Source organism: Castor canadensis, chromosome 15, assembly GCF_047511655.1.
Source record: "Castor canadensis chromosome 15, mCasCan1.hap1v2, whole genome shotgun sequence".
In the NCBI taxonomy this organism is placed as follows: Eukaryota; Metazoa; Chordata; class Mammalia; order Rodentia; family Castoridae; genus Castor; species Castor canadensis.
The window spans coordinates 80,569,549-80,857,906 of NC_133400.1; the positions used below are offsets into that span (position 1 = coordinate 80,569,549).

The 288,358-nt window shown below is 38.1% G+C and overlaps 1 protein-coding gene and 1 non-coding gene across 3 annotated transcripts; one reads left to right on the forward strand and one right to left on the reverse strand.

Moving 5' to 3' along the window:
• The first annotated feature begins 9,123 nt into the window (after positions 1-9,123).
• On the forward strand, positions 9,124-188,738 carry Itga8 (integrin subunit alpha 8). 2 transcript variants are annotated; one of them, XM_020171319.2, is made up of 30 exons: positions 9,124-9,467; positions 10,160-10,293; positions 33,821-33,921; positions 37,446-37,569; positions 41,782-41,843; positions 42,810-42,855; positions 45,935-46,060; positions 46,965-47,009; positions 51,192-51,235; positions 53,820-53,876; positions 57,049-57,101; positions 64,285-64,490; positions 66,971-67,162; positions 99,143-99,188; positions 101,370-101,477; positions 106,317-106,372; positions 106,726-106,880; positions 108,411-108,548; positions 109,041-109,108; positions 110,643-110,793; positions 118,320-118,412; positions 122,733-122,812; positions 127,798-127,878; positions 144,210-144,315; positions 147,064-147,222; positions 157,079-157,207; positions 161,405-161,518; positions 174,967-175,068; positions 184,006-184,128; positions 185,906-188,738. In XM_020171319.2, the coding sequence occupies exons 1-30, from the start codon at positions 9,262-9,264 to the stop codon at positions 185,990-185,992; spliced, it is 3,192 nt and encodes a 1,063-aa protein (XP_020026908.2). In that variant the 5' UTR covers positions 9,124-9,261; the 3' UTR covers positions 185,993-188,738. The 2 variants fall into 2 exon arrangements, with proteins under 2 accessions (XP_020026908.2, XP_073912702.1); XM_074056601.1 differs by lacking the exons at positions 106,317-106,372; positions 106,726-106,880; positions 108,411-108,548; ... (10 more) ...; positions 184,006-184,128; positions 185,906-188,738 and adding an exon at positions 105,755-105,801.
• On the reverse strand, positions 88,999-89,105 carry LOC141417628 (U6 spliceosomal RNA). The gene has a single exon (XR_012442280.1). It is a non-coding gene; the product is annotated as a U6 spliceosomal RNA (small nuclear RNA).
• Positions 188,739-288,358: the final 99,620 nt, after the last annotated feature.

Below are 288,358 nucleotides of genomic sequence, written 5' to 3' on the forward strand. Positions count from 1 at the left end.
AGTTTGGGACCAAGCTTCCCACGCATGAGTTTTGGGGACATTTTCTATCCAAACCATAACAATGCTGCAGTATGAGGCAGTATAACATATATAAATTAGAATCTCAAAAGATGACAGAGATAATGTAAGAAAAACAACATTTGAAACTACTCTTAATAGCTGAGAATTTGTTTTAAATTATAAAAGATATTAACTCATAGTTTCAAGAAGTGCCTTATCACAAGAAGTACAAATAAAAAGAAAATCACAACCACATATATCATAATTAAAGCCACTAAAATTCAGAGACAAAGGGAAATCTTAAAAGCAGGCCGAGTTTTTAAAAATAGCATATCACCTTTAGAGGAGCAACAATTACACTGACAGGTAATTTCTTAATAGAAAAATAAAAACTAGAAGGCAATGGAGTAATAGTTTCAGGCACCACAAATAAATAAATAAACAAATTAATTAATTAATTATATAGAAAAAAGTCAACCCCAAATTTTATACATAAGTGAAAATATCCTTTAAGGATGAAAGTGAAATAAAGCCATTTTCTGACAAACCAAAGCCAAGTTCATCATAAATAAACTCTACAAAAATACTAAAGGGTATTTTCAAGCCAGGGGGTAAATGACTATAAATAGATACCCAGAAGTTCAGGAAAGAGTGAAGAACAACAGAAGTGTAAATATATGGGAACATATAATTAAACATTGCTTGTGTAAGGTCATAATAATGTTTATGGTAGCTTTTTCAGAAATAAAATACAAAAATATCATATAGGTTAGGAGGGGATTACACTATTCTAAAGTTTCTGAAATTTTCTGGGAAGAGGTAAAAAATGTCAATTTATACCAGAACTTAATATAAAAAGAATGCAAACCTAAAATATTATGAAATTATAAAACAAACAAAAGGAAAATTAAATAATTAAAATACTTAATCACTTTAAAAGCTGGCAAGAAAAGAAAGCAAAAAGAAAATGGAATAGTTAGAACAAATTGAAGCAAATATTAAGATAGTAGATTTAAATTCAAATCTATTAATAACTATATTAAATGTAAATTCACCAGATGGTACAATTAAAAGACAAAGACTAATAGACTGGGTAAAGCTACAAAATCAATCTATGTGTTATGTATAGTCACATCCAAATTCAAAGGATTGAATAGCAACAGCAGTCAATTATATTCTATGAACTAGCAATTCCATGCTTAGGTGTGTGCCCACCCCAAATCCATGCAGATATGTACTGTGAGACATATGTATAAATGATCATAGCAATATTATTTTCAAAAACACAAAAATGGAAACAGTCAAATGTTTATCGATAGGGAAATGTATAAATAAGTCATAGTGTACTTACACAATGAAATACCAATCACTGATACAAAATAAAGAACCACTGACACTAACAATAATACTGATACAAAATAAAGAACCAGACACTAACAATAACATGGACTTCAAATGTATGTTAAGCAGATGAAGCAGATACAAATAACAACATAACTATATGATTCCATTGATATGAAGTTCATACAAAACTGAGCCATGCTTTTTCAGTTTGGATAGCAGTTAGCTTGGAGGAAGAGAGAGGGGGTAGTGACTGGAAACAGCATGGGGAGTTTTGGGGATGTGATAATATTCTATTTTCTTGACTTGGGTGATAGTTACAGGGCATTTTGTTTTGTGATAATCTACTATGCCTTATATTTATATTTTGTGAGTTTTGTATTTGTTATACTTCAATTTTTAAGTTAATTTTTTAAATAATCTTTTTTTGTTTGTCTTTGTATGTTTTTTGGTGGTACTGGGATTTGAACTCAGGTTCTTGCATTTGCTGAACATGTGAGTGCTCTACTACTTGAGTCACACCCCTAGCAAAAAAAAAAAAAAAAAAAGATAACCAAGAGTCTTCTTGATGATTCTTGCCTCTCTTTCCAGCCAGCCAGCCACAAAGTTTTCTTGGCTTTCCTTCACTTTTATCACAGCTGCCCATCCCTGATACACTGCAACATTCTAATTCTGACCTTCTTTTTTTTTACATATACACACTAATTTAAGTGTGTACTCTCTGGTCTCTTCTTTTATTCACACAATGGTCAAGTTAATATAGCTAAAAGATAAGAAAACTCAAAATAATTTGTTAAGCTCTCTACAGTCCACAATCAGCTAAAGAGGTGTTAACCAAGAATACTCAAGCAAGACACAAGACACTGTGCCCAAGAGGATGATAATTCCCAGTCTAATGTACAGCAAATAACGAGTACCCAAGGTCATTAGTGAGGGACAGGCATATATGGGTATTGAAAACAAAAGACAGCATCATTCCATGATCAGTCCATACCCAGTTAAGTGTGTGAGAAGTAATAATGACTAATATTTATATTGCTTTTCATATGAATTCTTAGATAGGTTATACATTTTGATTCATTTAGCCCTCATAAGTCCATGTGATGTACTGTTGGTATGTGCATTTTACAAATGGGAAACTTGAGGCAGAAAAAGGCAACTTGCTCAGAGTCCTACAAGTAGATGATAAAACTGGGCTACACACCGTTGTATTTGGTCCCAGAATCCACTGTCTTGATCCTTGCACTTGTTCCCTCTCTACATCTGGACAGCACTGGTTTCGAAATAGAATCATCCAGTGACTAAACTGACTGCAAATTTTAGAGCTCAGGAGAGATGTTAACATTGTGTTTAGAGTTCATCTCTCATCTCCTATGAGACACAAGTGAGTGAGATCTCACAGTGACTGAGTGCTAGACAAACAATAGATAAAATGAACTGTAATTTAGATTCTTTTCCTGCTAAGATTAGCATTATTTCCCTGACTTGGAATGACATTATAAACAGTGGCAAATAGTTTTTCAGGGATTTTGTAGGGTGTCCTTATAAAATCTACTGTGAATAATTCCTTCTTGTAAGCTAGTTGAAAAATGGGCTAATTTTAATCCATTTGACTTATTTTTTTCTTCTGCCAGTAATACTACTTGGCATTTTTTCTTTTTCCCTTTGCAAGAGGATTTTTAACTTTCATCTGATGGTTTTAATTTAACTTGTCATATTTCTGTTTTTTTGTGCATGTGCCCAGAGGCCTTCAGGGAAAGGACACACTTTTTAATAAGTTAGTACAATAAAAACCAGAAAGATCAATTTAAGTCAATTAGTCACATTTTAGGTTACCTAAGTAGAAGATGTAAAATTCACTTCCACTTTTCAAGTTATTCTTTCAAAGATTAATGACTCTGGAAACTGGGTAAGGCCTTCCTTTACAGAGGGAATTATATATTGACCAAGGCCATAGGCATAGATAACTCAGGCAGATGACATCATGATTAGGTGATACTCAAGTGACCTTTTATGTAAGATACATAGAAACCAAATGCCCTGATACCATGGGAGACATATGGCATTTCATAGGAGCACCAAGTACCTCAACTCAGTTTGGTGTGCACAGATGAAGTCTGCGAATATTAGACTTTTCTAAGTCAGTGGCCCCAGATAAGCCATAGACTTCTATGTTTTCCAAAAATGGTTGACTAAGACAACTATCCTTATTTCAGTTATGTCATGAACATTTTATTCTTTGGCTTGTCACATGATTTTAATGAGAATTATGTCATAAAAGTTTCTCCACTTACCTCCACGCTATTATTTTCTAATACTACACCCCATTAGTTCCACTCCTGGTATTTATCCATTTGATTATATTCTTATCACTTCTCTTGCTTGTTGGACACTATACCATCTCTGTATTGTAATCTCCATGGATATCTACAGTCATCCCTCAGTATCTGTACAGGATTGTTTCCAAGACTACCCTCCCCACACCCCATGAATGCCAAAATCCAGAGATGCTCAAGTCTCATGAATAATGATGTATTATTGCATATAACCTATGCATATCCTCCCTTTATACTTTAAATAATCTCTGCATTACTTATACCTAATACAATGTAAATGCTATGTAAGTAGCTACTGTACTGTATTGTTTAGAATATGACAAAAAAAGGAAAGTCTATACATGTCCAGTACAGATGCAACTTTTTTCCTGACTACTTCTGTCCATGATTGGTTGAGTCTGTGGATTGTGAGACCTGTTGATATGGAGAGCCAGCTGTATACTTCTTTAGCTCACCATCTCCATTGCTGGCATGGTGTCTAATACATAGTTAGTGCTCATATTTGTTGAAAGGATAAAAACCATGAATAAAAAGCCCCACAAAATCAAGAAGACAAGTGAGGCTGAGTTGGACTCATGCTTTGCACGCTTGACAGGGAAATCTGATTTGGATTTTGCCATTAGTTTGGAAAATGGTAAGTAGTTTTTATAGACAACTCCCTCTTCTTCCCTCCCATCCTTCCTTCCTTCCTATTATCCTCTGTCTCTTCCTTCTTTTTTGTTTTTTCCACCTAATGATTTGCAAAGCTATATCAAAGGAATAGAAATTCTAATAAATGTGTGTGAAAGATCACCTCAGTATTTGGAAACTTTTTAATTATATCTATTTAAAAAATCTATCTATGAGAGTCATCTCAAATGTTATGAGGTTAAGTCAGTTTTCACAAGGAAGTTGTTATTCATGGAAAATCCCATGCACTTGAATAGGATCACAGACACTAGAGGGCAGTCCTAGACACTCTAGTGGGATTTCCTAAAGGCAGAATAAATGCATCAACCTAGCCAGCTGTTTCAACCCACTCAGATCAATATATCAGATGCTCCAGGTTCACTCCTGTAATGATTGGAGGACTTCCCTGACTATTTTCAGGAGACTTTCATATCTCACTCAAGTTCTATAGCCTCCCCAAGAGCTGAATAAAGCAACAGAGGACATCTGGCTACTACTCCCCCAGGAACCACACTTATTGCTGCTGCCATTGTCTGGGATCCATGAAGACACCTGCAACACTGTACTTGAGGACAATTTTATAGCTCTGGTCTGGGCAGGGCTGGGGAGAATGATTGGCTTCCCAGTTCAAGTATCTTCCTTCTCAACAGAGTGGCACTTCTCTCAGCCTTAGTATATCAAGGAGATTTAGAGGTTTATAAAAAACAAAAAACCCTTGAATATTTTCTTACACATCCCTTTATAGAAAGAATTGCTTTATTAATTTTTATTTTTGCCTCAAGCAGGGCTGTTTTTAAAGGCTTGTCCTAGAAGATATCAAGTTGGAGTGTGATTCTGACTAGTAGAAAATTTGCTTCAGCTAAACCAACTATTGGCTGTGCTTGGATTTCTGCCAACAGGGGACACCACTCCAGCACTTGTAACTTAAAAGTGGCTAATAAAATCATGAAGGAAAATTATAAAAGAGAATTACAAACATCATCGAAAAGAGAAAAATGATTTGACGATGATGAAATTTACCCTTCAAACACCAGAATAGAAAACAAGCAAACATCAGTTTATGTCGGCAGAGAGAGTTGACAGATTTAAAAGTTATTTCTTTGGAGTAGGTTTTACTAACCAGTTCCTACTGATCCATTGTTTAGAATGTTACAAGAAAACAGAAAACTATTAAGTGAAAGTAAAATCTGTAATTGCCCAGTTGCCCAAATTATAAAGAAGAGATTAGAAATCCATGTTCCATTTCTGGTGCATTTGTTTTTTAAAGCTGATGGAGCCTTCGTGAACACTTTTGTTAACATATTGATCGTGTGTTGGTCTTCATGAAATAATCATGTCAAGACTTCAGACCTCTTGATTATAAGGCATTGTCACATTTCATCACATAAATAAATAGACTTACCAGAAATAATAGTTGGTCATTAAATTATGAATATGTGTGATTAAAAGTTTGCAATAACTGGTTAAATGTTACAACATCTCTATTTTTAAGCACTCCATTTTTTCCTCTGGTACTTTTTTACTTGTTTATTTTTGGAATGTTTGGGCCAAATCTATTCCATCTTTGACCTTTGAGTTCTTTTCTTTTTAGGGAAACAACTATGTATACCTTTCTCAGTATTAAACATACACATATACTCACATGAACCATAAACAATTCCCAGACTTGCTTTTCTGATGACTAAGTCAGTGCCAGTCGACCTTTAAAATGTCAAACTTCTCATTCAGCATGAGACCTGTCACTGTCCATGTGTTTCGTTGACAGTACTCCAGACCTTACTGATTGGCACTGTTCCAAGTGTCAGAAGGCTGAAATGTATAAGACGCCTATTCAGACTTATGCCTTCCTTGCAATTATGGAAGTTTCTTGTTTCTTTTTCCAGCTTCTTGTAAGATTTGGTATTTTCTCAGGCTTTTCTCTTTCTAAGAAGGCCAAAGAGCTTTGAGTTCATTTGTTTTCCCTCCACTCTTTGAATACCAAGGTGCCACCAAAACTTTTTCTAAGTTTGCCTGGAAAAGTCCACAGCTGTTTTATGCCATCTGACAAGAGTTTCTCACAGTCATGCCCCAAAGACCAGTTCCATGTAGCTTACTGACTTTAGAAAGGAGATGTCTCATGATTAGCACAGCTGTAAGATATTATTCCTTAGAGGCTGACTAAGGCCTCTGATAGACCTTGGCTCAGATTGTGTCATTTGCTTCCTTTGTGTACCTGCCTGTCATTGTAGCTTCCACGGTCTTAATCTTGGTCCTCACTCTAAAGTGGTGAGTGACGGTATGAAGAATATAGACTTGTGTATGCCAAGAGCAAGTGTGTTTTAGGAGAAAGGAACAAGAACACATCCACTTATGTGGCAATAAGAAATTTTCCTTTATCTACCCATCTTTTTTTTTTTCATTTTTCTTTTATTATTCATATGTGCATACAAGGCTTGGTTCATTTCTCCCCCCTGCCCCCACCCCCTCCCTTGCCACCCACTCCACCCCCTCCCGCTCCCCCCTTAATACCCAGCAGAAACTATTTTGCCCTTATCTCTAATTTTGTTGTAGAGAGAGTATAGCAATAATAGGAAGGAACAAGGGGTTTTGCTGGTTGAGATAGGATAGCTATACAGTTATCTACCCATCTTAAACAAAAAGAATAGAAAGGTAAAAATATGTTGAAAAAATAAGCAAATAGGCACAACAGGGGTGCTGTGCTGATGTATTGTTCTGTGTAAATCAGGGTGTCATGTGCAATAAGTCTAGTTCTGCCCAGTAAGTCAGTACCTCATCAGGTGTACCCAGAATCATGCTATCGCTTTCCACCTACTTACGTTTTTCACATCACATTGCAGCCTTGCCTACAATATGACAAATTTCCAATTTTCCGCATACCAGTGTCAGGAAATGACAGAGTTGTGATTATTCCCTCGCCTCAGAGACCACAACAGCTCTGAACATTCCCATGTGTGGGCAGCATGTGAATTCTCATTGAAATCTGCTAAGGGGAACATCACTTTCATTAACAATAGTAATTTGACCAAAGTAGCAGGCTCTGTGCCCAGCACAAATGCACTTTTGGATGAAGGAAAAACTTTTACCATCTACTCTGAAGTCCTCATCTGGGAAAGGACAATCCAGTTAGAAATGATCCAGATCTGATATTTGCAGAGATTCTTTTGAAAGTTTATTTATTTTTAGTATTCTTATGAGGGATAAGACATAAAATTCCTATCAGTCTACCAAGTGGGTTCTGGTGGAAGGGAGTTGAGAAAACTCAGATAATGTTCTTGATCTGCACCAATGCAATGATGCGCTGCAGACTGTAATCAATGCTAGGAATATCATACTGGTAGCTCTTTCAACCGGTCCAGCATCTAACTCACCATCTGCTTCCACACCTGTCGTTCACCCTGCCTCTTTGCTACCGTTTCTCATTCTTACCTTCTAACTAGATACCTTCAGACTCGCCTTGAACACTTTCCTTCTGCCATCCCGCCCCTCACCATTTTCCTTTCTCTTAACATTTGTAGCCTTTCCTTCTTTCTATCTGTTAATCAGGTTAGGGTCTTCATCTCCTGATGCATCTATGCGATATTTTCTTTGCTTTCTCTTCCTTCCAACACACACACACACACACACACACACACACACACACACACACAGGCCACTAAAGGTTTTGAATTCCGTGGGCTGCTCTAAAACTGGTTCCCTTCACCTAATACATGTTCTTGTTATTAAGACACTTGGCCTCAGGAGATCTATCCAGTCCTACTACCCACCACCTGGAAACCCACTCCTTTTATCCCAATCCTGTGCACATCCACTTAACCCCAGCCTTCTTGTCTTCAATATTTTTCCTCAATGTATCTGTCTCCCATGATGCCCAAATATAAGCCTTATACTTAGAATCTTGCAACCAAATGTCCTCAAAACTCCTCAGGAACTACTTACCTCTTTAGTTTCAACTCTTCCTTTCTATTTAACCTCAGCCTTTGCTGTCTTAGCACTAGACCTGTGCCCCTCGAAGACCACATGTTATGTAGGGAAATCTGTACTGTACTTCTCCGCTCCTTCCTCCATCTCCACCTTACTGGTTCCTCACTTCCTCTCCACGCAGGAGCCATTAAGAGATCAATAAGTAATACTAGTGGGTTGGAACTGAAGTTTGAACTGCTGTTGCTTTCAACCTACATCTTCTTCCCCTGCTTTAAATAAACTGTAACTTAGCATCCCTGACTTTGCCAGTCCTTGCCCTAATCACACAGGGTCCGAAGGTTCATTATCAAGTCATTTAATATGTCTGAGATGCATCTGAGGACGACTTAAGTAAAATCTCCAGGCTTGCTTTCTTTATTAGCTACCTCTGCTGAGCAATGGGGCAGAGCTGAGGGAAGAGAGGACTGTCGCATTTCAACTTCAGCTCTCAGTCACAGAGGAAGAAACGCAGACACTTGAGGGGTCCTCAGGCTGTAGGGCTGACGCAAAGACAAACACCTTGCCCGGCTTGTTGGTGGGGTGCACGTTTCCATTTTTCCATCCTAGCCGCGCAATAGGGAGAAACGAGCAAACTCTTGCCCCATGGGGGGCATGGCTTCTTAAAACAGTGACGAAGTGGCTTGGATGGTCCTTGAGATGCTACTGGTATGGAAATGCGCTGCGCATCAAGTGACCCCAGGATTGCAGGCTCCGGCCCGCAGTCCCCCGGCAGGCCGCTAGGAGGCGCCGCGAGAGCACGGCGCCCGCCCGCCGCGGGAGGGGGCGAGCGCGCAGGATTCCTGGGCCAACCCCGAGCCGCGGGGCAGGCAGGCGGGACCAGACGCGGGGACTGTCACCGCTGGCGCGCCGACCCGGGACACGGGCATCTGGGGACCGCCAGGGCCACCCCCGCTTTTGCCCCCGCCAGGGTGAGCAGACGCCGGCACAGAAGGCGATGTCTGCCGGGGTCCCCTGCGGACCCCCGGGGAGCCGGGCACGTAGGCTCGCACCCCTCTGGTGCTTCTCGGCGGTGCTGGGGATGCTGTGGTCCCCTCCCTCGCTGGCGTTCAACTTGGACACGGACAAGCTCACGGTGTACAGCGGCCCGGAGGGCAGCTACTTTGGCTACGCGGTGGATTTCCACGTACCTGACGCTGGCACGTAAGTCGCTCACCCAGGGGAGGTGGGGGGGGGCGCGGGGGACGAACCCGCGTCCGGTCCCCGCAGCCTGGAGGAAGGTGATGCTGAGATCCCCCATCCCGCTGCCCACTTGGGGTCCGGTTCCGCTGCCCGCCAGCCACCAGCCTCTTCTCTCTTCTCTGTCCGTGCGCGTTACGTGTGCGCACACTTTTGTGATCCCCCAAAAGTGACCTTCTCCAACCCTTTTACAGAGCGAGTGTCTTGAGCACTTTGAACTTATGAGACATGCCATTTGCCTAGAATTCCTTTGCATCCTACAAAGGAGAAGACGGGACCGAACAGACTCAAGCCAGTTAAAACAACGACCACCCCACACACTCTTTATCCATAGTCTGTAACAACTTAAGTGTCCGGGTACAAGTTCGTTTGGCTACACGCAACTGGGTTCTGTCCTCGGCTCCCCCTCTACTCTCACCTCACTGTATCCACATAGCTCCACCTAGAGAAGAGCTAGGGCCATTTGCACCTTCTTGCAAACCAGGTGTCTGGCGCCCATAGGTTTCAAGAGGAAATCAAGTTTGACAGTCTCCTCATCTTAAATATGTTGTCTCCCTCCACACCTACTCCAATCCAGTGGGCTTGTGGCTACAGACTGAACTGCGTGCGCACACTTTTATGATCCCCAAAAGTGACCTTCTCCAACCCTTTTGCAGAGCGAGTGTCTTGGTGGGGGCGCCCAAAGCCAACACCAGCCAACCGGACATCGTGGAAGGGGGGGCCGTCTATTACTGTCCCTGGCCGGCGGAGGGGTCCGCACAGTGCAAGCAGATACCATTTGACACCACCAGTAAGTGATGTTTGTTATTCTGAACTGGGGTTTGAAAGAACAAGAACCACCCTGGAGTCATTTTACCATTCTTTTTGTATTCCTTTGGACTGTCTGCTATATCCGTGTTGGGGGGGAACTGTACAGGTCCCTAGAGAAATCAGCTGTTTCAACCCTGAGGGAAAACATCTGAGGGAATCCTATTTCAACTTTGATTGGATGCATCTAGTTTCCTTACTGTCCAGAGGTGAGCATTTTTAGGGTGAGTGAATATTTTGGAGAAATAGAAAAGTTACGTCCTAACCTTGACTATGGAGCGAATCTGGTGGTTTCCCAAAGACAAACCTGGGAAAAGTTGGAATCTTAGCATTTCCACTCCCCCAACTCCGGAGGCAAGATTTAGCTGCAGTAGACCCAGACAACACTCTCTGATGCCGTTTAATTCTTTACAGAAAGAAAGAATTTTCTTTCAAAATATTGGACGTTGGATGCAAACTAGTACAGGCAGAGTGTGGATGGATTACATTCATTTCCAAAATCCCTAGACAGATGTTTCTTATTTAATTAAAGGGAAAATACATTTTAAACAATTCAGTCTGGTTATGTTTCCTCTGGTGTTTTCTCTTCGGGTCCTGAGAAAATAATTTAAATGTAATGCTTTCGAAAACATCAACACTGAATGTTTTAATTTGTACCACCAAAAACGCTATGAATTCAAATGATATATATTATTGGAAAGCAGGTATCTCTTTTCAAAAATTGTGAATGTGTCAGTTCAAATAAGTCTTTGATGAACAGTCATTGAAATACTTTGTGCACTACATAACTATTTCATGACATCATTATGATTTCTTTACATTTTTGTTATCTTAAATGTACATTTACAATTTATGTAGAATGTCTGTTTTCACAGAATTTTAATGATTTAGTGGTATTTACTTGTTACTTTAATTTGTATTTTTCTGTTGAAGGAGAAAGTAGTTTCAGTGCTAGGAATATGGAACTCATTTCAAAGAAAAAAGTTCTATGCAAGCATTACCTTGAATTGTGACCAAATTAGGAAAGTCTCTTACAAAAACATTTTCAAATTGTGTTTTCCATACCTGTCTATATATGGTCAATATAAATAATAGCTAATTTGTCATTTCATTAAATAATTCGGTTATTTAATAACTTTTATAAAAGGTTTTAGCTTTTAATTTAAATATGGAAACTAAAAACTGCCTTTTGCTGTTCTTTTATGACAGAAATCTTTTAAATAATCATTTTTATCATAGTCAAGTTTTATCTAGTTACTGATGTCTATTTAAGAATCAGCTTCCCAAACAGAAGAATTAATCATGTTAGCATGAAGTTAATGCTGTTTTAATCATTCTTGCCCAAATAATTGTATTCTGAAAAGTAATTTAAACTCAAACCTTGATGCATAAATATATAAATCAATTTAAATTCAAACCTTGATGCATAAAGACATAAATCATTGGTATTATTTGAATTTACACTGAGTAAAAGGAGCAGGTATATTTTGAGACATGTTTGATGTGTTTTCACCAGGAAGCAATTCCATAGTCATGGAAGTGAATTCAATAACTTTCTAGGACATCCTATAGCACAGCAAATCACTTACTATATTATCCTTTTAATAAAGGAAGGATCAATGTCTGCCCAGATAAATTATACCTGAATACCTTTGTAAGCAGTAATCCCAGGAGATGTCATTCTTTGATAGATAAAAACCAGAGAATCCAGACTTCAATATGAATTTTTAAAAACTGACCACTCCTAACCACAATTTTCCAATGTTAAATCACAACAGGCAACATTTTTAAAGATTTGTTATAAAGCAATTGTTTGGAGCTTTGAGTTCCCTTTTTCATACAGAACTAATGCTGAAAGATTGTACTTTGTTTTCCAGAATAGCCACAGGAATGCACTTAACCCTTATTGTAGCTGAATTATATTTGCAAAGAATCAATAGGAGACAAGCTAGTACAATTTCAGAAATTAAATGAATAGGAAAGTAATGTAAAGAAAAGAATAGTGTTACTTGAAAAAAGGTGTGGGGGGTAGGTGGCCTCTTTTTCAGGTTCTGAAGAACACAGCTGGGTGTCTCACAGAGCTTTTGGATTAATGTAGCTGGTTCTACACTACGTCTTACTTCTAAATGTATAGAGTGTTTTCTTGATGCATGCTACCATTGCAGCTATTCACCTTTATAGTAGTAATCTGAGGATTCATAAATAGAATAAAGTGACGGAATGAAAGGGAGGAAGAAGTAGATGTTCCTGAAATAATTGCACAGGAATTTATTTTACTAAAACCAAAGTAGAAAAGGCTGCACACAGTTTGTGGGAAAGGAATGGTTCACCATGGAATGAACAGCTCAATGATCTGTAAGAGAGGGGAGTCTCACCAAGAGAAGATAGGCATCATTGGGAGGAGAAAATTCCCCATGTCAGCCATCAGGGGGTACTGTGAGCCCAGAAACCTTGGTTACTGTTGGTAATGTCCTGGAAATGGGGTGGGGGGGAAGAGGTGTGCTACTAAGTGAGTGACCACACACCATGTCTCATCTCTATTGGTTACTTTATCATGATGTCCCAAGACTATGGAACTGGCAGTGGCTGACATTTGATGCAAAGCTGTGAAGGTGAAGCAGGGACAGCAGAAGCCAGCAGAGCTAGTTCTAACTTGAACATGAGTTTTGTGGGCAGAGTGGGATATTGGAACCAAAGCTGAAAGGTGGAGACAGGCATTGCTGACTCAGTCTTACCATAATTTTTTGCCAAATACACTATATTTATAGATACTACTGTATCCAGTCACTTTGCATACATAATTTAATTTGTAACACAGAGAAACTATATAAAACCCATTTTTATGAACAAAGAAACAGACATCAAAAGTGTGGCCAAGACTACCCTATGGCAGAATTGAGATAGGTCTGCCTACTGCAAAACTTGCCTCTTCACCCTGCACAGGGAAAGGACAGATCCTCTTAGAATACAAGGTCAGGATCATGACTGGGTTCCATGAAAGCCTAGCAGCAGTGTTCACCTTCTTCATTCCAACTCCCCTCCAAGCACATTGGTTCCCCAAATCCCAGTGTCAGTGGTCCTTCAGAGAAGAGCTGAAAGTAAGAAGCAGTTTGGGTAAGAGGATTGTAGAAACCAGAAATTTAGAAGCAGGCTTTGTCTTGGTGGAAATTATGGGTTGTATATGTCCCTTGTTTGCTCAGCATCCATAGAATCTTCCCTCAGTATCCCCAGTTAGCTATCTCCTGAGTTGCTCTCTGCCTGCTGCCAACAATACAATGTTTCCACACAAAGGAAGAAAATGTCTCTTCTTGACAAAGTAGTGGTTGTGACTGATGGACACCTACAAACTGATATCCATGTGACAGTGTGGGATGTGTTAAGCATAAACATATATTACCCTGTCATTATTCCTCTATAAAGCTATCTGTGACTTTCCTCCACCTGCTTTTACTATTATGTCTGAATTCAAGATATCATAGTAAATTTGATCTGTCAATGAAGTTTTGTCAACTTGTTCAGGTCCAAGAGTGTCTACAATTTAGTGCTTTGCTGAGGTAACCTACTACACTGTCTCAGTCTAGACACTGAGGTGAACTAACTTGTAATTTAGTCCCCGAATATGCCTGTGATCCTGTTCCTTAATTTATTTGAAGTCACATATCCTTGTTTAAAATTAACTGTTTGTTTACTTTTTTCATTAAGTAATCATTATTTTATTTTTATATTATCATATAACTTTTTTTTACTACTTCTCATGATAAATGCAAAAGCAGAGGAAGTGTGGACTAGCCTAGCACTTCAAATGCATGAATACTATTAAACTCTGTTCCTTTCAAGTACAGAAAAAGGGAATTTTAAGGAAGCAGATGGTGGAGGGGGTGGTGCAAAGAGCAGATAATTTTCCTGCTCTGTACAAAATCAAGTGCTTCCCAAACAGCACTTCTCTCATCTCCTTTCTGTCTTTCCCTCTTACTTCAGTAGAATGAAATTCCTCCCATCACCAAATTGATTTCTTTTACTTTGCCTCAGGAGCTCTCTAAACTATGCCCTATGTCCTAAACAACTTAAAACATCACATCTGCCAAATTCATGCCTCACATTGCCAAGCCTGCTCCAATGTTTATTTCTTCTTCCTACACTTTCCAAACCAATGTGCAGATTAAATTAGTATCACTAGATTGTAACTCTTCTGCTAAAAAGAGGAATAAACAAAACAATGAAATAGACACCTCATCTTTGGAATAATAAAAGGGTAAGTTGTAACAACAGTAATAAAAGCATAGTACACAAAGTATTTTATTGTTTTCAGTGCTCAAAATACATGTTTGGAGGAGAAAGATAATTTCAATCTAATAAATGATGATAATCTCGCAGCATTAATAACAGCAGAGACAATTACAGCTGGGAACCACTCGGATTTAGGCACCCACATAAAAAGGGAACAGGAAGAGGTGGGAGGTACCATTGAGATTTAGAAGTTATCTGAAAAAGACTACTAGAATTTGCCTGGCCTTAATTTAGTATCTGTGTACTTAAAAAAGATTTAAAATGGAAGATGTATTGGTTAGGACCTTTCAAAGTTCCAGAATGGTAAGATTTTGATGAAATTGTGTTTTAGTTTGGAGACCAGAACCCTTTGTGTTAGGGAGTCTGTTTTATTTTGTGTTGAGTGAGCCTATAACAAGGAGCAGCTCAAAGCATCTGGCTGTGTGACTGGTACAGAATTATTTTTTGATAGTAAGGGCTGTGCCCTTTTCCTCATGTGAGGGGTGGAAAACACATTGGTCACATAAGACTTGCTTTTCCAGCTTCTGCAGAAAGAAATCAGTTTTTGTTCAGGAACAAAGAAAATGTAGGTCAGACCTACCCAAGTACATGACAGAGGAAATAACAAATGGATAGGGTTGAGGAATAGCAACAATCTGGGCTATACCTTCAATTGGAAGGTATAAAACAAAATAAGGGGGAGTCAAAAAATAACCTACTCTTTTTGAGAACTAATAACGGGGCTGGAAATGTAACTCAATGAAGAACACTTGCCTGGTATGTGCGAGGCTCTGGATTCGATCTCCAGTACCACTTCCTTTACCACGAGTAAAGGAAGTTTTGCTACTCAGAAATTTATATGTATACATATAAATGTACAAATATGTATAGGCATACATATGTAGAAATCTTCCTCTGCTGCATGCTGCTCCTGAATGATCAAGGGTTGTAGCTAAATGTCTTACTTTTTCTGCAAGCAATCAATAATGGCTTACCATGCCTGAATGTGCTGGCCTAATAGAGGCACCCACCATCTATCCCTAAACGAATGTCGATTGGCTTGGACTTCCATGCAACAGAACACAATTGAGTCCTGGTATGAGAAGGGAGGAGGCAGTGGTCCCTACAGCACATAGTAACTGAGGAAGCAATTAGAAAAAGGAAGTCCTTGAAACTCCAACTAAAAATGGGAAACAGATCTGCTCTATGACCAGTTGAGTAGTATGAACATTAGGCGCCTGTTGCTTAATCTGCAAAATTCTTTCAAGAAGCTGGAAGTCTGTATGAGGGAACAGGCTTCCAGGTTTTGGCAGGAATACTCTGTGTGGCAGCTGCAGCAGAATTCTGGGAGAATTTCAAGAAAATAATCTTGAAATTATTCTGAAAGAAGCAAAATGGGCTTTGACACTTAAACTGATTGATTGAGGTGGACGTGTGCAAACTCTACCCACTGTGTACAGAGAGGCACGTATCTGTGAGTTGTGTTGGTGAATAGAGTTGCCAGCATTATTAAGACCTCCACTCAGGTCTCAGTAATGATTAATACCCTGATTGACACCATCAAGATACACAAATATGGATTTTTGAGGAAGATAGATTTTTTAAAAAACTAAATATTGAAAGTATTCATGTTTTAACCAGCAAGGTGCTTAGAACATTTAAAAATAATACTGAATTTTTCAAAATTCAAATCAATACAAGCTTACTAAAACATATATATTGCATAAAGCAAGGTGTACCTGCATAATGAATCCTAAAATAAATTAAAATTAATGTCAATTCTAGGCTATTTTGTAAGAAGATTTAAGATATGCAAGCAAATTGTGATTCACTGATAAGAGATTTATACTCAAAACATTCTACCTATTATGAGCTATTATAAAAGTCAGACAGGCAGCTCTCAGATGAATGTCACCAGACAGTCTAGAAGGAATGAAGCTTAGCCTCACCCAAGAAGTAGGATCTCTGGTGTTTAGTGCAGAACTCCAAAAGTCTGCCAAACTGAGAAAAATTTCTAGATCCATAAACATTGGTGAAAGTGGTCATTTACCATTTGATTGTTATAGTAATGGTAAGTTTATAGAAATTACAAAAATAAGTCTTCATAAAAATGACTTCCAGGCCTTAAGAAGGGGGAAGAGCTGACTTCAAGGGGCACAAAGGAGATTGGTGGTATCTTGATTATTTTGATGGGTTCATGACCAAAAGCAGTTGTATGGAAAACTATGAATGAATTTTGTTGTATAAAAGTAGTAAAACCAAAACAAAAAGGGAGACAAAACCTATATGGAAAATACAAGAAAATTATATATTTGATGTGATCAAATTTGATTTTTTGGCCATTGCTATGAGCACGTGAGCATTAAGGTCTTCAAATTATGGGACATTCCGGTATAACAGTAATTAGAAGTATAAGAACACATAGATACTGAAGATCATAGGCCATGCCCTTAAAAGAGTGAACAATTAGCTCTTCATATAGGACCTTCTTTATCATTCTTTAAGTAAATGATAATATATTCAAAATGTATTTGGCAAAAAACAACAAAAAATATTCTGTAAATGAAAACATGTTGACTAAGAATACTTCCGTGCATCAAAATATAATTCTTCAATGCTTATAAAATTTAGTCAGGGAAGACCTCATTGATAGTCACTAATCAAAGGATGTCTTACTTCAAACATGCAATTATAGTTATCAAAATTAGTATAACTGCACTGAGGCAGTTATTTATTAATGCTATGTCAATTTTTTCTTTAGTTCTATTATTTGATATATAGACACATATTTGAATAAGGTATTACAAGACCTTCTGTATCAATCTGCTCTGGTTTCCAGGGCACTCCAAGACCAGCAAGAAGTGCTGAGGGAAAGGTTTATTGAAGGACCTCACATTGCACACCACATCTCATCCCAGGTCTAGTGATGGAAATCAACTCCCAATAGCCTGGTTATGACACCATTTCAGCTGGCTCCATCGTCACTTCCTATGATTTGCCCTGCTGTCTCTAGCCTAATCCAACCTTTTGCCACATTGCTTACACAACCTATCTCCTATCACAGTACATCATGGGGTAGTACGACTTCTCTCTCAAACATGACAAACAAAATGTAAAAGTAAAAAGATACAGTGTGTCCCACCTGCTTTTATTCTGAGTTACCTCTAAATCAATAGAAGTGTTGATGGTATGACATGGTAGTTTGTACAGCCTTTTAGGGTGAGAAAATGATGAGTAGAACTGGTTGAAGAGCCCCGGAATAAGATGATCATGCCAGGAAAGTTCATTCACAATCTGTTTATACTGCAGTCAGTTACTAGAACTTGTTTTAAGAGGCCCCTGGAAGAAACCAGAGTGATCACAGGCCCAGATCATCCTGTTGGCCTTAGAACATAGAATACAACAGACAGAGTTAAACCAGTCAGGTAAACTCATGAAGTGGTAGTAGATTTCACAACATGAATTGTGGTTAGTTCTTGATATGTTACATTCTGTATGAGGTTCAATTCCTTTAAAATCTTATAGATGTGCCAAAGATGAGTTATAAAACCTACTTAGAGAATTTCTTTAGGGTTATACTATTCTACTCAGACCCAAGTAAGATTTATAATTTATTCTGTAAAGATCTGTCTGTTTCCATAAATGAACAGTATGTCAACATACTCATGTCAGCAATATGGGTTGCACAGAGAAGAGTGAGAAGTTGTTGGTAGATGTGAGGTAACCCAAAGCAGTATTTCCCTAAATCTCTTCATGAATCTTCTCAGTGAATATGAAATAAATGGTTCATGTCAAATAAGTTTGGAAATGGCTGAATTCACTTCCTCTCCATGAGACTCACAATGCATATTGTCTGAGAAAAGGCGCTAAGAATTGATGAGCAAAAACAAAGTAAAACAAAAACCACTTAGTTCATCAGTCAGGACATTAACTGTCATTCATTACTTCTCCTCATGTGAACTGTTAGGACAACAATTGCCCAGATAAGGCTGTAGAAATGAGTGGCTCCAAAACTCTGCCTTCATTTTCTGAACACATCCTGTGTTTAATGTGAGTTCATAGCCAGGCTCTGCTTGGTCAAGCCACCATGAAGCTTTCTTATCAACACATGTGTCCTGGCTAGCAAGGAACTGGAAAGGGGGTGTGGCAAATTGTACACTCTCTGTTAATGTTCCCACCTGGAATTGACAGTCATTATTTTCACATTTTGTTGAAAAAAGCATGCAGAGGTGTTGCCATGCCAACTTCTTTAAAAGTTACATTTATCTGTACCTGTCAAGATGGTATCAGGATCCTTTAAAAGAGCATGAGAAAGGAAATGCAACTAAAGAGGTTGTCTTTAGGAAATGTGATTACAAACTATTTTCCTAATGAAGATTTTTTTTCCAGGACGTGTTTTGGGGATACTTAATGGCACAATTCTTTGAGGCTTTCATTCCAAGCCCTATACTTGTTGTAGGGAGGAAGACACATGGCAAGGAAAAGAATGTGTTTCTACCAGTAGTTTTGAAGATTTGAATATGACTTCAAGCCATCCATCTGTCCTTAAACTGCTTCACTCATATCCCATTCTCTGCCACACATCACCTGAGAATTCTCTTCTCATTCAGACTCTTCAGCTGGCATGTTATTAGTCACAATGTCTTTTCCCCTCAAGTCATCCTTTAACTTCAACACATTTGGATTTATTAAACAGCAGAGTTGAAAATAAAACTTAGCAATATTGCACAAGCAGACCTTCCTTTAGACCCTGGAGCATGGCCATAGAGTCCAAAGCCTTGCCCTTATAGGGAATCGGTGACAGCTAAGAAAAAGTAGGGTAAGTCTGAGAGCATGGAGCAAGAGGAGTGTGTGCGTGTGTGTGTGTGCACATTATTTTATGTTGGATGGAACATTATTTTTCTATTGCTGCTATAACAAACAACCACACACTTAGTGGATTTAAACAACACAAATTGATTATCTTACAGTTTTAGAAGCCAAAGTCTAAAATAGGTCGGTCTCCTTTGGGCTAAAATCAAGGTCTTGGCAGAGCTGTGCTCCTGGGAAAATCTGTTTCCCTGCCTTTTTCAGCAAATGCTGGAAATACAGGCTGACCACATTCTTTGGCTTTGATGGCCCTTTTCTGTTTTTAAGGCTAACAATATCAGCCTGAATCCTTCTCCACTGTCCTCTCTCTGGATCTCCTTTGCTCTTGCCTTCTTCCACTTTAAGGTACCTCAACTCCCCTTTTTCATGTAACCTAACATATTTACAGGTTTGGTGAATTAAGTCTAGACCTCTTGGGAACTGCTATTTAACTTATCACAGGTTGTCAAAAAAAAATTTCATTGAGGAGGTTATATTTAAGCAAGGGATTAATTTAAGCAAGGCCTCCAAGGGTGGAATTCATCATTTTATAAGAAGGTAGTGTTAACGTCTGGAGACCAGTGTGCTTGGAAAATGGAGAGAGGCCTCTGGACCAGAAAGAAGCCAGTTAGGGAAAGAGAGATAGAAAATTAAGCCAGAGAGACAGGTGTAACCAAGATTATATTGGTTTGGAACCATAACCCTGAAAGACACAATCCCAAACACAATAAACCCTATCTGTAAATTCTAAAATTCTTAAAGTCTGAAATTCCAAAAGATCAGAATTTTAAAAATATATTTCTGGAAAACATAACTTGCAAAACAACTTAAAAGAACTTTATATACATTTTAAAAGGGGAATTTATTTGAGAAATAAGAAAATTATGACCAAATATGTCATAAGCACCTTCACATAATAAAATAGGCAATAATAGCATATATATTTTTGGAAGAATAAATGCTCCATTGATAGTTGCACAGATATATTTACATTGATAAGCAGGTGAAGCATATTCACTAAAAATAATTCAAAAATGAAATACATAAATGTGTCTCACTATGGCTAGACATTGTGTGCACTCAGCTTTATAACTGTGGTCATCTGAAATATTGTGATGGACAACCTAAGCTTTTAACAAGGTCATTCCAAAAACCCCTACAGGTCACCACTGAATATACAGTTGCCCAAAGAGCAAAGAGCTCAAGACATTTTGTCTTTCATAAAAGCAAATGTACCAGAAGAGCATCTCTATATACTGAGGAAATTTTAATGTTATGTTTATGCACAATGCTTACAAACTAAGTCAACATTCTGATAATACAATTTCATGGAGTCAAATTTGCAAAAGACACATAAAGTAAATTAGAAACCTCTAAAATCTCTCTAAAAGCCTCTGGCCAATTGTATACACTAATCTTCCCTGGAGACACACCCTAAGTAATGCCTTAGCAGGCTTCTATGTATATGTTCCACCTAACATGAAGCAACTATCCTGCATACAACCAAAGGCACACTAATCCTTTTTCCAGAATTTGACTTTCTTTTCCTCTTACATAGCCTTTTTCAGAGGGAATTGTGGTTTGGAGAATTTTAGCTTTCAGGATTTCAGCATTTGGTATTTTAAGCTTTTGGGATTATGATTTGTGAGATCTTAGATTTTGGGCATTGTAGACCTTAGAGATTTTGATCTTTTGGAATTTCAACGTTCAGCATTATGGTATTTGGTACTGCATCTTTCAGGATTATGATCAGCACCAAATTACATGATACTTTAATAACCAGGATCAGGATTTTATTCTAAGAGGGATGAGCAGCTACTGGTGAGTTTGAGTAGGCAAGGAAAAATGGTTTTAATTATTTTTAAAAGGACCAGTGTAGCCTCTGGGTGAAGAATGGATTATAAGCATGGCAGACAGAAGCAAGGAGCTGAGGTAGGAGCCTGTTACAATTGTACAATGAAAGCGGTATGGCCTGCCGTGAGTGGTAGCAGTTAAGGCTTAGAAATGATTGGAGTTGGACTTCTTTGTAAGTTCAGTTAGTAGAATTACATTATGGATCAGATGACAAAAGAAAAAGGAAATTTTGATCCGAGTTACTGGAGGAATGGGATGGATGTAGAACGTGTCCTAGAGGAAATATCGTGAGTTGAGTCCAGATACATGAAATCCGAGATGCTTATTAGATATCCAAGTAGATGTCAAATGGACAGTTGGATAAATAAACCCAGACCTCCCACAAGATTTCTGAGATTTAAAATTTGAAAGTCATATGTGTGAGGATATTTAAGATCATGACTTGAGAAATAAGTGTGGATGAAGAAGAGAAAAGCAAAGGGGAAAGAGCAGAAAAGAGATGAACTCAAGTTGACACTAAGTCCTGGAACTCCTGAAATCTAGAGAAATATTGGGAGGGTGTATGAAAAATAAAAGAGGTATCTCATGGGGCAAAAATCATGAAGCCAGTGAGGAACACTTTGGGAGGTGGAGTGAAAAGAGAACTGAAATTTGAACATTTGATTTAGCAAATGAAGATTATTGATGGCTAAAAAAAAAAAAGGCAATTACAAAGGAATATGTCAAAAGGGAATGAAAAAGAACAGCAGGACCCAGTAAGCATGTATGGCCATCTTTTAAAGATGTTTTGCTATAAATGGGACCAGTATAATATAATAGTCAAGAAGATATCATAACGTGATTGTATTTTAATGTAAATTATCTAGAGGAAATACAAGGCAAAGGGAACAATGATGACTAAAAGAGGAGACTTGTATAGGAATGCAGTCCAGGGTGGATAAGCATGTATAGGATTCTTACACAAATGGAGGGACTGGCTTAGAGCATCCATGGGAGGAAAGGAAAGGAAGAGTAACCAAAAGCAGATTGATGGATTTTGTAGTTGGAGGAAGAAAATGATCTTTTCTCAGTAAAAGAAATTCTTGCATTTTCTCAGTAAAATAAGAAGCAAGGTCATCAGCTAAATTAGGAGGCAGAGGAGAAGGTGGGCAGATGAAGAATTTGTAAATGGTAGTAACAGAATGTCAGAATGCATTGAGTAGTAAATTGTTAGGATAACCAAGCAGTGCACAGACCTCAGAGTCTGACTTTATTCATTGAATGAAGACATTTTTGACTCTCTCACCCAGTAGTATGGGTCTACTTGTTTGGAGTAGGATTGAACAAGATATCTCAGAGAACCATTCCATATTGGATGCTAATCTTCTAAAAGGAAAAATTGCAGGAATAGAAGGTTTAAATTATGCAGTTCCTATTTTATGCAATATTAGGAATTTTTAAAAACAATAATATGACCAGTTTTGTTAGATGAATTTTTACTACAACATCTAGCATCAGGGATGAAACCCTAAGGAATATACAACCATGCAACAGGAGATGGTATAACTACTTGGAAGCAAGTTTATATAGTCTACATCCTAAAACCCACTCATATCTTGTATTTAAAAACATTCCTAGTTGGGTGCTAATGGCTCATGCCTGTGGTCCTAACTTCTCAGGAGGCAGAGATCTGGAGGATTGTGGTTTGAAGCCAGCCTGGGCAAGTAGTTCCGTGAGACCCTATCTCAAAAAAAAAACCTTCAAAAAAAAGGGCTGGTGGAGTGACTCAAGGTGTAGGTCCTGAGTTCAAGCCCCAGTACTGTAAAAAAAAAAAACATTCCTTTGAGGTCATATTGAAGACATTCCTATCAGTTAGTTGGCTTTAAATAAATGAGTAGACAGTAAATAAAAGCATGCTGTGCCTCTGACAATCCAAAGGTGACATCTAAGCCACATTGAGAGCCATATTGAAGCTTTCATTTCTTAGCTGTACCTACAACTAAGACATAATCCCAGGTAATCTTGAATCTTGTGAGAAAATCTTGAAATGAGAGAAAGTATGAAAAATTCATACTTATTCACTATAGTTGGGGAAGACAAGAATGATCCTGGCAAGATAAGGCTTTATATGCTTGGTTTTACATTGGAAAAAGATCTCTGGCTCCGAGTAGAGAACAGATTTGAAGGCAGAAAGCCTGGAGCAATGGAGACCAGCCAGAAAGTCACAGCAGGAACTGAGGCTAAAGGAAATGGCAGTCACCACAACAGAAGTGACAACAGGGATAGAAGAAAGTAGATGGACTTCAGATATTTAAAAGGCAGAATAAACAGGAAGTGATGACTGAATGCTATTTTGGAGCATAGAACTGGTAATTGTCAAAGATGTGCTTCAGGTTTCTGGCTTGGTTAGAGGGGTTACTTACCATTATGTTGGGTAAAACTAATGAACAAGGCAGACACACTCTCTGACCTGGCAATGTCAGTTGTAAGCCTGGTATAAGTGCTATTTTAGCAGAAAGTGAAGATGCCTTCAGGCATACAAAAAGATTCCATCCTTAAGTGAGGGCATGTTTTGGTGTGTCGGGGAAGGCTTTTCATTGTACCAAGAAAACACTGCAAAAGTCAGGTGTGTGTGTGTGTGTGTGTGTGTGTGTACATGAGTATGTGTGCACGTGCCTATGTCCATCTCTGGGACTGGCAAATAGAAAAAATTGTTTAAGCCAATACAGAAACAGTGAAGTGAGCTGATGTTTCAGTCACAATCCAAGTGCAGTCAGCTCTGCTTTTCTGATTGTTATGTCACACTTGGGAGTTGCTTTTGGTGTTTTGTTTGTTTGTTTACTTTTAATCTGATCTGCTACAGATGGTTCCTAATTTTCCTCTGGAGAGATAATTGATTCATTTCTTTACTTCTAATTTTTTGCTCCTTTAGCTGCCTCACATAAATTAGAATTTCTACCCCCAAAAATTGCTTCCATTGTACCAAAAAAACTCCATATGTATTCCCAGAACAGACTTTACATAAGACCTTAGTCAATTTACATATGAAAAACATTTCAAATAATATGATGTGATGTAGAAAACTACTTCATTTTTATTGTTAAATAAAATACTAAAGAACACTGGCTCACTACTACTGGTTGTTCAAAACAAGAAGTTGAAAATGTGAACTTTATTTTAGGAAAGATGATCTAGATATGGAAATAATTATAGCAGAAAACTTATATTCTTATTCAAAGCAGAAAAGTATATAATAGGAAGATTGTATTAAAGTCTGTACTATTGCTATCCCAAATTCATAGGAACATTTATTATTAGAAGTCTAAAAGCACACAATTTGTCACGTAACTTTACTGCTCTTTGGTAATGTATGAAATTAAACATTCAAACATTGTAGTGAAATGAACAGATGAATTTGTAAGTCTCATAATTTCCAGAAGAGAATAGTTTATTTCTCTGTTGTTGAACTCTGAACGACTGGATGAGTTTATCAAATTTAACAACTATGTCTAGGAAATTGGATTCTAGTAATCTTGCACTTGCTACTTTAAATAATTCTTTATATAAATTTGTGTTACTCTGTATTATTTGAAAAAATTAAAATAATCTGAAAAAAAGAGTGTGTTTGGGGCCCTGCATTTTAAAACAAGTTTTTAGGAAAATGAGTTGAGCAAATTGGTAAAAAGGAGGAAGAAAAATGTCTGAAATGCAGTGAGACTCAACAAAGAACAGTGGAGAATTAACCTGAACGGAAAGAAAGTCTCATAGCTAAAGATCATCGGGAGTCAGGAACCTCAGCTATTGAGAGGGTGGTATTTAGACTTACACTATTAGGTAAAGATAAGAAAATTATTTAGGTTATGTATGTGTTTCCACACATGGCCATATGTACATATTTGTATGTAGTATGTATATACGATATAAATCATTAATCTTAGATACAGAGTACCATTTGATCAGAGTAACACATTTCTTGAACATCTTATGGGAAAATAAATTAGTATGATGTTTACTCAAATACTTGAAAATTCTCAGTAGGATAACTAAGAGAATGAAGACTATTGAGATTCTTTAATAGCTTAGAATAGTGGTTTTGGAGTGTTGAGAGTCATACATTTGGAAGTTTAATTTTCTGTGACCCAAAAATCAACTTACAGTCTTTTCTTGGATTCGGTTCTTTTAGACAAGGGGTTGCCTGGTCACAGCGATTTTACTATGAGTTTCACATATGAGTATTCTTTATTCTCATATACATAGTTTCTTTTTTAATGTTTTTATTTGTATAGCATAGTTTCAATTTAAATGAAATTTCTATAGTGTGCATTTGCAGAAAAGCAAACACTTAGAGATTTCTTTTCCCCTTTCCTGATTAAAACTGTCTGGACAGCTCCTGCAACGGCTTTAAGAAGGTCCCTAGGGGGACAGACTTGGAAGTGATGACTGAAGGTTATAGGAAAACTTACTGTTTCTCCAGTACAAGGTCGAGAGCTTTATAAACAGTTTTCCAAAATTACTCTGCCTGCCAAAATGTTTGGTCATACCTGTGTCAGTTTCAGCTCGTCCCTTCCCTCTCCAGTGGTGATCTATTTTCACTTTTTATAATGTCTCCCATTTTTCTAAACTAAAAGATTAGAAAAATCTGCTGTAGCCCATGTGTGTACCACATTCTACAGCCCCTCACTCCTGCTCTGAATCCCTGATTCTCAGGAATCAAAGAACCAAAATCTACTAAGTCTGCCACCCACTGGGATTTGTACCCAGATTACCAAAGCTGCCAATTTAAGGGAGGTTACTTCAAAGCCCAGAAACATAGAAAGAGCCAAATCAATTTTATTGCTAACACCCATCTAAATTTCTCATGTTGGCCTAAAGGTCTTTTCATTGTATCTCCAGGTTTTCCTTTCTCCTTTCTTCCTTCCTTCCTTCCTTCCTTTCTTCCTTTCTTCCTTCCTTCCTCCCTTTTTGATTTCTTGTTTTCTTTCTTTCTTTCTGTTTTATGTCATTAATGTAATAATACTCACTGTAAATGCTTAAACAATAAGAAACATATTAAACAGAAATGTAAAGGATGTTGAACTATGTATACTCCTTGTCTTCAAGATAACCATTATTTAATTTAATTTCCACACACAACACAATGTTTAAACAAGAGTGAGATCATGCTGAATGCTGTATCATGGACAGACTTCTGAATGAATAGTTGGGAGCTTGGCCATTCATTCAACAAACACTTATTGAAGGCCTACTATGAGCCAGGCACTGTTCTTGAAGTGGGAAATACAGAGAAGCAGAGTATGTCTCTGTTCATGGAATTTATATGCATTCTCAGGGGACAGTAAACACATGTGCACACTAACAAATACAATCATCACAGACAGCAGTAAATGCTATTAAAAAGGGAGAGTAAATGACAAAGAATAGACTAAGTTGATGCCTTGGGAAATGTGCATATGGGAAAGTAGTGAGGAGGAGGAAGCCATGTAGAATGCCATGGGAGGGACAGTCCAGGCAGCTGAAAGAGTAACTGCCTTAGTGTGCTCAAAGTACAGAAAGTCAGTGTGGCTACAGCTTAATGAACATGGCAAAGTAGGGAAGGTTGAGGCAGAGAAGGTCCAGGACATGCTGGTCTTCTATGCAATGTCAGGAGTTACTATTATAGATTGGGATACAAATCACTGCACAAAGAGATTGTTTGATAAATGGCACTGGGGCAACTGGCTTTTCATGTTAAATAAGCAAGATATCTCTGCCATGTTCCTTCAAAGAATAAATTCCAGATAGATAATGATCCCCATACAGTTAAAAGACTAGAAAAAATTGGGAGTAGATATTTGCAATCTATATAAAGAAAAAAGAATCAATTCCCACAATGTGTGATGAACTCTTACTAATCAATAAAACCAATAACCAAAGAGGAAATGAACAAAGAATACAAATGAGTAATTCACAGAAAAAAGTGAGTGGGCCACACTCACTTACTTACTAACAATGAGGGAAGCGTAAATGAAAATGAAGTGAGATACCATTTCATGTCAACTAGATTGAGAAAATGTCCTATAATAGCAAGAGTGAAATATACCCCTTCTCTCTCCTGCACTGCTACTCGATCTGGAAATGGAAGTTCTTTGGAGATTAGTTGGCATACCTGATAAAATGGAAGTGATACTTTTCTATGACCCAGCAATGTCACTTCTGGTCTGGTACCAGAGTGAATGGATAGTAGATGAAGATGTATGTAAGGACATTCATGATTGTAGTAATAGCAAACTAAAAATACTCTAAAGTTTTATACATAAGTGAAATGGGTAAATAAAATTTAGATGATTTTCCAGTGGGAAACAATACTATATAGGAATTAAAAAGCATGAGATAAATAAATCCATCATATACCCACCCATCTATGTTTCTATATATCTTTGTATTTACATATCTAACTAGCAAGCAAACTATTTATGGACAACTTTCACAGACATAAAATGGATTGTAAAACACAAATACAGACTGCTACATGCAAATAAAATAATCTAATGCCTTTAATTCAGTAAAAAAGAACAGACAAAAGAATACTTTATCAATTGTTGGCAAACTACAACTAAACCTTGCCCACCATCTGTTTTTGTATTGCTTATAAGTTAACCATAGTTTTTATATTTTAAATGACTGGAAAACATTTTAAAGAATAACATCTCATGACACATGAAAATTATATGGAATTCAAATTTCTGTGCCCATAAATAAAATCTTACTGGAACACAGCATTATTTTGCATATCGCCTATGGGTTGCCATTGCTATGAGGACAGAATTGAGCAGTTGTGACAAAGACTACAAGAGATTGCAAAGTCTAAAGCATTTATTATCTGGACCTTGACAGAAATAATTTGTAACCCTCTGCTCTATATTATTCATGAAATTACTTTTTAAATGTCTGCACCAATTCATAATGGTACAGCCTCTGGAAGAGAGGTAAGGGAAATGGAAGTGGAATGGTGTAAGAAGGGACTACCATGTCTGTGAATATGAAAAAACTCCACAATTGTTAGCTCTGCCCAACAGAAATACAAGAATTTGTTATACCAAGTCCTCATGCTTTTCTGTACTTATGAGTCTCAAAACAGTTCAAAAGAAAAATATATTTTGTGGACATTATTCTGCACCACTGCATACACTTCTATCATATTGTGTCATATATGTTTTAACAGCCAGGCAGCAGTCTTACTTATAGATGATCGAGATGTTTTTCAGAGTTCTTTATTTATGTACATTAACTTACAGTTTTTCTATCACAAATACAACAGTATCATCTTCATATTGTCTCTTCCAGCATTGGAGTTATTTCTATTGAATAAAATTCTGAAAGTAGAATTTCTGAGTCATTAGAAAAATTCACTTAAAATTTGTTGTCCAACATCCATTTCAAAATGTCACATCTGTTATCTTGAGAATGGAGTGAATGTTATAATTTTCTTTTTGCTATACTAGTAGGTGGCAAGTGTTAAGCTATTACTGTTTTCATTTGAAGTTCAAAATTTCCCATGAATTTACAGGCTACTGATTTATTTTTCCCTGCAAAGACTGTTCAGGTCCTTAACACATTTTTTTCTATTGAATGTTTTGAACTGATTTGGGAGCTCTTTATATATTAAATATATTGATATTTTCTCATCTTTTTCTTTCCTTTTTGTGGGGTAACTAGAGTTTGAACTTAGGACCCTGCCACTTGAGCCATGCCTCCAATCCTTTTTCTTTTTGTTTATCATATAGGTAGGGTCTTACTTTTGCCTGGGCTAGCCTTGGAATGTGATTCTTCTACCTCTACCTCCCAAGTAGCTGTGATTGCAACAGTACCACCATGCCCAGACTTGATCCTTTACTTGAAAAAAAATTCACTGGGATTTTCACTTATTTATTAACTTTATAAATAGTGTTCTGGCACTTAGAAAACTTTAAATTGCATGCAGACACTTCAAAAGCTTTTTGTAACTTTGGACTTAGCTTCCTCTGTAGTTTGCGATATACTAACTAGATATTTTCTTAGGCTCCCAACTGTCCCCACCATCTCTCAGAGCCACTGTTCTTTCTCAGGAGTTTGGTGGACTTGACAATACCCTGGGGTAGCCAGATGCCTTTCTTCTGCTGCAAGAGGACATGTAGCTTGCCCTAAATGCTTTATCCCATGTCATCAGTGCACCTACTAGGGTTTGGGTTTGTTTAGGACAATAGAACCCACTTTGATTGTCATCACTAAGGAGGAATTTCATAGAGATTGACACTCACAAGGACTTGGGAAAGGGTAAAGTGTGAAGGTCAGGAAGTCTCTACAGATCAAGGAATTTGGCAGTTTAGGATCACAGGACATGATCTTAGCTGCCCAAGGAACACCAAAGACATGATTTGCAGGAAGATGTTTGGGAACTGATGAGAGAGCATCAATTCTGTCACCACTAAGGCCCATGTGCCTGTCTATAGCTCCCACCAGAAATTAGCAACTTCTCTCTTCTGCCCTGGAACCAAAGTTCCCTTGAGCGTCTCATTCATCCACAATCCTGCTTACAAGAGAGTCCTGGAAATGTATTTTCTTGGCTTTCAGCTTCTACCATACAGAGGAGAGCTTAGAGGGCGAGATACAGTGCTGAGTATTGATAGATACAGTCTGGGAGTTAGTTTGGTAAAGGTCACATCAAAGTAAATCACAAGCATCCTCCATGCCTCAAAAATTTATTGAGCCCCATTAACCCACAGAGAGTAGAACACCCTGTGGGTTAGTTGGTATGGAAGAATCTCATTCAGAAAAGGAAGGGGAGAAAATAGAGGAAGCTCACTTTCACCATCAAGCCAAATCTATCTTACTTATCTGAAATACTACAAAACTACAGTGTTAGATTAAAAGCCAGAAAATAATAAAGCAGAATTTTAAAAAGGTGATAATGGATTTCAATGAAAGAATGATACACCTAGATCCAAACGGATTTTAGTGAATTGCAGCCTGGGACAGTGAAATTCTCAATTATGTGCTTTGGACTAGGTATAGAATTAATGAATTCCATTCATTTGTAGTATTCATCCAGAAAATTGCTGAAAAGCAACCATATTTTGTTCTCTCAATGAAGTTACTACATAATTCAACCTAAAGTAGCAAAAAAGATGCCTCAAGAACCAACCAGGTAGAATTATCACATTGTTTAATCTGACAAAAAGGTCCAGCTCAGAACTGGCATCTGTCTCCCCTATAATTCATTTCCTTCCTCACAGAAATCTGCTTTTCATAGGTACTTTGGGGGATCTCCTTTAACTAAAACTATGTTTGAATTTTTGAGCTGCCACTCTTCTTTCCATGACTTTTTAGTTGGTTAGCAATTTAGAAATTTCAAAGCCACTGTAGGATTCCTCTCACCCCATGCTTAATCAAAGCCATATTGATAATCATGAGATGTCACTAATTTCATCCTGAGTGCCACAAATCACTAATAATAATCTATTGTGTGTATGTCTGTGTGTGTGTGTGTGGTCCCTTCCAGTTCTCAGAATAATGTTGAATTTCCAGGTTTGTAATTAAGGGGTGTTGTCTAAGGAGTGAATTGCTATGAGATTTCTGTTTTTTATGAGTTCCTGTGAAGGAGGAGTGGAAGAAGGTGTTCTCATCCTCATTTTAGAGAATAATTTAAAACTCCAGTAGATTGAATGAATCTCCCAAAATCAACTAGTTAATGATTGTAAGATCCTTTAGCTTTGCATTCTATAATCAACCAAGCTTCCTAGATGTAAATAGAAATGTTTATATTTTCCATTTTAGGCTGTAAGCCATAAGATGCTGTAATTCTTTGCCAGTAGTGTACACATTGGGTGAGGATTTCCAGAACTTGCCTTTTTTTCTATGCACTTTTAAATTAGTGTATATTGATTTTACAAAATAACGGGTTGCATTGTGACCTTTTCATACATGTATATAATGTACTTTAAAAAAAAGTCCAGAAACATCAAAAGCACAAGATTTTTAAGAAGGAAATTAACTATTTTCTATTAACATGTCAAAATATAAATTTTAGGTTCAAATTAAGTATACATAATGAATTATTTTAAAAGTCTGTAATCATAAGTAAACTCAAGTGAAGGTTTAATTATGTTTATTTTGGCCTTACCTAATAGGAGCTAAAAGGTCACTTTATAATGTATTAGTGAGCCAAGAAGAAAAATATAATAGATATGAAAGGAAACATACATAAGATAGTCTAGTATTTAGAAATTCTTTAGCTATTACTGATGGAGCTCCTGTTAGAACAGGACAGATGGGAAGTAAGTTGACTGGAAACCAAGAATGAAAGAAAAGACCTCTGCTTCTGATTAAGACCTGAATTGTGTTATAATTGGGTTGAGTTTCTCCCCAGCTGGCCCCTCTTGCGCTGACATCTGCAAAGGGTGTGCAACACCATGTTGGGGCTTTATCTCCAGTGGCTGTGTGGACACATGTTACTCACTTAAAAACCAAGACCTTGGAGTCTTGCTGAGAAACCTTGTGCTTTTCGGATCAGAGAGAAACTTCTATGTATCACTATTGGAACAGATTCAGAATTCTTTAAAGCAATTATAGTTGTTTGGTCTCCTATCTGGAACAAATATACAGCTGAAGTACAGATTCAAGACTATCAAAATCCACAATAACTATATAGTATAGTAAGTTTATGGGTATTGCTATTTTTGGAACATAAAACATAAAAAATTTCTTATTTTAAGTTGTGAAATGTTACATACCTATTTTCATTTTTTATTTAGCTAATGAAAGTCTTAGCTTAGGCTTTGTTAAAGAGAAATCCCCTGGTGGGTGAGAATTAATTTCAAGTATATTTAAATTGATAAATAAAAATGAAATATATTTATGTTATATGACAGGTTCTTTTGACATATGTATACACTTTGGAGCAATTAAATCAAGCCAATTAATACATCTATCACCTAACAATTACCTGTGTTGAGAACATTTAAAGTCTACTTTCTGAACTGAGGATGTAGCTCAGTGGTACAGTGTAAGGCCATAGGTTATAGGTTTGATCCCAGCACTGCCGAAAAAAAAATCTTATCTCAGTAATGTTCAAGTTTATAATATATTACTAGTAGCTGTTGTCACCATGCTAAAACTCAGGGCTTCACCCTTGCTGGACAGGTGCTCTTATCTCTTGAGCCACTCCACCAGCCCTCTTTTGTAATGGACTTTTTCAAAATAGGGTCTCATAAACTATTTGCCTAGTTCTGGCTTCAAACCCATGATCCTCCTGCTCTCTGCCTCCTGAGTAGCTGGGATTACAGGTGTGAGACACTGGCACCAGGCCTAACTGAAGCTTTTTACCTGTTCAACAACATTCTCCATCTCCACTTCTCCAGTAGCTTCGGGTAACCATCATTCTACTCTCTGCTTTTATGAGTTGAACTTTCTTTTCTAGATTCCACATAAGTGAGATTGGGCAGTATTTTGTTACTTAGTATTATGTACTTCACGTTCATTCATGTCACAAATGACAGGCTCTCCTTTTTATGGCCAAATCTATTCTCTTGCATATATCAAACATTTTCTTTATCCATCCATCCATTGATAGACACTGAAAATGATCCCATATCCTGGCTATTGTGAATAATTAAATGAACATGACATGGGGATATCTCTTTTACATACTGATTTCATTTCCTTTGGATATATACTCAGAACTAGAATCACCAGATCATGCGTTGATTCTATTTTTTATTTTTTAAAGAACCTCCATACTGTTTTCCATAATGGCTGTACTAATTTACATTCCCACAGTAGTGTGTAAAGGACTCCTTTTCCTCCAGCTCTTCACCAGCTCTTATTCCTTCAGCCTTTATAATAGTATTCTTTCTTACTAAGGTAACCATGTCATCTGTAAAGAGAGACAATGTATTTTCTTCCTTTCTGATTTAGGTGCCTTTTATTTCTTTTTCTTGACCAATTGCTCTGGTTAGGACTTCCAATGTTATGTTTAATACAAGTGTCAAGAATGCATATCCTTGTCTTATTCCTGACCTTGGAGGAAAGTGTTTTAAATTTTCACCATTAAGTGTGATGTTAGCTTGTGATATATGGCCTCTGTTGTTTTGAGGTATGTTTCTTCTATATTTTATTTGATGAGCGTTTTTAATCATGAAAGGTTGTTGAATATTGCCAAATCTTTGTCTGTGTCTATTGAGATGATATCATGTTTATTTACAACGTTTATTGTTTTGCATGTGCTAACCCATCCTTGCATCTCGCATAGTTATGGTGAATGGGTATCTTAAATGTGCTACTGAATTCAAGATGCTATTATTTCATCGAGGATGTTTGCATCTATGTTCATCAGGGATATTAGCCTGTAATTTTCTTTTCTTGTATGTCCTTATCTGCCTTTAGTATCAGGTTAATACTGACCCTTAGAACTATTTAACCCTCTTCAACTTTTTAGGAAGGATTGCTATTAGTTCTTCCGGTATTTTTAGTGTCCATGTTTATTACTATGTGTTTTAATTGACTGCCACATTTTATAGACTATTAATAATTTATATCCTCCTTGTCAGACAACAGGAAGATCAGAGTTAATGGAACTAAGGAACCTATAGAGTATAAATCAAACCAATGGTTTGGAGCAACAGTAAAAGCTCACAAAGGAAAAGTCGTGGTGAGTATGAACTGTGTGGTGTGGTGCTGCTTTGGAATCCTAGTACCCTAAAATGTTCTAATGCTCATATTTAGAAAAACTCTTTTATACAAGAACATGCTAGATTTTCAAAGATAAGCTTATTGACATTTTAAAGAAATTCAGTGCTTAAAATCTGAAGAATCTATTTTCGTGTTCAAAGCTATAGGAAATGAAGCTTGTTTTTTAGATCAGTTAGATATTTTCCAATATTTCAAAAATGACTAAGAAAAATGAAAAATTAAAAGTTACATCTTAAGGAGTTAAATATTTTATTGCTTAAGATTGATTTAAAAGGCTGCTTAAATTTTGTCAAGAAAAATAGGATTACTACCCTCGGGATGTTTAAACAGTCAATCTACTGTAGTACCATTGATTTTTTTAGAACAAAAGGAAAGTGTCCTTTCATAGTAATAATTTTAAAACTACTAGATTTCTGATTCTCTGAGTTCATTAATTTGTTTAAAGCAATTTGAACTATGATTTATAAGTATCTAACACAGATGATTACTTTTACTTAGTCTGTGGTTAACCCCCAAGAGATTTTGATATAAAATAGGTGAGATGTAAAATATAGATTACCCTCCCTAGTTAGAAACCCAGCATTTTCAATTTATTCCTTGCAGAATTATATTTGCATTAGTATAGTTTTATTCCAGAGTTGGTAAGATCTTTTTTATTCTCCAGTGAGGTGTAGCTTGTGGGATATATGCAAAAGCTAGTTCCATCCTAATCACTGTTTTGAGGTTCAAAAAATCTTTGGGGTACTGTATTAATTTTTTAAGCTGTGAAAAATTATGTTACACACTAACCCAATATTTGTAGAAACCTTCAAAACTCTTGACAAAATAATAATGCAATATGTTTGTAATAAAATTTTCCAGTATTCTTGGATTTTCTAAGTTATATAATGGAAAATATGATAATGTAAGGTGTATTTCAAGTTAATCTGTACTTTTTGAGTGTTGAAACTTAGCAGAATGAAGAATTCTACCCTATGTGAGATAGTTATTAAAACTGTAAAATGCTGCCTAAAGAAATAACATGTTGAGTATGCAGGTATCATGTGTGTACATATCAGATTTGAATCAAAGCCTAAGCATATCACATCTGTGTGTGTTTCATATCAGAATGACACTAGCAGATATGAAAAAGGTAACATTTTAGAGCTGACAAAAGGAAAACACTGGAAAGAATGTTACTGGCATTAAATTTCATTTGGTGAGACAGAGATGAGGCCAGTAGATGATATCAAGGGCACAGGTGAATGTTGGACTATCCAGACTCCCCCTTGTACTTCACCATTTACCCCTGATGTTGAATTCATCAGTGAGGTAACTTATCACTTCACCAAGAGGCCCAACGATAAAGGAATCTGGATGGCTTAGAGAGTGTTTTGGGTCTTTGGCAAAGACTATAGAAAGATAAAACCAAAAAAACTGAAGTTGTAGTAGAGTGGTTTTCTTGAGGATATGGGTTATCTTTACTAAAAGTCATTATACATTGGACTCGATTTCCAAGGACATTCTGAAGCATAAAATGATTTTAAAGTCAGGCTCTGTATTTACTTCTCATCAAATTAGAAGATAGGCTAGTAGCTAGCTAGTATAGGATTCCAGAGTTCTGTGTCTCTAGAGATGATGGCTTGGACAACCAGGTAAAACACACAGAGACTTCAAGCTAGAAAACAGGAGCCAAAAAAATCATCACCATCTCTACGAAAATAATGTTATTCAATTTAAATAGAATTTCATATCTAACTTTTAAATACCATGCTCTTGTTATAATCTAAGTTTCTAAAGAAGAAACAAGAGCATGTCATGAAATTATGTTTTTCTTACTGTTATTATTAGGGTATTGTTATTATGATTATAATTTTGTGGCAGTGGGGCTTGAACTCCAGGCCTTGTACTTGCACTGCTACTTGAGCAACACCTCAGTCCTTTTTGCTTCTAGTGTTGTTTTCAGATAAGAACTCACACTGCACTTTTGACCAGGCCAGCCTCAGACTGTGATCCTCCTACCTTTCACCTCCCTAGTAACTGGGATTACAGGCACGTACATACCACTCCCAGCTTATTTTGAGACAGGCTCTCACTGACACTTTTTACCCAGCTGGCTTTGAACCAGATCTTTCTGTCTCCATCTCCCAAGTAGCTGGAAGTGTATGACCATGTCCTGCCCATGGTTAAATTAATTTTTGCTGGCAAAATTCCTGATATTAGACAAGCTTATTTAGAAGCAGTTCCATCTTTACACATTAAGATATTCCTAGAAATGGCATCACAAGGTAGAATGTAATGAGTATATCTTATTTTCTCCAGATAACATTGGAAGGTGTGAGCAAGGCATCAAATAAGTATCTGATATGATGAATTATATATCATAACAACAAAGATATAACAACTAATGTGTAACAATTTGGTATTGTCAAATTATGTTTCAATGTCTATCTCGTGGGCATGCATTTAAGTCAACACACATTTATAAGTGAATTTTACATGCAAATGTCTGTATTATGTGCTATTGGCAATTGAATAAGTTCTAAAGGAGGCACCAGTCTGAGCAGAAGTTGCATAGTATGACTAGGGCTGCATTACTTCACCTTCTGTAGGTTAGCTAGAAATAAACATGGAACAGTTCATATTTAACACTTCGGGGAGTTGCCCTCTTACAATTGAAAACATATTTGTGGGGTTACTTGGGCTACTCATTTCCCTCTGGAAGGTTGTCTGAGGTCTTTAGTGTGTCAGAATAAACTTCCCCATAGCAAAGAGAGTAAAAGTATTGAGTTGCCTCACATCTAGTCTCAATGCTTCAGAAATGCTTATGAGTCAGTAACGTGCTCTTGGAATGACTTCCTGATCATCTCATAAAATTGCTAAAACCAGCATAAAATGCTCTTTTGCCTTCGGTTTTGCTATGAACAAATACCATAAAGTGAAAATGAGTTTTTCCCCTTACCACAAAGTCATTTAAAAATTCATAAGATACTTCAGTGATAAACTAGAGGAATCCACAAAATGGAAGTTTATAAACTTTTCTGCATCCTTTGATTTGAAAGTACTTTTTAGAACAATTAGATAAATAAAGGAACAATTCGCAAATAAAGGAACTAATTCTCATTTTAAGACATCACTCTGATTCACTCACTATTTATTTGCTTTTATGCAGGTCTAATAGATTTTTTTAAGGGGGGGAGAGAGAAAATATGGGTTCTTTGCTTGTAGGAAGTAATTTTCTTTTGCCAGGTTACTTTTATTGCACTTCAGATATTATCAGGGGGTCACATTCTTTGAACATGTTTAAATTTTGTTAGTTTCACTATGTACTAATGTTAAAAATTGCTTTTAGAAGTTTGACTCTGACTACAGAGGCCAATTAATTCACCTAATAATGTAACATAGTTTGTGATAACTTTAAGTATACTAATCTATAATTCAAATCAAGCTATTATGTGAGAAACCTACATTGAAAATATATTTACTGTTTTTGATGTTTTATAGGCTTGTGCTCCTCTGTATCACTGGAGAACTCTAAAACCAACACCAGAAAAGGACCCAGTTGGCACTTGCTATGTAGCAATTCAAAATTTCAGTGCATATGCTGAGTATTCTCCTTGTAGGAACAGTAAGTTATTTTTATTCCTTGAGACCGGAATTTAGCTGAAGAGCTTTTCTACTGTAGACAGAAGCATGGATGAGCTTGAAACACCACTGATGAGTTATGAGGAAAAGAGCTGAGGGTATTGACAGCTTTACAGGATGTCTTGCTGTGATAGTAGGGCCAAGACTCAGAATTTTGCTGATCCTCTTCCATGTTTTCTAAATTCGGATTTTAGAGATTCTTCAGTGAAATTGATAGTCTTACACTGTCAGTTGTGGCTGAAATGTACAAAAAATTCATTAGTCTGTGTTCTAATGAATTTTGACTGTCCAATTCGCTTTTTCATGGCAGGAAAGGTGTTAGCTAGTGTGCATAGACCTGAGCACAACTGACTTGAGCATTTAGTCTGGCTGTGTTCTCAATGACAGCTGCTTTGTTTGGTGGCAGTCGCCTTGGGTTGTTCATGATATACCTTTCTGCTTACCATGGAGAGTCACCCCTTATTCTCCCAAAATGATTCTGTACACTTGGGGTGCAAGTGTACAGTTCAAGTGCTCTTCCAGCAAAGCACCCTGTAAAGTAAGCCTATGAGTGCCATCCTTGGGGAATTGCTATTTAATTGCTTCATGTTTGTGGAATCCCCAAGGACTTTGGAATAATGATTGATCAATTGGCTGATTGCTTTTTTGTTCAGAGCTCTTTTATGAACTTCTCCAAGTGCCAAGTACATCAATGGGATTTGTGGATAAACAACCAATGAATTTCCGTTCTTATTCTCAACAATTCACAAAAACACATGGTGGTAGTAGGAGAAATATCACTAGAAAGAACATTCTAGTGATATTGATTTCAGGATATTGATTTTTAAAAAACTCAACCTGCAATTAGTTTGATCCTTAAAAATACAAGTTCCCCCATTCTACATAAATAATTTTAAATTCAAGATTAATTTAGGGAAGATAATGAGCAAATATCAGAAATAAATAATGAAGACAAAAAAATGGAACAGGGACATTTGAAGGTTAACAAAGAAGCTGCTGAAATTTAAAGCTCCAAAGAATTGAGAATGGAACTTTTCACCTCTGGTGGGTTTTGATGGAGATTTTGGCAAAGAGAAGCTCATGAGTTTCTCAGTGTCAGCCAAATGAACAGTCTGTAAAATAAGGACTTTATTTTAAATACCTTTAAAATGAAGATTCTTTATAGGTAATTACACTCAGTTACCTATTCTTTAAATACTTGTTTATTGTACTGGCAATAATTATTCTACATTTAGGGAACACAACAAAGAACAAGAGAAAACAGGGCCTCCTGTTTCCCATGAACTAACATTTTGGTGAGCGAGACAGGCAAAACCTTAAGTAAGTTCATAATATAATATCAGGTAGTGACAATACTGCTAAGAAAAATATAGCAATGCAAGCGAGGAATGTGCGATCTGAGCCTGTGGGGACAGGAAGAAGGGAGCTCTTTGTTCAGGTGATAGGAAGAGATTCTTTTAGCAAATGACAGTTGGAGTGGGGAGGGGAGGGGAGAGCCCTTGGACACAGACATCAATTAAAGAGAGGCATAGCTTGGATCACAATCCATCCAAAGTTCTTGGCTCTTGGGTTTGGGAAGAGGTCACTATTCTGATGCTAAAGACAAATTGAACTTGCTTCATCCATGTTTATATGTGCACATATCACACTTTTCATGATGGACAGGAGTGCTAATGATGCTTACCCCAAACAGCAAACTAGTGCAACTAAAATGACAAGCCTATCCTTCATATGACTTTCGCCTTAATGACATATTGTGTTCCTCCAAATAACATTGTGGATGATCATTTGTAAAGCTTGTTACTGCTTCTTGTTCTGCCCTTTTGCCTGACTGTCTGTGTGATGTGAGAGCTCAGACTGAAATAATTAAATATAGACAAGTTTGAACCATCTTCCATAATGTGCATGATGGGTTCCTGGGGCACATTGTGATGCTAACTTATTTGCTATTTATTTTCCTAAGTAGAAATATAGCCCAGCAAAGGCAAAATAGAGCTCAGGTTGAGTTGCGGTATAGTAAACAAATTGCCAAGGATTGCTTTGGTTCTAGCATATATCTGCAGTTTCCACACACTCATGGGTTCCCTGTTCTTACTTGTACTTCTTCCTCTTCAAATCATCCAAAGAGCAGACTTCCTGTCATGGCTAAAAAGTTCACAGTTCAGTAAAACAAAGCTAGCTTGTTCATGAGCATATGGTCGCTATCACAGAACAGGAATATCAAATGATATTATTTTCAAAAGAGAACTTAAAAAAGCACTTTATGTTAATTCTATAGCACAAACCCACTCCATGGATACTGTGATCAGTGTGGGAGGTAACTTGCTCATTCGTATTAATGACATGTCTTTGACTCTGATGCTCATTCAGAATTCAGGTGAGGACATTTCGCACACACCTTCAATTTTTACTCTGGAAATCAACAAATATTAGTGAATGAACAGCCTACAACCCTGGGTTCCTGAGTTCACTCTGGGGCATAGTTATAAAGTTCAGAGATGCTCTGAAGTTCTAAGAAGAAAGATTTCTTTAGCTCCCATAATTTACAATTCAATGAGAAAAAAGAAATGGCTTTGTAGAGGAAATAACCTCACAGTCTACTATAATTGCCACTCAAAAGAAACATTTGAAGTTGGTTATTTTCTCAATGAATTTTTTAGTATTCTCTCTTAAATTTTGCAGTTTCCTGTCTTAAAATGAAGCAACTTCAAAGAATGGTCATGTTTCTTCCCTTTTAAATAATTTAAAATATTAAAAATATAAAAACACTGATTTAAAAAGATTGGTGTGCTTAAAATGCATTTATTAAATATACTCAATGTAATACAGATAGGTTTGCATAGTAATATGTATTCTCATATATTTCTGGTTGCATATAAATATTTACATTCATGAACTTCTAGACGACTAGGATCCTGACATTTGAAGCTACACAGATGAGATTTCAGGGAATTTTATAAAATTCATAACCATAAACCACAATATATAGTTGTGAAAAAACGATGAAATTTTGTTAAAATACACTATATGAAGTAGAAAGGTATTTTTAAAAATGAAGGGAACATCTGGAAAGAATTGATGACAATGTTAAAATTAGGTAAGTACTGACCAAAGGAAAGGAAAAAAAATGCAAGAGAGACCTGGAAGGACCAGATCCATTTCAAAAAGCTTCTAGAACAGGCTCCACTCAGCCTATAAACATTTCCTGTGATGGTGTTCATTTTCTTTCCTCCCCTCTCATTTTAATTTTCATTTGTCATATTCTTGATAAGAAATAAGTAATTATTACCATGTTCTTGTCTAATATATAACAATTGACATTCCCCCTACTTAACTACATTTTAGCTATAATTTAGGCCCTTAGAAATGAAAGGAGCTCTTTCAAATATGTTGTAAGTAGTAAATTCCTGATCCTATAGCCCTAAAGATTTTGGTAACATAACCTTAGAATGTATATGTATAGTTTCTAAAAATATATGTGAGATTCTGTTGGACGTTCAGTGAGTGAATTACATTGGATAGAATAAAAATAAGCCATCTATTTTGTGAATAATTATGTCCCTTTTGTGAACATTATGTTCCTGCGAAAGTCATTACAATCACAAATGTAATTTCCTAATTTACCTAACTTACCTAATGAGACAACTTATGACTAAGTTGCTATTAAAGAGCATAAAAATAGAAATCTTTGTCGGTGCCTCCAGTGCATCCAGCATGCACATAGATGACATGTCTCAAGCCATCACCTGGTAGGAATGATCGATGTATTAGAAGGGATGGACAAAAAGAGACATTACTGCCACCTGTCTAATTTGGAACACAGTTGAAACTTGGAGATTTTATTTCTTCTAATGAATATGAGTTGTAAAGATCAAAATAAACTTTTGTTCTCTGATAAAAGCCCTAAATGTAGAATAGTTAGTGCTTGATGTGTTCAATAATTCCAATATAATAACCCAAAAGAACATTAATCCTGTTGATCATTGGGTAGAATCACAATGATATTTGGGATAAGAAAACACATAGAAATGTATTTCATAAATTACTTAGAGTGAATTTTTCAAATATAAAACACATATTTATCATTTTAAACTTAGGAAGTCTGCACAGAAAATAACAGAATATCTTGAATTGGTTGTTAAAATATATAGCTTAGAAATGATATTATAACATTGATATGTTCTGACCATTCCAGGCAATGCCGATCCTGAAGGCCAGGGTTACTGCCAAGCAGGATTTAGTCTGGATTTTTACAAGGTGAATTCTTTTGGTTTTGCATCTTCTAGTATTTAATATGTTTTTTTCTTGTTGCTGTTATTTTTACTCTGTCTTGCATTCCCACTCCATATGCCCCTCCCCAAACTACAGCAATAACCAAAGAAACTTTAGGTACATCATACCTGGCAACTTCTCTCAATTTTTTTTCTGATTGCTGTTTATTTCAATTACATAACCTATGCACATAACAACTTATTAAATATTACAGAAAGATGTACAATGAAAAGAAGAACTTTCTTATGTCTTATCTATAATTGGCTGGTCTGATTTAGTATTTATATAAAATTCATATACTTTTTTAAAACTTTAAAAACAGAGATGTCTATACAAATAAGAAGGACAAAGATTCTATGGTTTTGAAAATATTGTAAGAAATTTCAGTTTTGTGTTAATTTTTTTCCACTGAAATTTACAGATAAGGTACAGAAAATGGGACAGTAGGTAGATTAGAAACTGTTTATATTTGCTGGTCTGAGTTTTTGCTTTCTCTCCTGAGAAAAGAATGGGCTTACAGATGTATGGGGGAGGGGCAACAGGTATTATTATGGTCTTGAAAAAATTGGAATGAATTTTTTTATCACCAAGGCTTTTTACAAAGACCATGCCTGCTAAATTGATAGCATTAAACATGTAAATATTTTGCTTACTAGAGGCAATGCCAAAAAAACTGAATTTATGTATTCCTAAGGAAGGAATTTCAACTTGCCTGACTGAGTCAAATTAAAATTATTTAATGTGACAAACACTAAATAATTAAAAGCAAAAAGGGGAAGAAAATGGCCTGCAGGACTCTTTTAGGACCTCTTGATATAAGGACCTCTTTGAAAAAAATTTTTATGAGTAAAAAATTGTGTAGAGTAGTGGTTATTAGCAATAATTAATCACCCTTTTAAAATTTTTAGTGTTTCTTTTATAATTGTTCCTGTGTCTGCTTCTGTTTTATAGAATGGAGACCTTATAGTAGGAGGACCTGGGAGTTTTTACTGGCAAGGTAGGTTCTGTTAGGAGAGAAAAAAATCACATATGTTGTTACTAAGGAGATAAAGCGAAGTCATCAAATGTTGACTTTTTATTTCATTAACATTATACTTACATTTATGGTTTCATCAATAAAGCACCATTTCAACTTATACTTCTCTATATAAATGATATCTTAAAATATTCCTGCAACTTATTCATTTCTCCACCAAGAATTTATTGAGGCTATGTCAGACTGGGGACATAACAAGTGAAAACAGCCAGGGTTTATCTTCACTGAGGTTAATATCGAAAGATATGAGAATCAATTGAATAGTCACATAAGTACCTAAGAATCTCTATCCATTATACACACCATGAAGGAACAGTAGTTATGATGGGGTCTTGAGAATACAGATGGTTTCTCCAGGGTGACTGCATATAGAAGAGCTTTGCACTCTGACCATTGGCTGACAAGGAGTTGGAATACAACTTGTGCTCTACCGAAGAAGCCATGAACCCAGGCACAAGACAGCATGCACCCAAAGGGGATAGCTCCTTCTAATTCTTACAAAGATGCTGCAGAGTCCCAAAGATCAACTTATTTAGAAGCAAGAAACCCTGAAATGAGTTCTGGACCTTGAGTAGAAGTGACCTAGGTGAAGAGAGGAGGGACTATGTGCAAATGTTGTGCATGAAACAATGCAGTGCAGGAAAGAATGGAAGAAAGTCATGGCGATTAAAGTTAACAAAGCAAGGGAACTGCTGCCAGAGTGGTATGGCTACAAGCAGAACTTGCAGACCATGCTTTGTCTTTATCCTACAAACAATGAGAAACCACTGGTAGAATTAAAGAGTTTAAATGGATGGCTTAACTAGAGTAGGATGGTCTATTTGTCCTCAGAAGAATGGGAAACCACTGGAGAGTTTGAAGCCTGGGAAATTATGATTAAATTCATGTTGTGAAATGAGCACTTTGACTACAACATGGGAAATGGATTGTTGGCCAAAGTGAAACATCAGCAAAACTCTTATAAGGTTGTTATAAGGTTATAAAGTACTCTTAAGTTTTTTAAATGAATTTGCTGTAAGTTTTAGGTAAAGACATTTGTTTCTCAGAGCGGTGATGGAAAAAGAGGAGAAATTTGCAAACCTAAATGATAGGTTGGATAAAGGGTGGTGAGGGAAGGGAGGATGTCAAGGACATCCTCCTGACTTCCCCAGCTGAATGTTTGTAGTTGGGTACCACTAACTGAGATAGAGAGCATGGTCAGAATGGGTTGAAGAGGGTGATGAGTTTGCTCTTGGTCACATTGAGTATGGAAACTGGAACATTGGGATGTCCAAGAGTTTTCACATATAATTTAGCAACATAATCTTAAGTTCCAGGAAGATATCTAGGGTAAAATAGAAACTTGCACAACTGGCATATTGACAATAACTGAAGACATGGGTGCAAATGGGTGCCCCCAGAGGGAACACAGTACAAATTTAGACTGAATCTTAACTGTAAAGCTTAGAGTAAAAATGGAGAATAATGTGAGTCAGATGAATAGGTAAGGGAGGGTTTTTTTCTGACCATATTTAACAGGCAATGGTAATGATCCAGGAAGATGTATTTATGATAAAATTTCATATTAAATTGCTATTAAACTTAATGAACATATAATTATAAATATCAAATAAATGACATTGTGACATTTAAAAATGATTTCACAAACAGAAACAATGTCATGCAACATATGGATATGAAATAAAAATTACATTTATGTTTAAAATGATTTTCTTCTAATCTTGGTTAATTTCACATAATTCTTTTCTTCAAGCGGGAAAAATATCTGGTACAAATGATCTACTAAAAATAAGCCATGGCAAGTCATGTAGAAGCATATGTCTGAGATACAAAGTTTTAAATTTTATACAGACTTACTATCATATCATTTATAGACCCAGCAAAAGGAAACAAGCAAAGGCATCGTATGAAGGAGAGGGATAGGAGTATTGAGTTATAGCACAGAGAAAATTAACAAATTCTATGACATTCTTCATAAATTCATATATAAGTACCATTGTCTTAATATCAGAACAGTCATTTCAGTCCAGTCACTGGGAAATATTTATGGCCTGATTCAACAGTTTTATTCTTGTGAGTTCCCAAAGAATAAATTGGCTTTAAGGTTGATGTTAAACATTAGTTTTGAAAGTACTTCTTTAGTTCTCTACAAAGGAGCATTGGGTTTTATTTTTGCCTTGGATGTCCATAATAAATATGAGAATGCATAGAAATGTCACTGGGAAAATTGCTGACTGTCTTTCACATACTTGTCTATGACTATATAAGTCATATTTTTAGACTTATGAGAGTGAATTTATTTGGGAAAATTAGCCAAAATTCTCATCATACCAATATTTATGTCTATAGATTCTTTTTTCTCTGACTTCTTCCTACTATCATAATTTTATGCTTTCTCTAGCATAAAATGTAAATGGCTCAGATATTATTATCTCCATCCTTTAACTTAACTTCTATATCTATACTGAATTGAGTATAAGTGATTTAGATTTAATACCACACCTATGCTTTGCAAGAATAAAAAAAAATTATTAGAATTCCAAAAAAGACTTTGACTGTAATGCCAAAATTCTACTAGCAAAACAATGTGACTTCACAGAGTGCATGCAAGCTTTGGGCCTCATTTTCCCCATATATAAGAAGCTATAATTGGAAGATGATCTCAAAATTTCCTTCCAGCCAGAACATTCTAGAATAAAAATTCTGTTATGTAAATTTCACCTGCAATTAGCTCCACTCTGACCATTTTGTCATTTGAAGGTAGAGGGAGAATGTGTGCTGAAAGCAGCAGGAAAACAGATAAAATATTCTAATTCATCTCTGGTCTTCCATCAGTATGGAAAGTTTGACCCAGCTGTAATCAACTTCTGTCTTGCAGTTCTAATGGTAGACAAGCAGGAAAATTAATTATCAAAAAATGCAAGCAATTTCATGATGACATTCAAGAGAGTATGTGTGGTTCCATATTTGTCGAGTGGGGCAGGATGGGGGGCTGCCTCTTGCATTCATTCAGTTAATGTACTAATTTGTTTAAACACAGGTCAGGTGATCACCACCAGTATTGCAGACATCATTGCAAATTATTCATTCAAAGATATTCTAAGGAAACTGGCTGGAGAAAAGCAGACAGAAGTGGCTCCAGCTTCCTACGATGATAGCTACCTTGGTGAGACCTACTGCACAAGATATTTATGGTTTCTTAAAAGACAAACAGATTAAGTGAACATGCAAATTTTATTTCTGATTTATCTGATGTTATTTAGCATCTTATGAAAGTTTCCATATTACTCTTAGGCTTTCTTTTCTTTTTACATAAAAGTATTATTTCAGCCACTCTATATAACCTACATAATTTGAGCATCTGTTTTCTTGTTTTTGAGCAACTCTTTTGTAGGATCCATAATAGGTTCTTGCACATAAAATATTTATCAGGGATACTACCAATACTATGGGGATGACATGATAATAACCCTGTCTACTCTTTAGAGCAGCAACAAGAGACTTTTCAAGTACTGTAATATTCTCAAGTTTTATTATGTGCAAACTATACACTGTCATTTCATCACTGCTGTTTCCTACCCTTGGTATCCTAAGCATTTTGATGTTTAATAAATTTGAAAATAAGAAAGTAGTAGCTATATTTTGTCAGTATAGAACTAAGTGAAATTTGTAGAAAACCATTATTAAAGGAATGAGGAAATAGGCCATGTTGATGATCAGAAATAGCAAAATCTAAGTACAATGGTTGTCCTCCAGATATCCCGATGCCTGATGCCTATTCATGATGAATCAATAGCTCTTAAAATGCAACAGCTCCCATTTACACTTAAAGGAATTCATGCTCTGAAAATTGACCTCAGAGTCTGATTGTTTTTTGACATATTTCTACTTAAGATCAGTAGTAGCAGGGCTTTTAGGATTTAGTATGCAAATAGCAAATATTCACACTGGCATGACTAATTGTTCCCCTTATAGAAGAAGAGTACCATGGTAGCTCTTTCATCTTTTCTAGGTATAACTCATCCTTACGACATCAAGTGTGATTAGTTTCTATCTTTTCTTTAAAACAGGATATTCAGTTGCTGCTGGAGAATTCACTGGAGACTCTCAGCAAGGTGAGAGATGTTAGACTTAAGTCATTTTTAAAAGCATGGGGAAAAGGTAAAATGTTTGCTGTACAAAACATATATAAATGGAATCCAGAATGTTTATATTTTTAGAAAAAATATTTTGGTACATTTTTAAACATCAAAGAAATTCCTAAGAATCAAAGTATATCTTTATAAAATCTAGTTAAGCAATTAAAATATGAGCACTAGTCCTGTGTTATGAATGAAAAATATACAGATGATTAAATGACTTAGACAACAGCCACACTGTGACAGACCAAATGCAGTGTTTCATAAATATATAAGATTAACTCATTTCATCCTTACAAGTACTTTCAGATATAGAATTGAAAAGCTAGCACCTTTATAAAAAAAGTCAAATCTTATATTCCCTCACTTAATAATTTAGGAAAGGAAATTATAAAATGTGCCAAATGATTTTCTTTTTTAACCTGGCATAAGAGCTCTTGTTGAAAAGCTTTTCAAAACAGCACTCAGTTCTGACCCAAGAAAATTAGTAGTGATGTACAACAGTGCAGTCTAGGGAATGATGATAGAAAATAGCAGTGACTTTCCATTGGATCTCAGAAATATCTAGAAAGAGCTTTCATATTTGATGTGATTTAAGGCTATCTAAAATAAAAGAACATCACAATCAGTTCATTAGACGATTACAAATCCAAGGCTCTCCGTGTTCACTATTAATTAGGTAACAGGAGTGAGAACTCTATAAAAAAGCACTTGATGTCTACCATATAAGGGATTCTTAACAAGGAATTCTTGGACAGCTGGCTTGGTCCATGGGTAGACAACACTGTATTCGAACCCCTATTAATTACATGCAAGGTTATTATGTATTTAATTTTTCTGGTGAGGAGATCCATAACTTTTTTCCAGTTTCAAATGTATTCATGACTGAAAAAGGCTAAGAGTTTTCATTCTCATTTTAGAATCAGATTTGTTGGGCTAAGACCCAAGAAAGTGATCGGCCTTAACCAATCCCAGGAAAGTAACTGGATGTAGTAGAAAGAATGTTGACTTTGCTGCCAGTTCTTGGTTTCTGCTACACACCAACTATGAGCTCTACAGTGACTGAATCTTTCTAAGCCTCTGCTTCCCTGTGTATCAAAATGGGATATTGAGGCCTCCTTTAGGGGTTAAGAAAGGAAAATAATAAACCACAGGGCATATTGTTTAGTGAGTAGAAGACTTTTTGATAAGTTCTAGCCTCCTTTCTCCTCACTAGTGGGTTTGAGATCCAAATCATGCATTTCCAGGTCAATGACCTAAATTTTTCCTGAACATATTGTTGATATTAAGAAACTTCTTAATAACCATGAGTTATTGGAAAAGATCTAAGAAAAGTCTTCTATTTTCCCTTCCAACTGAAGATTTGTGCAGCTGAGCTATAGTTCTAATTTGCCTTAGACTCCAGGCAATTAAAGTGTCCTAGTCATTTATGAATGATTATGAACACATTTAATCAACATTACAACTAATATCTAGCTCTTCAGTGGTGTGATCATAGGAGGTTTCAGACTCCAAAGTTACTGACATGAGGACTGAATTTTTTTAAAACAAACTTGAATGTCCACAGGATATGAGAAAAAGTAGTGGTTGCCATATATCTCAAAAGGCATAATCCCTCTAAAGCTGTCCTGGTCAACAGGCCTGACCCTGAAATCAGTCAACTCTATTAGGTCTGATTGTGGTTTGTTCTCAGTGTCAGAAGAATTTAATTCACATCCCAAAAAAATGATTATGGAAATCTGGGCAGTGCAATACCAGTCCTGGAAGCTTTCCTGGCTAGGGAATCTATATAGATGATTTCTTTTTTTTTTTTTTCTGTATACTTCATCTTATTTCTTCAAGAACATGCTTCACTTTGCCTCCTGTTTCTGTAGATAAACTATCTGTATCCCATCCCAGCTAGCCCGCTGCTTTCTGCTATATCCTGTGTCTTCTTAGTCTCAGAGACAGGACTCCAGCAATTCTTACCTTTCTATTTTGCAGCATCAATTTTTCCCTCTCCTGCATCATTCCTACTAATATACAAGCCATACTGTTATTCCTCCCATCTTCAAAAAAAATCCTTTTATCCCACCTTCACCTCCAGCTACCATCTGTATTTTTCTGCTTTGAAAGAATGTCACTCTGCCTATGTTCTCTGGCTGGCAGATCTCAGCTCCCTTCTCTTAAGCTCCCCCAGGTTGGTCTGATCCCCTACCTGCTCTATTGCAGTGACTTATCAAGCCAGCCAGAGGCCTCCACACTGTTCATCTTCTGGGACTGTCAGGAGCACTGGACAGAACAGATTCCGTTCTCTTCATTTCTCCACTTGGATCCCCCTGACTCTGGCAGCTCTTTCATTCCCTCACCCACTGGAGTGTTTTAGGACTGAATCCATGGATTGATTCTTCAGTTCACTCCTGGTGATCTCATCCAATCTTGTTTACTCCTACAACTTAGACTCAGTTCCATGCTAATGGATCCAACTCTCTACTCAACATCTCTACTTGAGAAGCTATCCCAAATTCAACATGCTAGGAACTGCAGGCTTGGCCTTCCCATCAGAACATGCACTGTCCTTCAATGTCCTTCAATTCCCCACTTGCCACCTGATGGCATTGCCAAACCAGAAAGCTTAGAAGAAAGCGTTGGTATGTGCTATTTCTTCAGTGCCCCACATCCAATTCATAAGTGAATCCTGCTCACTAAATCCTCAAAATATAACCAGAATCGGGCTATTTCTTACATCCTCCACAGTTCTACTCCTACGCAAGCTTCCATAATCTATCACCTGTATAATGGCAATAGCTTCTGAACTGACCTCCCCGCTATTACCCTTGCCTTCCTACCACCTACCCTGTCTCTTATTCCTTTAACTCTTATTTCCTTTATTCAAGAAATTCTGGTCTCCTTGCTATTCCTTGAATAACTCTAAGCATACTCCTACCTTAGGGCCTTGCACTTGAATTTCCCTGTAACTACAACAGATTTCTCCTAAATAGACTCACTTTCTCCCTTTTTTTCAATCTTTGCTCCAATGTTACCTTCTCACTAAGGCCTTCCCTGACTATTCTAATAAATTGAACTCTTTCCCAATGCCAATTTTGGTACTCCTGATACCAGTTTATTTGCATCTTTTAATGAGAGAATAAGCCCCATGAGAAAAGGACTTTCGTCTGCTTTGCTCAGTGCTGTATCCAGTGGTCATCAATAATGTTTGTTGACTAAATGAGTGAATTTGCTACTGAAATTGCTCAACATCTCATCTTAAGCGAATCTTCCTGGTTAATAATGCCAACCCCAAAAGCACCCAACTCTCCTGAAGCACAGCACAGTAGATATATTAAATGCTTGAATTTGTGCTATGCCTTTAGGGGCAATATTAGAGGGCAGGTAATTCCAATAGAATAAGAACCTCTTCTATGCCCTGTTTCTTAAAATTACAATAAATTTTAAATCCTAATAAATCAAAAGATAGTTGAGATTTATAGAAATGGGAGCTGGAGAGATTTTTGATAATTAGTTATCCCAACTCTCAACTATTATCCCAACTATTGCAAATGATTGGGGAAAATTATGTCTAGTCATTTATGCCAGGTATATGATAGACCTGAGGTGACATGTGAGGCATTGTTTTATTAATCTAAAGCCAGGTCACTGTCCATTGGGCAGTGTTTCCTTTCTCCTAGAGTTTTCTTCTACACTATTGATGCTTTCTTCCTAGGATACCCTTGGTTTCCAGGTTGCCCCAATGTTACTGCCAATAGTCTTAGGAAGCCAGCTCTTATCAAAATTGTTTTAGCATTTTCCTGTGACAAGAGTTGAACTTTTATGCCAGTACAAAAGATGCTCCCAAGGTAAAAGCTCGCAATCAGAGTGAGCAGCTTGAAATATAAATCACATGCAGACCTGAGAAGCTAGGCTGATATTCTAGAGGCAGAAATGCATTCAGGCTGGTAAGCAAACTGGAAAGTCTCAAAGCAGGACTTTTGTTCTTCTGTTTTCTATTGTCTATAAACAAACAAAAGCCATTGAAAAAGTAAATGCAAAACCTAGACTTCTAACTTCTAACCCTCTACACAATGGTTACTCATTTAAAAGGCACAATCTTTACCATTTTCTATGTACATTGCTTTAAATATATGCAATTCCTTTCTGAATGACTATTTTTATCCCCAGAATTGGTTGCTGGAGTTCCAAGAGGAGCACAGAATTTTGGATATGTGAGTATTGGAAAGACACTCCAGAGTATTTTATTTATACAAAGTAATGTACAACCTTTTTACTCTTTTTAACATTCCTGTAATAATGAGTTCCTCCTACTGATGCATTCTGTTTGCTTACAAAGCAGAAAGGAAAACAAGTGAGGCTAGGTTTGTCTAGATCCATATGCCTGGGGTTTTGTGGAGCTATCGTCTCACAGCAGGGAGCCAGTCCTATCTATATGCAAATCTAGGATTATTGTAGAGGCTGCCATTATTATCACCAACACCTTAAAATGCCTTATATAGTAGAAATAATAAATTCAATTGGTAGTTTAGTAGTATATGAGTTTGCTAAGGTGACCATAATAAATTATTGCAAAGTAAATAAATTAAAATTACATACATTTATTCTCCCACAATGCTAGAGACCAGAAGTTTGAAGTCAAGGTCAAGGGTAGAGTCAAGCTCCCTCCAGATAGACTAGAGGAGGGTTCTCCTTGCCCCTTTCAGCTTCTGGTGGCTCCTGGTGTTTCTAGGCTTCTTTTTTTTTTTTTTTTTTTTTTTGATGAGACTGGAGTTTCCCTCTTGCAAAGTAGGTGCTCTACCACTTGCACCACACTCCCAGTCCATTTTGGTCTGGTTATTTTGGAGATGGGGTCTCACCAGTGCCTGGCTGTTCCTTGGTTTTTGTCAACATCATTCCAACCTCTGCCTCCATCTTCATTTTATCCCTCTATCTCTATGTGCATCCTCTCCCCCTTTTTATTAGGATATGAGCTATTGGCCAACCTAAGATGATCTCAAGTCAGGATCCTTAGCTAATTTCATCAACAAAGACCCTATTTTCCAATGGATTGTGTTATGAGATTCTTGGTAGATATTAATTTGAGAGCTTGTTTGGAGTTTTCAACAGAGGAACGCAGCTACTTTTATACCCTTGACTAAAGAACAGTCCTCCTCTATGTGGGATGGTCTTCCTCTTCTACTTAGCATGCAGCTTCAGGAGGGATGCACACGGAGTGGTGAGGGAGGAAGGGAACATCCACCTAACCGGTCAGATCAGCTGAATCAACCCTAGTGATCAATGCGGTGACAGATGTTATAGCCAGATTTCCCTTACATCCAATTTGAGATGGATACTAATCAAGTTCTTTATAACTGGTTACCATGAAATTAGCAAATATATAAAAGAAAAGACATTATAAAAGAAATACATATATTAAATAATGTTTATCTTTTAAAATAGCTTTAAAACATAATGTTTATAGATTTGGCTGAATAGAATTAAAAGGAACTTTTTTTTTTTCATTTTTCTTTTATTATTCATATGTGCATACAAGGCTTGGTTTATTTCTCCCCCCTGCCCCCACCCCCTCCCTTACCACCCACTCCACCCCCTCCCGCTCCCCCCCTCAATACCCAGCAGAAACTATTTTGCCCTTATCTCTAATTTTGTTGTAGAGAGAGTATAAGCAATAATAGGAAGGAACAAGGGGTTTTGCTGGTTGAGATAAAGATAGCTATACAGGGCATTGACTCACATTGATTTCCTGTGCGTGGGTGTTACCTTCTAGGTTAATTCTTTTTGATCTAACCTTTTCTCTAGTACCTGGTCCCCTTTTCCTATTGGCCTCAGTTGCTTTAAGGTATCTGCTTTAGTTTCTCTGCATTAAGGGCAACAAATGCTAGCTAGTTTTTTAGGTGTCTTACCTATCCTCACCCCTCCCTTGTGTGCTCTCGCTTTTATCATGTGCTCATAGTCCAATCCCATTGTTGTGTTTGCCCTTGATCTAATGTCCACATATGAGGGAGAACATACGATTTTTGGTTTTTTGAGCCAGGCTAACCTCACTCAGAATGATGTTCTCCAATTCCATCCATTTACCAGCGAATGATAACATTTCGTTCTTCTTCATGGCTGCATAAAATTCCATTGTGTATAGATACCACATTTTCTTAATCCATTCGTCAGTGGTGGGGCATCTTGGCTGTTTCCATAACTTGGCTATTGTGAATAGTGCCGCAATAAACATGGATGTGCAGGTGCCTCTGTAGTAACAGTCTTTTGGGTATATCCCCAAGAGTGGTATTGCTGGATCAAATGGTAGATCGATGTCCAGCTTTTTAAGTAGCCTCCAAATTTTTTTCCAGAGTGGTTGTACTAGTCTACATTCCCACCAACAGTGTAAGAGGGTTCAAAAGGAACATTTTTGCTGGTTAGTATTTTAAATTTTTTTTTTTGCAAAGAGCCATAATTATCAGTTCTCATAAAAGTATAAAAACAGAAATAGCATTAGCCCAAAATCCTGATTAAGAAAATTAATTGACCATCAGGTTAATTGCTCTCAATGTTATTAAATTCAACTATTATTTCACCGCTTCAGATTAGTAACATTCAGTTTATTGGAAAATATTCTAGACTCAACTGCAAACAAAGTGTTTAATTGGTAGTTTTAGATTGTTTTTATGGACTTGCACTTTTGTTTTATATATAGCTAACCAGTTATTACTCTTCACAACACTGTTGAATGATTTAATTTACAACTTATAAAACCTCCATCCTTTGTCTAACATTGTGCTTATCTAATTTCTATGATTTCAGGTCTCAATCATTAATTCTTCAGATATGACTTTTATTCAGAATTTCACTGGTGAACAGGTAAAGACATTTTAATATAAAGTAATTAATGTCATTCTGCACTAATTGTATACATTAATGCTCATATCCTTTACCCATTCACTTAGGAAATATTTAATGAGCACCAGCTCTGTGCTGGAAACTGTTCTACACACTTTGGATACAACAGAGCATCAGACAGAAATCCCAGCTCTCATGCAACTGGGATTAGGGTGGGGGTGGGGCAGGATGGGGCAATTAATTCACAATCAGATAATTGCCTGTGACAATTTCACATAGTGATCAGTGATACAAAGAAAATAAAACAGAATTACATAACATAGTGGGGTGGCGAGGGGGTTCTTAGATGGGATGGTGAATGGGCTCTGAAGTGGTGACACTAATACAAAACCAATAGCAGCTCATACAAAAGCTTTCAAACAGGAACCAGCTGGACATTTCCAGGGAGCACAAGAAAGGCTGTCATGGCCACAAGCAAGGAAGGAAAACATAGCTACAAAGGTTAAAGGGAGAACAGGAGCTTCTCCTATGGCCTTAGTCAGTAACTCCCTAATTTCAAGTTATTTTTTGATATAATCACATTCAAAATTCAGTGCACACTTTGTAGCTGACATTAGCAGCCTGCTTTGTGTTTCTGTCCTTCAAGGTGACAGAAAGGTGGTCACTCTAGGAAACCTCTTAGTGGAGATGGCAGAGAGAAAATTCCACATTCTACTCAGAAAAATCTCTCGGCCACTACATGAGGAATTCAAAATTAGGAGTTAATTGAGGTCATGGGTAGAATGACTCAGGGTCTTAATGAAGTGACTAAGTAATTACAATGATAAGTGACAGCCCCTGGTAGGGCCAGCAGTGCATGATAAGAAGTAGCTGGGATGACAGAGCGCCTCTGTGATATCAGCTAGCTACAAGTCCTTAATAATATGGAGCACAAATGCTCCTGCTGACAGTGCACAGTGTGTGTGTGTGTGTGTGTATTGAAAGCAATGACTCAAATACCTCACTAAGAACCTAGAAGTAGAAATTCTTGGAAAGAGACCAAAAGTGTGCAGGTAGGGTTTCCTGTCTTCTCCTTGTGTATTGTCAGGGCTCTATGAAAGAAAGGATCCCAGAATAGCAGGCTAGGATAAAAGTTGGATCCAGAATTCTCATAAACTCTCTCATTGCTTGCTACTGAGAAGGATTACATAGCAAGGGAGGATATGTTCCTCAAAAGCAAAATGCTACCAACTGCTGGGATGGGAGAACCATCTTGTTCTGATGCAGGTGCTGTACCTCTTGGTACCTCCTTCCTTCTAGAGTGCCCCAGGCTCCATCCTATTGGCCTAAGTAGATGGGTTCGACTACTGCTGCTCTTCCTCACTGTGACTGAAACCCTCCCCAAGCCTGCATTATATGGTGTCTTGACACATTACTGGCCCTGGTCTCCTCCACCCACAGACTAGATATTCTTCCTTAGCCACTGTCCTTAGCTAAAGTCCTATTGTGAATGGGTCAATTGCCTGAAAAGAGGATGCTACCGACCCCCTTGCCAAATATTGTCAGAGGCTTGTGTTTTCCTGGGTATTATAGCCCAGTGAAATTTGCCACATTTCTTTCAGCACTGAATGTGGGCCTGCCATCAAAGGGAGTCACGCCAAGAAAATTAATCAGCAGGCTTTTTTAATGAGCAGAAAATGCTTTTGACAACTTGCTGCCAAAATTTGGGGATTCAGTATATCTTATTACTGTGAAATTGCCACAAAACTTTCCATCTCTCATGATACTTTCATGGAAGGTGTGGAGAAATGAGGGTGGGATGATGGGAAGGTGGATGAGTTTGTAAATTTTGAACACCTCTTCCTAAGAGGACTGGATCAGTGCAAAGTGTATGCAGGTATGGTAACATCACACTGAACCCCATTAATATGTACAATTAATATGTGTTGATGAGAACAAAAAATCAAAGAAAGAAAAGAAAATGTAACAATATTTCTTTGCCCTGGTTTCTCTCTCTCTCTCTTTTTTTTTTTTTTTTTTTTGCATTTTTATCATTAGAAGCATTTTAAACATTGCTAAATTTGGTCTTTGAATCACTTCTTGTCCTCAATACCACCTACTTTTCTCATCTTGAACCTTAAGCTTAATGTATAAATGATGAAATTTCTCTGAGCAAAGGCCGCAGAGCACTATCTAGGGATAAGAATTCCACCATATGTGTCTGGAATAGAGAGAAGAGAAAAGCCCTTGTTGATTGCATGACAATGAGAACTCTTCATTCCTGCAAAGAGTATTTGGTGTTGGGCACTTACTTTGGTTCACATGTTGTTTAGTCATTGCAGAGAGAAGAGAGAAAAAATAGGCTAAAGTCTCTGCTTTCCTTGGAGCACCCTTTCTAGAGGACTGAATGTTGATTAAATTACTAAATGACAAGAGACCAAGTTAGCTAAAGTGGCAAATGGCAAATCATGGCAACAATCTTTACAAGCTGAACTGACAAGACAAATCTGAAAAGACTAAAAAACCTGAAAATAAAGATTAAAAATAAAAATGTCAGAGAAAAAATGTAAAGAGAGTGTGTTATACTGCTTTATACTCATGAGAATGATTCAAGAGCTTTTCTTAACTATGAGTTCAATGTAAATTGATATGTAGATGTACATTAACCCACAGTTAAAATTGTTTTTGTGCTTCAATAATACAGAGCCCAAAGTAGAAAGTATAAATCCTACTTGACTCCTGCCACTGTAGTCATAAGTAGCATCTATTCTTTAGCTCCACCATTTGGTACCTCTAAGAAAGAGGAGATGGCTGGTGAACCACCTGAAAATATTTTCATAGGAGTCGTCACATGGAGGTACAATTAGTTTTATGCTGTGGAATTCAAGATGGCAGAACTAGGTGGAATTAAGGATTAGAAGTTTTAGAAGGACCACATTTTAATGGCTGTGTCCACAAATTGAATGGGCTGATTGTCAAGCATATCTTGTTCTGATGCAGGTGCTGTACCTCTTGGTACAGAGGTACAGGAGAAAATTATTCATTGGTTCTGGGGTGAGACTAAATGGCTCAAAGACACAGACCATATCCAAGAGTATGAATTTAAATGCAAAAATGCACCACAATAAGATTAATCTTTCAGGAATAATTAAGATGTAACTCTAAAATGACTTTTTGAACATGAAATATGTCCCCTTACGGCTTTCTTTTCCAGATGGCATCTTATTTTGGATATACTGTTGCAGTATCAGATATTAACAATGATGGGTAAGTTTATAAGAACTTCCTTACTCATTGTCTGTTATGTTCATCCATAAATATGTCGTATTTTTCCTTCATGAAATACATCCTTTGTACTTCCTCAACAAGATAGAGGCCCACTTCTTTTAACTTTTTGGGTTGAGAACAAGAGGATACATCTAATAAAGAATTCTGACATCCTATTTTATGTCTTTACTGAGATTTTCCATATCTGCCATTTCTAAAAAAGAACTATTTTGTTTGGTTTTAATTTAATGTCATGAAATGAATAATCCTTGACTATTCAAAATCCATAGCCATGGAGGTGTTTGTCCTTTTATCTCTCTTTGCTCCTAGAGGTTTCTCCCAACATGTGTTGCAGTAATAAAACACTGCACATAAATCATAAATGGACTTTTCCTCCTGACATTGCTTTAACCAACATCTCAGTAAAATCCATGGGGAAGATGAAATAATAATGTTATTTTTCAGTTTATGGTAATAAATTGAGCTTGGACCAAGCAACAGGGCTGAATTGTGGCTGTATTTAAGTTATTACTTCAAAAATAAATTATCATTAAATACCCCTTTGTTTCACTTGAAGCATCTGACAAGTAAATTAATGAGTCACTAAGTAAGAAACCCTCAGCCAGATGTAGTTTTGCATGACTGTAATCCTAACACTTAGAAGGCTGTGGCAGGAGAATCACGTATTTGAGGTCATTGAATTTAGTGAGACTGTTTAAAAGGAAGAAGAGAGGGAGGAAAGGAAGGAAGGAAGGAGGGAAGGGGGAGGGAAGGAGGGAAAGGGGGAGGAAGGAGGAAGGGAAGGAAAAGAAGGAGGGAGGAAAGGAGGGAGGAAGGGGAAAAGATAAGAAAATCCTTAAGTGGAGCTGAACTGATCAATCATAGAACAGTACTCTTGCAACCCTACTATATAAGGACATTATTCGCAGTGCCCAAAACACTGTACAAAGGTGACTAAGATAGACTGTATTTCTGTTCCATTGACCTCAAATTTCTGTACAAAGCAAATATCTGAAGAATCCTTACTACATTCTAAGATCTGGATAGATCTTCAATAAACATTTTCTGTGACCTTTGTAGAGTCGAAGTGTACCTTTATATATTATGTTGCAGCATATGAATGAAAATAAATTTATCAACTTTTGGAAAATCCCTTTTTATTAGTCTTTCATTGAACATATATTTCTTGAACATCTTCTATGCACTGGTTGTAGGTGGTGGGACATGGCAGAGAATCCCAACTTCATGAAAGTTATGTTAGAGTTGAGAAGGTGGGAGTCACTGCAAGGTATGAGTCAAGTAAACGTATGTCAGAGGGTGATAAGTATAAGCAGAAAAAAACAAAAACAAAAGAGCTGAAAGCAACCAAAACGTCCTTCAGTAGGTGGGTGAATAAAATAAAATGTGGTACATCCAGACAAGAAAATTTTTATTCAGTACTAGGAAGAAGTGAGCCATCAAGTCAGATAAAGATATGGAAGAACCTTAAATGCATATTACTAAGTGAAAGGAGCCAATCTGAAAAGCTTATATAATATATAATTTAAATTTTGTGGCTTCTTGGAAAAGGCAAATCATAAGGAGATCAGTGTTTTCCAGGAGTTCTAGGCAAGGAAGGAGTTTGAATAGGTGGGGCACAAAGGACTTTTAGAGTAGTGAAACTGTTCTATAAGATATTGTCACTGCACATTTGTTAAGTTCTGTAGAATGTACAGCACCAGCAATGAACTCTATGGACTTGGTTGATAATGATGTAGGAATGTAGGTAAAGATCTGGTGGTGGGAAAAGCCTTTGTGTAGGAGAGGCAGTGTGAAAACTTCATACTTCTCAATTTTACTTTGCATCTAAAACTGCATTATGAACTTAAGTTTATCACTTAAAATTTAAAAAGAAATACAGAAGGCAGAGAGAGAGAGAGAGAGGGAGAATTAGAAGGGATGCAGTTATAAATTGGTACATGAGGAAGGCCTCAATGATAAGATTACAGTAAAGAAAAGACCTAAAGGAGTGAAGAAAGAAGCCAGGAGCACATGCAGGGGAGGAATGTTCTTAAGCAAAGAGCAAAAAGTGCACCTGGCAGTGGGAACCCCTGGCATTTTCTAGAAACAGCAAAGATGTGTAAAGAGGTAACGAATGGAGCTGGAGTATGAAAGTGTAGAGGCCGCTGCATTTATTGCAAGGCTAGATGCATTGCCAAACAGATTCTGCCATGGACTAGGAGTCTGTCTCAAGAAAGAGACATCCTGTGAGTCATGGAAGATACCAAGTAGGGAATGGCCTTCTCGTGATCCTCTGGCCACAGCCTCTTAAGTGCTGGGCTTGTAAGTCTCTGCCAACATGCTTATATGTAGACAGTAGTGGGGTTTGAACTCAGGGCCACATGCTTACCAGGCAAGTATTCTACCACTTGAACCACGTCCCTACCCTTACCCCCACTATTTTTAAGCAAAATCTCCTAGCATTATAAGTGGGCTCTAAAAGTTTAGACCAGACATTTTTGTCCATGCTGGTTAGTGGAGGGTATTATCAAGCCCTTGATGGTTTTGAAAGCATAGTATAAGCAAATGGAAAATTAACTTCAGTTTAGTTGTCATAAAGCAGCCAGTGCTATAAACTCTGACAATTGTCAGAAATTTCTGGACAAACTTGCTAACCACAAATGGAGATAGTATTTTTCATGCTATTGCTTAAGGAAATCTGTTTTTCTTTCTTAAATGTTTTTAACCATATAGTATTTATACTATCTCAAAAATTCACAGAATTACAATTTAATCCATTGGACATTTTCAACATCCCTATTGTTTCTAACCTCTGCAGGTTCAAAGAGATAAATTTAAATAGAGTCTTAGTAGTTAGTTAACTTGAGAATAATTTAGAGAAAAGTCTCTTTGAAAAGAATCAGCTTAATGTGTATACATGTATATAAATGCAAAAATGATAACCTGCTGAAACTATTCCAGGAATAGCGGGAGGCAAGATAAAAGAGAGTGATGGAGGGGTGAATTCAAGTATGATATATTTGATATATTGTAAGAACTTTTGTAAATGCCACAATGTATCCCACCCAATACAACAATAAAAGGAAAGCAGTGAGTATGGCTTTTTATGCAGGATTTAATCTAAATATGTTCATCCTTATAGGGTAGATCCTTACAACTGAATTAGCCAGAAAAATCTAGAACACGAAAACATAAAAAGGTTGTAAGCTAAAAAAAATCAATTTCTGTAATATAATTGGTTAAGTTGTATTTGTTCTTCTCTATCTTAAACAGATCACGTATCAACGCTATTACACAGTCTGCTAATCTACATTCTTTTGATAAATAACTATATTCTGAATATTAGTGATGAATATTAGCATGCAAAATGTACTGCTGTGAAACAAGAGACAGGAACGTTTACGAGTTAAATCAGTTCCACTTGACTGCAGAAAACTTGGATTCACTCTTCATGTTGAATGGTCTCATTGTGGTTCTCTCACACTATCAATATATCTATGCTTTGTTTTTGAGGGAAATATTTGTAAAGTTCTGTCTCAAATGACACTGTTTCACATTCTAAGAGTGGATTTTAACATAAAAGGAGACAAAAACTAAGCCTTTGTGAATTTTACACATTTAGTAAAAACTATACATTAAACATTTGACCTTTCAGATAAAATGAAGATTATGCATGCATCCTACTTTTATGAAATACCTTTAAATGATAACTTAGATCTCATCCAAACCACCAACAGACCCAAACAGGGAAAATGGTTTTCAGCAAAACCATATCATTACTATTATTTCCCTATCACTGTCATTTTTGAGACTAAAAATATTTTAAAATCCTTGTCTATGTATAAGTATGTAAAAATCTATCTATTTATCTACCTACCTATCATCTATCTATATACATATACATAGTTTTAGGATGGCACTCAGCCTATTATATGCAACTACTTATTAGAAAGTCAGCAAAAGCCATCTTTACTAACAAATGTTTTAAAATTTTAAGCCTAAATTGAGTACATTCCTTTGTGAGCACAAAGCCCTGAGTTCAAAACCTAGTCTCGCCTCTTCCCCTGAAACATTGGAATCCTAATTGAACATATTCAAAAAAGGATTAGGTAAATTTCGAAATAGTTTAATAGCACACAGAGTCTCCAGCACTCGTTTCCCAACCAATTTTTGCTTAAGGTCCATGATAAAGAATTCCCTTGACATTATAATCACACACGCGTGCGCACACACACACACACACACACCCCACTGAAACAAAAGCTTTACAGAACAATTCTTATTATATATAATGCATTTGGTTTATTTTCTATTATTGTACCAACAGATCTGTTGGTTCAGAACCATTAAATTGATTTCATAATCCACTAATTGTTTGCAAACTTAAGATTTTAAAACACCAGCCCAAACAATATTATATACCATGATTAAGTGACATTGCTAATATAAAATAATATTTACACTAAGTACAAAATATTCTATGAGGCACATTGTACCAATTGAATCTGAGTCAGTTATTGTCTCTTAATTCTATGAGAGCATAATTATAAATTGAAAACAAATGTTTCATTCTCATTTTGGGGTGTAGAACATTTTATAAGACTGATACTTAAGTATCCAGGGAAATATATTTCTAAGAAAATAAATCAATGCTGTCCTATTACTTCTAGAACTAAGGATGTGCTAGTCTTTCACAATGATTGGTCTAATAATTTCCTATTTGTGGAATTCAGTGCTCACACTGAGATGTTTTGAGCAATTGTTAGTCCTGTGCACATTCACAGCCTCAGGGACCAATTACATGGGTTCATTCCTTCTCAGTAGAATGGAAAAATGGCCCCATTAAATGTCTGAAACAGAGAGCCAGTAACTTTGGATGTTTTACTTTGAGGCTAGGAGGCAGCTACACATACAACAAGGTAGTCAACAAATGCCCCTGCATGCTCATGGTAATAATAATCTGGCCAAAATAGAGGCAATCCAGGTTCCCCCAGCCTCAGACCAGGGGCTGGAAGGGCACAAATCTGTGCTCTCCTCTGAGCCAGGGGCATGGCACAGCCTGATGACAAGCAACACTGGCTTAAAAAAACTCAAATGCATTTAGAACATTTCAAGGAAAATGTTTTATCTAAATTTAGCAATCCAGCTTATATTTTGGAATCTGAGACCAAAATAACAGCCATTCCTCGGATCCATGCCACAGCCTCCCTCCCACTTCCATGTTACAGTTTGGTCAATTGGAAATGACTCAAGATGATTTTCCATATGTTATGTCTACTGCTGGGACAGATAAGTAAGAGCCTATTCCAGAAGTAGCTCTACACTCCAGAGTTACTTTTCACATTGTTTCTGGCTCCAACAAGGGGAGAGAAGGCAAATAAATACATTTTGCTTTTTTAACAGGAACTCTTTAGTTTACATGTAAAAATACTGTGTGTTCCCTTCAGCAGCCTGCCCAGTACAGTCATAATACCTATCATTTATTAAATGCTACTGTGTAGTGTGTGTGTGTGTGAGAGAGAGAGAGAGAGAGAGAGGGAGAGAGAGAGAGAAGAGAGATAAATCCACATTTAGAGTATTACTTATTAAATATGACACACCTAGTTACAAGAAGAACTGTGTTTGAATCTAAACTAGCATAATGCCAACATTCATGCTTTTTTCATTTTATCTGGACTGAACTTGCCTTTTCTATGACCCTTTTCACTATTATGATAGGTTTCATTTTAGAGAAGTTTTAGTTTTGCAAAAATATTGAGCAGTAAATATAGAGAGTTTCCATATACTCCCTCACTTCTCCTCCTTCAGCTTCCCGTTATTGACATCTTGTATGGTGTGGTCCTTTCATTACAAATGATGAACCTATATTAACACAGTATCAACGAAAGAGCATAGTTCACGTTAAAGTTCTTTCTTTGTGTTATGTGGTCTTGTGAGTCTTGCCAAATGCATACCAACATGTATCCACCATTACAGTATCACACAGAATATTTCCACTGCCCTAAAATTCCCATGGTCCTCATAGTCATCCATCCCCCTTCCCACAACTCTGAAAAACACTCATACATACTATATGAATGAAAAAATATTGATTATATATTTATATTAACTTATTAATAAAAACTTAATCTTATTACACATTATATAGTATTAATATATTTGCAATATAGGTAGTATACTATCAGTAGCACTATGCTAATGGCACATAAATGCAAATGATAATATTTTAGTCATTAGATTATTTGGCAAAACTTCAGCATTACCTAATCTACTTAGACATAAAAGTCAAATGCAAATTTGTATTTTGACATCAAGAGGTCTTTCATATTATTACATCTGCCAAGATGGAGCTATCTTCAGAAAAACTTTAGTACAAGTAATTAGTAGAGATCAAATTATACATTTGGTTGCTGTGACTTTTATTAAGTTTGTTAAAATGAAAATCAAATCATTTAGAAGGCTCATGGCAAATAAAAGTGATGCTTCCTGTTCTATTCCTTCTCACACTGTCTGATTCTGTGAAGAAAATGCCTTTAGCTACCTTGTTTCTTATTCTTCTGGTGGTTTTCTCTTCATCTCTAAATAATTTAAGTGTTTGTTCCTCACATTTTTCAAATCTTAAAAGCCATCTGTTAGTGTTCTGATAGAATCTTAGAAAGATTGACTATAAATTTTCGTCTGGGATGGAAATACATTATTTACCTCTCTCCTCTTTTATTTAATTAGAAGTAGCAAAAGGATGGGAAGGACAAAATTCATTTAAAACTTTAATACTGTGAGAAAACTGCATAACTTAGTGTATTGTTATATAAATTGTAGACAAGCTCTAACCTCCTTTTAGAAAAAAAGCTATTTAGTCCCTTTTGATAAGTTTTCCTTGTGTAACAACAGCTTCTAGAAATTCACTAAAAAGCTGAAAAGGGTGAAATATCTGTGGTTTCTTAAAGTAGTCATTCTTAACATAGCTAAAAAAGTTTCACATGATAATTTAACAACTCTTATTTTCTTATAGCATTCTGTTTCATAGACAAAACAAAACAAGGAAAGAAATCTGATGATTGAAAACATGGTCCTTGGAAAAGGAAAAATAGCAATGGAAATGTACTAATCTAGTTGACTGCAAATCATCCAAAGAGAATCTCAGGTTTGCTGGGTTGCTGATTGCTCTCTTTGTTTTCTACAGAATGGATGACATATTGATTGGGGCACCTCTCTTTATGGAACGTGAATTTGAAAGTAACCCTAGGGAAGTAGGGCAAGTCTACCTGTATTTGCAAGTGAGCTCCCTCCTCTTCCAAGACCCACAGGTCCTCACAGGCTCTGAGACTTTTGGAAGATTTGGCACTGCCGTGGCGCACTTAGGGGACCTGAACCAAGATGGATACAATGGTAATTTGAGCCACATGTGGAAGTTGTTAGCATCATAATTTCATATACACTGCATGAAGGAAATGATGAACTTTTTAACACATTCCCAGTGGAGTGGGGGGTGCTTTTCATGAACTATGAAATGGCTCAAGGAAACTTTAAATTTATGTGTTTTTGATTAATGGAGATGTTACATAGAAATTTTTTCATGTTTGATTTAGGGTGACCTAAATCAACTCTTAATGGTGATTTGAAGGAAACAAGAGAATTGTCTGTGTCTATAGATTCAAGACAAATAAACACACGTCAATGAATTAGCAAGTATATTGCTTTGAGATTAACCCATATGGGTTACATATAAGCTGTTAGGTTAAGTTGATTTTGGTCTGTAAACTTCAGCTTAAAGGCAATTTCAATGTTTCCAATAAAAGTAGTGTTGATTTCTTAGTATAAGCTTATGGCTCTTAAAGTTAGGAATTCATGAATGCCTTATAAATAACATCTCAGAAAAGCATACATGTTCACACAAAATTTCGCATACATTTTCAGTATCTTGAAAAATTAAGCTACAGCATTTCATCTTCTTTGGTGGGGGGAGTTGAGTCAGGGTTTCACTATATATTTCAGGCTGACCTCAAATTCATAGTCCTCCTGCCTCAGCCTCCCAAGTTCTGGGAGTTGTGCACCATCGTACTTCGCCATTTCTTCCTTAAAGTTGAGGATGTAACAGGAATTTGCTGTATCAAAGTAATTAAGAAGTGTTCACACCAGGTCAATATTTTTGGTACTTTTGGCAAGTGTTACTGTATTCTTATGATTTCTTTGAAAATAAAGGTTTTCAGTAATTAATAATAATGTTTAAGAATACCATAAATACATAAGTCCACATCAAATACCTATTTCCAGGAGAATTTTTAAAAAGGCAAGTTTCCCTTTAAGTGACTTGCTACTCTCCCAGGCTGTCCTATTCCTTCATACCCAAGTGAAGTAAATAACGCTAAATTATCAAAGTTGCTTTTTTCCTTTATATCCTCTTCTTTTGTCTTTTCTCTTAAACCTTTTATGGTGCTTTTAAGAAATAAGAGAAGCATTTTTAACCATATTAAAAGGATATTAAATTCTCTGAGCCTTTTGCAGGCAAAATAATGCCAAATTCGCTGAGCAAGGGGACAGATATAAAGTCCCTGACTGGGAAGGAGTGAAGAAAGTGTCCCTTCCCACCACCCCACAGCGATATCTTATTTTCTACAACATTTATTCCAACTACCAAAACAAAAGTGTATTTATAATCTTCATTATAATGTAATTGTGGATGAAAAGTAAGTCCAAATTTATCAGTTTATCCACACATACCTAGAAACAAAGACAAATGAGAGCGCCCACTGCTATGGACTCTTACATTATAGTGTTTGGGGAATTCTGCTTTAAATACAACTAAGTGCTTATGTTTATTGTTCAAAATAACCCTGATGACCCAAACAGGTGGAAGGCCAATGGTAAATTCGAGTGGGAGTCAGTAATGGTACCTTTGAGTGGACTGTCTCTGGGTTTCTCAACTATAAAATAGGTCTTTTCTACTCATAGAAGTAGGTGACCATTAGATGACACAATGTTTGTGAATTAGGTTTTTTTAAAGTACCCACAAAATACTTCACCTGGTCCACCCAGCCCTGTGACCTATGATCTGACCTGTCCCTCCCCTTCACTCACTGAGTTCCCATGTAGGTTCTCCTCTGGCTGCTCCTCAAATCAGCTGGCTTCTTTCCACCTTTGTTCAGTGATTTCTTCTACTTATATAACATTCTGCCCTCTAATTTTCACGTGGTTGGTTCATTGTTGTCCCTAGATTTCAGTTTCAATGCCACCCACCTATGTCTGACCACCTGACCTACAACAATCCCCCCACTCTCCATCATATCAGTATTTTTACAATTCTCCACAAAGAATTTATTGATTCTGATATTTCCTTCATTTTCTCTTTTATTGAATTGTCTATTACCTTCACCAGAACACAACTTTTCTTTCTTTCTGTTGTTTGTTTGTTTTACACAACACTGGGGATTGTAGCCAGGGCCTTGCACACGTTAGGCAAGAACTCTACCACTTGAGCTATACCCCAAGTTCTTTTGTTTTTAGTTTGGTTTTGAGCTAGAGTCTTACACTGACTTTGCCCAGATTGGCGTGGAATGTAATCCTCCTGTCTCTGCCTCCTAGTAGCTGGAATTACAGGCCTGCACCACCACACTCAGTTCACAAACTGTCTTAACACAATGATTTTGTCACTGTTGTACCTACTACATTCAGCACATAGTACAACTCAGCCAAACTTATCAGATGAATAGAAGGCAATAAGTAATTCTCGATCACTGCAGTCCTCCAGCATCCTCAAGGAAAACATAACAAGCCCATTGCACTTTGGGATATTGTTCTTTGATTATACTTAACAATTTCTAAAATCTTCTCCTTCAATTCCAAATCTGTTTCTATGTCTCTGTTTGTAGACATCGCCATTGGTGTGCCCTTTGCAGGCAAGGATCAAAGAGGCAAAGTGCTCATTTACAATGGGGACCAGAATGGCTTACACAGAAAACCTTCCCAAGTTCTGCAGGGAGTGTGGACCTCACAGACTGTCCCTTCTGGATTTGGCTTTTCTTTAAGAGGAGATGCAGATGTAGACAAGAATGATTACCCAGGTAAAATTTTCTTTCTTTCCCATGTGAGAGCTTGCTTCTTGGCAAGAGTCCATTCTCTGGAACATGCATCATGCGTAAGCACTTCTCTCTCACACACACAAAAAAAGGTGAAGTTTAACATGGTACAGGGCTTTTTAAATTTTTTTTTGTATTATTCCAAAGTGACTTTCACGAGCATTTGAAGGAAGACAAAACAAATTCTCCCTTTCTGGTCAACAGATAATGTTGGAAAGGCAGATGTCTTAAAAAGCTGCATTGGACATAAGCTTGTTAATTTTCAACCCATCTTTCCCACAGTAATGAGGTCTCCATTGACAAAGACAGCGTGCATCACACACCTTTCTAGAGCAATAATTTCAACCTATGATTCCCTCTAAGCTCATAGTTCCTGTTAATCAAGGCATGACCTTCAACATTTTGTGTCATAAAGCTCATGATTTAAGAGCATAAATATTTTCCGACCATACTCTGGGATTTTCCAAAGATCATTTTAAAGTAGAGAAAAAAATTGTTCATGGTAGGAATCATAAACTATTCATGATTACCTAGTTCATATTGAGGTTACATGGAAATCCATAAAGTGCAGACAATTCATGTTTTGTGCATGCCATATGAAAATATGGATTTGTCTTAAAGGATTATTTCAATAATAAGAGTTTTTAGCAGAGCCCATTAGACTTCTTGGTTTTATGGTTCATATTTCACTTTTATGTTAGTTATTTTAAGATGGTTTCAATAAATGCTTAGAAATCATTAATAGTTAACACACAGCTTTGACTATTTATTAAAACCTTGTCTCTTTCCCCCAGCCCCTCCCCTTACTGGGAATTTTCCATATGTACAGCTCTCTCTGGTTTGGGGCAGCAGTCCAATAAGCTGACTGCCTAAATATACACCACTAATTTCAATCCTTGGGATTTCTTCACTCTTCTGGGATTAAGTAAAAAGGATAACAACATATTTTTACAAATTTGCCAAAAATTTCTCACAACACTAACATAGATGTTACGCTGGGCTCAGAAAGGATTTGGCATTGTGTTATATGTAATGCATTCTACCTTTGGCAATTTGAAGAGCATTTAGCTAAATTTATTTTCTTAAGTCATATTAGGCTAGTTTAGTCAATGATAGTTAGTAAGGGTTTCCTGGGGGAGGAGACGGTCTCTTGCATAACGCATTCTAATTTTAAATAATTAAAAAAATCTAGATCCCTTGTGTTACTCCTACCCAAAATATATCAAGGTGATTAATGAAATTCAACCTCTGGACTGCAATTTTAGATAAACAACTAATTTGGTAAGTTATTGCTCTTCATTATGGTTGTCAGAGGCTTCCTTTACCCACCTTAATACCAGGGACCTTGACATTTAGAATGGCTGTACCTTCCACAAGGCAAGGAAGTAAAGGATGTATCTATCAAATAGCCAGTCCATCAGTTCCTTAAAAGGCTAAATAAAGACCAAATGAGCCAACACCAAACAAGTTTTCTGTTGAGTAATAATCTCTTTGGGATAAAAACAAGAAAAAAAGGAGTAGGACAGGGAATAGAAGGTAAAATAACTTGAATGTCAGTAATTGATACCTCTTAAGTATGTCTATGCTTGTAAAGAGACATGATGCTGCTGGTCTTCACACTAACCCTGTGATGAGTTTCAGGGAAAAGTCTGTTAGACAGGTGGTTCTGAAACAGCAGGCAGGTACCGATTGAGCCTGTTCATAGAGGCTGATGGCATGACATTCCTTTGGATACTCTGACTTGCCAAATCTGGGATGGGGCTCAGGGATTTGAGTTTTGCCTGGCACGCTACTTTGAGAAACACTGCTCCAGAGTCTTTGTGAGTCTGCTTCCACGTCTGTAGCAGCCAGGTACACACTTTTCTCATTCGGCAAGAACCTATTATTCTAAGCCTTGACATTTCATTTATTCTTTACAAAGGTGGCAAAATAACCCTCAGCTCTTCTCCCCAGGTTACGCCCGTGGGATTGTTACCATGATGATACTTGGAGATGATACCATAGGCTGTGGTCTCAGCTGGGGAAAAGGAGAAAGACTCATTGGAAAATATTTAATTTTTCATCACCATTTCACATTTCCTGAAAGTTGCTTGTGTATTTGAAATTATAGCTTCAGAGCTAGAGAGCTTACAAGCTGCATTTATGCCCACTTTAAAGAGACTATCTATAATTTATCTCAGTCCCAAGTCCTGGGGGAGGGAATTTGATAGACTCTGAGACAAAGCTATTTCTAGAAAAAGCAGCAGTTGAATTGTGGATTGTGTAGGTATCCCAACAAGTATCCATTATGACTACTCTGTAAAGCAAACCTGAACAAAATACCCCTAGAAAAGTAAGAAACATAGTAAGAAATGGGGAGTATAATTTAAGGGAAATATTACCATTTTTAAAAAAATGAAATGCTAAAAATGACTTTAAATTTACATGGCATTATTTTATGCTTGTTCCTTCAGTTTCAAAGAAAAATAAGTAAAACACTTCTTCATTGACTCACAAAGCACGAGCTTCCACTGTAGACTAGATAGTGTGGTGGTGGCTTGGGTTATAATGATGAATAAATGTAGACAAAGCTTATATTCTAGGTGACAAAAACAGACAGTTAACCAAATAATCACAAGAAAAGCAGGCATGGTTTGCTATGGGAGGCCCTGGAGTGAATGCTCATCCTCATCTATGGAGGACCTCCATGTACTTCATATGAAGATCAGGTAGCAGATAGCCATGGAGTCACGGCAGACAGAGGGAACAGTAAGCATGAAAGTCAGAGATAATGAGAACACATGATCTTCTAGAATAGCAGAGACATTCTGAATCACTGGCATATAAACCGAATAGGAGGCTGGGCAGGGAAGCTGGAAGCAGATGGAGAAGCTGTTTTTGTTTGGACTCTATGATAAGAAAAATGAAAAGGCACTTTGGAAATTTCCTTCTGATTTGATGTGGAGGGAGAATGGGTTGGTGGGAAACCCAACTGGTACAGTTCACTTAAAGATGACAGTGATCTGATGTCAGTAGTGCCAGTGCAGGTATGAAGAGGGGGTGAATGAAGAGTTTTGCGGGATGTGGGATCAACAGGATTGGCAGTTACTCTATGTGGAAGGAGGGGTGAAGAAGGAAGAGGACTTTTGAATGACTTCCAGTTTTCTGGCTTTGTTGAATAGCTGGATGGTAGTGCCACTCACTGAAACAGAAAATACTGAGGAGAAGCAGAACTATTGGGAAAATTATAATTTTTAAACATTGTGAGTCTGGAATAGCTTTGCCCACCAAGGACAATGCAGCAAAGTAGCATGAGTGAGATGCCTCCAAGAAACAGGATACATAAGAAGCATAGGACCCTAGGCTCTAGGCCCTGAGGAGGCAATGGGTTTGACGCCAGCCTGCAGAGTGACTTGATTGAGTAAGATTTCCTCAATGTTGAATTATCACCTGAAGTCCTTGCTTTTAAGATTTTGTGAACCTTCTTAACATGCTCAGCGTCTATGTCTCAGTCCCACCACATAATATATTCAAGACATGAAAGACAGGCTTCACACTGGACTTAGAATACTTTTTTGCATAATGGCTGTTTTCTTGACTTTCTCCAGGAAATCCATAGAATGTAGGAATTTGCAAATTCATGAAATACTTAAGTCTTATAAATACAAGTTTTGGAATAGAACAATATAAAAACTTGAAAAAATTCAATCATGTTGCTGAATATTGTGGTTGTAAATGTTTAAAAATTTTATGAGGAAAATGTTGTTGGCCTTTAGAAATTTTATAATCATTTGGTCCTAATTAGATATATTACCAGAAGAAAATGTACAGACCCTGTAGTTCCATGTACAGGCACCTCCAGTTCCCCTGATTACTTCCAGAACCTGAGTGAATTCCAGGATCAGAGCTGCTGCAAATGATATATAGGGTGTGCCCAGTCAAGGAGCAAGTGAGGGCAATTTCATATACCAGGGGACTCCCACCCCTCAAGAAGGAGCAGAGGCACATGCTAAAATTCCCACCCAGCCATGCATGTTTTCAGTGGTCCTGTTCCAGGACCAGACCTCATCAATAATTCCAAAACCTCATCTCTGCATCTACCTGGTCACCTATAGAATTCATAAGAAAAGAAATAAAAGACAGATTTGAGATTCTGACTTGAAACAAGGCAGTCTACTTGGAGTCGTTTCTAACTGGAACATGTGGAAAAAGGAGTTTGCCATCCATGATGGCTGATGATGGGGTTAGGATAGGATTGGTTTTTCCTGTTCTTGAGATGAATTCTTTCTACTATTTAGGTGCCAAAGGCTTAGCAGCTATATCAAAACAAAACAGTGTTGGCTTCCTCTGGTCTTAACTGACTTCTCTGGAAAGCCTATTGTGAAACCCAACTGTAAAGCTTACAGAGTACTTATACTGTCGTATTCATAGGCACCAGCAGGCACTCTACATGTTCATATAGAGAAAAGAATAGGGCCGATTATGATGTCTTATGTTTATTTATTATTTGTTATAGCTGTTTCATCTCCCAAACTGTATACAAATAAGTTCCCCAGTACCTGAAATAACTAAAGGCACAGAAATGTAAAAAGTAGCTCTATTTGCATTTGCTCATTGTCACATGATCTGTTCTATAAGTTACATATGTTCTCTGTTTGAGCACAGCCAGTCTTCCTGTCTTTGGAGGGAGGGATATCAGCAAAGGGCAAGTATGGGGTCAATTGTATTGTTATTGCAATTATAACTACTGATAATTAAGAGGACAAAGCATGCTAGTCACTACATCTGCATAGAAGATAACTGCAGGATGCATCCATTAGAATATTATTTCTGAATCCCACTCATACACAGATACATGTATTTACACTTACATATGCATGTGTATCTTCATATGTATATGTCTTTATATATAGCAGCAGAGTTTGTAGAGTAAGATTTGGCGACACGTCACTTCATTCTCTTTGATGAACCTCAAACCAACAGAAAAATAACCACTTTCAAGTTAGCAGAGCAGCTGTGAACAGGGAATGGGAACCAGAGTACTCAAGTTCCAGCTCCCACCTGACATTAGTTTGATACTGGAGAGGTCATTTCACTTCTGTGAGCTCCCATTTCCTTACCTGGTGTGTGGGTTTAACACCATCTGCTTTGTAGAGTTGTTTGTGCTTGTACTTCTCAGTTGAGAGAAGATTTGCATAAAATGTTGTGAATAGCTTAGAATAAGGAAGTAGAAATTGATGTGATTGCTGTGAACGCAATCAAAACCACTTTACTTCACAATCACATTGAGCCACATAAGGTCTAACTCTCTTATACCACATTGCAGGCCAGACAGTCCAGGTTTAAAATTTAACTTCCCTGCTTTTTAGCTGTGTCCAAAGGAGAAAATGTCTGAACCTATCTGAACTTCTGTTTCCTTCCCTATAAAATTAAATGAGAATATATGAGTACTGAAATTGAAAGAGATAATTTGTACAATATGAATTGAGATTCTGTATTTAAGTTACAATGAGACTGTACAGAACATAGTTTAACAGCTGACGGCTCTTCAACCAACTTTTAAAACAGTATTATGTGTTTTGGAGCCCTTCTTTTTCCTCTGCACACTCATTGACATCCTTTCTTTTGCTTTAATAAGCAGAATTTCATGATTCCCAAGTTTAGCTTACAGTACTATGCTTGATTCCTTTGGCCCAAATGGGAATATGAGAGTAAGGATAAAGCTATTGTGACCCTGCTGGGTTGAGGCCAGCCATGAAGTCAGAAGAAAATTCCCCCCGTATCATGAGGCTGTGATATATGCACTACTAACCCCATCCTATTGCCACCCCTACACAGTCAATGAGGTACCAGGGAATTCTCTCTCATTTCTCACTGCTGTGTTTTACTGGGAGCCAGGAATGGAAAATGCACTTCCCCTGTTAGATCCTTAGCTATTTAAGAATATTAAATTTCACACAAGTTTGTCCTGAATTTGGTGAAGACAATTGGAATTGAAAGGAGGGAGCTAATGCAACTGCGTAAATGAGAGAAAATTTGGTAATGATGAGCTGTGATGGAATGCAGGGAGTAAGGAAAAAGTGAATGCAAAAGATGACTCTGACTGGTCATGGTTGTGCATGCCTGTAATCCCAGTTACTTGGGAAGGCATAGGTAGGAGAATAGTGCAAGACTTTTATTCTGAAAAATAATTAACACGAGAAAGGACTGGGAGTGTGGCTCAAGTGGTAGAGCACCTGCATAGCAAGCATGAGGCCCTGAGTTCAGAAACCCCCGTTTGGCTAAAAATAATAATAACTAAAACAAAATGGGCTGGAGACATGGCTTACGTAGTATGGGAATTGTTGAATAAACACAAAGCCCTGAGTTAACCCCAGTACTGACAAAAACAAACCAAATATGATAACAGTGAAATTTTGATGCTGTGTGTCTAAGAAAAGTACCAAATAATAGGTAGGCATGGGAAGATTTAGTTGCAAAAATATAGACACATAGCCAGGCACTAATGGCTCACATCTGTAATTCTAGCTACTCAGGAGGCAGAAATCGGGAAGATTGTGTTTTAAAATCAGCCCAGGCAAACAGTTTGTGAGATTCTATCTCAAAAATAACCAAGGAAAGAAAGGGCTGGGGGAGTGGCTCAAGTAATAAATCACCTTGCCAAGTAAGCATGAAGCCCTGAGTTCAAGTCCCAGTACTGCCAAATATATATAGACACTTGACTACAGAAATAGTGTTTGGAATAATTTTCTCAACACCTAGTATTTGATTTTTTGCAATTAAGTCACATATACATAAATAGTGCTCACGGGTATTTTCATCCTGGCACCAACATTCCTTTTCCTATTCAAAATGTACACATGTTCAGGTTTCTATCTGGTGCTCACTGGAGAAGCAGGGTTGACCAGAACAGTCCTTGTATACATTAACTGAGTGAAAGCATTTCAGAGGAGAAACAGCTGTGAGAGTCAGGAATCCTAAAATCCAAAGATCTAGTCTAATCCCGTTAAACATGATTACATAACAACACCATCTGCCAGATACATATCCCAGACATCAGAGGGTGGAGGAGGGGAAGAGCAGATTCTGTTGAGGAGCAGAAGTCTTACACGCAATAAAATCTGGAGGGAAACTTGGGCTGAAAGCCAAGACTATCATTGTATCATTCAGGCTCCTAATATACAATGATTATATCATGAAACCATTCCAGACAATTATACTCAATGAAATAAAATGACCCATCTGTTTTAATGAGTGCTGTGTGTGTGTGTGTGTGTTCATAGTGTAAGCAAATAAGTGAGCAAGAAGAACCTACACATGGGAGGAAATAAGAAGGAGGCTTGACCCAAAGGGAATAATGCATTTTAATTAAACTTTGAGCTCCTTGAAATTGCTGACTTGAAGTTTAGTTGAACTATGTTCAAATCTTTCAGGGAAAATTTATTTTTACTTCTCAAACTGCTACTCAAGTTTGTATGAACAGCAAAACAGTACAATCTTATTAAGCAATATTTTCATAATTTCATTATAAACACATTAGAAATTAGAATATTAGATTTCTTATAAAAATATCTTATGTATTTAGATTGAATTAAATTAATTCAACTGAAAGAGTTCTTTGGGCTTGAATTAAGTAGTATAATAAAGGAACCAATTCTCCCAACTGTAATTTTAGTAACAACCTCTCTAGGCCTTGCTTTCCCCACCTGGAAGTAAAGTAGGTCTATAAATTGCTACTCCAAGGGTCTTTTTTATCCTTTTTTTAAATCTAAATGTCTTTAATCCTACAATCCCAGAGCCAGATATACTATAATATTGGGTAGATTACTAAGGATTTATCGTAAAGAAAACAAAAATTTAGTGAAATGATGTAAGACTTTTTCTCAACTCTTTTTTTGGAAAAAAAAATTTACACTCACAGAAAAGTTACAAAAAAACACTAGAGCCTCATTTTCACTTCACCCATCATCCTTAATAGTAGCATCTTGTATAACTGTAGTACAGAAAACTGTTAACTAAGTGACAGAACTGCTAGAAATTTTGTGAAATTTCACTATTTTTCTCCCTTCTATTCTTTGTTCTAGTCTAGAATCCAATCCAGGGTCCAACACTGAATTTCATTATATTTTCTTACTTTCCTGCAATTGGTGATGGTCCCTTGGTTTTTCCTTTACTGTCACAACTTTGACATTTTTGAGAAGTACTGGCCAGTTTGAAGAATGCTCCCAAATTTAGCTGAGGATATATATTTTTGGAAAAAATGCTATCAATATTTGTTAAAAATCAACAAACTACACTTCTTATTACTGAACCTATATTTTGTAAGTCAGAATTTCTGCATTCTCGTTGCCAAAAGTGGGTATTTTGCGAATATTGATATTACTCAGTTAATGTTGAGAACAGCTACCAATATTCTTTGTTTTTAAACCTAGCAATGGTAGAGTATTTATTAATTATATGATATTGAAGACACTGTCCTTTGGAAATTTTATCATCATTTAGTCAACAAATACATATTGAAGGTTTTCTGTATGTATGGCACTGTTCTAGATGTTGAGAATACAGCTCTGAATTAAACAAAGATCCAGCTTTTATGGGCCTAAATTCAATTCTTGGCTGTAATAGTCACTGGATATGAGACCTTGCCAACTCACTCTACTTTCTCTAGCCTCAGTTTTTTCATTGGTAAAATAGGTACAAAAATACCTAATAGTAGTTTTTCCTTAAAAGGAATATTTTGGAGGTTGAGTTAGATGATATGTAGAAAGCAGTTGGCACTATGAACAGCTTTTAGTAGCAATAATTAAATATTAGTTATAAATAACCTATCATTGCTATATTAACAGAATCCATACCGTAAAGGAGCAGTGTCATCAAGAAGATAAACCATTCAACAGTTAACTGTAATACAAGACAGTATATGAGAAGAGCTTTAAGAACATTTAAAACATAATGAATTTTTTTAAGTAGAGTGTTTCTTGCTAAAATGGTCAAAGAAGGTTTCATGGGAGAGATGAGTTAAGCAGGATTGTAATCTGTATCTATGATTGTAAGCAGTTGAGTGGAGAAGCATCCCAGACTCATAGATGTCATGTCACAAGTTCAGTTCTTGCTACAATAATTATAAAGAAGACTTCCCAGAGTCAATACCCATGAAGCAGTAAACTGAAGGAACAGAGGAGACTGCAACAGAGGGTCACGTATACTCAGTGATTTTTGACAGAGCCAAGTGAATACAGGGACAACGCCAAGGCAGATAGAGGTGTTGGGAAATTACTAGCTTCAAGACCACCCCTGGCTGCTGCTAGGGGCTGAGAACTGTGGGTGAGTATGCATTCTCCCATTCTTCAGAAGACAGCTTGGGAGTCATTCTGCACACTTCTTAAGAAATTCCACTGTCTATATCTTAAACCTTGAAATACACCCTTAAAGTCAGAGGTGTGTTAGCAAATGGTTAGCAACTAGCTTTCCAGTGAGAAGTGGAAAAACCCATACCTGCCATGTATAACAATTTCCATGGTGTAAATTTTCCTAGCATGATGGATTTCAAGCTGCAGTGACTTATATGTCATATGTCATAAGGAGTATACAATCACTATAGGTATAGCTGAAATGAACCTGACTTATCTACCTACTACTACTGCCCAGCCACTCACAAACACACTAACCTCCTGCTTTTGTGATGTCTTGGCAAGAGAGAATTTCCATTCCTGTTCAGGAGCTCACAGATTCAGGTGGAAAACGACTGTTGTCTGTACTCACAACTGTATTTACAAAACAGAGACTAACTATAGTTGTTTTCAGGTCTGTTAACATAATTGTGCTGGTTTTGGCTGTCTATCCTTAGATTAAGACTTTAAAGCTTGGAAGCTGTAACTTGTCTACAACAGATGTTTCTATTTTGTGCATTCACACAAGAAGACCTGTATTTCTACCTACCTTCCATCTGGCTCACTTTTGAAATATTGTGCCTTATATCCAAAGCTATATTATATCACTGACCTTAAAATTACAGCCAGAACTTTCTCTTACACCTAAATCAGGTTCTAAGATAAAACCCTTCACAAGTAATTCTGGAGTCTGTTCTAGAGCAGATTTTAATAATACCCCCACTTGAGAGTAGTAAAAATAGATAAATCAAACTATATGGCTATTATATTTATATACCACATGTCAGTTTCAGTTTGAACCAATTTCCTTCCAAATATTCACAATATGGACTGCCTTCTTTCCGAAGTGAATAGGATATCATTTACACTTGGTCCTGCTTATTAATATATAGTGAATAAAAACTTACTGCCTTGTCATGGTTTCTTAATGGAGAGCAGAAGGAAGAGTGGGAGGTGAAAGAATTGGAAGAACTTGCCTTTGTACTTAGAACATCATGTTATCTCTGCCTTCCTACTGACCATTCTTTCTACAAAGTCATCTTAAAGTTATTAATATGCAAATTGAAAGCCATATTTTAGTGTTGTTCACTTGATACATCCTTTCTGTTTCAAAGTCTTTGCACACCCTGGCCATTTTCCCAGGAGTTCACTTCCCAAGTAAGAACTCAGGTCAAATGTCACTTCCTCAGGAAGCCCTCCCTGACTATCGTCCTTCCTCTAAAAACAGGCATCTTAGATAGAAATTACACAAGTGTGTGGTTATTTGGTAAATGTCTCTCTTGCTCCACTAGACCGAACACTGTGTTATTTGAAAGCTAGGACTTGATTTGGTTTTTCTCAGTTTGAAATTCTGGTGCTCAAAACACTGGCTGATACAAAAGATACCTGGTAAACACTGGGTGAATGAGTGAATAATTGAATGACTGAATGGTGCAAATATGTGAATGAATGTACAAACCCCACAGTCACACATCTTTCATATAAAGTGTACCTCTCATCTCTCTTTACCTCACCACTGCCTTCCAACTCTACTTAAATTCAGGAAGCTATTTTATTTCTTACAGAAGGAGAGAAAAAATATTAGTAGAGCTGATGAAAATAAACTTTGGTATTCCTCTCCTGAGAGCATAGCAGACTCCACTTAAAGTAGTAGACTCATTCTTGGCAAGGCATTTGGCCCTGGCTCCTAGCTTTGTCTGAATATTTAGGGACAAGTTGTTGTTCAAGCCACTAGAGCAGAAAAATCAGTAGCCAGATGATGGAAAGAGCCCCTCGGTGGAAGGCAGGGGACTGAGGGTCTTTCTTTACCCATTGTGAAGCCTTGGGCAGACTTGTACCTGTTAACCTTAGCTTACCCAGCCATCAGAGAAATGTGACCAAACCAAACTTCCACAATCCATGATTGTTCTGGAGACAATTAACAAACTCCAAAACTACTCTGCACTGTCAATTATTCTTATTTCTTAACCTCACCAGCCAAATGGAGGTGTAGAGATGGAATGAACCTCTAAGGCTGAGGTCTGGGCTCTTTACCCCAGAACTAATCCTGGGCTGTAAATTGATCGCTCATGTATTTGTGCCTAAAGACAACTATGGTACACAGGAGGTGGAGGTGAAAGAATCACAGTTTGAGACTAGCCTGGGCAAAAAAAACAAACAAACAAACAAAAAAAAAAACAAAGTTAGCAAGACCCTATATCAAAAAACAAACTGGCAAACTGGCTGTAGTGTCACACACCTGAATCCCCAGTTACACAGGGGTAGGGAGAGGTGTAGGAGTGTTGTGGTTCACGCCTGGCCCCAGGCAAAAGCAAAAAACTCTATCAAAAATAAGCCAAAGCAAAAAGGGCTGGAGACATAATTCAAGTGATAGAGTGATTGCCTAGCAAGCACAAGGCCCTGTCTTCAAACTTTGGAATTGCAAAAATAATGATAATAATATAATTTTAATAATAAAGCTACTACAAGATGACAGGACATTTTAAAAATAACTAATATAACAATGATACCCTCTTCAAGCCTTCCTATTTGCAAATGTTTTTCATAGAACGCTCCTCTTCCTGTACAGTAATCATTTTATATGTTTCATAGACATTTTCCAGTGTTGACAGTAGTGCTTGTTACCTAAAACTTATCAACCCTAAGAGATGATCATAGTGCGTAAGCAACAGAAAGCCTGGGATGTGGCCAGACCTCAGATGAAATTGTGCAACAGGTGAAGCTCTTTGGGGGATGTTTTGCTCTCTGTGTGCGGGGGAAGATGTCATAATCTGTTGTCATCAGGATAGCAGTGATTAAGGAGAAGTCCAACCCAGAGACTCTGATTCAGGGGGTCCTGGCCTGTGTTTTTAACCAGCGCCCTTGGCAAGTTGACTGATGAATTCTAAGACCCCAAGGGGTTAGGAGTACCTATTGCCTTCTCTCTGAGGAAGCCAGGGTAGGTAGGACAGGAAATGGGGCATGTGGGTGTTCAGTAAACATACCCACTGGTGAAAAAAATCTTTCCTTCTCCCCTCCTTCCCTTGAAAAGGGAATTTGTATCTTTAAGTATTTGTTCCCTCAGGCTGCCATAACAAAGTAGCATGGACTGACTGGGTAGCTCAAACATTTACTTCTTCTCAGGTCTATGGACTCGAATACTAAAATGATGACAGCAAGATTGGTTTCTTCCAATGGCTTGTAGCTGGCCATTGTCTCCCTGAATCTTCTTGTGGTCTTCCTTCTGTGTATGTCTATGTCCTAATTTATTTCTTCCTTTCTTCTCTCTCTCCTCCTCTTCCTCTTCCTTCTTTCATTACAGGGTATTGAACTCAGGACCAAATGCACTACCACTTGACATACACTCCTAGGCTTTTTACTTTTAGATTTTTTTTCAAATAGGGTCTCAAGCTTTTGCCTGGGTGGCCTCAGACCATGATGCTCTTCCCTCTGCCACTGAGTAGCTGGGACCTCTGACAGGCACCACCACATGTGGCTTGTTTTAGAGATAGGTTCTCCCTAATGTTTTGTCTAGGCTGCCCTTGAACCACAATCTTCCTGTCTCCATCTCCTGAATATGTGTCCTAATTTCTTACAACACTAGTCCTATTGGTTACCTCTTTAAGTCAGGTATAGTGGCTCATGTTTATAATCCAGCACTGGGGAGGTTGAGGAGGAGGACCTTGAGACCAAGGTCAGCATCTCAAAAAAACAAAACAGAATTGTCCTTTTAAAGACCCTGTCACCAAATGCAGACACATCCTAAGATTTTGAAGTTAGGACATCAATATATGACTTGGAGGTGGGGACGGGCTGCGGGGCTGAACAGCACAGTTCAGCCCATGACACTTAGCAAACATATAAACCCTACAGGGTTCTTTTTTTTTTTAATTCATATGTGCATACAAGGCTTGGGTCATTTCCCTACAGGGTTCCAATCACAGAGTTTATCCGTGGACAAACCGGATGTGGGGGAAGTGTCTTATGAGCTCTTCTGGACACTGTGAAATCATTCCCAATAGGCAGTCACTTACAAATGACCCGGGTCCTAAAGAAACAAACTTTCTTCCAGGACTTTTAGCAACAGCCTGGACAGCAGACATACTGAGTATGTATGCCACAGTAGGGACAGAATGAAATGCCTTGAGTATAGTGAATGGAAGGCAAGCAAGTGGAGCACAAAACAAGACTTGGGAGTGGTGATCTTTGCAGTCACAGGATGCTAATGATATATGGAAAACTACTTTCTAAGGCAGACTCGTTTGATATTTTGCTCTTACTTTTTGTGGGATTTTTTTAAAAGGAAAACAAACCCTTAGTAAATTACAGTGTTGTAACCTAATACCATGTTCAAGCTCATAAATGTTTTTCTTCAGAGTTCATTTGGAAGCATTTCAGACAAATTGTTAGGATTATTGCTTTCTGGGATAAAATCATGCATTTTTTCAAACATTTCTTCCTCAACTCATAACCTTCTCAGTAATATTTTGCATGTTGCAATAAAAAAGCAAGAAAGGCAGTCTCTGTCTATTTTTAGGTTGACACATTTGCCAAACTTAAGGAGATTTATCTAAATGCCTGCTTCCCACAGACATGAGCTGTTTTTCTAGTGCCAAACACACCAAATTTTCATAATCCACTTGCAAGTGGACATTGCCAGAATTACATGCCGTCATCTTTAATCCTGGCTTTTTATACAATGTTTCTAATCCTGTTTTTTCTCTTAATATCATTGTGTGAAAGTGAGCAGACTGTGTGGTTCCAGGTAAATGACTCTAACTGATAGCCTTAATTTTTCTTAAAACACTTGTGTGCTATGGCAAGAAGCTTAGCAGAGATGAACCCTGGACCATGATGGGCAATGTGTGAGGAGATTCGATGAGCTCCAAGACAGAAGCTAGGAGTTGGTGGAACCAAGTCACAAAGGTGGTGTACAGGTTCTCATGTACAAGGCCAGTGAAGTCCTGGAGAAAGCCAGGAACTAACCATTCTTACTGGAAGAGGAAGAGACCCCTATACCTGCTGGAGGAAAGCTGAATCAAGAAACTAAAAAGTCTTGAATTGTACACCAGAGCACGCAAAACATGGCTGTCAACCCCAACACATTCTGCTGCAGTCTTATCTTTCTCATCTGAAGGACCTTAAGGACAATGATTGGTGACTTGTCCAAGGTCATTCAGAAGTCAGTGGTAAAGTGGACTGGCTTTTAGAGACCCTAGTTTTTCACCATTCAGTCATTTTCCACTTGAAATACAATACTGCAGTTAAAAAGAGCTTCCAATGTTTTAGAGATTCCATCATACACAAGTACAAATCAATATTGGCCTGTAGGTACACAAAAACATTTATACACATATCATGGTGACTTTCCAAAAACCAGAATAAACTCAAGGGTCCCCTAACCATCAGGATGGACAACCAAACTGTGGGCTACCCAGTATTCCACACAATGGAACATTACTCAGCAATGAAAGGGAATGGACTTGTGATCACAAAACATTGTTGATTAATCTCAAATGCACTAGCTCAGTGAAAGAAGCCAGACCCAACAGACTACAGATTTCTGACTCCATTTACACATCATTCTGGAAAACAGATTATTAGCAGATGTCTTGCCTAGGAGATTGAGCAGGATTGACTATAAAACTGTATGAGAGACATTTTTGGATGATGGGGGCTGATTGTTCTGTATCTTGATTGTGGCAGTGATTACACTACTGGATGCTAACATAAAAAATCTTAGATCTATATACTAAAAGGAATGAAATCTACTATAGTAAAATATACTTTAATTTTTTTTTTGGCAGTACTAGGGATTTAACTCAAGGCCTCTTGCTTGCCAAGAAAGCACTCTACCACTTGAGCTACACCCTCAGCCCTTTTTGCTTAAGTTTGTTTTTTGATAGGGTCTTATGTTTCTGTGTGCTCCTACATATACCTCCTGAGTAACTAGAACTATAGGTTTTCCCAGCCCTGGACTTTAATTTTTAAAAATATTTAAATAGAGAAAAAGTAGCATATAGATATGCTCTTAAGAGGCAGTACAGTAAAATAGGTAGAAGGGTGGGCTCAGCAGCCAGACTACCCAGGTTTAAAATTGAGCCTTGCCTCTCTGCACAACATTTTAAAGTGGGTGTAATGAAATATCTTCCTCAAGAGACTGTAACAAATGAGTTATAGTAGTCCACACTTATCCATGGGGGACATGTTCCAAGACCCCCAAAAGATGCCTGAAACTGAAACCACCTAACCCTATATACTCTTCTTCCTATATTTACTCATCTGTAATAAAGTTCAACTTATAAATTAGGCACAGTAAGAGATTAACAATAGCTAATAAAATAGAACACTTATAACAATATATTGTCATAAAAGTTTGGGCTGGGCTGTGGCTCAAGTGGTAGAGCGCCTGCCTCGCAAGCACAAAGCCCTGAGTTCAAAGCCCAGTACTGAAAAAAAAGAAGTTATATGAATGTGTTCTGTCTCTCTAAATGTTCTATTGTACTGTATTCACCATTATGATATTGTGAGATGATCCAGTGCCTACAAAATGAGATGAAGTGAGGTAAATGATATCGGCATTGCACCTTAGCATTGGCTTTTTATATGGGTTACTTGACAACAAGCACTGCAATATCACTATAGTCTTAGTAACCAAGCTGGTTTCTAAGTGACTAATGGACAGGTAGCATCTACACTGTGGATACACTGGACAGAGGGATGATTCATTCCTGAGCAGTATGAAGCACTATGTTACAATATTTCATCATACTACTCAGAATGGCACAAAATTTAAAACTTATAAATTGTGTATTTCTGAAATTTTCCATTTGTGGATGTATCTGTCCACAAATAAACGGATATATATTTTATATATCCACATGCATGTTAAATGGATGTATAAACATTTAATACTTTCAGACCATGGTTGACTATAGGTAACTGAAACTATAGAAAGTGAAACTATTAGTAAGGGAAGACTACTGTAATTACATCTTAAATGTTTAGAATGTTGGCTTTTGTTTGGCATTTCTGGGTACAATTGTCCATTTATCCTCAGGATAAAATCCTAGAAGTACAAATGCTGAGTCAAAGCTATGTGTTATCATACCTATCACAAACTACCTTCCAAGAAAATGACACCAATTTGTACTCCCACAAAGAACATATAAGTTCTTGGTCCTCTGCTCTCTACCCAACACTACCTTGGTACTAGTATTTTCAACTTTTCCAATTTGAAGGGCTGAAAATGATATTTCATTGTTCATTTCATCTGTATTCCTCTCATAACTAATGAGGTTGAATTCTCTGGTCCTGGGCATATACATTACAAAGATTTCCGTGCTTATTCCATTTCTCTTTCAACCTTGCTCAAGTATTTTTGCTAGAAAATTCCTTTCTGATTTCTATGTTTTTTTGGTCATGTTTAAGGTCTTCCCTTTTGAGTAATTGTAATCTTTTTTGTAAAACTATTATTTTTATGCTCCCATGCTTCTTTTTTTTATTCATTTATTCTCATGTGCATACATTGTTTGGGTCATTTCTCCCTCCTGCCCTCTCCACCTCCCCACCTCCGCTCCCCTCGCTTCCAGGCAGAATCTGTTCTGTGCTTTTCTCCAGTTCCATTGAACAGTAGAAATAAGCAATAATAAGAAAGACATAGCGTTTTTGCTATGAGATAAGGACAGCTATACAGAGAGATTCCTAGCATTGCTTTCATGTACAAATGTGTTACAACCCAGGTTGATTCATCTCTAACTGATCTTTACACTGGTTCCTGATCCCCTTCTCATGTTGACCTCTGTCACTTTAAGGTTTCTGTATTAATTCCCCTGGAGTGGGGACTTCAAATGTTTTCATGTTTTGGGTTTACGACCTATCCCCATATCTCCTGTATGTGCTCTCCCCTTGTCATGTAACTCAAGTCCTACAACATTTCTGTATTTGCCCTACATCTAAAGTCCACATATGAGGGAGAACATACGATTTTTGGTCTTCTGAGTCTGGCTAACCTCGCTCAGAATGATGTTGTCTAGTTCCATCCATTTACTTGCAAATGATAAGATTTCATTCTTCTTCATGGCTGAATAAAATTCCATTGTGTATAAATACCACATTTTCTTGATCCATTCATTAGTAGTGGGGCATCTTGGTTGTTTCCATAACTTGGCTATTGTGAATAGCGCTGCAATAAACATGGGTGTGCAGGTGCCTTTGGAGTAACCTGTGTCACAATCCTTTAGGTATATCCCTAGGAGTGGGATGGCTGGATCATATGGGAGATCTATGTTTAGTTTTTTAAGAAGCCTCCATGTTGTTTTCCAGAGTGGTTGCACTAGCTTGCATTCCCATCAGCAGTGTACAAGGTTTCCTTTTTTCCCACATCCTTGCCAACACCTGTTGGTGGTGGTGTTTTTAATGACAGCTATTCTAACAGAGGTGAGGTGGAATCTTAGTGTGCTTTTGATTTGTATTTCCTTTATTGCTAGAGATGGTGAGCATTTTCTCATGTGTTTTTTGGCCGTTTGAATTTCTTCTTTTGAGAAACTTCTATTTAGTTCATTTGCCCATTTCTTAATTAGTTCATTGATTTTGGGAGAGTTTAGTTTCTTAAGTTCCCTGTATATTCTGGTTATAAGTCTTTTGATGTATAGTTGGAAATATCTTCTCCCACTCTGTGGGTGGTCTCTTCAGTTTAGAGAGCATTTCTTTTGTTGTGCAGAAGCTTTTTAATTTTATGAAGTCCCATTTGTCCATAATTTCTCTTAGTTGCTGGCCTGCTGGAGTTCTACTGAGGAAGTCTTTTCCTATACCTATTAGTTCCAGAGTGTTTCCTGCTCCTTCCTGTACTAACTTCAGAGTTTCAGGTCTGATATTAAGGTCCTTTATCCATTATGAGTTGATACTAGTACAGGGTGATAGACATGGATCTAGTTTCAGTTTCTTGCAGATGGATAACCACTTTTCCCAGCAACAATTGATGAAGAGGCTGTCTTTTCTCCATCCTATGTTTTTGGCACCTTTGTCAAAAATAAGGTGGGTATAGTTGTGTGGATTCATATCAGAATTCTTTATTCTGAACAATTGGTCTTCATGTATGTTTTTGTGCCAGTACCATGCTGTTTTTATTGCTATTACTTTGTAATATAGTTTGAAGTCGTGTATTGTGATACCTCCAGCATTGCTCTTTTTGCTGAGTATTGCCATTGCTATTCACAGTCTCTTGTGCTTCCAAATGAACATTAGGGTAGATTTTTGAATCTCTGTGATGAAAGTCATTGGGATTTTGATGGGAATTGCACTAAACATGTAGATTGCTTTTGGTAGTGTAGCCATTTTTATTATGTTGATTCTACCAATCCATGAGCATGGGAGATCTTTCCATCTTTTGTAGTCTTCCTTGATCTCTTTCTTCAGGGGTTTGTAATTCTCCTTGTAGAGGTCATTCACATCTTTTGTGAAGTTTACTCCCAGGTATTTGATTTTTTTCTCAGGCTATTGTAAATGGAATTGTTTCCATATATTCCTTCTCAGTTTGTTCATTATTAGTATATAGAAAAGCTAATGATTTTTGTAAGTTGATTTTGTATCCTGCCACCTTGCTATACCTGTTTATGGTGTCTAAGAGTTTTTGGGTAGAGTTTTTTGGGTCTTTAAGATATAAGATCATATCGTCTGCAAATAGGGAAATTTTGACAGTTTCTTTACCTTTTTGTATTCCTTTTATTTCTTCTTCTTGCCTTATTGCTCTGGCTAGGAATTCCAGTACTATGTTGAATAAGAGTGGAGATAGTGGGCACCCTGGTCTCGTTCTTGATTTTAGGGGAAATCATTTCAGTTTTCTCCATTAAGTATAGTTTTGGCTATAGGTCTGTCATATATAGCCTTTACAATGTTGAGGTACATTCCTCCTATTTCTAGTTTTCTTAGAGCTTTTATCATGAAATGGTGTTGGATTTTGTTGAAGGCTTTTTCTGCATCTATTGAGATGATCAAGTGGTTTTTGTCTTTGCTTCTATTGATGTGCCATATTACATTTATAGATTTGTGTATATTAAGCCATCCCTGCATCCCTGGGATGAAGCCAACTTGGTCATGGTGAATATTTCTGGTGTGGTGTTGGATTCGGTATGCCATTATTTTATTGAGGATTTTTGCATAGATATTCATTAAGGAAATTGGCCTGTAGTTCTTGTTTTTGAAGGTGTCTTTGTCTGGTTTTGGGATGAGAGTAATATTGGCTTCATAAAACAAGTTAGGCAGTGTTCCTTCCCTTTCTATTTCATGGAATGGTTTAAGGAGGGTTGGTATTAGTTCTTTGTTAAATGTCTGATAGAATTCAGCAGTGAATCCATCAGGTACTGGACTTTTCTTTTTTGGGAGACTCTTAATTGCTGCTTCAATTTCATTTTGTGTTATAGATCTATTCTGGTGGTTAATATCCTCTTGGTTCCATTTTGGATGGTCATAAGTATCTAGAAATCTGTTCATTTCTTCAAAATTTTCAAATTTATTAGAGTACAGGCTCTCAAAGTAATCTCTGATGATTTCCTGGATGTCCATGGTGTTTGTTGTTATCTCCCCTTTTGCATTTCTGATTTTACTGATTTGAGTTTTTTCTTTCCTCATTTTAGTCAGGTTTGCCAGGGGTCTATCAATCTTATTTAATTTTTCAAAGAACCAACTTTTTGTTTCATTAATTCTTTGTATGGTTTTTTTTTTGTTGTTGTTTCTATTTTATTGATTTCAGTCCTATTTTAATTATTTCTCTTCTGCTTGTTTTGGGGTTTGCTTTTTCTTGTTTTCTAGGAGTTCAAGCTGTAGTATTAGATCATTGATTTGAAATCCTTCTGACTTTTTAATATATGCACTCATGGGTATAAACTTTCCTCTTAGAACAGCCTTTGCTGTGTCCCATAGGTTCTGGTAGGTCGTGTTTTCATTTTCATTAACTTCCAGGAGCCTTTTAATTTTCTCTTTTATTTCATCAATGACCCATTGATCATTGAGCAATGTGTTGTTCAGCTTCCAATTGTTTGAATGTTTTTTATTGCTGTTTTTGTTGTTGATTTCTAGTTTTAATACATTGTGGTCAGATAGAATGCATGGGATTATTTCCTTTTTCTTATATTTGCTGAGGCTTGCTTTGTGCCTTAAGATATGATCAATTTTGGAAAAGGTTCCATGAGTTGCTGAGAAGAATGTATATTGTGCAGCAGTTTGATAAAATATTCTGTATATATCAGCTAGGTCTATTTCGTCTATGGTGTGATTTAGTTCTAGGATTTCTTTATTGATTTTTTTGTTTGGATGACCTGTCTATTGGTGATGGGGGGTATTGAGGTCTCCCAATACCACTGTGTTGGAGTCTGTATGTTTTTAGGTCCTTCAGAGTATGTTTGATGAAATTGGGTGCATTGACATTAGGTGCATACAAATTGATCATTGTTATTTCCTTTTGGTGTATTTTCCCTTTTATTAGTATGAGGTGTCCTTTATCTCGTTTGATCAATGTAAGTTTGAAGTCTACTTTATCTGAGATAAGTATTGCTACCCATGTCTGCTTATGGGGGCCATTGGCTTGGTAAATCTTCTTCCAGCCTTTCACTCTCAGCCAGTGCTTGTTTCTGTCGATGAAGTGGGTCTCCTGTAGGCAGCAGATTGTTGGGTCTTCCTTTTTAATCCAGTTTGCCAATCAGTGTCTTTTGATGGGGGAATTAAATCCATTAATGTTTAGTGTTAGTATTGATAGATATGTGGTGATCCCTGTCATTTAGTTGTTTTTGTTGTTTAAGAGTTTGATTGTGTGTAGCTGAATAAGGTTACTCTCTACTTTCTGCCTTTTCTTCTCCTGTGGTTTGGTACTGCCTGCCCTTTCATGGTTTTGTTTGCTTTCACTTTCTGTGTGCAGAATTCCTTGGAGAATCTTTTGTAGTAGTGGCTTGGTGGTCATATATTGTTTTAGTTTCTGCTTATCATGGAAGACTTTTATTGCTCCATCTATTTTGAATGATAGTTTTGCTGGGTAGAGTATCCTAGGGTTGAAGTTATTTTCATTTAGTGCCCGGAAGATCTCACCCCATGCTCTTCTTGCTTTGAAGGTTTCCATGGAGAAATCTGCTATGATATTGATGGGTTTACCTTTGTATGTTATTTGTTTTTTCTCTCTTACAGCCTTCAAAATTCTTTTTCTAGTCTCTGTGCTTGTTGTTTTAATAATAATATGTTGTGGGATAGTTCTATTTTGGTCAAGTCTGTTTGGTATTCTGGAGGCTTCCTGTACCTGGATGGGCATAGTTTTCTCTAGATTTGGGAAATTTTCTGCTATTATTTTGTTGAATATATTATGCATTCCTTTTGCCTTCACCTCTTCTCCTTCATTGCCCATGATTCTCAGGTTTGGTCTTTTAATGGAGCCAGTGAGTTCTTGCATATCCCTTTCACAGGTCTTGAGTTGTTTGACTAATAGTTCTTAAAAATATAGAATGCTTCATGAATTTGCGTGACATCCTTACTCAGGGGCCATGTTAATCTTCTCTGTATTGTTCCAATTTTAGTATATGTGCTGCCGGAACAAGCACTCCTATGGTTCTTATTTGTTTGGAAGTTCTTTATGGCATTTCTCACTGTCCAGAAATATTCCAAAAATGTTTTTGGGTTAAAAAATAAAACAGGAGATGGCTACTGACTTTTATATAAGCAGACTCCGGCATTAGTATATTTCTTAACAAGATGGGACAGGGAGAAGTAATAGAAGTACCAGGAGGGAGGTAAGAGAGCCTGATAGAGATTTGGGGGTTTTTAAATTTTATTTTATTATTTTTACATTTACTTACATGTGTATATGTTATTTGGGCTACCTCCCCTATCCCCACCTCCCACCCCGCCTCCAGGCAGAACCTCTTCTACCCTCCTGTTCTCTCGTTTTGTTGAATAAAAAACATACAAGATAAAAAGAAAAACAGCATTTTTGCTAATTCAAGATGAGGATGGATATGTAGGGAGATTCCTTGTGCTGTCCATGCATATGTGTTACAACCCAAATTGGATCATCTCTACCAGACATTTTTACTGCTTCCTAGTCCCCTTGCCATAGTGGCCTCTGCCAGTTTAAGATTACTATATTTGGATACAGTAAGCATGTCAACCACATTCAAGTTTTAGGTTTCCTTCCCTTTCCCTATTCCTCCCATGTGTGGTCTCCCCTTAGTGTGTGACCCATGTCCAATAATATTACTGCATTTGTTTTAGGTCTATAATTCACATATGAGGGAGAACATGCAATTTTTGACCTTCTGAGCCTGACTAACTTCACTCAAGATGATGTTTTCCAGTTCCACCCATTTACCTGCAAATGACAAAATTGCATTCTTCTTTGTGGCTAAATAAAATTCCATTGTGAATAAATAGCACGTTTTCTTAATCCATTTGGTGGTAGTGGGGCATCTTGGCTGTTTCCATAACTTGGCTATTGTGAATAGTGCTGCAATAAACATGGGCATGCAGGTGCTTTTGTAATAACCTAATTCGCATTCCTTTGGGCATATCCCTAGGAGTGGGATTGCTGGATCATATGGCAGATGTATATTTAATGTTTTAAGAAGCCTCCATATTGTTTTCCATAGTTATTGTACTAGATTACATTCTTACCAGCAGTGTGTGAGGATTCCTTCTTCCCTGCAGCCTCATGAACACCTTGTTGGTAGTGGTGCTCTTGATGGTAGCAATTCTAATAGGAGGGAGGTAGAATCTTAGTATGGTTTTTGTTCGCATTTCCTTTGTGGAAAAGGATGGTGAGCATTCTTTCATGTGTTTTTTGGTCACTTGGACTTCTTCCTTTGAAAAAGTTCAGTTTAGTTCAGTTGCCCACTTCTTTGTTGGTTTGAAGATTTTGGGGAAGTTAGTTTTTTGAATTCCCTGTATATTCTTGTTATCAGTCCCTTGTCTGACATAATACCTAGCAAAGATTTTCTCCAGTTCTGTGGGTGGTCTCTTTGATTTAGAGACCATTTCTTTTGTTGTGCAGAAGCTTTTTAATTTCATGTACTCTTATTTGTCAATCCTTTCTCTTAGTTGCTGAGCCACTTGAGTTCTACTGAGGAAGTCCTTGCTTATACTTATTGCTTCAGTGTATTACCTGTACTAACTTCAAGCTTTTGGGTCGATATTAGGGTCCTTAATCTACTTTGAGTTGATACCAGTACAGGCATGAATCTAGTTTCAGTTTTCTGCAAGCAGATAACCACTTTTCCCAGCAACATTTGTTGAAGAGGCTATCTTTTCTCCATCATATGTTTTTGACACCTTTGTCAAAAATCAGGTGGGCATATCTGTGTGGATTCATCTCCGGGTCCTCTATTCTATTCCATTGATCTTCATATCTGTTTTTGTGCCAGTACCATGCTGTTTTTATTGATGTAGCTTTGTATTATAGTTTGAAGTCAGGTATTGTGATACCTCCAGCATTGCTCTTTCTGTTCAGTATTACCTTGGCTATTCTCAGTCTTTTGTGTTTCCAAATGAACTTTAGGGTAGATTTTTCAATCTCTGTGGTGAATGTCATTGGGACTTTGATGGGAATTGCCTTGAACATATAAATTGCTTTTGGTAGTATAGCCATTTTTACTATGTAGATTCTGCCAATCCATGAGCATGGGAGATCTTTCCACCTCCTGTAGTGTTCTTTGATCTCTTTCTTCAGTAGTTTGTAGTTCTCCTTATAGAGGTCATTTACATCCTTTGTTAAGTTACTCCTAGGTATTTGATTTGTTTGAAGGCTATTGTAAATGGAATTGTTTTTCCTATATTGTTTCTCAATTTGTTCATTGTTGATTTGTAGAAAGCCTACTGAGTTTTTTAAGTTGATTTTTGTATCCTACTACTCTGCTGAAGCTGTGTATAGTGGCTAGGAGTTTTGGAGTGGAGTTTTTAGGGTATTTAAGGTATAAGATCATGTCATCTGCAAATAGGAGTAGTTTGACTACTTCTTTACCAATTTGTATTCCTTTTATTTCTTCTTATTTCCTTAATGCTCTGATTAGAAATTCCAAGACTATGTTGAATAGGAGTGGGGAGAGTAGGAGCCCTTGTCTCATTCCTGACTTTAGGGGAAATAAGTTCAGTTTTTCCCCATTAAGTATTATGCTGGTTATAGGTTTGTCATATATAGCCTTTATAGCGCTGAGGTATGCTTACTTCTATTCCTTATTTCCTTAAAGCTTTTATCATGAAATGGTGTTGAATCTTATCAAAACCTTTTTGTGCATCTTTGAGATGATCAAGTGGTTTTTGTCTTTGCTTTTATTAATGTGTTGTATTACATTTATAGATTTGTGTATGTTGAACTACCCCTGCATTCCTGGGGTGGAGCCGACATGGTCACGGTGAATGATATTTCTGATATGTTGTTGGATTAAGTTTACCATTATTTTTGAGGATTTTTGCGTCAATGTTCATTAAGGATATTGGCCTGAACTTCTCCTTTTTGATGTGTCCTTGTCTGGTTTTGTGATGAGTGTAAGACTGGATTCTTAGAATGAGTTAGGCACTGGAACAGTTTATGGAGTATTGGTATTAGTTCTTTAAAGGTCTGATAAAATTCAGTGCAGAATATGTCAGATCCTGGACTTTTTTTGCAGGGAGTATACTCATTATTGCTCCTTCAGTTTCATTTTGTATTGTAGATCTGTTTAGGTGGTTAATATCCTCTTGGTTCAGTTTTGGATGGTCATAAGTATCTAGAAATTTGTCCATTTCTTCAAGGTTTTCCAATTTATTTCAGTGTAGGTTCTCAAAGTAGTCACTTATGATTCCTGGATTTCCTTGGTGTTTGTTGTCTCTCCTTTTTCATTTCTGATTTTCTAATTTGGGTCTTTTCCCTGCTTATTTTAGTCAGATTTGCCAGGGGCTTGTCAATCTTGTTTATTTTTTCAAAGAACCAGCTTGTTGTTTCATGATTCTCTGTATGGTTATTTTGGTCTCTATTTCATGAATTTTGGTCCTTATTTTTATTATTTCTTTCCTTCTGCTTATTTGGGGTTTTGCTTTTTCTTGTTTTTCTCAGTGTTCAAGATGTAGCATTAGGTCATTATTTGAGATCTTTCTGTCCTTTTAATACATGCAGTCATGGCTATAAACTTTCCTTTTAGGACTGCCTTTGCTGTGTCCCATAGGTTCTGGTAGGTTTTGTTTTCATTTTCATTAAATTTAAGGAATTTTTTATTTCCTCTCTTATTTCTTCTATGACCCAATGATCATTGAGCAATGTGTTGTTCATCCTCCAATTGGTTGCATTTTTTTCTGCTGCTGCATTTGTTGTTGAGTTCTAGTTTTAATGCATTGTGATCAGATAGAATGCAGGGGGTTATTTCAGTTTTCTTATTCTTATTGAGACTTGCTTTGTGCTCTAAGATATGGTCTATTTTGGAGAAAGTTCCATGGTCTGCTGAGAAGAATGTACATTGTGCTGTTGTTTGGGTGAAATATTCTGTAGCTATCAGTTAGGTCATTTGATCTACTATGTCATTTAGGTCTAAGATTTCTTTGTTGATCTTTTGTCTGGATGACCTATGTATTTGTGATAAGGGGTATTAAAGTCTCCCACTACCACTGTGTTGGAATCTATATGTACTTTAATTCCTTTAGTGTGTGTTTGATGAAGTTGGGTGCACTAACATTGGGTGCATATGGGTTGATAATTGTTATTTCCTTTTGATGTATTGCCTCTTTTATTAGTATGAAGTGACCTTCTTTGTCTTATTTGACCAATGGAAGTTTGAAGTCTACATTGTCTGACATAAGTATTACTACTCCTGCATGTTTTCAGGGGCCAATAGCTTGGTAAATCTTCTTCCAGTCTTTAACCCTAAGCCAGTGTTTATTTCTGTCAACAAAGTGGGTCTCTTGTAAATAACAGATTGTTGGATCTTCCTTTTTAATCCAGTTTGTCACACAGTGTCTTTTGATGGGGAAGTTGAGTCCATTGACATTCAGTGTTAATATTGATAGGTATGTGGTGATTCCTTCCATTTAGTTGGTTGTGTTGTTTAAGGATTTGATAGTATGCAACCAAATCAATGCTACTCTCTGATTACTAGTCTTTTCTTCTCCTGTGGTTTAGTACTTCCCTTCCTCTTGTGGTTTTGTTTGCTTTCATCTTCTGTGTGCAGAATTCCTTGTAGAATCTTCTGTAGTGGTGGTCATATATTGTTTTAGTTTCTGTTTATTGTGGAATACTTTTATTGTTTTGCTGAGTAGCATTTCCTAGGGCTGAAATTACTTTTTTTTGAGGAATGTAGTTTCTTTCCCTTCTTCTCCCCATCACTCAACTTGGCACTGTGCAACTATGTTCTTGATTGACTATTTGGTGGTTTTAATTGCATGTTTTCTTTCCCATGAATTAAGTTTTGTTTTGTGACTAACTTAGTTATTAGTTAGGTTGATTTGCTATTTATGTCCTTGGCCTGGAGGTATAAATTAGCATTATCAAATTCACAGGTCCAATGCTAGACTAGTTGTTTACCTATCATATATAAAACCTCTTGGTGATAATATCTATATACAGTGGGAATTTGGGGATATAATGATTGTTTGGCTAGAGATAGAAACTTGGGTAATTGGTAAAGGTGGCACTAAAAGGGAGGGCAGAAAGAGGGGTGGATCGGGAAAAAGTTATGAGGGCTGCTGGGTTTTGTGGCCCTTGTGTGTGTTCGGATGTATTTCTGCTGTTGTAGAGGAGGGTGCTTGTGTTGCGACTCCAGAGTGCTGGGGTGTGAGTGGTTGGTACAGCAGACTAGTCAGCAGGTGGTGAGTGTGTAAGAGGGAGGGGTAGTGTGGTAGCAGGTTGGGGAAAGATAGGAGGGGTGCAAAGTTGGGGAGAGAGTAGATTGGAAGAGGCAGAAAGAGTAGTTGCAAAGGAGAACAATGGATTCTAGCATAAGAAAAGGAGGGAAAGTGAAGGGGGTAAAAATAGTGATAAGAAAATAGTGATGGTAAAAGTTAATAATATAGAAAAAAACAGGTACAGCAACAACAAAAAGTTCAGTCTGCTCAATGAAAGCTCTGGACTTATTCCTTTGGCATCCAATCCTGGTATTGGCGCTTGGTATTCTAGGATTTGTGGGGAAGGTTCTGCCCCTCTTGTCAGACACCTTGGGGTGGAGATGGCTGGAAGGTTTTTTCTTTTCTTTTCTTTTTTCTGCTTTCCTTGGTCTTATGTGCCATCATTGCAAGCAGGAGTCCTGAAGTGAACTGGCTTCTGAACAGTATTTGGTGGCTTCTGTCCACAGGACAGGTTGTAATTGGGACCTGAGGTAACTCATTGCCAGTCTTTGCAAGATCTGTTGTTTTCACTAGCTGGCAGCTGTGTTGCCCTACAGCTGTTGGTCTGCAGGTTTATGCAGGCAGCTTTGAAACCAGCCAGCAGGGAGAAATGGTGTGCCACTTTTCTCAAGGCAGATACCTCCTGGGACTGTGTTTAGCATGGTGGAACATAGGGAAACTTTTCATGGCTTAGAGGTCCAGGGTTTCACAGAGTTCAGTTATGCTTGATGCCCTCTCTTCTGCTTATTGAAAGGAGGAGGGGGTGGAGGGAAATGGAGAAATGACCTGGGGCTTTTTTTTTTTCCCAGGGCAGACACTGTTGGCTGTGCCACACTGGGATTTTCCTAGCTGTTAGGTACAATTAAAGGCTGTTTTATGGGTCAGTCCTTGAATTTTATGTGCACCTAATGTGTTGGTGGTTATTATTTTGGCTACAAGGAATCAGAATTACCCAAGTGTAGCTCCCACGACTTGAGGTGGTTTCTGGAGTTATGGAGTTCAGGAATTCTGATTCCCTATCCTAACCACCATCTTGGATCCACCCTGACTGAGTTTTTGGAACATAGGTTCATGGGTGACAGACTTCTTCCATGAAATGACTCTAGATGATCCTTCAATCTTCTTCTGTTCACTGTCTTCCTCTTATCTCCCCCTTTCTGTATGCCAACTTTTCCTGGGACATTTCCACTTCCATCTCCTCACTGTAGACTTCTCACCTGACCTAAACCTCAAATACACACTCAAAACAAAGGCAATGTTTTCAAATAAAACTTCTTCCAACTCTAAGATTTCCTTAGTGTTTTCAAATAAAACTTCTTCCAACTCTAAGATTTCCTTCATTGTCAGTGAAATCTGATTCTGTGGTCCAAGCACAACTTTAAAGTCTTGGCTCTTCTTTCTCATTTAAAAATAACAGTTGAATGAAATACAAAACATAGGTGTAATACATCTCCCACGACCTCACATTTTTAGGTAATTTTTTTTTTTGCCAACGGATCTTGCACTTATACTAATGTCTCTTTTTTTCTTTCCTTAAAAAGTACTCAGTTATTCCATTAAAAGTCAAAAGAAAAATAAACAGTTTCTCAGGCAATGTGAGGCAATAACAGAGGTCTTAAACACTTTAAGAACATTTTTTGATTGAGTGGAAAGAACCAATTTTTGTTGCTAGCTATTTCTTTGAGAAGAAAGAAAGAAAGGCTAAGTGTGTATATAAAGAGAAAGGAAAGGTTTATTTCTTTATTTCATTTCTGCCCTTAGGACATTTCTAGAGGAAAGGGCAGTAAACAGGAAATAATGGTATATGGCCTGTTATTTCAAAGTAATGGTGAATGAAAATTCACACAATTATGAATCCAAATGTCAAAGCCAAAATTACTTTGTCTTTAGATTGTTGTTTAAATTCCTAAGCGCAGAAAGTACTGTTTCTAAGTGTGAGTACTTGTAAATGTATACTTATAAGTGCAAATGTAAATATACATATACACAAGCACAAATGTATACGTGTGTGTGTACATGTGGAATATAGAGGTATATGCACACACATATTCATATATTACATGTGGAACTTACATATATATATGTATACATATATGTTGAGAGAGACAAAACCAATAGTGCTGATCAAAACCAATCACATTTTTTGAAAAGTCAAACTGGCTAAAAACAAAACCAAGAAATCAATTCTCCTTCCCAAAAGAACTCTAACAAATTTAAGATTCTCAGCATAAATGCTCTGGCCTTTCCCAGCAGGCACAATACCAAGGTGGTGTCTGAAAAACAAACATACTTTGTGGTAGATAACTGTTTTCTTGGCCTCTGAATCACTGTGGCCACATTCTTATGAAGAAAATTGAGGTCTATTTTGCCAGTTATTTTATTTTTCCAGAGTAGGAAAATCCCCACCCTAAGGCACAGGAGTGAAAGTTCCTAAATAAATGGTTCCTTTCCTCATTACCATGAAGAGGTGTTACTCAGATTCTCAGCTCTCATGACATTCTGACTGTGATGGAGCCTGTATATAACTTTCTAGAATCTCGGGAGTATGTCTGTGTGTGTGTGTGTGTGTGTTTGTGTGTGTGTGGGAGTGTGTTCTCCCAACACTTTTAAGTGTTCAAGTACACATGCAAAAATCCAACAGAATTGAACTGTGGTTCGCTTTCACATGTCTACATAGCTGTGTCATTTCTTCATCCTGCTCATCTTTAGTATATAATCACATTATTACTTTTTCTCCTGGTTGGCATGCATTTACAAAGTCCCTTCTCTGTATCTGGTTCATGCCTTACACAAAGATTTGTGTGGACACAAAGATTATTTCTTCCTCCATTTATTTCAACACGTTCCATTCCATGAAGTCTTTGGGATATGCAATGTAAAGAGTCCTGCCCTGGAAAGGCTTACACTTATTTTTTTGCCTTTTCTAATCATATTTTCTTTGCCTTTTCCAATCCTGAAATACAAATATTTCACCTTAATTGGAGTCAAGAACAAAGGACATAATTCCTCTGTTGAATCACTTCATTTTACAGAACTGTCTAACTGCTGCTAGGTCAACAGGTATGAATTAGGCTAGGGTCACCTGTTTGATAGTTATCTAAATATACATAGGAAGAAGAGTTTGTATTTCTCAGGAGATCTTTTTTTGTGACATAGCAAAAATGCACTATTACACTGGAAGAGACAAATCCAACAAAGAATATATGTGGATATAGTGAAAAAAGTTGAAATTCTAATGTAATTTATAAGAATAATTTAAAAATTAGTAGACTTAGAAACTTTGACATCTAGTTTTAACTATTTAAGACTTTAGAAAGTCTTATTCCATGAGCCACAGTTGTCCAAATTGTATCGCTTTACTTTAGTTTTTTTGTTACTACTGGGGATTGAACTATGGGCCTCATGCTTGCTAGCCAGGTCTTCTACTACTTGAATCACTTTTCCAGTCCATTTTTTGCTTTTTAGGGATATACCAACTTAATTCCTTTATCAGTTTCCATACAGAACTGCAGGCTAAAATTCTTCCCCCCCCCTCTTTTTTTTTGAATTTTTTTTTCATTTTACCTCTGTTTTATTAGAATTGACCAATTATAGCTTCCATTATTGTAAGTTTTCTCCTGTGAAACTTCTTTCTACCACACCCAGTTTCCTTGCACTTCAGTTTAACTCAGCAGATTTGGATTTAGGTTTACTTTCACTAGGAATAATGATTGTACAATAGATTAAGGAAAGCAGATCTGTCTATTAGCCCATCACTGAGATACTCAGAGATCATTGTCAATATCACCCCACAAATGCCCTGTTTCTGTAACCCAGTGCTCCTTTGACTCAGCTGTGTGAACTTGAGTTAATTTATATTACCCATCTATAAGACTGTGCTAATAATGAACTTCTAACTTCTTGTTAGGAATCGAAATAAATCATTTAGAAGAAGTTTTGTTGTAGAGTAAGAATCCCATATGTGCTATATATGATTATAGTTAACATGTATTACTCATGTACTACTGATTACTTTGCCAAAAGTGTGCTCATCAAATGCACCATCTGTGGAGAGCAAATTATTGTATCAACCTGATACTCAGAATGTCCGCTTCACAGGTAATAACCTTTGTCTTATAGACTTGCTGTTGGTAATAAGACAATATGCAAAATAAACCCACTACTTACATAGTAAACACCAAGCCTTTTCCTTTTCCATTCTTTGGTATGTGCGCCTTGAGTTTAGAGGATGGGGAAAAAAGATGTTGGTCTTTCTAAATACAGAAGGGTCTGATTCATGTGTCATTTTGAGTTGGTTATACCAAAGCTCCAATATTCTTTCCAAAACATATTAAGAAAGATGTAATTTGCTCATCTTGTTCTCTGGCTCTTGCTCTGCAATTAACACTTTAATGCTTTATGTGTTCTTAATGATTACAAGCTCAGTTACAGATTGAGTAATACTTACCAGAAATGCTTGGGACCAGAAGTTTTTAGGATTCTGGCTTTTCTCAAGTTCTGGAATATTTGCATATATATAATGAGATGTCTTGGAGATGGGACTCAAGTCTAAATACAAAATTCACTTACATTTTATATATACCTTATACCTTAGCCTGAAGATAATTTTATGCATATTTTTAATAATTTTGTGCACAAAAGAAAGTTTTATGGTGTGGAATTTTCCACTTGTGGTGCTCATAAGATTTCAGATTTGGGGGCATTTCAGATTTCAGATTTTTAGATGAGGAATGTTCACCCTATAGATGATGTTCATAAAATTTCTGCATGTATTTTTATGTTTCTGTATTTTTTTTAGATTTACTTGTGGGAGCATTTGGCATGGGAAAAGTAGCTGTTTACAGGTATGTGATTGGTAATATGCAAATGTTCTTCTAATTGTTTTAAATGCCTTTCCTTTTTGTTGTTACTTTTGCCTAAAAGGCCATGTTCCAACTACTTATTCTGGAGAATATTTATATGTTCTTTTTAAAGTCTGGATGTATTTTTATTCTCGGTTTTTAACCTTTCTTTCATTCCTCTGTATTTTTATTCTCAAACTTTATGACCAAACTTCCAGCCTCTACTAATGTAATATTAAATAAGATATAAAATTCACCAAGTCAAAAATGACTCATTTTTAGCTGCCACTATATTTAAATGCTTCTCTGTGCTTTGGAAATCATTAAAACATGCACTTAATAAAGAAAGAGCATCATGGAAGAATGTTACTGTTTATCCTGGCTTTTATAATCCAGTGTGGACACTAAGTTAGGAAACAGAACTTACCAGGAATTGGTAGCCTCCGAAAGCAAATATTGAACAGCAGTTCAAATCATTAGATGTAGATTCAAAGTCTGGCCATTCCACATACTCACTAATTTGTAACCTTTGGCAAATTCCTATACTTTTCTGAGCCTCAGATTTTTATCTATAAAATGGAGTAACAATACTTGTTTTATAAAAACTTATAAATCCTTTGTTTAAAGGAGTCAGTAAGAATCTGCTTGTAAAATAGTAACTAGTTAAATAGTTCATGCTCAAAATTTTCAGACTTTCTTAAAAAAATTATAAAAATTCAAGAAACTAGGTCAGAATAGCAAGATAAAGGTAGAGAGCATACAGGCATTCTCAATTTGCAATGTTCATCAGCTCCCAGAGAGATTCTTTTAGTAAGATTTTCTTCATCCTCCATCCCAAGATAAACTCAGTGAGGACTTATTTATACCATCCATGCTCCATTTCAGGTTCTAGAGAATCAGAAAGTCTCTGAAGGATGAGGCTTGGGTTTATGGTGACCCTGAGACACACCACTGAGCTGCTGGAGAGAAACTGACCCATGGACGCAGCTGTAATGCTCTGAATCCACCATTGCCTTTGTGCCAACCTATTCCCATGAGACATGGTACTCTTGTCACAGGCAACTCTGGCTCAAAGACATCCTACTGCTCAGGCCAGAACTTTCTCATCCAACTTTCTCTCCTTCCCTTCATCTTTACAGGAATAAGAACTCCTAGCCTCTTTCATTCATTCCCCTTTTTACCTATCTTTGCCAAGATAAATCTCCTGCATACTTAATACTATTTGTCATCTTCTTTACAAAGGACTAGAGCTAACATAATATTAAAGATAAAATCATATAATACTATACAGATAAATAGCATAAGTGATCTTAGAAAAAATTCCCGTGGACCCCAGATAGTAATCCTAAAATAACATTCTGCCCCAAGACATTGCCCTCCCTTTTGTCTGTCAGAGAAAAACTTATCCAACATGGTGTCACTGAATGTTGAAATCTGGAGACTTTGTCTCCTAGTTGTCATATCTTATCATCAAACTGGAACAATTGCTCTACTCCCTTGCCCATGATTTACTCTCTTGCCTTGTTATCCTTGCCTGGTTGGCTAGAATGCCATTGACTCCTTATCAGTTCCTCTCCTCTAACTTGGCTGCCTAAAAGAATCACCAGAAGAATGTGTTTAAAATTCCAATGCCTGGCCCTTGCCCCAAGAAGCTCTAGTTCAGTTGGTCCATGGTGGAGTTTGGCCCAGGGTGCAGTCAGGATTAAGAACTTTTACTCTGGATGAAGTAAATAATTGTTATTATTTATTTTAAACTCAATTCTTACTCTTAAACTCATCCTTCATGTGTTTAGCTAAATCTTCAAAGTTCAGTTAGAAAATTATCAATTGAAATGAGAGATTATCAATGAGCTAGCAAAAATTGTAAAATTCAAGTGCTTACTCTGATGTGTTTCTTCAAATACGTATATAGATATTCTAGACAATCATAGAACCGTATTTCACAGAAATGTTGTCACAATATTGTGAATCCATTCCATAACGAAATCAAGTTTGTGATCATGGGCTACCAAATGTGTTTAGAGGTTGAGCACTGGGCCCACCTATGCATACAGTGAGTGGGATTCGTGGCATAAGGCTGGGAATGTTGACAGTGACCTTTGAAGTAGAATTCCATCTGATTTACAGTAAGCTTCTGCCTGTGGCTCATGGGGTCAATTCAAACTCTGCATTTTCTTTCTGCAGAGCAAGACCGGTTGTGACTGTGGATGCCCAACTTCTGCTTCACCCAATGATTATCAATCTTGAAAATAAAACTTGCCAGATTTCAGAATCTGGGACACTTGTGGCTTGGTGAGTTAGCTCAAACTCTGATGTGGGTTCAAATCACTGGGGTATTTGTTTTTTAAAAAAGCATATTTTGGTACTGTAAGTCTGGGGAATTGAGATATTGCATGTCTAAGAAAAAGCTTCAAGAGGTTGTTGATGCTGCTGGTGTGTGGACCAAGTTCAAGTATCTAGGAATTAGTCTTTCAAAAGGAAACAAGACTTGATGGTGACCTTTGCTCACGGATTTATCATACAAGGGCTTTCTCTGCTCTACAGGCTCTTAGTAGGATGAAAGTTTATAAACATTTGGGAAAATTCCTATTAAAGTAAAAAAATTCTTGCAGATCTCTTTTTGTTTCTTGACACATTAGAATTAGCATTAACCTATATGCACATGAATCTGCTTATGCAATGGATATCACTTTTCAGATGTATATTATGTTCCTCTTTTTTTACTAATCTAGCTTTGGTTAAATTATTCAATTTTATTTTCTGAGAATAGATATCAGTTTTGTAACTTAGTACAAGTCAACAGAAGGTGCACAGTATAAATGGAGAGATTTTTGTCCCCTGACTGATATATTTACATCCATGTTCATCAAGAATACCCATAGAGTGACAGTTCCTTTGCCTGAACTCTAGGACAACATGGCTTATGCAGTTTCTAAGTGTTCCCTCTGAATATCTGAATCCTAACAGTTGAGAAAAGAACTTGATTATAACACAGATCAAGAAAATACTGCTTTGTTTCTCAACAAGTAGGTCCTCAAGGGTCAGAGCCGCGACACTGGATGTCATCAGAGTACGCTCCAGAATATCAACAAGCCTGAGACGTTTGAGATCTGCCCTCATTTTCCACAAGCTGTGTTCTAACTCAGGCAATATGTTTAATTCCTGAGAATGTCAGCATGTAGAAGAAACCAGCCTTGACCCAAAGAAGTTATTTCCAGCCCATTTTTGAGTGTTGTTGATGGCCTTTTGACAGGAATTCGTACTGGAGTCGATGCACCTGAGGGTAGAAGGTGGAGGGGTTCCAGGACCCTGAAGAACTCCTGAAAAACATCCTGCATCCTGTTGCTGGGGGCTCCCAGTGCAGGGAGGCATGGCCTCTCCTGTAACTGCTTTTGAAAGTAGTTGGGAAGTGCCACGAGCACATTTTAAAATGGTTTGAAATCATAAAATAGTATAATGAAAACCTGACGTGAGAAAATATGTGAGAGAGCCAGCATTTTCCTTTACCCTGGCATGATTAAATGAACATTAAATGAACTGTGAGTGATACTTGAGCAGAAGCCTTAAAACTTTAATAATCCCCCAGACTTAATAATCTATTCACACCTTCAAACTGCATGGACTTCTAGACTGAATTCTTTTAAGCACTGGTAGCACATTCTGGTGTAAGATGTGTTTGTTTTGAGGTAAATTCATTTTCCTAAGGATTTTTAGTTTTATGGATTGTTTTATAAGATGTAAATACCTTAAAAATGAAAATGGGAGCCAGGCATGGGGACACAAACTTTAATCCCAGCTACTCAGGAGGCAGAAACAAAAGGATTGCAAGTTTGTAGTTGGCTCTGCAAAATTAGTGTGACCTTACCTCAAAAACAAACTAAAAAAAGGACTAGGGGTCTGGCTCAAGTGATAAAATATGAGACCCTAAATACAATCCCTAGTACTGCAAAAAATTTCTTTTAAAAGGAAAGGAAAAGAAAAAAGAACATGGCCTATTTATTTTGTAGGAAAAATATCATTTTAACCATAAAATGTCATTTTTCATGAGCCACTATTTGTTGCATCAAATCATATTATTAAGATGAAATGTAATTTGTTAATGTGGACAAATTATACTATATTCACACACAATTATTTCCTTAATTCTATTTTCTGAAAGACACCTTGTTTCCACATGCAAAAGCTTTGAATTGTACCTCAAAGTATTAAAAGATAGGAAGTTAGCTCAGTGGCAGAGCACTTGCCTACCACACGCAAGATCCTGGGTTCTATTCCCGGCACCGCCCCCCCTAAAAAAAACAGATAGACCATTAACAACTGACTCAGTGTAAAAATTTTTTCAACTCTTTATCTCTCTCTGATTTAGCTTAGTTTCCCAGAGTGACTGAAAGGCCTCTGATGATCTTCTCTGCTGTAATGTTTGTCTGTGTTTGATATAACCTTGTACTATAGATCTGAAAACAATTACGCAAATTCCAGTGCAGGAATTAATAGTTCTTTGCTTCCATCAGTGCTGAATAGTTCTTTGCTTCCATCAGTGCTGATTTCTGTACCTTTCAATCAGCCAAGTAGCTGTTGCTGTTTCTCAGAAGAAAATAAATCCAGCTCTATAAATATTAATATAATTTATATTATTATAATAAAATTAGTAAAATTAGTAAAATTAGAAAAACTAGTAAAATTTCTCATTTTATAAATGTAAAAGAAACCATCCGTGTCTCCATCTGAAAAAAAAATTTCAGATTAGAATGACTTTGTGTAAAATCTGATATTTGTCATCATTGCAACAGGACTGAATTGATGAGGATGAAAACTGAATTGCTTTATACTTTAAATCGCCTCTCACATTTATCTCATTCCCTCTTCACCACCCACAACTGTGAACAGAGTCACATGCCAGGATTATTATTCCCACTGTACACAGGTGGTGACTTGGGGAGGATGGTGCAGAATACTGTCCTGCCCACTGAGCAGAGCAAAGGCTCTGTCCACAAAGAATTTCATTTAGATTTATGTGATGAGGGATCTAGGTTGATTTCATATTTTGTTTTGTTTTGTTTTGTTTTTCCCAATCAAACCTATTCAGACTTGTAGTCTGATTCAGACAGTTTTTCTGACAGCCCAAGGGTGATTTTTAATTATGTACTGACCTACAAGTGAATCTGTCCATTGTATATAAAACACATAAAGTGTGTGCGCTCATGTACATATATGTATTCTACAAGTGGAATAAGTGTTTCAGCCCACTACTATGCAATTTTGAGACTTTTTTTTACATTAAAACAGAATTTTTGAAAATCTGTAATTACTGATAAAGTCTTCTGCTTTAAACTAGCAGATTTTGTTTGGAGTTATTATCAATAATTAAGTAAGTTGTAACAATTGTATTAAACTTGTATGAAAAAAGTTAAAATCATCTAGTTGCTAATGATATTGAAGTAACAGAATAACTAAGGAAGAAAAATCGATATATGTGACATATAATTCATAAACCAAGAGTAAACCTTTAGTTGACATCATTTATCAAATAGTGTTTGAACATAGAGGACATAGTATTCACAGTATTCATTAATTTATATTGCTTTTGAATTGCTTGTGTTAAACAAATTACAGCATCTAAAATTGTCTTTAATTTATATCTATATTAATAATATCATTACAAATAGGAATTTATCTTATAAAAGCTAATGAGCTTTGTCTAATGTTGAGTAATGATGCCTAGAAGAAAGAACAGAGGCCAATTTTAACTTCCAAAAAAGTTGTGCACAGAAAAAAAATTCCAATTTTTTTGCCAGACCCTACAAAATTTAAAGATGTGATTAACTACTCATCTTCCTTGAATATTTCTAATTGAAGAAGAAGGGGGTTGAAATTCGTGATTTCTCTGGGGAAGTGATATAAATGTTTGCAATAGAATAGACATCCCAGGAAATTTTTGCTTAATGGTGTGTGGCAAATTATTTACCCTGAAGGGAGACCATTGACTGAGGTCACAGAGACAGATGAATCCCAGATGTGACACATTTTCATTATGTTTGACACAGGAAGCTGACAATATAATTAAAGTATGATTAGGGATTATTTACTCCTTTTGAATTCCATAGAAATATTCAAATCATCCTATAGCATTTTATTAGTAAAAACCTGAAGATTGTCACTAAATCATAATCGGTATTGTCTTATATTTTTATTTTCTGGAAATGTGAAATTGCCCCATCTCTAGTGCTGGTTGTGAAATTCAGTTACGGGGTGAGAACATTCAACAAAGTTAGACAGAGAGAATCGGACATTTCTCTTTGCCACAGGGGCTACAGACCAGGGCCAAGTGAAGGTCATCGTACAAGCTATGGCAGATATTTGCATGAACTGTGATTAGGGCATGCTCAAGGCAAAACTATAGTGTTTTTCATGTACATCTATCCTCCTGTGTTATTTTCTTTATACTCCATACCATTGTGACTTTGTACCCCCATCATTGTGCCTGAGACAACTGCTTTAAGCTTGTTTTCTTTCTTTCCCTCTTCCCTTTTCTTTCTCTATACTTCCGATCTTACCCCACTCCTATCAAGCTACCATCAAGTTCTAGTCTCCTTCCACACAAAGTAGGTGATCCAAGGTAAGCATAGCATGCTACTCCATGATTCTCAGGATTAAATCCACTTTCTTTAGCCTGTTTTCCAAACCCTGCTCCCCACCAATCAACCATGCTAGCTGTGCCTGTACAAATTTCCCATCTTCCTGAATGCTCCAACATCACTAAATACATTTAAGTGCCTCGCACTGGGGCTCTTCCAGCTTTCCCACTACTGTTCCTCTACTGACTGCTTAATGCTTCTCTCCATGTCTTATGGAAGGTGCTTATATAAGATATGTATCCACTGAATAAAGGCAGCAGGGTAGAAACTGATGGATTGCTTTAATAAGTGAATCTCTAGTAAATCTTCAAGTATTACCTCCCTGTGCATTGTTACTTGTCTAAATTATAATAGTTGGGGTGTGTGTTTGTGTGTGTGATTAGAAGTATAGATGGAAATGTACTGATTTTTATCTGGGAAGAAGGAAAGAAGGAAGATTTCTGTTTTGGATTCAAAACTTTACTAACCAATAAATCATTGTCTTATTTTTCCGTAGCTTTTCTTTGAGAGTGTGTGCATCTGTATCAGGCCAGAGCATTTCAAACACAATAGGTGAGAATGATTTTATTTTTACATTTCTGTGTGACACTAAGAAAACTGAACAGTAAGCCTTGCTCTGCACATACCATAGAAAACAAAAGAGCACTTGATAAACACCCAGATTCTATTGCTTATATAGAACCGTCTACATAAAGAGCACCTTAATAATCTGTATTAATATTAATCTATGAAAACATATAATTATGTGAAAGTGGAAACTTCTGCTTAAAAATTGCAATTTTACCTTAGGGAGTATATTTTTGGGGGTTCATTTATTATGAAAAAAAATAAACAACTTGAAATAAAAATGTTTGCTGAATTACTTTTCCTCCCCTAATTGTATTTGCTTTTTTCCTATCCTTTAGCCCTGATAGCTGAGGTGCAATTAGATTCCCTGAAACAAAAAGGAGCCATTAAACGAACCCTCTTCCTCCACAATCATGAGTCCCATCTCATCTTCCCTCTCGTGATAAAGCAGCAGAAATCCCTCCACTGCCAGAATTTTACCATTTACCTTCGAGTAAGTGTTTCAGAAATCACTTCCAGGATCCCTTTCATTCAAATCTGAATTCCAGGCATTTTTTTCTGTTTAACCATCATAACTTGTCTACTGAGATCCCCATCTGTCTATTTTCATTTTCATAGGAGGAAACTATATTTTAAGGTTGAATGCTTTCTTCTTGACCCTGGCTTCAACTAACCTAATGATCTCTTGCTATTAATTTCTAAGTCTTCTTTTTGTTTTGGACAAAATCTTGATAATAGCTTTTGACTCAGGTGGTTTTAATTTTAACTGCCTGTCCCCCCAAAACATAAAAGTTCAATATAATTTATTTGAATTTTTGTCCTATGTGAGTAAGTCTTGTTAGATATTATCAGTGTGCATTTCAGAGCCAGCTCAAGAAAACATTTAGGCACTCAAAGCTTTTATTAAAAGTAATTTGTAATTATACATTTTAAAAGTAAGGTGTTTGGGGACTAGGCATGGTGACTCATGTTTGTAACCCCACCTACTCAGGAGACAGAGCTCAGGAGGATTATGGTTTGAGGCCAGGTCAGGCAAAAAGGTAGGAAAGATCCCCAATCTCAACAAATTAGCCTGGCATGGGGGCACATGCCTATCATCCTAGCTACACAGGAGGCATAAAAGAAGGATCTAGGTCCAAGGCTGGCCCTGGCAAAAAAAAAAAAAAATGCATGACCCTATCTGAAAAATAATCTATAGCAGAAAGGGCTGGAAGTATGGTTCAAGTGGTCGAATACCATCCTAGCAAGTGCAAGGCCCTAAGTTCAAACCCCAATACTGCCAAATAAAAGGTAAAGTGTTTACAAGTCCAAAACATACCATGGCATTGCAAAAGTCAGAATATTTATAACACAATTATCCATCTTTACTTGGCCAGTTGTCAGGCTGTGGTCACTATGCCTATTTCTTTTCTGCCTGTAAGGGGCTTAGGTAGCAAGTCCCTGGCAAATTTCAAAACTTCACAAGCACACTGGAGAATGAGAAGTTGTGCACACATCTTATTATGGCCTTGACTGGCACAAACTGAAGGGTGATGGGCTGCCATTTGCTGCATATTGCCTGCCCTTGGATTTCTCCTTCTTTTTCAAATGTGCTGGAGGTGTTTGACGTTCATGAAAGCAAGGCTTAAAGAAATAATAAGGGAGGAGGAAAATCAAGATATTTTCTTCCTCAAGCCCAAGAGAACTCATAAATTCTAACAGCCTCAAAACTCCTCATTCATGATGATTTTCATGGCATTTATGATATATGGTGTATTCTTTTACTTTTGACTTGACCAAGTCTAGGTGAGTTGCTGAAGATCTTGAGTGCTAAAGATTACCTCTAGAAGCATATGTCAGTGACATTGTGGCCTGCTGGCTACCATATACCACATAAATCAGCATGTAGCTAACGCTGTGGCAATAACAATTGCTTCATCATTCACTTGCACTGACCAAAGTCAAGTGCTGCCTGCCTTTTGCAGATTAATATTTTGTAGTGAATTTATGGAGCCTCTGGTGAGTTTGTGATTATTTCTCCTAGGATGAAACTGAATTCCGAGATAAATTATCTCCAATCAGCATTAGTTTGAATTACAGTTTGGATGAATCAACCTTTAAGGAAGGCCTGGAAGTGAAACCAATATTGAACCACTACAAAGACAATGCTATTACTGAACAGGTAGGTCCTTAATGCACTTTGATGGCACTCTCTCAATCAAGCTGGGCTGGGGGGGACATTGACCTTGTGACCTGAAAGCAAAAGCCAGCCTCTTTTGTTCTTTCCTACATCCAGACATGTAACATTTGGGAGATTTTCCTAACATGTTTCCTAAAAGAGTGTATCATGTTTTTGGAAGCTTTTCCCCTTGTGCAACCAAGAGTTAATTCATTCAAAATGTGGCTGCCATGGAAGCAATGTAGCCCATAATCCTCAAAACAGTGCTAGAAGCATTCTTTACAGACATTTCAGAACAAATTGGGATTGAGCTATAATGTAAACTTGCCTATATCAGAAGGTCACCTCGTAACACAACGTATGGAGCTGGGTGGAGTCTTGCCTAGTGAAACGAAAGGTTTAGTTTAATTTGTGGAATCATTCATAGTTTTCAAGAGAAAGGATGTGATTCAGGTTTTCCCAGATTATTCTTGATGCATGGTTTGCTCAACACAGGCTCACATCCTGGTAGACTGTGGAGAAGACAGTCTGTGTGTTCCTGACCTGAAGCTATCAGCTAGACCGTAAGTTTAAGTAAATAAATGTGTGCATGATGTCTAATGGAATACAGGTGTTTGTTTAAAGCTTCTCTGGAGAAAGTATATACTTCCAACAACTACAAAAAAAAAATTGCTGCATGAAATTCTTGAGTGTGACCACTTTAGGTCAGCCCGTGGTCTGGTTAGTTCTTTGTCATTGGTGTCAGGTAACACACCCTGAGATTTTGCCTGGGCCGTTTCATCTTTCAGCAAAAGTGAAAAAAAAAAACTGTTTTTGTTAAAAGTAAACTCTTATGTGAGGTGGCTCAGGTTATATTTACTTGCCTCAGTCAAAGTGGGCAAAGGATTCAGACAGGCGGGTTCCATCTACACCTTAACCAAACTGGTTTTCCTAGCACCCCATGACTCAAAGACATCTTTAAAACTGTCAAAACAAAATTAATTTTAATTTACTGGGGAAAACAAAAAACTTAAAAGACACACTAGGGAGTAAAGTAGAAGGTGTCACAAAGTCAAATGAGAATCAAAGGGCTTCACAGTTGTCCGTAACAGGGACTCCAGACTAGTGCTGGTAATTGCACTGTGTTGTGTTACAGAAAGAAACAGGACTGGGTTTTAAGCCATTCTTTGGTGGAAAAGCATATCAGTGCCCTTTTCTCTCCCAGGAACTACCTCACTGCCAGTATTTTGGAATCTGGTTGGTAAACTCTCAAGGGGACATTTCCCCAAACTTCATAATTTAACAAGTGTCAGAAGCAATAACTTTGAGGAGGGGTCAAAAGTGGAAGAGGCATTTCTAAATACTGGTTTGATTTGGAGTTCAAAGTGAATTAAGTTTCCTTAAAATACTTCAAAACCCTCTATCTGCCATTTAAGATCTTATTTCATCTGCCTGTTTTTTCTCTCTTATCATCCACATTGCATTATGTCTGTCTCTTACTTTCTAAACCATCTTTCTTCCTTCTTAACCAAAGCTCATTTTCTTCTAATATGTGTGGTTCCAGTGCTGCCTTGTTCTGGCCAAATGTAAAATTTGCAGGAATTTTACTAGAAAATTGTGAAGTATGTTGGTTTACACCATTAGAACTCCAAAACGCTGTAAATCAGTTTATTTGAAAGCTGGTTGTTAAAACTGTTATCACTGGATGTTTTCCTGCCCTTCCCATCCAGAAATGCTCCTCTTGTCCCTTCTTCATGATGACATGATCTTTTTTTTTAGCCTTGCGTTTGTCACTTTCCTGTTTTTTTTTTTTTTTTGACTATGCTGGGGTTTAAACTCAGAGCCTCACACTTGCTAGCCAGGTGCTCTGCTGCATGAGCCACACACCCCTCCCTTTTTGCTTTTAGGGTTCTTGTTTTGTTTTTCAGGTCAGTTCTTGCTTTTGTCTGGGCCCTGTGTGAGACTGTCATCTTGTTACTTATGCCACCCAAATAACTGGGATTCAGGCATGAACCACCATACCTGCCTGGTTTTCCTCCTAAATTCTTAATTAACTAAAATATCCATGAAGCCAAAGAGGCAGAATTCCTAATCATTCTTTTTAAACTGTATTTTTAGAGATAAGCATCAGATAATCATTGGAGATGAGAATCACCTTATGCTTACAATAAATGCGAGAAATGAAGGGGAAGGAGCCTATGAAGCAGAACTCTTGGTCGTGATACCAGAAGAGGCAGATTACATTGGGATTGAACGCAGCAGCAGCAAGGTACAGCCAACAAATTATTTGAAGAGCTAGGTGTACGGTAGGTAAGTGTTAGGGAGAGCTGTCAGGCTGAAACTTCCCTCCTAGCTGAAAGAAAGCAAAATGGTACCTTACTTTGTCAACTCACAATGACAATAAGCCAGGAGATGGGATGGGCTTACACAGTCTGAACGTCTTTCTTTGCCATAGTGAGAAACAGAGATAAATTGGCCAAAGGTTGAGAGCTGAAGCAAGGAGGAGAATGGAACTGGCCAATGTGAGAGATAGGTCCGCTAACCTCCCAAGCAAATTCCCTTCTCTTCCTATCTTTTCCTTCATTTTATTTTAGCATTTTTTATTAGCACATAGTAGTCATACAAGAGGTTTCACTGTGACGTTTCCATATGTGCATACCATGTACCCCAGTTTGGTTCACCTCTCCGTTGTTCTCCTTTTTTCTGGCTTTTCAAGCCTTATTTTGAGTTTCTTCAAGTTCCAAGCAAGTCAGGGAAGGCCTGGTTTTTATTATTGGTTAGGGGAAAAGGCCTAGCTGATCCCTGCTGAATACTGATAACAGCCCGGACAGGAACTAGGAAGAGACCAAGTTCATTTTTCTTTCTTCTTTGTCCACGTTGGTAGGATTATGACCAGAAAAGGCCCATTTCTTCCTCATGTGTCAGTGTTCAATGCCACTATTTATTAAAATGACATTAGTGCTATTCATAACTTTCCCATTTGCTATCAGAGCATGAGTCTTCACTCAGCACATCCTCAGGTCCTGCAGTGCTCTGAGTCACATTGTCTAGAAAACCATTATGAATACATTAGAGATTAACAGAGAGATCCTCTGTTTCTGAAATACAGGAGACCCACAAAGAAGGATAGAGACCAGGTTTCACATTTCCTTTAAAGAAATAGGCACATCATACATGCTCCTTAAATACTTGTTTTTTGGGTTTTTTTGTTTGTTTGTTTTTTAATTTATTTTGGTGAGACTGATGTTTGTTTTTTTTTTATTTAATGTATACTTTCTTTTTTTTTATTATTCATATGTGCATACAAGGCTTGGGTCATTTCTCCCCCCTGCCCCACCCCCTCCCTTACCACCCACTCCGCCCCCTCCCTTACCACCCACTCCGCCCCCTCCCTCTCCCCCCCACCCCCTCAATACCCAGCAGAAACTATTTTGCCCTTATTTCTAATTTTGTTGTAGAGAGAGTATAAGCCATAATAGGAAGGAACAAGGGTTTTGCTAGTTGAGATAAGGATAGCTAGACAGGGAGTTGACTCACATTAATTTCCTGTGCATGTGTGTTACCTTCTAGGTTAATTCTTTTTTATCTCACCTGTTCTCTAGTTCCTGTTGATTTAACTGAAATTTATTAAATGTCGAAATTTTCCCAATACTGCATCCTCTAAGGAGCTTTCCCTCTATTGACTGAATAATTCAATGAAAAGCAATTCCTCTGATGTGATGTTGGTATTTTAAAGGCTTTTAGAAATTTAAGTGTGAATTCTCTATTCACACGTCTAGTCTCATGGACTTGTATTTGAGTTAAACTATCTTCTTACATAAAAAAAAAATCCAGACTATTTTGATAGTCATTCAAAATCATTATGTATTTCTATTGAAGAAATTAATAGAAAAATCTACAAACTCATAAATTATATACATTGAATAAGGATAGCTTTTTGTATGTCAATTATGCCTCAAAATTGGCTTAAAAATAGTCCAAAAATGTTCTAACTCTTCTTTGTTACCAATGAGATTGGATAAAGGAAAAAAAATCACCTTCACCCCACTTCTTTTCAAGAGTATTTACAACCCCAAATATGTCCCTCCTCCATCAAACATGAAAATCAATTTGTACCCTAATTTCCCCAATGAATGGTCTATAGTCATCCCATCTCCTTCTCCTCTAGTTATGTCATTTTGTACTCCTCATTGCTCTACTAAAGTTACTTCAGGTTATAAGAGATAAGTGAGAATAAGTGGAGCACTTATACAAGCTATGAAGATAGGATAAGGGGGATTAAGAAGGAGTTATATACATGGCGCAGGTTTGATCAAAGCACATTACATTCATGTATGCAAATATAACGAAACCCCTTTGTAAATTAATTTAAGCTAATAAATAAATAAGTAAGGCACGGAAAGAAAAAAGATGGTGTTTGATAACCACTTTGAATTGAAAATTTCATCTCATAATAAAACTTTTACAAGCAAAAAGAAAGAAAATATCACCTACAAATACATGCAAATAATATATAAACAAACACAAAAATGAAATTCAAGTATGTTATTTTTTCAATGTTCCAGGGCTCCACTCATATTTTTGTTTTCTCTTCATGTCACTACTTCACCCCTGACTTTGTTAAACAAAGCATCTATTTTAGAATGTTCTTTTAGCAAAACATCCAATTTACTGTTCACTTTGTTACAGCAGAAAATACTGGGGAGTGTTTATCTGTCTATCTTTGGCTATAAACATTACAACAGACATTATCCATAATCTCAGATGTGCCCATAACTACTTTTTGTTCTCCATCAATTTTCCTTGGGCACAGACTTGGCTTAGTGTTTGAATTTTACATGACTGAGCCACAGTCTGTTTTGTTCTTTGTTTTTAAGCACTTTGAGGTTTGTATAGATTTTTATTTAAATCCAGTTTAGGATTTTTTTAAATATATGCAAATTTTTCTCACAAAGGAAAAAGTACTCAGAATTGATTATAAATCTTGTGGTGCTCTGTGGAAAACATTCATCTGTTAGAAAATGTATGATCATTACTTTTCTCTAGAAATCAGACTGGAGTCAGCCTTTACCCTTCCCTTCATTGGCCTTTCTTCTAATTTTTCTAGGAGTGAAGGCATTATTATTATTATTATTATTAAATATATATGTGTATGAGATCAACTCTATCATTTTAGCATTTTAAGTGTACAGTCCAGTGGTGTTACACGCATGTTATTATGATCACTTTCTTCATTTGAAACTCCATTCCCATTAAAAAATAATTCTCTATTCCCTCCTCTCTCAAAATTAACCACTATTTCACCTTCCCTCTCTATGAATCTGGCAATTCTAGGTACTTAGATACATCTTCACTTGCATTTTTCCCAGCCATCTCACCCTCAACAAGTCCACGTAACTAGACTTTTCATCTCCCCACACCCATGTCCCTCTCCCACTGAATTTAGAATATTACAGAATGACACCAGCATCCACCTGGTTTCTAAAGCCTAAAGTCAACCCTAATCTCTAATCTACATCCTTCTGTGTATCCAAAGCCACTGTCACTGCCTTCCTTCAGGCCAGCAGGACCTATGCCCAGATTATTGTATCTGTCTCTCTACCTCCCTCCTCCAGGCCTTTCTCTGTGGAGAACAACATCTAAGATGCAGATCTGATCATGTCACTCTATGGTTAAATCCTAACCACTTGCACTATTTTATGGATAAAATCCAGATCCCTCAGAGAACTTATTCCATTAACACTATCACCCTTGCTTACCTCTTCAGCCTCCCCACTAATTTTTTATTCTGTTACTCCCACACCTTAAATTCTAGCTGCACAGAAATTCTGTCTAGTTCATCAACTGTCTTGGATGTTTTTTCTCCCTGACTGACTAACTCTATGCCCTTATCCTCTTCATCTATCTTACTTCTTTCTACTCGTCCCTCAAGCCTTCATAATAATTGAGACCTACTAATAACTAGGCTTAGTAATAATTGAAACTACTAGCATTTATTGAACAATTGCTCTTGGCTGGGAATGGCTATGAGCTCTTGCTTGTATTTAAATTTGCTCAATTCTCCTAGCAACAATCTTAGAGAATCTCCATGATGTTCCGTGCTTTATACATAAGGAGAAATTAAGCAGCAGATCTAAGGTTGCACGGTTATAATACAGCAGAATCAAGATTCAAATTTCATCTGTTCTAAACAACTGATAAGCACTGCCCCCATCAGTTTAGCTGTTGCTCCTCCAGGATGTCTTCTCTGATTGCTTAAATTTGTGTGTGTGTCCTTCTTTATCACTATTTATTGCTCTCATCATACAATTTACCAAGCTCTACTGTAATTGTATGTTGTTACAATTGATACACTAGTTAGCACAGCAACTAAGAGATAGCATAGATAAATGGGACTTCATAAAACTAAAAAGCTTCTGCTCAACAAAAAAAATGGTCTCTAAACTGAAAAGATCATCCACAGAGTGAGAGAAAATATTTGCCACCTACACATCAGACAAAGGACTGATAACCAGAATATATAGGGAACTTAAAAAACTAAATTCTCCCAAAACTAATGAACCAATAAAGAAATGGGCAAGTGAACTAAACAGAACTTTCTCAAAAGAAGAAATTCAAATATCCAAAAAAATACATGAAAAAATGCTCACCATCTCTAGCAATATTGGAAATGCAAATTAAAACCACACTAAGATTCCACCTCACCCCTGTTAGAATAGCCATCATTAGCAACACCACTAACAACAGATGTTGGCGAGGATGCGGGGAAAAAGGAACCCTCTTACACTGCTGGTGGGAATGTAAACTAGTACAACCCCTCTGGAAAAAAATGTGGAGGCTACTTAAGAAGCTAAACATTGATCTACCATTTGATCCAGGAATACCACTCTTGGGTTACTCCAAGACACAGGTTACTCCAGAGGCACCTGCACACCCATGTTTATTGCAGCACTATTCACAATAGCCAAGTTATGGAAACAGCCAAGATGCCCCACTACTGACGAATGGATTAAGAAAATGTGGTATTTATACACAATGGAATTTTATGCAGCCATGAAGAAGAACGAAATGTTATCATTCGCTGGTAAATGGATGGAATTGGAGAACATCATTCTGAGTGAGGTTAGCCTGGCCCAAAAGACCAAAAATCGTATGTTCTCCCTCATATGTGGACATTAGATCAAGGGCAAACACAACAGGGGGATTGAACTTTGATCACAAGGTAAAAGTGAGAGCACACAAGGGAGATATGAGGATAGGTAAGACACCTAAAAATTAGTTAGCATTTGTTGCCCTCAACGCAGAGAAACTAAAGCAGATACCTTAAAAGCAACTGAGGCCAATAGGAGAAGGGGACCAGGAACTAGAAATAAGGTTAGATCAAGAAGAATTAACCTAGAAAGTAACACACATGCACAGGAAATTAATGTGAGTCAACTCCCTGTATAGCTATCCTTATCTCAACTAGCAAAAACCCTTGTTCCTTCCTATTATTGCTTATACTCTCTCTTCAACAAAATTAGAGATAAGGGCAAAATAGTTTCTGCCAGGTAGCGAGGGGGTGTGGGGGGAGGGACAGGGCAGGGGGGGATGGGAGGGGGTCAGGGAAGGGGGGAGAAATGACCCAAAATTGTATACACATATGAATAAAATAAAAATTTAAAAATAAATAAATACAGTCTCTATATAGTTTAGCACCAAAAAAAAAAAAAAGAAATTTATCATATTTATCAGGACCCAATAAATAACAGTCCAAGGTAAATATTTTTAGTGATTGAATAAATGAATGAATAATACTCCAAGAACTATAAATGGATTGGAACAAAAATGTCCTGGAACCACTGAAGAAAATAATCTAGAAATATCTGGAAAAACAATCATGGCTTCTCTTCAGAGGAAATAAGGGTTAAAAAAAGAAAGAGGGTGGAGGGGATGAGGCTAGAGAAAAATCTTTAATGTCAAATAGCTATTTCTAGGAAGCTGAGAAAATGTACATGTAACCTTTAACCTTCAGGCAAGATAAAAATATTTACAATAGAAACTACACCCTTGAATTATATTTAAGGGACATGTGGATGCTTTTGAAAGCTTTTGTTCTGCTTTCTTTTATGTTTTCATGATTAATAATCTCAACATGAAACATCTCTGTACAATTAAGGTCAGTTACGAGTTCTTAATCTCAACATGAAACATGACTGCATGATTAGTATTAGTTATGAGTTATTAAGAAGTTGAGTACCTATCAAACCTTGCTTTTTAGTTTCCTCTGCATGACCAACATGCCCTCTGGAGCGAGCCTGGGTTAAATGCTCCCTCTAAGTGTCAGTGACACTCCTTTCTCATTAATTAGAGTGGCCTGAGTAATGCCAAGAGGGGGGTTCCAGAGCTAGTGCGTCCTTTGCATGCTCCCTGTAGACTTCCCTCTACAAAAAAAGCAAGTGGAAGCCGGGCACAGGTGGCTCCCCCCGGTAATCCTAGCTACTGGAGTCAGAGATCAGGAGGACCTAGCTTCGAAGCCAGACCAGGGCAAACAGTGCTCAAGACTCTATCTTGAAAAATACTCAACACAAAAAAGTGCTATGGAGTGGCGCAAATGAAGCATGTCTGCCTAGCAAGCATTAAGGCCCTGAGTTCAAACCCCAGGACCACCAAAAAAAATGCATTTGAGCTGCTTCTACCTGTATCTCCTGCCACCACTGCTGCTCTGTGCCCATCTCTGTTCCAGATTCTTGGGATCACTTCTGAAACTTCTTACCTGAAAAATTCACATTGTTTCCTTATATAAAATTCCAATAGCATTGACAGATGGTTAAATGTTCATTGCATTGGGAACCATCTTCCATGGACTTCAGTCAAAGACAAATTCCCCAAAGGGTTTTCCTCTGTGAAAACCATCACATTGCAAGCTCATCATTGGGAATGAAAGTTACAGTCAATAAACTGAGATGTATTCTGAGCTAGAATTAAATAATGGGATAGCCTAAGTTGTTATCAGTAAATGCAGAGTAGGGGTATAGGGTCATTAGGTTTTGAATACAGAAAGAGAATGGGGCTGTGAAGCCAGGGGTGGGTTTCTAGGTAGCTGAGAGCAGCATGAGGACATAGGTGACCTGAGAGAATCAGAGGGCAGCAAGAATAAACCTTTTTTACCTTCCCTTCTCATTGTTATAACACTGAGACCTCATCCAGCTTGTAGTTCCAAGCACAACTTCCAACTTGAGTTTTTATAAACTCCAATCAGAATAGTATATAGGGAGAAAGAAGGAGATTGGAAGTACTCATTAAATGTAAAGATGTTCTCATTATATCTTAAGTAATTGGAGGATTAAACAAAATTTATCATATAATTTCCAAATGAGCCCATGGTGAGTAGAAATTTGTGTTCAAGGCAACTTGCTTATAAATGGTCATTGGTTCTTAGGATGATCTCACATTTTGCTATCATTTCATTTTTGTAATATTCACATGGAAAATAAGTCTGTTAAGTCGTGTTTAATTATCTATAATTTTCATTAGTGAGGAAGTAGCTTAAAGTGTTCCTATAAGCACTATTTGAGCAGTGTGTTCTTCAATAAAACACACTTGCCACTTAACATATTTCTTTCCAAACTTTAACTTCTGCTTTTTTCTCTCAGGTTTCTCTTTTGAGTCAATGGTCACGGATGAATTTTTGTGCTGGGTTACCCACCCAGGTGTTTGAAATCAAAGGGAGCTCCAGGTCCACAGCACTGCCTATGACAGGATGTAATTTATTCTGCCCCCTGAATTGCCCCCTGCTGTTCTCTCACATTGTAGGGATTGCGACCATTGAGCTGTGAGTACAAGATGGAAAATGTGACGAGAATGGTGGTGTGTGACCTCGGGAACCCTATGGTGGCTGGAACGAATGTAAGAGAAAAGCAGGGTACTTACTGATTTCCGTCTAATTGAATTTTACAGAGAACTACTGGAAAGCTCCCCAATTAGCACTCAGAAACTCAGCACACAGAAACTCAAACAAATTAGGCAGGAAATGACCAGAGTAGTAGGATTTAGCATCATAACTCACGCAAAGTGATAATCACAGGTAAAAACACACAAAAAATAGGTACTTTTATATGTTTTCTCTTTAGACATTACATGTATAGTCTTTTAGTTACAGCAAAGCTAGAAAGACATTAAACTACAGACATTTTCTTTGAATATTTTCTCTTTGAATTTACTACAAATTTTTTTCTTTGAATTCAAGAAAAAACACATGTTAAAAACTTCATAACCTAATTAAAACAGATTTTAGCAAAAAAAATAACATTTCTAGTATTTCTGCTATATCAATATCATTCATAGAATTTTCATATTAAAAGTATTGACATAATCTAGTTTTTGAATCAGCCTTCCTAGGTCTGTATTTAAAATAATACAGAAAATTGTAGCGATAGAAAAAAAGATTAATGGTCATCTCCATTATGCTTCTAAAAGGAGTTATTTTTTTAACACCCTCCATTCCTTCCTCCTTCTCCTTCTTTTTCTTTCCTTTACTTCTTTCTGCTTCCAGGTTTAGAAACTTCCCACTCATGATTACTTGTAGATTACAAATTCATTTTATGCAATTACAAATTTAAATATACACACAGTAACTTCTTGTAATAAATGTAACAATGGCAATTATTTGGTGAAGTCATAAGTCAGAAAAAAATCTGAAATCTGAAAATGCTACCTAATTCTTACATACATTGAACCTACATAGTCCTCTATTTAACATTAGTTGTTTCTGTTTATCAATGAAACATCTTGTTTGGAAAAAAAATTTATGAAAACTTACAGTTGTAAAAGTTTGTATTAGAACAACTTCCCAATGGATTCCAAAGACTGTTGGTCCCTTGGACAAACTTTAGAAGGGAGCTCTGGAGTCACTGCCAGGCATCCTATCCTTCCCTGGGAGATCCAGGTATACATTTTAAAGGTGCTTAGTCTTTAGGTAAATAAATGTTTTAGCCCAATGCTTCATGCTTTTACTTGAGCATTTGAAAACTTTTTAAAAATAATACCTATTTCCAACTTAGACTTCAGGATATTATGCTAGAATAATATTTTTTCTCTTTTACACTGTAATATTACACTGATCTTAGGTAATAAAAAAAGATGTGCCGAATTAAAGCCTAGTAATCTTACTTTTTGAGTTAAAAAGTATTTAAACAAAAGTTAATTCCTATGACAGGTTACTTTGTTTACCATGGATTGATTATTCCGTGTTATAATCCCATTACCAGGGAAGGGAGTGCTTTTATGTTATTTTGTTGAATTTTCAAAACAACCCTACATGTCAAATATTTCCTCCATTTCTGGATGAAGAGACTGAGGTCTAGAGAAGTAAATGAAAGGGAGATGATGACAGACAGACAGGTTTCAAACCAAGTCTGACCATAGAGCTCATGTCGTATCTGGTCTGCAACACTGTGGAAAATACTTGAATGAAAACTAATGAAGAACAGATGAGATGTTAAAATGGAGCCATGAAAAATTGAATGGGAGGTCTGAGATGTCAGAGCATTTTTCATTATAATCCTTTTATTTAGAAGTTAATAAATCATTTTTCTAGTTTCCAAGAAAAAAAAATTCAACCACCCAATTTGACATAAAGAGATTTACCTAAGGGCAAATGGGGATGAATTCACATGGTAGAAGCTATGATAGCATCTGTAGTTGTGATCAGTCATTCCTTTTAGTATTAAAAGTGTTAAATCTAGGCCAGAGATTGTCGAAGATCATCAGTAACTAAAGATAATTTTGGAACAAAAACTGGCCAACAGTGTCATTCAAATAAAGGGATAAAAATGGCAATGTGATCTTAAACACGAAAGTGTTTATGTGAAAGAATGTCAATCCATTTTACCAGCAAATAATCTTTAGAAGCCAAGGAAGTAAATTGTTTATATTCATTTATCTCTGACGTCTATAGTAGAAGAAACCTAATAGCTTCCTTATCTTACCCTTTAATGCCCTTAAACACATCAAATTTTATTGCATTCTGTTTTGTTATAAAACACTCTGATTTATTTACTTCTTCACTGTGTACCTTGAAAAGGCTCTCAGTGGAGTGTAGTAAAATTCCAAATGGAAATGCAGTCCTAAATATTTTTTTAAAGGTCATAAATCACCAGGAATATTTATCCCAGTCCCAATGATAAAAAATACTTTTCAAGTAACCTTTCATTTTAACTTAAAAAGTTAAAGTCAATAACAGAAGTCTGACTTCTGATTTTTAAATAGTAAAGCCATTCATGGAGTAGCTGTCATAATATAAAATAGTTCTCTATAAATAAGGCTCATATCAGCTTGCAAATTTTCTCAAGCAAGAAAATAAAAGGTTGGTGGAGTGGCTCAAGCAGTGGAGCACCTACTAGTAAGCACAAGACCCTGAGGTCAAACTCCCGTGCCACCAAAAAAAAAAAAAATCAGAAATTAAAAAAAAAATAGCAGGCCAAATCTCTTTCAAATTAATGCCCAGAGATCTAGTCTTTGGTGTTAGGTCATACATGCAACTATTACCGGTATGAAATTCTTGTGTCTTGTGTCTAAATCCCACATAGACTGCTCTATGACAAAGTCCAACTTTAGGCAGGCTTCATCTCAATACAGCAAATTCCATCACTGAATATGTACAAACAAGGGTACACTCTCATTCTTTCAATAATCTATATTGAATCCCTTCTGGGCCATATGCCTGGTACTAAACTAGAGTATGTCCAGAGAAATATGAAAATACACAATCCCCATTCATAAAAGAAACAAAATTAGCACTATCATAGCTTGAATGGTGAGAGAGTAGTAGAAAAAGAGACAGAAAATAAAGAAAGGAAAAGTTCTGCCTGGCCCAGCCTGCAGCCTCTGGATTCGCTCTGGAGGTATATCTTACCAAGTTTTGAAGCTCTTCACTTAGAAAAAGCAAAAAATCTTCCAAAGAAGAGAAAGAAAGAGAGAGAGTGTGTAGATGTCTAACAGAAAATTGGCACCTTTGGAATTATAAGGGAGTTCCTCTTTGCTGAGGCGTAAAGGGTTCACATGTTTTATAATTAAGACACATATGGTTTTAAATATCAGTTTTGCCATTTATTAGTTGTGATACTTTGAGCAAGTCACATGAAGTGGAAAAATAACTCCTTATAGAAAAGTTGGGAGCAGTACAATGATCTGACATAAATGAAGACAGTGCATCCCATGGCTCATGGCACATCCGGTAATGAAGGGTTAGTGGATTGAGGAGGATGGTTTCTGATAAAATGATAACTTATTGTTACCTCATAGCATCACTGACTCGTATTAACGTGAGTTTTGTTACTGGCTTGATTCTCATACTGTAGTAGATTCCAGAATCAGCCATGCAGAGATTTAATTTCAGCTCTGTAGTTTATTTGCTCTGCACCTGGAGCCTGGCACTTACTCTCTCTAATCTTCAGACTGCTGTTAGACTGTAAAATGTCAACAATAATACTATCTACCCCAGAGTGGTTGTTGTGATTGAGATAAGGCATGTAAGTCACATACAGTGCTTAGAAGACTAAATAATACAATTTTCTATGCATGTTAGATACTGTTTTTACTTCTTTATTTTCATCATTGGATTTTTTGTCTCCATTTTTAATCCATTTTGAAATAAAAAGAGAAGTTTTAAAATTTGGAAAGGAAGGAAAGAAAAATAATCCATGCAACCAGAGCTGGAATTTTTCCTTACAATGTATTCCCATTCCTATATAGTAATTTTGTCACGTGTAGACTTTTAAAACCATACCTAAAATATACTGTACAGCCTTTATTCTTCATTGATGATTATTGCATTAGAAGCATGGTCTACATCAATGCATTGATGGCATAGCTGTAATTTCAATAATTACATAATTGTCCATCACATAGAAGCATCATAGTTTTCTACATCAATCTCCTTTGGTTATTTTCAATTTGTGCATAAGAGAGGTGGCAGGAGAAGAGGGAGTACAGGGCTAAATGAAAAGAAGGAACCAAAACTTGAATTTTCTGGGCTCTGCAGTCTCATTGTATGACTTCCTTTCCACTCTCAGACATCCAAGGCAGAAGCAGGTGAAAAAGGTATCACAGTGATTCTGGGTCAGCTTTGGTGGCATTGCTTACAAAAGATTTTCATGCTGTATATAAGATTCCTCCCATGTAATAACTTTCTGTCCCATGTGTATTTGTTATTGCTTTTGCTTTTAGTATTCTCTGGGCCTCCGATTTGCAGTTCCACGTCTGGAGGAAACAAACATGAGCATCAACTTTGAGCTCCAGATCAGAAGGTTAGACCTTTAAGTGCCTATGCTATCTGTAGCACTCACAAGTAAGGAGATTCTGAGTGAAAAACCCACCACTTGACAAGCTCCTTTGCCTTACAAGTTCATCTGAAGTTAAAACCTAGACTTTATTTTTCTCAATTATATCAGTTGCTTTCAATAGGTCAAATTATAAGGTAGTCAGACCCCACCTTGCTTCAACCCCACTTTTCCTCATTGCAGGCTCTCAGCTGGTAGTCAGCTAATCCATGGGGGAAAAAGTCTGTGAGAAACAAAATTATACATTTTGTATGTGCAACCTTGAGGTCTCCTAGAGTTCAGAAATTAGTGAGTCTCTGATGGTTGACTGGGAACAACATGGCAAGAGGCAGGTGACATCATGCTATGTCTGGAGGGCAGGGCTTTCTCTAGCTGATCTGTGTAGGTAGCTACTTCCTTTTTCTAAGGATGACCCTGCTTACAGATTCAACTTTCATTGTCTATTCTGTTTGCTCCTTTGTGGCCAAAAATATCTCATGAGTAGGAAGATTCACGCAGTAGTGAGGCACGCAGGCTGGGAGTTCCCAGCTGGTGATAGAATCAGTTTAATGGCTCTAGACACATCTTAAAAGAAAAGGAAATTGAACGGAATAGAATAGAATGATAATATATGATACAGTTCATGAAACATTCCTTTCAGATAAATGTAAACGTGTATAGCAAGATTCCCTGTGAACTGGATAGAGTTTTTTACAGCCTGCAGTTTGAAAACCTTGGAAAACAATGACATAGACAACACACGCATACTTTCTGGGGTTACTTATGCCTTCTCCAGAAATTACTATAAAGTCAGTGTCTATAACTCAGCTCTCAAATACTAACTCAATGTGGCCAACCTCTAAATTTACCTTATTATCTTATGAGAAGGGTCACTGAAGTGTGATAACTTTTAGAATAATCCTGCTGTGTACCAGATGACATCAATTAAAGATTTAGGATTTTAAAACTACATATATATAAACTCCGTAAGAATGTAGCAAATTTAAAAAATCAGCATCTTGTGTCACAAGCCACCTTCCCTGAGCTTTGTGACAGCTCTCTAGAAAGGTCTTCTAACTTAGCTTGGGTGCCCTTTTCTGACCTTTATTAGGTTTTCCTTGAATATAACTTAAATATTTTCTGCTGAATCTTAGAACTTTTCTTATTTTATCCAAACAAAGTGATGTAGATGGGATGAATTCTTCTATAATATCTCTTAATTTTATCAATAGATTACTAAGCCACTTCTCTGTATCTATGAAAATACATATTTTCCAAACGATTTACATAATCATAAATATTTTCATTTTTAAATCTTATGAGTGTCTTACTAAGTTTGTGGGGGGAGCCAGAGTGAAGGATAAGCATCACTCCAGGCAATGACTTAAAGCTGAAGCATCTGCTTCTCTCTATCATGGTCTGTGTCAATGACCTTGCAGTGACAAGAAGCTTCACATTGCTTGGGAAAAGACATTTCTCATAGATCACATAGTCTTTATTTAGAAAGAAACTCTGGTGCAGAGATGCCAAGCAAATTCATCCTTTCTCCTGACTATAGTTATGAACAAGGGAACAGATATGAATAGTATTTCACATAAGGGACAAAAAACACTAGGTAATGTTCCAAATTCCACTCCTGAAATTCATCCTATATAGGTCATCATGTAAATAATGAATTCAGTAATGAAGTGCTGGATTTGATAGGAAATAGAAATGGCCGTGTTTATAGCATCCTCCCTTCATCTAAAAATGGGTCATGACTATATTTCATTTCTATCCATAACTGTTTTGAAATTATCCTGAAAAATATTAAAATGTAGAAAGAGGGCCAGGCACAGTGGCTCACACCTATAATACTAACTACTCAGGAAGTGGAGATCGGGAGGATCAGAATCCAAGGCCAGCTCTGGCAAAAAGTTACTGAGATCCCATCACCCAAAAAGCCAGTTGTAGTGTCATGTGCCTGTCATCCCAGACACTCAGGAGGCATAGGTAGGAGGATCATGGTCCAAGGCAGGCTCTGCAAGACCCTATCTGAAAATGAGTAAAGCAAAAAGTGGCTTGGGACATGGCTCAGGTGGTATCCTACCTGCCTAGCACATGTGAGGCCCTGAGTTCAAACTCTGGTACTACCAAAAAAACAGACAATGAAACACCTCAAAAAGAATTAGAGTATACACAAAGGATCAATTTCCCAAAATATGCATTCTAGAGATAAAAGTGTTTGAGACACTTTTAAACTCAAATGCTAAGGTATTTAAGAGGTGAGGATTTTTTTTCTGTATGCCTTGCTGGCAGGCTCCAAAGATATTATTAAGAATTTAGATGGGAAGTTTTGCATTCAATTTAAATATTCAAATGCTCTGAAGTCTAAACTCTTAGATATATTAATTACTATCGAATACCCTCTTCTACAAATAGAGACCAAAGGAGAAAACCTTAAAATACTCCCTGTTACCAAATATCTTTTTTAAATAGTCTTTCCTTGGGCTTGCTCTAGGCAACATAAACATTTTCCTCCCTTTGTAGAATGGGTCTCAGATTGCAATTCCCCTGTCTTTGCCATCATCCTCGAACTTGCTTTCTCAGTAATGGTGAAGTGAAAGCTGTTGTCTTTGCTGGCATTCTAAAGACCACAGAAAAGGTAAAAGGAATGTTAGAAGATAGGAAACAATAGGAAAAAGAAAATGACACTGAATAGTAAAGGGAAACACTTGTTTAGCCTTTGTGTTTGACATAGGATGTATCCTATAGAGGAAATCCATCATCCCTTGCGTAGAACTAGCACAGACAGCATAAATAGCTCAACATCCGTGGCAGTGACGGATTGCTTGTTTGAACGTGGCAGTGGTGTTAGTGAGGGAGGGTTCCTTCCAGGAAGGAGGTCAAGGAAGCATCTAAGTTATATATCAAGCCAAGTTCCTTTCTTACCAGGAGATTTTGCCAACACTACCAGTATGTGGTAGTGAGTGTCACAGCACATCTGTGTGACAGGGAGTGATTCCGATTAACCAACCAGAGGGTCTGGATTCCAAGTCTGCCCTTACTCTTGCTGCTTTTCAGAATCCTCAAACATCCTCATGTTAGACTCGGGTTCAAAGATGGCTTCAGCATTTGACATTGACTTACATTTTCAGGGTGTTATATGTAAGGAAACTTGTGTTATCTAAACCACTTGTGAACAAAGTACAATAGAATCATGCAATAGCTTGAATAAAAGATTTTCCCCTCATGATTCAGATTTTCTCTGCTGTGAAGCAGGAGTGAACCGAAAATAGAACAAAATCTGGTTAGTCTGTGGAGCAACTGGTTTGCTTGTTTTTTTATTTATATGTGCATACAATGTTTGGTCATGGAGCAACTATTTTTAAGTTTCTAAACTAAAAATTATATGTCTTACACAATTGGTACATGTTAATAAGATGTTTAAAAAAATTTCTCATAATATATTTGGAACTATAAAGTCTTCAACAAGTAGAATTACTTAAGAATGCCTCAGTGTTTAAATTCTTGAATCCTTCCTTTAAAATAAAAAAGACCTTTTCCCCCAGATGTAATAATCATAAAATGAAATGGTCTGGAATCTGGGGTTCAAATTTTGTGGAACAAGTCCCTATAGTCTCTATCACAAGTTTAACAGCACTGCTCCATTGCAAAAACTGAGCCTGATATTGGTCTGTTTACATCTTTTATGCATTTGTGCCATCTAAGTTGCCTTTTCAGTATACACAATCAACCTGGACTTTTCGAAAGCATTGTGGGAACAATTCTGTCTTGTCTTCCCTCAAGAGCAGAATTTTGTCACATCCTTTGAAAAGCTTCAGACTCTAGTGAGAATCTATCCCCTTACCATGGTCATAGTGTTACAGCTTGTCCACTGAATCCAAGGAAAATTCAATGATCCACAAAGAGCAGGCTTTCTCTGCTTATGGGACCTGAGTATAAATATGGCCTGTAAGTGGTGATGGGGCCATGTGTAAATTTGTTAAAAGCTGCCCAATCCTATGGGTGACTTGGGTGAAAGCACAGAGACACAATAAATGCACATGTTATGTGATCCCATGCTGTCATTGGTTGAGCCCCCTTGGAGGTATATTTTATGTTCCTTACAGCACTGATTGCTTAATGCATACATTTTTAAACTTAAATTTCATATCCAATTATATTTGCTTGAAACAAAAAACAAAAATTTGAAAATAATTTTACCACTGTTCAAAGAAAGAATATTCAAACACACACCTTCTATCATAAGACTCTGATGCATTTCACAAACAACTGTGTCATCCTTGAATTGTCTACCTATGACCCAACTTCCTTAGGTCTTGCTTTTTCTCAACATCGCCAGTCTCCTAATTCACTCCCTACACCTTGCCCTAGACAGCCAGTGAGTATGCAATGAATGTGCACTTACTTAAATATTAACTTAAGAAATAAACCATAAAGAATATAAAATTGCTGCCAAAACAATGTATAGGCTGATGCATTCCAGAGCCAAATGCAAATGCTTTTCCAATTATGTGCTTCCCTGGATTATTCATGCCAGTTCTCCTCCTTATTGGCATGGAAAATCAGGAGTTGACTGTACTGTCGTTTCTTATTTAAAGGGAAATGAACACAATGCACAGAGATGTTAAGGAATTTGTCTGAAGAAGAAGCTGGAAAACAAATTCAGATCCCTGTCTTTTGGCTTTAGCCATTGAAACTAAAAATTGCTAGCTTCTCTAAACATCTGTTGTATTTCCAGATAAACTATCTCCTCATGGAAAGTTGTTTCATTGGCATTGACCATAAAATGGTCTTTGCATCTTCCTATATAAATGGTTATGATTTTGTACAATGAATATACCATTGTTTTCTAATGGTAAGGTTAGGAATGGGTTTCTCTTGTGACATACAGAATGTTTTTCATAATCATATAGTGTAAGAACACATTTGAGGAAAATATATTTAAATCATGCGTTATTGTATTTTAGTTCCAACAAGGACAATCCAAACAGCAATGTTGTGAGTTTGAAAATCAACATCACTGCCGTAGCTCAAGTAGAAATAAGAGGGTAAGTAATAAACAATAGCTTTCCATATGCAAAGGCATAAGATGAAATACTAGTAAAAACAATAGAGGATATTTCTATTGCATTAAAGGTCAAAATTTGCTCTGGTTCTCAATTTTCATTTTTTTCTACTACTCATTAGCATTCTATGAGAAAGTATAGTAAATCCTTTATAATAATTAACTCTAAGGATATGAAAATAACAGATTACTTAATTCCCCCGAAAAGTTGAGTAATCAAAATTTAAAAACCAGTTGATAAGAAGCTAGATAAAACAGACAACATGTAATTGCCTTAAAAAAACCCCTCACTTTTACAAAAACTATTTTAGCATACAGACAAATTAGCCTCACCATACCTCCTCTGGTCTTTAATAAATGGCTAACTTAGATTCTTGGGAGATGGGATCTTCATTCTGTATCTTTTTCCTCCAGTCCTGTTCTTTGAGGAAGGTACCAATAGCAATCAATTGAGGGACAGGAGGAAGGCAGTCAAGGAAAAGACTTGGAATGACTACCAGCTGGAAAATCTATGCCTGGAGGGGAAAGGAAATCAGTAGTGGACAGCATGAATTCTTATCTTGCACAAATGTGGACTTCATTGACTTTGTTATTGTAACTCTGCTTCCTTCAGAACAATCAAGGACTTGGCTAAAAATGTCAACTGGTAAATTGTCTCTAGGGTTCCAGAATCCTGTTTCCCTTTTGCACAGGTCCTGAGTAACTTGCACTCCTCTGTGATGACAACTGTGGATTTCTGCATGCAGAGCCATGGTCACCATGGCCCTCCTACTGCTGTCCCATGATGCTCTGCCCTGCTGCCTGGGTACCACTGTGGCTCCCCCTAGTGGATTGAAAAAAAATAATAATGCCTACCACCTAATGCTTTCTAGGTGCTACCTCCTTTTAGCTCATCCTGATATAATCTAGTACCCACCTTTTGTAAGTGATGTAATGGTGGCACAAGGACTTTAAGGCTAGATAGATGGAAAATAGAGAACCAGAATGGAAGCAGAGGCAACCTTCTCCAGAATGCATGCTCTGAAATGATCATGTTCTCCCATCTATGACATAGTTTTTTGAGCTTTATCTATATGCTTCTGTCATTTTTCTTTATTCACACAAATGTTTTTGTTTGTTTGTTATTTGTGGTTGTACTGGGGACTGAAGTCAATGCTTTGCACTTGCCAGGCAACCACTCTACAGCTTGAGCCACACCTCCAGCCTTTTTGTTTATATTTTCGTTTTTGAGATAGTCTCTTCCTGATTTTGCCCAAGCTGACCTTGCAATTCTCCCACCTTCATCTCCCAAGTAACTAGGATGATAGGTGTGTGCTACCATGCCCAGCTGAGATTTACCTTTTTAGGGCATGTGTTGTAGTTCACTCATTTTAATTGTTCAAGAGTATTAAATTATAAAAATACACCATCATTTATCCATTCTGCTCTCGATAAACACTTGGGACTTTTCTTTTTTCTTTTCACAACCTTTTTCATACTGTCTTCTGATACATACATGGAGAATGTCAGCATTGGTATAAAGCGTAGTTTCAAGATCAGACAGTATACACCATTTAACTTTAGTCAATAATACCTCTTTCCAAGATTCTTGCACCAAATGACACTCCAACAAGATGTGGGTGGAAGCTTCCCTTGCTTCACATTATGAACTAACTCTCAGAGTGGTCCAGCTTTGAATTCTAATTTGGCTAATAGATAAGAAATAATACATAGCTGAGTGTGTGATTTGTAGCTCCCTAATTCCTAAATGAAATCGAGATGCTTCTTTATGTGTTTGTGAGTCTTTGTTCTTCTTCTTTAGGAAAATTCTTGTTAGTATTTTGTACATGTCTCCACTAAAAGGATTGACTTTTTCTTATTAGTTTGCAGGAATTCATTTATAGTCAATAATTTAGATACTAATCACTCAGACATACTGTGAATACCTTTCCACAGTTTACGGGGCTTGTTTTTAAAGTCAAATTTAAGATATAAATTACATGAAATGAAATTCACCCTTTGGTGAGTCCAGTGTGAACAGGCATAAGGCCAGGTTTTGCCCAACTGTTCTTCAGAGGGGCTGTACCATTTCCATTTTGCATCCCACTGGCCATGTGTGCGAGTTCCCATTGTGCTCCATTCCTGCCCTCCATCCTTGCCAGCGTGGGTTTTATGTGTGTTTCTATTCAGCCATTCTAGTAAATGTCTTTTCATTTCCATTTTATTAATGTCTGGTTTCACTGAGGAACTTTTCCATACTTGTTTGCCATCCATCTCTCTTTTTTGGTGGAGTGTCTCTTTCAATCTTTTACCCATTCATTACTGGGCTGTTTGTCTTATTAACAAGTTGTCAAAATTCCTTATGTATTCTGGATAAAAATTGTTTGTTGTCTATGTAGCCTACAAATATTTTCTCTCAGTCTGTAGTTTATGATTACATTTTCTTAGCATGTTGCTTAAAGATCAAAGTCTAAAATTTTGATGAGATTCAATTGATTAATTTTTATGATTTGTGCTCTTTGCATCCATAAGAAGTATTTGCCTTTCCAATGTCACAAAAATTCTCTCCTGTGTCTTCCACTAGAAGGTTTAAAATTTTAGGTTTTATGTAGGTCTGCAATTACTTTTAAGATAATTTACATATATAGTGTAAGGTAAGGGCTGAAGCATATTTTGCTTATGCATATCCAGTTGTTCTTATGCTATCTGTTGAAAGGAGGATCCTTTCTCCATTAGACTACTTTGGCACCTTTGTTGAAAATCACATATTGATGTGCAAGTTCTGGATTTCCTATTCTTACCTATTGAGCTACACATAAAATAAGTCTTGAAATGTAGGAGTATGCCCTGTTACATTGGGAAACTCCTAAGTTGTAGCAGCTTTTCTGTTTATTGATTTCTGGAGATTTTTAAATATAATTACCATGTTTTCTGTGAATAAAAAACAATTTTGCATCTTAATTTTCAATCTACATTGTGCAAAAATTTGGTTAACTGCAAAATTAGAGACACTACAAGAGACCACTCTCACTTTTAACACCAACAGCGATTTTGAGTGGTTCCCCAAACCATCTTGAAGTCCAGAAATTCCTTAGAGGGGTTCACAAATCTCATCAAAAGCTCTCATACTCACAATCACAGTTTATTACAGGGAAAAGATTCAGATTAAGATCAGCCAAGGGAAGGAAGACATAACGTGGAATCAGGAGAAGTACCAATAACAGGGCTCCCACTGTCCTTCCCAACAGAGTTAGGACATGATTCTTTCTTGGCTTTCATTGTGACATATGCATGGAGGATTATTACCAACTGAGATTTCCCCCAAGCCTCAAAGTTCAAGGTTTTATTAGGACTCCATTACATAGGCATGTTGATAGCTTGCCTGCCTACATGATTGATCTCAGTCTCCAAGTTGACTAAAGCTCCCATCCTAAGTCACATTACTGGTCTCTCTGCTGTGGACAACCCCCACCCTAAATTATCCAGTGTGAGCCAAGGCCCCAAGCAAATGTATTCACTGCTAGCAGGAATAAGATTCTGAAGGTTTAGAGATTATCCCCAGAAACTGAGATCAAAATCCAGACCTCTTCATGTGCAATGTTAAATTATTTGCTACATAGTTTAGTCTTCATTTCTTTTCCCTCCCTTACAAACTAGGACCACCAGGGCAAGACTGAATAGAAGTGATGAAGGAGACATTCTTGCTTTAATCTCAGTCTTACAAGGAAATCATTCAGTCTCTCACCGTTAAGTTGAATGTTAACTGCAGGGTTTTTGGAGATCTTCTTCATCCAGTTGAGAATATTCCCTTCTATTTCTAGCTTTTTCTTGAGAATATGTTCAATTTTGTCAAATGCTTTTTCTGTGCCTATAATTTTTCTCTCCTTTTTTTAATCCATGAAAGTGGTGAATTGATTTTTTTTTTAAAGAAAGTCATCTCTTTATTTCTAACCAAAATCTCTAAAGTTCTTTTTTTTTTTGAGATTTTTTTGGGGGGTTATTTATTCACTTATTCATATGTGCATACATTGTTGGGGCCATCTATCCCCCCACCCTCTGTCTCCTTCCTCTCCCCTTCACAAATTTTAAGCCTAACTTGCATTCTGGAGAAGAAACATATTTAGTTACAATGATTATCCTTTTTATATATTCTGAGATTCAACTTGTCAAAATGTTGTTAGTGACATAGTGTTGTTTGCATCTATATTGGTGAGAGGTATTGATCTGTAGTTTTATTTTCCTACAATATTCTTTTTTGATTCAGGTGTTAAGGAACATTAGGCCCATGAAATGAGCCAGAAGTTCCTCTGTTTGCTCTATTTTCTGGAAGAATTTGTGTAGAATTGATATTATTTCTTCTTTAAATATTTGGCAAAATTCACAAGTGAAGCCATCAGACTCTGCAGTTTTGAGGAGTTTTTTTAAAGGAAGATTTTTTTTAAGTTAAATTTCATTCTTAATATAAAGCTAGTCATACTGTCTATTTCTACTTGAATGGTCTCGGTAGTTTTTCATTCAAGAAATTTGTTTGTTTCATCTGCATTATTACATGTGTCAGTGTAAAGTTGTTTATCATTTTCTTTAATTTCCCTTTTCATGTCTGTGGGACTTGTAGTAATGCCCCTTCCATCATTCTTGATATTGGCAATTTATATCTTTTCATTTTATCTTCTTTTTAGTCTATGAATCTGACTAGAATTTAGTGATCTTTTCAAAGAACCAGTTTGGGGTTTTGCCAACTTTTTTTTTTCTTTCTTCTTTCTTTTTTACCCTATTCCATTGGTTTCAATGCTTCTTTGTCATTTCTTCCTTCCTGCTTAGAGTTTGATATTCTCTTCTTTTTCTAGTTCTCTGGAGAACTTCCACCAATGAATAGTGGAATTATTTTCCTATGTAAGATTTAGTGCTATACATTTTCCTCTAAGGATGGCTTTACCAGCATTCTCCAAAATGTTGATATATTAGGTTTCATAATAAGTCCATTCAAAGTATTTTCTAGTTTCCTTTGTGAGTTCCTCTTTAAGACAAGTGTTGACTTGTAGCAAGTGACCTTTCTGATTTACAGATATTTGGAGCTAATTGATATGTTTTGTTTTTGTTGGTTTCTAATTTCATTCCCATATCTCTCTCAATGAGAAAAATACTATTTTGCACATATTTTTTCTCATTAGTACTGGGGTTTGGACTCAGGGCTTCATGTTTGCAAGGCAGGCACTTTACCACTTGAGCCACTCTACCAGACGTGAGAAAAATACTGCTTTTAAAACTCGGAGAAGAAAATACGAGAATTATTTTTAGTATCTTCTTTTTCTGTTTTTTCAAAACTCTCAACAAGTATATATGAACTTTTATCTCATTCTTTAAGCTTAGTTTTACTAACCTAAAATAACTTGAAACTGTTTCATAATTCCAAAATTTTGAATTGGGAAATATTTTTATTCAGTAAGAAATAACACAATCCAATATAGCTAAGGGCTTACTGTAGATGTCTTTATTCTCCTATATTCATTTTATGAGATAAATGTTTTCAATTTTATTTCTGTCCTCATGCTAAATAAGAAGGAAATTTCAATTCATTTTTTCTAGTAATCCAAGCAGTCAATTAAAATTTGGTTTCTCATGTGGATGCAATTGTTTTAATTGCTAGATTAATGTCCAATAATTAATCACAATTTATTTTCTAAAACAATGTTAAAGTTTGTTTTGACCATTTTACATAGCAAACTGCTTTCTCTGAATAAGCAGCAAAAATATTGGTTCCAATGTTTCATTTTTTAAGGAACAAACAGCTGCTCTGTTGAAAAATCTTCCATGTTCAGTCTTCAGGAAAATATTATTTTCTTCTGACCAATAGTATTTATTCTGCTGTGTTTTGCCATGTACTATTCTTACACTTTTTTAAAAATTTACTGCTATTTTATAGTTTAAAAATAAACTAAAATAGGTTTTTGTGGGAAAAATACTGATAACTACTTCATTTGTTTCAACATTAGACCGCACAAACATTGTCTTTGCTGGTTTACATGCCTTTTGTTTGTTCCAAGGATTGATTTAGTGTAGCTTTCTAAGTAGCAAATTTAGCCACTAAAGACAGCACCACACATATTGAGCCCACAAACAGGAAAAGGACTGCAGTTTTTGTAGAATAATTAGGATTGAGTAGGTTTGTATTAACAGAGATCAAAATTATGAATGACGAATGGCTGCACAAGATACTGTCACAGCAGGTAAAACCAACATGGCTCCAGACAAGAAATGGTAGCCTTTGCTATTTGGGATTAATAGGATTTGAAAACAGGGTTCACAACAAACTATAGAGTCCTCAAATTTGAACTTCATTTATCAAAAACCTAACACCAGAAAAATGAAAACTTCAGTTTATACAAAAACCCCTATGTAAATATTTATAGAAACTTATTTGTACTAGTCTAAAACTGCAGACAACCCAAATGGTCTTCAGTGGGTGAATAGCAAACAACCTGCTACATTCACACCATACAGTATCACTCAGAAATAAAAAGGAATAAACTATTGGCATATGGGACAACCTAGGTGGATCTCCAGAGAATTATAGTGAAAAAAGCCAATCCCAGAAAGTATGATTCCACTTACATAATACTCTTGAACTTACAGAGTTATGGAGTAGAGAACAGATTAGTAATTGTCAAGAGACAAGCAAAGGGTGGGGGCACAGGGGAATGAGTATAGCTATAAATGGGGTATCCATATTGTGATAAAATGTTCTGTATCTTGAGTATCTCTATATTATTTGTTACAACCACATGAGAATCTAAAATTATGCAAAATAAAATTTAGTTAAACTGGAGGCATGTCTCAAGTGAGAGATCGCTTGCCTAACAAGTGTGAAACCCTAAATTTAAACCCCAATACGTCAAAAAAAATTTACTTAAAAAAACGAATTCCTTGATTCTCCCTCCAAATCCTTTCCTAATAGTCTATGTGTGCTAACAGTACCCCAACATTTTCATTACTTGAGGATCTCAATGCATAATGCTGTACATTCCATTTTAGGAGAAGGGCTGTTCAGTAAGTGTGGTTAGATTGCTGCATAAGCTCTTCATCCCAGGCCAATTTGTTGATTATATTCTTTCTTGGCTTGCTTCCCTCTTTCTAGAAAAACAATGAACAGTATAAAACTGATTTAGTTGGGAGCTATTCTTTAGCATCTTTCCCCAGATTTGCATTGGTCTTCAATGGGTAAATGAGTTGATCCAAACTTTTGGAATAATTCTGCCATGGCCTGGGATAAATTATGTTTCTTCATAGATTTCCATTTGGTTTTGTTATGAACTATGCCAAGAAGTTTAAGTCATATTTACTAAATATCACTGCAGCTCAGGGGACCCTGAGGTGTGTTGTGCATTAGAAACAGAGAAGATAGCTTAGATACTTAAGATGGCACTCAGTCCTCTTCTTCAACTGGCTCATTTCTCTGTGCATCAGTTTTCCTTTTGTGTATAAAATGAGAAGTTACAGCCAGATTGTCTCCACAATGCCTGTCAAGGTCTAAAAATTAATTTTTCTGTTATCCTAGAGAATTTATGACAAGTCCTACAGGATTGAGGACCATAAGATCAAAATTTTCCAAAGAAAATGTGTTCAGCTTCTATTATATATTTATTTTCTATGCTAAAAAAAAATCCCTAACGTTTCACAATGGATAATGGATGCTGAACATGGACTCACTTTTTCTTGCCAAGCTGAGAACAAAGTGAAGATTTGGGTGGGGAGCTTTTCAAGACTGTGGAAATGGCAGCCCAAGCTCTCTGGGATTCTGCCTGTCGGTCACATGCCATATCCGGTGTTCTTGTCCCTACCACGTGCTCCAGGTTTGAGCTGAACAGATTCAATCAAAGCAAGGAGAAGCAGAGAATATGGTACAATGGTGAGCCAATATAAAGGTAAAGAATTTTGAGCTGTCATCCAGCAAAGTAGTACAGTGCACTTTTTATTAATAAGTGCACATTAAGGACATGTGCAAAGGACTTCACAATTTAGCAACATTTTTGTGAGTTGTCCATTTTTTAAGTGCACTTCATCCACTCACTTCAAAAAAAAACAATGCAGCCAAATTGACTTTGAACAAAAGTATTTGAGATTTTTTTCCAATCGTTTGTGGTATGCAACCTAGACTGCATCATAATTTTCCACATGAGGCAAAAGAGACATACTGAATTTAAATTACTTACCCTAAGGTCAAATTAACCCAATAAATTGTGCTTTATACTTTAGATTACCCAAAGAAAGAGAGAAAAGACAACAGTTGAAGTTGTTTGAGATGGAAGTTGTTATTTGGTAACCCCAAAAGGGCACAAGATGCCTGATTGCCTAAGAGATGTTGCCAGTTGAAGGTGTAGGAATTCTTTTTTTTTTTTTTTTTGTTTTTTTTTTTTGTTTTTTGTTTTTTTTTTTTCATTTTTCTTTTATTATTCATATGTGCATACAAGGCTTGGTTTATTTCTCCCCCCTGACCCCACCCCCTCCCTTACCACCCACTCCACCCCCTCCCGCTCCCCCCCTCAATACCCAGCAGAAACTATTTTGCCCTTATCTCTAATTTTGTTGTAGAGAGAGTATAAGCAATAATAGGAAGGAACAAGGGGTTTTGCTGGTTGAGATAAGGATAGCTATACAGGGCATTGACTCACATTGATTTCCTGTGCATGTATGTTACCTTCTAGGTTAATTCTTTTTAATCTAACCTTTTCTCTAGTTCCTGGTCTCCTTTTCCTATTGGCCTCAGTTGCTTTAAGGTATCTGCTTTAGTTTCTCTGCATTAAGGGCAACAAATGCTAGCTAGTTTTTTAGGTGTCTTACCTATCCTCACCCCTTCCTTGTGTGCTCTCGCTTTTATCATGTGCTCATAGTCCAATCCCCTTGTTGTGTTTGCCCTTGATCTAATGTCCACATATGAGGGAGAACATACGATTTTTGGTCTTTTGAGCCAGGCTAACCTCACTCAGAATGATGTTCTCCAATTCCATCCATTTACCAGCGAATGATAACATTTCGTTCTTCTTCATGGCTGCATAAAATTCCATTGTGTATAGATACCACATTTTCTTAATCCATTCGTCAGTGCTGGGGCATCTTGGCTGTTTCCATAACTTGGCTATTGTGAATAGTGCCGCAATAAACATGGATGTGCAGGTGCCTCTGGAGTAACAGTCTTTTGGGTATATCCCCAAGAGTGGTATTGCTGGATCAAATGGTAGATCGATGTCCAGCTTTTTAAGTAGCCTCCAAATTTTTTTCCAGAGTGGTTGTACTAGTCTACATTCCCACCAACAGTGTAAGAGGGTTCCTTTTTCCCCGCATCCTCGCCAACACCTGTTGTTGGTGGTGTTGCTGATGATGGCTATTCTAACAGGGGTGAGGTGGAATCTTAGTGTGGTTTTAATTTGCATTTCCTTTATTGCTAGAGATGGTGAGCATTTTTTCATGTGTTTTCTGGCCATTTGAATTTCTTCTTTTGAGAAAGTTCTGTTTAGTTCACCTGCCCATTTCTTTATTGGTTCATTAGTTTTGGGAGAATTTAGTTTTTTAAGTTCCCTGTATATTCTGGTTATCAGTCCTTTGTCTGATGTATAGTTGGCAAATATTTTCTCCCACTCTGTGGATGTTCTCTTCAGTTTAGAGACCATTTCTTTTGATGAACAGAAGCTTTTTAGTTTTATGAGGTCCCATTTATCTATGCTATCTCTTAGTTGCTGTGCTGCTGGGGTTTCATTGAGAAAGTTCTTACCTATACCTACTAACTCCAGAGTATTTCCTACTCTTTCTTGTATCAACTTAAGAGTTTGGGGTCTGATATTAAGATCCTTGATCCATTTTGAGTTAATCTTGGTATAGGGTGATATACATGGATCTAGTTTCAGTTTTTTGCAGACTGCTAACCAGTTTTCCCAGCAGTTTTTGTTGAAGAGGCTGCTATTTCTCCATCGTATATTTTTAGCTCCTTTGTCAAAGATAAGTTGCTTATAGTTGTGTGGCTTCATATCTGGATCCTCTATTCTGTTCCACTGGTCTTCATGTCTGTTTTTGTGCCAGTACCATGCTGTTTTTATTATTATTGCTTTGTAATATAGTTTGAAGTCAGGTATTGTGATACCTCCTGCATTGTTCTTTTGACTGAGTATTGCCTTGGCTATTCGTGGCCTCTTGTGTTTCCATATAAATTTAACAGTAGATTTTTCAATCTCTTTGATGAATGTCATTGGAATTTTGATGGGAATTGCATTAAACATGTAGATTACTTTTGGGAGTATAGACATTTTTACTATGTTGATTCTACCAATCCATGAGCATGGGAGATCTCTCCACTTTCTATAGTCTTCCTCAATCTCTTTCTTCAGAAGTGTATAGTTTTCCTTGTAGAGGTCTTTCACATCTTTTGTTAGGTTTACACCTAGGTATTTGATTTTTTTTGAGGCTATTGTAAATGGAATTGTTTTCATACATTCTTTTTCCATTTGCTCATTGTTAGTGTATAGAAATGCTAATGATTTTTCTATGTTGATTTTATATCCTGCTACCTTGCTATAGCTATTGATGATGTCTAGAAGCTTCTGAGTAGAGTTTTTTGGGTCTTTAAGGTATAGGATCATGTCGTCTGCAAATAGGGATATTTTGACAGTTTCTTTACCTATTTGTATTCCTTTTATTCCTTCTTCTTGCCTAATTGCTCTGGCTAGGAATTCCAGTACTATGTTGAATAGGAGTGGAGATAGTGGGCATCCTTGTCTGGTTCCTGATTTTAGAGGGAATGGTTTTAATTTTTCTCCGTTAAGTATAATGCTGGCTGTAGGTTTGTCATATATAGCTTTTATAATGTTGAGGAACTTTCCTTCTATTCCTAGTTTTCTTAGAGCTTTTATCATGAAATGATGTTGGATCTTATCAAAGGCTTTTTCTGCATCTATTGAGATGATCAAGTGGTTTTTGTCTTTGCTTCTATTAATGTGGTTTATTACGTTTATTGATTTTCGTATGTTGAACCACCCCTGCATCCCTGGGATGAAGCCTACCTGGTCATGGTGAATAATCTTTTTGATGTGTTGCTGAATTCGATTTGCCATTATTTTGTTGAGGATTTTTGCATCAATGTTCATTAAGGAGATTGGCCTATAGTTCTCCTTTTTGGAGGTGTCTTTGCCTGGTTTTGGGATAAGTGTAATAGTGGCTTCATAAAATGTGTTTGGCAGTTTTCCTTCCCTTTCTATTTCATGGAACAGTTTAAGGAGGGTTGGTATCAGTTCTTCTGTAAAGGTCTGATAGAATTCAGCAGAGAATCCATCAGGTCCTGGACTTTTCTTTTTGGGGAGACTCTTGATTGCTGCTTCAATTTCATTTTGTGTTATAGGTCTATTCAGGTGATTAATTTCCTCTTGGTTCAGTTTTGGATGATCATATGTATCTAGAAATCTGTCCATTTCTTTTAGATTTTCAAATTTATTTGAATATAGGTTCTCAAAGTAGTCTCTGATGATTTCCTGGACTTCCATGGTGTTTGTTGTTATCTCCCCTTTTGCATTCCTGATTCTACTAATTTGGGTTTTTTCTCTCCTCATTTTAGTCAGGTTTGCCAGGGGTCTATCGATCTTGTTTATTTTTTCAAAGAACCAACTTTTTGTTTCATTAATTCTTTGTATGGTTTTTTTGGTTTCTATTTCGTTGATTTCAGCTCTTATTTTTATTATTTCTCTCCTTCTATTTGTTTTGGGATTTGCTTGTTCTTGTTTTTCTAGGGGTTTGAGATGTATCATTAGGTCATTGATTTGGGATCTTTCAATCTTTTTAATATATGCACTCATGGCTATAAACTTTCCTCTCAAGACTGCCTTAGCTGTGTCCCATAGGTTCTGGTAGGTTGTGTTTTCATTTTCATTGACTTCTAGGAACTTTTTAATTTCCTCTTTTATTGCATCGATGATCCATTCTTCATTAAGTAATGAGTTATTTAGTTTCCAGCTGTTTGCATGTTTTTTGTCTTTACTTTTGTTGTTGAGTTCTACTTTTACTGCATTGTGGTCAGATAGTATGCATGGTATTATTTCTATTTTCTTATATTTGCTGAGGCTTGCTTTGTGCCCTAGGATATGATCTATTTTGGAGAAGGTTCCATGGGCTGCTGAGAAGAATGTATATTGTGTAGAGGTTGGATGAAATGTTCTGTAGACATCTACTAGGTCCACTTGATCTATTGCATATTTTAGATCTTGGATTTCTTTATTGAGTTTTTGTTTGGATGACCTACCTATTGATGATAATGGAGTGTTAAAGTCTCCCACAACCACTGTGTTGGCGTTTATATATGCTTTTAGGTCTTTCAGGGTATGTTTGATGAAATTGGGTGCGTTGACATTGGGTGCGTACAGATTGATGATTATTATTTCCTTTTGGTCTATTTCCCCTTTTATTAGTATGGAATGTCCTTCTTTATCTCGTTTGATCAATGTAGGTTTGAAGTCTACTTTGTCAGAGATAAGTATTGCTACTCCTGCTTGTTTTCGGGGGCCATTGGCTTGGTAAATCTTCTTCCAGCCTTTCATCCTAAGCATATGCTTATTTCTGTCGGTGAGATGAGTCTCCTGTAAGCAACAAATTGTTGGATCTTCTTTTTTAATCCATTTTGTCAAACGGTGTCTTTTGATGGGTGAATTAAGTCCATTAACATTAAGTGTTAGTACTGATAGGTATGTGGTGATTCCTGCCATTTAGTTATCTTAGTTGTTTGAAGGTTTGATTGTGTGTACCTAACTTGATGTTACTCTCTACTGTCTTGCTTTTTCTTATCCTGTGGTTTGGTGCTGCCTGCCTTTTCATGGTTAAGTTGGGTGTCACTTTCTGTGTGCAGGATCCCTTGCAGAATCTTTTGTAATGGTGGCTTTGTGGTCACATATTGTTTTAGTTTCTGCTTATCATGGAAGACTTTTATTGCTCCATCTATTTTGAATGATAGCTTTGCTGGGTAGAGTATCCTGGGGTTGAAGTTATTTTCATTCAGTGCCCGGAAGATCTCACCCCACGCTCTTCTTGCTTTTAATGTTTCTGTTGAGAAGTCTGCTGTGATTTTGATGGGTTTACCTTTGTATGTTACTTGTTTTTTCTCTCTTGCAGCCTTCAATATTCTTTCCTTAGTTTCTGAACTTGTTGTTTTAATGATGATATGTCATGGAGTAGTTCTATTTTGATCTGGTCTGTTTGGTGTCCTGGAGGCCTCTTGCATTTGTATGGGAATATCTTTCTCTAGATTTGGGAAATTTTCCGTTATTATTTTGTTGAATATATTACGCATTCCCTTCGCTTGCACCTCTTCTCCTTCTTCGATGCCCATGATTCTCAAGTTTGGTCTTTTGATGGAGTCGGTGAGTTCTTGCATTTTCTTTTCACAGGTCTTGAGTTGTTTAATTAGTAGTTCTTCAGTTTTTCCTTTAATTACCATTTCATCTTCAAGTTCTGAGATTCTGTCTTCTGTTTGTTCTATTCTGCTGGATTGGCCTTCCGTTTTGTTTTGCAGTTCTGTTTCGTTCTTTTTTCTGAGGTTTTCCATATCCTGGCTGTTTTCTTCTTTATTGTTGTCTATTTTTGTCCTGAGTTCATTTATCCATTTATTCATTGTGTTCTCTCTTTCATTTTGGTGTTTATACAGTGCTTCTATGGTTTCCTTTATTTCTTCTTTTGCTTTTTCAAATTCTCTATTTTTATTGTCTTGGAATTTCTTGAGTGTCTCCTGTACATTTTGGTTGACCCTATCCAGTATCATCTCTATAAAATTCTCATTGAGTACTTGTAGTATGTCTTCTTTTAAATTATTCTTGTAGGCTTCATTGGGTCCTTTGGCATAGTTTATCTTCATTTTGTTGGAGTCTGGCTCTGAGTTTCTGTTCTCTTCATTCCCCTCTGGTTCCTGTACTAATTTTTTGCTGTGGGGAAACTGGTTTCCTTGTTTTTTCTGTCTTCCTGTCATTGTCCTTGGTGTTGTTACTGTCCCTGTACTGTGTGTAATTAAGTATTTTCTAGCTTGTAATAATAACAATGGTAATATTGAGAATGGAAGAGTGAGCTGAGATGGAAAGCAAGAAGTTAAAGAAAAGGGGAAAACAAATATACAGACAAGAGGGAGAAAGCAGAACAAGGTATCAGACAAGAGAGTTTCAAAGGTATAAACAGGGAGTGTTAGTGTACTAATCGACAGTAAGCTGAACAGACAATAGAGTGACAGAGAGAGGATTGAAAATCAAAGATAAAAAAAATAAAAAATAAGTATATGAAAGTAATATCTATTTATAAAAATGAATTAAAATAAAATGGAAAATAGAAAATTAAAAAAAACAAAAAAAACCAAAAAACCAAAAAACTTCCAAGTTTATATGCAATGCAATTTCAGTCTTAATAATTTGGATGTCCGTCTCAATCTCCAGTCCTGGAGTTGGTGCCTCAGATGTTGTTCTGTAGTTGTCTCATCAAAGGTGATGCATAAAGTAGAACAAAACTACACTCACACACACACAGAAGAAAAAAAAAAAAGCCCCACCAAGTGTCCCCAGTTCAAATGCAATACAGTTTCAGTGAGTTTTTCGGCTTGCAGGTGTAATTCGGTTGTTCTCTCATCAAAGGTAGGGAGAAAAAGAAAAAAAAAGCGTCTGGAGGCAGTTCTGAGAGTGGTATCTGCAACTGTGGCTCGCCTGCCTGCTGCTCTCAGCCTGTAGCTGGCGGTGTTATTTATGCAGATCTCTGGGGTGAGCTTAGCACTCACCTGGTCCCACAGGCTTTGTTTGCTCAGAGTTCTCCTGTGCGGGGGAGGGGGGCCTCTGCTACAGGCTTTTCCCTTTCCAAGCACTGGGAAAGGCGACACTGCCCCGCGTTGTCAGGCCTGCGTGTTTATTTACAGTTCACGTGGGAAGTGGGTCTTCCCTCCTCTCACAAGCGTCCCCGCTCCTGGTTGCTGGCGCGCCCCGCTCCCGCCAGAGCCTCTCCGGCCCGCCTGGCTCGTTTATTTACAGTCCCGGGAAGGATTCCCTTCCCCCAATCTTCAGCGCTCAGGGCGCCCCGCCCTCTTTCCAGCGTGTCTTAACTGTTCTTATTGCTTAGTACTCAGTTTCTCTTTTTTTCCCGGGTGGAGGTCAGTCTGTCCAGGGGGCTATGCTGCTCTGGCCCAGGCTTGTCTGTGGGGGAACCGCGGTACCGCGAAGCTCACCTGGTCCGCGTCTTCCCAAGCCGTATGGGCGCCGGCCACTGGCGGCCCGGGGGCCTCCTCGGTTCTCCGTTTAACGTGAAGTGGAGATTCTCTGCGCCAGCTGGAGATGTGGAGGAGTCAAAGTTATGCCTTTTCTCGGTGATTATGCCTGCAAAGTGTGTCTCCAGCGTCTCTCCAAGATTTCACTATAGGAGGGTCGCTTTCTGCTTCCTACCTCTAGCCGCCATCTTGGAATTCCGTAGGAATTCTTTTAAAGATACATTTGACCTAGAAACTTCTAGAAAGCACTGTTTTGGGAATTATGCTTTTAAAGATTTTATTAAAATAATAATTTGGTTTGTAATAAGTTTTTAATATGGAATAATGACACATACTATATTTCACTTATACAATGTTCACTATGTATACACTACAGAAAAATATACCCATATATCAAGTTAACATTCTACTTGCATTATAAAATCATTTAACTCTGTCTCTCTCTCACCCTTGATTTATTAATAGGACAACTCTAAGACTCAATTATGCTTATTTTGTTTGGGGTCTGAGGCTGGCCTTATGAGAGGTCTGACTGCACTAGTAGGAAGCCAAAGAAATCTAGAAAGAAGGACTACACAATGACCACTTTTCTATGCTGAGCTCTTAACCAGAAAATGTATTTATACACACACACACACACACACACACACACACACACACACACGAGTCCCATTTCTTGATATGATTTGAAGCAGGGATTATATAATCTATATATACACAAACATACACAGGACAGATGGATGTACATGTGTGTGTGTGTTCAATTCTTCATCTCAACTCAAGCATACTCTCTGCTCTGCCCACTAGTGTTCAAGACACAAGCTGCTATAAAATGGTGGCTCTCTGGAGTAGAGACCAGTAAGTAGTTCAGAGCCTACAGGGGGAGCTCTTTGAGATCCTTCACCATCACTTCAGTCATTTTGCTGCAACATGTTCAATATTTTTTCCATACAGGCAATATCTTCTCAAATATAATGAAAGCCATTTGTTTTTCTGCTGTCAGAGGACTATACATTAATGAAACATTCTTTCTATGGGCCATCAGCAGCAAATTAACACATCGTTCTGTGTTCCAGAGTATCCCACCCTCCCCAGATCGTTCTGCCCATTCATAACTGGCAAGCAGAAGAAGAACCTCGCAAAGAAGAGGAAGTTGGACCCTTGGTGGGGCATATTTATGAGGTAGCTGTTTTCTTTGCTAAGGGTGTGTTGGGGTTGATTCTTAATTGTCTTCAATAATAAACACAACATTTTTAAGATCCCAATCCAAGGTCTAAGCTTCATGTACTGCCCAGATACATGCTATCCTATCACAATATCTGGAGTGGGTATTCTGTAGAGTCCCATTGACTTGATCTCTTGCTCCTCGTGGTGACAGTCATTACATGGTAAGAAACATAGTGTTTTCTTATAGCTCTTTTTTTTATGTTCATTATTTGTTCTCTTTTTAATATTTGGAGATCCTATACACTGAAATGACTAGCTCCCTAGACTTTATTTTTTTCCTACATTTTCAGATATCCTTAAAATTTATCCAACTCTTAAACTAAAGGTCACCAACTGTAAGGTACCAGCAGAAAATTTTATGAATTATTCACTATTGTACATAAAAAATGGACATATAATTAATGAGATGGGTGTCTAGCAGATTAGAATAATTTTACTTTTCCTTCATACATCCCAAATTGGAAATGAGCAACTTGTTCTGAGATTTGAAATACTCAATTGATTAGTAAAATATTTTCAGAGGCGAACAGTAATACATGTAATGGAACCAATGTTCTCTTCCTACTTCAAGTGTCAAGTTGTGAATAGAGAAAAGATTTGTTAACACATACCTAAAATGCTTAACTTTTTACTGTCAAAAGCCAGCATGTAATCCCAGTTAATTGGGAGGCAGACACAGGAGAATTGTGGTTCCAGTTCAGCCCAGGCAAAAGTTAGCTAGACCCTGTCTCAACAAGATGCTGGCCATGGTGGTATACTTGTATAATTTAAGTTATATGGCGGGTGGAGATAGGAGGACCATGGTCTGAGGCCAGCCCCAGGCAAAAGCACAAGACCCTATCTGGAAAACAAACTAGAAACCAAAAGGACTAAAGCATGGTTCAAGTGGTAGAGCACTTGCTTAGCAAGTGCAAGGCCCTGAGTTTATATGAAAATATTGTATAAGATTACCTTCAGACTATGTGTATAAAGGTACCACTCCCCCCCTCAAAAAAGCTAACATATTCTAATTGAGGTTTCTCCTCCATTAATACTTCATCTTCCTTTCCTGTGTAACTCATGCTACTGATGTAATGATTCTGAATATGACTTTTAGCTCAAGCTTCAATGGACATAAATAGCAATCTCTCTGGTTAACAATAAAGTCATTTCCCAAACTGTTGAGCTGTTTCTATAAATGGGGAAGAATCCTCAACTCCTGGGTCACATTAGCATAAAAACCTGTCATCTGCCCAACCTCCAGCTCAGGTTCAGAGCCCTGGTCAGAGCTGGCTCAAAGCTGTGCCTTAAGCTTTGCTGACATCCAAAGGATAACCTTGTTCAATGCTACTCAGATCAAGAACCTCACTGTAAAAAAGTGAAAAGCTTCCAGATAACTTATTAAACTTGTGTGCACCAGTTTCTGCTCAAGAGTGGTCAAACTTAAAAGTTAGAAAACACTTTCTGGCTCAGTCATTCTCATCATGGCCTTACTTTTAATCTTAGCATAAATGGATCCTAAAAGTTTAGGCTAATTGCCTGTGGTGCCAATGGCAGTCATCAAATGTTTTTTGCATGCTATTCTCACGTCTCAAAATATACTGTACCAATGAATGTCACACTTCCTTGATAATGTGAATTAACTAGGCCACCTAATAAGCAAAGACAACAATACATTGTTTTATAGATGATAATTGTCAAAATGGGGGGATGGGAAAAAGAGGATCTCTGATAATTTTGAGGTGAATTTTTAAAACCACAATAAATTGAAATGTGCTTAGGGTTTTGGACAAGCTGTTTTGTGTCTTCCGAGTATGAAATTTATGGTTTAAATTACATTTTTTAAAAAGTCCACTTCTTTATGAGATGTCGCTTTTCTTTCCCTGGGGTTTGCTGATTAAAACAGAAGGAGCCCAGCTTTGAAACACACTGTAGTGAGCACAGACAGGCTCTGGTTCTTGATGGATGGCTGTTTTCCCAGAGGGTGAAAGAAAGTGCATCACATATGGTTGCAATTGACGAGTCAGTAGTCAAGCAAGAGGAGGCAAATTTCAATGTAAAGGAAGAATCACAAAGTTTTGAAAGCCCTTAATTAAAATTGCATTTCTAATGCTACCATTAAATTAATACAAATCCAAGGTTAACATTGCAATTATCAAACTTGCTATATATAAGGCAAGTATCCCTGATTTGAAAAGCCAAAGTGTGCATTCAAAATCCGGAACTGACAAAAAAAAAATCTGAAACTGATGTGACTCCAAAAGTGCAAAATTCCACATCTGAGCTCATGTGACAGGTCCTAGTCAAAACTCAGGAACATTGAACATAATATGTGAGATTACCTTCAGGCTATGTGTATAAGGTGAACATAAAACATCAATGAATTTTGTGTGTAGACTTGGATCTCATCCCCCAAATATCTCACTATGTATGGTATGTGTAAATATTCACATAAAAAAATCTGGCAGCCAAAATGCTTCTGGTCCCAAACATTTCAACAAGGGATGCTGCATCTGAAGTCTCTTCTGAGAAAACCCACACCTAGAGCTTCATACTGGAGAGTTTTCTCTGAACACCAGCACACCAGGCTCCTCCTTCATTTTTTTATTACCTACAGTCAGAGTCCAGTTGATGTAAACCCAGTGATAGGCACTTTTTAAAACAGGTTGGGTTCATCTCCCCACCTAGTGCTGTACCATTCAATGACATGTCACTTGCCTGCAGCTTCACAATATCGGACCAAGCGCCATCAATGACACCATCCTGGAAGTGGGCTGGCCATTCTCTGCACGGAATGAGTTTCTACTCTATATTTTTCATATTCAAACTCTGGGACCTCTGCGGTGTCAAACAAATCCTGATATCAACCCACAGGATATAAAGGTATGAGTCTGGTCTAACCAGTAGCATTATCTTCTATGATAAGGAAAAAATAAAAACAGTGGTTTATTTTTTTTTTAGTGAAGAAATTGTAAGTTGCTTCAATGATCACTGATCAATCACGCCTTTTAGTTTTATAAATTGCAAAACCTTAATTTAAAATCACACCCCTAGAAAACTTAAAATTCTCTTGGTTTTATTACTCATAGTGACCTGCCATTTATTTAGTGCATTTCAATATGCATCTTTTATAAGTTGTTCAGTTAGCAGTACAACCAAACCAAAATCCTAAATAGATATGTCACATGTTGGAGAATTTACACAAACTGTTACTTTTAAAGTCTTTTTGGTACGTTGCCCAAAGACATGAGGATCTTTGCCAAAATGGGCTCTCCCAGCTGTTGTCAACAGCAAGTGGTAAAACGTGAGAATTTAGCAGAGGATGTCTCAGTGTTGAAAAGTCCAGGCAAGGATGCTCAGGACCTATCATACTGAACGAAGCTCAGAGAGAAGCCAAGCAGTATAGCGCATTCTAGTCACTTTCACAGTGATTGTAGTCACTGTGAAAACGCAGAGGGTGGGCGGGCCTGAGATTCCACATCTCCAGCTCTCCTACCTCCTGTTCACACTGCTGGTCTGCTGGTCAGTACTCATTAACAATAAGTTCAAATGTCCAAAAGGCTGATCCCATCCAGACTAATATCCAAATTTGGACAAGCATGCTGGTGCACACCTGTATACCCTGCTACTGGGGAGGCAGAAGTAGGAGAATCATAGTGCAAAGCTGGCCCCAAATAAAAGTGTAAGGTACTATATGAAAAATAAACTAAAGGAAAAAGGGCTAGGAATGTGACTTAAGTGGTAGAGTACTTGCTTAGCAAGAACAAGGCCCTCAGTTCAAATCCCAGCACGTCAAAAAAAATCCAAATTTGGCTTCAGTTCCTTCTGAGAAGGAAAGAAAGAATTAGCATAAGCCCTTGAAAATGTCACATTTGTATGAAAACAAAATAAAACCTTGTGAATTAGACGTTGTCCTCAGAAGACAACTTCATTTAAGAGCATTGTCCTAGTAGCTATAAGGACACGGTGTGCCTAGTAGAAGGACTTCCTAAAGTCCTTCCTAAAGCACCGATTCAGTTGTTCAGGACACAGGTCGGCCTTCACCCTGGCCAAAGGCACTGGGTCACAAGTCACTATGAAAGGCTTTCTTTTTCATCAATATATGTGTCTGTATTCAGAGAGATGAAGACTAAAACGAACTTCGATAGTAAAGGACTCGTGGGGTAAGAAGCCACTTCTTTACGGCAAAGTAATAAATAAGGCCACTTGTATTACATAAAATTATTTAAAATACTTCCTCCCTGGAATTTTCTTCCATTTCCTCTTTCTTTGCTCTTCATGGAGATGATTTTAACATCTTCAAAGACAGTAGCTTATTACAAAGTCTTCAAATGTTAACATATGACATTGAAGTCATTCAAATTTCCCCATCCCCTGCGTGGTATTTAGCATGTATTATGTTTTCCCCTAGATTCTAGAAGCAGTGGTCATTCAGAAGGCTTCTGACTTCCTTTGAGTGCCATGTTTAGCTTATATCTGACACTGTTTATATGTGTTTGTATATATTATGTAACTTGTTTAATGTGTGCCATGTTGGTTGAGAGTTATTTTTTTTCTTCGTGTCAATTTAACAGTCATTTACTGGTGTTAGTGACTGGGACAGAACTAACAGATAGCTTGCTTTAAATGTTGACAGGTTCATGCAAACTGAGAGGAAGTATACACTAAGCATGCAGCATTCTCAGCTACCCGTTGATTTTTTTCAAATAACTCCTAGACTTCTGTCAAAAAAAAAACTGTCCAAAGCTAGGAATTTTTTTAATGCAACTTAATTTTGACCCTTTTAGAAAATATCCAATCTGTAAACACTGAATATAAAATCTGATTACAACATGAGGTAGCAGCTCCCTAAAATAACCAATTACAGCAACATATGGATTCTGGAAATTCTGAAGGTATGAAAAAGTTGAAGTGGCATTACTTTCTGGTTCTCAAAGCACTTTTTCCCAGATTTATCATGTGCCCCAGAGAGTCTAAAAGAATTTTTTTTTAATTAATTATTTATTTATTTATTTATTAGAAGTTCAGGGGTTGAACTCAGGGCCTCATGCATGGTAGGCAGGTGCTCTCCCACTTGAGCCATGTCTCCAGTCTTTTTGCTTTTAGTTTGTTTTTCGGGTAGAGTCTCGTGCTTTTGCACAGGCCATCTCAGACCACTGTCCTCCTGTCTCTACTTCCAGATAGCTAGAATTTACAGGTGTGTGCCACCACACCAAACTTGTTTTTGACACAGAGTATCACCAATTTTTTTTTGGTCCTGGGCTGGCCTAGGACTGTGACCCACTTATCTCTACTTCCCAAGTAGTTAGGATTATGGAGTATGCCATCATACACACTCACTAAAATAACTTTTATTAATAAATAGGATTTTTTGGTGGGGGGTTGGTAGTACTACCAACTGGGGCTTGAGCTCAGGGCCTTGCTAGGCAAGCACCTGGTCAGTTAAGCCATGCCTCCAACCCAATAAATAGATTTTTAAGATCAGTAATCAGCATATTTTATGTCAATTACTATAAGCAATTAAGAGAAATTGAAAATTATTTTCTTCTTAAGATATTATATAATTTCTTGATAAAGGTGCTACTTTTGTGGATATTTATTTCTTCCTAGAGAGTGCCAGAATAAAGTGTTTTCTCTGTCTTAAATACAAATGAGAAATCAGTGAAAAACAAATTATAATATTTCTATAACATAATGGGTCTAAATTTTTTAACTTTAATATCAATTTTAAATTACTTGAGTCAAGGCTAATTGCTAGGTTTTTTAAATAGAGAGTTTTGTGTTTCATTAGTAGCAGAGAAAGTGAGTTTAATAAAAGGAACAGGGAGACAAAAATATATATGTCAAAAGTAAGAATTAAATCCTGGAATTCAATTTTACTTAACCCAGAAAGTGAACTAAAGTAAAATTCCTTACCATTTGTTCTATTTGCCTGCTCAGAAACTCATGTTGAAATTTGATTCCAATATGACAGTGTTGAGAGGCTGGCTGTAGGACCTTGAAGGGGTGTTTGGTCACGAGGGCTTCGGTCTTATGAATGAGTTAAGGCCTGTTTCACAAGAGTGAGTGAGTTCTCCTTGGGGGAGTAAATTGACATCAGATCCAGTTGTTATGAAAAGGACTTCAGTTTCCGAGGCTCTGTCTTCCTTCCTCTCTCATCACATGACCCCTCTGTCCTTCCACTATGAAGGACACAAGCCAAGCAGGTGATGGATCCATCCAGGCTCTTGGACTTCCCAGCTCCAGAACCATGGCTAAAGTCAACTTTCCTTTATAAATTTCCCAGGTTCTAGTATTCTGTGATAGCCATAGAAAATGGAGTAAGACCATTTGTTCTGCAGTTCTAAACAGAGTGCTGGGTAGTAAGCGCATCTTGAAAACCCTCTGTGAGCAGTGTTCTTTCCACAAGTCCTTCCATTGTCCACTGGATTAGTCCCCAAAATATCCCAGGCCAACCACGGTCCTGTCATAGGGAGCACTCACCCCACCTTCCTGAAGCAAAGGGATTTGCACACTTCTTCTACAACTGTGACCTTGGTTTCCTTTCTGCCAAATCCCTTTTTTGGGCTCAAAAACACTCTCTACTCAACTTTTCCCTCCTGATGTGTTTTCATTTTGGTCACTTATCACTGAAAAGAACTCTCTCCTTCCCCCTTCTCTTTCCCAAACCTCTCACAGATTTTTGTTTTGGTTTGGTTTGGGTGGGATTTTTTGTTCATTTGTTTTTGAGACAGTGTCTCACTATGTAGCACAAGCTGGACTCAAACTCATAATCCTCTCACCTGTCTCCCAAGTGCTGGCATAACAAGTATGCACCACCATGCCTGGCTCTCTCACACAGATTTCTTTAAAAGAAAGAAAAAACAACTTACTCATGAAAAAGAAGCTATCCCATTTCCTTAGAAGCATTTCCTAGGCCACCCACTCCTTGGAAGCAATGCCACCAACTCTAAAGCTTTTGAAATATCCTAGATGTACCCTCAGAATCTCGAAAAGCTTCCACATACTTTCTTATTTCCCTTCACTTAACCCTATTCTCACCTAAATATCAGCATATATGGTATTAAATATAACATTTTTCCACTTTTAAATCACTCATATGGCCACAGCACTGAATATTACTTTTTATTACAAATACCCAGTTTTATGGCATCAAAACCATTTTCAGACTTAAGTAGGTTTTTTTTGTGGACTGGCTTGAGAACTGAGCTACCATTTAAAACATCATTTCTAAGGCAAAATACATTCTATAAGCCAAACATCTAGCCCAAATCCTTGTGAAATCCAACCCGTCTACAAGCTGAAGATATGTTCCAAATGTAACACAAGCCTCAGAATCTTCTCCCATAAGCCTTGAAGGCCAAAAAGTCTGACCTTAACAAGGTTTGATTTTTCACACTGGTAACTGGCACAGTTTGGTTATTCCACTGAGTTACCCTATAGTCCCCAAGTTTGAGGAAGGGGCACTGACTGCCTTTTTAAACCACCACAATCATAGTAACCTGTGGCTGCTTTAGGACACAATAGGCAAACATTCTCACCCACATCTGCCCCACTCATTGCTGTGTGCAGAGCATCAGCCATTAAGTTGAAGTGGGGCAAGGATGACCATGCTCATGGATGTCACTAGATGTTTGTGCATTTTTTCTATTTAAATGTCTATCTTACATGAGGCTTCATGGGATTCATTCAACTGGGTTTGTCCACATTGTTCAAACCTCAGAGTCTGAGAATAGGTAGAAGCATGGGTGGTAACAGTGGGTTCAAGAGAAGAAGGGATGACTACATACCCTTCATTTTCTACCTGACAAAACCAAGGCTCCAGCTGAGGTCCAGCATAAGGGTACAGTAGTGCCTTGGGCTCATTCCTTCCTGCTTTCATTTTAACCTCCCAATGAAAAGGTGGCTGCCTTTCAGCTGTTCCTCCGTGATAGCTTCCACCTTGTCAGGTTTGGTTACTGTCTGCTATAACCTTAAGGTCATAAGCAGACATCCAGGAAGGTTCTGCCTCCAGGCTTATGGTCTAGGTTAAAGGGCAAAGATTTTAATGTGGCAATTTCTTCACATTCTACCACCTAAAACATTTTGAAGCATTCAACTGTCTTTAGCATTCAGAACAATCCATTAAATCTAATTTGTTCCAGTTCCTTCTTGGAATAAAATTTTAGAGTTGAAGAAAGTATTTCTCAAGTATACTAAAGGCAGTAAAATAATTACTTCAAACTATCAATTTTGTTATTTTGGTGGAGTTTATCCTAGGGTTTGGAGAGTTCTTCAGACAGGCTATGATCGTTAGATAAAATGAGGTTGAAAAAGTGAGCCCAACTAAGGAACCAGAAGTTTCATCAAGAGGAAAGGACTTTTTTCAATTGGCAGGACTCTGTAATAGGCAGCCAAGTGTAAGATGCTGAGGGAAAGGGTATGGAGTACGAGGCTGTATCTAGGAGAGACAAAGAGGCCAAATATAACCTGCCTTAGGGTCACAGTAGACAGTCTGGGCCTGACATCAAGAAAGGAGAGTCCTGAGGTAAAAACAATTTGACAGAGACTAGACTAGGAAACACCTAATGGGAGATGCCTGAGTCTATGTTGTTTGAAAGCACCATGGTTAGATCCATGGAAACCAGGAGGTCGCCACTGAGTCTCTTCATCTCTTCCTCAAGACCCATCTCACAGGAAGTCCAAATTATAACCAGATAGCAAAACATCTACAGCAAAACTCCAAACCAGTCCATTTGTCAAGGATTATAGACCTGAAAATCATTTTTTAGAATCAAATGTTCCTGCAGACAGTGGCTTGGCAAATTTGTACAGTTTGTCTTATCCTTAACAAGATTTTCTTTTCTGCTGACTGCCTCCACTTAACATGGTTCTCATTAATTCAAAACGCATGGGTGTTTATTAGCTCCTAAACAACAGTGCTTGTTCACTCATTCAACTCTCTCCTCTCCTCTCTTCTCCTCTCTCTCTCTCTCTCTCTCTCCCCTCTCTCTCTCTCTCTCTCTCTCTCTCTCTCTGTCTTTCTCTCTCTCTCCCCACACACACATACACACACCCCTTAAAAATCAAGACATCAAAAGACAATTCAGTGTATCATTACTATTAGCTACTCACTTCTTTTTATTATTTTTGGAATCATTTTGAGGGCCTTGAAATTTGCAGCCACAATTTATTTCATAGTTAAAGCAATATTTGATGTCTCTGACTTTCCTTTTTAATGCTCAGGCTTCTACTATGAGCTGTCCTTCCAGAAAAGTCTTAGCTATTATTTATTTCAGAAGATCTGATCAGGAGAGCAAGATCTGATTTTAATTGTCTTCTCTTCCAACTGTGATGTCAGAGTGACAACTACCATTTGCTCCTGAATTTGTCCTCACCATTTGCTCCTGAATTTGTCCTCTCCATCTTGCAATACACTCTCCTCTAGGAATGCTCCCTCCAAGAGAAGAATTTCATCCATCTTTATTCTTAACAGTGCCTGTAGAGCCAATTCTTAACTACCAAAGAGAGTATGTTCTCTGGGACCTATTTCTTTTGCCTATCTTGAGATGGTCTCTTCTCTCTCTCTCTCTCTCTCTCTCTCTCTCTCTCTCTCTCTCTCTCTCTCTGTGTGTGTGTGTGTGTGTGTGTGTGTGTGTGTGTGTGTGTGGTTTGTTAGCTGGTTTTAAAACAGGGTCTCCCTGTGTAGCCTAGGTTAGCCTCAAACCTCAAGCTGAATCCTGTGGCCTCAACTTCCCAGATAGAGACCTCAGCCCCTCGGCCCATATGTATCTCACAATGTAACACTCCAGGTCCAAAGACTAAGAAAGACTTCATCATTATTGATGGACTGGTTTGATCCTTCTAGTTATGCATTGCATGAATTTTTCAGAAAGAAAATAAAATGGAGGTTTCCTTTCCCCACAAATCCTTACCACTTATGTCTTAATTACATGGTGCACAAAACCCTAGACTTGTTTCCACTTAGAGTTAATTATAGACAAAGAAGTCCATGAGAATAGTTTACTGTTTCTTGTAGCTTAGAATACCTGAAATCCAAAGACACATCACAAACAAGAAAAAGATAGTCTGCATTGCTTTTGATGGGTTCTCAGTGCACCGAATCATATTTCACCTAACCCCTTCTCAAATGCTGCTCCTCCCAGTGCACAGCACATCCTGGCTACACGGTGTCACTTAATTCATACATTAAAACCTATACCACAGTGAAGATTTTGGCAAAGAGTCATCAAAATAGAAAACTTATGCAGGATCAAATTCTGAGTGGCAGCTGAAAAAAGAAACAGATTTATGACAATGATTTCCTGATCGCCAAAAGAAGCCATTTTCATTCTTTCTGAAAAGGCCACCTTGGTGTTATCCACTAGCTTCTCATTTATACTCTGAACTGCATGTCTGCCTAACACGGGTGCTCAGAAGTCAACCTTCTTCACTTCCACTGAGTTCAAATTAAGGAGTAACATGGCCTGTGGTCATGCCTAACTGAGAAAGAGGCTCCCCAGTGTTCATCTAGAAAATGGACTTTAACTGTTGTTTACATTTCTGGGATAACTTCTTCTTTGCTTTATACCTTGCTTTGCTTTTGAAATAATTTCTGGAATTCTATTTGAGAAAACTGGTTTGCAAGCTTTTTGGAGCCCTTTGAGTATGGTGTTTAAAGTGGTATTGATCTGCTTGTAAAACACTTTACAAAAAGAAGGAAATGTTTTCTATCAACCCCTGCCTTGCAGTGGGCTTATACTCTAGCTCAGACTAAGTTCTGTGCTTTCTTGAGAGAGCAGTTATTAAGATTTGGGAATGATAATAACTCATTGCTCAGGGATATTCCAGCATCCACAGGCTGATCCATCCAAGGCCTCACCTCACTTCCACGAGTTTCATCATCCCAGTACTTCAGCCACTGGTCTTCGACATGGCCTCTAGGTACCATGCTTCTGAAGTAGCCTACTCCACATCCTCTTCTTCAAACATTCTTCTATTTTTTTCATGTTCTCACTTTCTCTTTCCACTCAATCTTCTGTTCCTTACTGTGCACATTTTCTCTGAGGGAATTAACCTACCCCTCCCTCAAGACTTCCTTGGCTGTACTTTCTTTCCTACCAAGTCTGAAATCCAAGATTTGTTGCCAGAAACACTCGTTTACAAGCTGCTTTAATCTCCCTTCTCTAATATCCTTCCAAATCCCTGCTCTGAACATCTCAGCCATACCCAGTTCCACAGTCTTCCTTTTAGCTCCTGATGCCATTATGGATTGAGGGTGGAAAGTGCTCATTAGCAGTTGGTGTCACAGGAAGTCTGTCCTTGTTCTCTTCATTGGTTTCTCCAACTGTCCCTACTCTTCCTGTTCTTCCTATCCACTTTCTCTCACTTTGCTTTTAGTAGGTGGCCTTAAAACAAGAAAATCTCCAAATGATCTATTTCCCCATCCCAACCTCTCTCCCTACTCCACACCTTGTAATCACATGAGACCTGTGTCATGCTACAGATGGTCTGTCTGTCTGTCCAGTAGATTTCTCCACATCCTTATAATATTCTCATTATTATCATTCCATCTTTTGTGGTACACATCTGCAATGTAGGAATTTCTTTTTTCATTCCAGATATGAACAAACTAGTGTTGCTCCCATGACTTAAACACAAATCAGGTAAAAAAGACGTCATTGTTAGAGTGTAAATGAAAGGCAGAGAATTCAGTTTCTATATTCAGTTGGTCTAAAATAATGTGAATAGGCTCAGGTGTGGTGGATTACAACTGTAATCCCAGCTATCAGGGAGGATCATGGTTTGAGACCAGCCTGGGCAAAAGTTAGCAAGACCACATCTCAACCAACAAGCCAAGTATCATGGTGTGTATCTGTAATCCCAGCTAGATGGGTGGTGTATGTAGGGGGATCATGGTCCAAGGATGGCCCCAGCCAAAAACACAAGCAGTGTCTGAAAGACAACTAAAGCATAAAAAAGTGCCAGGGACATGACCCAAGCAGTAGAGCACCTGCCTAACAAGCATGCAGTTTCAAACCCCAGTACCACCAAAAAATAAATAAATAAATACAATAATGTGAATAGGTTATTGTGTGTGATTTATTGAAACTCTCAAAATAGTTCTCCAGCCATCAGATGTAGCCAGCATGGAGCCTGAGCTAACATCACCAGTTCCAGAACATTGCAAACAACCTGGGCTAGAAAGTGAGCTCCATGACAGTGTGACATGCATGAGACCTGCGGTGGGAATGGTGATCTCATTAGGATGCAGTTGGTTTGCTCCTGAGGAAGCACTTGTCAAGAGCCTAGGATTAGGGCACAGCCATGGGCACACCAGCCCCTCAGTCATGTTAGACTTAACCCCTACTTTTCTGCTACTGCCAGACCCATCGCCCCACACAGAGTGTTCCTTCATTTAGCCAGAGGGAGGTAACAAGGGCATAACTCAGGCTAGAAAAGTTAGCGCCACAGGTTCCAGACTCGTGGGGAAATTACTTCTGCTTAAATCCTATCCTTATAAGAAAACCTTCCCAATGATGTGTTCCTGCGCTCCATGAATTCCCAGAGCTAGAGTGTACAATCCTGTCCTGCAGGTCATCTTTCTGTCCAGCTTGCACTGGCACACCACAACATGTCTGGGCTTTCCCATGAATCCAATTCAACAGGAGAACATTTGCCTAGAGTTTAAGGCCAATGCAAAGGTAAGAGATACTCAAAGGATTAATTGTATGTGATTTCCACTATTTTCTCTTTGCAGCCTGCTGCCTCTCTGGAAGACACTCCAGAGCTCAGTGCCTTTTTGCGAAACTCCACCATTCCTCATCTCATTCGGAAGCGGGATGCACCTGTGGTCCAACTCCACAGACAGAGCCCTGCAAAGATATTGGTGAGTTGTCTCCATGGGTGGAGAATCGAGGGAAAAGTCTGGATTCAACAGAATTCCCATATACAAATGGTTTTCACTTTGAGTTTGGCTTTTAGTCTCCTCTGATGCTCAGATTTGCCTGAGAGTTTTAGGCAAAACATTTTTTGTTTTGTTTTGATGGTGCTGGGGATTGATGTCAGGACTTCGTACTTGTGAGGCAGGAACTCTACTTCTTGACACATGTCTCCGTTCTTTGACAGGACATATGGCAAGAATGAACATGCCTTTTTTATGATACTTAAGGAGTATTTGCACTCTTCTCAATCTGCATATATATACACACACACAATGGAGTATGATTTGGCCAAAAAGAAGAATAAAATTTTCAAGAAAATGGATGGAACTAGAGACCATCCTGTTAAGCCAGACACAGAAGCAAACATCGCATTGTTTTGTCTCATATACAGAATCTAGAATTAAAAAAAAGAATGATCTGAGAGTAGTAGAGGGATGCTAAGGAAAAGAAGAGACTAGGGTAAGTAGAGAGAGAGGAAATACAGATATGATCAATGCACAACATACACATGTATGAAAATGTCACAATGAAATTCGTTAATACATACAATTAATATGCATTGATAATTAAAATGAAAATCCAGAAAGCAAAGAATGAGGAGATGAGAGAAAAGCATTATGTTTATTAATAAGTCTGTTGTAGGCTTAAGTAGTAGAGTGCCTGCTCTGCAAGCATGAAGCTCTAAGTTCAAACCCCAGACCCAACAACAACAAAAAAAGACCTCTACGGTATTGTATTGTATTGTATTTCTGGGCATAAGTAAGTGTAAAATAGGGCTGGCAAAGTGGCTCAAGAGGTAGAGCCCCCTACCTAGTAAGCAGGAAGCCTGAGTTCAAACCACAGTACCACAAAAAAGTAAGTGTGAAATAAAATCTGTGTATTAAGAAAGGCATAGGTGTGATAGCTCATGCCTATGGTCCCATATACTTGAGAGACAGAGATAGGAAGATCATAGTCCAAGTCCAGCTCAGGCAAAAGCACGAGACTATATGTGAAAAATAAATTTAAAACAAAAGGACTGGGGAGGTGTGGTTCAAGTGGTAATGCCTGCTTAGCAAGCATGAGGCCCTATGTTCAGTTCCCAGTTCTAACAAAAATAAGTAAATACAAAAGAATGATATGGCCTGTTGAGGCCCCCTAGGCCAAAACCTCTGAGTGTCTGCACTGGGGTCTATTCTGTGGTTGGTCTCCTTGAACTTAGCCAAGACTTTGCAGAAACCATGGACAGCATTCAGGAGTCAGTGTCTGATGCAGTTCTCCCACTCACCCCAGCACTGGTTCTACAGCTTTCTCTCTCACATGAGTGTTCATCTTCTCCTCTGACCATGTGGCAAACACACATAGAGTGTCAAGGTACAATTCATCAGTATTACACAGACCCGCTCCATAAAGAGGAGGAAGCTACCAGCCCATTCTCCAGCTATGCACCTGAAAATCCAACCTCTTCTTCAAAATCTAGCAGACATGCACCCAAGGTCTGGGGGTTGGGATGCAGTGGGGGCCAAGCAGGTGTTTCTTGACTCACAACTGACCTACAGCTCAGTCTGAGATGCATTATCCTGTGGTAATGCTGAATCAAAAGCCACAACCAAAGAGCCAAGTGAAAGAGAAAGACCCTGGGCTGGAGGCCTTGGGCAAGCTGAGGGGAGGCACAGGCAGAACCTAAAGACCACCCTTACCCTACAAGGGCTCCACAGCTATTTCTACAGGGGCAGCAGTCACTGGCTTGGCCATAAAATACCCAAACCCACACCGCAGTGCCTCCTCAGGAGATGTAGATTCCAGAAATTTGGAATCCTTCCCAGGCTCATCCGGATACTTGGGGCAGCTTCTTTATCCGCTTGCCCACCCTACAGAAAGCTCACAGACAGATATTCCATTTGCCCAGCACTGTTTCTCCAGGGTGCTGCCCAGTGCTTGGCTCCTTGGTTGAGCAACTGTGTGAATAACACAGTCACCAAGCAAGTCAAGGTCACTACTGATAGCTTTTGGAGTCACCTCCACAATGCCCTTGGTGTGCCATACCACCTGTTCTTTCTCCTCTTTAACTTTCAACCCAATTTTAAGCCAATATGTTGTAAGAGGTTGATAAGATAGTATTGGTGATGACTAAATCACTAGCTGCCTAACTACCAAGTTCAAAATAAGAAGGCTGTGAGGAAGGTGTGAGAGTTTGCTTTAGGAAATATAATTAATTGTCCAGCCACTTATCACAGGGAAAGAATGAAAGGTAGCTGAAGGGAGCAAATTGAAGCTTGAGGAATTGAAACACTGAATTTAGCATTTGGAAGAGGAGTAACAATGACCTCAGTTTACAAAATTGAAATATGAAGGATAAAAAGGACTGAAGATGTAGATTAGTGGTAGAGCATGTGCAAAGAAAAAAAAGAGGAATGGAAGGAGGGAGGAAAGAAGGAAGGAACAGAGGGAGCTAAGGAGGGAGAGAGGGAGGAAATTGTGTGCACGTGCACTGAGGAAACACATTTTTTTGTCTTCTATTGTTTCTCATTAAATATTTTTGACATAGATAATTTTTAACTTCTAAATATCAGAGAAATTTATTTACTTATAGATGACTGTAAGGCATCCCAGGCTTTCCATGTCCAATTTCAGTTCATATTTTATTCTCCTTTTCTCTTATTGGTTCAAACATTGCAAACTATACACCTCACTGTATCCTGGAGTCAAGACAGCTCAGGATGGGGAGTGATTATGCAAAGTTTATTCTAAAATCAAAAGTTAAACAAGACCTCCTACAGTTTTTGTTTGCTTAAAAACAACTTACTGAGTCACATTTTTGATTAGGAATTTGAAAGTGCAAAATGCCAACCTCCTGTTTGGGGATCAGCATTTCCAATTTGCATTTTAAAAGGTTTGTATCTATGGCACTGAAATATAATTCTCTTCTGCTTAAGAAGATCTTTGTCTTTCTTGGGACCCTGCTGCATTTGCCATTGTCACCTCCATCTCCTCCTCTCCAAACTTTTCTCTCTTCCCTTTCACTAGTCCTCTTACAGTGGAGTCTTTCTTGATTTCTGTTGAGCATTTGATACCATTGGCCATTTCTGGAAACTATCACATCCTTGGCTTCGTCCTCAAACACTCTCTCCTGGCTTTCTTCTTCCCTTTGGCCATCTCCATGTCAGAATTTTTCATGGGCGTCTGTTCCTCTCATCCTTCTATGTCCCTGTTCCTATCTTCAGTCCCCTCCTCTCCTCTTTCATCATTGCTCTCTTTCTTGTGTGACCGTATCTCCAACACAACAAGAGGAGCATCGTTCTGTGTATGACTCATAGAAAACAGGTTGTGGTGGATCCGTTTCTTTCCATACTGGGACCCAGTCAGAAACTATGATTCAATGAGTAGAATATCATCATATTGAATACTTCCCAGGACTCATGCATTTCATCATATTGACAGTGACCTGTTATAAGTTGGGCAACACTAGAAAGTAGTGTAAAAACAGCTTAGTGAGTGGAATTCAAAGAAGGGTCTGCTCTACAATCAGGAAGTAATTTGGACAGTGCAAAGGATGTTATGGAACAAATGCTTCTCCATTAGTCAACTTTGAGTCTTTGAGGTTACACAGACTCTGGAACTTCTGCTGTGACCCTTTCCAGGGTCTGATGTGACATCCAGTGTCATGAATGACTATAAGAAATGTCTTCCTGAGTTCTGAGACAGTGAAGCAGAGCAACGCATTGGCTGCTGCAAGAAGATGATTTGAGCTCTTGGGAAGGATTGTTTATGTTGATTACTACTAAGCAGTACTTTTCTTGGTGGCTAATTCATTCTTGTTTTGTAGATGCTGGGGATTGAATTTGTGCTTGAACTTGCTAGGCAAGCCATCTGCCACTTGAGCCACACACCCCCAGTCCTTCAGCTTTTAGGTTTTTTTGCTTTTGTTATTTTTGTTTTTATCAGATAGTCTTGTGCTTTTGGCCCAGGCTAGCCTTGGAGTGTGGTCTTCCTACCTCTGCCTCCAAAGTTGCTGGGATGCCCCACCACACCAGGCTTAATTTATTCTTTCTTTAAATTAAGTAAATAAAATGAAATCCTCAGTATATAAACTGACTTTAGTGCTGATTTTCTACCGTCACTTAAAGACACTAATGTGTGGCTACTACTATTGTATTTTGCAGAATTGCACAAATATCGAGTGTTTACAAATCTCTTGTACAGTGGGACGACTAAGAGGAGGAGAAAGTGCAGTTTTGAAAATCAGATCTCGACTCTGGGCCCACACATTCCTCCAGGTAAGAAAAGTCTCAACATACCATTTACTGGAAAGGGAATCTCTTCTCAAAAACTCTACCAGAAGCCTATTTTTAAGGATTTTGAATTAATTTTTCCCTTTATTCTAATTAATTAATTAATTTTATTCAGGCAATACCAGGGTTTGTACTCAAGGTCTTGTGCTTGCTATGCAGGCTTTCTACCACTTGAGCTACCCCCTTAGCCCTTTTTGCTTTAAGACAATCCTTTTGCCATAGTTGGTTCTATCAGTCTTAGGAACCTAAGATATTGCGTGTAATGATGGTGTCTCACGCTTTTGCCCAGGGCTGGCCTCAGACCATGACCATCCGAACTCTACCTCCCAAGTGTCTCGCTCAAATTTTAACTACTAAACGAATATTGAGTTCATTGCACCACAGAAAATCAAATGGTAAAAGAGAATGATGGAGGGGGTGAATTCAACTATGAAATATTATAAGAACTTTGGTAAATGTCACAATGTACCCCTACTACAACAATAATGTGATAATTAAAAAACAAGAAAACCAAATGGTAAACTCCTTTGAGTCTACCTACCAACATAGACATCTGGGTCTCTAAGTTTTCATGTTCGTTATTATCTAAAACACTTCTGTAGCCTCACTAATGTGATTTAATTTTGATTCTAAAAGAAACAGGAGAAAAATTACTTTTTAAAAGGGTCCCTCACCACTTAACATTTTGGATGGGATAATTCTGTGTTGTTGGAGCCATCCTGCTCATTATAGGATGCTCATTGGCATTCCTGGTTTTTACCCACTAGATACCAGTAGCTGCCCCATCCCACTTGTGCCAACCTAGAATGTTTCCCCACATTGCCATGTCTTTTGGGAACAACATCATTTCCAGTTTTGATCCACTAACCTAAGGAGAGGAGCAGTGCCTAATATATTTGATTCTTTTCTTCTTTTGAGCAAATTATTATTTGTTCAACAAATATTGATGGACTACCTGCTGCATGCCAGGCACTATTTCCCAGGGAAATAGCAGTGAGGAAAGCAGAGGTAGCACCTACCTTCACAGAGTTGTTACCTTTGTAACAACAAACAGGTACATGAGCTCATTTTAGCTAGAGACAAGTGCCCTGCTGACAGTGAGACGGGAGAGGGATAGAAGAGTCAAGAAGGAATCTTCTGGAAGTATGGGCATAGGAGATTGTTCTAAGCGGGGGACCTGGAGCTGAGAGCTGAATCGTGAAAACCTACAGAATCCCAGTTAGAGCAATCGCCAGTACAAAGGCCCAGAGACCAGAACTCTTTTGACATATCCAAGGAACAATGGAGACCAGTATGTTTGAATTACCATAGATGAGACAGAAATACAAAGGGATTGTATAGCATAGAAAGGAAACTTGATTTCATCCTAAATATAATGGCAAATTACAAATAAATTAATATCAAAAGCATTAGGATTTTGTTTTAAATGAGCAAGAGTGAATGAATAAGTTGCTGCATAGCCAGAGAAAAGAATACTATACAGCTTTTAAATGAATGAGATATATTAATACAGATGAATCTCAGGAACATAGTATTGAATTTAAAAGATAAATCAAGAATGAGTCTAGGTTTTGTTTGTTTTTTATAGAATTCAAAAACAAGCAAAACTAAGCAGTACTAGAAAACTATGGAGGGGGAAATCCTGGAGGAGGACAAAGAGAATGTTCTGAAGGTACTGGTTGTTTCACAGTGAGCGCCAGGCATCCCTGTGTTCATCTTGGAATTTTTCTCTATCACTATATGCTATAAATGATGGCTTATATTCACTCAATTTATTCAATAAAATAGCTTTCAAAGAGCAATATTGAGAGGACTAAGACAGTTTCCGGGGGAAATGATGGAGGCTTACACTGGCAGCAGGACAGCAGGGCAAATGAAATGAGGTTTAATTCAAGATTTATTTCAGAGGGAAAAACCAATGACGTGTTGAATTTATTGTTGAGAGAGTAAAGGAAATAGAGGAATCTAGAATGTCTCCAGGGTTTTTTAACGAAGCTAAATGGTGAAGATGACAGAGGGAGGCTATCTTAGTAGAGGAAACTAAGGTTTCTTTTTCAGTTTTATAGTTCTGATTGTATTTGTTATCTATTGTTGCATAACAGTTTTTCCCAAAACTTAGCAGCTAAAAACAATAAGCACCCATCCTTTTACTGAGTGTCAGGACTGTGACCACAGCTTAGCTGTGCCACATGGCTGAGTGACATAGTTAAGATGTCAGCCAGGACTTCAGCTATCCGAAGACTTCATTGGGTTTGGAGAACGCTCCCTAAGATTCTTGGGGATGTGTGAAGAAAGTGAGTGCTTGTTGGCAGAGGGCCCAGATCCTTGCAAAGTGATGCTGTCCATATCACTGCTTGAGCATCTTCCTAGCATATAGCAACTAGCTTTCCCGAAGCAAGTGATCCAGGAGACAGCAACACTTTTATGTCTTTTATGACTTAGCCATGGAAGGTACATCCTGTCACATATCAGCTGTGTTCAATATGAATTGATAGCACCGAAGACTATGACTACCCAGAGGAAAGAATCACTGGGGGCTTCCTTGAAAGCTGGCTGCCAAAGATACATTAACCAATTCTCGAATTTCCTCTTAGCTGAAATTTATGTCAAAACTTAAGCCTATTTTTCTCTAGTCAGGTGAAACCAGGAATAAGTTATATCATTACACTCAATATCTTAGGTTCCTAAGACTGATAGAACCAACTATGGCAAAAGGATTGTCTTAAAGCAACAGAAATTTATTCTTTCACCATTCAGAAGGTGAGAAGTCCAAGGTGTTGACAGATTGGTTGGCTCTGGAGGCTCTGAGAGGGAAACCAGTATGTGCAAGGCTCCTCCTTGATTGTGATGGTTGCCAGTAATGCTTGACCTTCATTGGCTTGTGGACGCATCACTAACCTCTGCCACCATCTTCATATCACCTTACTCAGCATGCCTTTGTGTGTTCTTTTCCATATCTTTACGGACACTTTCCTCGATTTAGAGCCCACCTAATCAGATAATCTCATCAAAACCTTCCTTAATTATGCCTGCACAGACCGTTCTTCCAAGTCCTTATTATGAGATTCTAGATGGCCATGATTTGGGGGTTGAGGGGGGGACACTATTTAATCCACTACAATCTGTGGTCTTATATCCCTACTTGCAAGCTTTGCTACTCCATTTTTCATTGTGTTATAACAATTTCTTTAATCTAGTAAATTACTTCTAAAATACCTCACTAATCTTAGTATGAGGGGAGATAATTAGGGCTTAAGGTATTTTTGTTATGACTGTTCTCTTTCTGTTCACGATATATTTTTCAGTTTACTCTCAGATACATCATTACTAATCATGGGCAAAAATTTTAATCAAAACAGTCAGTATAGATTCCTTTATTTTTTTTGATAAATATTGCCAAAAGTGTATTGTAAACACGTTTATAAATTTTATGAACACAACATTCATTTGTGAAACCTACCCCTAAACAAAGTGATATGTAAAAAAAAAACAAAACTGTATGTGCACATTAAAATCAGGCTTAAATTAGAAAGCATCTGGTTTTGCTGCCCGTGGTGGATATGGGCTCAGGAAGCTTGAGCTCAGTTCCATTCCTCACTGGCTGTGTCCAAGGCCCTTAACTTTCATGTGACTCAAGTCCCTCATTTGTGAGATGAAGGGGCATACTAAAGGCTCCTTTCATTCCTGAAAATTCCCTGATCTATGGGCAGCTCACATGGAACCTCTCCCAATCAGTTATTTATGGTGTTTATTCTACTTAGCTCGAGTCAGCAGTAACTCCACGTGCTTTATTAATAGCCTTCTTTTGTATTGTTGACACATTGGTTGACTCAGAACAGACTATGTCTAAATGGTTCTCTAAATGTAAGGAACAGCCAACCAGCCTTCCCAAAGAGGTCTATTTGTCTGCATCTAGCCAGGTGTCTATTGAGTGATAGCCAAGTAGCTAGGCACCGGGATGAAGGCTTGCTTATGAATTTTCATTGAATTCTCACAGCAGTCCTGTGGGATATGGACTATTACTGTGAACTGCATCACACAAGAGCAAACTCAGACATAAAAATTAAGTGCCCTTTCCAAGGTCACATAGGCAGTAAGAGGAGGAAATCTGTGAGCTTTTGTCCTGTGTGTATCACTACACGACATCGCTGAACTACAGGTGACTATGTGATAATTACCCATAGGAAATTTTATATCACTATCATGCTGTGACAGCTTGCTAAACTATAACTACTATATTATAGGTTACTATATTGTATCCAGCATATAGACATGCTTTAAGTAGCATGTATGAAAACTTTATACCTTTGTGAAGACTCTGTAAATTGCATGAGTATACTACTTCAGACTCCAGCAAAGAAAACATAATTCTTGAATTGTGCTGCCCAAACTACAGTAATATTCACATATGGTTATATAAATTTAAATAATTTCAATTTAAATGTAATTAAACATTCACTTCCTAGGTCTCACTAGTCACATTTCAAGTCTTCAATAGTCACAGCTCACGGCTACTCTATAAGACTGTGCAAAAAAACAGCAGTTGTTTTCTAGCACTGCTGACTCAACTCAGGACATGTCCCCAGCCCCTTTGTTTTTAGTTTGCTTTGGAGACAGAGTCTCTTGCTCACTGTGTCTGGTTGAGATCCTTTACCCGCCTTGAAGTAGCTGATAAGGAACATTTCTATCCTTGAAGAAAGTTCTATTGGACTGCCTGTTTCAGAACTTTAAGGAAGTATATTTCCTTCAAACTTACAGGACAGGGTCTAATTGTCACTTATCTATGAATGAAGACCTGGACTGTGTTTAATATTAGCTTTCTGACTTTCATTATGTCCCCTCCCAAAGTACGAACAGGGCCCCTTTTTGCTTCATTGAAGTGTCATCTGCCACCTCAAAAGGCACTTTTCACTAAGCATAATGTAACAGATTTGAATCAACACAACAGTCTCTTGCTCTTCCAATGAGCCAGCAGGGACAGCGAAATGACACGGTATCAGACCAAGGAGCAACATCGTTGGCTTCACATCAAAGCTGAGATACAAGCAAGAACCATACAAGAAGACTTTTGGCTACAGAACTGCTAAGCAAATAAAGTTCTGAAATTCTGCTTCCTACAATGAAGAAAGAAAAGTTTTTGGGTTTTGTTAAAACAGTGTTTTGGATACTGGATTTAAGGGGAGCCTCCCTCAAATACATCTACAGCTGACACCAGACTGTGAGCTCCCCTAGGGCAAGAAGAATGTTTGCTTTGTCTTTGATTCTCCCACCCAACCCCTGAAACACCTGACCCAGCGGAGCTACTCATGATATTTTTAATGCATGAAACATCTAAGACCAAGTGTTAGGCTTGGCTGGGCCCCAAGTTCTTGTCTATTCAGAATGAAACCAATCAAACTAACAAATAAACAAATAATCTCTCTTGGCTTAAGAATAATAACCTTAAGAGCACCAGATATTCTAGAGATATAAAAACTTGTGTTACCAGAGAATATGAACAACAACTGGCTTCAGATGTCTTTCTCTGGAATTTCTGGAAAGGTCACTTTGTCTGGTCAATTTGAGACACAAAACCCAGCTGAAATCATGGAAATGCTATCCTGACACCTGTGCACAGCCAGCTAGTTGACAGGAAGTGTCTTCAGTGAGGCACTTCAGTTCATGTTTGCTTTTTCTCCTACACCCTGGCCACCTTCTCCTGTACTCAGACCACAAGTTGTTGGGGTTTAGTGAGTTTAACATGACCTCTTACACGTAGAGCAAAGATGTGTACATTTCATTTTCTCCCTGTCTCAAACTGAAACCTCCAGATTGAGATGACAAGGTTTTCAAATTGAGGAGAAAACTTTCGTGTTTTAAGATTGTCAAAAATGAGGCTGCCCCTCCACTCTGAGCCACAGCACCATTTGGTTCTTTCCAGTTCAGGAGGAAGATTCAAGATACGAACCTCAGAGACAAGTCAAAAGGACAATTATCATCCCTTTATTCCTGTTGAAGATAGCGATCCGCACTATTAGGTCTTACTGATGCTGTTTCCATCCCGCTTCTAAAACTGAAACTACGTCAAAAGTCTGAGCAGTGTCAGACCCCTCCCCACAAAGTGACATAGTTTATCGGAGAAGAGGTTTAAAAACTTGGCTATAACCCACACTCCTTGGACACAACCAGGGGGCAAATTCACAGGGATGAGGTATTTTGAGACTAGAGGCCCTTGATGACATCCAGTCATAAGCAGTTACCTTGTATGAGGTAGGAAAAGCCCACAGCTAGTCACAAATGTTTTCCCACTTGAAGAAACTGAAAAGCAATTTTCTTTCTATTTTGTAGTTGAAATATACTGAAGAAGCATGGGCCTTTGCAAAGCATTCTATGTGAAACAATTTACCTTCACAGAGTGCTAAACGTTACATCTTTGAGTAATTTAATTAGTCTATTCATTCTCTTGCCTTATAAGGAAAAGTTCAAAGACCAAACTTCATGTTAAAATGTCAGATGGTTTCTTTTTTTTTATTTATTGTTTTATTATTCATATGTGCATACAATGCTTGGGTCATTTCTCCCCCCTGCCCCCACCCCCTCCTTTACCCCCACTCCACCCCCTCCCTCTCCCCCCCACCCCCTCGATACCCAGCAGAAACTATTTTGCCCTTATCTCTGATTTTGTTGAAGAGAGAGTATAAGCAATAATAGGAAGAAACAAGGGTTTTTGCTAGTTGAGATAAGGATATCTATACAGGGAGTTGGCTCGCATTGATTTCCTGTGCGTGTGTGTTACCTTCTAGGTTAATTCTTTTTGATCTAACCTTTTCTCTAGTTCCTGGTCCCCTTTTCCTATTGGCCTCAGTTGCTTTTAAGGTATCTGCTTTAGTTTCTCTGTGTTGAGGGCAACATATAAGCTAATTTTTTAGGTGTCTTACCTATCCTTATATCTATCTTGTGGGCTCTCTCTTTATCATGTGATCAAAGTTCAATCCCCTTGTTGTGTTTGCCCTTGATCTAATGTCCTCATATGAGGGAGAACATACGATTTTTCATCTTTTGGGCCAGGCTAACCTCACTCAGAATGATGTTCTTCAATTCCATGTCAGATGGTTTCTTGAAGGCTTTTTAAAAAAAAAACAGAACTATAGATAAGAAAGAATAGAGAAAGAACTTAAAAAGGCAATTCAATAAAAAAAAACTTATTTTCATTGCATAAAGATTCAGAGAACCCAGTTATTAGTCTCCTAATAATAAATTGCCATATTAAGTTTTTATCATTTAATTACTTTCTGGCATACTAATTTCTTCAAAGTCTTAGCAAAAAAATCATGTTATTTTAATACCTTCAAATGGCATAAATTTGAAAATTGTAATTGGCCTTTTCAAATCAGACTCCACTTTTCATAATAGCACAGGCCTCCTTAGAGGGCCAGATTCCCTGAACATCCAAGACAACTCTGCCATTTTCATACTGTCAGTTTACTCAGGGTTGCTCTGCCTTTTGGCTGTTAGTTCCTATCTGAGTCAGAAAAGAGGTGCGTTAGGGAATTCCCAAGCCTACACAGTCTAAGTGAGAGCCACACATTCATTCCTTTGTTACTTCATCCTCCTGCAATGAAGAAAAATGGTTTTTCAATGAAATTGGATCTGTCATTACAACCCTGAATTTGAGGGAAAGCAATCATTTTGGGACAGTATGCTTCAGTTCTATGCATGATATTCTACTCCATTAGGAGGTCAATGAAGTGAAAATACTATTTCCTTTTTCCCCATGGTACTGGAATTGAACTTAGGACTTCTTGCTTGTGAGATAAATTCTCTACCACTTGAGCCACACCCTCAGTCTTTTGCTTTTTTAGTTTTTTTTATTTTTTCCAGATAGGGCCTCCTGCATTTTGTCCAGGCAAACCTCAGACTTTCTTTTACCTCTGCCCCCAAGTAGCTGGCATTACAGGCACGTCATACCACACGGGACAAAAATGGCATCCTCATTCGCCTGCTAAGAAGACTTCATGTGTGTGGAAGCAGTCACTTGTTGATAATTTAAGGACATTATCCAGACTATAAATAGGTAACAGGAAGATAGTCAGAACAGAACAGCTGCACCAGCATTCAAAAGCCCTTGGGTCACATGTAAAGAAACAGAGTGGTACAAGTCACTATGTTCACCCACCCAATTTCTTTTTTTTTCCAATAAATTATGATTTTTTTAATTATTCATTTATTCACATGTGCATACATTGTTTGGGTCATTTCATCCCCCTGACTCCCTTCTCCTCCCCCTCTCAGTTCCAGGCAGATCCTGTTCTGCCCTTATCACTAATTTTGTTGAAAAAAAGACATAAGCATAATAAGGAAGACAGAGCATTTTTGCTAGTTGAGTTAGGGATAGCTATACAGAAATATTCCTAGCATTGCTTTTGTGTACACATGTGTTACGACCCATGTTGATTCATCTCTAACTGATCTTTATACTGGTTACTGATCCCCTTATCATGATAACCTCTGTCGCTTTAAGGTTTCTGTATTAGTTACTCTGGAGTGGGGACATCAAACGCTTTCATGTTTTGGGTTTTCTACCTATTCCTGTATCTCCTGTATGTGCTCTCCCCTTGTCATGTGATTGGAGTCCAACAACATTGCTGCATTTGCCCTAGCTCTAAAGTCCGCCTATGAGGGAAAATATACGATTTTTGGTCTTCTGAGCCTGGCTGACCTCGCTCAGAATGATGCTGTCTAGTTCCATCCATTTACCTGCAAATGATAAGATTTCATTCTTCTTCATGGCTGAGTAAAATTTCATTGTGTACAAGTACCATATTTTCTTGATGCATTCATCAGTAGTGGGGCATCTTGGCTGTTTCCATAACTTGGCTATTGTGAATAGCGCTGCAATGAACATGGGTGTGCAGGTGCCTCTGGAGTAACCTGTGTTGCATTCCTTTGGGTATATCACCAGGAGTGGGATTGCTGGATCATATGGCAGATCTATGTTTAGATTTTTAAGAAGTCTCCAAATATTTTTCCAGAGTGGTTGCACCAGCTTGCATTCCCACCAGCAGTGTACGAGGATTCCTTTTTCCCCACATCCTTGCCAACACCTGTTGTTGGTGGTGTTTCTAATGATGGCTATTCTAACAGGAGTGAGGTAGAATCTTAGTGTGGTTTTGATTTTCATTTCCTCTATGGCTAGAGATGCACCCACCCAATTTCTATACTTTCACAGTTTTGCTTATTTCAGTCTTGAAGTCTAGTGCCAAAGAGGAAAGGATTATTGAAAACTCCTCCCCATACAAGCATATATATTTTCATATATATTCCTTTTTACTTAAGTATTTTATAGAATCATAAATATTTATGTTTTTATATTCATATAAGTACATGTAAGTATGTATATGGAACATACATAGGTTTGTACATTAGGGTTTTCTAACAGCTTCATCATGTAATCCAGAAGAGGTAAATATTTTTTGCCTTCTTGACCTGGCTAAAAGTTTACCATTCTTGGTCGGCGTCAATTGCTGCTCTATGTTTGTTTCTGTCCCTGTGGTCCATGCAAAGTTGTCAGAAAAAGGTTTTTTTTACATGAATTCTAAATGATTCCTGTTCTATGATTGTTGCCTAAATCAGAAACCTTCTTTACAGTTGAGAGTTTCAGTAATAATTTCTTAGGTTTATCACCTCCCTAAGGTTAGTTTCTGCTGAATGTTGAATATTTAAACATAGGCTCATAAAATGGAGATGTACTAAAAATAAGGGTGGAGGGAAAAGGAAGCAGTTCAAAGATGGGAGAAGGATGACTCTTGCTGTTGCCCAAGGCACTTACGTATTTAACCAACTCAGAAGCCTCATCTCCTCACCATCTGGTACCAGCTCTGTGAATAATTACTGCCACTATTCTGTGCAAACCATTGTGCAAAAGCACATACTGGAGACAGTCTATGGGCTGAGAGAACAGTTTAAATGATGCAGTAATAAAAGAGGAACAGAGCACTTTCTGAGAATTCAAAGTTATCTGGGGCAAGGAGAGTCAAGATATTGTCAACGAATATTTTATCACCTTGCTTTTCAGTCCTAATTTGCCTATACCATGGCAATGATGTTACATGAGTAGGTGGCAGTAGAGAAGAGATTGTTTTGATGTAAGACTCATACACTTGTTTCATAAAGAGCATACATCCAACCACTGAACTTTAAACATGGAACCAAGATGGTGACCTGCCTGTGATTGTTTCTCATGAGTTAAAAACTCACCTGTGCTGACCTTTAACCTACAAAGCAAGACTAGCATAACTTTGACACAAACCAGCCGATCGTAGCCTTCTAACCCACATTTGCCATCACTTGGAGCTCCAGAGCATTTTTTTAAGTGAAAAAGATACATTTTTCTGTTGTACTGAGTGGAAGAAACTTTGCTTTTGCAGAATAAATTTAAAACAAAGAGCAGATTGATGGATGAATTAGTCTTTACAGGCTATTTTACTATCACCTGATCTGTCCAAGTCTTTAGCTTTCTCTTTAGAAGGTGAGAACATCAATGTCAGTTTATTGTGACCAGCAGCCCTCCATTTATATGACCACATTCTCTCACAACTTCCTGAGCTTCCTAATCTACTTAAGAGGAAGGGGTTTTCCAAACCAATAATTTAAAAATGTAAACCTTTTATAAGGTGCTATCAAATGGGTAATATGTGGGTAAGAGGGTCTTCAAATAACCAAACCAATAGGTATGTTAGTTTACCATCCATTCATGTAGCCAGTCAGCTAGTATTGATTAAGCCTCAGTGCACAGTTTGAGGTACTGTGGAAGATATAAACATACTCCATGGTGTGTGCCTTCTGTTTTTGTGTCATCTAGTTGGTAGAAAAGTACAGTCATGTCTCACTTAAAATCACAAATGACAGAGATACATTTAGAGAGATGTGTCAGCAAAACATTTCTTCATTGTGCAAATATTATAGAGTGTCCTTTCTCAGACAAAGGCAGCTCTGGTGCCACTAGGCAGTATAATCTTATGGAACAGCCTTTACATATGTGGTCTGTTGTTGACCAAATATTGTTATGTGGCTCATGACTACAAAACAGAAAAATAAAAAGTTAGAACCACAATGTGAAGCTTCCAGAGCACACACACTAAATATGGTCTCATACCAGACTTACTGAATCAGAATCTCTGAGATGGATCTCAGGTGTTTCTGAAGCCCAGCAAAGCCCAGTGGTTTGTACACCACTGGAAGCATCAGTAAAGATTGGGGATGAATGGAAAATGTGAGAAATCCAACATGACCTACACTGGGAGGGGCAAAGGGAGGAGGTAAAAGAAAACTTCCTCAAAGAAATATGTTTCTCCACACTACATTCTAGAGTTCAAATCCTATCTTTAATGCATTAAGAAACTTTTATATTCAATGCAAAATTAGGTAAGAGATGTTTTCCACTTAGAATAGACACAGAAATGGAGTTTTTATGTAATTTGTTTACCAAATATATGACTTGGAGTATAGGAATATGATTTTTCTACCAATTTTTTGTTGAGCTTGGAAATTAATGAGAATTTCTTCATTAAAGGTTTGGGAGGATGAACATGCACTTGAATAGATAACTATTCTACACACCAAATCTAATTCTTTTCTCCTGTATCTACAAGTGAGAATGGTAAAGAAATTAGATTAAAATCATCAAGTACACGTGACATTTTATGAGCAAAGATTTCCAAATTTTATAACAATTCTCAAACATGCAAATGAAAACCCAACTTCTAGTTTAAACAGAAATGTCAGCAGAGAAGAGATCATCAGAAGAATGATACCTTCGAAAGAATGTTTTCAAATGGAGTTACATATCCTGGAGGGATAGAAGAAAGAAAAAGGCAGAGATAGAGTAACTTTAAATATGCAAAAGTTGCATTCTATGACCTGTGCTTTTCATTCATAGGAAATAAGGCTGACTAAAGAGAGAAGAAATTCAGCTAAAGAGAGGGGAAAAATGAACTTTGTAGAAATATTTGAACAAAATTATTACAATCTAAATTGTTGCATTGGCCTCAAGAGACCCAACACTGAATGACAGTGCTATGGTACATGCTAATAATCTTCTCTTTGGGAAGAAAAAAAAGCTTGATTACAGCACTTGATGTAATCATGTGCTGATTTCAGGCTATCAACATGATGTCAGTGAATATGGAGTTGGGAAGAGATGCCCAATGGTACACCATTGTGTAGTGTTTCCCTTATGCATACAATCAGCATAAATGACATCAGGACCATGGGTAATAGTAAAATATAATAAAACAGTTAGTAAGGATTGAGTTTTGTGTGTTTATTACCTTCTTAGAAGTATAATTTACTTAAGTTTATGTTTATATAATTTAAGGTTAAATAATGCATCTGTTCAACAGCTGGCACTCAAAATTCCTGAATTTTTAGCAACTGGTTCTCACCAGCCATTATGAGTCCATAATGTTATAGCACAACACTGGTGAATCTAACCATTGTCTCAGATGGAAAGAGCCACAGAAACTTAAATTCTCAAAGCAACTTTGCTAAGTTACTCTTAAATAGTCAACAGGTAACATGAGAACCAATTAAGGAGAACTTTTGCTGAAAAGTTCTTTCAGAAACAATGTATGCTGTTGGTCAGTGATTCTTAACAAGAGCTCCCCGGAGGACATTTGCAATAACTAGAGACATTTACGATTGTCACAACTGGGGCATCCAGCAGGAAGAGACCAGGGATTCTGCTAAACCTCCTGCAATGCACAGGACAGACTCCTGTCCAACCAAAATGCTGAATAGCACAGAGGCTGAGAAGCCCTGTTCTTGAGTCTTCTGTATAAAGTGAAATGTAATAAATGTCTTTATTACTAAGTACTAATGTCTCCTAAAATATTTTCCTCTATCAGATAACAAGAATTTTTTAAGTCACTGTGTCTCTCCTTTGTCATTCTTTAGTAGTAATTACATTAATCATTGTGCTTGCTCCCTCTTAGGACCCTAATTTTCTGGGTTTTCAATCTTAACTTTATACATAAGTCTTTTATTAGTAAGACTAATCATTCTTAGAAATAGAAATGGAACAAATGGTTGGATGTTTGGATGGATGGTTGTCTGGATAGACGGATGTTTGAATGGATGGTTGAATGGATGGATGGTTGGATGGATGGATGGTTGGATGGATGGATGGTTGGATGGATGGATGGTTGGATGGATGGATAGATGGGTGGGTGGATGGATATTTGAATGGATGGATGGGTGAATGGATGGATGGATATTTGGATGGATGGATGGATGGATGGATGGATGATGAGGAAAATGTAAAAAAATTGAGAAAAAGAAGAAAGGAGGAAATTTTGCTTTAGACATGCAAAACATTGAAAAGAACTGAGTAGATACCAGTACAACATTTAAAAGCTTCCCAGGAAACATATATTAATTAGTATTTTTACTTTCAGAGGAAAAATGATCCCTATGCTCTTGCATCCCTGGTGTCCTTTGAAGTTAAAAAGATGCCTTATAAGGATCAGCCAGCAAAACTCCCAGAAGGAAGCATAGCTGTGAGTATCTTTGAAATACATCAGCACAAATAATATAACTGAGATAGTGTTTAAATCATTGTCCAGCTTGTGCGTGGTATAAATGTTTACTTTGATCAGAGAAAAGTTTCCTCTTCTCACATCACTCTTTTCTTCTTTCAGCCTGAAAATTTTCCCATTGCCTTTAGGTTTGTTTTTTAACCTTTCAACATAAGTTTCTATTTAAAAAATTGTGGGAGGACTTACACTATTCAATATTTTTTAATCAAGTCATTTTGTTTCTGCAAAATCTAAGTAGCAAGGATCATTATAATAAAATCTTACTGATTCCCTAATTCTGACGATAGCATTGTACATCAGGTATAGGGGAAGAAACTCTTCCTGGGGACCAGTTGTTCATAGACCAGCTGCATTACTTTAGAGAGCCACTGTCCCTTTATATACAAAGATCCACAATTCTGAGTTGGGGTAGAAAGAGGACACTATGAGCTTCAGTTGAATGAAACGACATTTTTTTTAATTGAGGCGCGTAAGCATCATTGACACCCAAATATGTGTCAGAGAACTTCTGCCATCCTCAGCAGTGTGGCAAGACCATAAAGAGGAAAGGAAGGCATGGGTGAGAGGGCATCAGCAGGCACCATTACTAAATTCAGCCTTTCTAATTATTGTGAAGATGATCAGAAACATCTGGAAAACTATTAAAATTTCAACCTTCATCTCTTGATCACTAGTGGATATTTTTACAACCTCCAACTTGAAATCTTGGTCTCTAGGTCTTTGTGGTTCAAAGTATGACTTGGAAGCTGTGTTTGGTGACTCATGTCTATAATCTTAGCTACTCAAGAGGCAGAGGCCAGACAGGAAGACTGTAGTTGGAAGCCAGCTCAGTAAAAAAAAGTTAACAAGACTCCATCTCAACAAACAAGCCAGGTGTGGTAGCACACATTTGTAATTCCAGATCCTCAGAAGGTATACAGAGGATCACAGTCTGAGACTGGCCCAGGCAAAAAAACTCTAGACTCTATCTGAAAAATAACTAAATTGTAAAGGGCTGGGAGTATGACTTAGCTGATAGAGTACTTGCTTAGAAAGTACTTGCCTAGAAAACATCCAGCACTAAATTCAAACTCCAGTGCACGCCTCGTCTATTGTGTGTCAGTAGACGAGGATCTTAGAAATCCAAAAAAAAATAGTCTATCGCTTGACCTGCTGAGTCTCATCCTGCACTTTATCAATCACCAGGGCATCCAGTCGTCTTTAGATGGTGTACAAGTCCGTCCTATTGTGATCTTCAGCCTGGGTCTTCAGAACCTCATTGTAATAGTTCATCTTCGTAGCCTCACCTACCTTTAGTAATTTAAATGAATCCATTCGTCAATGAGTCTCACTCATACACGTTTAAAAATATGTAAAATAACGCTGTGGAGCTTTCTTAAACAAAAATGTCTCTTTTCAAAATAAGGTATTGTCCTTCTCCCTTGTCTAGGGGTTGGTACCAGTGGGAGGGGAGAGGATATAAAGATGAAGGAGGCTGAATGTGGTGGAACTATTTTGTATACATGTATGAAAATGGGAAAATGAGACATGTTGAAACTATTCCAGGAATGGGGTGAGGGGAGATAAAGGAGAATGACGGAGGGGGTGAATTCAACTATGATATATATTATAAGAACTTTTGTAAATGTCACAATGTACCCCCAGCACACAGCAATATAATAATAAAAAATAAAGTAAAAAAATAGATAAAATAGATGCATGCTAAGACCTCACCTCATACATATGGACTGAGTAGGTCTAGGCTGGGGCCCTGATGCTGGGCTTTAAAATCCAGACAAGTGTAGATTCTGCAGTGAAACCAGGGCTGAAAACTTCAGCGCAGTCAAGTCACTAAGAGGAAAATCTAAGGCTTTCAAGGCAGAGCCACTGAACCTTCATTCTGGCTCCAACTAGGAAAGCTTGAAGAAGTCACTCTGCTTCTCTGAGGCTGTTAACTATGTCCAGCTGAAGCAATAGTGAAGCTGATAGATAGCTTTACCCTAGCATTGTATCTGGATCAAGGAAAGTCTCAAGTCTCAATATTAGTAACCTTCCCCAAATGTCTTATCGTCTCTAAATCCAGTAAGACCACATTGGAAATGACAATAAAGATTCGCACAAAGTATTTTAAAGCCAGACCAGCCACATCTTTCTTCATTTATATCATCTCTCTTTCTCTCACAAAATGTCTGCTGTAGCTTGGATTTATGTTCAATCCAGAAAACAAGATGCTTTGGGCTTTTAATACAGAGTGTTCATCCAAAGAGGTTCAAAGGCCTGTCTCTGTAAAGAAAGATAAATCCAGGCTCTTTTGTGTTTTCTGAGCACGTGTTTCATAACAGAAACACATGTTACAGTCCACCTCATCAACAGCATTGCATCTTTCTGTGCTGGCCACAGGTGACAGCCTGCTGTTCTCAACTCATCTCAAAAGATTCACGAAATGATCAAATGCATGCTTCCTCCACCAGTGCCACCCGTTACCATATTGCCAAAAATAAGACCTATTAGCTGATATGGATGATTTACCACACCGTTTGGTAAAGGTTATTGGAAAAACTCTAAGGAATGGAAGCGTTTTCAAGTCTCCCTAAATCTGACTGACTGTAGAAGATCTCGCCAGTACAAAGTTAGCTGTGCATTATAGGGAAACAGTCTTTCTGCGGCTTTTTTTTCTTTTTTTGAGAGAGAGAACTCTGGTTAGAGCAGCAAACACAGTTTATAGTAAGTTCTCAAAGGTGTTACCATTCTTCTCTTGAACAGAGCCCAGCAGCAGAGAATTGCTGTAAGGTGGTACAGTCATTTGGAACAGGTTGTTTGAGAATCAGCAAAGCTCCATTTGGCCTCTAGGGAAAGACTTTGCAATGAAACTAAATAATATGTAGTTGTTTTGCTAGACTTCTGTGTGGGATGGTTGGTTTGTTTGTACTTCCTTTTCAACATGGTCATAATTCAGCCACTTCTTAAGACCTGTATAAGCTTTACATATGGAAGAAAATAGCATTCTTCATTGGCTACTTGCATAGCATCTGTGTTTATAACATATGAACTCTTCTTGCAACGTCACCCTGGTCCTGTTCAGAGGCGAGGCAAAGGTTCTATGATTCAGAGGATCCTTATGACACAGAAGGAAAAAGATTATGCAATTATTTTTCCACTCTTTTGACTCACCACTAAACCTTGACATTTGTGTGTCATGCAACTGACACCCAAATCTACAATTTACATCTGGAAGAGAGTATTATTGTCTAATATAACTCTAAAGGTGATTATTTATAAAACACTTCATGAAACCCCTTATTTAAAAACTCACACATAATCTGCAAATCCAGTGGATTTGTAAATTTTTGCAAAAACCTCAGCACCTGAAAATGGAATTCACATTCTAAACAATTGTTCAGAGTACAGAGTACAAATTCACGATGGAAACCACTTGTCTCCTAGGAGGTATGGATGTTAAATCTGTGCTTGGCTAGTCCATTTTGTGTTATTATTTTGTTCTAACTGGTACTGAAGGTAGGGTGTCTTGGTACATTTACTTAAAACATTCTTCTGTCCCCACTGTAGTGTGTTTAGACAAGATTTTGTGATACATAAATACAGATGTCAACATTAATTACAGTTGCAAATACAAGGAAGTTTTTCCTTCTATCTTGGTGTTTTCTGTCAAAATATACAAAAACATATCATAAATGTCAATAATAAAATGTAGGCACATTAAAGTTTACTTATGGCCCTTCAGTCATAATAAAGAACAACAAGATTTACAACATGATAAAGGTAAGATTAAATGTTCCCTACTTAAGGTCACTTAAGGAAATCCCAAACCATTTATAATTTATGGGTTCCACTTCCTCAAATTGCAGATAATGGTAATAAGTGAGTTGTTAATATTTTATGCTATTTCTTTAAATAGCTACAAGTTCCTGGTAAACAAAAAGTGGATTGAAACAGATTGTTGATTAGTTGGCAAGCAAATTGGATTTTTCCCCTAAGTTTCACTTGACATTAACCTTTTTAAATTTTATTTACTTATTTATTGACAGTACTGAGGTTTGAACTCAGGGTCTTACACTTGCTAGTCAGGTGCTCTGCCACTTGAACCATACCCCCCAGCCCTTTTTTGTGTTAGTTACTTTTTTGCATAGGTTCTTATGGTTTTGCCTGAGGCCTGCATAGGGCCTGTGAGCCTCCTAAGTCTGCCTCTCATGTAGAAGTGTGCCACCATGCCTGGCTTATTTGTTGAGATAGTCTCACTGAATTTTTGCCTGGGTTGGCCTTGAACCATGATCCCCCTGATCACGAGTTTCTGTGATTATAGGTGAGAGCCTCTGAGTTGGCCTTGGCCTTGGCCTTTTTCTTGTCTTTCTTTTTTATTTTTTTCTGAAATATCAAATCATAAGCCCATTGTCTCAAAGTAAACCTGTACTCCTAAGTACACTCTGTCTTCTGCCTGGGGGTTCCTTCTTGGTGAAAGAATCTTGCAACAAAGGATGTGTTGTATAAATATTTCTTCAGAACTGGAGGTGTGGCTCAAGTGATAGAGTACCTGCTTTGCAAGCACAAAGTCCTGAGTTCAAACTCCAGTCCTACTAAAAAAAAGTATTTCTTCAATAAGCACAGTTTTGTTATTTTTGTAGTACATTTCACTTTAACCCTTAAAATTTTAACAAGTGATACAGGCTGCCAGTGTGAAGTGCACACTGGATTTTGGAGACAATTTTAAATATATATGTGTAAAAGATACTTTAGGCTGGGTATGGTGGCTCAAGTCTGTTATCCTAGATTTTTGGGAGGTGGAGCTCAAGAGGATCATGATTCAAGGTCAACCCAGGCAAAAAGTTCTCAACCAATGGCCAGGTATAGTGACACACACCTGTCTCTAAGCTATGTAGGGAAGCACAAATAGGAAGATTGCAGATTAGGCTGGCCCAGGTATAAAGTGAGACCCTGTCTCAAAAATAAGCCATGCACAAAGGGCTAATGCAGTAGCTCAAGTGGTACACCACCTGCCTAGTAAGTGTGAGGCCCTGAGTTCAACTCCAAGTACCACTAAAAAAAAACTATTTTAAAATTTTTTATCTAATTTACATGTGGAAACAATAATATCATTATCATCACTGATGAGTACATTAATGTCATAGTGACTAAATTCATGATGGTATCTAGTAATGATATCATTAATAGATGACAGTTGATCATAGGGTGAAATATGTTATTAAAATGCATGTCCCTTTCTTTTCACTCTTTTTAATATGGCTACTAGAACATTTGACTTTACACATGTGACTCATATTGTATTGTCACTGAATAGCACTGATCAAGAGCAAAGTTATAGCTGGTGGTAAGATTCATGGAGCTTCAGAAAACATAGAGTCTTTAAATAAATATTTGAAACAAATGAGCAATTCCTTGATAAGTCAATGCTCAGACATTAGAAACTCTAAAACTCATGGCCCATTTTCTCATCACTTATTACCCAGTGGATACTTTGATTGAATTCTTGTGGGCTTCTCAAGACAAGTTATAAGACACATGTAAATATTAGAATTAACAAAGTTTGGTATTTGTCAACATTGCACTTCTTTCTCAACCTCCCTGCAAACTAACCTGCACCTTATTTACTCATATTTAAATAAGTGGTGGTCCTGGCCAAATGATGGATCAAGTCCTTTCTTTTGAAGTTCACCTGCAGCTTAAGTCTCCAGTTTATCTAAACAGAGCACAGAGTGTCAGGAAAAGCTATGGTTTTCTGGTTTCCACCTGCAGAGGAAATGCCCCACTGCCAGTGGCAGATCTGTAGTCCTGCATATGTCACATGACTCCCTAGTCACTTGTTTCCAGAAGGACCTCCCTTTCCAAGACAACCAATGATGTGTTACATTCAGCTTTTTCTGGCAGCCTGTCACTCAGATGAAATGCTTTGTGTCAGTATGGTTGGTTTCCTGTATTTTTACTGACTTTGGTGTAGTGACTTTTTGAATATGCAATAGGAAGCCTAGATTAGTTTAGGAAGACACCATGGCAAAGGAAGGCCTCTGCAGTCACACTCACTTTAGACTGAGATTGGGCAGACTGGATGCCACATGGAGATTCTAAAGGCAGAGGGCAAGGAATGGAGAACACAGAGGAGAGACTCTCCAGTTTGTTTTTGTGACTCTGTGCATCCTCCCCCTAGTGAATTGCATGGGATGACTGGCAAGAAATGCATATGGTGTACATAGTCCTTGCACTTTAAAGAACTCAAAGAAAGGATATGAAATGATATTGTTTAAATGAACCTAATGTTACTGGAAGCAGACTGGCAACAGTTTCAACACTGGATAGTGATCATCTTCTCACAGCTATTTTAGGCCCTGCTGTTATAATCTGTGAAAGAGAATGTAAACAACAAGCCAGTAGGTTTATAACTATCCCTATAAATTTGTTCTCTGATTCAGGGGACCCCATGATGCATATCTGGTCAATTTGATTCTTTATTTTTACTTTTTCATCATTGTTGCAAAAGCCTTCAAATATCTTAAACTGTAACAAGAAAACATAGGGAAAATACTTAAAGATAGCATAGGCAGTTACTTTCTAAATAGGACTCCAGTGGCTAAGGATATAAGAGCAAGAATTGACAAATGGGATTGCATCAAATTTAGAAGCATCAACAGGAACGATTTCCAGAATCAAGAGACAATCCACAGAATAGGAGAAAATCTTTACAGACTATTCATCTGACAGAGGATTAATATCCAGAATATATAAAAAGCTCAAAAAATTAAACACCAAACACCATTATCTCTTTGTAAGTAACCTTCCCAGCTTGTTTTTACAGACAGACCAGTTTTAGAGACAACACAGCAAAACCTGTGATGGCCAAGTGAAGAAGACGCACAATCCACTCTCACCATTCCAGTTTCTTTGTACTAAACTAATGATTTGAGGAATCAATCCTCCTTATTTCAACTCCTTTGGATTTGTTTTTAACTTACAAAAGTAGGGTTACTTCCTAAATTTAACATGAAGTAGGAAAGAAGTACAGAAGAGTAAAGATTCAGAGGCATCTGTGCCTTGTCTTACCATGAATTACCTATTAACAAACTTCAGTGAGCTCTGACACAGGCACAAAATATTAACTAAAGCTATGTTATTTCCTCTGATGACTTAGAGCCTATGAAAAAGAAACTTTCCTAAGAAACCTCAGAATTTTCTCCCGGTCCAGATTTCTCTCTCCTGGGTCATTTTAACTGACCTACATTTAGATGATCGGTACTATTCCATTCCAAAATTCTGAAATTCTCATGACCAAAACTGTGTCAGCCTGCTGCCGGTGAAGTTATCTTCATTTTGAAACATTTCATGCCCCTTCTGGTGAGTATTCAGACAAGGTGAGACCAGGCAAACTTCTTAAAGGCAAAAATAAAAGACATGACATAAGATATTTGGGGGCATAAGGATTGACAACAAGGGTAATGCATTCTAAAGTTGAACAGATAGTAGCAGGGCAGATGACTTCAGAATGATTTTTTTCTGTAGGGTTGCAGTGGCCTTTGTGCAAGGTTGTGATCCTGACAGAGTCTTTTTTGTAGCTGCTATCAGGTAACATGCTTGAGAACCCTGCCTTCATATCCTCCTGGCTTTATTTTCTATTTTTATTGTTGTTAGGGTTGACACAAGCAGCTTCAATCTTATTCTGCCAACATTCACACGAATTACTTTCAAGAAATGCACTAGCTAGCCTCAAGTTCTGAGCACTTCTTCATGGATAGAACATATAATCTAAGGATAGAGAGACATTAATTAGTGTTGTGCATCACTTAGTTTCCCTGGGACTCAATTTTATCATCTGTAAAATGAGATTAGATGATTTCTAACCTTCTTGCACATCCAATGGTTCATGGTTGTTCTCAGGCTCAATTCTCAATGAGGTTTAGCTGAGTGATATGAAGAAACTCAATGTTCATTAGAGTATACTTTTGGCTGTTGTCATCATAAATATCCAGCCCAATTTAAGGTGCTTCCTTTCCCCAAAAGCCACATGTTGTCTCTCATATGTGGAATATAGACCTAATACAAGTGAAGCAAAATTATGAAACTCTGGTCACACTAAGGGGAGGTCACACAAGGGAGGGGTAGGGAAACTAAGAATTTGAATATGGTTTATATACTCTCATACAAGGATAAATACAGAAATCTTAAACTGACTGAAACTGCCATAAAAAAGGGACTAAGGTAGAATGAAGAAAATTAAAGAAGATAAACCAATATCATAAGGAAACTCCCTGTATAGCTACCTTTATCTCAAGCAAGCTAAAATGTCATGGGTTTTTTGTTTTATCTTTTCTCTTTTATCTTCTACAAAATCAAAGGAGGGCAGAACAAGTCCTGCCTGGGGAGCAGGGCTAGCACCAGTGGAAGGGGCGAGGTGATAGGGTAGGAGGGTGAATACAGTGCAAAAAATGTGAACACATGTATGTAAATGCAAAAATGATACCTATTGAAACTACCCCAGGAATGAGGGGGATAAAGAAGAATGGTGGAGGGGGTGAATTCAAGCATGATATATTTTATACATTGTAAGAACCTGTGTAAATGCCACAGTGTACTCCCACCCAGCACAACAATAAAGGAAAACAAAATAAAAAGGTCCTTCCTTTTGTTTTGGCCCCTGGTCCACCCTAAATTGTATTCTAGGTTTCCTGTGGTTAAAAGCCAGCAACCCACCAAGAATGTATAATTAGATCTTCACCTAACCTGCCAGATGCGGGGATTTGCTTGTTTTTAAGAGCCTACATTCCAACACTGTCCCCTCACAACTCTCCTACAGGATAAATGCAATTATTAGTGGATCCTTTCAGAACCACTGCAATTGCTGCTTTATTTCACTAAAAAGCTTTAAAGTTAGAGCTCATTGCTTTATTTTCATTTCAGATTAAGACGTCAGTTATTTGGGCTACTCCAAATGTTTCCTTCTCGATTCCATTATGGGTCATAATCCTAGCCATACTGCTTGGATTATTGGTTCTGGCCATCTTAACCTTGGCTTTGTGGAAGGTAAGTTGATTTCCTTTTATTGTTCCTTTAGGACTGGAGATGCCTCTGAAGGAATTTAGAAGGCTATTGTTAGGATTTTGAAAGATGATGCTAACAGCATAATTTAGAGATTCTTAAAAGGTCTGAAAGACATAAAGGGAAACTTGTGTCTTGTTTGCTTTGCATACTTAATATGCTTGTGTCAGTAGTATTTAAGAAGACTAAGAGTGTATGATTGTTTTTTATCTCAAGATTTCTGTGTGTGTGTGCTGCTGGAGCACTCACACTTGCTAGGTAACTGCTCTACCACTGAGCTACATCCCCAGCCTCATCTTGATATTTCTTGTAAAAATAAATAAAAAGAATTAGGCTTTGATAGCTAAGGCCTGTGATCTATCCAATATACTTAAAGTGATAATGTTATTATGAAGATATCTCTTTCTGGTTAAACTGACCAAGATCTTAAGCTTTCTATTGACCTAGTCCTTTCATAAATCCTTTGAGAGTTTTCTTTATAAGCACTTCACTGATACAATTAACATAGATCAATTCTATTTTTTTATTTCAACTATTAATTAGGCCAAATAGATCATGCATAAGCTACTTGGACTTGTTTTTAATCTTGCCAAGTAGTTTATCCTTATTAGGAAACCCTAACAAGTTCTTTGAGGTGTTATACTGAGGTTTGTTCTAAAAGTCTGCAATAGGAATAAATGTCTGACACAAAACTTGTACAGCTGCCAAGTTTTACAGAACCTTCCACTCCAAAAAAGAAATAATGTCACAATCACATGACTGTAAGAGTAATTCATCCAATCCCATCTTAGTTCACCACAATTGTTGTTGTTCCCGAAAACCATAGCACATCTTTATTTTGAAACAATAGGCAGTATGCATGATAGAACTATAAACTGAGGAAACCTTGGCTTTGAGTTTAAAAAATAGCTTTTCTAGTCATTATCAGATGTTTTGTGCCATCATGAGCCCATATAGTCTATGACACACATTTAGAAATGACTTTTGCATTGTTCTTTTATTTATGGCAATTTCTAATGAATAGAAGATACAATTATATATGCCAATTAATAGAATATTCCACTAACTCTCCAAAAGAACCCATCTTGAACTTCCAGTACAAGAAATAAGAAGTTCCAAGTTTCTAGAAAAAGATACATCTTCCTTGGCAAAATACTAGCTGAAATTCAGGAGGAGGAAGATTCTAGAATCACCTTTAATAAAAGATGCTGCTTAATTTGTGGAAAGTCACTAAAATGTGTCTGCCTGGTTGTATCATTGAAATAAGTTACAATCACATCTCCCTCTGTATATCGTATATCCCACCAAGCACAGAGGGACAGGCAATAATGTCACTTCTTCTATAATCCATCCCAAGAGCACCTACAGTACACCACAGAAGACAATGTCCCTTTTCTGGCCAGCAGTTAGCATGCTACCAGCTCAGCAAACATGCAGAAAAGCAGAGAAAGAATCCCTGGGACACATTGCTATAATTCTAGGAAAATATCCAAGGTCTGTGAGTGGTTCATAAAATAAAGACATTCTGTCACTGCCAGTATAGAACAGAAGGAAGGGCAAAAATGCTCTGCCCTCCTGTTCACCTTGCTCTGAGCAATGCATTCCTTCAAACGGGTAAACAAGATGCTACTTTCTCCTCTTAATTTTGATAATTGGGCACATTACATTTACAAAGCTCCAATTTCCTCTGCAAATTCTTTAAATGAAGAGTTTCACAAGTTCCCCAGATGACTTGATTTTCATCCCTTTTTCCTTTTCACAGTGTGGATTCTTTGACAGAGCAAGACCTCCCCAGGATGAAATGGCTGACAAGGAGCAGCTGACCAGTGACAAGACCCCTGAGGCATGACAGGAAAAAAATAAAGAGCAAAAATTTAAACACTGGTGCTGTTCAAAGAAAAGAAAGAACATAAGAGCTAAATCATAAAGGCTTTCCTGTACCTGCCAGTGACCTAGGGAATGGAATGATCACCTCATCTACTCCATCTTTTGAGGATGTTGCCATGAAGTCTGGAGAACTCTGGTAGAAGGAGACCCCAACACTGTGGAAACAATCAGACCAGCAGTCATGAAAGATTTCTTTTGCTTTCATCATTCCATATTTGGCAGACATGGGTATAGGAACTTAGGTTGCTCTCCAGGTAAACCCAACCTGAGTTGCAAAGATGAACTGTCTGAATTACTATAGAATTTAGAAGGTGGACTAGGAGGGAACAGTCCAACACTACTGTATCCAGTGGAATTTATGACACCTCCCTATGGAAAAGAAATAATTCCAGTGACGTGATGGCTCAGGGAGACAAGCAATATGTTGTTGGTACATGAAAGTACCTTTTGAAACAACAAGATAATTTTGTGAGGGTAAAATATTATTTATTTATTTTCCATTTCTCTAGGTTGAGATTCTCTGGTTGTCTAGAGGATTTGGAAATTAATATTTGGTTGGCTAGTCTTTGAAACCACTCACTTCATTTCCTCCTAAGATAACCACTTTGTGCAGATAACTTGTTTAATTGAGTATCTTCAGAATTTAGACAGTGTCAAGGAAAACCAAATTGGTATTAGGAATCAATTCTGCTTAATACTTTGCTGCCTTCTGCCTGGAATAAGTTTTATTCCTATCCAGGAACTCACATCTGCTTAATTTAGCTTTACAAAATGTTGCATTTTATATCCTTTTGTATATGTAAAAAGTCTTTCTACTGACTTAGTTAACACAAGAATTACAAGGTACTCATCTCTGTGTGTGTTGTTTAAAAGTAATGGCAAAATTTCTAGAGCCCATATTAAAAAAATCAATTTAGAAATATTGGTAAACATCATTTTTAAAAGCTATAACAAGCAGCACCAGCATTTATCTTGGGATTAAATATCTGCTTTCCCTGCTATACCTCATACTTATATACGACACAAAACGTGTTGAACATAAACAGGATGGAAATATCAAATTACACAGGTGTGAGACAAACCTAGAAAACTGTTTCCTAAGGATTTTATTTAAAATTGCTTATTCCAACTTTATTGCTTATTTTACTGTTAACCTTTATAGTACATAATCTTGGAGAATAATCTTTTATTTAAACTATTTTCCCATCATCTTTAACTTAACCATCAAAAAATTTGTTGTTTAAGACTCTTGTAAATAATCCATAATCATGTATAATATTACCATTTGAAAGTAAAATTGAGCAGCCAAATTCATAGATAGTCTGCACAATTTTGTATCCTTTTTATAATGATGAAAAATTACTATGAAGAAATGCTGAAAAAAACTTTTATGTGCAATATTTTATAGACATATGTATCTGAGGCATGTTTACACTGGCATTAGTTATTTTTTAATTAATATCCTAAATATTAAGTATGATAGAACAAGCTGACCAAAATTCTTAAGTTTACAAAGCATTTGGAAAAATCAGTGTCCCAATTTCAACAATCACACTTTATTTAAAAGATGAGCCAAATTCACAGACAATAAATTTTATGCTGTGCCTTAACCTGGAGAGGAGCCATTTGGCTCCAGCTGCAGAAGCTCCTTAGAAAGCAAACAAAAGGCACATGGATGTACACATCATTGCAGCTCATCTTCTTCCTGCTTGTGAATTAAATCTGTCAGGGTAGCTGTTTCATGTCTGTTGGGAGCTCAATTCTAGCTCTCAGACTGTGCAGCTGATGGCTAATGAGCATTGACCTTGACTCAAAGATTTTGAGGGTCCCATGCCAGCCTCTGGGGATCTTTGGTGGTAGTCACTTAAAGACAACCAATTTTGCATGTAGGAGGCCATCTGTATTATATGATTTGAGGATGCCATATAGCTCTCTTTCCCCCAAAGAATGCCCTAACTCTTGTTGTGCCTGATTTGTGATCAGTAGAAATGAACTCCTCAGGAGTTTTGGTCATCAAAGACCCTGGAGAAAATGGACCCCTTGCCTTGAAGGAAGTCAGAACTCTTAAGGCTAAACATAAGAATGTGGGGATAATTCATAAGACATCTGGTGGAAATTAGAAATGCCAGGTAGAAGATGAACCCAGAACATAGCAAGGCATGAGGGCTTCAAGACAAACCATGTCTTCCCACAATCTCAGCCAATAGAAGTTGCTTCTAGAGGGCACTGAGACCTATGGGTATTTCTGAGGACTGGCACACATATGCACACTGTAGCCCTCTAGCCTCAGAATATGGAAGCAATGGAGAGAGGGAGAAAACTGAAGTCAAGTGAATCCTCCAGATATCAGTTTGCATCAGGTCTACACAGACAACACACTGACAATGCACTGAGAACATAATGCTTACAGCATTGCTGACTTCTTTCATAAGTCACAATGAGCTGGGCTCCTCTTAGAGCTTACCTGTATTTTTCTTCAAAGAATTCCCTTTCTAATTCTTGCAACTGGTTTTTAAGGCATGGGACAATGGACAAATTAAGTTTTATGAATTTGGAGATTTGTACACAGTAAATAAATGATGTACTAGCCACCACTGAACCTCTATGCTTATAACTCAGCTCTTGTTTTATTTAAATACATGTGTAGAGATCTGTGAAGATTTTCATGTACCTATTTACATTGTCACTAATAAAGTTAAAAGTTAAAGACATAATGGCTTATTTATGGTTTATTTCACATATAACATAATGCCCTCCCATATGGCCAAAGACTTCCACAATCATACCTTGATTCTTTATTATAAAAATATGTGACATTGGCAAAAGAACAATGCTGGAGGTATCATGATACCCGACTTCAAACTATATTACAAAGCAGTAACAACAAAAACAGCATGGTACTGGCACAAAAACAGACATGAAGACCATTGGAACAGAATAGAGGACCCAGATATGAAACCACACAACTATAACCAACTTGTCTTTGACAAAGGAGCTAAAAATATACGATGAAGAAAAGACAGCCTCTTCAACAAAAACTGCTGGGAAAACTGGTTGGCATTCTGCAAAAAACTGAAACTAGATCCATGTATATCATCCTATACCAATATTAACTCAAAATGGTTCAAGGATCTTAATATCAGACCCCAAACTCTAAAGTTGATACAGGAAAGAGTAAGAAATACTCTGGAGTTAGTAGGTATAGGTAAGAACTGTCTCACTGGAACCCCAGCAGCACAGCAACTAAGAGATAGCATAGATAAATGGGACCTCATAAAACTAAAAAGCTTCTGCTCAACAAAAGAAATGGTCTCTAAACTGAAGAGAACACCCACAGAGTGGGAGAAAATATTTGCCAGCTACACATCAGACAAAGGACTCATAACCAGAATATATAGGGAACTTAAAAAACTAAATTCTCCCAAAACTAATGAACCAATAAAGAAATGGGCAAGTGAACTAAACAGAACTTTCTCAAAAGAAGAAATTCAAATGGCCAAAAAACACATGAAAAAATACTCACCATCTCTAGCAATAAAGGAAATGCAAATTAAAACCATGCTAAGATTCCACCTCACCCCTCTTAGAATAGCCATCATTAGCAACACCACGAACAACAGGTGTTGGTGAGGATGCGGGGAAAAAGGAACACTCTTACACTGCTGGTGGGAATGTAAACTAGTACAAGCACTCTGGAAAAAAATGTGGAGGCTACTTAAAAACCTAGACATTGATCTACCATATGATCCAGCAATACCACTCTTGGGGATATACCCAAAGGTCTGTGACACAGGTTACTCCAGAGGCACCTGCACACCCATGTTTATTGCAACACTATTCACAATAGCCAAGTTATGGAAACAGCCAAGATACCCCACTACTGATGAATGGATCAAGAAAATGTGGTATCTATACACAATGGAATTTTATGCAGCCATGAAGAAGAATGAAATGTTATCATTCGCTGGTAAATGGATGGAATTGGAGAACATCATTCTGAATGAGGTTAGCCTGGCCCAAAAGACCAAAAATCGTATGTTCTCCCTCATATGTGGACATTAGATCAAGGGCAAACACAACAAGGGGATTGGACTTTGATCACATGATAAAAGCTTTAGCACACAAGGGAGGGGTGAGGATAGGTAAGACACCTAAAAAACTAGATAGCATTTGTTGCCCTCAACACAGAGAAACTAAAGCAGATACCTTAAAAGCAACTGAGGCCAATAGGAAAAGGAGACCAGGAACTAGAGAAAAAGGTTAGATCAAAAAGAATTAACCTAGAAGGTAACACCCACGCACAGGAAATCAATGTGAGTCAATGCCCTGTATAGCTATCCTTATCTCAACCAGCAAAAACCCTTGTTCCTTCCTATTATTGCTTATACTCTTTCTTCAACAAAATTAGAGATAAGGGCAAAATAGTTTCTGCTGGGTATTGAGGGGGTAGGGGGGACAGGGAGGGAGTAGGGTGGGTTGTAAGGGAGGGGTTGGGGGGAGGGGGAAGAAATGACTCAAACATTGTATGCACATATGAATAAAAAAAATGTGACATTGGAAGAAATATGAAAGTGCAAAATATGATATTCCCTGGTGGGGTGAAATGGTCAACACTGAGATTGTGGTGATGGTTGCACAACTCCATGAGTACACTAGAAACTATTGCATTGTGTGCTTTAAATAGGTGTGTTTATGCTATGTGAATAATATTTGAATAAACAGGTTAAAATTTTAATTCACCCCTAATACTCCCATCATTATATAACTTAACAATTGTCCACATTTCCTTTTGAATTTTGCACACATGTATACCTTAACTCCTTCATGAAGCCATCTTTGGCCAACTTAAGATTCCTCCTACCCTCCAGTAGCATTTACTCACTTTTCCATCTGTTTCCATGACTACCTTCCAGCTGTAGTGACTCTCAAGGAAATCAGTAATCATATCTTTCATTTGTGTGCTTCCTACACCTAACAATACCTAGTCTATAGATAATGCCCAAACATTTCAGGAATAAATTAATAAATATTCATATTTGCATAGTAACTCTCATGGTAACCATGTACTTTTATAGTTCATGTCCACTGCTAAGCACCAGAGAACCCACAAATGTGTGTCCATCATTCTTCCTATAATGTTAATACACTGTTATTACAGGTTGACTATCACTAGCTTGAAATGCAAGCTCCACAATCTGAAATTTTAAATGTCAACATGATATAAGTTGAAAATTCTATACTTGATGCATGGGTCCCAGGCACCCTAAAAATATGCTATAAAAATATGTTATAGAAGTGTCTTCAGGCTATGTGTGTAAAATATATATGGACTATAAAGGAATTTTATGTTTAGATATGAGTCCAATCTCCAAGATATCTTACTATGTTAGTGCAAATATTCCAAGTTCTGAAACACTTCTGATCCTAAGCATTTCAGATAAGAGCAATTCAACCTGTAGAATAAGTACCAAACATTCTGTTTAATTAATGAAACAGCATTTGCTTACCCATCCCCCTCTTATTGGAAATAGCTGTTCACAGTTTCATGTGTTAAGAATAGCAGTCAACTGAAAATACATTCATACATGGGGCTTCTTCTTGCTTATTTCACTAAATAAACTTTGTAAGAGTGTGATTGCTTGCTCAAAATATATAGAGATGTTTGTAGTTCTTGAAAACATGTTGCTCTTAAAAGGACTAAACCAATTTGCATCAACCTAAATGTAGGGGGATTCCAAGATGGCGGCTAGAGGGAGGAAGCAGAAAACGAGCCTCCTATAGTGAAATCTTGGAAAGACGCTGGAGACACACTTTGCAGGCATAATCACTGAAAAGAGGCATAACTTTGACCCCTCCACACCTCCAGCCGGCACAGAGAATCTCCACTTCAAGTTAAATGGAGAAACAAGGAGGGCCCCCAGGCCACCAGTCACCTGCACCCAGATGGCTTGGGAAGACATGGACCAGGTGAGCTTCGCAGTACCATGGTACTCCCACAGACAACCCTGGGCCAGAGCAGCATGGCCCCCTGTACAGACCAACCTCCACCCGGGGAAAAAAAGAGAAACTGAGTAATAAGCAATAAGAACAATTAAGACACACAGGAAAGAGGGTGGGGCGCACTGAGCACCAAAGATTGGGGGAAGGGAGCCCTTCCCCCCGGGACTGTAAATAAACAAGCCGGCCTGGCTGGAGAGCCTCTGGCAGGAGCGGGGGCACATGCTCAGCAACCAGGAGTGGGAAAGCTTGTGAGAGTGGCGGAGGGAGGAAAACTCCACAGGAGAGGAGGGAAGACCCACTTCCCACATGAACTGTAAACAAACATGGCGGCTGGCAGGAGCAGCAGCACCACCCAGTAATCAGGAGCAGGAAAGCTTGTGAAAGTGGCGGTGGGAGGAAAACTGCACAGGAGAGGGGGGAAGACCCACCTCCCACATGAACTATAAATAAACACGCAGGCCTGACAACGCAGGTGCAGTGTCACTTTTCCCAGTGTGCTTGGAAAGGTGAAAGCTTGTAACAGAGGCTCATGCACAGGAGAAATCTGAGCAAACAAAGCCTGCAGGGCCAGGTGAGTGCTAAGCTTACACCTGAGATCTGCATAAATAACGCCTCCAGCAACAGCAGGCTGACAGCAGCAGGCAGGCAAGCCACAGCTGAAGATACCATTCTCAGAACTGTCTCCAGACTCTTTTTTTTTTTTCTTTGATGAGAGAACACCCGAATTACACCTCCAAGCTGAAAAACTTACTGAAACTGTATTGCATTTGAACTTGAGACGCTTGGTGGGTTTTTTGTGTGTGTGTGTATGTGTAGTTTTGTTCTACTTTATGCGTCCCCTTTGATGAGACAACAACAGAACAACATCTGAGGCACCATCTCCAGGATTGGAGACTGAGATGGACACCCAAATTATTAATGCTGAAACTTCATTGCATTTGAACTTGGAGGTTTTTTTTGGCTTTTTTGGTTTTTTGGTTTTTTTGGGTTTTTTGGGTTTTTTTTAATTTTCTATTTTTTCATTTTATTTTAATGTATTTTGATATATAGATTTTTCTTTAATTTACTTATATTTTATTTTTATTCTTTTTTTTTATTTTCGATTTTCAATCCTCTCTCTGTCTCTCTAATGTCTGTTCAGCTTACTGTCGATTAGTACACTAAAGCTCCCTGTTTATACCTTTGAAACCTTCTTGTCTGATACCTTCTCCTGTTTTCTCCTTCCAGTCTGTGTATTTGTTTTTCCCATTTCCTTAACTTCTTGCTTTCCATCTCAGCTCACCCTTCCATTCTAAATATTACCATTGTTATTATTACAAGCTAGAAAATACATGACTGCACACAGTACAGGGACAGTAACAACACCAAAGACAATGACGGGAAGACAGAAAAAAACAGGGAAACCAGTTTCCCCACAGCAAAAAATTAGTACAGGAACCAGAGGGAAATGAAGAAAACAGGTACTCAGATCCAGACTCCAACAAAATGAAGATAAACTATGCCAAAGGACCCAATGAAGCCCACAAGAATAATTTAAAAGAAGACATCCTACAGGTACTCAATGAGAATTTTATAGAGATGATACTGGATAGGGTCAACCAAAATATACAGGAGACACCCAAGAAATTCCAAGACAACAAAAATAGAGAATTAGAAAAAGAAAAAGAAGAAATAAAGGAAACCATAGAAGCACTGTATAAACACCAAAGTGAAAGAGAGAATACGATGAATAAATGGATAAATGAGCTCAGGACAAAAATAGACAACATTAAAGAGGAAACCAGCCAGGATATGGAAAACCTCAGAAAAAAGAATGAAACAGAACTGCAAAACAAAACGGAAGGCCAATCCAGCAGAATAGAAAAAACAGAAGACAGAATCTCAGAACTTGAAGATGAAATGGTAATTAACGGAAAAACTGAATAACTATTAATTAAACAACTCAAGACCTGTGAAAAGAAAATGCAAGAACTCACCGACTCCATCAAAAGGCCAAACTTGAGAATCATGGGCATCAAAGAAGGAGAAGAGGTACAAGCGAAGGGTATGCGTAATATATTCAACAAAATAATAACGGAAAATTTCCCAAAACTAGAGAAAGATATTCCCATACAGATGCAAGAGGCCTCCAGGACACCAAACAGACCAGATCAAAATAGAACTACCCTACAATATATCATCATTAAAACAACAAGTTCAGAAACTAAGGAAAGAATATTGAAGGCTGTAAGAGAGAAAAAACAAGTAACATACAAAGGTAAACCCATCAAAATCACAGCAGACTTCTCAACAGAAACATTAAAAGCAAGAAAAAGCGTGGGGTGAGATCTTCCAGGCACTGAATGAAAATAACTTCAACCCCAGGATACTCTACCCAGCAAAACTATCATTCAAAATAGATGGAGCAATAAAAGTCTTCCATGATAAGCAGAAACAAACAATATGTGACCACAAAGCCACCACTACAAAGGATTCTTCAAGGGATTCTGCACACAGAAAGTGAAACCCAACTTAACCATGAAAAGACAGGCAGCACCAAACCACAGGAAAAGAAAAAGCAAGACAGTAAAGAGTAACCTCAACTGAGGTACACACAATCAAACCTTCAAACAACTAAGACAACTAAATGACAGGAATCAACACATCCCTATCAGTACTAACACTTAATGTTAACGGACTCAATTCACCCATCAAAAGGCACCGCTTGATGAAATGGATTAAAAAGGAAGATCCAACAATTTGTTGCTTACAGGAGACACATCTCACTGACAGAAATAAGCATAGGCTAAGGATGAAAGGCTGGAAGAAGATTTACCAAGCCAGTGGCCCCCAAAAACAGGCAGGAGTAGCAATACTTATCTCTGACAAAGTAGACTTCAAACCTACATTGATCAAACAAGATAAAGAAGGACATTCCATACCAATAAAAGGGGAAATAGACCAAAAGGAAATAATAATTATCAACCAGTATGCACCCAATGTCAACGCACCCAATTTCATCAAACGTACCCTGAAAGACCTAAAAGCATATATAAATGCCAACACAGTGGTTGAGGGAGACTTTAACACCCCATTATCATCAATAGGTCATCCAAACAAAAAATCAACAAAGAAATCAAAGATCTAAAATATGCAATAGATCAAATGGACCTAGTTGATGTCTACAGAACATTTCATCCAACGTCTACACAATATACATTCTTCTCAGCAGCCCATGGAACCTTCTCCAAAATAGATCATATCCTAGGGCACAAAGCAAGCCTCAGCAAATATAATAAAATAGAAATTATACCATGCATACTATCTGATCACAATGCAGTAAAAGTAGAACTCAAAAACAAAAGACAAAAAACATGCAAACAGCTGGAAACTAAATAACTCATTACTTAATGAACAATGGATCATCGATGAAATAAAAGAGGAAATTAAAAAGTTCCTGGAAGTCAATGAAAATGAAAACGCAACCTACTGGAACCTATGGGACACAGCTAAGGCAGTCCTGAGAGGAAAGTTTATAGCCATGAGTGCATACATTAAAAAGACTGAAAGATCCCAAATCAATGACCTAATGATACATCTCAAACTCCTAGAAAAACAAGAACAAGCAAATCCGAAAACAAATAGGAGAGAAATAATAAAAATAAGAGCTGAAATCAACGAAATAGAAACCAAAAAAACCATACAAAGAATTAATGAAACAAAAAGTCGGTTCTTTGAAAAAATAAACAAGATCGATAGACCCCTGGCAAACCTGACTAAAATGAGGAGAGAAAAAACCCAAATTAGTAGAATCAAGAATGCAAAAGGGGAGATAACAACAAACACCATGGAAGTCCAGGAAATCATCAGAGACTACTTTGAGAACCTATATTCAAATAAATTTGAAAATCTTAAAGAAATGGACAGATTTCTAGATACATATGACCATCCAAAACTGAACCAAGAGAAAATTAATCACCTGAATAGATCTATAACACAAAATGAAATTGAAGCAGCAATCAAGAGTCTCCCCAAAAAGAAAAGTCCAGGACCTGATGGATTTTCTGCTGAATTCTATCAGACCTTTAAAGAAGAACTGATACCAACCCTCCTTAAACTGTTCCATGAAATAGAAAGGGAAGGAAAATTGCCAAACACATTTTATGAAGCCAGTATTACACTTATCCCAAAACCAGGCAAAGACATCTCCAAAAAGGAGAACTATAAGCCAATCTCCTTAATGAACATTGACGCAAAAATCCTCAACAAAATAATGGCAAACCGAATTCAACAACACATCAAAAAGATTATTCACCACGACCAAGTAGGCTTCATCCCAGGGATTCAGGGGTGGTTCAACATACGAAAATCAATAAACATAATAAACCACATTAACAGAAGCAAAGACAAAAACCACTTGATCATCTCAATAGATGCAGAAAAAGCCTTTGATAAGATCCAACACCATTTCATGATAAAAGCTCTAAGAAAACTAGGAATAGAAGGAAAGTACCTCAACATTACAAAAGCTATATATGACAAACCTACAGCCAGCATTATACTTAACGGAGAAAAACTGAAACCATTCCCTCTAAAATCAGGAACCAGACAAGGATGCCCACTATCTCCACTCCTATTCAACATAGTACTGGAATTCCTAGCCAGAGCAATTAGTCAAGAAGAAGGAATAAAAGGAATACAAATAGGTAAAGAAACTGTCAAAATATCCCTATTTGCAGATGACATGATCCTATACCTTAAAGACCCAAAAAACTCTACTCAGAAGCTTCTAGACATCATCAATAGCTACACCAAGGTAGCAGGATATAAAATCAACATAGAAAAATCATTAACATTTCTATACACTAACAATGAGCAAACTGAAAAAGAATGTATGGAAACAATTCCATTTACAATAGCCTCAAAAAAAAATCAAATACCTAGGTGTAAACCTAACAAAAGATGTGAAAGACCTCTGCAAGGAAAACTATACACTTCTGAAGAAAGAGATTGAGGAAGACTATAGAAAGTGGAGAGATCTCCCATGCTCATGGATTGGTAGAATCAACATAGTAAAAATAGTGATACTACCAAAAGTAATCTACATGTTTAATGCAATTCCCATCAAAATTCCAATGACATTCATTAAAGAGATTGAAAAATCTACCGTGAAATTTATATGGAAACACAGGAAGCCACGAATAGCCAAGGCAATACTCAGTCAAAAGAACAATGCAGGAGGTATCACAATATCTGACTTCAAACTATATTACAAAGCAATAACAATAAAAACAGCATGGTACTGGCACAAAAACAGACATGAAGACCATTAAACAGAATAGAGGACCCAGATATGAAGCCACACAACTCTAACCAACTTGTCTTTGACAAAGGAGCTAAAAATATACAATGGAGAAATAGCAGCCTCTTCAACAAAAACTGCTGGGAAAACTGGTTAGCAGTCTGCAAAAAACTGAAACTAGATCCATGTATATCACCCTTTACCAAGATTAACTCAAAATGGATCAGGATCTTAATATCAGACCACAAACTCTAAAGTTGATACAGGAAAAAGTAAGAAATACTCTGGAGTTAGTAGGTATAGGTAAGAACTTTCTCAACGAAACCCCAGCAGCACACCAACTAAGAGACAGCATAGATAAATGGGACCTCATAAAACTAAAAAGCTTCTGTTCATCAAAAGAAATGGTCTCTAAACTGAAGAGAACACCCACAGAGTGGGAGAAAATATTTGCCAGCTACACATCAGACAAAGGACTCATAACCAGAATATATAGGGAACTTAAAAAACTAAATTCTCCCAAAACTAATGAACCAATAAAGAAATGGGCAAGTGAACTAAACAGAACTTTCTCAAAAGAAGAAATTCAAATGGCCAAAAAACACATGAAAAAATACTCACCATCTCTAGCAATAAAGGAAATGCAAATTAAAACCACGCTAAGATTCCACCTCACCCCTGTTAGAATAGCCATCATTAGCAACACCACCAACAGGTGTTGGTGAGGATGCGGGGAAAAAGGAACACTCTTACACTGCTGGCGGGAATGTAAACTAGTACAAGCACTCTGGAAAAAAATGTGGAGGCTACTTAAAAACCTAGACATTGATCTACCATATGATCCAGCAATACCACTCTTGGGGATATACCCAAAAGACTGTGACACAGGTTACTCCAGAGGCACCTGCACACCCATGTTTATTGTGGCACTATTCACAATAGCCAAGTTATGGAAACAGCCAAGATACCCCACTACTGATGAATGGATCAAGAAAATGTAGTATCTATACACAATGGAATTTTATGCAGCCATGAAGAAGAATGAAATGTTATCATTCGCTGGTAAATGGATGGAATTGGAGAACATCATTCTGAATGAGGTTAGCCTGTCCCAAAAGACCAAAAATTGTATGTTCTCCCTCATATGTGGACATTAGATCAAGGGCAAACACAACAAGGGGATTGGACTTTGATCACATGATAAAAGCTTTAGCACACAAGGGAGGGGTGAGGATAGGTAAGACACCTAAAAAACTAGATAGCATTTGTTGCCCTCAACACAGAGAAACTAAAGCAGATACCTTAAAAGCAACTGAGGCCAATAGGAAAAGGGGACCAGGAACTAGAGAAAAGGTCAGATCAAGAAGAATTAACCTAGAAGGTAACACACACGCATAGAAAAACAATGTGAGTCAATGCCCTGTATAGCTATCCTTATCTCAACCAGCAAAAACCCTTGTTCCTTCCTATTATTGCTTATACTCTCTCTACAACAAAATTAGAGATAAGGGCAAAATAGTTTCTGCTGAGTATTGAGGGGGTAGGGGGTAGAGGGAGGGGGCGGAGTGGGTGGTAAGGGAGGGGGTGGGGGCAGGGGGGAGAAATGACCCAAGCCTTGTATGCACATATGAATAAAAAAAAAAACCTAAATGTAGCATTTCCTTCACAATTCTGTCAGCATTATTTAATTATTAGCTTGGTATTTAATTAATATTCAATAATTTAATGCACACATTTAATTTTGAGTTCTAACATTTATACATCACTGGATACAAACCAATTTATTGGTCATACCCCATAAGATATTTAAGTACTCTCTACTTCTCTGCATGGTATTGATGAATCCCAATGAAAAGAATCTACTACATCTGGGTACTTTTCCTTTAGCCCACAACAAGCAGCAGATTGAATCCTTCATTTCAGATCTCATACCTCAAAACCTAGACATATCTAAAGACTTATGGTCATCCAGAGGTGGCTGGGTATCCTAAAGAAAAATATACAAAATCAAATCTAAAATTAAGTCATATTGGTGTTAGATCAAGATGGAAGACCAAACTCAATACAAACTAGGCTGTATGGGAATAGATTTGCCTGAGGCTCACAAAGAAGGCTCCATCCTGGGCTAGCACCACTGGTAAAATCCTAGACAAATTCACAGTGAGGAAGAAAAGGAACTCTTACCAGGCCTTTCGTAGAAGTAAAAGTTGTGTATAGGAAGTGGAAGCTCAGCCTCCTCAGCAAATTCTGTTGATGTCTTGCCACCTCCATCCATCTTGTATGTAACTCTTAGCTATACCAAACACTTTCTAAACATTGAGTTGAGATTTGGATTACTAGACCGGGCAAAATGAGATAAGGATCACTGCAGAATTTTCTGACAAGGTGGAATTCCCTATGCAATGCCCACTCCTGCGAAATTCACACCGTGCCCACAGACTACCTGCATTGAAAGAGTACTCCAGTGCCCTCGAGCAAAGCCAAACCTGAAAACCTTTGTCTGATGTCCATGAATGCTAAGACAGTGTCTGCCTTAGATCTAATGTTCTTTCAAGTACAGCAGGTATTCTCCTGCAGACCTCTGATTACATTAAAATGTTGATTTCTTTAGCATGAAAAGTTGAAAGCATGAAAATTTACACTCATTTGAGGGTTGAGTAAAGCCATCATTCCCCCCGTGAAGCTTAAGTCAGTGTTAAGTTCAGAATAGCCAGTGTGCGGAAGATACAACTGTTTGCCATTTTAAACTTTCTTCACCCCACCTCCAAAATACCATCTGCCTGACACACTGCCTTTGAATTGTTTATGAGCAAGTTCTCTGTTATTTATGATTGTTGGCCAAAATCCATATGGAAATGTAGCCTGATACCAGGGCCTCCTGACAATAAAAAGTCTTGGAGTCTTGGATTTAACTTCTATCGGCGCCATAATGTGACACAGTAAGAATGTTCTTAATATCTCTGTGCTGTTGCTTATTTTGATTGTACACTGTGTTGTTGTAACAGCCAAGTTATCAGCAAACTATCCTGCTATCCAACTGTTAGGTGGACTATTTCTTTTTAGGTATTAACAGTAGACCTCCCTGGTTTTAAAGTTTTAGCTTTCAATTTTTATTCATTCAAAGGACAATAAGGGACACATATGCAGTAAACCTGTCTTATTTGTGGATTTACTACAAGCAAATTTGACCAAGTATGCTCAAAAAAATAGTAATTTTTTTAAAATCAAAAGAAACATCAAAAACAAAAATTTTAAACTCTACACATGCATTACGCAGCTCAGTTAAAATGGAAAAGCTCTCAGTCAGTCCTTTCTTATTGTCAGTTGTGTTTAAATCATTGTATGATCTGCTGAGTGTTTCCCTGTTCTTTATTTTGTGAAAATCTGCCTCCCAAAAAGTAAATGGTACCCAAAAGCAAGGAAAAAGTGAATGTAATTAATCGAACTGCCAAAATGAAAATGTGACATGTTAAAAAGCTGCATATCTTTAGTGGGAGCTGGGTGGCATTACAGGAGAGATGAATCAAGCATCCTCAGTACAGTGCTGAACTCTGTGTATCCTGAGCATGCATGGTTTTTCCTCAATGGCAGCCTCTTTGGAACCACAGACTCCTGGATACCCAGAGTCTACTGTTTTTATAGTTTCATTTCTTTAAGGATTTTTAATTTTTAGAAGCTCTGTATCTGTCCTCTTTTAGTTTCCTGAGGCTACCATAAACTGGTTGACTTTAAACAACAGATTTTTTTTTGTCTCACAGTCCTAAAGTCCAAGGTCAAGGTGGTGACTGGCAAGTATCCTCTCCATGACACTCTCCCAGCTTCTGGTGGTCTCAGGTATTCTTTGGCTTCCAGAAGCATCATGCCAATACTACCTCTTCACGGGACATTCTCCCTAAATGTCCTCACACCATCTTCCTTTTGTGTGCATTGTCTATGTTTCCCCTTTGCATAATGACACTAGTCATATTGAGTTGTGGCCTACCTTAATGTTCTCATTTTGAATTTATTGTCCTTACAAAGAAGCTCTTTCCAAATTAGAGTACATTCTGAGATTCTAGGTGTTAAGACTAACATATCTTTTATGAGGAGGACACAATTCAACTTCACATCCTCTTTCAAAAATATCTGTCTTGTAAGATAGACACAAGTTAGCTTACATCCTCCTTCAGAAGGATCTATTCTATCAGACAATTTGACAATGGACATAAGATGACAAAGTACATTCAAATTGAGGACAAGTTGAAGAGTGTAAAGAGAGTGTCTTTACATCAGTCTTGATTTCTACTCATCCAAGTAATAATATAGGGATATCAAGTGCATAAGAGATTTACCAATATTTTTCCCTTCACTTACTGCCTCCATACACACATTAGATTAAAAATTAAAATTTTCCCTTCATTTACTCATTTTCCTACTCTGTAATTTCTTACCACCATCACCCACATTCTCATTCTCCACTTTCTCTTTTCTTGAAAAACATAGATAATCATGAGTTTTGTGATGCTACAGTTTGGGTGTTGAATGTCCCCAAAAGGTCCTTGTGTGAAAGGTTTGGTCCCCAGGGGACTATTGGAAGTCAGTAGTGCTTTTAGAAGATGAAGCCTAGTAGGAGGTCCTTAAGTCATGAGGCATGCCCTTGAAGGGAGTTGTGGGATCCTGATCACTTTCTTCTTTCTCTCTGTTGCTTCCTGGCTTATAAAGTAAGTGGTTGGGCTCCACTGCAAGCTCTTCATCATTACCAATCAGTGCCCCCACCAGAGGCCCACAGCAATGGGACCACTTAATCATGGACCAGAACCTCCAAAACTGAGAACTAAATGAACCTTTACAAAACAAGTTTTATATCAAACATGTTATAGTAATAGGAAGCTGACTAATGCTAATAAGTTAGCAGATTCCTCACTGGTTGGAAAACAAAGGGTTCTGATCATGAGTTAGTGTAAATAGGAGGCAATTCCCTATCTTTAAGCTGGAGGGCTTGGTCCCTGGTTTCACTGCTCAATGACACAGAGAAGGCTTTACTTATATCTGTAATGACCCCAGAATTCATTATATCATAAAGAATGACAGAAATAAGACAAAGAAATAAAGATAGCTAACATTCTCTCAGCACATATTGTTATGTGGCACTGGGCCACAGACTTTTGCTAGGAGGGAGTTTACCAAACAATAAAAGTCACAGAGGGGAGGGAGATCTGTCCAGAGATCACACAGACTGGGCAACAAGCTAGAATCAGAACAGCAGGTCCACTAAGCCACCTTCTCTCTTGCTTCCATTCCACCTGTCTGCTCTTCCCACCATCTTCCTTCCCAGTCCTTATCAGAAGTTTCTATCAGTTGTCATGCAGTGGATAGCCCCAGCTCTAGCTGGAAAGCACTGGACATCTCCTTTTGGCCAGTAGGCTCTCTGCCCACACTCGGATGCAGGAGTTTGTCTGAGCCCTGGAGCCCCAGGTATCAGCTACACTGACTGCATTTCATTACTGGGAGTAAAACAAGAATAAGGCCATATCATGTCAAGAATAGTTCACATGATAGACCAGGAGTTGTTAACCCAAAGCAGAGAGAGTGTTTTGGGGAAATACTGACCACAAGGACCTGAAGGTCTGATATGAGGTAGGGGAAAGCAAAGTAGGAAAGAGTTGAAGATGGAATAATAAAAGCCATAATGATGACAATAAAATTTTAAATGAATTATGCATTCCATGTACTCATTCTGTACCAGAGCGTCTGCCAAGATTCTTCTAAGTGTTTTTCATACATTTCTCCTTTATTCTCACCACAACCACATGAAGCAGATAGTGTCAAAGAAAAAACTTATTCTGACCATTGTTAAAAGATAAGGCAGACTATTCCAGACAAATTGTGATAGGTGTAGGGACCACTGCAATGGGGTTTTGCTGTAGGGAAGAGAGTCTGGGCTCAACTTCAAATACAACAAAGAAAAGTAGGAATTTGCAGCCAAAGAGCATGGTAGGGGTCAATGGATGGAAAATTGCTTAAGAGAAAAGGTCAGGGATAAGGGGAAATTCTGGCTAAGTGTGTCCAGAATGATCAGGTATTACCTGTGGGATGGTGGAGGAGAGGAATTTTATCATATATGGAGGATAAGGATCCTTTCTAAACTGACTAAATAAAATTCTTGCTAAAACTGCACTCCCTAAGGGCAGAGAATGAAGCCCAAGTTCAGCTGTACTTGAGCAAGACTTAGAGGAGCCTGACTAAAGTCTAGTCAAGGTGAGAATCTGTATCAACACTACAACTAACCCTGTGTTGATGAATGGAGGTCTAAGGAGAGTAAGTCGCTTGGTGGTTTATGCCATAGAAAGTGGCAGAATGGATATTCAAATCCAGATCTGCTTAATTCCAGAGTCCAGGATTACACAATCTTCTGTTGACAACAAATATAGAGAGTTCCTACTGTATTCTGTGCTGTAAGCAGACAAGGAGCCATTAAAATGATGAAGTTAAATGGTTTTCTTGACCTTAATGATTCCTTTAAAATTCTCTCCCAGAGAACATTGTAAAGGCTAAGGTCTATAAGGAGTTTCTAGGTTGAAAAGTACAAAGCTGAATCATTCCTTCAGTTTACAGAGGGTTGCAAATTAGAGCCACAAAACTTTTGTCAGCTTCAGCTTTCAGAATTCATGCACACAAGTAAACATTCTCAGCATCCTTTTACATCTGAAAAGTTCAATATATGCTATTTTAATTTTAAAGATACCTGTATAGAGAAATCTCTGTGACTTTTTATGGTCATTTAACATGTGGCCCCCAAGCCATAAGGGTTTCAGAGTTTGAGAACTATATATATTATGTTATTTTCATTGTACCAAAAAGCCACTTTTTATCGGTCTTAATAGTGGTATAAATTTAATTTATCAAATAATAGATATTTTGTTTCATTTTGGAGAACTGTGACCTCATATAAATGTGCTGTCATGGCCTCAAACAATTGTCCGTCTAATCACATTGTCTGGGAGATTAATCTAGTATTTCATTTTTAGATACTAGAAATAATGAAGAATTAAGCCTGACAAATGGAATTCCAATTTAATCTTCAGCCTAGGAAGTTCTACTATGTCAACAATAATCTCTCTTCAGAAGTAATTTAGGTGACATGATTTTGAAATAATATATATTTTTAATCAAAATGCTATATATGCAGTTGAAAGAATGAATGTCTCCACCTCACTCCCCAATAGGACAAAGATGGAGAGTGGAAATGGTCCTTTATGGCTTGAACTCTAGGTCAAGGAACGGTATTGGTATTGCATTTCTGGACATGATATGAAGCAATTTTGGAGCTGACAGCATTTGATTTAGGATAGAGAGGAAGAGGGGGAAACCCGGAAAATAATTTTCTTTCTCTTTTTGTGTGTGGATCACACTGTCCTCAAGATTAGTATTTATCCTCAGGAGTTGGTAGGGATGTATGTGAAAGGTGTGTATATGTGTGTGCATGTGTGCATTCTTAAGAAACAGTGACAGAAAATGTGTGTAGCTAAAGAGGAGAGTCTTCCATGCACACTTGTGGAGGAAATTCAATGAGTTGCTCATGGAGAGCCAAGATGTACTGCAAAGCATCCTAAGAACAATCTCCTAGTCTACACACTCAGGCATGGGGAAACTCAATGCTTTGGGAAAAGATGAACTCTATGGAGAGGTCTGGTGAGAAGGAAGGGAGCCCCCTCAATCCAGATAAAATTTGCATCATGGAGATTATAAAAGAGGAGCTTTATTCTGTGATAGAACTAAAGACATTGGCGCAATGGGAAAGTATTTGTCTAGTGTGACAGTTTTTCTTTTTCTTTTTTCTTTTCTTTTTTATGTGGTACTGGTTTGAATTCAGGGCGTCATGCTTAACAGGTAAGCACTATATCACTGGAGCCACATGCCTGCTCTTTTTTGCTTCAGTTTGTTTTTCAGCTAGGGTCTCACACTTTTTCCCAGACCAGTCTCAGACTGTGATCCTCCTACCTCTGCTTCTGAGTAGTTTGGGATTACAGGCATGAGCCACCAAACTCAGCCCTTAGTGTTACACTTATAACTTCTTTCCTCCTACATTGCAGTGCCTTTCAGTGAACCCAATTCAGGAGTATTTGATATGCCTGTCAAAGGTAGACTACATTAATGCCCCAATTTCCTGTTCTTCCCTGTAACTATGCCCTTTGCACATGACTTTGTTGCTGTTCCCATCAAAAAGCCTCCAGTTCTTTCCTGACGTTTGCTTCTGAGTTCAGCCATGTGACATGCTTTGGCCAATGGAATACGAGCAAATGAAGAGCAAACATAAGGAAAATACACAAGCATAATAAAACTTCATTATCTCCTTCATTTCTAACATTATCATGGAAAGAATGTGCCAGAACAAGTCTCCTTGTCCAGTAAAAGACACAAGGGACAGAGCTACCTCTACCCAAGCCTAGTGTAGACTAGACGAATTCCTGTCAATCCAGACTAGCAAGAAATTTGTGTGTGTGTGTGTGTGTGTGTGTGTGTGTGTGTGTGTGTGTGTGGTATATATGTGATACTATTATTTGGATGTATCACCCAGTGTTGCAGGCTTGGTCCTCAGGTGGTGGTGCTATTGAGTGGTGATTGGATGATTTGCCACAAAGGTGCTAACACATCAGTGAATTAATCTGTTGATGAGTTCATAGTTGAATGGGCTATGAAGAGGTAAAGCCTAGTTGGAGGAAGAAGGTCACTGGGGATGTGACTTTGAAGGATATATCTTGTCCCCTAGACCCTTGCTCTAACTCTATCTGCCTCCTGTCCACCAGGAAGTGAACACCTGCTGTGCCATACTCTCCTGCCATGATGTTTTGCCTCTCCTCAAGCCCAAAGCAATGGATCCAGTGGACTATGAACTAAAACTTCTGAAACCATAAACCAAAATAAATCTTCCTTTAAGTTGTTTATGTCAGATATTGTGTCAGAGGCAAGAGGTTGGCTAACACATATACACAAACACACACAAATTTCATATGCATAGAATAGATATAGATAGATATGTATACATCTATATGTATATATTTGCCTGAAATGGAAGAGCAGAAAAGCAATTTCAGAGTTCACTTTTAACTGTTATGCATGCAGTTCCTCTGGAGAATAAATATGCAAGGCAAATAAAGGAAGAGTGGCATGCCCCGAAATCTCACCTCCATTCTAGCTTATGTGGAGGGAGAGCATACCATTAAGAAGGCCATGGCCAGGAACATCTATTGACAGCAGGTTTCCATGGTGATCCAAGACCACAAATGATACTTCTCCAGCACCTCACCCACTCATTCAGATATAGGGTCTTGAGATGATTGTAATAGATTCTTCCTAGTGTACATTAAAGAAGGGTTCCCTTACAGAAAAAAGTTGGGGTGAATCCCTCTTGGATTGTATATGTCATGATTTAAGTACAATAAAGTATACCCATATTATTTGCATATTAAACATTTAAAAATTTTGTGGGTAAGTATAGAGGTATACGGGGGTGTCCTCATATCTAATCATTTCTGTCCTATTAAGCTTCTAGTTCTGAAAGTCACCTAACTATCACCATCTGATGAGCCCATATGTTTATTATTGTCTTAATCAGTCATGTAACAAGAGTGTCTCTCTCTCTCTCTCCCTCTCTCTCTCTCTTACCCTTACTATTATTCATCCTTAATATTATTGTGAGAGTAATTATAAGAGAAATGTTCTTTTTAATGTAGAACAAAGATTTTTCCTTTAATAAGAATTATCATAATGTTTAAAAGTCAAGTGCTTTTGACCTATCTCTGTTAAGTAGTCTTTCCTCATACCATTGTCCTTATATGTATATCTAAGGGACAGGAGATAAACCACACTCAATCAAGCATTTATCACTAAAGTTGCAATTCAATGTCTCCCACTTTTGAGTTCACATGAGGAAAAAAACCAGTCTCGTTTATTTATTTCACTCTAGACAAAAATTATGAGGAGGGAGAAAGAGTGGAGGTTTACATCTGGAGAGAGTTAAGTTCTGTGGCTGGAGGGGAGTCAGGAGCAGCCATTTTGCTTCAGTTGAAAATGCATGTGTTTTCTAATGTTGTGAGTTTTATGGGAAGAGGAAAAATACAGTGTGTTTCACAGAGGAAATTTAGCAGTTTATTTATCTTATGAAACCACTTTTGTCCGAATGTATTGAGCAGGATGATGTTATTAACTGAAATTGGAAGGTCTTAGGGAAACTCTAAGTCTTGCTCAGTAATTGGGCATACACAGAGCTGTGGGTAACACTTTTGTGGAATACCTCTTTGAAAAGTAAGAATTTATGTAATCGCTATTGGTTGATGCTGTTCTTGTAATGCAAGCTGAAGTCATGGCAGGATGTGACTAGTGCTCTTCAGTGTTGTTAGCAATAATACCTTTGTTGGAGTCATCTGAGAATTCATCATTCTTTCTCTTCCTCTTTAATTTCCCTCCTGTACCATCTGATTGATGACAAAGAATATAAGATCATTTTAAAATGAAAAAGTTTCCATCCATCAAGTATAAAATAGTATTTTATCTATGCTAGAAACAAGACCTACTATGGACATCATTGCTCCAAGTTGCTCAAAGAAGAACAAAAATTGACAAAATGTTCTAAATCCTCATTTAAGTTTGATGAGAAAGAATCCTTGGGAGTAGTACTTTTATTTACAAATAAATTAGGTTCCAAGAAGCAGTTCATAGTGGGTTTGTGAGTAAGTTCAAAGGCAGAAAAGCCTGAGGCATTTCCTCTAAATGGAGAGTGAGTAGTCTCTTTGAATCTTGAAAGCTGGGCAGAACCTCCTCCCTCTTGCTAAGAATTACAGTCTTCCCATGGAATCCATGTGGGATTGGTTCCAGAATTCCTGAGACTACCAAAATCTGTAGAGTCTCAAGTTCCTTGTGTAAAATGGTGTAGTATTTGCATAAAAACCTGTGCACATCTTTCCATATACATTAAATCACTCACCTCTAAATTGCTTGTGATGCCTGCTACAGTGGAGATACTATTTAAACAGTTGTTATACTGTATTATTTAGAGGATGATGACAAGAAAAAAACCTGTACATGTTGAATACATGTGCAATTCTTTTTTCAAATATTTGCAATCCAAGGTTGGTAGAACCCACCTCTACACAACCCATAGATACAAAGTGTTAAGATTCACCTAACACTCCATGCCTCTCTTTTACAACATAGCCTCTCAAAAGAGTTTTCCACAGCTACCATCTCCATTTCCCCTTTTCCCCTGCTCAAGCCCCCACTGACCTCAAGGCCAAAGTCAATGACTATTTCTTGTTTCTCAGTTCCACAAGTATTTAGCTCAGTGGCCCCACTCTGTCATTTTGTAAACACAAGTTGACCACCATAGAACAACCTGGGAGTGAGGGGTGTTGACCACCATGTAGTTGATAATCTGTATGTAATTTTTGACATAGATTTGATAAAGAGTCAATAGCAACAGGATATGGTTATGAAATTAGTTAATTTTATGCACTTATGATTTAATATGTAATCTTTATATTTGTTTATACTTCTCTAGACTGAATGGTGTGCTTGCATTTACAAGTTTCGATAAATTTTAACTTTTATAGTAGATTTGTATGTGTTTTATTGTAGTAAAAGATAAACTATCATCTACATATGTTTAAGGCTTCATTTCATTCATTTTTCTTATTTTTTTCAATATTTCTATGCTATCCAGTTGATCTGCAAAATTTTTTTCAAATTGTTGCAAATCTACATATAAGTGTAGATTCACGTATAAGTGGACCCATGGGTTTGCACATGTTTTTCAAAGGTCAAATTGCCTTGCTCTTTCTTCAACAGTCACCTGTCTTCTACTCCCTGTTCTTCCTTGGTGTTCCTTGCCCTTTTGGTCAGATTCTAAATATTCTAAATTTAAATAAATAAATAAATATTTTAAATTTCTGGAGTGCTCCATGCTACACCCTCTCATTTGCTCTCTAAATCACCTCCTTTGGCCATGAATTTAAATACTCTGTCTCTTTCTAACAGGACTCTAATCTTGTGACTTCAATATGCTCATCTGTCTCAATGCCTACTCAACACCTTCACTTGGACATCCAATAGAAATCTCAAACTTTATGTATTTTGAATACAGTATGAAACTCTCTTGTTCATTCTGTGTTTTTTTTTTTAGCCCACTTTCACCCCTGCCCCATCAGCAAGGACCATGTCTGTGACTTTCACTAGTTTTCTTAGCAATAAATCAATGTTCTGCACGATGTTGTTTTGCAGAACAATGTTTTGCACATGTATTATTTGCATAATGGATGTTTCTTTATTAGGGGTTCAAGAAATATCTGTTAACTTAATGAACAAGTCTTTTATGGGAAAAAAAAAAGAGCTTCAATAAGACACTCTGATTTCACATATATAAGGTAGCCAAGAGTAGTTGAAGTCATAGAGATAAGAAGCTGGGGTGAGAGAGAACAGGGAGGTCCTATTCATTAAGTTCAGAGTTTCAGTTGAGATCAGTGAAAAAGTTGAAGACAGATGGTGGCAATAACTCTGCAGCAGTGTAAATGCATTTAATGCCATTGAACTACCCGTTTTTAAATGGCTATACTGGTAAATTTTAGTTGCCTATTTTTATCACAACAAGAAAACACAACTTCATTGAAACTGAAAGTCAATTGAATTAAATGAACATCTTCATTTATGATGTCCAAAAAGTCACAGCAAATTCCTTAATAGTTACAACATTCACAGTGAAATTCACCATTTCACCATCAAAATACTTTTTTTTTGCAGTTTTTTTTTTTTTTTTGCAGTATGGGGGTTTGAACTCAGGGCCTAAACCTCGAGCCACATCACCAGCCCTTTTTTGTGAAGGGTTTTTCAAGATAGGGTCTTGCAAATTCTTTGCCTGGGGTGACTTCAAACCACAGTCGTCCTGATCTCTGCCTCCTGAGTAGCTAGGTGTGAGCCACCAGCGCCCGGCCATCCCCAAAATACTTTGATCCAATAGACATAACCACAGCTTGCCACAAAAGTTATATGAGCAAAGTGTTCAGAGCATTTAATCTTTAGGTTTTTCAGCAAAATACGAGATCACTAGGTATTTATTTTTATACTAATGTCCTCACCAAACAGTCACATGACTTATTTCTTTTCTACCAATTCCTTGTCTTCTTTTCTTGGTAGCCTTGTAAATGGCATGGAGATAAATGAACTTTTCACACGCTGTAACACTCCTTCAGAATCATGCCAGCTCCTAAATAATTCATCCGGTGTGCACGTGGAACTCCTGGCCTCCTCCTCCCATTTCCTGTGGCTTGCTTTCTTTTCCTCTAGTATCTTTCCACAGAAAATGCATGCCTTTCCTCACAGGTATTCTCGCAGTGTTATTGCTTTTGCACTTTTTTTTTGACTGAGCATGTCAGTGTTAATATTGTTCCAAAAAACCTGAAATAAAAAAGCATGCATGTAGTAAACCCAACCAAACTAATGATCAAAGTCACTACCTGGGGACAGGCATGGTGATACAGGCCTACAATCCCAGCTACTTGTAAGGCTAAGGCAGAAGGATTATAAATATGAGGCCAGCCTGAGCCACATGAAGACACCCAGTCTCAAAATAAAATTTAAAAGAATTGGGCATGTAGCTCAGTGGTAGAGCACTAACCTAATATGCAACAAGACCCTGGGTTCAATCCCCAGCACAGCAGAAATAAAAAGTTGCTATCTGTAGATAACAGAGGTAAATCAACATATTCTTATTTTAATCCTGTTTGTGATGCTTTGAAACTGGATATAAATACCAAGATTTCTGGCCTCATGGAAAAGCAACTTTCCTCTGCAACAATAGGCACTTGTCCTGAGTGGCCAGGCCCCTGTAGACTGGTGTGGATTGCTGCTCAACTGCCATCACCACCCAGCCCACTGCATTCACTGCACACTGGCATGGTAAATATTGGAATAGAGGAGTCTTAATTCTAACAGGGAGTCTCACAAAAGAGGCCTCTGCACAGTCAGAGCAAACCTTGGTCTTTGAAGCTAAGTAACCCAAAGACAAGACATGCCTCACTGAGTTGTAAAAAACCAAGCAAATTTAGAGAAACCACAAAAAAAAAAGTGAAATTGATTGCAGTTTAAAAAATGATTCCTGGGGGGCTCAAGTGGTAGCATGTCTGCCTAGTAAGCACAGCTCCCTGAGTTCAAACCCCAGTACCATCAAAAACTAAAAGACTTCTTGATTATAAATAAAACTTTGGGAGGGTCACAGTGTACACTCTAGTCTAAAGGCTGAGGCAGGAGCATCACTTGAACCCATGAATTCAAGGCTAGCTGTATTCCCTCCCCACCCCATCCCCTGACCAAAAAAATTGAAAAGAAAAATGGAAATTTTAATAGCTGAAGTTTTCAAATAGTGAAAAAAAGAGTTTCATAAGACTAAGCAATATTATACTTCAGAGCACACAAAGGGAAAAAAGAATTCTCTCTTCCAGAGCTGGTCTTTATGTTAAGAGTCTAGCAGGTTCAAGCTCACAACCTTGTCTGTATAGAGCTGTAACTGGTGGTGATGGGGTAGAGGACATTTTACTGAGATCTTTATAAAGATGAAAAAGTATCTAATAGAGAATAGCTGAAGATACATTCTATGATGAGAATATAGGAAGTATACAATATACATAGATACATATGTGGGTATATGAAACTATAAAAGACAAAGTTTCTATCATTTGCCTATGCCTTCTCTCTAAAAAATCAGTGCTAGGATTTGAAAAAAAAAATTTCAGATGGCTTATCCAAAAATGGGATGTATTAGTAAGAGCAGCTTGATCCAGAGACCCAACTTCTCTCCCTTTCTTGGCTCTGAGCAAATCTTCGTGGCCGTTAGCTTGAGGCTCTCCATAGTGGTGAGATGGTTGGCAACCCCTCTCCAGGATTCAAGTACATATGCATTGTTACTGAAGAGCTCAGGGGAAAAAAAAAAACTCCTTTACTTTAGCTCAGCCATGTCCAAAACTTAACTAATAGTTGTGACTAGGCAAATGTGATGTTTCCGTTGGCCAAGTCTGAAGCATATACTCACATCTGACAGGAAGAAGGAAATTGACTTTACCCAAAGTACATTGACTGAGAGTAGAGAAAGGGAGTTCCCCAAAGTAGAATCCGGGTACTGTTAGCAGGAGACAGGTAAAAATGAACAAGCATCTGCCACATAGGGAAATTACTATTACTGCTATAACAAATTAAGACAGATCTTAAAAAAAAAGCGACACAAATTTATCTCCTAGTTATACAGATCACCAGTCTGAAATCAGTCTCACTAGGCTAAAGTCAAGGTGTTACCAGGACTGTATTTCTTCTGGAGGCTCCATGGGAGAATGTCCAGAGGCTGCCTGTGTTCCTTAGCTTTGAAAGTCATTTGCTACTCTTCAAATTTCTAATCTCCTCTTCTGACTCCACTTGTAACCTTAAAGCACTTTTCTGATTACATTGGGTCTGTTAAGATAAGTTCATTTACTTTAAAATTAGCTAATTAGCAAACCTAGTCCTATTTGCAACTTATTGTCACATATTCACACGTTCCATGGAGTCCAACATGGGTATTTGGGGGAGGCCATTATTTGCCTACCAAGGTGATCCAACTAGCTCTACACTATGTGCTCAGATTGCTTCCTTCTTCAGGTTGAGTTGTTCTAAGTCCTTGCTCATTGATTAATTCATAGAGTTATCAAGTACCTAGCCTAGGCCAAGCATTATTTAGACACTGAATATACAATGGTAAAGAAGCTGTCCCAAGATTTAAGCTAGAGGATCCAAGATGGCATCTAGTGTACAGAAGCAGAAAGCCTAAGCTCCATGACCCTAAAAACCTCCATTAGACATTGGAACCACACTTGGGTAATTCTGACTGCTTCTAGCCAAAATAATAACTGCCATCACATTATATGCAGGAAAAAAATTCAAAGACTGACCCTCAAATCAGCCTTTAATTGCACCTAACAGCTGTGACCTGCAACACAGCCAGCAAGGCGGACCCAGCCCTGGGGAAACTCTCCTCCCCTATGGTAATTTTTTTTTCTTTCTTTCCTTCTCTTCTCCTTCCTCCATCAAGCAGAAATAAACACCAACCAGAATCAAACTTTCAACATCCTGAATCCATAGCCCATGGAAAGCTTCCATCCACCATGCTTCACTGAGAAAATTTGGTGCCATTTCTGGCTGCCGCCACCACCACCAGCTCCAAACCTGCCTGCAGGTCAATTGACAGAACAAACAGGTGAGCACCGCACCACGTGGGAATCCCCTAACCACCTCTGGGAACATAAACCAGCACAGCCCAGGGGCAGACTGATCCTCCCCAACAAAACTGAATAACAAACAGTGAACTGTAATCTAGCATGTACAGTGGAGGGGGCGGGTGGCATGCTGAACCTGCCCCAGAGAAAGGGGGTGGGGCAAAGAACTAAACTCCCAGCACTGAACTCTCAGTAAACAAACACAGCAATAAGCCACCTGCAAACCAGGGCAAATAGTGGATCATAGAGCTGATCTCCTGAGCCAGAGGACAGCTTTCAAAATTGAACTTCCCCAACTTACTGGGGGAGGAGCTTCAGCTGCAGCTGAAGGATAACACAGCTATCAGCTGGGGGAAACAACAGCTCTGACCACCTGCGTGATATGGCAAACCTACCTCACCTCACAATTCTAATTAACACCCAACATTACTTATAAGCCACTCACTTGGTGAGACCATATCAGAGCTTCTGCTTATATGCCAATATCAGGACTGGATGCCAGAGGAGTAACTCCAGAACTAAAACTAAGACTGAAATTCTATTGTTCCTGAATCTGGTGCACTTTGTTTTTTTTGTTTTAATTGTTTTCTTTCCTGTTGTTTTTGTTTGTTTTATTAATGTGGGTTTTTTTATTTCTATTTTTATTCCTTTTTTCTTTCTATACTATCAACTTTACCATCATCATCTTCTCATCTTTACTCTCACCCCCTTCACTCTCCCTCCTTTTCCTGTGCCAAAATCCATTGCTCTCCTTCCCAACCATTCTTTCTGCCCCTTATCACCCACTCTCTCCCCTGCCCACACCTTCCTCTCCCATTCTCCCCCACCCTGTCACCAGACTACCCCTCCCTCCTACACACTCACCACCTACTTACCAGCCTACTGTACCAACTGTACACAAACCCAATCCCCTGCAGTCCCTGACACAAGCAGTCTACACTACAACAGAAATACACCCAAACACATACAAGGGCCACAAAAACCCAGCAGCCCACACATTGCTTCCACCACTCACCTAACCCCACCTCCTGCCTTCCCTTGTAGTGCCACCCTATCCAACTTCCCAAATCTCTATAGCTAACCTAACAAACATTAACCCCCCAACTCCCACTGCTTATAGCTAATTCCGCAAATGTGTGTTCTATATAATATATAAACTACTGGTCAAGTATTGAACCTGTGAAGTAGTTATTGCTAAATTATACCTCCAGACCAGGGATAGAAATAGTACAAGAACCTAACTAACAACCAAGACAACTATAACACAAAAATGAAATCAAGAAAAAGAAGACAAGTGATTAAAACCACCAACTACCCTATCAAGAACATAGTTGCACAGTACCAAGTGGAGTGATGGGAAGAAGAAGAAGGGATGGAAACCACTCTCCTCAAAAATAAAAATTTAATACAGGATCCAGAGAGAAATGAAGAAAACAGATACCCAGTTCCTGACCACAACAAAACAAATATGAATAACACCAAGGAATCCAGTGATGCCCACAAAAACACCCTCAACATGGATAACCAAAATGTACAAGATGCACTCAAGAAATTTCAAGACATCAAAAATAAAGAATATGAGAAGACACAGAAACAAATAAATGAACTCAGAGAAGTCCTAAATAAACACCAAAGTGAAACAGAGAACAATATAAATGGAGAGATAAATGAATTAAAGATGAAAATAAAAAATATTAAAGAGGAAGTGACCCATGATATGGAAAACCTCAGAAAAAAGAATCAAACAAAAACACAAAACACAATGGAAGACCACTCCAGCACACTAGAACAAGTGGAAGACAGAATCTGAGAACTAGAAGATAAAATAGAAATTAAAGAAAAAACTGAAGAAATGTTAGTAAAACAACTCAAGAGTTGTGAAAGTAATATGAAAAAACTCAGCAACTCCATCAAAAGACCAAACCTGAGAATCATGGGTATTAAAGAAGGAGAAGAGGACCAAGCAAATGAGAGTTCTAATATATTACAAATATATTATTTGAATTATTATTATTTTTCAAATCTCAAGAAAGTTTTGCCCATTCAGGTACAAAACCTCCAGGACACCAAACAGACTTACCCAAAATAGAACCTCCCCATGGCATATTATCATTAAAACAACAAGGACAGAGAATAGAGAAAGAATACTGAAGGATGTAAGAGAGAAAAATAAATAACATATAAAGGTAAACCCATCAAAGTCACAGCAGATTTCTCAACAGAAACCTTAAAAGCAAGAAGAACATGGAGTGAGGTATTCCGGGCACTGAATAAAAATAACTTCAACCCTAGCATATGCTACCCAGCAAAACTATCATTCAAAATAGATGGAGTAATAAAAATCTTCCATGATAAGCAGAAACTAAAACAATATATGAAAAACAAGCCACCACTACAAAAGATTCTCCAAAGAATTCTGCACACAAAAAGTAAAAGCCAACAAAACCACTAGAGGATAGGCAGTATCAAAACAAGGAGAAGAAAAGACAAGGAATCAGAGTGTAGCATTGATTCAGCTGCACACAATCAAGACCTTAAACAACAAAACAACTAAATGGCGGGAATTACCACATACCAATCAATATTAACACTGAATGTCAAGGGACTCAACTTCCCCATCAAAAGACACCATTTGGCAAATTGGATTAAAAAGGAAGGTCCAACAATCTGTTGTTTACAGGAGACCCATCTCATTGACAGAAACAAATTCTGGCTTAGGGTGAAAGGCTGGAAGATTTACCAAGCCAATGCCCCCTGAAAACAAGCAGGAGTAGCAATATTTATTTCAGACAAAATAGACTTCAAACTTACATTGATCAAACAAGATAAAGAAGGATACTTCATAGTAATAAAAGGGGAAATACATCAAAAGGAAATGACAATTATCAACCTAGATGCACCCAATGTCAATCTACCCAATTTCATCAAACATACTCTGAAGAACTAAAAAGTGCATGTAGACTCCAACATAGTGATAGTGGGAGACTTTAATACCCCCCATCACCAATGGATAGGTCATCCAAACAAAAAAAATCAATAAAGAAATTCTAGAACTAAATCACATCACAGATCAAATAAACCTAACTGATGTCTACAGAACATTTCATCGAACACCTGCACAATATATATTCTTCTCAGCAGCCCATGGAACTTTCTCCAAAATTGATCATATCTTAAGGCACAAAGCATGCCTCAGAAAATATAAGAAAATAGAAATAATCCTCAGCATTCTATCTGATCACAATGCATTAAAACTACAACTCAACAACAAAAACAACAGCAGAAAATATGCAAACAATTGGAAGCTGAATAACACATTCCTCAATGATCAGTGGGTCATAGAGGAAATTAAAAGTTTCCTGGAAGTTAATGAAAATGAAAACACAACCTTCCAGACCTATGGGACACAGCAAAGGTAGTCCTAAGAGGAAAGTTTATAGCCAAGAGTGCATATATTAAAGGATAGAAGGATCTCAAATCAATAACCTAATGCTACCTCTCAAACTCCGAGAAAAACAAGAACAAGCAAAACCCAAATCAAGCAGAAGGAGAGAAATAATAAGAATAAGGGCCAAATTAATGAAATAGAGACCAAAAAACCATGCAAAGAATCAATGAAACAAAAAGCTTGTTCCTTGAAAAAATAAACAAGATCGACAAACCCCTAGCAAATCTAACTAAAATGAGGAGGGAAAAGACCCAAATCAGTAAAATCAGAAACGAAAAAGGGGAGATAAAAATAAACACCAAGGAAATCTAGGGAATTATCACAGACTACTTTGAGAATCTATATTCCAATACATTGGAAAACCTTGAATAAAGGGACAAATTTCTAGATACATATGATCATCCAAAACTGAACCAAAAGGATATTAACCACCTAAACAGATCTATAACATAAAATGAAATTGAAGCAGCAATAGAGTGTCCCAAAAAAGAAAAGTCCAGGACCTGATGGATTCTCTGCTGAATTCTATCAGAACTTTAAATAACTAATGCCAACTCTCCTTACACTTTTCCACGAAATAGAAAGGGAAGGAACACTGCCTAACTCATTCTATGAAGCAAGTATTACTCTCACCCCAAAACCAGACAAAGACACCTCCAAAAAGGAGAACTATAGGCCAATCTCCTTAATGAACATCAATACAAAAATCCTCAATAAAATAATGGCAAACGGAATCCAACAACGTATCAGAAGGATCATTCACCAAGACCAAGTTGACTTCATCCCAGGGATGTAGGGGTGGCTCAACATATTCAAATCATTAAATGTAATACAGCACATTAATAGAAGCAAAGACAAAAACCACTTGATCATCTCAACAGATGCAGAAAAATCCTTTGATAAGATCCAACACCACTTCATGATAATAGCTTTAAGAAAACTAGAAATAGAAGGAATGTACCTCAACATTATAAAGGCTATATATGAAAAACCTATAGCCAAAACTATACTTAATGGAGAAAAACTGAAACAATTTCCCATAAAATCAGGAACAAGACAAGGATGTCCACTCTCCTCACTCCTATTCAACATAGTACTAGAATTCCTAGCCAGAGCAATAAGGCAAGAAAAAGGAATAAAAGGAATACAAATAGGTACAGAAACTGTCAAAGTATCCCTATTTGTAGACAACATGATCCTATACTTCAAAAACCGAAAAAACTCTACCCAAAGACTCCTAGACACTATAAACAGATTCAGCAATGTAGAAAGATACAAAAATTTACTTACCAAAATCAGTAGCCTTTCTATACACTGACGATGAACAAATTGAGAAAGAATATAGGAAAACAATTCCATTTACAATAGCCTCAAAAAAAAATCAAATACCTAGGAGTAAACTTAACAAAGGATGTGAAAGATCTCTACAAGGAGAACTACAAACCACTGAAGAAAGAGACTGAGAAAGACTACAGAAGGTGGAGAGATCTCCCGTGCTTATAGATTGGTAGAATCAACATAGTAAAAGTGGCTATACTATCAAAAGCAATCTACATGTTTAATGCAATTTCCATCAAAATCCCAATGACATTCATCACGGAGATTGAAAAATCTACCCTAAAGTTCTTTCGGAAACAAGAGACTGCAAATAGCCAAAGCAATACTGAGCAGAAAGAGCAATGCTGGAGGTATCACAATACCTGATCTCAAACTATATTACAGAGCCATAGTAATAAAAACTGTATGATACTGGCACAAAAACAGATATGAAGGGCAGTGGAACAGAATAGAGGATCTGGATATGAATCCACACAGCTATGCCCACCTTATTTTTGACAAAGGTGCCAAAAACATATGATGGAGAATAGACAGCCTCTTCAACAAATGTTATTGGGAAAAGTGGTTATCCATCTGCAAAAAACTGAAACTAGATTCATGCCTACCATCCTTTACTAGTACCAACTCAAAGTGGATTAAGGACCTTAATATCAGACCCAACACTCTGAAGTTAGAACAGGAAAGAGCAGGGAATACTCTGGAAGCAGTAGGTATAGGCATAGACTTCCTCAGTAGAATTCCAGTAGCCCAGCAACTAAGAGAAAGGATGGACAAATGGAACTACATGAAATTAAAAAGCTTCTGCAAAACAAAAGGTATTGTCTCTAAGCTGAACAGACCACCCACAGAGTGGGAGAAAATATTTGCCAACTACACATCAGACAAAGGACTGATAAGCAGAATATACAGGGAGCTCAAAAAACTAAACTCCCCCAAAATCAATGAACCAATAAAGAAGTGGGCAACTGAACTAAACAGAACTTTTTCAAAGGCAGAAATCCAAATGGCAAAAAAACACATGAAAAAATGCTCACGATCCCTAACCATAAAGGAAATGCAAATCAAAACCACACTAAGATTCCACCTGACTCCTGATAGAATAACTATCATCAAAAACACCACCAACAAAAAATGTTGGCAATGATGTGGGGAAAATGGACCTCTCACAAACTGCTGGTGGGGATGCAAGCTAGTATAACCACTTTGGAAAACAATATGGAAGCTTCTTAAAAAACTAAACATAGATCTGCCATATGATCCAGCAATCCCGCTCCTAGGGATATACCCAAAGGAATACAACACAGGTTACTCCAGAGGCACCTGGACACCCATATTTATTGCAGTGCTATTCACAATAGCCAAGTTATTGAAATAGCCAAGATGCCCCACTACTGACGAATGGATTAAGAAAGTGTGGTATTTACGCACAATGGAATTTTACTCAGCCACAAAGAAGAATGAGATTTTGTCATTAGCAAGTAAATGGATGGAACTGGAGAATATCTTAAGCAAAGTTAGCCAGGATCAGAAGGCCAAAAATCTCATGTTCTCCCTCATATGTGGATTATAGAGCTAAAACAACTGCAGAAATATTATTGGACATGGGTCACAGACTAATTGGAGAATGCATACAGGAGGAATATGGAAAGGGAAAGAAGCCTGAAACTTGAAAGTGTTTGATGTGCCCACTGAACAGGAGTGAATAAAGTAATCTTAAACTGGCAGAGGCCACTATGGGAAGGGGACCAGGAAGTAGTGAAGAGGTCTGGTAGAGATGAACCAATTCGGGTTTAACACAAAAGCGCACAGAAGCAATGCTAAGAATCTCTCTGTATAGCTATCCTTATCTCAAGCTAGCAAAAATGTTATGTCTTTCTATCTCTTACATTTTTTCTTCAACAAAATTGGAGAAGAAGAGGGCAGAACAGATTCTGCCTTGGGGGTGGCAGTGGGGAGAGATGCCCCAAATAATGTACGCACATATGAATAAGTGAATAAACCATAAGAAAAAAGATGTCTCTTCCCTCATGGAATTTATGTCCCATAACAGACCATAAAAGGGCTATCCAATAAGTAATATTTAAATTATTGTTAATATTATTATTATCAAGCTACTTCTACACTGGTTTTATTTTTCTCCAAACTGACCTTAAAAATTCAGTTGTGTCTTGGACATTTTACTGCTCTGTTTTTCTAACTGAACTCTGTCTTTATTCCTTCCACGTGGTCAGGACACTGAAGAGAGGAGACGATATTCACTAAAACATGATGGATAAAAAAATGGCACCTTCTAGCAGGGTGCCATTACAGGGTGGCTCATGCCTGTAATCCTAGCTACAGAGGAGGCAGAGATCACAATGATCCTGGTTTGAAGCCAGCCCCAGGTAAACAGTTCACGAAACCCTATCTCAAAAATACCCAATACAAAACAGGGCTGGTAGAATGGCTCAAGTGGTAGAGCATCTGCCTAGCAAATGTGAGGCCCTGAATTCAAACCCCAATACCACACACACATAAAAAATTGCACTTCCTGCCTAGAGTTCCTGCTAAAACAGATGTCCACGGCACAGAAGCATGACTGTCCATGTAATCATTAAATTCATTCCCCTCCCATGCTCTCCACTCCCTTCCAGGACAGCAGTCCAAGGGTATTTTTACATTGTAATCACTTTACTTCTAACATCATGGTGCTTAAGTTAGTAGAAAGTACTAGAATGGTCAGAATAAATTAGAGGGGGAGAGGGGGACAGTTTCTACAAATTAATTGATGAGAGATGAGCAAATGACAATCACAATGATACAAGATGGACTCATGCACTGAACATTAACTGCCTATAATTAAAATATCACTATGTAAGGGCATTCTATTTTTAATTTAATCTTTCAACTGTATCATGTTGACCAAGTCTATGTCATGATGTCTGTACTTATAAGAGGTGACCATTCTTCATATAATTGTAATGAGGTTATTTTTGAAGGAATTTAAAGACTGGGACAAGTCTAAGGACACAGGGCTTTGTATACAACTACTAAAAATTCTTTCAATAGTTCTGTAGCTGAAGCCACATTTTATCCTTTCTATCTCACAAGAATCACGGGGCCCTTAAAAACATGACCTTAAAAAAATCCTCTTAATTATGTGTTGACAGCAGTACTATCTACTCCCTCCTTCTCCAATGCACACTCCTCCCCCATCAGAAATAACACAAATATTCATCCTGGAGGACAATTTTGCTATAACCCATGGCCACAAATCTCAACTGAGTTCCTCATGTTAATTGCTAAAACAGGGAGCAAACTTCTCTAGAGATGAAAATATGAATGTCCTCAGGTATAGGCTCTATTCAATATGATGTCTTATAACCCACAGACTTGGGGTTAGATTCCTAACAAGTTCTACCATATGTGTCAGCCTTGCACACTTTCCCTCGGTCTAAAACTCTGTAGTTTCATATTCTTGTTCATTTCATTTCTATTGCTTTATTAATCAAAGCCCTCAAAAGATACTTAGCGAATAGTCAAGGGAATTCTATTTCTAGGTATAGACCCAAAATAATTGAAAACCAAGAGATTAAAGAGACACTTTCTTGCACAATACTCATGACTGCCTAGGTCACAATAGACAAAAGATAGAAATAATCTAAGGGTCCATCAATAGAAGAATGGATGCACAAAATGTGGCATATACAGACAATGGAGTGTTATTCAGTCTTCAAAAAGAAGGAAATTCTGATGAACTGTAAAATATTATGCTAAGTGAAAAAACTCCAGAGGTAAAGGGACAAATATTACATAATTACCCTAATATGATATATCTAAAGTCATCAAATTCATAGAGACAGAAAGTGGAATAGTGGTTGCCAGGAACTGAGGTTGGAGGAATACTCATGCATGAGGTACAAAGTAGACAGATCAGAAAAGCCCAACTCTCCCTAAGGATATTGGCTAGGAATAAAGCTCTGATGAACACTGTTAAGAATGTTAATGCTATTGATGGCTCTTTTATTAGAATTACCCTTTAATGTTTACTTAAACATTAAAGCTAAGCTATTGAGGCCTGATCCAATTTGACCTTCTGATTGACAGCTGTCAGAGCTTTCCTTTGTGCCCCACTGTCTGGAGCAGGAACTGTCAGTCAAGTATCCTGTCTCTGCTGGATTGTCCACATGACATCCAGTGGCTTTGTGACTCAGAGGAAACTCCACTCCAGCTGCAAGAAGCATTGCGATTTGGCTACTGCTGGAGCCATGACTTCTGCGTCAAGAAGTCTTGCTCCAGTCATGGCCACTCTGGACAACTTGCAACTGTTCTGGGAATGGTCACTTCAGCCATAACAAGCCCCAGTGACCACCAGGTGACCCCACCCACAGCTGCTCCCGACCTGGTAACAGCAGTCTTTAATGAGAAGGAGAAAGGAGAACTTGCTATTCACAGAAAAGAGGTTGTATTTATGCAAGACTTGTGATTGGTGGAGCTGGAAACCATTCTGTGGTTGGTAAAGTTATAATCTGAGCAAGAATATGCCATGCCCCTTTTCTAACTTTATTAAGCAGGTTGTTTTTCAGTCCTGTCCAGTTAGCTTGGGTTAGTTAGTTTCCTTCCTGTGTACTATTCCCCTGGTATTGCAAAATTAGGCCCCTATATAGCTTCTCCCAAATGGTTTTTCTCCTATATACTTGTGATCGTTATCATGGACAGAACAGGCTATGCAGCAGACAGGATCCCAGGGCTCTCAGACCCAGCAGCAGCAGCAGCAATAAAGAGACAGCTGAGAGTTCGAGACAGCCACCAGAAACTGGAAGCCCCAATCCCCAAAGCTCAGAGCTGCAACACCTAGAGGTGGCTGAGAGTCTCAGAGAGCCACAGATAGCAGAATCAGCAAGAAGCTAAGGACAGCAGAAATATCAAGAAGGTGGAACATAGCAGAGAAGCTGAGACTGTAGAAGATCAGAGACTGTGAAGAGCCCAAGATGGGAGCTAAGAGTGAACTGCAAGCCCTGTGGCAAGATGAGTTTGAGAAAGCCAAGGTCCCTGACATGCAAAACTCTGGAACTGCTGGGTATTTGTACTCAAGTCCAGCAGAAAAGCCTCTGCTTTGAACAACTATGTAATAAACCTCTATCTCTGAAAGCTTGGAGCCATAAGCCTCTAATTCTTGAGACTTGGAGCTAAAAGTTTCTGAATTTAAATCCAGCTTCCACACCTATAAAACTCAGGGTCATCAATGCTAAGGAAACTGACCCTTGCCTACCCACAGTTTCTATCCAGATAGAGCAAAAGAACCCCCAGCCAGCCATTTGTGACACAGACATAAATATAAAAACCAACTACTCTTAAGCTTCACATATCCAATTTGGATACAATCTCACCCTTCCTTTCCAGAACCAATTCTGCCTGCCCCTTTGCCTCCTCCATGATTTCGTTCAGTTATGCAAGTATTCAAGTCGTTCTGGACTCTTCTCCTCTCCCCATTCCACCACCAAAATATCTGCACAGTCAGAAGCAGCTTACCCATTCCTGTGATCCTAGACTTATCCAGGCCTATTGTATTTTTTAGTCATTAATCCAGCAACTTGCTAATTGCTCTTACTACTTCCAGTCTCTTTTCACTGCTTTTCTACTCTTTTGCTAAAATGTTCATTCCAAGGTACAAATTTGATCATGCGTCACCTGCCCTCCACCGCAACTCCTCTGCCTGCCTCTCAGAAGATGTGCATGGAACTCTGGATAATGGCACACAAGGTTAGTCACACCACCAGCATTGCCTGTTTTCCTCCACCTGTCTTCTTCCCACAAGCACACGAGGTCTCCCCACCCTGGCTTACTTATCACATTTTCATGACTTTGCCAAAGCTATTCTCCTGCCTGGAATACCTTTCTAATCCCCCTTGTTTATCTGGCCTTCTCTGCCCAGAGTCAATTCAGACATCCCCACCTCCTAAAAGTCTTTGGTGACCATTCCAACCCCAGCCCCATCCTTCCCCTGGGTTACTTGGCCCTCCTATGCATTCTTGTAACATCTTAGATGCCCACCCTTGGTTCGTTTCCCCACCTAACCCATCATCAGCCCTTTGGGCAGGGACTCTGTGTTGGCCTGTGTGTCACTAGGCACTCAACAAACATCCTTTGTTCACCACTAAAGCAGTGTCATTACTTACTGAGCTTTGTAATAAAGACAAGCTGTCAGTCAAGAAAGCAAAGCAGAAAAAACACCAGACGTACATTGACCCATTCTTTGCACACTCAGCCTCAATTATGATTTGGAGAATTCTGATATTTTATGGCTCTGAATGGTCAAGCAAGGTATTTTCCTACATTACAAGGGTAAACAAAGATTCATTTTTTCCCTTCCCTGAGGACTGATTGTATTCAAGAAGGCAGATACCAAAAATAATAAAACACAATTGGAAGCTAATGAAGGGCTCATTTTTACTCACCCTGGCCATGCGTCTACATGGGAGTAATTTCTGTTTACAACTGTAGAAGGAAAATCTGGGATTCATTTTGCAAACTCAGAGCAGGAATCAGCTGCCTGAAGACATCTGACACTGTCACAGCATTTTAGGGATATTCCATGTACTGCAGTTTCTGCTGACACCCTCACTCAAAAATGTGCTTTTGCTCATGAAAGAGAAACTGAACTTCACCCATAATGTGACAAGTCATCTAGGAAAGCCGAGTACAGGGTTGATTTGCTCCTAATTCCCGGAAGAACAGAGTCATGCAAGTTCTATTTATAGGTTAAATCTGATCACCACAAAAATGCACAATAAGGAAAGAGGACTGCATCCCAAGGGGATAACCTACTTAAAGGAAATCCATTGATCACTAGGAAAGCACAGACCACGGAAGATTTAGCCCCAGTCTTGCCTCAGTGGAATTTGACCTGTGTAACCATCTCCTCTACCCCCCTCACATAACAGTCCTGCAGCAGGACTTCTGCACAAGCTTAATCCAAACCTTGTTGCTGGTTTTCCTGATCTGTTTCTGGCAGATGGTATTTTGTGGGGCTGGATTGAGTTAAGATAACTAGACAGTTTCAGTGGTTAGAAATGTGAGCATATGAGTGAAGGTATGGTGAACTCAAGTGCTTGCTCTTCAAGAAAAAGTGGGAAAAGGACCCAAATAAGGTACTGGAGTAAAGTCCCTCTCCTTGTGGCCCTAAAAATATTAAAAGAAATTCACAGTATGAATAAACAACAACTCTTTTTTCTGAAGCTGAACATTTCACACAGTGTTCTAGTCACCAGTGCTCATGTTGCCAATCTATCATTTCCCACATTTTTCTTTTATTTTAAGAAAATGAAACAGTTTTATGAATGTGGAAAGTTTCCCTTTGTAAGGAACACATTGGTACTAAGTATAAATCAGAATGAAAACAAAGATCAAAATCCTACCATTCTTTTTCTGGCCCTCCTTCACCTCTGTTCTTGCTCTTAACTGGCATCAGTTCTCTAGAACTTTCATTGTTACAGAATAATCCAAACAAGCACAGACACTCCCAAAGGTTTGGGCCAACCCTAAGACCCAAGGGCTCTTTAAGTATCCTCAAATGTGAACCCATCCCCCATGTTGAGGATTTCTGAAAGAAAGCACCAATCAAGGGCCTTTGGATCTGCTCAAGTCATCAACACTCCCAGAATCCCATACACTCATGAGACCTCAGATGGCTCTGAGTCCTTTCCTCACTCCATGTGGCAAGGATAGTGCGATAGAAAATTACAGAAAATAAGGTTGAGGGTTGATTTTTCAGATCTCAAAATATACTGTCATGACATATTAACTAAAATAGTGTAGATCTCACATAGGGATGGAAAGATAGACCAATGGAAAGGAAAGAAGAGTCCAGTAACAGATGCAAACGCACAATGCACCAGCACATGCACATGCACACAGAGATTTATTGTATAATGCAAATATTTAAGTTCATTTTTCATTGAGCAAATTCTTATCTAAAACAATCAACTGCCAGTTTAAGTGAGAAATGAAAATCGAGCCATATTTTATATCATATATGCAAATAAATTCTGGCCAGATTGAGACTTGACTATAAAAAATGTAATTGTAACCCAGTAAAAATCTAAAGAAAACTGAGTAGAATTGTTTTGTAATTCTATCACAGGGCTGTCTTTTTCTTCTTCTTCTGTTCTTTTTGTTGTTGTTTGTTTTGTTTCCTGAATCAGGATCTCACTATGCAACCCAGGTTGACCTCAAGCTCACTATACAACCCAGAGTGGCCTCAAACTCATGATCCTCCTGCCTCTGCCTCCTGAGTGCTGGGATTACAAGCATGTGCCATCATGCTTGCCTGAAATATCTTTTTTAATTATGAAACAATCCTCCAATTTTGCAAAGGAAAAGATGAATAAGTTTGACAACATAAAAACTTTAAACTTCCTTATGACAAAAACAAAGTCATATGGCACAACATCAGTATAAACCTAAAGATAATTAATTAAAGGAAATATTCATGATCCATCTTTTTAAAGGCAAATAGAGGAGATCATTTTGTAAATCAATAAGGAAAAGAGAAACTCCCTACTACAAAAAATGGGAAAAAAACAAAGAGGCAATTCACAAAGGTGGAAATGTAGACACCATGAAATACTGTCAGAAGTCAAAGAAAGTCTTATTAAACCACAATAATAGATCATACTTCACCTGTCAGATTGGCAGACTAAAAAGAGTGATACTGCCCAGGGTTAGCAAGGTAGAGGAAAATAAAGGCCACTGTTTGTGGGATTAGAAATGGATAGCCCTTTCTAGAGGGCAATTTGGCACTGGGTATCTGAATTCCAAATACACATATCATTTGAGCAACAATTCCACTTCTGGGAATTTATCATAGGGAAATAGTCAAGTGTGGAGAGATGAAGGCACATAATATAATGAGCTCTTCACAGGGTGGAATGGACCCACTGGACCTCAGGGACCAAGGGTCACCGAATGGGAGATTCTGGAAGATTTCCAAGAGGAGGTTTATGTTGGAGGCAACTCTCAGGAAAGGTTAATGGAGGAAAGGAAAAACATGGGAAGATGGGGAAAAAGTCTAAGAGAGAACATTAGAGAACTGCAAGCAAAGGCTGGGGCAGGGATCCTGTGAGAATGGAACAGGCAAAAATCTGGAGAAGAAACAGTGGCAAACACTAACAATGACAACTCACGATGTCCACCTCATGGCTGAGGCAACTGAGGTTTGGTTACTCAAGTCAACATGGCTCCTTAAATGAATTGGAAGGATGGAGCTGGAATTGAGGCCCAGGTCCATCTAACTATAGAGTACAGGCCATGGAAAAGAATTTGGGTCCTACTCTGATAGCCACGGACCACCATGGTAGGCTTGTGTATAGTTAGGTTTGCCCTTCAGAAAGTTTTCTCTTATGCAGTATGGATCAGAGGTGGCTCAGGCAGAAAAGGTGGAAAACAGTCAGGAGTCAATTCCAGGAGAACAAACTAAGAAAGATGCAATGGGAAAGATCAGTGGTGGAATTAAAGGATACTCAGGAACTAAAATGCACAGGACTTTGGGACCTATTGCACAAAATGTAGGGGAGATAGTAGAGTTGGAATGACTTCTGATTTCTATCTGCCATCAAGGGGTGAATGCATGGTAATATCCAAAAAATTACCTAGTGCCCTTGAATACACATTTATGTTCTCATCCTTGCTCTTACTTTTCCCTCCCCCTGAAACATCATCCCCCCAACTGTCTTCAGGTAAAATCCTTTCCATCTCCCAATCCTATCTCAAATGCCACCTCTCATGAAGTCTTCACCAGAAACTCTCAGGGCATTTTTTGTTATCTTGGATTTGCTTTTATCTGTCTAATAGTTAATCAATTATGCAGATATCTTGTTTTCCTCCTTTGTCAACTTCCTGATAACAAAGGTCATATGGTCACATCTACCCTTTTCCACGTTTTCTGTAGTACCCAACAGTCTCTTGTGCATGCTAGACATCTAAATAGTACAAATAAAGAAAATAAACAGCTCTCTCCTTTTTCCCTCTTAGATTTTGCCTTCTCAGTTTTTAGCACAGAAATATTCTAACTGTTTCTTGCTCCAGAAGAAGCCAAAAGAATTAGAAGGAAGTTTTGGAATGCCTGCAGGAGATTTTCTTAATCCTTTACTGGCTGATAACACCACAGGAAACTATCTTAAGAAAAACATAGTGATGAAGCAGTGGAGTCTGATTACCACCTCCTTTGCTATACTGCACAGGACATTTTGAGAGTAATTTCCAGGGGAATGTTTTCGAAGTGTATATAAATAGTCACGGTCAGCTTGGTGAAAGTATGTTTAGAAGATGAACTGATAAACTCAGCAAGATAAAGGAGGTCAAGTGGGCAGCATGAATTGTAAGGCATTTTTGTAGGTTTAGTTTGTGCATTTATTTGCATGGGAGCCTGGACCCTACGGATCCACCCCTTTTTAGGGATTATAATGTAAAATTTTAACCTCAAAAAAATTAGAAAAAAATAAAGAATAGAGAAGAATTGTTCATAGAACTAAAAATTTCCAAACTCTGCTGTCAGGCAGGCACAAACATATATTAATGCAAGACATAAGGCAGGTCCTTGGTAAGAATGACTCAACACTACATCCTCTCCCGTGTAATGCTTCAGCCACTGCAGTGACACAATGACGTTCCTTCATTTCAACCTCTCCATAGTCCAAACCAGAATTTCCCAGTGTGTTGCCTGGTATACTAATCCCCAAAACTTCTTTCCATGGTCAAACATACTTAGGAAATGTTTAATGCTATAATAGCACAATAAAGTCACAGTGCACCTTGGTGTGGTGTGTCTTCAACAAGTCCTATTGTAAATAAACTTTTGCTTTCTTTAAACATGTGTTTCCCCAACTTGTTTGGTTATAGGACCTTTTGTGAGGAATAGAAATAAGGCCAAGTAACACCAGACTGAAACAGACTGAAATAGGGTCACTGAAAACCCACTTGGGGAACCTCAAGACCTTACCATCTGTTTCTCCTCCTTCCTCTGAAAGTCACTTCTTCCCTTCAAAATTCAATAGCCTCGGTGTTCACTTCCTCAAAGCCCAGAGGAATGACGAGAGAGCATGAAGAAATAATTGAGTTCATTTGAAATTGCTAATGGGTAATGATTTTTGTCTTACTTCTCCCTGGGAGCATTTACATTTTTACCGAGGCTTTTTGAAGTATAATGACTCAGTTCAAAGCAACAGTTCAAAGGCCAGGAACCTCACGCCCACATGGAGCAGAAGGAAAGTCACTTCCATGCCCAGACGGTGAAGGGCAATTGCTCCCTGCCTCCATCCCACCTGAGCAACTGCTGCAAGGACAAAATACCCTGCTCAGAAACTTTGTGAACTTTATGGTGTGAGTCTCCTCGTCTCTAGCGGCCTCACTCCTTCTCATGAATTGTAAAGCAAAATGAATGTTGCTGCCTTCTCCCTGGCTCCTAGGCTAGAATAAAAATTCAGCTATCCACTTCCCTAGAGCCCAGTGCCGCTGGCTGGGCAGGGTGGCTTACGTCTGCAATCTCAACTATTTGAGAAGCAGAGATTGAGGTTCAAGGCCAACCCAAGCAAGAAGTTAGGGAGACCCATTCTCTTTTTTTTTTTTTATTATTCATATGTGCATACAAGGCTTGGGTCATTTCTCCCCCCTGCCCCCATCACCTCCCTTACCACCCACTCCGCCCCCTCCCTCTCTCCCCTACCTCCTCAATACCCAGCAGAAACTATTTTGCCCTTATCTCTAATTTTGTTGAAGAGAGAGTATAAGCCATAATAGGAAGGAACAAGGTTTTTGCTGGTTGAGATGAGGATAGCTATACAGGGAGTTGACTCACATTAATTTCCTGTGTGTGTGTGTTACCTTCTAGGTTAATTCTTTTTGATCTCACCTTTGGGAGACCCACTCTCAACCAAGAGTCTAGGTGTGGTGGTACACATCTGTAAACCTAGCTAGTGAGAGGCAGAGATAGAAGAATTGTGGTCTGAGGCCAGACCTGCTCAAAAAAAAAAAACCAATAACTAAAGCAAAAAAGTACTAGGGGCATGATTCATATGGTAGAGCACCTGTCTAGTGAGGGCAAGGCCCTGAGTTCAAACCCCAGGAACCATAAAACAACAAACAAAAAAATCTCTCAGTGCTTCTCCTTTCCTGCCCCTCTAGCATATGTCACTTTGTGTGCAACCATTGTTTACTTCTCCATCTCAACTACTAATTCTTAAGGTTTGTGCAGTCAAAAATGCTGTCTGCGTTAACCTTCTGTATGCCCAGAACCTTGGCCAGAATGGAGTCATGTAGCAGGAAATCAACAGCCTGAAGAATAGAGAAACTATGTTTTGCGGTTTTGTGTGTGTGTGTGTGTGTGTCTGTGTATATATGATTCTAATTACTCCACTGCTAAGGAGAAGAGGAATGGATAAGTTAGTAGATTGCTTAGTTACCCAGTAGGGCATTACAGAAAAAACTGTAGGGAAAAAACAAGACATATAAGATTCAATTCCTATCTTCAAGGAATTTAAAATAATGAAGTGTCAATAATAACCATTCCATTGCTCCTTGAACATGGCTGACCAGTTCAGAGACCTGAGCATGTCCTGGCCACTGGGCGGGCAGGCCAACTCCCTTTCAATCCTCTAATTAAGAACCATGATGTTTATTTAATTGAAAGTTTCACCCTGGCCCCCCAATGCCAATGGCTACAAGAAGCTAATTTCCTATTACAAGGAGAGTTGCCCAGAGGATACCAAACTGAATCGGTGTGTTTCTGCCTCTCTGTCCTATCCAGGCACCAGCACAGCAGGCCCAAGGACAAGGGACAAGGCCTAGGAGGCTCAGGAAGTCGGGGGTGGGAGCTGCACAGCCTCTGCTGGTGTGTGTGATATCAGCCAACTGGAGAACATCTGGGTCCTGTCAGACTTTCCCAGAGATCTTCTCTGTCTAACTGCAGTGTGAGCAAATTAAGATTGATAAATTGTCTGGCTCTTTCTAGCTTTAAAGATCCCAGATGCTCAGCTAAATTAATGGTTGCTGTATCTCCACTCAATCTGACACCAAAACAGAGCCTTGAAAACATCCCAGACCTCCACTCCCCAATCATCTAAGCACACGAGAGCAGCACAGCTTCTTTCAGCCCAGATTCCAATGTGCAAACTCAGTATTCAGTTAGTGACTGTACACTGCTTGCATGTGCACGTGTATAAGCATATGCACACATGTGAGTGTTGAGACTAGAATTCATCTTTGCCATAGAGCATGTACACACATAGTCTTGACCAACATTGTGGTGTACATCTGGAAACATAAATTGTTCAACTTGCCCAAAGTTCCTTAAACACCAAACTGTCCACTAAAGAATAATTCCAAGAAAAATTAGATCATTTGTGTCATTTGGAAACTATGGCTTTATACAAATACAACACGTTACTAATAATACCTAAAATTGTTCTGTTCTTATTCTCTGGCACTCAATTCAATAACCCAGTTCTCTACATAGTGGACAGCATGTTTTGTTTATATCAGTAGAGAACAATCAAATATAGCTTGAGGAAAAGAATTTGAGGCACATAACCAATTGTTTCTGTGACAGTCCAGCGATAAAACACAACTGGAGAATGGCCTCTTAGTGTTTTCTCATTCAGATGCCTCTAAGTATGCATCTTAAGTGAAGAGTCTCTTACAATGATGCTTCCTTCATGGAACTGACTAGAAGGAAATATCCCAAATGAAAGATGAGCATTCTAGGAAGACACCAAGGGCAATAAAGAAACATCCTACAAATTCAGAACCTTGAATCATCTACTTCCTTCCATATTACATGATAGAGGATGTAGTGTTGAGTCATTCTTACCAAGGACCTGCCTTATGTCTTGCATTAATATATGTTTGTGCCTGGCCTACAGCAGAGTCAGGAAAATTTTCATTCTATGAACAATTCTTCTCTATTTTGTTTTTTTTTCTAATTCTTTTAGAGATTAAAGTTTTGCATTACAATCCCTAAAATGCAAAATTCCTTGCTGACTGTTGTTACTGATGTAAAATGATGACCTTATACACGATCTCTTCGGAGTAAAGCATGCAGACCCCAAGTTGGAGGCCTGCAATGTGAGAACCACACTGCTTTCTTCACTGCCTGTCATTTGCTTCCAGAGTCAATGACAATATCAGCAAGCCTGCTTTCACCCACTCATTCACTCATCTATTCAACAAGTATTCGTGGAGCACTTTCTATGCTATGCACAGGAATACCCTGGTGAAGAATAGACCAATTGGGCTGACAGTGTAGCTCTAGTGGTAGAGTGCTTGCCTAGTAAACATGAGGCCCTGAGTTCAAGACCCAGTACCACCAAAAATAAAAATAAAAATAGACTACTGATTCTCAAAATGTGGGGTGTAAACCAAAAGCATAAGTATCACCTCAGGTCTTGCTAAAAATGCAAATTCTTAAGCTCCACCTCAGACCTAGTGATCCAGGAACTCTGGGGTGAGGCCACAGTAGTCAGTCTTTTTTAACATGCCATACAGGAGATTCTGATGCACATCAAAATTGCAGAGCCATGTGGATGTGACGGTAAGCACTTATAATCCCAGCTACTAAGGAGGCTGAGGCAGGAGGATTACTGTAGCCCTGGACACCCTACTAAATTAATGGTCATTCTAGCTTCACTTCATTCAATACCAAAACAGGAGTTCAAATCCAGCTTGGGCAACATAACAGGACTCCATCTCAAAAAAATTAAATAAAATTGAAGAACCTCTGACATAGACTAAGCCTCCCTCAGAGTAAACATTCTATTGGAAGAGACAGGCAATAAATGTATAAGAAATATGTGATAAAATGTTAGACAATCATCAACTACTTTTTAAGTAAATCAAGGAAACAGAGAGAGAGTAATGGGGTGCTCTTTTAGATAAGGCAGTCAGGGAAGGAAAGCCCTCTTAGAAGAGGACACCCAGGCAGAGTAAAGAACGAAGTGAAGGAAGGGACATATGGCTGTCTGGCTCGGCATCATAGTCCTGTATTCTGTTTCCCTTCAGAGTTTCCAGATAAATATCAGACCACACTGGAAAGAAGTCTGTCCACCCGCCATTTGAGAATGCCACTGGGAATTTGAATCCTGAAGAAAAGTGAACATCTACTGCCTTCTCCATAGAAGACTAAAATAGCTGAGAGCATTGAGTATTGTCATTATCATATGAACCAAACATAAGAAAGATCCTCTTGACAGCAAAGATTACGAAAATACAGAACGGGCAGCCGAAGAAGATGGAAGGATGTGCTCTTGCAGGAAAGATTTATTCTCCAACCCTCATGGCTCAAGTGTGATTCTGGTGGGAGGCAAACCTGAACAAGAAGATCCTTTAGGGTCATGCTTGTCCCCAAGATCAGAACATCTACTTAATCATTTTTCCAGAGCTTGTATGAAAATTCTCAAGCACACAGTAAAACAGAATAATGACCACATGTAGACCCATCTTCTGGAAGTCAAAATTGCTAACATTTTGCTATATTTGTTTTAGCTAGGTAATGGATACATAAATAAATAGATAATAAATAGATATTGTAAGTTACTTGAAAGTAAATTACAGATGTCATGACACTTTGCCCCTAAATATATCATGCAGCTCTTTAAAATAAAATTGTTTTCCTATACAATTACAGTATTTTTATAACTACTAAGAAAGTTATCGATAATTATCTGATATTTAGTTTACATTCAAGTTTCCCAATTGCTTCAAAAGCATTTTCATGAATTATCTAACTGATAGCTACAATATGTTTGCCTTGTTTGGGTAGAGATTTTGAGTTCCCCTTGGTTTTCAACATGGGTATCAAAACCAGCATTGAAATTATACCAAAATTTAGCATTCTGATTTTAAAAAACTCAATAGCTATGACTAATTAAACAGTTCATGAGCTAAGGGAGAGATATACAAGTAGAGAGACCAGAAAAAAAAGGTGTACTGAGCCTGAATACATCAAGTCACTTATTCAGCAAACAGACTTGCAATTGGACATGTGTGATGTGCCAGACAGACACCATCCCTGAATTCTGGAGGTCAGCTGAGTCAGTAGAGAAGGGATCAAAACCAAAGGGAAAGCGACAGGGAGTAATGAGAGCCCCTTTATTGGCTCTGCATGAGCCCATCACCCACCTCTTTTGTCTTAACGCCATCCCTGGAAATTTCTTCCATTTACTTGTAGAATCTTAAGGTTGACCTACTTATGGTTTACAAGGGCCATTTGCCTCAGGGAGGTGACCAGCATGCTGGAATTAAGAGTATCTTGCCAAGCAGATGGGTGTCAGATGACACTTGTTAGTGAAAAAACATGAAGAGGTGATGGACAATGGATGAAATTCATCTTGGATAGAAGTTATAAAGGCACAAAGAGAAAAAAGCCAGTAGAATAGCAGGTCAGAGTCTATGTGTCGTGGTAAATGATTTGTGGCATCTTTAGTTTATGTGTACAATAGAAACGGGGGAGCAGCTCTCCTACATTCCTTTTTTAAGGAGACTGGCATGTGAATGGTGTTGAAATCTTAATTCTCAGTGGCAAAAATGATCTATAATAGCATAATTGCTGACTAGAATGATAGAAATGAAAAAGAATGTGAAGTCTTTTATTGAACACACATTTATTGAACATCTCTTAGACACAGAGGCCTAGTAGACAGACAATTCAGAGAACTTGGACAAATCAGATGCTGCTCTGCCCTGTGGGAGGTCACAGAGCAGTAGGAAAGAAAGAAGGAGTCAGGCACTTTCCTGAACATCACTATTATTTGGGTGACACAGCACAGGTTTAAAGAATAGGTTGTATAATTTATCAGCCAAGTCTGTCTCCAACAATTCTGACTGGCTTTGTGAAATTTAATGCTGCATGAGTTGTTAGTGAAATAATATGTACGTTTCAGGTGGGCAGAAAACTTGGATTTGTTCCCACCTGCTATCTTTACACAGTAGTGAGTGTTTGCATGTGTTATATGCCAGACACATAGTAGGTATACCATAAAATTTTTAACTAAATGGTCTGCACACCTGAAGTAATGCAATCCTTCTCACATTTTATATTAAACACTTTTACTTTGCATTTAACTTGCCTGACCTTCCACACCTTATGAGACAATAGAGGTCAAAGAGACGATGATTTAAATAGCTAAGAATAACTTGACTTTTCAGATCTGGTCTTTCTTTTCAGTAATGACTTTATTCTAATCATAGTCTTAAACAATAAAAACCACATAGGCAGAAACCATTTGATCCTATTCTTTGGCAGGAAAAAAAAAATGGAATTGCTGTAACTTCCATACTAATTCATTGATCCTTTCCCACTTAAGAAAAAAAAAGGAACCACTTTGTAGATTTTCCATGGCTTGATGAGAAACCAGAGTTATGTGTAGATAATTTAAAAAGCTCATATATCACTTAAACAGCTAACCTAATTGGTATTTAACCCAAGTAGTATTTAGAACATAATTCCCATTGTTGTTGAAGACTTCTGCACCTTCTCTAACTGTTCTGCAGCAGAGTGTGGGCTTAATTTTTAGCTGATTAAATTTCCCAAGACACCAAATGCTTTTTAGTCTTCTCTCCACGAGAAACATGTCAGACATTGGGGGTAATTGGCTAATAATTATCAAGATTTTAGAATTTCTGACAGTCTGTGAGATAATTTTTAAAATAAGTCTAATAACCATGGCTCCCAGCTATGACTCTAGTGCTTCTCAATAATTAGAGATCCTCTCCAAAATCCATTATTTGCTTGTTTTTAAAAATCATTACTGCTGAGAGTTTATGCCGCCTTTCTGTGGAAGTGTACAATCTACCAACAATGGCCAGAATTTTATGCCTCAGGCTCAGCTAGAAGATCCCAGCTGAGCTCTTGCCCCAGCAAGGATCCCAGAGATGACCCCCATGGTGTCAACTTATTAACTCTTTCCAGGAAACAATAAGGCAAACAAGGAGACTTTGTGCCCCTGTGTCCCATGATCAGCTATGGTGTGAAGGGAATGATCCCTTGGCCATCACTGGGCCATCACAGGTGATATTTTCTATTTACCTTTGAGAAGAGCATGAAAGAACTAGAAGGGGTTGGTGAGAGCCCGAATTCTCAATGCCTGTTTGGGGTCCACTAGGACCTAATTTTCTTCTACATTCTACTCCTGACCTGCAATCCGAAGCCACTGGCTTTCTTGTCTGAGCCTCAAAGATTCCACACTGTCAGTTAGTTACCACTCAGTGTCTCAAAGAAAGGGACAGGATTTTAAAAAGACATTATCTAACAGGTGCAGGAGACTGTCATGTTCCATCCCTTGCCCAACCGGCTCAGATTCACCTCTAACTTCTACTAATATGACCAGCCCTTCCTGACTTAGAAAGGCATTTCCACCCAAATCCCAAACCCACTGTCTCCTTCCTTTGAAATGTCTCCAACACTGGCCAGAGAGCCCTTATCAAGGGAACAACAGCCAGCTCACCTTCCCAGTCACTAAAGCTCCTGCACTGGATGCCACACAACCTCATTCATCAGTGTATCCAAGAAGAAACAGCAGGTCTGCACAACCATGACCCTCACACAGATGAGATAAGATCCCTGGCCTGACCAGCATTCTGGAGCCAGGAAAAAGAGGAGTAACAGGGAAGACAGTGTGCCTTTCTGTGTCAATAGGGAAGACAGTGTGCCTTTCTGTGTCAATTATAGCAATGACCCCAGGAGGCAGTCGTCCCTTCTCTTCTCTTCTGTACCCACTGTCTCTCTTTCTCTCTCTCTCTTCTTTTCTCTCTCTCCTTTCCACCCTCTTATTTTCACTTCATTCAAATTTCTTTACACATTGGTTTCTCTGCTTATTATCTTTTTATTTATTTATTTATTTATTTATTTATGATTCACAAGGAAACATCTGCACTTGAGTTTACATGCACTAACTAGAATTGTCCTTTCTGGGCTCAAGATGGAACAAATTCTCTCTGGAAGGGTCAGGGAGCAGGAAGAAATTACTGAACTCTCTGGCACAGTAGCACAGACGATTAAAATATTTTTTGTTTTTGGCAGTACTGGTGTTTGTACCCAGGGCCTTATCCTTGCTAGGCAAGAGCTCTACATTTGATCCATGCCTCCAGCCCTTTTTGCTTTGGTTTATTTTTCAGATAGGATCTCGCATCTTTAATCCAGGCAAGCCTCAGACTACAGTTCTCTTACCTCTGCCTCCTAAATACCTGGGATTCACAGATGTGCACTGCCACACTCAGCTTGTTCTTTGAGATAGGATCTCACTAACATTTTTTGCTTGGGCTGGTCTGGAACTGCCATCCTCCCAAATAGCTGGGATTATAGGTGTAAGCCACCACATCCAACTAAAATAAATTCTTAAAGCACTCATGAGAATGCATTGTGCAAATGTCTAACTGCAAGAAGTGCAAGCGAGCAAGACATTCAGCTGTGTGTCCTGAAAACCATCTGACGTCTGCATACAGACCAACCTTTGTGAGCTGATCCCAGCCAAGGGCAAAACACAACAGGACATGCATGGAAGATGTGACACTTCTCTGAGATATGTGATCTGCCTTTGCCCAGAGACTTCCCACTAACCTTTCTCAACTTTCCTCAAACTACCCAACATTCTTGGTCATTCCTGAAACCGGAATTTTAGTTCCCAGGTCCAAACTCCTAGAATTCCATGTGTTGGGTCCAGCCACTCATCCCTATATGCCAAATAATGGTGAAGGGCAGAGAAAGATTTATTACACAGCCCAGGACATGCCACGAGAAGAGGCAAAGAAACACTTCAGTCTGTCTTCAGTCATTTTCCAGGTGCAGACATGCTTTAGCTTTTAATAAAAAAAGAATTATGACAATAATAATTTACTTTACTTTTATTAATAATAATAATAAAAGATATGCATAGTTGCATAGTCCTAGTCAAAGTATGGCCTGTTGAATATCTTCTCAGTTCTGGTTCTTCTAGGGTTCCAGAGTTGTTATCTCTGTCTTCACTTGAGGGGAGCAACAAGTGTCAAAGAGATGAGAACTTCTGCTCCAGGGTATAGCCCTGTCATTACAGATAATTGTCCTCACCTGGGGGACAATCTGTCCTGTAAGGCTCTGCTGTTTTTTAGGGCTAGTTTCAGCCCCTTGTCATAAAGATGTTACCAACCAACCTTGTTCTTCTTGGGTTCCAAGGTGATTGCAACATGACTGCAGAGAGAATGGCTTAGGGCAAACACAAATTCAAAACGGAAGTCAGGTTGTCAAACTTTTCTCCTGCTTTTAGTTAATTTGTGGGCCCAAATAAGGAGTCAGTATTTTTCAGCAAAGGCAGTTTAAGTAGGTGTTACATTCCCACTCAACCTTCTTCCCTTGGGTACTCACTCTGGATCAGACTTCATCATGGTGTGATGGTTCTCAGCCTTTGCTGGCCCCAGTCCATCTTTTTGCCCTACACAAACGTTCACACAGGAATCTCATCTTGGCATCTACTTCTCTGAGGAGCTAGACTAACCCAGCATGTTGGTAGTTTCACAAAGGACACCTTTGGACAGAAATATGGACAAATAGAGTCCCTGGAGACATAGCTCCTAAGAGGGTCTGAACACTTGGCAGTTTCTTTCTTGTGACTATTATTTTCTCTTTTTTTAAAACATGCTAGTTGCAGTCCAAACAGGGTAGTGTTCTATGCTCTTAGATACCCCTCCTCCAGAGAGTGAGAGAGAGAGAGAGAAAGAGAGAGAGGCCTTTCCTGGTTTATTTTAAGCTTGTTCTGGTTTCTTCCTCCTCATCAGCCATATGTGTCTCTTCAGCACTTCCGACTCTCCACTTCAGAGCAGATAATAAAGTTAATTCTTCATTTCTGTCATCTACAACGTGAGAGGAAGCTTCCTCTGAGATTTAAAGTATAATTAATCCCTTCCATCCCAGTGTGCCCCTCCTTTCGAATGGCTGGGGAACCTTTTCTTACTAAAGTCTTCTGTCCCCTTGCCTGGAGATTGGTTGGTCTTTGTCCACTTTAATAAGCCCTTTGAAAGTGTCAGCATTCAGCATTCCCTGAGCTCCCTGCCCACCTCTTCCTCCTTAAGGCCATTGGAATCCAACCGCTTTCCCGCTGGGCTGTTGAGGATCTAACTCTTTTGCAAGTTAAGTGAAGGCAGCATCACAGATTCAAACTCAGAATCTCCAAATAACATTTTAGAAAAGATACTCCATGCTTTGGTAATTAGGAAGAAAAATAAACAACTCTCCAGGGAACTAGAGTCCTTTCTTCAATGAGTTCTGAGTAATTCTGGGACTCTTTGGGGGTCATTTCCGCCTCTGAATGAGCAGCAGGAGTCCTGGGGAGGGTCACTGCCCCAGTGCAGCCAGCACCCCTGCTGTCCCCTGAGTGATAGGCACTGTGGCTACAGGTCTTGCACAGGGAATGTTTCATCATGGTGATGTAAGATTTGGCTCTGCCTTATGGATTCTTGTGGTGTTTTTTGTGACTGAGCCAAAACCCTTACAGAGCGATGCTCAGATTGGGAGAGAGCCCCTGCGTGTGCACAAACAAGAACGTGCCATTGTGAGAAGAGAGGCTTTGATTTTTTGCCCTTCTCCCCCCTTAGCCAAGGCTGCAAACCTGTCTCCAAACTCACTCTACACCAGAAATTCTCAGGTTGCAGTAGACAGGAAGGACCAGAGGCTTAATCCATGTGTGACAGCTAACATCTTCCCCCAAAGAGGTGGCCTGGTCTCAGGACTGAGAGGGGATCTCCCGCTTTCTGATAACCATCAAACCCCTGAGCTTCTCCATGAGTCCAACCAGTGCCTCCCAGCACATTGAGTCAGGATCAGCTGTCCTTAGTCCCTTGTTCAAACAAAATGACTAAAATACAAGGCTTTCCTAGGCGAACAAACAACAGGTATTTTTTTTCTAACTGCTTGTTCCTGTTTCTATTTTACTGTCCTCAGGGAATGTAGAAAAAGCAAATATTATCTATAGCGATTTCCTCTTATTAGAGATCATATGCATGAGGCTTTATGTACCCAAAGAATTTGTAGCCTTTCCCAAGAAGGCCTTCTCTAATATCCTCTGTCCAGTTATTTATTATGACATTTCCAAAATAAACAGCTATATAACCAAACAGTCTTGGACAGAGATGCCTAGAATCCAAGGCTGTTGGTTTTCTGCAGCAGGCAGATGCCTGCATGGGAAATACAGGACCAGCTTCGTTAGCCTGCTGTACTCTAGTTTCTCCAATCACACATGCATGCCTCAGCAATGCTCATTGCCTCCCTCCCTGTCTCACTAAGAGGTGGCCAATTTGCAACACAGAAACTCCCATTCCTAAATCTAAGTCTCCCACTAGTGTCCTCTTACACCCATTCAGGCAGATTTGGGGTTTACTTGAAACTTCAACACTTGTTCATCAAGTTTAATCCTGACTTATAAATAGCCTTGCTAAGAAGTAAGGAATTCTGTCCTTATTATTATGGGTGCAATTGCTTCCATCCAAAAGTATTCTTTCTAAATCTAAACTGTATTGCAAATCTCCTAAAATGGAAGAAATCAAGTGGTGAGTGTGGGGGGGAAGAAATAGTCCTAGAGTAAGTGACTTAAATGATAATGAAACAGAGACTTTTTGAGACTACAAAAATTCTTGAATGAAGAATGAGAAATCAGACTCTCCTAAGCAAGTTTAAGGATTTTGGATAAGTCGTATATTCTAAAATATATATTATGGACAATGCTTCCAAAAAGCAATCTCTTAAATCCTTTTGTCTCACTCATTTGCATCTCCAGAGACTATTTCAGAAGTAAATGACTTCTTTGCAGGTGACATAAAAGCTCTTTGTATCCGTAAGAAATCACTGTGAAACTAATTTCATTTCACCTAAACACTACAATAAAACCAGGAGGTCCAGTGGCACAAAGGTTAGCATGAAATTATTGTTTCAATAACTTAATCATCTTTTAATTTTAACTGAAGCTAAAATGGATGAGAGGATACCTCATGTTATTCTCTTTTGTTCCTTCTTCTGTTTGTTTTTTGTTGGGTTTTTTTTGTTTATGTTATACTAGGGATTTAACCCTGGTCATTTTGCACTCTACCACTTAAGCCACACACCTTGCCCTTTGTTTGCATTTTGGTTTTCTGAGATAGGATCTTACTAACTTGGCCTAGGCTGTCTTCGAGCTCATGACCCTCTGGCCTCTACCTCCTGAGTAGCTGGGATTCCAGGTGTGCACCACCAAGCCCAGCTTCATGTTATTTTCTTGAGAGGTTGGGTTGGTGATAAATTAACAGTAAGCTCTTTTGAGAAAGTGTTAAGAGTTAACCATTGGGCATCTTTGTTAACAGAGAAAAGTGTGTCATTAGAGAATGCATATAAAATTTGAGGAAAACCCAGAGAAAAACAAAATGGAATTCAAGATGCGAAGTTTTAACCCCACTATGAAAAATTACCACCAATGCAGACTGCTAAAAAGCATTCCGAGGATGGTGGAATGGCTCAAGTGGTAGGAGTACCTGCCTAGCAAGCAAGAAGCCCTGAGTTAAATTCCCAGTACCACAAAAAAAAAAAGGTATTCTGGAACAAAGAAAAGAACCTGAGGAGGAGGTGGGAAATACATTGGTGAGTTCTTGTTGGGTAACAAAGTAAACAAAGTCTGGTATTCTTCGTGGATTAATTAAGCTGTTCCTGCTAACAAAGGATGGTTTTTTCTACAATATGTAAGTTGATTAACTTTCACTTCAAATTCTATAAAACAGAAGAGCTATGGTTCAGTGACCCGAAGCCATTAGAAGTTTGGGGTGTCATAATATGTCAGATATTGGAGCCAAGGTCTTCAGTTGCTTTTGGGATGGAAATCTACTCAATACAGAAACACTGCCAAAATGTTTCAGAGTTAGGGATTTTGGTGCATTGATATTGTGTACTTGAATCTATGCATAAAGACAACAATCTATAGAATTTTTTTAAAAACTCAGTGTACATGTTTTGATTCAAAAAATTGTGGAAAATAATGGAGTGAACCCAATACCACACTTAGGTGGAAATTCTTCCACATGAGATATCTTGGTGGAAAGGAGAGAGGATGAGGGGACCATTTCAGAGACATTTAGAGGGAACAGAACAAGATTGCCTATATCATGAAAAACAATTTCCAAAATGAATAGTGTAAGCCACTTTATCTTGTATCTGTGATGCCAAAACCCACAGTCCACTACAGATGTTAAAAATGTCTTAGAGTAAACCAGTGTGGTGGCTCACACCTGTAATCCCAGATACTCAGAAGGTGGACATCCAGAAGATCATAGTTCCAAGACAGCTTTGGCAAAAAATTAGCAAGACCCCTTTTCAACAAAAGGAAAAGTTGGGTGTGGTGGTACACACTTATGATCTCAACTACACAGGAGACATGGGTAGGAGAATCACTGTTCCAAGCTGGCCAAGCTACCTGAAAAACAATTAAAGCAAGAAAGGGCCAGGAGCATGGCTCAAGTGGTAGAGTGTCTGCCCAGCAAGCATGAGGCTTTGAGTCTAAACCCCAGTACCACCAAAAAAATTTTTTTAAGTCTCCCCTCATCCAACCCCACACCACCCAGGCAAGAATGACTAGTGCCTTTCTCCTCATCACAGACCCTCTGGTCTGATAGGTCAGTGTCCTCACTAATTCTAGAACCTGTCCCTCAAAGCCTTGTTTGCTGTCTCATATTTTATGTTATGTCAAAAGGACATTCCCTCCTGCCTAATCATATCCTCCTCAGCCTTCAGAACCCAGGCTTCCAGGAAGGCTATTTCTGTTCTCACTCTCCTACAAAGTTCTCTGGGCCTTTCTGGAGGGTATATATACATGTACCTTCCATAGAAAGAAAACAGGGCCCTACATTAAGTATCTAAGCAGGAAGTAAGGCTGACCGAACAGTAAGACTAGTGTTGAAATTCAGGAATGCAGAACAAGAGTTGAGATGAAAAAGTGTTGCTTATAGCAACATGGTGGGGGAAGAGAAAGGAAACATTCCAAAGACAAGATGAGAGAGCGATTTCAAAGGCACAGTCCATAGGATTTGGTGACTAACTATCTAACCCAAATTTCCCCAGAGACTGCCTGCCACTAGGAGCCTGCTGGCGTCGTCTGAGTAGAATGCCATGTGTGATTCATTTTCCCAAAATACTCTTTGCAAGGGACAGATGTTGGGAAGAATCTGAACCCTGGTAACTCAAAAGGCAGTGTTTGAATATTTTGTCAGAAGATTACGGTACAGTCTTTAAAGAAGAAAATAACTGTGAGTTGAACCTGCTGACCACATATTGAAAAGTTGGAACAAAGTGAAATATAGTTTGTTCTATAAGACTAAAGCCCCTCCATTCCCATACAGAGCTCTATCTCCCTGTTCCCAACCTATTCCTATCCTGTTGCTCTGAGTGACATCACTGACTCCTGACTGAGACAAATGAGTGACTAGGCTCCTTTCCTTCATGAAAAAAGAAAAGTTTCATAGGAAGGATGGATGGATGGTGCCATCACTGTACCAGTAGATTCCTACCCTTCCCTAGTTCATCCCCACACTCAAGTGGATTACAATGGCGGCCCCCAGTAGTATCTGTCTATTCCACTCTTTAGCTTTTCTATAGAGAAGACCCTTGACAGGCTCTAATTTCCTATCTTATACTTTAACTCCAGTTCCACACTTAAGGTAAGGAAAAAGCAGCTATGAATTCTGTCTCCTCTGTCTTTAACCAATCGCAGCAAGTCTAGAGGGAAAGCTGGTTGGGACACCTCACTGATTTTTAAGGTTCCCCATTATCTCTGCTTTAATGGCTTCCTAACCACCTGTTCTAGAACATCAAATGAAAAGCAGCAAATGTTAATTTAACTGCAGTCAGATGTCTAATAAAAGACAGAAAGAAGCCATTACTGAAAGATAATGACAGTGACATCTTCCCTAACACTCAGTTGTTGCTTGAGGCCAGGCTGGTTTTGCAATGATTCAGAGGTCTCTTGGAGTTTAATTCCTCGTTCAGTCAAAGCTCACCAGAAGGCTCTGAGCACACTTCCCTACTTCCCTATACTCCCTATTTTTATTACTTGTTTTAATAGTCACCAATAAAATTGCAGTGAAATGAACAGACTACATACAGCAATTTTGTAAAACCACTATACATAGCATTCGTATAGGAAAAGTTGAAGCAGTCATCTCGGTAAATGTGTGCTTAATAGAGATTTCATACAAAATGTCAATAAAAACATCTTTCAAATGTTCCTGGGAATTGTTCTTTTAAGATATTACCTGTAAATATTTTAACCTTCAGCTGACTCACCACACACATACAGGTTCCTCGTTCCTCATGCTCAGTCACTGTCTGCTCAAAGCTAACATAATTATCAGAACGAGTCACAAGCTTAATCCTGAAGAAGAATGTTGAAAAGTAATTATAAAGTGGATTATTGTTCCTTGCTACCATCTGCTCATTCTGTGTGGAATGTCCTACCCCTCAATCTACACCAAGCCCAGCAACCCCCTGTTGAGCCTCCAGAATCAACTTCATGCTTGACTTTCTTGGAAACACCTTTCTTGTTTCTAGCCTGCTCCCCTTCCACCAAGAACATCCCATCATCCCTCCATGCTGTATGCCATCCTAAAAGTTTCTGTTCACTCTCATGGCACACATTTTCCTGGGTTTTTCCTGTACTGCCCTTGCCTTCCCAATTCCAACAACAGGTAAGTTTCTGTTCTTCGCAAGGAACCATGGCCATAATCTATGAACAGTCATTTTAACTTGTTCCTTTTCAACTTTTCTTTTGTCCCTCTCATTGTTCTATTAATCTTCCTATTAGTATGTACACAGCATTTAATCTATCTTTATAACAAAAAAAATCTATCTTTATTACAACCTAGACTGGTAAGAGGTGGATTTGTTTACATGCCAGAACTGGGTTGAGAAGGCAAATAGGAGGCAACAGAAAAGGTACAGCACAAAGAAAGAAGGTTTTCTTTTCATTTCTCTTACAGATATTGCTAAAGATGCTCAAGTGGATTCATGGTCTCCTGCACCTTATCATATAACTATTGATGCAGTGTGAGTTCTCTGTCCTTTGGTGCAACCACTATAGCTCATGCTTGAGAAGAAGGTTCCTGTTGTTTATGAAGACATTGGTATTCCCCTGAAATGTTTTTAATTTCAAGACCAGACACTCTAAGCAAACATTTTCTGAGCAAGAAAAAGAAAAATGAGTTTCAGGCATGCATAGAGAAAAGACAACTATGTAGAGGACAAAGTTCAACTTCATTGCCAAGTAATTCTTTTAACAGATGCTTATTGAGATGTGCTAAATATTGAGAATTACTCTGGGGAACAGAGACACACAGTACATATGACAAAATTCATGCCCTTTGAAGCATGAGGAAAAACATAATATAAGATAATTAATAATGTAAACTAATGATCTCTATGAGGAAAATAATGCAAGATAAAGAGATAGAGTCTGAAGAGAGAGTAGGAGCTATTTTAGATAAATGACCAAGGAAGGCTTTTCTGGAAGGTAGCATTGGAGCACAAATGTGAATAAAGAGAAGAAATGATCAAGTAAGGTATAGAAAAGGAATATTCCCAGAAGATTAAAACATAAAGAGATATTACTGAGGGTTCTACAGAGAATCAGAAGCAATGGATAAACAGATATACCGTAGTTCCCCCACCTACAGTTTCATTTCCTGAACTTTCAGGTACCTATAGGAACTGTAGTCTGGAAATATTAATACTTATCAACTCTTTCAAGAGACAAAGATCACATTCACAATATTTTCATTATAGTTATATTGTTTTAATTGTCCTATTTTATTATTAGTTTGTGTTGTTTATCTCTTGTGTGGTTAATTTATAAATTAAATGTTGTCTCAGCTATGTATGTATAGGAAACAGCATAGCACTATAAGGTTCAGTGCTATCTATGGTCTTAGAACAAATCCCCATGGATAAGGGTGAAGGTTACTGTTTATGAAAGGACATTTATTATGAGAATTGGATCATAAGATTATGGAAGCTGAGAAATCCCACGGTGTCTCACCTGTAAGCTAAAGAACTGGGAAAGTCATATAATTCAGTTCTGTATGAAGATCTGAGAACCAAGGGAGCTATTGTTTTAAATCCTAATCTAGGATGAAAATCTGAAAACTACAAGGGGAGGAAGGGTACTGGTATAAATCTTGGAGTCTAGAGGCCCTAGACTAGCAGCTCTGATGTTCAAGGACAGCAGAAGATCAATGGCCCAGTTCAAGACCAGAGAGAAATAATTTGCCCTTTCTCCACTTTTTTTTTTTCTATTCAGGCACTGGATGGAATTTGGATGGACAATACCCACCCACATTAGTGAGGGTAAATCCTTTTGATTCAGTCTACTGATTCAAACACTAATCTTTTCCACACCTGGCAACAGAGAAAATCTTAAAAGTAGCAAGAGAAAAATAACTATGTCCAAGGGAACAATGATATTATTAATGACTGATTTCTCAATATACACATATATAAAGAGAAGCAGAACTCTTGAGTTGCATAAAGGCCTTTTGTCCAAAAAACAGTTGATGTCAGTTTCCTGTGCCCCAGTTCCACACAGGACAATGTAATGACAGCTAATGTCACCCTGAGATTCTATGAGATTTATACCACAGGAGAAGAACCCCAAAATTATGGCACTCAGAGTTTGTATAACAATGTCTGGCACATCTTCATCTCTGAGGTGAGAGGGGTCTTTTACTGCAGAATGTAAACAAACCTTCTCTGAGGGAATGAAAGGAAGTTTGTATTACCCTTTGGAATATAAATAATGGCATTTTCTAAGGAGATGTCCCTAAGACTCTTCTACCTTGAACTCCCTAAGCTTATTTGTCACTTATTTGAAGGACACACTCACTGCTTTAACTCCATTTTTATTTCTCTAACTTCTCTATCTTCCTACCTAAGTCATTTCTCTTCCTTATTTTATCTTCAGTTCCAGGAACAATGAGCTTTAGAGGCAGATTGCCCCACAAGAGGAACCATGGCTGTCTCCCAAGCAGGAGCAATAATCTCAGAGCAGGAACCAAACTGCTCCCCCGCCCCCACTCCTGCCAAGCAATAATGGTTCCCCCAGCCCTGCAGAAACAAACCTGAGGTAGTGATCAACAACACTACAACTTAACCAAGACTGCTTGACCTCACCTACCTCTTGCTTCTGCCCCACTTCTTCCCCTATATAATATTGGAGCTATTGCTAGCACCTTGAAGACAGCACTTAGGTCTCTAAACCCTCTGCAACCTTAGTGTTGCCATACTAAATAAATTCCCTTCTTACTTTGCAGCCCTTTGTCTCTCTCTCCTGAATGGAATCTCATGACAAATGGCTGAATGTCATCTGTTGAGATCACCCTCCCAAGTCAGGCCTGTGGCCTAGGCCTCTATAATACAACCATCTGTTTAGAAAGGCCTGACCATGAAAAGGCATGCAAACATCCATAGAGCACTGTCCTGTGACAGCCAGGAGGCCATGGAATAACACTTTCAAACAAATAGAATTTGAAATAGTCAAATAAATAACACTTTCAAACTAAAATAGAATTGTCAACCAAAAACTCTATAACCAAAACAACTATCATTCAAAACTTAGGGTGGAATAGAGAAAACTCCAGGTACACAAAGACTGAGAGAATGTGTTGTCAGCAGTTGTGCCTTGCAAGAAATACTAAAAGAAGAAATGGGATGGAGAGTGCTGGAAATGATAAATATTTGAGCAAATTTTAAAAACTGTAAAAAACATAATTTTCCTCATTACAGACCTTAACTTCTTTAAAATCCATGCTTGACAAAAATGATAACTATGTGTGGTAATGTATATGTTAATTAGCTAGATTTAGTCAATCCACAATGAATATATATTTAAAAATATCATGCTGTACATGAATGTATATCATTTAAAAACTTTTTAAATATAAGAAAATTTAAAAGGTAAACCAGTAACCAAAAAAGAGCTAGACATAATGACTGATGCCTGTAATCCCAACTTCTTGGGAGACTTAGGCAGGAAGATTCTTTGAGCCTAGGAGTTCAAGGCCAGCCTGGGCAGCACTGTGAGACCCTGTCTCAAGATGAAAGGAACAATAGACAAAAACATAAATGAATAAACATGGCTGGATTCCAATAAAGCTTTATTTATAAAAATATATAAATGTATAAAAAGAGTAATTATGACATTTTTTGTTGGATTTATAACAAATGTATATGATAATAATGTTATAAGGAAGAGAGAATAGCTTTATATCAAAACAATGTTTCTTTGCATTTTACTAGAATTAAGTGAGTATAATTCTGAAAGAGACTGTGATAAATTAAGATGCATATTATAATCCATGGACCACTGAGGGGGGGGGACTAAAGTTTATGTGTTAAAAAAGTCAGCAATGATTTAAAATAACATGCTAATAATATTTATTTACATATAAAATGCAGCAAATGACAGGAACAAAAAGACATAACATAAATAGAAAACAAACATCAAAATGGCACTTAGAAATCCACCTATATCAATAACCACATTAAGTGTCAATGGACTATCGCATTCAAACCACCAAGATTCACTAATTGGATAAAAGACCAAGACTCAAGTATATGCTAGCTGTAGGAGACACAGCTATGTTCACTGACATAAATATAATAAAAGTAAAAGAGTAGGAAAAAAGATATACCAGAAAAAAACATGTCTATAAGTGAGCTGCAATGATAACATTAATATCAGACAAATAGATTTTAAGAAACACATTTTTATGAAGAAAAAGAAGGAGCTTCATGGTGATAAAAGGATCAATTTATCAGGAAAATGTAGCAATTATTGATATATATGCACCAGACAACAAAGCCCCAAAATGCTTGAACCATAAACAATATTAGCTGGAAATTTCAATACTTTACTCTCAACAACTAATGCAATCACTAAACAACAGCTAAAGTTCAGTAAAGATATAGAAGTAAATAACATTATTTTTTACATAACATTATATAAAGAACACTTTAGCCAATAATAACAGAAATCACAAATCTTATCAAATATACATTCAACATTCTTCACAATAGACTTATTCTGAGCCAAAAATAAGTCTCAATACACTGGAAAATATTAAAATCACAAAACCTATGTTTTTTGACCACAATAGAAGGAGAAGTCCAGAAGAGGAATAAATTTGGAAAATCCCTGAATATTTGAAAATTAAGAAAAATGCTTCTAAAAGACCACAGGTCAGAGAAGAAAACACAAGGAAAGAATTTTAACATTTTGAACTCAATGAAAATGAAAGCATGCATCAAAATTTGTGAGATGCAACTACAATAGGATGTAAAGAGGAATTTACAGCTTTGATGACAGTATCAGAAAACAAAGGTCTCAAATCAGTAACCTGAGATTTCACTTTATAAAACCAGAAAAAGAAGATTAAACAACTCAAAGCAAAGAAAAGGAAGGGAATGATAATAATAAAATTATAAGCAGAAAAACAATAGATAAAATTAATAAAACCAAATTATGGTACTTTAAAAAGGTAAACTAAGTCAATAAAATGGAAGCTAAAAAGAGAAAAGACACCAATTACCAAAATCAAGAATGAATCAAGAACCATTAAAAAATGAGAAGATTATAAGAAAATAGTATAACAATTTTATGCCAAAAATTAAAGAAGTTAGATGGAATTTTTTAATTTCTACAAAACCACAAACTGACTCAAGAAGAAACATGAAATTAGTACAGGTATATTGACAATAAAGAATTTTTATTAGCAATTTAAAATCTTCGCACAAAAATATTCTCAAGGCAGCCACAAAAGAAAAAAAAAAAGTCTCAAGACCAGATGGCTTTGCTAGTAAATTCTCTCAAATACTTAAGGAAAAAATAATTCTAATACATCATAAACTTTCAGAAAAAAAAAAACTACCAACAATGAAATCAGTGTTACCCTGATACCAAAACCACACCAAAGATATCACAAGAAAGAATAAAGCCAGACTACAGATCAATATAGCTAATGAACACAGAAACAAAAATCCATTAATTTTATTAGCAAAGTGAATACAAGGCTGGCTTAACATCTAGAAAATAAATATAATATACCATACTTAATAAAGGACGAAATTCACAAAAGAAAGAAAACCCCAAGTATTGGCAAGCAGATGAAGAAACGGGAACTTATACATTGCTGACAGGACTATACAATGGTGCAACCACTCTGGAAATCCGTTTGGCAGTTTTCTAAACATTTAACCATCAGCTTCCCATCAGGTGACTCTAAGGAATGTACTCAAGAAAAATGAAAGCATACATCCTCATAAAGGTTTGTATTATTCCTGATAGAAAAAAAACTGGAAACATTCTGTATGCCCATTGGCTGGTGTATAGATAAACAAAACCTGGCATATCTATACAATGGGATATTATTCAGCAATTAAGAGGAAGGAACTATTGATAAATGCTACAGCATGGATGAATCTCAAAAACATGACGCTAAGTAAAAGAAGCCAGATGCAAAAGACTGCATATCTTATGACTCCATTTATAAGAAATATCCAAAAAAGGTAAACTTATAAAGATAAATATCAGTGATTGCAAAATAAAAATGGTAACATTTACTAAAATTCAAAACATAAAACATTTTGTAAAAGGCCAGAGAAAGAAGCAGGAGTTGGATCAGATAATAACTTGTTAAGACACTGTAAGAAATTTGGGTTTAACTGTATGGAAAGCCATAGGAGAATTTTTTTAAAAGGAAATTGCATAATCTAATTTCCTATTTCTGTGTGTATGCATGTGGAGGGTGTTTTGTGTGTGTGTTCTTTTTAAAATTTCTCATGCTGCCATGAGCGTGAACTACAACGGGGGGAGGGACAAGAGTAAAAACAGAGAGACCACCATTCAGGCCTTCATGCAGTTTAAAAAATAATAATGCTTAGATAAAAATACCGAATTTAACCTCAAAAGATTGGAATCATTGCCATTCAGTTCAAATAAATGAACCAGGAGGCCAGAAGATGAACAATACCAAGTTTTCCCATCTCTGGATATTTTCAGACAGTTAAGAAGAAAAAAAAAACCACAGAGATGAATTCCAAAGAGAAAACTAAAAGGAACAGATAACTTCTTCTGAATCTCCAGGTTCAGTGGTTTCTGAGAAATGAACTTAGAGTAAACAAGAAAAATGGAATGATTTTTAATCATGCAGCAGCCAGACTTCTATTCACAATGTTATTTACATTTGAAGAACATTTTTTTTTCTCCAAGCATTCTATGTTTGTTTGTCCTAAAGAAATCGTCATCATCAGAAATCTGGAATCTGTGTAGAGTTAACTGCTGCATATTTGAGCAGTACATGCATGATATCTGTTGGCTGTACAGACAGACATATGTGGCCATTGATGGAGCCAGTAAAGTTGGGAAAACAGCATTGCTGATGAGAGACACCCACTTTATATTCCTGCCCTGGCATTGAGAAGTCTCAATATTTCTGCATGTATTTGAATCTCCTGCTTGTTTTAATTATGTTCGTCCAATTCTAAGTGATGCATGATATCAAGCATAACCAAGGATGGAAATATTTCTTTGTTGAATTTTTTTTTAAATCTTGATTGCTGCAAGGAAAAGACCTTTAAGAAAACATGGTATCTTTCCAAACACAGAAGAGATTCCTATAAGTCAGACCATTCTTGAAATGGAAGCATATCAATGCTGTGGGCTCTTTGCCTCGCTCCTATCAGTTCTGATGATGATATACCACAAAAGGGCAGAAATCAGAAGAGAATATGCAAACAGATTACCAGAAACAGAACCAGCAAGCAGAACCCCAGCAGTATTTTTCATGTCTTGGTTTGTGAGAGGAAAGAGCTGTTTATTCAAAATGCTGCTTCAGGGGACAGGAAAACGAAGAGGAGAACCACGACCTAGTGACCTCCAAGAACTGCTGGCTATAGCTCTCAGGCCTCAACCTGGTCTGCAGGAAGCCAGCCATCCAGACTCTAAGCGTCCAGCTCAAATCAGAAGAGATGAGGGGCAGGTCTGGAGCGTGAAAGTCATGAGAATGCTATTAGCCACAGTCAGAGTTCAGGGCAACTGTTTCCTCCAAGCATTGGGAGAATACCAGACAGAAGCTCTGAGGCCAAGAGGCCAGGGCTGTAGCTTCTAGGGTTGGGAGGCAGGGGACATTACTCTCTCCCCAGGGGAGTTGATGACAGTGGGTGGTCAGCTTTGGCTCAGAGAGCTGACTTAGCAGGAAGTCCTCATCTTTTCTGGGTCACTGAGTCACTGTGTCTTAGAATTACAAACTAGATAAGAAACTTACACAAGTCCTGAGACCATCCTTCCAACCTCAACCTATGATGGTTGACATTATGGCCTCTACAAACTGTGCTACACCGCCCCCTGCTGACCAGCCTGGTGACCTACCCAGGACAATGACAACACATGAGCTATCCCAGCCTTATTGGTATGATGAAAGGTTGAATCAAGGTTAATAGGACTTAGGTATCTTTAGACTATTTCTGTGATGGAGACTATTTTGCTCTTATCCACTGACACATCAAAGCAGAACATGAGAGGGTTATAGGGATCATGCTGTATCTGGGAACTAAAGACATATCTCAGATCTCATGTCTTTGGCTATAGCAAAAAAAATCACAGATAGTAAGGATTAAAACAAAAAAAAAAAAAATCAAGGACATTGAATTCCAGTTTGTACCCAGAACTCAAGTTTCCTCTATGCCTTCCCTGCCAAGTATCCATCAACCTGTATTCAAATGTCCCCAGGGTCAGAAGTGGTTCTGTGCTTCTGGTCAGTTGCTTCCTCCTGAAGAGACTCAGTGTCTAACTGAAATAAATTTCCCTATGAATTCCGTTCAACTTTGAGTTCTGGAGTGTAGAAAACATATCCCCCTCCCCTTACTAGTGTTGCATTTCATCGCATTCTTCCATTTCACCTATGAGGACATCCTGAACGACCTCATCAAATGCAGAAGCACTACATCACAGCCTGGGCTAACAGTCTACACACCCTGCCACCAAAAAAAGTTAATTTAACATGTGCCATCATAAGTCCATTTGGACTCAATACTTCATTATTCCCCTGTTCTTGGGAAATGGATGCTGGATGTGATTTCACACATCATTCCTTTATTAATCCACTTCAAATCTTTCCTAGAGTTGACATAAAGCTTTGAACTATAATCTTAGGATATTTGAAAACAATGATTAATTACCAACAGAAAGTGACTGCTCTGTTGAGAGCCAACCTTGCCCATTATTTCCTTTGGTGTAATTTAGTGCACGTTTTCTGGAAAACAATCTGTGAAGTCATAGCAAGAATATGTTGTTCACAACTCCTTAAGACAGGTCAGGGTACAAAGGTATTCACTTGAGTCTACCTTGCTAAGATTCCAGCTAGTCTTAGGGAAGGGATCAGATAACGCCTACAACATTTGCATAAAGGCTTATGTATAATGACAATGAGGTTTCCTACTACGCCTTTATGAAAAGGAAACTGAAAACAATCGAAATGTTCAATATTGAGTGTACAACCAAATAAATAAAGTAAGGAAAGACTGGGATCACTAAAAAGGGTGTTTTGAAAAATTATTTTAATGGCATTATCCAAACTACATATGTGTATGTATTATAGATATATTTATAGATATACAATTATATGTAATCTCAATTCAGTTTAAAAAGAAATAAACATGTAGAAAAATTATTGCTGGTTAATAAAATTACTGTTTGTTTTAACTTTCTACATCTTCCAATTCATCTGCTTTTAGTATCTGATTTTAAGTTATCTTTAGCCACTTATTAGGGTTACAATGACTTAGGATTATATACATATAGCTATATCAAAGAGGAACAAAGTCCAATAGCACCTCCTGTCAAAAACCACTCATTGTAAAAAGTTGAAGTTGAAAAAGCATGCTGCTGTGAAGTGGTTTGGGGAGGGAAAAATAGAGGTGAGAGCAATGGATCAGTGTTTTTGCTATAAGTCTTTTAAGATGGTTCTAGCTTTCAGGCCATGTGTATATATCACATCTCTGAAAAATACATTTGATGTTAAATTTAATTTATTTTTAACATAAAAGAAAATGCCTTGGAAATAATTTTTAAAAGAAGAAAGACTGTAAGAGGAAAGAGAGGTTCTCAATGAATGTTAACACTTTAAGGAAATAAACAGAAAGGTGGAATTTCACCTAAAGAGTAATTTTTGAACACTTACTAGACACAAGCCATTCTTCCTGGATCATCGTGGGATGGCAACAGAAGTAAACACCAATCATGCCCTTAGGAAACTTATATATAAGGGTAGAAATTATAGGAAAGTGACAATACACAAAATGAAGAAAGTGAAATTTGGATAGGGAATGGCACATCTTTGACAATGCTGTAGATTCCAAAACAGGAAAGAGCATATCAGAGGGAGTTCGAAAGTTACGACAGGAACCACGTTTGAAATTGAAGAGTGCCTATGACTTTGTCAGGAAGAGAAGTGGGACTGAGGAGCTTCTAGTCTGGAGGCACAGCAAGAGCAAAGCAGGGGGACACATGGAAAATGGCCTTGGTAGTTGGGGCCAAGTGCTGGAAGCCTGATGGGTTAGGTTGAAAAGGCACCATCCATGGTGGGTATTGATTGCTGTGCTTCCAATAATGGAATTGGCACTTAACTCAAGAATAGTGGGAGCAAATGTTTTTGAGCCAAGGAGTAGTGTGATCAGAGTTGTGCTTCATTTTTTTCCTATGTATCTGTTTTTGGTGCTGGAGATGGAACCCAGGTCCTTACACGTGCTGAACAGGTGCTTTACAACTGAGCTCCATGCCCACCCCAGCCCCAGATTTGTGCTTTGGACTGTTTAACCTGGCAATCTCTACAAGGGAAAATAAAGAGATATCAAGACTAACTGAAAGAATTTGAACCAGAAATAAAAAAGGCCAGAACTTGCAGAGAGGCAGTATCTTAGTCTGCTCAGGCTCCCAAAACAACATGTCCCCCAGCATGGCAGGGTGGCATTTTGCACATTGCAACTCAAAGCTCCAAAAGCAAGTGCCCCTGAGTCCCAGCAGACAAGGGGAGGCTGTATTTCCTCTTCAATCGAGCCTGGGAAGTTACAAGTGACACCTCCTCTGCATTCTACCCATTACAAACAAGTCACTAAGGTTTGCTCAGATTCAAGGGTAGGGCACATAGAACACCCATCTCCTAAAAGAATTTGCAGGTTTTACAAATGGCCACAGCTTCTTTCTATTTGGTTTCTCTTTTCTGTCTCCTCTTCCTCTCTGATTTCTCTGTTCATTTCTTCCTTTCTCCCTTTCCTGCAGGGCAGAGGATTCCCTCAGTTTCTGTAAGCCAAATAAGTTATTCTGTCTCTCCATACACTCTATGAGCTCCCATGATGGGCCAGGAATTAGACATGACCCTTCCTTCAAAGAGCTCAAATGGGACCTTGGAGCCCTGGTAGAGGTCTTCCCTCAACCTTCCCTACAATCTTTGTAGCAGGATTTTGGTCAAGCTATTATGAGTAACCTTCAGACATCAATTATCTCATAAACTTCATTTTAAAAGTATATTTTTCAAAACAAAAACAATGAGTTCATATCACTCCAAATAAGTGTCTCCCAAGAATTTTAAGTTTAAAGGTTACGTTAAGTATCTTTTAGGAAAAAATAGTAAAGTCACAGAAAAGACATTGGATCTCCATATAACCATTGTTTGATTAAGGAAATTACAGGAAAAAAAAGAGCTTCCTTCATAAAACACAGAATTATGAACTTCCTTACCTCTAACAAGTATAAACCGAATGGCCTGATGGACTCCAGATATAATCCACCATCTGGTTTCACAATGCTCATTTCAGTTGATGTTACACTCCCTCATGAAATTCAGGAATGTTACATGCTAGTGTAGATGTGATTTTAAAAGGTATGAGCTAAGAAATGATAAAGATAATTCTTTTTCTTAGCTTAATGAATACAAGAAAATGCTTTTCTTCATGAGATCAGACTTGAACCTTATAATACAGTTGAGCAGAAGTGCAAAAAAGTTAAGGAAAGACTCCTACTTCATCTCAAAGAGTCCTTGTGACCCTGACTGTGTGTGGTTTTTCTGTAGCTTGGTGATGTGCCTGGGATTACAACCTCAAGGAACATTCAAAGGATTTCCTGAGTGAGAGGTGCTGATAGAGCTCACTGTTAAATGGAACTCTTCTTCTTTGCTCTTCATTTCCTTGTGAAGAGACAGCCATCAGAGGAATACTCCTTCCTCTCCTCCCATTCTTTATTCATTCCTCTTCATGGTAGAAGTTTGCATATTTGTGGGTGACAAGCATTGGTTCCTTATTTCTCAACTGGATAAAACTCATCTACTAAACAACTATATAGCTTATAATAACTATAAACTCATCTATAAAACAACTAAAAATGGGATTGTCTCATTTCTTTCCTCTCTGTCCCCCACTTACTTCTATCCTGAGTGAAGTAGCCAATCAGTGAATTTGGAAGAAAGAACTAAAGATTCCATCCCAGATCCTTCCTTTCCTCTCTGGTGACCTCATGTTCTGACCTGCTCTCTGCTAAGAGTAGGTCAGTTGTTCTATAAAAAAGAACATTTCTCTCTCTCTCTCTCTCTCTCTCTCTCTCTCTCTCTCTCTCTCTCCCTCCCTCCCTCTCTCTCTCTCTCTGTTTTAGCAAACTCATTTGTCTCTCTGTCTCTCTCTGTCTCTCTCCCTCTCTCTCTGTTTTAGCAAACTCATTTGGCTGATGACCTAAGCCATCTTCTCCCCTCAACTAGGAGGATTATTTTACAAACATTTATCTGACTCTTGGGTCTATCTTTCACCAACTTCTAAAGTCAAGGAACAGAGATGTGCTATTGATTCCCTAAAATCCCAATACACAGGTAGAAGAAGTATTTTTATTATAACTATTTTAATTGGTAGCTGTTGAAAAGGAAAACAGTTCTTACACAAATAAGGCTCCCAAGGTTGTAAAGGCCCACTAAGGATATCTTTTGCTTATAGTATTAATTAAAATTAACAACTCATTGATCATGTATTGTATACAGAATCCTGAATGTATCTGGGAGCTGAGGGATTGGAGAGGAAGGATTATACCAAGCAAACAAACAAGCCCATAATCCAGTGGGGGAATGGGCAGACACACGGACAAATAACAGACTGTGATAAATAATGAACCTGATGGAACAATGTGGTAGACAAAATGCTATGAGACTTCCATCCAATGGTATTATGACAGCTGGATAGCCACATTCAAAAAAATGAACTTGGACCCCTATGTCACACCACAGACAACAACTAACTCAAAGAGAATTTTAAAATTTAAACTATAAAACTCTTAGAAGAAATCATAGATATAAATCTATGTATCCTTGAATAAGGCAACAGTTTATTTTTCTTTATGGTGGCAAAGTAGACATAGCCTAAAATCCACAATTTAACCTTTTTAAGGAGCACAACCTCAGTGGCAGTATATTCAAATCTTATACAATCATCACCACTACCTGGTTCCAGAAACTGTTCATCAGGCAACAGTTTCCTCAATATGACACCACACAAACAGCCAAAAGGAAAAATCAATAAATTACACTTCATCGAAACTGAAGAAGCTTTTGCATCAAAGGATATTATTGAGATGTGATAAACAGCAAAAGAAAGGAAGAAAATATTTGCAAATCATATATCTAATAAAAGTCTAGTATTTAGAATATGTAAATAACCATTAAAATACAACAAAAAAGATAACACAATTTTTTAAGAGTCCCGTGCTCCACCAACTAAGCTAGTCAAACATCCTAAAATCACAATTTTGAAAGGGACAAAAAAAATAGGTATTTCTCCAAAGAAAATACACAAATGGCAAATGAACACACAAAAAGAAGCTCTATGTCATTATCTATCATGGATATGCAAATTAACCCCCTAGTGAGATGCCCCTTCACACACTAAAAACAACCGACAATAGCACATAGAGTTCTGGCAAGGATGTAGAGAAATGTAAACCTTCCACCTTCTACTGAGGATGTTGAAAGGTGTCACAGCTATGAAAACAACTTAGCACCTCCTCCAAAAGGTAAACACAGATCCAGCAATTCCAACATGTTCTTACAAGAATGTGCACACCAATGTGAATCCCAGCATCATTTGCAATAGCCAAGAAGAGACACACCAAATATCAATGAAGTTATGAACGGATAAACAAAAATGTAGTCTAGCCCTATAAAGGAATATCATTTAGTCCCAAAAAATGAAGTACAGTTTCAGCCTACAAAATTGATTAACCTTGAACATTATGCTAAGTGGAATACATGACACAAAAGAACATGTAAGCTTTGCTCTATTTGTATGAAATGTCCAGAATAGACAAGTCATTGAGCCAGAAAGTAGACCAATAGAGGTGAGGGGACAGTGGAATGAAGATTAATTGTTAACAGGCACAGGGTTTCTTTGGGGAGGGTAGAGGCTTTGGAGTTATATAGTGATGTTTAATGCACAATTTTGGAACTATATTGTACTAAAAACCATTAAATCATACTTTTTGGGGGCAGTACTGGGGTTTGAACTCAGGGCCTCACACTTGCTAGGCAGACCTCTACCACTTGAGCCACTCAAGGTTTTTCAAGGTAGGGTCTCTCAAACTATTTGCTCAGGCTGGATTTGAACAGAGATCCTCCTGATCTCTGTCTCCTGAGTAGCTAGGATTATAAGCATGAGCCACAAGCTCCCAGTTTAAATTGTACATTTTTAAAGGGTGAGTCTTACATATGTAGGCTGTATCTCAATTTGAATATTAATCAACTAATTTTTAGTGCTATAATAGAATAAAAGAGGTGGGGAAGAGAAATGAGATGGAATAAAATGAAAACAAACTTCAGATCAGGACAGACCAGAAGCAAAAGAAAAGCAGGAATTAAAACCAAACACAGTGCAGTGATTATGCTGAGGGTCATGGTTAGTTCAAAGCTTGTTTGGGACTTCACTTTGATTTAGCTAAAGAACTTTGCAAATGAATTAGTCTCAGCAAATATATATCAATATATTTCAACCTAACTTTGTAAACAACTACCATTTAGGCAATTTGAAACGTTGTCATGATCCAATTTGCAGAATATAAAGCTATAAATTACACAACACAAATTCCAGTAATTCCTAAGGCAGAGCAATAAGGCAAGAAGAAGAAATAAAAGGAATACAAATAGGTAAAGAAAGAGTCAAATTATCTCTATTTGCAGCTGACATACCTCAAAGACCAAAAAAATCTCCACCCAAAAATTCCTAGGCACCATAAACAGCTTCAGCAATGTAGCAGGATACAAAATCAACTTACAAAAAGCAGTAACCAATCACATGAATAGATCTATAACACAAAAAGAAATTGAAGCAACAATCAAGAGTCTCCCAAAAAAGAAAAGTCCAGGACCTGATGGATTCTCTGCTGAATTCTATCAGACATTTAAAGAAGAACTAATACCAGCTCTCCTTAAACTGTTCCACAAAATAGAAAGGGAAGGAACACTGCCTAACTTATTCTATGAAGCCAATATAACTCTCATCCCAAAACCAAAGACACCTCCAAAAAGGAGAATTATAGGCCAATTTCCTAAATGAATATCAAAGCAAAAATCCTTAATAAAATAATGGCAAACCGAATCCAACAACACATCAGAAAGATCATACACCGTGACCAAGTCGGCTTCATCCCAGGGAAGCAGGGGTGGTTCAACATATGCAAATCTATAAATGTAATACAGCACATCAATAGAAGCAAAGACAAAAACCACCTGATCATCTCAATAGATGCAGAAAAAGCCTTCAACAAAATCCAACACCACTTCATGATAAAAGCTCTAAGAAAACTAGGAATAGAAGGAATGTACCTCAATATTGTAAAGGCTATATATGACAAACCGATGGCCAACATCATACTCAACTGTGAAAAACTGAAACCATTCCCCCTAAAATCAGGAACGCCCACCATCCCCACTCCTAGTCAACATAGTACTAGAATTTCTAGCCAGAGCAATTAGGCAAGAAGAAGAAATAAAAGGAACACAAATAGGTAAAGAAACTGTCAAAATATCCTTATTTGCAGATGATATGATCCTATACCTTAAAGACCCAAAAAACTCTACCCCAAAACTCTTAGACACCATAAACAGCTACATACAAAATCAACCTACAAAAATTATTTGCTTTTCTATACACCAACAATGAACAAACTGAGAGGGAATATATGGAAACAATTCCATTCATAATAGCCTCAAAAAACTCAAATACCTAGGAGTAAATTTAACAAAATATGTGAATGACCTCTACAAGGAGAATTACAAACTCCTGAAGAAAGAGATTCAGGAAGACTACAGAAGATGGAAAGATCTCCCATGCTCATGGATCGGTAGAATCAACATAGCAAAAAATGGCTATACTACTGAAAGCAATCTACATGTTTAATGCAACTCCCATCAAAATTCCAATGACTTTCTTCAGAGATTCAAAAATCTACTTTAAAGTTCATGTGGAAACACAAGAGACTGCGAATAGCCAAGACAATACTCAGCAAAAAGAGCAATGCTGGAGGTATCACAATACCTGACTTCAAACTATATTACAAAGCAACAGCAATAAAAATAGCATTGTACTGGCGTAAAAACAGACATGAAGACCAGTGGAACAGAATAGAAGATCTAGATATGAATCCACACAACTATACCCACCTCATTTTTGACAAAGGTGCCAAAAACATAGGATGGAGAAAAGATAGCATCTTCAACAAATGTTGCTGGGAAAAGTGGTTATCCATCTGCAAGAAACTGAAACTAGATCCATGTCTATCACCCTGTACTAGTATCAACTCAAAATGGATCACGGACCTAAATATCAGACCTGAAACTCTGAAGTTACTACAGGAAGGAGCGGGAAACACTCTGGAACTAATAGGTATAGGCAAAGACTTCCTCAATAGAACCCCAGCAGCCCAGCAACTAAGAGAAAGTATGGACAAATGGGACTTCATAAAATTAAAAAGCTTCTGTACAACAAAAGAAATGGTCTCTAAACTGAAGAGACCACCCACAGAGTGGGAGAAAATATTTCCAGCTATACATCAGACAAGGGACTGATAACCAGAATATACAGGAAACTTAAGAAACTAAACTCTCCTAAAATCAATGAACCAATTAAAAAATGGGCAACTGAACTTAATAGAACTTTCTCGAAAGAAGAAATTGAAATGGCAAAAAAGCACATGAAAAACTGCTCACCATCTCTAGCCATAAAGGAAATGCAAATCAAAACCACACTAAAATTCCACCTTACCCCTGTTAGAATAGCCATCACCAAAAACACCACTAACAACATGTGTTGGCGAGGATGTGGGGAAAAAGGAACCCTAATCCACTGCTGGTAGGAATGCAAGCTGGTGCAACCACTCTGGAAAAAAAATTGGAGGCTTCTTAAAAAATCTAAACATAGATCTACCATGTGATCCAGCAATCCCACTCCTGGGGATATACCCAAAGGAATGCAACACAGGTTATTCCAGAGGCACCTGCACACCCATGTTTATTGCAGTGCTATTCACAATAGCCAAGTTATGGAAACAACCAAGATGCCCCACTATTGATGAATGGATCAAGAAAATGTGGTACTTGTACACAATGGAATTTTACTCAGCCATGAAGAAGAATGAAATCTTATCATTTGCAGGTAAATGGATGGAACTAGACAACATCATTCTGAGCAAGGTCAGCCAAGCTCAGAAGACCAAAAATCATATGTTCTCCCTCACATGCGGACTTTATATATAGGGCAAATGCAGCAATGTTGTTGGACTGGGACCACATGACAAGGGGAGAGCACATATGGGTGATATAGAAATAGGTAGTAAGCCCAAAACATTAAAGCATTTGATATGCCCGCTCCAGAGGAGCTAATACAGAAACCTTAAAGCAACAGAGGTTATCATGAGAAGGGGATCAGTAACCAGGGCAAAGATCAATTAGAGATAAATCAACATGGATCATAACATGTGTACATGAAAGCAATGCTAGGAATATTTCTGTATAGCTATCCTCAACTCAACAAGCAAAAACTCTTTGTCTTCTTGGTTAGGCTTGTCTCTTTTCTTCAACAAAACTAGTGATAAAGGCAGAACAGGACCTGCCTGGAACTGAGGGGGCAGAGGATTGGGGATGGGGTAGGGGGAGAAATGACCCAAGCAATGTATGCACATGTGAATAAATGAATAATAAAAAAATCAGTAACCTTCCTATGCACCAACAATGAACACATTGAGAAATATATGAAAATAATTCCATTTGCAATAGTCTCAAAAAAAATCAACTATCTAGGAATAAATTTAACAAAGGATGTAAATGGCCTCTACAAGGAGAACTACAAACCACTGAAGAAAGAGATTGAGGAAGACTACAGAAGGTGGAAAGATCTCCCATGCTCATGGATTGGCAGAATCAACATAGTAAAAATAGTGATACTACCAAAAGCAATCTACATGTTTAACACAATTCCCATCAAAATCCCAATGACATTCATCACAGAAGTTGAAAAATCTACCCTAAAGTTCATTTGGAAACACAAAAGACCATGAACAGCCTAGGCAATACTCAGCAAAAAGAGCAATGCTGGAGGTATCACAATACCTGACTTCAAACTACACTACAGATCCATAGCAATAAAAACAACATGGTACTAGCACAAAAACAGATATGAAGACCAGTGGAACAGAATAGAGGACCTGGATATGAATTCACACAGCTACAGCCACATTATTTTTGACAAAGGCGCCAAAAACATACAATGAAGAAAAGACAGCCTCTTCAACAAATATTGCTGGGAAAAGTGGTTATCTGCCTGCAGAAAACTGAAATTAGATCCATGCCTGTCACCCTGTACTAGTATCAACTCAAAGTGGATTAAGAACCTTAATATCAGACCCGAAATCTTACAGTTAGTACACAAAAGAGCAAGGAATATCCTGGAAGCAATAGGTATAGGCAAGGACTTCCTCAATAGAACTCCAGCAGCCCAGCAACTAAGAGAAAGGATGGACAAATGGGACTACATGAAATTAAAAAGCTTCTGCACAACAAAAGAAATGGTCTCTAAACTGAGGAGACCACCCACAGAGTGGGAGAAAATATTTGCTGGCTATACATCAGACAAAGAACTGAAAACCAGAATATACAGGGAGCTCAAAAAACTAAACTCCCCAAAAATTAACGAACCAATAAAGAAGTGGGCAACTGAAATAAACAGAACTTTTTTCATAGGAAGAAGACCAAATGGCCAAAAAACACATGAAAAAATGCTCACCATCCATGGCTATAAAGGAAATGCAAATCAAATCCACACTAAGTTTCCACCTTACTCCTGTTAGAATAGCTACCATCAAAAACACCAACAACAAATGTTGGTGAGGATGTGGGGAAAAGGAATCCTCATACACTGCTGGTGGGAATGTACGCTAGTACAACCACTTTGGAAAACAATATGGAGGCTTCTTAAAAAACTAAACATAGATCTGCCATATGATCCAGCAATACCACTCCTAGGGATATACCTAAAGGAATGCGACTCAGGTTATTCCAAAGGCACCTGCACATCCATGTTTATTGCAGCGCTAGTCACAATTAGCCAAGCTTTGGAAACAGCCAAGGTGCCCCACTATTGATGAATAGATCAAGAAAATGTGATATTTATGATAAAAGCGAAAGCACACAAGGGAGGGGTGAGGATAGGTAAGACACCTAAAAAATTAGCTAGCATTTGTTGCCCTCAACGCAGAGAGACTAAAGCAGATACCTTAAAAGCAACTGAGGACAACAGAAGATAGGGACCAGGAACTAGAGAAAAGGTTAGATCAAGAATAATTAACCTAGAAGGTAACACACATGCACAGGAAATTAATGTGTGTCAATGCCCTGTATAGCTATCCTTATCTCAACTAGCAAAAACCCTTGTTTCTTCCTATTATTGCTTATACTCTCTCTACAACAAAATTAGAAATAAGGGCAAAATAGTTTCTGCTGGGTATTGAGGGGGTGGGGGGGAGAGGGAGGGGGCGGAGTGGGTGGTAAGGGAGGGGGTGGGGGCAGGGGGGAGGAATGACCCAAGCCTTGTATGCACATATGAATAATAAAAGAAAAAAAAAAGAAAATGTGATATTTATACACAATGGAATTTTACTCAGCCATGAAGAAGAATGAAATTATGTCATCTGCAAGTAAATGGATGGAATTGGAGAACATCATCTTATGTGAATTAGCCAGGCTCAGAAGGCCAAAAATCACATGTTCTCCCTCATATGTGGTTTATAGACCAAAAACAAATACAGTAATATTATTGGACATGGGTCACACGCTAAGGGGAGAACACACACAGGAGGAATAGGGAAAGGTAGGAAACCCAAAAATTGAAAGTATTTGATGTGCCCACTGTAGAGAACTGAATAAAGTAATCTTAAACTGGCACAGGCCGCTATGGGAAGGTGACCAGGAAGTAGTGAAGATGAATCAATTCGGGTTACAATATACATGTGCATGGAAGCAATGCTAGGAATCTCTCTGTATAGCTATCTTCATCTCAAACTAACAAAAATGCCATGTCTTTCTTATTATCTCCTATGTTCCCTCTTCAACAAAATTTGAACAGGTTCTGCCTGGAAGTGATGGGGGTAGGAGGGGTCCAAACAATGTAAGTAAATGCAAAAACAATAAAATGAAAGAAAGAAAGAAAAAAAAAAAAAAACAAGTTCCAGTTTGTTCATTCATGGTGTGTGTTCTGTGGCCCCTGGCGCTATTTCCCTGTAGGTAACAATCATGACACCTAGTCTTGTGCAGGGTGCACACTATAAAGTGCCTTCATTTTCTTCCTCTCACTGAGTTCTCACCACCCTGTGGGTGTCAATATACCCACCTGATAGATGAGAAAAGTTATTTGTCACACAGCTAAGTGGCCAAGCCATGACTATAATCTAAGCCCTCTACGTCCTAGACTGGCGCATTTGCCAGTTGCCTCTCCTCCAGCAGGGTTGTGTTTTCTGTGATGAACCATCTCCATAGTCTGCCTGGTTCTGGCCAGTCCCAGACTAGCTGCCAAGAAGCCACCATGACCAGGCTCACAGATACAGGTTGATCATGCTGCAGATGGCAGAATCATTGCTTCTAAAACCCATGGATACAGAATTCCCTCACAACACCCCACACAGCTCCAGCTGAACTGGAAAAGTCTTGGCATGGACCAGCCAATGGAGAGGAGCACAGTGGTGAGGGCAGGAGCAGCAGCAACTCTCAGCCTGCAAAATGACTTCCCTGACCATCATTGCTTTGTAATCAGGAAGATGCATGACAATCAATGGCCTGAGGAAAAAGTGCAAAGAAAAACAAGTGCCTCAGTCCAGTGAAGTGTGGAAAACCCAATCATTTTATTTCATTAAATTGCTCACAAGAATCCCGCAAATATCATGAGATTTCTCTGAAGTTTATTTTTACTCTTTTTTAATTTTTAATTTTTTGGCAATACTGGGGTTTGTACTCATGGCTTTCTGCTTGCTGGATAAGCACTGCACAATTTGAGCCATGCCCCCCAGCCTTTTTTTTTTGCTTTATTTATTTATTTATTTATCTATTTATTTATTTATTTGCTCTGGGTAGGCCTTACACCATAATCCTCCCACCCACTTCTCTGTGTAGCTGGCATTATGGACACACACTATGATACCTGGCTTCTTGGATACAATGAGGTCCCACTAATTTCTTGCCTGGCTGGCCTCAAACTACAACCCTCCTAATCACCTCCTGAGTAGCTCACCTTGTGAGCCACCAGGCCTAGCCCTGAAGTTTATTTTTAAATTTCCAAATTGGTATAATTGAGTGAATATTTACTTTTCATCCAGATAACTTCATGTAAATCAAGTCAATACAAAAAGGAAACTTTTTCAAATAAATCCTATGTTATATAGTGTGTGCCAGGCACTGGCAGCTCACACCTGTAATCCTAGCTACTCAGGAGGCAGAGATCAAGAGGACTGCCATTCAAAACCAGCCTGGGCAAATACTCCATGAGACCCTATCTCAAAAAAGCCCTTCACAAAAAAAGGGCTGGTGGAGTGGCTCAAGGTGAAGGCCCTGAGTTCAAACCCCAGTATCTCAAAAAAGAAAGTAGTGTGTGTGAATAGATACATGCTAAATGTAGCATATGTACACAGCTATGCACGTATCTATAGGGAATTTTCAAGGATATTTACATAGAGGTTATGCACATATATTTAAGGATATATACAAATACGTGCACACACACACACACATATATATATACACCATATAAAACTGAAGGATAACAGAAGGTTGCCCAAATGTTTCCTTTTCTGCTGTGTTTGAGAGGAAAAGGGGCAAAGATGATCTTCCCAGCTGGGTGGCCCTTCAGCTGGGTGACAATGCTGATAACAAAATTAACTACAAAACATCACCCTGCACTCGGACTATGCCCAGGAGAAGGCGCCCAAGGCTGAGCTCTGAAAAGGCGTCCTAGATCCAGCAGCAGAGGCCCAGGCACTCTCCACAACTGCGTGTGCGTGCGTGCGCGTGTGCGTGTGTCTGCGTGCGCGTGTGCGTGTGTGTGCACGTGTGTGCGTGCGCGTGTGCGTGTGTGCGTGCGTGTGAGTGTGTGCGTGCGTGCGAGTGTGTGCGTGCGTGCGCGCGTGCGTGCTGATGGAGGAAACAGCTGGGAAACCGTTTGATTTTAAATAATGTAGAATAAAATAGCAGAAAAAATGCTAGCTCACCTACTAGAATAGGACAGGTATTCTGCTAGATGGCGTCACATAGTAGATAAATAAAATAAAATAAGAACCACTACAAAGCCAGGCACCTATGGCTCATGCCTGTAATCTTAGCTACTTGGGAGGCTGAGTTCAGGAGGATCTTGGCTCGAGGCCAGCACCAGCAAATAGTTCATGTGAGACCCCATTCTCAAAATAGACTGGAGGTGTGACTCAAGTACAGAGTACTTGATTTTCAAGTGTGAAGCCCTGAGTTCAAATCCCAGTCCCACCATCCCCCCAGAAAAAAGCACTGCAAGATTATGAAGGAAAAAAAGACACAAATTTATGGTCTAAAGGCTATAATTATATATGTGTGTGAAAAATTTAAAAGCTCTTATCTCTGAAAATTCTGATTGCTGGTGGCATTTACCCTTTTTTTTCACATTTTCTGTATTTTTAAATATTTAGTAGTAAATGCAAGAAATTGACAGTATTAAAAAGAAAATTGTACTGTAGATTCTTGTTATTTAATTTAGTAAATAAGTTAGTACACATATAAAATGAACACCCTTTTGGTGTGAAGCCTGACTAACTTTACAGTGATTTTGTGTAGCCAGAGGAGTTGTCGACTATGAAGACAGAGTGAGTACTGTGCCATCTTTTTTTTTGTTTTGTTTCCTGTTTTTTGGTTTTGTTTTTGTTTTTTGAGACAGGGTCTTGTTGTGTAGTCCAGGCTGGCCTCAAACATATGATCCTCCTACCTCAGCCTCCCAAGTGCAGGGATTACAGGCAGGTGCTATCTCTGCCCAGCTCATCTTTTCTTTATAGTTATCAAGAACTGGGGAAGAGGAACACCTGACAAGGTACTTCATCCAAATGTATTCATTCATTAAGGTAACCATTAAATGTACTTCTATAGACATATTTCTATATACTGCTAAAGCTGTACTGCTGGGAGAATTTAAATAATAGGGTATATTTTTAAATAATTATCAAAATTTCGTTCATAGTTCTCTAAAATGTCTTGATCACTCACAGGAATTGTTCAGGTAGCTTCCGTTCCATCTCAATCCCAGCTTGTTCTAGGCTCAGCAGCTCATATCTTCTTCACTCAAGACAAAGACCCTCATGGGCCAGTGGACATCACTGAGCACGTGTGCAGTGAGTCCTCTGCCCAGGCACAGCAAATGGACTATCTGGCCAAACTGGGTGACGGAAGGAGCAGTGTACACTGTTGAACATCCTTCAATTCTAAATCATAGGTCAGTAACAGGGTGCACAGAGCCAGCAAACAACCTCCCATGATAGCAAATATTTTCCAAATACAGAGCTCTTTAACTAGAATCTGATATTTGTAGTTTAATTACCTTGTCACAGAGCAAACAAACTTATCAACCTGTTCTGATCTAAAAGCTAAATACCAACCCATCTGTATCCCCTCTAACAAACAGATGGCTCACTGAGGACCAAGTTGAGTCCTCTGGTGCACATGTAATGACTTCAGTTCCATTTTATGTGAAGGAGGTTACAGGGCTGCCCTTCACTCTAGGAGGCAGGCAGAGAGACTTCCTTGCTGATCTATAGAAGGTTACGGTTTCAAAACAAGACATGAGCCAGCTGTTCAGGAGACAGCCCTATTTCAGGACACCCTGGGGCATGCACTGTGTTGGTGTTGGCACATAAGAATCCAGTTATCCTATCAAGAGGGAACTGGGGACTGAGAAACCAGCCAGATTTTGATTTCTGGTACCCTCCCCCTAGCTGTCACAAAATGTAGAAGGTTGCGCACCTTTCATAATCGTGTTTCTGAATGAATGGCAATATTTGCTTATTTTCAAACCTTCCTGTGTGTCTTTTTGTCATACACTTTCCAGGTTTCTGTCCTGCTCTGCTCCATGACATACTCGTTCATCTGCTGAAGATTCTCCTGCCCCTACAGCTTCCTCTAAAATAAATATGACCCACCCCAACTCTGTCCTTCTTCTTCCTTCCAGGATGTGGCTGGCTGCCTCGAAGTCAAGGGTTGAGATCAAAGGGAGCTCCCACGCCAGAGAAAACATACATTGTCAGCTGTGCTCTCTTGCTCTTCCAGACAATGTGACATGGAGGAAGGGGACAGTGAAGATTTAGGGATGTTTCTATCTCCTAATGGTGAGTGAGTGAGGCCGGCTGCTGACAGAGGGAAGGAAACTACTTTCAGTGAGATTTATGAACAGAGTTCTGCTAGTGTCGCCTGTTGGAAAATTGCTAAACGCTGGGCATGAGTGTCCAGCTCAGAGATTTCTGTGTTCCCTCTTGATAAACGAAAAGTCAGAAATTCAACTCTTTAGGATTTCCTGATCATACCTCTGCACCAAAACAAGAAGAAATCAGTCACTGAGGGATAATCTTTCCCAAAGCTACTGAGATTTCCAATCTAGGGTTTGTCTACAGAGCTCCCATGCTCTATAAAAGGACCTTATCACAAGACTTCTGAGTCACACGTGCCTTACTCTAATAAGCTGGGAGACCAAGCCTGTTGCAGAAAGTTTTCCTATGCTGCTCATCCAAAAAAATATGTCTCCCCCCACTCCAGGTTTCCTTTTTCAGCTTAACAGGGAAAGAGAGAGAGAGAGAGAGAGGCAGAGAGAGGGAGGGAGGGAGGGGAAGGAGACTGAATCAATATACAAAAGTTATCCAACAAATATGACCCATGTGTACTCAAAATTTATCCCCATTTAAGAAGTCACAAACACTTTAGAGAGAGATGTTAAAAAAACAACTTCTTCAAGAAATATATTTCTTACTGACTTACTTTAGTCAGTTTTCAATTGTGTTCCTAAAGAGGAGTTTGAGGGAAATAAAATTATGAATCCTGATTGACGATTAAGATACAAACGAACAAAAAGCTACAGTAACTAGGGAATTGGAGGGTTAGCTCAGTGGTAGAGCACAGGCTTGGCATAGTCAAGGCCTTGGTTTCTAACCTCAACACCACAAAATAAGCAGACAAAAACAAAGAAGGAGAATCAGTAACTGCTTCAAATATATAATTCATCTCACTTGGGGGCTGGTGGCATGGCTCAAGTGGAAAGCACCTGCCTACCAAGCATGCAGCCAAAGCCCAGTACCACCAAAACATGTTAAAAAATAAAAAATAATTAACTAAAATAATTAACAATCAATTTTTAAAATAAAATAATTCATCTCACTTGAATAAACTAATGATATCTTAGCCCTTTCAGTTGTTTAATCGACTACACTAGTCCTCAGTGTATAAGTTGTTCTGTCGTAGCTGTCACGTCAACATGAAAGAACAGTCTATTTTTAGCTAAGCATCTCAGACTGTTTCTATATTGAATTACCATATTGAATTAGAATTGAAAATAAAGCCATTCCCTAGCAGACTGCCTAAAATGTTTACTACATTGAGCCGCTTTCTCCAGAGCTTGACAGAGCAATCAAAATTTCACATTTACTTCCAGTTAGAATTAAATATTTCACCTTGTTCCATCATGGGCCAGTAAATCTTCCTACCTGTATAGGAATGGTTTTTGTCCATGAAAAAAAACCTCCTCCAACATAACCAATATTTCCATTTTTAAGCTAGGTTTTTTTCTTAAACAACATAAGGGCTTCACATTTTCAGTGCCAAGGAAAAGGCATGTGTGTATCAGACCTAACTAATGTTTCATACTTACTGGAGGATCACAGAACACATAGCTAGGCAACTGCTAAAAATGAGTGTTTGGTGTTGCTTTGTTTAGCTTTTTGCTAAGGTAGAGTTTTGCTGTGTAGCCCAGGCTGACCTCAGAGTCATGATCCTCCTGTCTTGGCCTGCTAAGTGCTGGGATTACAGAAGTACCCCCACGACATCCTGCTCAAATAAGTAGTACTTTGTTGACTTTTAAATTTTTATTTCAGTAAATTTTTTAACTAAAAAGCAATAAAGTAATTGATAACATATTTTGTAATTAGCCATCATTTGTCTTAAAATATGGGAAAAGCAACAATCTTAAAATTGAAAACTAAAAGTTTTCAAAACCATAATGATGATTTAATTCATGAGAAGGAATTCTTCTCCCTACTATGTCTATGATGTGCTGTGCTATGCTTATTTCAATTTTAGCTAATTGTGGTAAAATACGCTAATACAAAATTTCCTGATTAGTTATTTTAATCACCCAATTCAACAACATTTAGTACAGTCCCAATTTGTACTACATCACCATTAATTCCAGAAGCAAACCCTCTACCCATTTAAGAGTAACTCCCACTCCTCCACTCCCACCCCACCCCGACAAACACCCATGCCCTTTGCATCTCTATTGGCCATGCCTACTCTGGACATTTCATATCAACACAGTCACACAGTATGTGGCATTTTGTGTCTAGTCTTTCACTTAGCGCCTTACTTCAGTCATGGTATGAGCACTGGGGCAAGGGAAATGGACTTGCCATCCTGACATTTGCCTGCACATGGAGTTCTACACTTGATTTCCTTTGAAAATTACAGTTTCTGCCTGATGTCTGATATTTAACACAAAATTTCAATTTTCTTTAACTTCAAGGAAAACCAAAACAATGCCACTTGTTTTTGGCAATTGTCTAGCTATTATGTCCTGTGAACTACCAATGAGTATGAAACACTTATTAGGTCTGTCTTTCCGCACACACAAACACACACACACACACACACACACCAGGGCTTCAAATCTAACCAGAGTCAAGCAGATTGGTTTTGGAGCCTGTGACTCCATGCTGCCATTTGTATTTCCGGTTTTGTGTTTGCGTCTGTTAGAGTGGTTTTCAACTGCACCTTTCAGAAAGCTCACAAAACACTAAGAGGTTCAGTACCCTTTATTTACAAATTTGAAAAGCAAGCTGGTTCTAGCATCATCAGCACTTGAATGATATCTTCAAGGTCAGGAGTTTTTTTCACTTTTTCCTCTGTCACCCTTAGCTTGTTGGAAGCTCCATCCCACCCTTTTTCCTCCCCATTAATTATGGCAAGATTTCTACAGAAACTTCCAAAGTCGCCTTCTCTCAGACTTGTCCAGAAGCAGGAAGGGACCATTTGTATCTCTTAGGAGGACAAAAAAAATCTTCCCCAGCAGATTCCATCTTGTGTCTCATTAGTTAATGTCACAAGCCCACATCCCAACCTGAGATGAGTAAGGGAAGTGGACTTGCCATGAACAATCCCTCTTAAGACTGCAGACTACCCAGCAAATAAATTGCAACCAGATACCTCCATGAGTTAGGGCTCTGTTAGGAAGGAAATCTAGGCAAACATTGATAGCATCGATAGGCTAAGGGTCCACTATGGCGTCTCTGTTGGTTTTTAATCAATAGCTTTTCCAACTTTCTAGTTTCCCTAAGTTTGAATAGTCTTTGACATCAGACCTTACAAACATGGTTGACCAGACATTTATTAAAAGGGGTTATATTTGAGCTCTACAGACTCATATTTTACTTAGCCTGATAGCTGCTTCACAGAAAATAGTAGAAAGTCCTGTAAGAATACCCAACGTGGCAGAAGCAAGTAGAACTGCCTTGCCATAGAAGTATAGCATGATCCCTGGGTTATTTACTCACAGTTCTGAGGCTTTTCTGACAGATTCTATTCAGTGGGTCACACACTGAATTGTCGCTGTCATGTAGAGTCTTAATTGAACCAATAAATCTAAAGGCCCATCAGTTATGGTGACAGCCAGAGAGGGAAAAGAGCCAAGATCACTCACAACTCAAAAGGTAAAAACAACGGGAGGAGGCTTGTCCTCTTCCTCATAAAGAAAGCCTTATGAAACTTGAGGAAACCTTTAGCAAAGAGAATAATGAGGCTGAAATCCTGCTGACAGTGAGAAGGCAGCTCAGGAAGTAACACCATCAACCAAAGGATGCTCCAGTGCTGGGGGCAGTGATTAACAGCCTGAACGTGACACTGCTGTGCAGCTTGGGATGGTTTGCATGGTCAGTTTTCACTCTTAGAGGGAGTAGTTTGCAGACACCGGAAAGGATTTTGATGAGCGCTGTTATTGTCTTTGCACAGAGCAAGCTCAGAGAAAATGAAGAGAGACGTCATAGCCACTTCTCTCTTGCTTGAACACCTGTTATCTATACATTTGGTGTAAGCTGACTTCCCCCTAAAATCAGAGAATGAGTTGTTAATGTTATAGTGCTTATCAACAAACTTCAGCTTGCAGATGGCTGCAGGCAAAGAACCTCACCCTTATCAGAGACCATTCTCTTCTTTTGGCCTTGAATATTATTTTGGGCACAGTGCTGGGGATAGAACCCAGGGCTTTGTGAGTGCTAAGCATGCCCTCTACCACTGAGCTACACCCCTGCCTCCTGTTGGTGTTCGATATGAATATGGGCAAATGCACTGTTGTCACACACTTGGAATCAGAGTAACTATCGTCTTGCAGAAATTGCCCTTTGGAAACTGAGCTCCTGTCACCTCTCCAGATATCTGTTTCAATTCTTGGTCACTAGATATTAATCTCACTTATTTCCCAGAATGTAGGAGAATTAAACAGGAAGACCAGTAACCTTCCAAGCTATAGTCTTCCAGTGAGGAATGCTGGAATCCTTTTAAATCTAAAATAAAGAAGTAGAGAAAGGAGAGGAATCCCTCTGGTTAGTCAGCGATCAACTGAGACAAGAGACAAGCAATCTGGTTGCTGGAAGAATTTTAGCCAGAGAGGAAACTCTAGTTTTTTCAACTGTACTGTCTATGAACTGGTTTATGCACTTGTTATTTTTTCAAGATGTAAGCATCTCAGAGGTCATTGCATCCCGATGGTTCCATAAAAGTAGATATCAGAAAACTACAGTTATTCCAATATTACTCTCATACTTAAAATATTTCCAGAACTGTGTCCTCAGAACCACTTGGGAAAATTACTTTACACCTAGATTTCACTTAAGGAATCATAGAATTCTCTAGCTTATACACTTACTTTACTCACTACTGTTATTTTTTAATGTTATTTTTTACCTACAAAAGGACAATATTTGAACCAGAAAGAATATCTGATTAGCATAGACTTTGAATACTCTTTATTTTGGGGCAGTACAGGGGATTGAACCTCAAGCCTTGCCCTTGCTAGGCAAGCACTCTACCACTTGAGCAACAAAACCCTCCCTTTTGGCCTTTATTTTGTTTTTGAGAGACAGTCTCACTAACTTTGTCTAAGTTGGCCTCAAACTCATGGTTCTCCTGCCTCTGTCTCCTGAGTAGCTGGGATTACAGGTATGCACCACCATACCAAGCTGAAGGCTCTTTTAAAACGAGCATCTTCTAAAAGTATTTGATCAGAAGGTACATAGGAATAAAGACTCAGTGTTGATTTATGAATGTATCTGTTTAGAAAAAATTAGCTACATTGCTACATTATGATGTCTGCTACAAACCATCCCCACTATCAGAACCAAACCAAAGTCAAATATTTCTACATGCTGACAACAGTGAAATAATAATTTACCTATTAGTACTTCCCCCAGATTCTTACTTCTTTAACAAGGCAATTGTAAGTACTAGATAAAAATAGTACAATGTAACTGGACCAGAAAAAAAGCTATGAAGAACACCACAAAAAACCCATATGGTTTTAAACACTTGTGTAAATAGGTAGTATGAAGTCCAGTTGAGAGTATGGGGTCTAGAAGTCAAGCTTGGATTCAAGTTCAAATTAAGTCACTGTAGGAGGTGAAAATTTCTCCGATCATTAAGCCTCTCAAGTGCCAATTTCCACATAAAAAAAGTGTAGACCACTGTAGTGCTGCCTACTTCCTGCTGTGAGGATAATATGACGTCCACGTAGAGCCCTGGCATCATTGTCAACACAACTCAGGAAATGTTACTCCTACTTTCTAATGGCTCCCATAAAGCTGAAATTCTGTATGAAACATTCTCCCAGCTGATCATTATTTTCCTTACTTGGCTATTCTATGGTAAGCTGAGGTATAAAATTGAAATTTAAGAAATTTGAAAGGGATTCTTATATTTTGCTTAAGACTTAATCTATATTTCCCTCCATGGAAGTCCCTGTCAACCCATTGAAATAGCTGCTGGTACAAAGTAGCACTCTCTTTGCACATGGTACTTTCTGTTTGTCATGTGTTTAAACCCAACAGTCAGTCCAGTTCAGAACAAGGACTGGTCAACTATCTAATTCATCATGGAGCAAGAGGAACATCACTCACAAATCGTGGCTAGCTACTGAAACACTACAGAAATCAAAGCTGAAGTCGTATAATGTCAAAATCTACTATTTCTACTACTAGAGGAAGACATAGGGAAAATACTTGAAGAGTAGGCATGAGTAAGGACTTTCTGAATAGGACCCCAACAACTCAGGAAATAATAGTAAGCATTGACAGATGGAAATGCATCAAATCAAAATGCTTCTACAGTGGTTGGTCTTACCCATTTCAAACCTCAAAGTATACTTTACTGTGCTAATAAACCACTCATTACCGTCTTAAAACTAAAAGGAGAAAAGAAAAGCTTCTGCACAGCAAAGGAAATAATTACCATAGTTAAGAGACAGCCTACGGAATGGGAGAAAATGTTTGTCAGCTATTCATCTGACAGTGAATGAATATCCAGCATATATAAAGACTCAAAAATTAAGCAGCAAAAGAATAATCCAATCAACAATGAGCACTGAAATGGGCATTCTCAAAAGAAGCAGTACAGATGGCCAATAGATACACGAAAAAAGTGTTCAACATCCTCAGCCATCAGGGAAATGCACATCAAAACAACATTGAGATTCCGTCCCATCTCCACAAAATGACTGTCATCAAGAAAACAAATAGCAACAAATGCTGGCGAGGATGCAGGAAAAAGGAACCCTTATATACTGTTGATGGAAATGTAAATTAGTGCAGCCACTATGGAAATCAGTGTGGAGGCTCCTAAAAACTTAAAAAATAGACCTGCCATATCCTACTAGGCCACTCCTGGAATTCAAAACATACAGTTGAAATACCTGCACACCCATGTTTATTGCTGCACTATTCACAATAGCCAAGGTATGGAATCAGACAAGGAGTTCATCAGCAGATGAATGGATAAAGAAAATGTGGTATCTAGCCAAGCATGTTGATGCACACCTTTAATCCATTTATTCAAAAGTCAAACACAGGACCATCAAGATCCAAGCCCGGCCCAGGTGATAAGCACAAGACCCTATCTAAAAAACAAAGCAATGATAAAAGGATTAGGAGTGTAACTTAAGTTGTAGAGTGCTTGCCTAACAAGCACAAGGCCCTGAGTTCAATTCCCAGTACCAAAAAATACACATACACACATACACACACACACACACACACACACACACACATACACACACAAAATGAAGTCTTATTCAGTCATAAAGAATGAAATTGTTATTTGCAGGAAAATTGGTAGAACTGGAAAGCAAGTTAAGTGAAATGAACCAGTCTCACAAAGACAAATATTGCATGTTTTCTCTCATACATAGAGCTGTGGGGAAGGGAAGGACATGAAAGTGATAGGGAAACTATTAGAGATATGGAAGGGAAAGGAGGAGGGAGATAAGAAAGAATAATAAAAGGGGATAAATATGATCAAGTACATTATATGCATGTGTGGAAATGGCACAATGAAACCCGCTACTTTGTATAATTAAGATATGTTAATAAAAAATTGAAAAAAAGTTACTATTTTTGTTAAAATTATCACAGAGCTACCCATGAAGGATATATTGCAAAAGATAATTTAAAAAGGACATTATCTTTTCTTGAGCAAAAGGAATAGGTACAGTTTCCAACTGTATTAAACCTGAGAAATGGGTGTGGGTTAGGATATGAGTTTGCCTGCTGTAAGAGAGATCCAAACCAACCATGGTTTTAATTCCTGGAGGTTATTTTTCTCTCACATAGAAAGTCTGGAAAGGCAATCCAAGGCTATTATGGGCACTGCATATTCATGAAGTATCCAGAGTTTTCTTTCTTCTGTTCTGCGATCCTTAAAACACAGTATGTACCCCATATATTAAGTTGGCTGCTCTACCATATCTACATTGTAGCTCCCAGAGAAGAAAATCAAAGCAAGAAAGAACAATCAGGAAATACAAACCAGGAGTCATGCACCTCACCTACATCTATAAACCATTGATCTGTATTGGCCACTAGCCACACTTAGCTACAAAAGAGAAGGCCTGTGCTCATTAGCCTCACTGGTATTAAGAAGAGAGCAGATCTTATGAAAAATTAGCTTTCTCTGCCACAGTTGGTTGTATTTATTTAGTTCGGGTTAGTTGGAAGTTGACCAATCTTTAATGATACCATGAGTCACTGTTTCCAGTGATGCTCTGATACACTGTTCATTCCTGTGTAGAAAAGTAATGGGCATCATTGCTTTTGTGCATTCCAAAGTTTACTAAGTGGGTATTCAATGGGATGTCATCTCTTATTCTAGAATAGTCTCACTGTTGCATGTCCAGGTTGCCCCTGTACTTTTAGATGCTCTGTCTGCAAGTACTTTCACCAGAGTTCAATTTCCTCTGATTTCTAAGTACCAAATGTCCCCCCAGGACTATCCAAGACAGTTCACCCTTGGCTAGGACATTGGCAAACACTGGGTTCTTGGTCAACATGTTTTCATCATGGAACCATTCAAACATACTTCAGCCTTGATAATCAATGTGAAAAGTCAATCAATTTGGCTAACAGAAGCAGAATATTATACCTAACTTCAGTGGAGTTTTGTGCTCATTCAAAAGAGAAATGTATTCTGGTTTAGCTTTTCATTAACACCCCTTTATCTTTTAAAACCTTGACACCATTGACCTAAACTGTACTGTTGTTTCACTTGCCTGGCAATGCCTCCTGCGAGGTCCACATTCCTGTTCACCCCTTTTGCCCCATGTGTTGAGGCTACGCCTTGCACTGCTTTCTAATTAATTTAACATCTCATCCACAGTTCATCTCCAGAGCTTGGAAATCATTGGTCCTAAATTTGGAAAGAAGGGAGAGTTGTTTCTGCAGGATGAGTGCAGAGCTATTGCTGCTCTGGTGTCTGGGGGTTGCGGGGGCCTTGTTTTCTCCCATGTGTGTAGCAGATTGTGAATAGTGTCAAGCCAGGAACTGGCACAGTCACACAGAGCTGAAAATGGGCTAAGGCGAAGGCACAGGGATCTAGTCTCCTTAGGAGAAAAGCTGAACTAGTCTCAGCAGACTTCCTCTGTGCCAACCTCTTTTAAAAGGGACTCAAGTCTAAAGGTGAGAGTCTAACGGCTTTGCAGGAGGTGTAGGGAGGGGGAGGGGCTTGACAGGGGACAGAACCCTGGGCCTGTGCAGCCTAATATACAGGAATGATGGCCTTTCCTCATAGTCTTTTAGATAAAGTTAGTTCAAATATAGAAACCCACTTCCAGGGAGGATTGACCCCGAGTTGACCCCCATTTTTCACACCTTTTGTCTATACTTTGATCACCCGAGGAAATCCAGGACTCTCATAACATCCATGGCAGGCCCTTGAAATTTGCATCAAACCAATGACAGCACCAGTAATAATAACATGCCTGACACTGCACCCTGGAGTACTGGAAAGAGGGTCTGAGGAACAGAGCTTCCCAGCCCAGATGCTCACACTCAACTCAGCACAGAAAAATGCATAGAATAGTTCTTTAATTCAAACTTAAAGTGCATTTTAACCTATTACGTAGTCCACAAGGGGAGGTGGGACAAAAGCCTTTTTCCCCTGTCCAGAAAGCCTCCCCTCCTCTCTGTTTCTTACTGTTGTGTGGGCATATGTATATCTCTGTGTGCAATGTGAATGTGCAAGCATGCTTGTGTGTGCCCGTGTGCAAACTATATTGGGGACCATGGCTAACCCTGATTGTAAGAGGAGAAGTATCTTTCTCCTTGGGCTTGTCTCTTCTGGCCCTCCCTCCCTGGTGCTAGGTCATTTTCTCCTCTTCCTCTTCACTTCTAGACCCTGGGTCCTCCTGCTCAGTGAGTTCTTTATTGAATGAGTGTCAGTTCTGGAGAAGTGAAGGAGAGAGAAAGGAAAAGACTTCTCAGTGATCTATCCACAGGAAATGGTATGTGCCAGGTAGCTGGCCATTTTTACCCTTCCCAGAGTCAAAATCCTAAAGCAGGATCTCCCTTTATGCTGTTATTTAAAAAAAAAAAAAAAAAATCTGTGTCCTGCCGACGACTCCCACTGAAATGTACTTTATGTTTTTCTGGTCACTGTGCCAATCCCTGTATGTATATATCTCCTTTAATTCTCACAAATCCCTGTAAAGTAGGTTCTGTTCCTTTTCCTGAGAATCAAAGGATGATCTTGATATTTGGAGATCTTAGCTAACTCTCACAATGTCACCCAGCTGACAGAACAGAGCTGGAGATGCTAAACTTGGATGAGTCTGAAAACTTTTAGACTCCCAAACACCTTGTGGGAAAAGAAGCTAATTAGGACTGGCTCTGCAGAGAAGGTGTGTGTCATTGTTTTGTCACGGTTAGTCTTAACAATGGCCAGTTTCCTTGCTCAGAACTCTCCCTTGCCCCCTGCTGTCCTCCAATGATATTCAAACCCTTTCATCTAGCTTACAAAGGCCTCATATCCCACCCCTGCCTACCTCTCTCCCTCAGGTCTCCATGAGGCCTGCACACCCTGCACTATCTTTCACGCTCTAGCTAAATTTGGGCAAAATCTTCCCAGAAGTCCCTCACTGAGAGAGCTCCCTGAGCTGTTTGCTCCACAGCTCTGTGTGTATTCAGTTCATTTTCAGCTCTTTCATCACTCAGATTACAAACTCTTAGAAGGCAAAGAACAGCTTCACTCAATGACCTCATCACTTGCTACTCTGATTGGCACTGAGGATGCAGCGAGATGCCATGATGTGCCCCTACCTCCCTGAGCGGCTGTGTGACACTGTCTGCCATGGAGGATGTAAGCGACAGTGACAGTTGCTAAGGCACAACCCAAGAGCGAGACCTAACTCAGATTTAGAAGACCCAGGAGGGCCTCCCTGAAGAAGGAAGGGCACAACCAGACTTGGAAGAGGCAACGGAGTTGGGGACTGGGGGATGGTGCGCCAGGCTGAAGAAACAGCATACAATAAAACTGGAGCCTCCTAGAGTTTGGTAGGATGCAGCTAGTGAAAGCAGCTCAGAGAGGCTGGATGACCAGAGAGGCAAAAGGAGTGTGGAGCCAGGGAGCTAGGAAGGTACATAGGAGAGAGCAGGGCAGGACAGGACTGCAGACAATGGGCAGGCAGCCACTTGTACTATCAAAATGCCTCATGCAGCCTGGCTGCTGACACACTCCTGTGATCCCAGCACTCGGGAGGCAGAGGCAGAAGGATTATGAGTTCAAGGCCAGCCTAGGCTACATAACCCAGCCCCCCGCCCCCCCCCCCCACAAAAAGCCTCATGCAGAAGACCGGCATGAGCAGATCGGCATTTTTGAGCAGTCATCATATTCTGCATCTCTTTTCTACTTCCCTACATGCTGTTGAATCCAGTTCTCTGTGTGAGGATTTAAAGACACAGGTGCATAATCTGACTAGATTTCCCAGGGAAGAGGACAGAAGAGTGGTTCCCCTATAAGAGGTCCGTGACTAGCCTTCTGAGGTGTAGGAGGAGTCAGGAGAGCTCAAGGTCCCTACAGTGGCAATATGTTAATGACAGCCAAAGCATAGAGACTTTATTATGTGCTGGGTACTGGGCTAAGGACAAAACATATGTATTAGCTCATTAATTCCATCAGGGATATGTGACAGAGCTTTTCACTTATTGCATTCTGCAGAAAAAAAAAAAAACTAATTCCAAAATTGGTTAAATAACTTGCCCAGGGAACCAAGCAACTGAGTAGCAGGGTTGGAATTCAAACCTTACACTTCCAGAGCCAACTGCACCCATTCTACCCCAAGCATCTTCATGAGGAATAGAGGCTTTGCCACCCCTTCATCTCTACACCCCCATCTCAGACTCACCCCGCTCAGCCTACCCACAACTGACACCACTCCCTACCCCCACTTGGTCACTTGATGACAGTAGAAGATGCCACTCTGTGATTTGGGAAGAAGAATTGAGGTACCACACTCCAGGTACAAGACACAGTAGTACATCCTGAGCTGGAGGAAGAAGAAAATGATCCCTGGTTTTACTGATAAATTGTTCCCATAGCTCATTCACCCCTCATTGCAGGTTTACTGTTCAAATGTCAGCAACTCATAGTAGCTCTGTTTATCTAACACACATGCACACACACACACACACACACAAACACACACACATTACATCAGTCCCTGACTCTGGCTTTATTTTTTGCAGCACTCATCACCACCTAAAACTGCCTACTTGATGATTGTCTGTCTCCTGTACTATAATAAGGTAATAGAGTATATGAAATATATAGAAATCTTATGATACTAGGTCCTTGATCTTTCATTTCTCCATGCTAACTCCTAGAACATTGTCTGACAATAAAAGAGAGCCACTCAAGAAATATCTTTTCAATTAAGTCATTGAAGGGCATAAGAAATTAAGATTGACCAGCTTCCCAGCTCTACCCTCTCCTAAAACTGCTTTGAACTATACAAACTCAGGTCCTCTCCCTTCTCAACTCTTTTTCTTCTACCCTCCCTCCAAGTTCTATCATGCAAAAAACAACAAAAAATATATGTCTTCTTGGAATTCTTCCTTTTGCTTTGTTTCTCTGAGTCCTCATTCTTGCTTCTCTCTACCTAAGGGGAGGAGAGCTGTGTGTCTACTTTGGCATGAACCATTTCTCACTTATATTCTCCATGTCACATGGAACTGACTAAATATTTCACCATCTCACCTCCCTCCCCCAAGCAAGCTATGTCATTCCACAGCACAGCGAAGGTCAGCAAACTCTTTCATTTGGAGTTCGGTCCAGCTGACTGTGGGGAGTTTGTCTAAAGATAAGTAGGGAAATTTGGAGAGGAGAGACACAGATGATTATAACCCCACGGGGAAAGAATTCTGCTGTCAGCGACAACTAAAACAAACCTGTGTAGAACTGGCCTGCAGTGAGGCTCCCCTTCCTGTGGAGAAGGCTGAGGGGACCCTCTCCCCCATTTGCCCTGCAGCTGACTTCAAATTCAGCTCTCTGTCAACTGTCTCCTGGTTCCTTCATCCCAAACAAAATCACAGAAAGCAGAACAGGGTGAGAGAGGCTGGCCAGCTGGACCGGGGCCATAAAAGGAAATCTAGTGCAAAAAAGTTCTAAAATAAGAGAGGTAAGCTTTTCGACTTGCCATTGTTTTTCTCATTCTGGACTTTCCTTCCAACAAGTTTTGTCCACTTAAAATGGAAAAACAGCAAGGCATTATCATCATATAAATATTGCAACAAAAAGAGATGATCCCAAGAAGAGAAGAATACCAATGGAAGAAACCAACTTGGAGATATTTCTTCAATAACATACAATGTAAGCAGGGAGTGGTGGTGTTTACCTATAATCCCAGCACTCAGGAGGCTGAGGCAAGAGGATTGAGAATTTGAGGCCAGCCTGGGTTACACAGTGAGACCAAGTGTCAAGAAAAGCAAAACAAAACAACAAATGCTTTTATTAGGTTTATATAAATCACTGAATATTTTATATAAATAAAATTTTAATTAAGAATGTTTCAGGCAAGACTTAAGTAAATTATTTGCCCATATCATCACTTTAAATTCTTGTTGTGTACTTGAAGATAATATTTTAGTCTATTACATGTATTTCAAAAAATGTTTTGAAGTCACTTAATACATTTAGTCATGGTGCCTTACAACTTTATTTATCTTCATCCACACAATTCCCCCTTTCTCCACAATAAACGTTTCATTACCCACAGCACTATTTACTGAGCAGCGTGCTAAACACTTTCCTCTTGAGCCACAACTGTTCAGGTCAGCGTGCCTTGGAACTCTCAAGCTGTCATAAAAATCCCTTTATACAATGGGTTTCTCTTGCACTAACTTTACACTGGATTCTCCCCAAAGCTTCAGTATGTTTCTTGTCTGAACTCCTTTACCCATTTCAACAGCTTTTTAAAATAATGCAATGGAGACCACATTAAGAAATATTTAAATTGTCAACGCTTTTTAAAATTTTATGTCCTCAAAAATGAATAAATATGAAATAATCATACTCTTCCAAATCCAAAATATGAAAGTCTCCTCATGGTACATCTTTGAAATATCAACATTCCATGACTTTTGGGGGCGGGGCGGGGGAGATCTAGAGACCTTTTACAACTGAGACTCATATAGATATGGCAATAACTTCGAAATTTTCTTCTAAACTCAAAAGAGTCTAGGCTTTGCTTCCAAAACAGAGAAACCATCTTGTTCAATCCAAGGTCTTTTTCACCCTGAATATCAGTTGCCAGAAAGATATTAAAAAGAAAAAGTTTACAAGCTTGGAAAAGTCATACTGAGGGTGTCAAGCTAGCTTTGATTTTGCAGCCACTTGAGGCAAATGACATCAGACAGAGGACTCACCTGCCCCATACCAGCTGCCCTCTGCTGACTGTAGCAGTGTGCTAATGAGTTTGGTCTGACAAGACTTGAGAAAAGTGTGTGTGTGTGTGTGTGTGTGTGTGTGACTGAATAAACCACACTTTAAATGTGACCTTTTTAAAACTAGTCACTAAAGATTTTTATACTCTGATCATGACTGTAAACCAATCTTTATTTATTTATTTTTTTGCAAGGAAGGGTGTGTCAGCTTGCTAGGCAGGCACTTTGTCATGAGAGCCACACACCCAGCCCTTTTTGCTTTTTAGTTATTTCTCAGGTAGGGTCTCACATTTTTTGCCTGTGCCAGCCCCGACAATGATCCTCCTACTAATACCTCCCACATAGCTAGGATTACAGGTGCATGGGACGGAGCCCAGTCATTGGTTGAGAGGGGAGAGTCTCTCTTTTTCCCCAGGCTGACCTTGACCTGTGATCCTCCCAATCTCTACCTCCCTAATAGGTGGGATTATAGATATAAACCACCACACCCGACTAGACCAAGCTTTTTGAAAATGAAACTGTTCCACAATTTGGGCAGAGACATTTTAAATAAATTGTATTAGCATAAATTACTTGTACAAGAGGGTTTCATTGTGGTGTTTACATACAAGCATAAATGTACTTTGACCAAATTCATCCCATCTATATTACTCTTTCATAGCCCCCTTTCTCCTCTCCCTCTTTTTAACAGTTTTTAGTGGGCTTCATTATGCTACTTTCATACATATATATGATGTACTTTGATCATATTTGTCTCCCATCTCCCTCTACTTTTCCCCTCCCTCCCTCTCATTTGTGCTTCCCCCAAAACAGTCCCCCTCTTACAATCATCCTTTTTTGAGGTCTAGATTCCACATATGAGCAAAAACGTCGTATTTGTCTTTCTGAGCTTGGCTTATCTTACTCAGCATTATATCCAGTTCCATCCATTTTCCTGCAAGTGACATGATTTCATTCTTCTTTGTGGCTGAATAATACTCCATTATGTATATATACCACATTTTCTTTATCCATTCGTTGGTTGTTTAAAACAACAATGTATCTTAGTTGTCTTTCCCAAGGATTCACAAAACAGAGCATGTGTGTCCAAAGAGTCAAAGAGAGAGACAGCCGAAGATACAAACAGGGCCAGCAGTGGCATGAAACCCAGCTTGGGACTCCGTCCTTTGTCTCCTCCTGGGCAACCCAGTCCTCACCCTTCCAGTCTTTAGCCCCCATCTCTTACTGGCTGTCAGCTGTCAACTAATCCTGGCTACAGGGTTCAATTTTTAAAGCATGCAGACCCACGTTTAAATCAACAATGAACTCTCAAGCCCTCTTTAAAGAGGTATCCCAACAGGTGCCCTGGTCATGCAGGGTCTCGGGCCCCTCCTGGCCTCATATTGTGTGACTCAGAGGCATGTGAGGAGAGCAGGGAACCCACGTGTGTCTGTCAAAATGCAGCGGTGTGGATCACTGGAGTTCCTCTACTGTGACTGAGGGCTTAGATAGCAACATCTGTGTCAGGCATCCTGCAAAGAGATGGAGACTGCCAAAAAAAATTTTGTGAGCTACAGCATCCATCCTAGAGGAGAGTGCTTATGTGGACAGTAGGCACATAAATAAATCATGGCGTTCCAAGTGATAAATGGCTAAGAGAGAAACATGTCAAACACCACTGAATCCCAGAAGTCAGAGACCTTTCCTTGAAGGATCTTAAACAGGAATGACATGTAGCCATAAATACCTCTCTGGAGGCACCATGGAAGAACCAGAATCCAGGAGACCTGAGATGATGCTCTGAGAACAGCCCAGACCAGAGCAGATGAAGGCAGGAGGTAAGGCGGGGGAGGGGAACAGGCATAATGAGACCCTTCGTCCTAGGGAGTAAGTTATCTCAATAAAGAAGCATATATATGTGACATGTTCTCAATAGTGGGTCTGTTTGAGGGGACTAAGGGGAAGAGGGAAAGGAGAAGAGGATGATAGTGAATAATACTGAAATACATTGCATGTCTGTAGGAAGAAGGCATATTGAAATGCACTGAAAGCTACTGAATAATAGGGGGGAGGAAAAGGGGGTAAACAAGAGTAACAGAGAGGATTAAACTAATTAAAGTGCAATATACTTACTAGTTAAATACCATTGCAAAACCCCTTTAAATAATGAATCTGCACTTAAATAATGAAAGACAGGAATGTAAAACAGATTCTGTAAGGGGGGAACTAGTGGGAGGGAGGGGGAATGGAGATGGGAAGGAGGGTGAATATGGTCAATGTACTTTTTATACTTGTATGAAGATAGCACACTGAAACCTGTCAAAATCATTTTAACTAGGGAGTAGGGGGATGAGGGAGAACGATGGTGAGGACGAACCTAACCAATGAACAATGTAAGTGTGTATGGAAATGTCACAGTGAAACCCCCTGCACAATTACTATATGCTAATAAAAATGATTTTCAAAAGTTAAAAAATATATTTGCTGATATCAAAAAAGTAAATAATTATTTAATAATATTGATACAAAAAAAGAATCAGTCTTGTTTCTCTGATGTGGAGAAAAGGCAGGAGAAAGCATATCTCCCTCTGGTGGTTAACCACAAAGCTGAAGAATTAGGGGTGTGTGTGTGTGTGAGTGTGTGTATGTGTGTGAGAGTGAGTGAGTGTGTGTATGTGTGTGTGAGAGAGAGTGTGTGTGTGGGAGAGAGAGTATGTGTGCGTGTGTGTCGTTCGCCTCCATTCTAAAAGATTCTGCTGACAGTTCTATTCATCTTCAAGTGTGTAATTGAAAAAGATTGAAAAAACCCGAAGGTGCACACACGAAAGCCCAGCACTTGGGAGGCAGAAACACAAAGATCATGAGTTCCAGGCCAGCCTGAGCTACATAGTTCAGGCCCTGTCTCAAAAAAACATAAACAAATTGCCAAAAAAAAAGAACATTATTTGAATACAGCCCTATGTTTGAACATAGCCCTGAATTCTGTGTTCTGGTCTGTGGCCACAAATACACAATAACATTCACTTAGGACCTCCCTGAATCTGGCAGCTGTGTGTAATATAGATTGCTTACCTGCTAATGAACTCTGTATTCCAGGGTGTTCAAAATTACAGTCCATGAAATTCTTCAAGAATGCAGCTCTTGTGACTTCTGAAAGCCCAACATTCAATAACAAAGTTAGCGAATATCTCCATTCTGCAAAATGCTTTTTGGGTGTCCATACATATACCCAAAAAATAACAAGTTGGTAAACTAATGATTTATTTCTCAATATTTAGATTTTGTTTTTAAAGGCTATTTTGCTGAACTTTAAATAAGAACAATAAATACAGTTGAAATGGTAATTTAAAAAAAAACTTTAAAGCACTAACTCAAATAATGCTCGTCTCCCCCCCATACACAAAAATTATAAAATTTTCCATACCATGATTAAAAAGCAAGTGTGTTATTAATACCACACTCAGCTTTGTAGAGGAAATCTGTAGTTCACGGGCATTATTACACTCTCAACACCAACACCAAGCTTAGAAACACACCAGACAATTCTCTATTCTATTTATGTTTTCAGTCACCATTTGAAATCACTTTGGTACTTTAGACCAAGCATGAAAATACCAGATTCCATTCTGGTTTTATGATGTTCATATCGAATTAATTCAGAAAGTTCCTCCTTTTCTTCTTTATGGCACATTCAGTTTATCAGATCAATTGTCAATTCTTCACTCAGAATTTAAAAAGAAATTAAATTTCAACATTAACAGACCTCAAACTTTTTCTGTAACAATTTGTTCACCAAGACTGAGTTTTAAAAACCAAGAATAGAGTGAGAAAAATCTCCTCTCAATTTTCTCTGTAGTATTTTTGGAGCAATTAGCTTTCACTACATTTGTTTTGCCTTCTCCTAATTCAGCCAAATAGCCTGGAAACATGGAAAGATATAGTGTTTATTTTGTATTAATTAAAGAGAACAATAAACGAGAATTTTTTAAGTTTCCTGGACTCCAAACCTGAATGGCCTGGATGGAATGAAAAGTAAAATTAGATTACCAACTGGAGAAGGAACAGGATCCTGCCGGATCCAGTGCATGTAGGGAGTTGCTTTTGGCTTAGAGATTAAATTGTTCTGTGTGAAGACCTTCTTCCAAGATCATCATCAAATGAACGCAAAGAGAAATATGAAAAGTCATGTAGAACCCATATGTGCATAATGGTGAATGATGACTCTTATCGTTTGAAACATGATCTCTCTTTTGGCAGAGAAGCCAAAGGCTTTGACTAGAAAAGGTTCTGAAAGGATGTAGCAGAGTTTATACTTTGCAAACTATGGGACCAAAAAAACTGAGCAAAAATCTGATCAAGAACTGATACTAGGGTGGTGGAATGACTCAAGTGGTACAGCACCTGCCTAGCAGTGTTGAGGCCCTGAGTTCAAACCCCAGTACCACCAAAAAAAAAAAAAAAGAACTGATACTAGTTTTCAGAACATACAGAGACTTGGGAGGATGTTAACCCAGGACATAATCAGCAAAGCCCAGAATTCAAGAGCAATTCAATTTTTTCAACAAATAAATCCCAAGGGAAGAAGAAAGAGATGAGGAAGGGAACCCACAGATTAAAAGATGTTTAATAAGAGACACACCAACAATTGTCACTTATGAGTCTTATTTTGTATTGGGTGCCAAGTCAATCATAAAAATATTATGAACAGTTGTAA

What these genes read in the sequence shown, in the direction of transcription:
- Itga8 (XM_020171319.2), top strand. Translation starts at nt 9,262, where the DNA reads ATGTCTGCCGGGGTCCCCTGCGGACCCCCGGGGAGCCGGGCACGTAGG. An exon ending in CTCACAAAGGAAAAGTCGTG is followed by an intron (nt 33,922 to 37,445) that starts GTGAGTATGAAC and finishes GATGTTTTATAG; the next exon opens with GCTTGTGCTCCTCTGTATCA. An exon ending in CTACGATGATAGCTACCTTG is followed by an intron (nt 46,061 to 46,964) that starts GTGAGACCTACT and finishes TCTTTAAAACAG; the next exon opens with GATATTCAGTTGCTGCTGGA.